Genomic DNA, 288358 nt, shown 5'->3' with positions numbered 1-288358 from the left:
CTAGGCTGGGTCTTTCATGGGCAAAGGTCCGTATCACAGAAGCACTATACATAATTCACCACAAGAGAGCCCCCGAACTAAGTAAGAAAGCTAAATTACCTGTCACTTCCAGAAAAAGTGTTCCCTTTGGGTCAAGGTTGAAATCATTGGTAAACTGATGTGAAGAAGATCACATTGGTCTCCATATGGATTGCTTCTCTGTGTCAGGACTGTAGAGAAATAAGGGAGGCAGAATGAATGCCTACTAAAATTTCCACGTTATTCGCAATTCTTATTCACAAACCAGCGAACCTCTCCCTGATCAAAGTTTGCAGGACACGTGCAGCCATGGTGGGGGGAGCCTCAGCATTTCTAAAGCTGCATTGATTCTTTTGCTAAAGCAAAACAACAGTTCTGGCAGAGCATGTATTCTGTTCACAGGGGTGTCCTGTCAGAGGTGTGAGGCATTATGGCTTCGTCTGAATACAAAAAACACCTCATTATTACCCTGGACAGGAAATGCTGCTAGTTATGGGGACCAAGTATGACTTCAGGAGTACAGTTCATGGAGAAGTAGATGCCATCTGTCTGTCATTAAGTGGCTGATTGTGGCTTTCTGTGATTGACTGGTGATTGATTGACAGGTGGTAGAGAGGAAAGGGATATAGCATGTGAGCCAGACACACCAGCTTTTTGTTTCAGTCCTGTAAATTTTGTGGTGTGAGTAGTTACCAGGGGGGCAACTTTTTTTTCAGTCCCACTCACACCACAGTCTCCATGCAAAGTAGACCTGGAGTCTGCAAAGAAGAGTAGGAGAGTGTGAAAAGTATTTGACCAAATAATTAGGCTCTTGCAAACCTTCACAGTTTAGTTCTATGACCAAAAAAATAAATTAAAAAAGAATAAATTGCAATTTGAAGAATATATTTTGTCCTGTCTTTCCTTTCTTACATGCTCACATTTCCAAAGGCTGTAAGGAATGAAATATCATTCTGCTGTATTCAGTTTATAACAAGCTTGAACATTACAAGTTTAATAACACCTTTTCTAAACGTTTTCAATTAAAAAAGCAGAAGCTCGACTGACACAACATATGAAAATAAAGTCAAATTCAGTTTGAAATGGTCTCAAATGTTTGTGACTGATGTGTTTGTTCCACCCTGAGATTCAGAGGTGATGTAGGCTGAAATCGTGCTGAGTAAGGCTTGCTTTTTTAAAATATGCATAGAATAAACTGATTTCTGGAAATGCAAGCACATGGCAAAGGCTTTATGCAGAGCTGAATTGTGAAGATTCCGTGGGTAGTCTCTACAAGGACTGTATACCATGAGGAGCCGTAGGAGCTGGTTTGCCCCCCTGCAGAACTTCCACGTATTCTAACACTTCAGGGTGCTTATATTTACATGATTTTTGTTAGGCATCAAACTTGCAGTTTAAGCCATGCCATCCTAAGGCTGGCAAGCAGCCAAAGGGAGGTGGTGGTTGCAGGTTCTGAGCTGAGAGGATGAAATTTCTGGTGAAGGCTCCAAGCTCAGCCAGTGTAGGGTAAGAAATCCTCTTGGCACAGCTCAAGATGGCCAGTAGCATCTAGTGACTGTGCCTCAAGGCACAGAAGTTAGAAATTGTCTTTCCACTGCAGGAGGCTGAATTTTGCCTCAATGAAGGTGTTGAGAATGGGGCAGTCCATGCCTGTGAAGTGACCTATGTTCAAGGTAGGCCCTGCCAGATCTGTTTCATTCTGGTTTAGCATGATAAAGTGATGTGTTTCTTTGGGCAAAATCTTCTGTAATTTCAGCACTAGAAATGCTGCTTCCAAGTAAAGAATTAAAGTAGCTTGTACAATCTCAGTGAAGATATCAGACCAGAAAACCTCATGAGTCACTATTGATACTATTGGGAATTTCTGCTTAACAATTTGGGTTGCATTTCCTCATATTTACATGACACAGATTTCTTACAAGGTTGAAAGTGCTTTCAGATTAGAGATCCTTTCTTTTCTATGCCTACTATGTTTAGTAATTCTGAGAGAAAATTAACAAAAAAGGAAATAACTTTGGTCTGACTATCAGTAGAAATATAATCAATGTAATAACACTTAGGTTGAAATATTCACATAAATCTCATTATTTGTACAAGTATGTGAAACTCAAAATAACAATTAAAATACAGTGGCTTTCAGATGTAAAACCATCTATAATAGGGGGCATGATATCTTTTTATATTTAATAAGCAGTTGACTACATACATAGAACACAACTAAATCCACACAAGCAAGTTTCAATAGTTCCCAAGGTAACTACATAATGCACAAGAATCAAAGTAGTTAAAAAAATTCATTCATATCTGGAAGGTTTGATTCTTAAATGCCTATTACTTTACTGTTACTACTAAATGGGATGAAATGTTTCACAGGAGAAAAAAAAAAAGGTAGCATGTTAGATTTGTTAAGACCAATAAATGCGTTACACTTTGGGGTTTTGTTGGGGTTTTGTTTGTTTGTTTATCTTTGTGCACTGGTACTCTAGCCCACAGTGTAAACCCTTCTGTCCAAACCAAGGCTTGCACTTCAGCACATTCCAACAAAGACTGTGTCCTTACAAGAAGAAAAAAAATGAACTAGTTGGCATTTTACAAGTTATCATGCGCAACACAATGTTTTACTCTGGGAGTCAACAAGACTACTGCTGCTTTAAGGAAAGATTGTCTCCAAATGGTTTATGAAGTGATAGATCATATATAAATAGGTTGTTTGCTCTCAGTACAGATGCCATCATTACTAACTACTTTCAGGCTCTTTGAGAGCTAAATAATTTCGTAATGCATCATTGAACATCTAGTTGCTTCGATAGCAGATGGTTTCAGGGGTCCATCTGCTCACAGCAATGTTTTCAACAAGCCCCCTTCACCTTCACCAAAAGGTTCAGAAACATTAGAATATTCATTCCTCACCACAGGTGCTTTTCCTGGAGCCTCCCCATACACAGGCAGAGTGGGTTGCACACTCGGAAAGACAGAGGTGGTTTCTGAAATATGTGACTTAATCCACTGTGTGTAGATGACTTCTGTCAGCCCGTGAAGACAACAGCAGTATCAGGATATGTGAAGCATCAGATTACCTGGAACACAGCTTTGGTTTGTCAGGAGGAGATTTTTAATAGGCTTGCATCTAAAGAGTTGAATGCATTTTAATAGTATTAATAATTTTAACTGTGCACACAGTTCAAAGTGTGTACACAAAAATTGTTAATACTCTTACAATTTATTAAATTATCTATATTTAGGTGCATGCACACTTAAAAGATCAGTTCACAGCATCGATACCCGGGTACCAGATGCTGAAGCGAGAAATCAGATGTAGTGGAATAGAAATATGTCAAATACATATTTCTTTGTAGTGCTAACAAGCATAACAGCAAGGGAATAAGTTATAGTAAATTTTTGTAACTTGTCTGTACTGCATGAACTCCTACATGAAAAATACAGTGAAGAAACTCACAAACAAGCTGTTAACTCTTTGTTGTGCATTTTTTCCCCCTTGAGGTGGGTTGATTGCAGACAACAAAATTATGGGGGTCACAAATATGGTTTGACAGAGAAAATAAACATATTTGATTGCTTGACTATCTCTTGACCAGCCACTTTTAGCACAATTTTCTCAACAAGAGGGTTTTCTGAAGAGGACAACACCTCTTGGCAGAGTCTGTGCCCCTGTACTCCACATTGGTTAGGCTGCATCTTGAGTACTGTGTCCAGTTCTGGGCCCCTCAGTTTAAGAAGGACATTGAGACACTTGAACGTGTCCAGAGAAGGGCAACAAGGCTGGGGAGAGGCCTTGAGCACAAGCCCTATGAGGAGCGGCTGAGGGAGCTGGGATTGTTTAGCCTGGAGAAGAGGAGGCTCAGGGGTGACCTCATTGCCCTCTACAACTGCCTGAAAGGTGGTTGTAGACAGGAAAGGATTGGTCTCTTCTCCCAGGCAACCAGCACCAGAACAAGGGGACACAGTCTCAAGCTGCTCCAGGGGAAGTTTAGACTCGAGGTGAGGAGAAAGTTCTTCACCAAGAGAGTCATTCGTCATTGGAATGTGCTGCCCAGGGGGGTGGTGGAGTCACAGTCCCTGGAGGTGTTCAAGAGGGGATTGGACGTGGCACTTGGTGCCATGGTCTAGTCATGAGGTCTGTGGTGACAGGTTGGACTCGATGATCCTCGAGGTCTCTTCCAACCTTTGTGATACTGTGATACTGTAACACCATTGAGACATACCAATTGAGTCTTTGTATCTGAGTTACTGCCTCTAATTCCCAAGAGAGCTGCCTAGAGCTGCTTGATTTTCTTCTCTCCAACTGCATATATTCCCATACAGATTTTCAATTTCATAAAGTATTTGGAAAATGAAATAGGGAATGCTTCAAATTCCACCTTTATATCAGGTAGCTAATTTTTCTTTATATAAATTGGGGTATAAATACACAGTATCTACTCAGATATTCCCTGCCTCAAAAGCATATAGTCCTTTATACATATGCAGGATCTAGCACAGTAGTACATTCCTTTGCATCAGGGAGGCTGAACCTGTTTTGATAGCTACTCAGGAGTTCCTTTACCTGTCTGAATCTAGAGAACTATCATCTTAATGCAATACAGTAAGTTTGACATAGCCTTCCAAAAAAAACCCCAGATAGTAAGGATTAAACCATTATTGCCGTTTGAGCACTCTAGCTCAAAAGCTTCTGGAAATGTACTTCTGTTTTGGCATGACATGGCCTTCTCATCCTGACTGTGTAGCTTGCTGGAAGTGGCTACAAGCAAAGAAAACTTCCATTTCTTGCCATTTAGCCTAACTTCATTTTGTGATGGAGAGTTGTACAGATAGTCCTATCAGTAGTTAAGCCGCCTGCTTCTATTGGCAAACCACTAGAAAGAGCCAAACAAAGGAAAATCAACCATCTCCCTTTAGTAGACAACAGCTCTGGAGTTCATTCTTGTAGAAGTTTAATCTTGAATTTTGCAAGTAGCAGAATAATCTTGCTCCCTATGTGCAGGGCAGGTTCTACTCAGGTCTTCCTCTTATTCGCTTCTAAGTCAGTGAAAATGGAGAATAGATCTTTTTAAAGTTTATAGTCATTGGGTCCTGGACAAATCTAGGATGAGTTCTTCTTTCACACCAAAACATGATTATTTAACACAATCTACTCGCGTCTTTAGCTGACAAGAAACAGAAAGGCTCAATCTGGATGTCAGGGAGTTCAGTGAAGGGGATGGGTTTCTAAAGCAGCCTTGGAAAGCAAATTGAATTGTGGTCTCCTTCCAATTATGTAAGTACTTTAATCAGCAGGTAAAGTGAAAGGCCATCACTACCTCTCCAGTTTTATCAGTGGCCTGTGAGGCTCCTTTATCTCAACTCCTTCAATCCCTGCAGCCACAACTCTGCCGAGTGAACTGTTCCCATATCAGACAACTCTATTTTTTCTATCCTGAATTAGGATGCAGAGAAAGGAATAATGACATTTGAGAGGGATTGCTCATTTTGCCTAGCTGGAAAATCAAGGCTTTTTTCTCCACATTACCAGCTTTCTGACAAAAGATCTCCTATTATATGCATGCAGATAAATCAATCACTGAAATGCCAGTTGAATCTCAACCTCAGTTTGGGATATAATTTTGTTTTTCTACATAAATATACAGTTGTACTTTTAAAATTATGGTACTGTGTACCACAAATCACAGCTGTAAACAGCCCTTTGAATAAAAACTTGACATGTAAAAATTTTATGAAAGGAGAGATTTTATATCCACTGCACTAGCAACTTAACATGTCAATAAAAATATGATTATTCCTTAAATATAGGAAATAGACTGCCCTGCCAGACTAGATAGAACAAACCACACTATGTACACATGATGGTTTATATGAGTACTCAATACTGAAAAGTCACTGAAATCTAAAAATTAATACTTGATAAATATAAAAGATCTTTCCATCATGCCTACCAGAAAAAATACTTTATATGTTACATGTGTATACATCCACAAAATACTAAAAGCAAGCATTTACATGTGTTCAAAACCAGAATCAATGAGAAAGCCAGTTTTACACTTGTGAGTAAGGGACTGGATTTATACTGGGACCGTCATTCCCATTTATACTGTCTACTTTGTTTTGTTATAGCATCACATTATTGCCTTAGATTGCTGTGGAAGGTTGTGATGCTGCAATCTTTCTCCAGTGAGTAGTGCCACTGACATTTTATGGGACTGCTCATTTCATGAGACTGCTCTTTTTTGCAGCTGCAGAACCTGAGGCTTGATAGCAGATGATTATTTTTTGTCAGTTATCACATGCTCATCACAACAGGATTTCATGCTACAGTGGACAAAAATCTGACAATTACCAAATAATTAGTTCTAACTACCTTATGCACATTGAAAGTAAAAGGGTCATAAGACCATGACCTGATCAAATATTTGCCCTTTACACACTAAAAACATCAGGTCAAAAATCTGTTACAAAAATGCTCATACTGCATTCTCTAAACAATGGCAAGTTGTCAACTCCCTCAGGTTTTCAGGTGTTTGGTTTGGTGTACTGTTCAAGTAAAGTCAAAGCTGCCTGTGAGAAGAGCAAAACTTCTTCTCTTACCTGTGATTGCATCTTACTTACCAACTACTCTAAATGCAAATTTCATTCTTTGTTCTGGGGTTCTCAGAGTGGCTTACATACATGCAGCCTATAATTTTTTATTATTTTTTTTTTTAAGACAGAAAAGTGCTTCCCCATACACACAACTTTTCTGAAGATTTTCAAGTAATTATACTTGTGAGTACAAGAATGGAAGCAGAAGAAAAAAAAAAAAGGCAATGCATATTTTGTCTTACAAAGAACTTCTGATAAAAAGCATACTGAATAATGAAAAGGGTCATATCTTATTCAGAAACCAATCCAGACTAGATTTTGAGAACAATCTGGTAGTCTTTCCTTTGTCCTGTCACTTGGTAAACCATAATTCTTTTGCGTTCAGATCATCCCATGACAAGTTCCTCTTTCTTACCTTTGCCAGTTCAAACTGTAATTGTCCACAGGAAGAAAAATGTATCACATCCAAGCTATATGACAGCTCAGAGTAATCTGAACTAAAACTGAGGTTGACTATGATGGGATGTTAACAAAAATGCAGTATTAACAGGGATTTCTAATATTGCAAGCCCAAAGTAACCCTTCTGCTGCCCTCCTGCAGTCTCTCCCAGGACTAATCCTCACTCAAACCTTAACCACTCGAAGTCAGACATCATAAGTCTCATCCTACTGATTCATTACAAACAGAAGGCATACACATCAACTAGAGTGGAAGAAAGCAAAGGGGATAAAAGAACAAGGGTGTGATAAAGATGGTGTAAATATTACAGGGGATAATTATGAGGGAGAAAGTTTAGCCTAAGTATGTGAAAGTGAAGTAGTGGAAATCATGTAATAGGTCTCTTAAAATAATCCTGGAGGAACCATTTTAAATTTGGCATTGTGATGGCAGGATGGATTAGTCAGTTTTTTTTGTAAGTCTTGATTATGTCCTCACTTCCATATATTCAGTGTACAGTTTTATAACTAGAATTGTGCTTGATTGATTCTCTGCTGAATAGTTCATCGGATGCAGCTTACTTTTGGAAGGAGCTTAGAAAGTTGTGGCATGAGTATGGAAGGACCCTAAAAGACAAAAAAGAATCAATATTCCAGTCTGGAGTTTCACTAAGAGTCATTTTATATGGAGGATAAGCCAGAACAAATTGGTTACTATTTGCTTTGTAAAACCTTCTGTGTCATACAAGATGAAATGCTACCAAATATACCCACACCCCTGTATTCTCTCAGATTTCTCTCAGATTTTATGCTAATGGTAACCACTAGAACTATCTGTCTGCTTCCAGATCAGAAAAGAATAAACTGCTTTTGTTTTTTCTCTCCAAAGAAGGAATGATGGCCAAAGCATTGATGTGATTCCAGGTCCTGTTCTCCAAGCTTTGCTGTAGTCGATACTCCTGAGTGTTTTTCTTGCTGTGCATAATACTGGAGTAAGAGGAACATGGAAGCCACAGAAACACAACATCAGTTAAGGTATTTGTCTTGACCCAGAACTGACATCATCAAAATGCATCAAAACTGACAGTTTTGAAACATTCATGTAATTCTGAGTCCTCCTCATGTTAATACAGTGTCATTTTTATATGGTTATGTGGCCATAGTTAGTGAACATTAATAGCCAATCAAAAAGTAGGTTTGCTGGTGGTATTTTTCTTATTTGCTTTTAATTACACTCCTCATTTCAGTGTTGGAACCAAACAATTTCAAATTAAAATACAATCATTAAAAAAATATATTTCTAGCATTCATGTAGACAGTGCAGCTACTGAATAGCTGACCCATGATATTAAAGTGCATAAATGATAGTGATTAAATCTAAGTCAATTTAAGCATTTCATTAAACATGAAGGGCCATACAGCTAGCTGAGCTTTATTGTTTTCCTACTACCAGCCACGGTGGTCATTATTCCCCTATTCTAGATGTTCATTAAAAAAAAAAAAAAAACCACATTTGTAGTGAACATTAAAATATCTCACATTCCTAAACTACATTAATTAGAGTATTTTCTTATAGGAGATCTTTTAAAGGAGATGAATTTAAAATAGAAGTATAATCGGACAACAGTATGATCTGAAAAATAGTATAAAATACCTTAAATCATCAAATCTGAGCACATAAAAAGTGTGCTAGAGAATGGGAAATGCAGTTAATTATATAAACAGTGATTTATATACACATGCACACACAGACCTCCATATATTCATACATACACACACTTTTTTGATTAGTTAGGCAGCAAATTCATACATTTTAATGACAGAGAACTTACCACAAGGCTCTCCTCTATGCTTCAAATACAGAGCAAGATCTAGCTAATGGGTTCTCAAACTTTACACCTGCTGTACTTCATTTACTTTTAGCAAATGTCCAATAAACCTTGACTGATAGCTTTTCCCTTCTGTTGCCTTCATAACATTTCCAATCTTCCAACATTATTTCAAAAGGAATTTAAGTCATTCTCTTTCCCAGCCGCTATTCTTCTCCTGCTAGCCCTGCTTACACATCTAACAGAGTGCAGGATTCTTCCTCTCTTTCTGGCCCCTGGGCTTTTCTTTAAAAGAAAAAGCTAACAAACATGCCAAGTTCTATAAAAAAGTGGAATGTCAGTGGTCTGGTGAAATACTGACATTCCATGTCTGCAACCCCAGTTTCTGAGGCAGTGTACAAGTTGGAAAACCACCAGTGGCAAGAGCAGTTGCCATTTTGAATTTCACTCTGACTCTCACTGCAACACTGTGGAAGAGACTATCAAGGTTTTAATTTCTGTTTAGAAATGCAGGTAGACAGTAGTCTATGTTGAAATGATGCAAAGTATGCCAAATCAATTACTGTGTTAAGACTGGGGATGCATGTTTTTTATCTATATAAAACAACCCCAGCTCCCTCAGCCTCTCCTCATAGGGATTGTGCTTGAGACCTCTCCCCAGCCTTGTTGCCCTTCTCTGGACACATTCAAGAGTCTCAATGCCCTTCTTAAAATGAGGGGCCCGGAACTGGACAATTGAGTGGCCCAGAACTGGACAGCTGAGTGAACCTACATCATCATTTTAATCTGAAGATTTTGCTGTGTTATAGGAAGTGTAGGTTTGGGATAAAAGAAATAACTAGGCACAAGAGTTTATGTTTTGTAGCAATACCAGAAGGCTCCTCTGAGTAATAAAATTCAGTTTCTAAAATGCAAGATTACAGTGCAGCATATGTGGATATTCACCCTTCCTGTTGTTATGAGAGTTGATATTCTGGGAATATTTTTTTTCTCATCTCTTTAATACTTCCATGCATGTACAATTGCTCTGAAGAGGAAAATCTCATGATGTGTAAAAAATATCTTACATAACAGTGTTACACTTATTTACCAGATTCATCTTTTTGAACCAACCAGTAATTTAGTCCATACTAAGTTAATTATTTATAATGAGTGTTATATATGAAATCTTGTTAAATGTCTTCCACAGCTGTACACAGTAATTCAGGGTATTTATTTAATGTAAAATTGCCTGGAGACTTTAAAAACTTTTCTTGCCCAGTGCAGAATATAAACTGTGAAGTTTATATTTTCTTCAAAAGAAGCTAGGAATTTTCTTTGTTTCTTCCTTACCTGGGAAAGTCATCTCATTTTTTAAATGCATCACAGTATGTTTGAAGTTTTATAGCAATACTGCGAGCTCCACCTTTAATTGATACACTTTTCTTTCCTTGTTTGTATGCCTGTCTATTTTCATCCTTTAGAGTTAAGAATCTCCAAACGCTGATCATATGAGAGGCAGCTTCATGCTGTATTTTGAGGAAGGGTATTCAATTCCAAAGTAAAAAATAACTAAATAGCTTGACGTTGTTCTACAGAGGGGGTGAATGAAAGAAGGTGGCTATTCAACCATTTAAACAAATGCCTGGTGCTCATTTTGGAAAAAGACAGGGGCTCCCTGCACCCATTTCTGCTCCAATTTAATGAAGTTGTTAAAGTAGCAAGACTGACAGGTTAATTATCCTTTATAAAAGGGGGACAAATTGAACTGTGTCTTTCCATCATTTTTTGATATATCAAGAAGCTCCTGAGGTGCTCAGATGCCACTCTGGTGAATAGAACAACTAATCCACTCTGCTATTCTTTGCTGACCCTGGTCCCCCCATCGGGGCCTTGCAGTATATTGCAGTTGGTTTTTGTTTCACATTCAACAGATTCCACTTTATTATAAATTCAGAAGGATTTTTTTTCCTCCATATGTTGGCTGACAGCTTCCCTGAAATAACTGATGGCTAAATTTAAACTCTGATGAAAATTAACCCGAGTGTTAAATGCAAACAGGAGCTGCTTGGAAAGAAAAGAGTTATCATGGTAAATGCCAAGCAGTGGAAAATGTGTGTAAATTAATGGAGTCTCACTGGTGACAAGCTGTCAGGCAGTTTGATGGCTCTCGCTAGTGCTTCAATCCCACTGAAGTTGGCCAGAGGGCAACATGGACAAGTCCTGCTTTTCAAAAAGACCGCGGGATACTTGACAGTAACGCTAACTAGATCATCGAAAGTTCATGGTCAAATAAGATTTTTTTTTTCCCCCCTCCTTCTTCTTTTTGCAAAGCTTTGCACTAACTGAGTTCATGCACAGCTGGGCTGTGAATGAGATATCAAAACACGGTTTCCATGCAGCAGTCAAAACAATGTAGATTTTAGAGACCAGAGAGTCATGGCAAGAGGAATTTAGAGAAACTTAATTTCAGGCAGATGTTAATATTCTTATGTTGCAGTATTTGTCGAGCACAGAGCAATGCTTGGAATGTTTTCTGGATTAAAGCCTCAATTATATTTTAAATGGGTTTAAAAACTGGTAGTCATTTTAGTCTTTTACTGAATACTTCAACTGAAGCTTATTTCAGCTGTAAAGAAAACTTTGATATACATGGTAAGATGTACTTTATTCCCTTTTTTGTTTTTTTCATTCTCTGCTGTTTTATTTTTCAGCATTCATGTGCTATTCAAGGAATTAATTAGTTCTCTGACAATTTCAGGAGCAGAGTGTTCTTCCTGTTTACTTCTCTGCAAATAGTGTTTAACCCTGGTTGTCTAAATACTCTCTTATAGTCTGCTCTGGCACAGTTTTAACATGAAATAAACTGATTTTCATGGAATTAAGTTGATGTCACTATAACAGATCTAGACGTAGACTAAGCTCTACAGACATGAGGAGTTTGTTTCTAGTTTCCATCAAAAATGGAAAAGCAAAATCTTGCTTAAAGTAGCAATTCTAATTCAGTATTTTTTAGTGCTGCACTTCTAGACAAATTAGAAAAGCTTTTACCTAAATCGTCTACAGATTTGGCATAGAGTGCAAGATAAAATAAAAATTCACTCCAGTGGATAATTTGCAGTTGCCAATATTTACTTAAGATTAAAGCAAAAATATGCCTTATGGAAATGACTGTCCATGTTGGTCAGGATCATTTCTCCTAGGCTAATGCTCAAAGGCATGGGTTTTGTAATGTCACACAATGTACCTTGAAGAGGACAAAGGATGAAATGCAGAACTACCCTTCATGACCCATCTAACTCATGTGACTCCACCACATCATATCATCTACAGTGAATGATGTCACCCATTCTGCTTCTCCATGGGCTCTCTTCATCATTTCATATGTCTATCTTTCCAAACAGCACTGGCCTCTTGATGTTCTCCTTTACCCTCTGCAGAACTTTGGCTTCTCTATGAAAATGATCTCAGCAGACAAAATCATGTCCAAAGTAAACAACCACTTTCCTCTGTCTGAAAATATATCAGTCTCAACTGGATATGTGTTAAACTGGAAAGCTGAAGGAAATCTGTGTCTTCATACACAAAATTTGCATCTTACACTGGAAATTATCAATTTAGATTAAAATGAACTTATGCACCTAGTAAATGAAAATGCTTGTCTTGCTTGAGTCCTGCATTTGAAGAAGAGTGTAAGTGATACCTTGTTACAGACAGCCATTAAAACATAGCTTAATGATAAGCACGCAAGCAGTTCCATCAAATTATGTGGGATTTCTCATATAGAGTTCACACATTGCTAAACTGTATCTGCATCATGAGCTATACAATTGGAGAGAAGATATAAACACTTCAAATAGTCTAAATGCTCCAATGTATTTACTGGCAGATGTGAAATACACAGAGGTGTTATGTAGGTAAGTCAAAACCACACTGAGAAAGCCATTGCTCTGTCTCCCACCCTTCTTGTAAAGTAGCTCAAAAGAAATAATTAAAATAGGAGCTAACATGCAATCTTTGCCTTAAATGAAATCAGAACCAACATAGCACTGCTTACTTTCCAAATTTCTCACATGTACCTGCAGTCTTTCTTAAATGAGAAAGATTTGCTTGTCTGTACAGTTAGGTTCTGAGATTGCTTCTATTCTTCTAACTCCCACTTCATAGCTAAGTGTTTAAACACTTTTTTCTTGCATTTTCATAAATATCCTATATAACAGCACTGTCTGGTGCTGCTTTACCCTTTTACCTTTGGATTTCAAAATTTAAATTATATAGACAGAAATCCAATGATTATAAGACTGTTTGTCAGGAGGGATCATTTCACACTGTATTTCCAAGAACACAACACTCAGGCCAGGTTCATAAATGTGAGCACTTTAACTAGGTCTTTTTTTTCCTTCTAACCTATGCAAGTTAAGATGTGATCTTCATCAATTTGAATACCTCTTGATTGCACATTGCTTTATCAGGGCCTGGAGTAATTCTGATTTCATTTAAGAGAATGTGATACCTTTTTCTTTTTTTCTTTTTTTTTTTTTCAGTTTTTGGTTTTTCTCCTCTCACTTCAATAAACTATGAGGTTTATGTGCAAAGGTCAAGGAATATTAGGTATGCTTGTGTATAAAGGACAGAACTTTGAACCAGAACTATCCCACTTGTAGCTATGATGACACACTATTCACCCTCCTGGTGAGCTTTGGTCACCTCTCATATACCACAGGGAAGGCTGAGAATGCCCTTACCCACCTCCAAGTGGCCAGCAACCTAACAAATAGGGGAGGTGCATGTAATGCATTAAATCCATATCTTCCAGTTTCTGCCCAAGGGATGTATTGTCTGTGTATGTCCTTCTTGCACATGCTGAAGTGCTGCTATGAATAAAGACTGTCATTTATGCATTTCTGCTGCACACAGGGTTAGAGGACTCTCCTCTGTAAGCAGAGCTTATTGACTAAAGAAATTATGTTTAGAAATTACATGTCTAAGTTTAGCCCATATCTGGGGCTAAACTCTGGCAGTTACTCTGTCACCCAATGACCCATCCCCAGCAGAAAAGGACAATCAGGAAAAGGAGAGAATGGATACAACCAGAAATGAAAACAGATTTAATGAAACAGACAAATTAAGACCAATGTCATAGAATCTTCAGGGTTGGAAGGGACCTCATTCTAAACGCCCTGCCACAGAGGTTTACCTCACATTACATCAGGTTGCTCAGAGCCAAATCCAGCTTGGCCTTAAAAAATTCCAGGAATGGGGCTTCCACCACCTCCCTCCACCACCCCCATTCTGAAGCTCTTCTTCCTGACATCCAGTCTGAATCCACCCATTTCTATTTTTGTTCCATTGTAAAAACTCCCTCCCCAGCTTTCCTGTAGGTCTAGAAACTAGACTCATAGCAGGAGTAAGTGCTGATACGTAACACTTGCACATATTTTATCAGCCTGTTTTTCTTGGGTTTATGACATGTGCTCCTGTTCAAAGACATCAAGGTTGCTGGACTTCTATCTTTGGGGTACTGGCTGTATATAGTGTTAAAAATACTGAAACTTAAACTCAGCTGAAGGAAGGGAGACTATCTTTCCAGAGGCTGTGGTTCCTATTGGAGCTCTACAGACAGAGAACAAGAGTTGTATTAGGAGTTGTATTGAGAACACTTGTCCTGTCTTCAAAACAGAAGTCTCTTTACAGGGTAAAACCAGCATGGTTAGCACTATCATATATTTTATGTTACACAGACCTCACATGGAGGGGAGGAGGTGCAAGAAACATGATTTTAAATCAAAGAACAACGGCTTTGTGATTCAAGAGAAGGTCTGTTATCCATTTCACAGCCAGCACTCTTTATTTCAGACACTGCAGGAGAGTTTGTTCCCTGACATAGACACAGGCAAGTGAAATCAGAAGGTAAAATGTTGTGCAGTACTGGAGAAACCTGAGGAGCCAGCTCATGCTTCAGTGAAAACTGCAGCTAGCCAAACAAGCCACCAGGGTAGTCAGTGTGGGTTTCAAGAAAGCTGGGGGATAGACAGAAAGAGGTCTACAGCAGAGATAACCTTAAAAGGTACTAAAACATGGAGTCCAGCAGCAGCAATGTGAAGCTGCTGCCACTGCAGGTGTGCCTCTTCAGGGTGTTAAATTGGCAGCAGGTGAATATAAATAAGGTGCACAGACGGTGTATTGAGGAGAAGGGGAAATTAATGAATGGTCTAACTGCTGAGCTCAGTAACACAGAATGAAAACATGTTGAACTTGACATGTCTGTGCTGCTGCTTTTGTAAATGCTGATGGCTAAACAGAGTGTCTCTTTGATGAAAAAAAAAATAAAAAGGAAAAAAACCTGCTATGTATCTTGGGGATCATAACAGATCATTCCTTTGCTTAAGCAACAAACCCCTGATCGATTATCAAGTGTGCCTTTGACTCTATTCCTGAACTAGGGCATTTAAAGAGGAAATGTTTTCTGACTCTGAAGTATTTTTTTAAATTAAAAAATAAAATAAAATAAAAAAAATCACAGCTCCTTAGGGAGCTGTAATCTTCAATGCCCAATATTATCCTGCATCTTACAACACAGGGTATACAGAGATACGACGAGTCTGTTAAGCTATCTTCAGAACAAGAAGCGGTGGAAATCTGTCAGCATGGCCCTATGTGAGTGTTATTTGCACAGCTGGAAGAGTAGAGCAGATCAGATTAAAAAACTTTCAGTCCTCAGCCAGTGTCTCTCACATAGGGCTTTGCTGAGCTATGCCTCAGCCTCACTGGGAGTTTACTGTATACATACATCCAAAATCTGTTCATTGTGTTTCTGTTGGTGCTGCAAATGAGAAATATAAAGACAGTGAAATATAAGTGCACAACAAAAGATAGCAGTCCAAACTGATCACCTGTGGGAATCAGCTTTCTACATCTTAGGAGATGATGAATAATTTACAGGGAGATTCTGGAAATGAGCATAAGCGATGAATTTGACATAACAAAAAAAAAAATTATGTTGCAATAATCAGGATGTGAAGTGAACAGACATCATCCAAAAGTTATCTTTACATGGAATGACATGAGAATCTATATCATGAAGATGTTACACAATAAATAATTCCAGGGTTTAGACACAGGCTTCTATCTAGGCTGCTTTCAAGATAATGACCAAGATATGCAGCAGAACAACTGATAATAGCAAACGGGAGAAAGCAAGGAAGTATGGGTAGGAAGTCATAAGAGATGACAAAGTTTGGGTTTTTCCTTCACAGTAAACTTAACCTATTGTTCCACACATGTGAAGCTAAATCAGAGCCTAAGACTTTATTTTGGACTATATGTTTCTAATGTTTCAGCATAGAGCCTGGCAGAGTATTTAGAGGAAAAGCAAAGAGAAAAATAATGTGGTGACCAAGAATCAAAGCTAAAGCTCTGCCAAATTTAGGTAATGATGAAGAGACATCCCAAGCAGTATGCTTAGGGAAGTGAGAGGAAAATACATCAAAGTCTTTTCTGTCATTGGAGAGAGAGTAGGAGGTTGCAGGACACATACAAATAGAAGATTTTAAGAGAAGGAAATACTGCTGATGTTCAGCTGACTCTTCATCATGGATACTGAAGTAAGAGAGAGGAAAGATGACAGTGAGAAAAGAAAAGAAGCTATCCGTCAAAATCAGAGAGGAACATTAAAGAGAAGAACCAAAGAGTAGGAAGGTACTGCATAACCTTGTGTGGAAAGACATAGAAGAAACTTGGAGGAGTAGAGGATGCACATGGCCCACAAGATTGACAATAGTCACAGGGAAGAGATGGACAAGTAATACAAATTAGGTGGATGGAAAGCTGGCTGTCTTCGTACGAATGTCAGTGAGGGGTGGGAAGAGGAAGGGAAGAAGCTGGAGAGCTCTCCAGCAACGGCCCTTAACATCCCTTCATGCCCTGTACCGAACAAAATTTAAATTTGTATTTGCCTGTATATTTCTGAACTGATGGCTACAAGATTTGTGGTAGTGGTTTAACTTCAGATCTGTATCTCAAAAGGCACTGCAAACCAAGTCTCTTGAATCCTGTGTTATTAGTTGTGTTGCCAGACACCACTTATTATGTCTGTTAGCAGAGCATCAGTCATCTCCTCTAAAGTCCATGAATCTGCTTTGGTGATAATACTGACATTCTACTACTTGCCTAATGAATCAGAGATGAGCTTTTATAATCAACTTCTATATTATTACAATTTCTAACCAGATCTGAATAATTATTAAACATAGGGATCTAAGAGAACTGTGCTGTAGATATAGAGGACTTTGTGCTTTTTTGTTTGCTTTGGTTTAGGATTTCTTTTAATGTGTGGTTTTTGTTTGATTGGTTTGGGGTTTTGTTTGTGGGTTTTTCTGGGTATTTCTACATTTCCAATTTGCCTGCAGGTATATTGAATGAAAAAAGATTTCATACTTCTCCAGAAACAACTTCACTAAAAATAGAACTAAAACCCCTACCAATGAACCTCTTCATGTAATGGATTCTTGCAGGCTGGTTTGAACCACTGAGAAATGCTGGGCAGTTTACACTGTGTGGCATTACTCTTGCAGTCCTCTTTGCAAAGGTGCTTTGTCAGACAATATTTTCAAAGATTTTTGCAGGCATGATTTTCTTTTCCTCACATAAAGAGTCAGAAAATGTTATCTAAAACCTCTCCCTCTCTTGTGTGTCAAGGGGAAAATACGTTTGGCTTTTTTAAAAGTTGCTACCTAATCTTGAAAAGGAATTTAAAAATCAGCCTCCAGATCTGCTGGAGTTAGAGTCACACTGGTTTTAGGAGGGTTAGCAGTTAGGAGGGCCAGCATTAATAACAAAACAAGGTCCTTGCTGGTTTAAAGCTGCATTAGCAGACTCTAAACCATCCTGACTTTAATGCCGCTGTGCAACACCTAGCAGGTGACTGTCTTTCACATCCCTGGTGAATTAAAAAAACAACTCTGCAAAGCAGGAGGGGCTGAGAGATGCAGAACTGTCCTGTAAGGCTGCATCAGCCCACAGGTAACTGACACTACCTCTTCCTCTGAACGACTCCAGCCCCTCCTGTTTCTCCATCTTCCTACCTTCCCCGCCATCTGTTCCCGCTGCTCCCGCAGCCTCCCCGCTCTCCTCCCGCCAGGGCCTGTCTGAGCAGACGGGTATGAGAGCCTCTGATGAGGTAGGCCTCGGGCCCCTCCATCACTCCTCGCCATGAGGAAAGCACCAGCTGTCTGGCTTCATTTGCATTTTCTCTCCAAAATAATGAAATTATCCATGAGTATCCTGAGGTGATGCGAGACACAAATTTAGGCTGGATGTGTCAGCATGCGCTGGGAAGGGAGAGGGAAGGTCACGGAGGATGCTCACAGCATTCAAATGGAGGGCAAGACATCTTCTGCCCGCTGAAAGGGCCCTGCAACCCAGGGAGAAACTCAATGTGTGGCACACCTCTTCGCCACCCTCAGCCCATGCGCTTGCCTCCAAAAGCGTGACAGATATGTCCACTCTGCATCCCTGAAAACACAAGGATAAAGTACAAGTGTGGTTTAGCTTCTTGCCAGACATATCCAGGCATCAGCAGCCAGCTCAATATGTGGTTAGGAAGGATTTTGATTTGTGGGTAGCTGTGTTATGGCGATTTCTGACAAGGCTGGTCTGGCCTCCCATTGCATGTTTTCCACAGCATTATCATTCTTAATTATTTCAGCATTTGCTCAGTCAGGACTCTCCACAGCCATCGTACAGCAATCCTCATCTCTCCTTCGTATTTCTGATCACCTAAAGTAGACAGGAAAGTGTCTGCTGAGGTCTTTGCAAAAGTGCTGCTATCACAGCAGAATGAGGAGTAGCAACTGAGATTCAATGCCTTGCAAGCCCTTGCTGCACTGGTGACAATAATTGGTTCTTCTGGTTTTATTGTTACTCTTTGCACAAACACAGTTTATATATTATGTATATATTTATATCATATGCAAGTATTCATAAAGGTGTACAAGCAAGTTGGCTTTTTGCACTTTCAAATTTCTGTTTTAATTGCTCTGCAGTGATAAAAAACAGAATCACAGAACCAACAAGGTTGGAAGAGACCTCAAAGATCATCAAGTCCAGCCTGTCACCCGAGACCTCATGACTACTAAACCATGGCACCAAGTACAAAAATGACAAGTCTTTGGGCAACTTCAAGACATATGTAGAAAAATTGCAGCAGGGGAATAACCCTGCACCTAGAGAAACACTTAAAGTACTTAGAAAAAAAGGAATTTGGGGAAAAGAAAACAAACCAACTTTTTTTTCTCAAATAACCACATGAATTAGCTTGTGTATGCAAGCAACTTATTTTGGGTAAATACCATGAAATATTCTCAGAAAGCAGATTTTTTTTTTCTCTAAAAATCAGGGTCTTCTTTCACAACAGGACTTTATAATAGACCAAAAACAATCAACATACTCTGATTTTACTAGCAATTGCTCACATTAAACTATTTATAAGAATGGAGGGTTAACTATGCATCACAAACTAATCTGAGAGGGACTAGTTTCAGCAGCTCTTAGATTAAAGTATGCAGCAGATTACAGACAATTCAAATTATCTGCTTTTTCAATGCAATTATTTGCTCTGCTACAGCAAGTGAGCGTTGTACATCTAAATATTTGTCTCTGTACATATATGTAAGAAAACAAATCTGCTGGAACAGATTTGGCCACTCATGACACCTCCAGAATGGATGTTTGTTGATGGATTCACCACTTCCTCTTGCCCATGTAGGAAGATCAAGTGTTTTTCCCCCGTTTTTGTCTTTTGTTTCATACACATTTCCACCCAAGAGGTTTGTTCACAGGTCGTAGTGTCTTGTGCTGAGTGTTAGAAAAGAGGGAATATTCTACACGTGCTCTAATGGGTGCTGAGAAGCACACATTAAGTAATACTTTCATGAGCAGCTGGGTATGTTCTGTTATCATACAGGTTGTAACCGATAAAGACCTTTGTTATTTGGACCACAGGTTTTGTCAGCAGCCACATGTTATGTACAGTCACGTTGGATACTTACATTGTCCAAAAGACAGTGGAAGACTCATCTGGTCATATACTGGACTATCTTGGAAAAGGGTATATTTCAGGAACTTGTGGGCTTGTGAGATTTCTCTAGATTCTTGAGGATGAAAGTGCATATTTTACTTTGTACATACTTAACACCTTAACTGTACCCTGTAGACCATGTGGATATGTGTGAGACCACAGATTACACAGATATGTGAGAGACCAGAGACAGAGATTATTAATCTCATCCACAATTAAGACTTTCCCTCATGTTCTTAAATATTTTTTAAAATATCATGTTATTTAAATATAATCTGTCTTGATTTGCACTAATTGCAAAGATTTGTTGATGTCTTCAGACCTAACCAAATCTTTCTTTTCATCTTCATGCATACTATACTTGTGATATATAAGATGTTCTGTCCTATCAATTTTCTCCACCTGTTCTTGAAGAGTAAATAAATGTAGAATAAGTCAATATGGTCTTGTGTAGTTTTTGAAGTGATGGCCTTGTTCTGAAATGAAAGCAGATGTCATAAGGCTGGGACAGGATATTTTGAAGTTCATGAGAGTTTCCAGTGACTAGAGCAAATCTGATTTTGCTATTTGAAGTACAGTACAACTCTTGCAAGTCCAGGATGTGAACAAAGACTGAAACTGGCTTCCATGATATTCCAAAATCTGCTTAAGGAATACATAGCTATGTTTTCTTACAGCCTTGAAGAGCAGATTCACATCAGTGCTGCCTGCCCACTTGTAGGATGCAACTCTTTCTTAGGAGTTTCAAAGTCTTGGGTTTATGATATTTCATTTCAGTGGCAGCTATGTGTGTGGATCTACCCATTTGTCTCAGCAGCTTAATCCATTGTATCTCCTAGGCATTTCTGTACTTGCTTACAGCTCCATATCCCATATAATTTCTTGTGGTGAAACACCTTTATTCTACATCCAGCCATGGGTATGATTGCTAAGTAAGAGTTGTAATACATGACGAAATACATGTAGACAAATAGTCCCAAAGACTCTAACTTACCTGTTTTGGGAGAAACTTAAAGCTTGCAGGTTTTCTGAGATGAAGCAAGATAAGAAGTACTTTGGCACTTGCAGTGGGTCTGAGATACACTCAAGATATCCTTTTCGATTTGTTCACCAGGCAGAATGGTTTAAGGGGGTGATGAGCAGGCAACTGGAATTCCTCATTACATCAATCTTTAATTGGCCAAATCCAAGTAAAATTAGATTCCTTGCATTCTTACATCCCTGTAATCTGGTTCTCATGTCTTCTTTCTGTAGCAAGTTATTCTACCAAACATAGCAATGACTCAGACCTCTTCAATGCTTACTCACCACGTATAATGATGCACCTTGCCTGACAGCTCTTCATGTCAGTCAAAAGTCTAGGTCAGGCACCTATCAATTGACCTTGTGTTAAAAGCAGACCCTCATTTCAGCACCTGTCAATAGCAGCTTTTGATGCCTTTAGAATGGAGGCTGTATCAGCAGAGTTATTTGTAAGTGAACATACATGGGCTTTAAAGAAATAGAAACTCATAAAACTCTGAAAGCAGTTTGGTGCCTGCTTTATTGGTATCTAATAAAACAATCTCTTTTTTCTTCCTTGTCTACAGGACAATTTTCCTTACACTAATATCACTGGGAGACATCCTGATAGTGAGAAATGCAGTAAGTCCTACCAATGTATGCAGCCAAAGCCCTTGCTAATCTCACATCCATTTTCTGATACAAATGAACACAAATAAAATGCTGGTCTCTTGTACTGTGCTAATGTGGAAGGAGAACCTTTTGATTATTAGCTGCAGTTACCATGAGCTCCCAACCTGGGATGATGTCTACACTTCTCCTTCTGAGGTGTTAATCACAAATCTGCCAATCCTGTCCCACTTACAAGACAAGGAAAGAAATGTGAACATGTAAAAATTCACAGAGGGGCCTAGGAAAATTTCCCTGACACACTCCTGCTGTGACACCACAGCAATTGAAGAAGGCCTGTCATTTGGTTGTCAACCTTTGACCTCAGCCAGACATATTTTGAAATGATGTGAAAAGAATTGCTGTGCTGTACGGCTGGCTCCTTACAGCTTTGCATGTCTGTCCTTGATGTCAGTCAAAAGTAGTTAACTGGCACCCATGGAGTCTGAAAAAAAAGCTCCTTTAAAATATCAGTAATGACTTCTGTTAGCAAGACTAGCTCTTGTCAAGTAATGACTTTATGACATAAGGTATTGTTTATCTAGGCATCGTTCTCTTACTTGCATTTTAATGAGCCTAATTAATAATAAGTTAGAAGTCCTCAGCTATTTCTTCACAGCTGGACCATATGCACTAATTACACTGAGTGTGCAAACTTAGACTAATCCCTTCGTCAAAAGAAATATTTTAATTTAAAAAACCTCAATGTACTTTTTCCCCCCCACCCCCCTTCTTCCACCTGATTACTTTAAAGATGTAATCTTTTCATTCTGGCAAATTTGCACAGAATCAAAGTAAACCTGGGAGTGGGAGAATTCTGTAATTTATAATTTTTCTAGTGGTAGACTTCATTCTTAAAATAATTGAGAAAGATCATTCCAGAGCAGAGTGGTGTCAGGTTCATTTCTGATGTGCGTTAGGTTCCATAAAGGTAAGGGATAATAATTTTTAAGTTGAAGGATAATCACCAGTCTCTATGAAAAGATCTCTCCTGAATAGAAATGAAAAGGATAACTACACTTACGTGGAAACAAGTTGGGGATGTTTCTGTTCTCCAAATACAACAGAATGCGTGACACCAGTCAGACAATTCCCTAAAAAAAGAATCATAGAATCAACAAGGTTGGAAAAGACCTCAAAGATCATCAAGTCCAACCTGTCACCCAAGTCCTCATGACTACTGAACCATGGCACCAAGTGCCACATACAATCCCCTCTTGAACACCTCCAGGGACGGTGAAACTGACAAGATAGTATTAGTTCAAATCTAATAATAACGTAGTCAATATTAGATCAAGTAATTACTATTTGAAAATAAGACAGGTGATTTTGCCACAAGTATTAATATTTGCAAGATATATAATTTGGGTTTTTTTATAACAAATGCTTGTTTTCTTCTTGTAAGATGAGTCACTTGACTCATATATTTGGGCTTGATTCCTTTTCAACAAGAAAAAGACCAGCAGGGCTGGAACACCTCTTCTATGAGGATAGGCTGAGGGAGCAGGGGTTGCTCAGCCTAGAGAAGAGGAGATTCTAGGAGCACCTTATAACTGCTTTCCAATCCCTGAACAGATCCTACAGGAAGGCTGGAGAGGGACGTCTCATAAGGGTGTCTAGTGACAGGATGAGAGGGAACGGTTTTAAACTGAGGTGAATAGGTTCGGACTGTATTTTAGGAAGAAGTTCTTCAGTATGAGGGTCATGAGACTCTAGAATGGGTTGCTCAGGGAGGCTGTGGATGCCTCCTCCCTGGGCATGTTCAAGGCCAGGTTGGATGAGGCCTTGAGCAGATGATTCTAGTTGAGAGGTGTCCCTGCCAATGGCAGGGAGGTTGGAGTAGGTGATCCCTAAGGTCCTCTTCAACCCAAGCCATTCTAGGAGTCTATAATAGAAATACTTTTCCAGTCCTTTTATGACAAACCAAACTATATAGCTCTACGTAGATTGCAACAGGGTACATGGGGAGTTAGAATCCGGACTTACAGTTAACTTCAGACTGATTCTATTGCTATGTCAGATGGTTAAGTACCCTAACATCAAAACAGTAGTGGCACTAGGGATTCAATAACTAAGAGGGGAATGTTCAAAGACAATTTAACTATAAAACCAGATGTGAAGATGGCAGATATGAAAATGGCCAGTCATCATATGACCATATGTTTTCAGTTCAAACTCACATCAGTCGAACTTCACAGTAGAAGCAGAAATCAAACCAGCCACATGAGACATGAACATCCCCAAGAAGGATTGCTGTTGTGCAGATGTGTTGTTTTCAAAGAATAAAATCTTGACAGAACTGGCTTTTCAGCTTAGCCAATAAGGCATGTTGGAATGATGATGGTAGTGGAACACCGCAACAGGTTGCCTGGGGGGAGGGCATCCCTGGAGATACTCAAGGTGAGAATAGAATAGAAGAGCAATAGACAAGAATAGAAGAGAATTGAAGAGAAGAGAATAGAATAAACGAGGTTTGAAGAGACCTTCAAGATCATCACATTCAACCCATCATCCAACACCACCTAATCAATGAAACCATGGCACCAAGCACCCCATCAAGTCTCCTCCTAAACACCTCCAATGATGGCGACTCCACCAGCTCCCTGAGCAGCCCATTCCAAGGGGCAATCACTCTCTCTATGAAGAATTTCTTCCTATCATCCAGTCTGAACCTCACCTGGTGCAAATTGAGACTGTGTCCTCTTGTTCTGGTGCTGGTTGCATGGGAGAAGAGGCCAGCCCCCGCCTGCCTACAACCTCCCTTCAGGTAGTTGTAGATAGCAATAAGGTCACCCCTGAGCCTCCTCTTCTCCAGGCTAAGCAACCCCAGCTCCCTGGCTCTGGGAAATTGTTGAGGATGAGAATAGTTGAGGATGTCCCTGCTTACCTTTGGAGGTCCCTTCTAACCCATGCCATTCTATGATTCTGTGAACCCCTGAAACTAGCTGGACTCTCAAGCCTGTGTGTGAAAGTAGATTTTGGGACAATACATACTGGCAAGCTGTCATACAATTCCCATTTCCTGTTTACTGATTTGAATAACTATTGAATTCTTTTTGCTTTGTTTTGTTATCAAATTACAAGCTGTTGCTTGAATTGGGTTAGTTTGCTGACCAAAAAAATGGCACTGGTGACTCTTCTGCCTGCTCTGTAATTTACACGTAGGATTCTTTCTTGAAATTAGCAAGGATAAGTTTTTCTCAGGAGTTTCCACAACTGTCTTTCAGATTTATGTGCGTGTGGCTTGGGAACATATCCTTCGTTTTAGCCTCTGCTGATAGAACCAACAACTCTTAAAGAAAACTTTCTCCCATTTGCTAAAGGAATTAATTACTCCTGCACATGATCACACATGAAGCCCCCAGAGAGCTAAAGAGTAACATATTACAGGTAATCCCTCCTTCCTCAGCTTTTCAGCTCTTACCAGTCTCAAAATAATTTCAGCTCTTCCAATCAGTTCCCCAATATCTGCAATCCCCATGTACAGCTGATACATTGTGTACCTGAGCCCAAGTCACCCATTCTTAGTAAGTTAGACTCTTACGTAGGCTTAGCAAGACTGTTAGCTGAAGGCTCTACGAGTAGCCCCATTCATTAGCAGTAACAGGACTGGGGTGAGTAAATCAGAATGGGGAAATGTTGCTATCAGAGGGAAAATTTTGCTTGTAAACGAATCCTGCTATAAGTAGGCATTGTAAAGATCTTTTTCAAAAGTTTGGTCACAAAATCATCTTTTAACATTGAAAAGATCTTTTCACATTGAAAAGATCTTTTCACCAATGACATATGGCATCAGGCCTCAGCCTGGTTGCACACAAAGAATGTGAGGTTTTTCAGCAAAGGAAAAATTAACTTGATGTCATGAAATTTGGTTTGCCAGACAGAGCCCCAGCTCCAACCTCAAAACTCATTGATGTGGGACTGAAAACAGTTAGTTGTGGAATTTCTACCCCAGCAGTCTGGTCAAGGGAGACATTTGTATTATTCACATATTATTCTGAAGACTATGAAGGCGTTCTCAGTTTAAAATTTTCTTACTTTTTTTATAGCTATATAGATGCAGATGTTTTGCTTTCTGTCACCAGCTACTTCTATTCTTCCCACTTATGTTATGGTACTTCCACTGAAGGCTTAGGATGGTGCAATGGAGGCATGAAAGCAAGTGACCGTAGGTTGAAATATTTAATTCCTCACCCATTCTGACATTGCTCTTACTACTATGATTTATTACACTGTATGTAAATTCATTTCAACTATTTCAGGGAATTTCAGCAATTCCATTTCATCTTTTGGGAGGCTGTAGCCATCTAATATTTTTTTTTTCCCAATATGAACTTTTTCCTGATATGCCCAGCCTAAATTTTCTATTTCTTATTTCATTCCATTAGCCTATGCTGCAATTTACTGTACTGTTCTATAATTCTCCATTCCTTCTGGCTCATCCACCCTACTGATCATGGCAAACCATTAGCTCATCCTCCTCTGTTGTTTAGCCAAGCTTTGACCATGTATCTTCAGACCTTTCAACCTTTTCTTCAATGAAGTGCTATTAACTTTTCAAGTATCGACTCATCCTTTCTTAACAAGTTACTCTATGCATAACAGTTTGCATGACAATTAAATAACAATGCTTTATCTTCTTTTCAGACCAACAGTAACAATCAAATAAAGAATATCTTTTACAAATCTATAACAGGCATTTTTGGAATTTGGGATAGAGGGGAAGTTTCCAGCAATACAATTAAATAAGTCTAAGGTCTCTATTCTCAGTTGTTCTCTTGGAAATCTGAGTGCTATTGATTACTTATCTAAGTTTTAGTATTTCTTTGGCTCTTGTCAGACAAACAGAGTTAGTATGCCAGACAGTCTCCCTTTGGTAAACATTTATGGTCTAAACCTTAGAGTCTCTGTCCATGCACAGAAACTATCTGGCTGCTTTATGCAGCAGCTTCCTCTATGGACAGAGCTCACTGCTATTACAGGTATATTTCAGAAGAGACAGTTCCCCCTACTATTAGGTATTGGTCTGCAATCACCTTTTTTCTTATGGAGGTGCACATACTTTGAGTAGCTACAGTACATCTAGAGATGTCCTTGGTATCAGGGTGATCTCTGGAGCCAGAGGCTGTCAACTCCACTGAACTTGCTGAAATCGAGTAGTGAGCAGAGAAAAGAAAGCAGGAAGGACCTTGACCTGAAGCTGAAGCTCAGGTGGAGTTCCTTCCTGAAGATCAGCCACAAGCTACATCTATACCACCTAAAGCTCCAAGAAATTAACCTGCTTTCATTTTTGTTGCTGTTATCAGCTGTGGCAGCACTATCACTGTATGTTCAGGAATTCCAGTTGTGAACCAAGGCACAGATGGAAAAAGACACTAACTGTACCTAAATTACCTTCTCTGTACTTAATTTATGCTGATGCTAAACTTTGTCCTCTCAGGGCCTTCCAAATATAGGCACAAAGTTCTGTTTCCTTTGGAAAGCTGGGAATCTCTCCCCTCCAGAAGGTTAATGCTCCAGTTTATAACCTTGATATATTGTCTGATCCTCACCTTGTTATTTAATTAAGTTTGGGCTCCAGCAGTACAATTCTGAGGTGCTAATACTATGTTCAGTGAAGGCAAGGACATTGCTTTGCTTTTTTTCAAGGGAAAACAGCAATGTAAAAATGAGGGTTTAAATGCAATACCAATTGTCAGCCACAGAAATTACTTTTAGTACTATAAAACCTTTTACTCTTCTTTGCCTCCCAAAAGAAAGACCCAGCTAATTTAGGTACACACAATTATTTTTAGCAATGATTAATGGATTAATCAAACTATGTAGAATTAGCATATTAGTCTCAATATTGCATCAGGTGTCAGAGTATTTTTCTGGTTTAGGAACTTGAGATGGATGGATTTAGGGAGTGGAGAGGTGCCAAATTTATTTTAATTATTTTTTTTTCTTTTTCCTTTTTTTTAGGTTTTCTTTTGTTGTAGTTTTTTGGTTGGTTGGTTATGTTATTGTTGGTTGGTTGGTTGGATGTTTTTTTGGTTAGTCAAGGTTTTTTGTGTTGGTTGGTTTGTTAGAGAGGCTTGCTTGGTTGTTTGTGGTTTTTTTCCTTTTTATAGTACAAAGTACTCTTCCTGGACCATCCTGGGAGCCTGACCTGACCTTGCAGTTCCATCATACAGATTTTTTCAGGGGCAGTAAGGTCTCTGTTAAGAGTTGTGGTAAGGTCTTTCCATATATTGTTTCCCCCCTCCCCCCTTTTTATTTTCTTCTTTTGTTTCCCCCCTCCATTTATGGCCCTTTAAAATGACATGAAATGTGTTAGCTGAAGGATGCTGACTTACCCAGCATTTACTATGGTTAGATAAACCTGCTTTGTGTGTAGCAGCAGGTTGCTTTGTGGTTTGTGGTTTTGGTTTTTTTAAAGGAGCTATTCGATGTTGATCAGATCTTTTAAATGATAGAAGTGGTCCCAGTGGAGATAGATTAGTAAGCAGAGAGTAGATGAGGCAGTCAAAAGCACAAACTGCAATTTACCACATGGTCTGTGTAATTTATCACACAAACGTCTCTGACACATACATGGTACGTGTGTATCCTACAAGTTTGATTGTGTTGTGTTTATCTACTCATTTAAGATGTTACCCAGTCTTCTACCAATATTGCAAAGAGGCTAAGTTGTGCTGAGAGTTTGCTATTATTTGGTCAACAAAACATAATGAATAATGATGATGAATATGAAAATTCCTTGTGCTCAGGATTGACACCAAAGTTTTATTAAGACAGACACTGAAAATAAGGCTTACCTTCAGGTTAGCCATGAATGCACAAGAAAGAAAAACGCAACCTTAAGAACCTGACACAGGTTGATTTAATAAGAAAACACTCTGTGTATGCCTATACAACCTACAACAGGCAGGAAATCGAGAAAGGGAGCCAGGAGAGCTGCATGGTTAAGTAGGGAACTGCTGGGCAAACTCAGGTGGAAGAAGAGAGCCCACAGATCATGGAAGTAGAGGCTGGCCACTTGGGAGGAGTATAAGACTGTCATTGAAGGATGTAGAGAGGCAACTAGGGCTGCTTTGAATTCAACCTGGCAAGGGAGGTCAAGGACAACAGAAAGAGCTTCTTCAAATACATTGCAGGAAAAACTAACACTAGAGGCAACACAGGCTCAGATCTCCTCCCCTCTACCCTGCCCTGGTAAGGCTGCATCTGGAATATTGTGTCCAGTTCCAGGACTCTCAGTTTAAGAAGGAAGGGAACTGCTTGAGAGAGTCCAGTGTAGAGCCACAAAAATGATTAAAGGTGTGGAACATCTTCCTTATGAGGAGAGACTGAGGGAGCTGGGGCTCTTTAGCTTGGAGAAGAGGAGACTGAGGGGTGACCTCATTAATATTTATAAATATGTAAAGGATGAGTGCCGAGAGGATGGAGTCAGGCTCTGCTCAGTGACACCCAATGACAGGACAAGGCGCAATGGGTGGAAGTTGAGGCATAGGAAGCTCGTGTAAGCATGACAAAAAATGTTTTCACTGTGATGGAACACTGGAACAGGCTGCCCAGAGGGGTTGTGGAGTCTCCTTCTCTGCAGCTATTCAAAACCTGCCTGGATGCATTCCAGTGTGATCTACCGTAGGTGATCCTGCTCTTGCAGGGGCATTGGACTAGATGATCTTCTGAGGTCACTTCCAATCCTTCCCTTCAGTGATTCTGTGTAAATGCAGTACTGCATAGCAGTATCTGTGCTGGCTAATACACAGAGATGTATTTTTTGTGGTCTGAAGATAACTGCATGGATACTAATGAGATTCAGTCATTTGAGCTACAGGCAAAATTTCTCCTAGATAGTTTTATTTGTTCCATATTTTTATCTAGTGCTGCATCAGAAGGGTTTAGTTTGCTGGAGTTTCTTTACAAATTGCCATGTGAAAACAGTGCAGGCATCATGCTGTGTGCACCTGATAATGTTCTGCATCATCAGTAATTCCTACAACATTTTGTGCTATTATGGAAACACTGAAGCAGAATCAATGTTTTTATAGGAAGAGCCTATTGATTAAAAATTAACACATATATGCTGTCTTTTTTCAGCTGGAACAATGCATTATCTACAGGTCCTTCAATAAATGACAATGTTGCCAGTGAAGACTGAATAGTCACCATTTCTTGATTACTTTAAATTCAAATTAACAAATTCTCTACATGTGAAACCATTAGTATTAACACATACACACACACAAAAAAACCAAACAAAAAAAACCAGAGAAGGTGAATAAGATATAAGTTTAAGGGCAATTCTTTAAAGATATTACAGCTTAGGAAAGGACTTATAATATCCTGCTGTTTGGTAATGCTGCCTAAACTATTGATTGTACATTACTTGTATGTTTGGCAAGGAGGAGATCCAAATTCTAGGATGAAGAATATATAACAGTTTTATTGTCTAAGGTTTGTCCAAAGCAATATCCAAGACAGATCAAAGTGAAAGCTTGAAAAATGCATAAGCTGCTACAATTCTTTAAATACTTAAGAAGCAGAGTAGTGAAACTGAGGATCATTCCCAATACTTCAATCAAGATAGATGAAAGGATTTGGCACTCCTAGCTGTGTGTACATGAACAATAAGTTATTCATCATCCCAGCTAAATTACTGTTGAAAAGTGAACTAAACATTCCACTTTGTTCTGGTTTAAGGTATGCACTTTTCATATGCTCCCCTCTTTCATGCTGAAGACATGATAGAGCTGGATTTTTAGACAAATTTCATAATTCAGATGAGTTTTCCTCATACCAGCCACCATAACACAGTTCCTTCATGATTCCTTCATGAAAGTGCATTCTATTAATAGCACTGCAGCTTGAGATGGGTGCCTCCAAACAGAGACCCTAAATGAAGAAATCCTAGGGCAATTATGCTTTACAGTTCAAGTTCCCAAACCCCCACACAGTGGTTCAAACAAATACTGGGTCTTCTTGCATGTATTGGTTTGACATGTTGTAATATGGTTGTTACAATTCATATACCATGATCTATAGGCTTTATCTACCCTAGCAATTAACATTTAAGATGCTAACTCCCAAATTTCAGCTTTTACCACAACAGAAGGCATAGTGTAGTTTAAGCAGCACTGATGGTTGCTGATGAACTGTTACTTAAGAAACCTACTAGAGTTGCCAGAGGAAGCTTGTGATGTGCTGTAAGTTTAATTATGTTCAATTCATTAACACAATTAGAGCTGTAAACAAATTTATTGACACAGCCAGAACCACTTATAGAAACAGCTATTAAGTCATAGATTACAGGGACTTGTTCTCAATCCCTACACTTCAAGCATGATTTTCTGGCAAAACACATCAGTTGGTCATCTGGGAACATGTATTTGATGCCAGGGGCTTGCTCTTTTTCCTGTATTAGAATAGCTGTATTTCAGCAGAAAGGCCAAATCATACCCTATAAAGAAAAACAGCCTGGAAGTAGAGGCTGTAATGTGCACTAACATCAAGTAGCTGTGAATGATTCCTTTGCTGGATTTACCTACTGATCTATTTGTTGATAAAGGAGAGAGATCTTTCAGGTCCAGAGCTTCATCAAAATCAGCATTCCCTCACAATTTGTGAGGAACCCCTCTGAGAGCTCTACTTTTGTTCTAAGGATGAGTTTGTAAGTTTAATAAGTCAAGTAAGTAATGGTTAGGGGGTTCAAGGAGGAATAGTCTAAGAAGTAAAACAACCCTTGCCAAATTTCTCTTCTACACTTTGTCCGTAGCCCTTTTTATCATCACCTTAAAGACCAGAGAACTAAATTATCTGCAATTATGTGCACATGTCACTGTGCAGCACCATAGAGGTCCCAAGCCAAGTCCAGCCTATCTCAATCCAGAACTTTTAGACATGTGTAGTCTTGTGTAGATTCCTGTGTCCATTCTGGGAAGTGAAGCTACAAATGTACTGTCCACACCATCTCTATTTGCCACTGCACCGTCCTGTGTTAGACAAACCTGCCTGATTAGCATCTCGTCAGGAATTTCCTCTGAAATGCACCAGTGTAAACCACTGGTGACTCCAGGAGCTAATCTAAATGATTGCATGGATTTTTTTAACAGAAATTATTTTTTTATTACATTTGTAAACAAACAGCTTTTAATTTGTACCTATGATTTTCACTGTCTTAACACTAACCTTTTTCTTCACATCAGCTCTTACCTCAATCTTTTGAAAGCAGTAAGTCATCGTGGATCTACCACTGTCATAGCTGTGGCATGAAACTTCCCTTTAATGATCAGGCATAAAGTTCTGGCCCTGGCTCCCCAAAGTCAAGCTAGCCATCCTCTTGCTTACAGCACAAGAACTGTATCTGCTTGAAGTTTCAATCATCAGAGTGGCTGAGCTCAACTCACATGCACAGAAGCTGATTGATGAAGCATGATGCATCCCTTAATTAAGCAGAAGCTACTAATAAAAATGAACTTACGGGATGATTTGTGTGGTTCTTGCAAGGCAGCCATATGTGCTGCACACTGGCAGTGGGAAAGGGTGGTATGCAGCTGATGCTGGGAAACTACAAAAGAGGAAACTTGTTGAGAGAGGCAGTTTGGGTGCTGTCACTATTCAGGGTAGTCCATAATTAATGCCCTCTCTGCTTATCCTTGCTTCTACGATAAGTTGTCCTCTCCTCCCTCCCTGCACCCTTTCAGCCTTAGTCCTTGCCATTGCTGCTGCTCCCACAACTGCACTTATTTTTACTTATTCTTTAGCTGTGACTGCAGCATTTGAGGGGATAAAAATCCTTGAATCTGCACATCTGTTCCTCTTTCTGTGAACTGTAAATATGTTTATCTCAGCAAACCTTCAGAACAGTTGGGGTCCAGATGCCTCTACCTGTGCTTGCCTACAGCACTTCACCACTTCACCACAACATTTCCTTAGGCAGCTGGAGCAGGAGCACACTTAATGGGTAGGAACAGGAGAAGGCTCCTGGAAGTCCTTCTCTGTGCCATTGGCCAGCTGCAGTTGGCCAGCTATTTATGCTGTTCATCTCTTGAAGTTCCAAACTGGTTTTAGTAAGGTGGTACCACCTAACAGTATTGTATTACCAGCTAATCAACCAGGTGACAGGCTAAAGGTACAGATGTTGTGAAAACATGGCCACATTTTCTTCATTGCTATCCGTGATCTGCAAGAATTCCTGCTGTGAGACAGAGATACCAGCACAGGATTTAAACAGAGAAGTAATGTGTGATGCTTGCATCCTCCAGCTACCCACTCTGTGTGTTTGCGAATTAAAACATTACATCCAAAGGTACATTCCTTTAACAAGCTGAAGAAAACTGAGTCTTGCCTCTTTTGCTTGGGGGACAGAATAAAGTCCTTATTAGGCAAATAAGTATTCTTTTTATACTGTTGTCTGCAGGTGAAAACCAGCAAAAAGCCTCCCTCCTTCAATATATTCACACAACTTTTATTAAAACTAAGCTGGAAATGAATGGCTAGGAAAGAGTTCTATAGGAAAAGAAGATGAATTTAGCACAAATCAACAAAGCCAAACCTTAGAAAACATGCAAGCCTCCTACCAGATTACAAAACAGGATGCAGCCCTGCTGAGTACAGCCAAGAGCTGGGTATCTGATGCCACTTTTAAGAGGGATGTGGTCCTGCTAGAGGGAAAGCAAGTGATCAGAAGTTTAAGCAGGAAGAAAATTAAATAACTGGGATTAATTTGTCTAAAAAAATAGCAGGAAAGCATAGGAATGATCTTCCTGTTTGTAAAAGGCACTTGGATCAACAGCAGAAAAAATAACAGGTTTGAATTGGAGCAATGGTGGTTCAGAGTTAAACACTAGGAAAAACTTTCAAACAACAAGGATAGTTAAACACTGGAATAGATTGCCTAGGGATGTTTTGGAATCTCTGTGATTGGAGCTTTGTAAGAACAGGTTAGACAAACATCTGTCAGGAATGATTTAGGTATAGCTGATCTTGCCTTGGGGTAGGAGGATGAACTAGACGACCTCTAAAGGTTCCTTTCAGCCCTTTTTTTCTATGATTCTATAAAAAATACACAAAATGATTGCATGTAGAATTGAGTTTGGCACCTTTTAGGAAATTTCATTGTTTCTGCTTTTTTTTTGTTTACTTTGCAGCCATACTGAAAACTCCAGTTTTCAACAAGAATCTTTTAAAAAGCTGTTTGACACCAAATATTGCTCTGGTTCTTTTACACTGTTACATTTAATTAGGGTTTCTAATTAAGCTTCTCTGTGTATTTTGCTATATCCAGCCATCAATGTTAATAAAATCTTTGCTTAGTTTAAAGACTCCCTGAAAGTTTTCATTTGGAAAGTGAGACCATCTGGCCTCTCTACCTCACAAGGATTAGATTCTGGGTAAAGTGTACTCCATCTGTTTCTGAGATTCATGTACATATAACACAGGAATGTATGTTGGGGCAAGACTAAGCTGAAATGCAGTCAGATTTTTCTAGAGATCTCTGATATTCTTGAGGCAAAACATAAGCAAATTTCCTTTTCAAAATGTTTTCAACATTTCTTTGGAGAAGAGTTGTTTATTTCTTCCCATTTTGTGAGATGAACTTTTCCACTGAGGATATACCTTAATCCTAAACATATTTGGTACAAAATTGTTAATCCCTGCTTAATACTGGAGCTCCCCAGAAAGATCTTTCAGCCTACCCAGGGTAGGTCTGAGGAGTCCCTGGTAAAGATGTAACACTGGGCACCATGGAACTGTGCTGCTGGCAGACAGTACAGCAGTGCAGAACAAGCCCATGTATTTAAACACAGTTTGTGAGCTAGGATGAGCTCAGTCCCACCTGCCTGTTCATTCATTCATGTCCCCTTAGCACCCTACATATGGTATCTGGCACCTCCTTGGCTTTGCTAAATGGGCAAATCAAATGCCTTGATTTACTAAACAAAGCACAGGATGTTTTACAAGTGGGAATTTTGGCAGTTGTAATACTTCCCCAGCTGTGGATATAAGGTGACTTTTTGAAATGCCCATACATCCAAAGGAATAGAGTTCCCAGTTTTCTTCCCTTTGTATTTGAAGCAACTTTATAGTTGAATCGCCTGTGATCTGGGTTCTGTTCCAGCCATAGCACATGCTTCCTCTTAGCCTCTGCCCTCATCAGATTACTTAAAGAAGACGTAAAGCTGCTAAAGGGCAGTCACACTCAATCTTCTAACTGGCAACAAATGTCTTTTGTACCATTTTAGGCTCATTCCCATCTTTCTGTTCTGCTTTGGGTTGTGTGACACCAAAAAGATCCTGTGAATTACTGCTCATATGAAATGTTTGGTCAAAGATTTCTGTCCATCACTGAGTGAAGATCAGGGTAAACAGGAGGTTTTCCATACCATTTTGATAAGAATGATTTGTAAGATTTCATTGCCATTGAATTTAAATCCTATTTCCAGTTTGACCTTGAACCACAAACTCTACACTGGCATTTAACAGAAATAATACTTTTCCAGGCCTTTTGTAATTCATATTGGTTTGACATGGTCAATAGACTGTATGCACAGAAAAATGGCACATCCTTTGGGTTCTCATCTTTCTTGATTGAAACCAACAGAGACAAAAAAATTACCATGGGTATGTGGAATTTCTTCCTCTTCCTGTCTGTAATGTTGCTTTATTTGTGTGTTGTTTAAGAAAAAAAGAGAGAGAGAGAAAGAAAGGCAGAAGGAGAGTTTTGAAAGAGATAAGTACAACAATTTAGCTCCTGGATGCAAGGAACCATTAGCTACAACTTAGCTTACTTAGTGTAGCCATTTGGAACCTCGAGTAGATAACAGTGACTTTCATTGATACTGGCAGATTTATGGGTCCATCATTAAAAAGGAGTGAAGTGGCCTTGATCAATGTTTGCAATGGATGAGGTACATACTTGCTTTCCATCAATATCAGACATGCATCACTACTTTTCCTGCCTGTTCTTTTTTCTTCTTCTTCTTCTTTTTCTCTTTTTAAAGAAAAGATATAAATTGTGACCAAGGGGAGACTAACTCTTCTTGAGGCTCCTTGCTACAGTTTCCGTTGGACAATTGCACAAAAATATGCTCTGTTCCACATTTATTTACTTATTTGTTTTTCCCTGATAGGTTCCACTTCAGGTATCTAAATAAAGATATGGATTGTTTGGGCACCAATAGTGTCATTTCTATCTTGGAAAAAAATCAACACAGTCATTTTCTTTGACACATGAAAATACAGATGGCATAAGCTTAGAATCCATCACTAAGTAACAAGTAGGAGCAGGCTTCATTATCAGAAGTGGCATCAGTAAAATCACAAGGATGAATAGATTATTTCCAGCTTTTAATTAATTGCAGTTGATGACATAAGATTCTAATGCATATTGAAATATGGAGCTATTCTGTCTACAGTGTTATATGACTTCCATTTGTATTTTAAAGTACAAAATCATCCATACAGAAGTATACATATGAAGCAACTAAGTAGTTAATGGTCCCCTAGCCCTATTTTGTCAGTGCATTGATGTTCTCTGAATTCATTTCAAAATATACTTCTTCAACCTTATTGTGGCCTTCCAGTATTTTAAGGGGGCCTACAAGAAAGCTGGGGAGGGACTTTTTAGGGTGTCAGGTAATGCTAGGACTAGGGGGAATGAGAAAAAAATAGAAATGGGTAGATTCAGATTGGATGTTAGGAAGAAGTTCTTCACCATGAGGGTGGTGAGAAACTGGAAGAGGTTGCCCAGGGAGGTGGTGGAAGCCTCATCCCTGGAGATTTTTAAAGCCAGGCTGAATGTGGCTGTGAGCAACCTGATGTAGTGTGAGGTGTCTCTGCCCATAGCAGGGGGGTTGGACCTAGCTGATCCTTGAGGTCCCTTCCAACCCTTACAATTCTATGATTCTATGATTCTGTTTTATAGTTTCTGGTAAGTGCTCTTACACCCCAGGCATGTTTGGATTCAGATTAAGACAAATACTCAAAAAATGCTGCTGTTGTCTCTTCAGGGACATATTGGACATGACTAGGAGAGAGTTCATATGAATTTTAAATCTCTCTTGCAAAGCTATTTCTTCCATTTTGCAAAATTTATAGTATTTTTAAAGTCCTTTTGTGCTCTTTAATTACTTTCTCTTGTCAAAGATGACTCAGTTGTTTCTAAGATTATTCACTTCAAAATTCTGCATAGAAAGTGCCAAGACCCATCCCCCTAGTCCTTAATTCTAACTTCTAGACAGCAATAAAATGCATAATATTTGAATTGATTTGCTAATTCTGTGTGACAATGCATCAGCTAAATGTGTTCTTGCTGTGAAGAGCCAGTTTATCAACATATTTTGAGAAAACAACATAGTCAGATTCCTTTTATCAGTCTAAAAACTAGGTTTTAAGCTAAGCAGAAAGTTAGCAGTGACTTGTTCAAGGTGAATCCTCTCAGTCTGTCTTTAGGTAGGCATAATGAACAAATCTGAGTCCTTCAAATCTCATATGTTTTATGAGCTTTTCACATTTATAACAGAATCTGAGATTCCTCAGAAAGAAGAATTTTCAAGAAACAATTGCACATGTATCGTTATTTTCTCTCCAAATGGGTATAAACCTGGGCTCTGAGAAAAAGATATGAATAAGAAAATTATTACATTTGGTAAAAATTCACAAGACTGAAACACAAGTTTCATTTTTTTCTAAGTTCTTATATTCTCAGGACATGCTTTTAACCAAGACAATCAGTTTTGTAATGAAAGCTCCCCTTACTTTTTTTTGCCAATTCTTTATCTCCTCTTAACAAAGCTATGATGAAAGAACATATTTTTTCCAGCCTGAGCATCTTGAGTAGCATTGAAAATCGTTTGCATCTGAACACCTTTGCAGGTTTGTCTGTTTCAATCAGATGCATGGAGAGTGGAAGAAACAGACAGTGAGAGATAAGCGTGTCTTATTGAAATCTGTTGATATGTGTAGCAATCATTATCCAGAAGAGCCAGACAAGTAAAATTATGGGAGATGGAAGCAGAGATACCTGAGAAATCCAGATTTTACACACTTCACTGCTGTGCATCCCAGAAGATAATGCTGTGGGACAGATGAGCAAAAATGGTAAAAGTCTGTGAACTCAAACAAAGTGTACGAACCCTCATACATGCACACCCTTACTCAGAGATACTAAAAACCTACCACAAAAATGCTTTCCAGCCAGGGAAGATCCTCTCTCAATCCAGATGTGATGATTCACCAGGCAGCTACTGAGCAGCAAATCACCTACCACATGCTACCTCTGACTAGGCTATGAATTTCTAGGTGCATACATATGGAACTACTGTGGCACTGTGAAGTTCCAAGTTGGTCACAGGCTTATATTTTCTTCTTCTTCTTTTTCTTTCTTCTTTTTCTTCTTCTTCTTCTTAATTGGGTTAAATATTGATGCAGTAAAAGCACCTTGTCCATTTATCTATATTATACTGGAGAAGGAAACATGAAGGCTTCACTGCAAAACTGTACTATTAAAAAAGGAGACCTGCCCTAGGAAATCTTTCAAGCATCTTATATATTGTTATTACACTTATAACATAGGTGATTTAATCTCAATCCTGTTAAGCATCACTTTGAATATCTCCAGAGATGGAGCCCCACCCACCTCCTCAGGCAACCTGTTCCATTGTTCCACTACCCTTATGGTAAAGAACTTGTTTCTAACATCCAATCTAAATCTACTCTTCTTTAGTTTGAAGCCATTGCCCCACATCCTATCACTACAGGCCTATGTAAACAGTCTCTCTCCACCTTTCTTGTAAGCCCCCTTCAGGTACTGGAAGGCCACTAATACTAGGTCTCCACAGATCCTCCTCTTTTCCAGGCTGAACACCCCCAGCTCCCCCAGCCTAACTGGCTGCTCCAACTCCCTGATCATTTTCTTGGCCCTCCTCTGGACTTACTCCATCAGGTCCATGTTCCTCCTGCATTGAGGGCTCCAGAACTGGACAGACTATTCCAGGTGAGGTCTCACCGGAGCATAGTAAAGTGGCAGAGTCACCTCACTCAATTTGCTGGCCAGGATGTGATTTGCCTTCCTGGCTGCAAGCACAAACTGTCTGCTCATGCTCAGCTTCTCGTGCATCAGCACCCTCAAGTTCTTTTCCACAGGGCTGCTTTCTACCACTTCATCTCCTAGTCTGTATTGATAGGGGGGATGAAATACACTATCACTGTTTTTACATTGCTAGAATGTGCTGGTGGTAAAAGTGAAACAAAAATGCCAGAGCAACAGGAGCAACTGTTTTTCTTCTGTAACAAGAAACTTATCTTGTTCTTGTGAATGGTCAGATCTCACCATTTGATTAAGCATTTATGAAGTATAAAGTCATCAAAACCCCTTCCTGATTCCTGGTGTTCAGCAACAGCTGTGAGATATATCGCCATGAATCGAAATGAATGAGAGGTAAATCATGTGTTAATCATTTCAGAACTAGGTCAAACATAAGCTCTCTCTTGATGCTTACAGACACAGCTGTCTGTCACGGTCATCCTCTTCAACGGTCATTAGACTACAAGTGAAGAACTAACAAGTTGCAGGAGTGGTAGTACCAAGCATCTCTGTGAAAGTGGTCTCAGCCAGAATTCCTGCCTTCTCAAGGGCAACAGATAGCCCACAAAAATGTGATGGGCAAGTTTTTAGATTGAATGTCTAGTGCTTGTCTGTACTCAGTTACAGGGTACAGTACTGGAATAACTGTACTTCAGTGGAGCTGTAGCTGATAGTATTGAATATAAATGACTATGGAAACAGAGCCTAGCAATCTGGGCATTTTAAGTAGTTATCTGGAATAAGCAGGGCTTAAGGATGGAATTTAAGTTTTACAGAATATAGCAATCATTAAATACAGTGTTACATTATGAATGAGATTAAAATACAAGCTGTTCAATCACACCAGTGGTTACAAAATGTTCATGTCTATGGCACCATCATATGTGTGTTCAGGGGGCTGTGAAGAAATCAGAAAGCCCTTTCTGTTCTGAAGAAATGTTTAGATGTTCTTCAAAAGCCATACTGACTGCTTCAGAATAATCTGTTTGCTTTGTTGTATAGAGAAATAGTTTGATGGCAAACCAATTCTCATCTCATCTGCACTTGGCAACACTTTGAGGTGGACCAGATACAGAAGATTAAGAGAGAAGAAATTCTTACAGACAAAAATTTCTTAAAGATTCGATTTTTTTTTTAACTCCCAGTTTATCTTTAACTAGATTCTTCAAGGTTTTTTAATGACATTATCAGCATAAACTAGCAATATCCTGCATTGCAGGGGAAACAAAGCAAGTGGGAGGAAAAAGGCAATGAAGGGAAATAGGGACAATGAAACCTGCAAATGTCTTCTGAAGTAACGGCAGACTCATGTCAGAGAGTTTTTGGTCAGTATCTGAAACACAGCGGACTACACATTCTTATGAAAAATGGCTAGGCATATGTGAGATTATTAATGCTGCAGGGGGAAAAGGGTGGGAGGGGCAGTCTACTTCATATTTTTTCACATACTGTGCATCTTTTCTCCTGTTAGTGACCAATTGGCCCAGGTTTTGGCCAAAATACCAGTAAGAAAATACAAAAATATTACAAGTGAGAGTCATTACATTATGGGCACATTAAAAGAAAGTCTAGCATCTGTTTTGCTTATGTATGAGCAATGACAAATTTATAATTCTACTCATTTCTTTCTGCACATTTCTTACCATGAATCTGAAGAAGGGACAATAAACTGGAAGAACAATTGTCAGTAGAAAATGATACGTCAGAATCAGATGAAGCATGTGGACAAGGAATCACCACAACACCATGCTACAAACTAGAAAGGGAAAAGTGAGAAGGTAACTAACCCTTTCTTCACCACCTTCTTGCAAGACTACAGAAGCAGCATGCTTTTTTATGAGTGCTGTCCCTTTTGGAAACTGAGTCATTGTGAGATGAGCATGTACCAACTGCACGTGCCCCTTTCTTGTACCATGAGCAGACAAACGGAATGTAGAAGGTTGACATTCCGATGCTGCTGCATCCTGGCGTGCATTGAGAATAGTGTGGCCAGCAGGAGCAGAGAAGTTATTGTACCCCTGTACTCAGTACTGGTTAGGCCACACCTTGAGTACCATGCCCAGTTCTGGGCCCCTCAGTTTAAGAAGGACACTGAGACACTTGAACATGTCCAGAGAAGGTCAATGAGGCGAGGGAGAGGCCTCGAGCACAAGCCCTATGAGGAGAGGCTGAGGGAGCTGGGATTGTTTAGCCTGGAGAAGAGGAGGATCAGGAAAGACCTTATTGCTGTCTACAACTACCTGAAGGGTGGTTGTAGCCAGGAGGAAGTTGGTCTCTTCTCCCAGGCAACCAGCACCAGAACAAGAGGACACAATCTCAAGCTGCACCAGGGGAGGTTTAGGCTCGAGGTGAGGAAAAAGTTCTTCACCAAGAGAGTCGTTGGCCATTGGTATGGGCTGCCCAGGGAGGTGGTGGAGTCACCATCCCTGGAGGTGATCAAGAGGGGATTGGATGTAGCACTTGGTGCCAGGATTTAGTCATGAGGTCTGTGGTGACAGGTTGGACTTGATGATCTTTGAGGTCTCTTCCAAACTCAGTGATTCTGTGATCTCAACCTAAACCAAATAAACCCCTCAACTTACATTGGACAGCATAAATTAATTAAGAATAAGAAAGAGGTTTCATTCTGGGATAATTGTAATCTAGTTTATAAATATTGTTAGCTGTTACAATAGTTTAAACTAAACATTTGAGGACATGATCATGTCACACACAAAATAGCACCACTGAATGGCTTTTTCTTTTTTAACTTAATGTTATATACATGGAGCCTAACTGTTTCTCTTGATGAGCCTGAGTGATTTATCTCAACAGATTTCTGCACTTAGGAATTCCTTAACCAAAGCATTCTCAAAGGAAGCAGTTTAATGCAAACTATCAATATGTCACATTTTGGCAGTGATTGCTTGATGCAGCAGTGCGCTAATGAATTGCTCCACAGCATCCTCTGATCATGAATATGAATCGGAGTACTATAAACTGAACTCAATGTACTGATAAGTGGCTGTATCTGATTGTGCCAGCAGCCAGGTGATTTTCTCATTAATGACATCAACCTTTAAAAGATGGAAGAACACAAAATCAAGCCAGCTTTGCATTGCCTCAGATTCTTCACTGACATGACCTGCCCGAGGTGATCCTGCTTTGGCAGTGGGGTTGGACTTCACGATCTCTAGAGGTTCCTTCCAACCCCTACCATTCTATGATTGTAGGATTCTATGAATTTTCCAGAAAGTTTCCAGAAAACTTTGTGACCTTGTGAAAGAAAATTAACTAAAGAAAAGGAAAAGATTCAGATAAGAAAAGTAAAAACTTCAAGGCTCAAATTATTATTCTGATTAAATAGATTTGATTCCATTGGCAGATTTTTAAATGGAGGAATTCTGCACATCCTCTGTTTTTGAATTTCTGCCATTTTCTGCCATTCTTAGTATAGGAAGGAGCCCATAGCTAAAAGAAAAAGACAGAGCTCCTCATCTTTCCAACAAACTCAGCTATGCAGTACTTCTGAAACCATTAAGTTGAGGACTATGGATTCAGGAATGTCACATGGCAAACACATCCTGTCAAAGAATAGTAAACTGTTTTAAATATTTTTTACTGTTGGTACTTTTAGAGTCTTATCCAATGTCAAGCATTGGCAAGTCAAACTCTGTTATAGTGTACAAGCGACACCATTTTGCTTTGCAGTTTAATTATGTCTATACATTAGATGGAGATAACTTCAGTACAAGGGCAGAATAAGGCATCTAGATCAATGACAGAACCCCTAACAGTTCTAGACCTCTGTTCCTATAGAAATATGAAATGTGGCTTGTTAAAAACAACTAACTAACTCGGTAGAGGAGGTGTGTGGGTGTGGCGAGGAGGAGGAGGGCAGTTTCTTAAAAGCTGCAGCATCGTAATTGGACCAGAAAAGCATGGCTAAGTCTGGGTCAACACTATTATAGCAATTCTGCCTCTAGAGGGCATTACAAGCTAAATGTTTTCTCTGCCAAGTGGTGAGAACATCTTGGATCAGCCCAGAAGACAGTTCTTAAATCACCTGAATTCCTAAATTAAGAGACTTTCTGTGTTCACAACATCAGATATGTAGGAGTCAATTGAGATTATTGGGCAGCAACACTGAAATATACTTAATCCACTGAGTAACAGCAGGTAAATTTGTTAGAAAAGGTGTTACCAGACATTTTCTGATGTCCCTGAAACTTCTCATGGTCTGAGATGTGAACAACTTCTAGCACATTGCTGTACCATTTCAATGACTTTGCCTGCATTGTTTTTATGAGCACTGGGATTCCCGGCGGTGGCTAAACCCAAAGTTCATTGGTCATTAGTACAGAGGCTTTGAATCTTTAGTACCTTGCATGCAGGCCAGTGTACTTAATCTAGAAACAAATGTAAAACTATTAGTTGACTCTTTCAAGATCTCCAGCCTATACAGATTTCTCAGATATCAGTGGACATCAAAGTATTTCATTTCAGGCTTTTTATACATTAGACAATGATACATAAGTGACATATCAGAGGTACTCTGTTAGTGAGGTGGTCTGCTAGTTTCTTCTCAGTGACTGCTAGTTCCTGAAGGTATCTAGTGAGCCTTTTCAGCCACACAGATTGAAAAACTCAAAAAGTAATTTTTTTTCTTCTGTACACATGGACTAAGTCAGTCCAAGTCACTAAAATTTGTGTTTCTGTGGCTGAAAAGCAAGGATCATGCATGTCTGACTGCCGGCCATATTTCATTATTGCAGAAAACTCCAGACAGGTGGCTTTGGCATAGTTTGGCAATGCATTTTACTATTCACATTGATTCAACCACAACTGACTGCAATATATTTAGTGGGGAAATTAAAATAATTACACTTCCTTTTCTGAAGAGTGGTAGACAGGTTCTTGTATTTATTTGTCTGTTTCTCAGTGCATCACAGCGATTCTTTCTGATTTTTAGATATGGCTCTGAGTAGTTTAAGTGTCTTTGCTACATTACTAAGAGGATGCCTATCTTGCAAGCTCACAAGATCCATGAGCCCATTTCAAATTGTCAGTGTTCCCTTCCCAATGCCTCTCTCTATGTGCATTCTGTGTCTTAAGACGTTGCACAGTGAGAATAGATTGTTACATCCCCTAATAAACCCGAAAAATCTTCTCTGAAGTACACGCTATTCAGTATTGTAATGTTATAGCCTGATCATTTTATTAATATGGAAACCCTAGAGCAAATAAAATATTACAAAATACATGATTGAAATGTATTACAAAAAGTAATCAGTTAATTAAAATTTACATGTAAACTGTACCAACAAGAAAGATAAATCAGAGTGAAGTGAAATCACACAATCACGTGTTTATATTGACGGACAGACTTGCTACATAGTGCCACCATCATAGTTTCTGCTGTCTTGTTCACTATGTTACTGCAGTGAGTAGAAGCATCAAATGTTTGCTGTAACTGGTGTTAGATAAAAGCTGTGTGTTTGCTACATGCAAACATTTTGATTAAAACAAGAGAGCAAAAGAAAACTTCCATTGCCAGATAGACATGTTTATTTACTCACCACTGAAGGCTACCAAATGGAAGTAGCGGTCTATCCCAGAGTCACAGACTCTAGGTCCACTCCAGGTCTAAAACTCACCTTTCATCCCCTTTCCTACATACTGCAGAGTTGCTAACATTCACCTGAAAAATTATTTTTTGAATCATTACTGATGTCCAATTCCTCTACATAACAAAAATCCACCAGAGTCCCCTGCACTGTATTATGTATTCTGAGCTTCTATTGTAATCAAGGAAGACCAGCACACTAAAGGTATCCCAAGATTGGCTTCTTAAATTATCACTAAATGTTCCTTTCTCTGTCAGCCTCATCCATATGTGGGAAAAAAATGCAGGGGCAGGTTCTCTAGTCCATGCTCACAGAGGTTCTTAGATTGTGCAATATCTGGATGGGAGTCAAAAATACCTAAAAAGTCAAGATCCTTCTACAGTTTCAGAGATCAATATACTTTAAGAATTAAAAATTATATTCAAGCTAATCCTCTCTTGACTCTCTGCAAGTGTTTATGTGCAGTTTAAGAGAGTAAGCACAGTTTAAAAAATAAAAAGACTGCATAATGGAAGAACTGGTTGTTGTGGGTTACAACACTGCTGAAAGTCCCAACAGAATAAACAGAGGATACAGAATTAACCAGGTTGGAAAAGACCTTCGAGATCATCAAATGGTTTGAATAAATGTATTGAATAAGTGCTGAATGTACTTAATGAGAAATGAAAGGATTCTGGGCCACACAAAATATTGTGGATCTTATATGCCCACCAATGACATAAATTCTGCATGAACTCCAGGGAAAGAATAGTACTGGATTTCATATGGAACATAACAGGCAAAAGAAGCCCTGGCAGGTGATATGGTTGCTACTTCATTAATTTTGCAGATGTCTATTCATCTAGTAAAATGAACAGACCCGATTTTGTCTAAGGAAGTTTCTGGCAAGTAGCTAGCTGCTTAGAAATGGAAAAGTTGAGGGTTTTTTCTTAAGAGGAGGAAAAGTGTGTATGTATTGAACACAAACTAAAAGTCTTGGGTTTAACCTCCATCTGTGCTCCACATCTTTAGTTAAGAGCACTACTGCCAGCGTAGTATTGCCAGCTCAGTAAGCTTTGTTTTGTCCTGGGGTCAGAGACACTGAAAGGAAGAAAGAGAAAGAAAGATTAATCTGATAAAGGCATTGCCATTTCTAATCGGACTGATGGGAAACTGTGGTACGAAGTTAAAGAGGCAACACAGGGTGAATTACTGTGATGAACTACCTTAAAGCTGAAGTAATCAAATAGATAGCTTTCACATATAAAAAATACTGTGGCATCTTTATTCATCAACAGTTTTGCACAAGTGTCTCATGTTCAATCCTTTCTGTGAACGACTAAAGCACTTCGATACATTTGATCAGATTAAATCTTATCAGGAGACTCAGCCACTGAGGTGGCCACTTAGAATCATAGAATCAGTAAGGTTGGAAAAGATCTCAAAGATCATCAAGTCCAACCTGTCATCCAACACCTCATGACTACTAAACCATGGCTTCAAGTGCCACATCCAATCCCCTCTTGAACACCTCCAGGGACGGTGACTCCACCACCTCCCTGGGCAGCACATTCTAATGCCCAACAACTCTCTCTGTGAAGAACTTTCTCCTCACCTCCAGCCTAAATTTCCCCTGGCACAGTTTGAGACTGTATTCTCTTGTTCTGGTGCTGGTTGCCTGGGAGAAGAGACCAACCCCCGCCTGTCTACAACCTCCTTTCAGGTAGCACAGATCCCTGGGGCACACCACTAGTGACTGGTTGTCAGCTGGATGTGACACCATTCACCACCACTCTCTGGGCTCGGCCCTCCAGCCAGTTCCTAACCCAGCACAGTGCTGCTGTCTAAGCCATGAACTGACAGCTTGGCCAGCAGTTTGCTGTGGGGAACGGTGTCAAAGGCCTTGCTGAAGTCCAGTAGACTACATCCACAGCCTGCCCCACATTCACCAGGCAGTCACCTGACCATAGAAGGAGATCAGGTTGGTGAGGCAGGATCTGCCCTTCCTAAATCCATGTTGGTTGGACCTGATCCCTTGGCCATCCTTCAGGTGCGCAGTGATTGCCCCAAGATGATCTGCTCCATAATTTTCCCTGGCACTGAGGTCAGGCTAACTGGCCCGGAGTTTGCAGGTTCATCCATCTGGCCCTTCTTGTGGATGGGCATCACATTGGCAGCTTCCAGTCATCTAGGACCTCTTGGTGAGCCAGGACTGGTGGTAAACAGAGAGAGGCTTGGCCAGCTCATCTGCCAGCTCTCTCAGCACCCTAGGATGGATTCCATCTGGTCCTATGGACTTGTGAGTATCCAACTGGCTAAGCAAGTCCTTACCTACTTCCTCCTGGATTTCAGGGGGGACTACACTGTCCCCTGACCCCATCTACCAGAGACCAGTTATCCTGAAGTCCTCCTGCCTTATTGTTGAAAATGGAGGCAAAGAAGGTATTTAGAACCTCAGCCTTTTCCTCGTCTTCAGTTACAATGTTCCCCTCCAAGTCCAATAAAGAGTAGAGGTTCTTCTTGCCCCTCTTTTTTAGCATTAATATATTTATAAAAATGCTTTTTATTGTCTTTCACAGAAGTGGCCAGCTTAAGTTCTAACTGGGCTTTTGCCTCTCTAATTTTCCTCCTACATGATCTAACAACTTCCTTAAGCATATCACTAGTTGCCTCCCCTCCACACCTTTCCAAAGGCAATACATCCTCATTTTTTCCCCTTAATTCTTTCAGGAGCTGCTTGCTCATCCAGGCTGGTCACCTTCCCTGCCGGCTCATCTTTTGGCACATGGGAACTGCCAGTTCCTGTGCCTTCAAGAGCTCTTGTTTGAAGTAGGTCCAACTGTCCCGGACCCTTTTATTCTTAAGGGCTGCTGCCCAGGGTACTTTCTAAATAAGCTGCTTAAACTGGAGTTTGCCCTCCGGAAGCCCAAAGTGAGGGTTCTGTTACTGCTTCTCTTACTTCCCAGAGATAGTTTCTCATTGTCATGGAGAAGAATAAACTTTTCAAAGCTTGAAAATTACCAGCTCCAAGAAGGAACAACAGTACAACCCAGTGCCTGCAGTCATAACCTACTATAATGGAATTGAAAGTGCTTTAGTCTCCTGTATGATGGCAGTAAAACTTTCTCACACAGGCTGACAGCTGAAAACCTGAGGAAGTGTAATTTGTGGCTTCGAGTTCAGAAAGTATTCATACACATAGGCTTCTCATGGAGGGTTTCTGCACATTTGTAGAGGACAAAAGAATTGTGTGTAACAAAATTCAGTAATAAAAAGTGTACCCCTGAGAAACATATAAATAAATTTGATTTAAATAGAGTCAAATGGTGTGAAGAGCAAATGGCATCCTACAGAATTCAGCACAAAACTCCTGTCAAAATTCACCCACATGATTTTAAGAATCATCTTATGATTTGCTCTTAAGAAATGTTGAAATCTTCCCATGATGCTGAATTCCTTGAGTTATTGAAGTTAATGTGCTCTGAAGACACTCAGTATTTTGCAGGACTGTATGCTAGCAAACAACTTCCCATTCTGTGTGATCAAAGGTGATGTTCTATGCCAAACATGATTATGTACCCATATATCACTCTGATTAACATAGGTCTAGGAGTAAATATATAGCTGTTGATGAATTAAATTAAGTGAATAAAGAAAAACTGGTGTACGTGTTGTTAGAACTTTAGTATTTCAACACCGATTGTTGTATCATCCCACAAAAGAGCTGAAAGGATTTAAAACAGTATCTTCCGTGCAAATAGCCTGTTTCTTCCCTCTGAAGTGATAGACCAGTATCCAAAAAGAACATATGCTAATACTGAGAATGATGGACAACAATGAAGAACAAAAACCAAGATATAACTTTGAAATGTTTTCATTTTTCAGTGTTAACCTCATTTACAAACCTGTAAGAAAAGTACAATCTGATTCCATGCCTTCCATTTGACTACTCTGGTTTTGTAGCCTGGAGGATTTACATTAAAGAAAATATCCCATTTTTAGAAAGAATTTTCCTAAGATAATACCTTTTTTTTTTTTTTTTCAAAACTGCAGAAACCAACATGTATTTTTTTTTAGTAATCTTAGAAGCTATACTGCTTTAAAGATCAAGCAAAATCAACTAACACTACTTCAGACATATCACAGTATCACAGTATCACAGTAACTAAGGTTGGAAGAGACCCCAAGGATCATCAAGTCCAACCTGTTCCAACAGACCTCACAACTAGATCATGGCACCAAGTGCCACGTCCAATCTCCCCTTGAACACCTCCAGGGACGGTGACTCCACCACCTCCCTGGGCAGCCCATTCCAATGACGAATGACTCGCTCGGTGAAGAACTTTTTCCTCACCTCGAGTCTAAACCTCCCCTGACACAACTTGAGACTGTGTCCCCTTGTTCTGGTGCTGGTTGCCTGGGAGAAGAGACCAACCCCCTCCTGTCTACAACCACCCTTCAGGTAGTTGTAGAGGGCAATGAGGTCGCCTCTGATCCTTCTCTTCTCCAGGCTAAACAATCCCAGCTCCCTCAGCCTCTCCTCATAGGGCTTGTGCTCAAGGCCTCTCACCAGCCTTGTTGCCCTTCTCTGGACACGTTCAAGTGTCTCGATGTCCTTCCTAAACTGAGGGGCCCAGAACTGGACACAGTACTCAAGGTGTGGCCTAACCAATGCAGAGTACAGGGGCACAATGACCTCCCTGCTCCTGCTGGCCACACTATTCCTAATATAGGCCAGGATGCCATTGGCCTTCTTGGCCACCTGGGCACACTGCTGGCTCATGTTTAGGCGGGTGTCAATCAGCACCCCCAGGTCCCTCTCCGTTTGGCAGCTCTCCAGCCACTCTGACCCCAGCCTGTAGCTCTGCATGGGGTTGCTGTGGCCAAAGTGCAGCACCCGGCACTTAGACTTATTAAATGCCATCCCATTGGACTCTGCCCATCTGTCCAGTCGGTCGAGGTCCCTCTGCAGAGCCTTTCTACCCTCTAACTGACTAACATCTGTTCCCAACTTGGTGTCATCTGCAAACTTGCTGATGACTGACTCAACCCCCTCATCCATATCATCAATGAAGATGTTAAAGAGGATGGGGCCCAGCACTGATCCCTGGGGGACGCCACTGGTGACTGGCCGCCAGCCGGATGTGGCACCATTCACCACCACTCTCTGGGCCCGGCCCTCCAGCCAGTTCCTAACCCAGCACAGAGTGTTGTGGTCCAAACCACGAGCTGACAGCTTAGCCAGCAGTTTACTGTGGGGGACGGTGTCAAAGGCCTTGCTGAAGTCCAGATAGACCACATCCACAGGCCTCCCCACGTCCACCAGACGGGTCACCTGATCATAGAAGGAGATCAGGTTGGAGAGGCAGGACCTGCCCTTCCTAAATCCATGTTGGCTGGACCTGAGCCCTTGGCCATCCTTCAGGTGCGCAGTTATTGCCGCCAGGATAATCTGCTCCATCACTTTCCCTGGCACTGAGGTCAGGCTGACTGGTCTGTAGTTTCCAGGTTCCTCCATCCGTCCCTTCTTGTGGATGGGGACCACAATGGCCAGTTTCCAGTCATCTGGGACCTCTCCAGTGAGCCAGGACTGGAGGAAAATGATGGAGAGCGGCTTGGCCAGCTCATCTGCCAGCTCTCTCAGCACCCTAGGATGGATCCCATCCGGTCCCATGGACTTATGTGTGTCCAAGTGGCTCAGCAGGTCCCGGACTAATTCCTCATGGATTTCTGGGGCATTACACTGCTCCCCGACCCTATTACCCAGCTCAGGAGGCCACTCATCCTGGACTCCCACCTTGCTGTTAAACATTGAGGCAAAGAAGGCGTTCATGACCTCAGCCTTTTCCTCATCTTTACAGAAAGAGTCCTTTATGAGGCTTCCAGTCAAAAGATTGCTGTGCATTTGCTGAAATACATTTATTGGATACTTATCAGGTGTCTTACATGGTGTAGTTTGCAGGACAGTTACACTATTTGCCCAGCTCTGGAATATGTTTTCCCAAACTTTTCAAAGAGAACAATCGACGGTGAAACAGTGTGGAAGTCCTAAAGAAAAAAGAGACAATAGGTGTTAAGTTTGGCTTTCATGATTTTACCTGGGGTTTTTGTTTGTTTTGTCTGTTTGTTTCCTAGGGTATGTTACAGTTCTAAATATTGTCATAGAATCATAGAATTGTTAGGATTGGAAGGGACCTCAAGGATCATCCAGTTCCAAACCCTCTGCCATGCACAGGCACACCTCACACATCAGGTTGCTCACAGCCATATCCACCCTGGCCTTAAAAACCTCCAGGGATGGGGTTTCCACCACCTCCCTGGGCAACCTCTTCCAGTGTCTCACCACCCTCATGGGGAAAAACTTACTAACATCCAATCTGAATCTACCCATTTCTAGTTTTGTCTCATTCCCCCTAGCGCTATCACTCCCTGACACCCTAAGAAGTCCCTCCCCAGCTTTCTTGTAGGCCCCCTTAAGATACTGGTAGGCCACAATTAGGTCTCCTCAGATTCTTCTCCAGACTGAACAGCCCCAACTCCCTCAGTCTGTCCTCATAGGAGAGGTGCTCCAGCCCTCTGATCATCCTCGTGGCCCTTCTCTGGACATGCTCCAGCATGTCCAGGTCCTTCTTGTAACAGAGGCTCGAGAACTGGACACAGTACTCCAGGTGGGGTCTCACTGCACTTCATTATATGACTTAGAATGTAAATTACACAAAATAATGTCTATGAAGCATACATTTTTACATTATACATACATTACTTCGAAGAGGAAGAAGAGGACCAGAGTCAGTTGATTCAATTACAAGTATGCATGCATTTCACACTCTCAGTAACTACAAGCACTGCAAAAATTCCCTGCTCAATAAACTAGATTTTATAGTCTTTCTGCAAATCACGGTATGCAAAATAATATCCACCTCCCTGGCACCTGGGTAGGCTAAAGAAATCAAGACATCCTTGCAATATTTTTAACTTTTCTACCTATACATTAAAATGTGGATATTCAACTATCTCAATGAAAAACAGAGAAAGAAGTATTGCTGTCAGCAAACAGATTAGGAGTTCTGGGAGAGAAGAATATAAGCAGGGTGATTGCTTTTTGTTGTTTTTTTTTTTCTCTCTCTAGAAAAAGGTATTGGCTGTCACATTCAATTTTTTAAAATGCAAATGTTTATAATTCTAAATTGAGTAAGAAATGCAGGTGAACCTGTGCCTTAAAAGTACAATGCAAATACATGCAACAAACAAGGCAGTAAAATAAGCTAAATATTAGAATTTTGATGTATACTAATGCTCATGGAAAATGTTTAGCAAGTCTATAGTATTGAAGATCAAAGTTCTAAATCATTCTTAATATCATTTTTTTCAGCAATACAAAATAGCTGGTTGGCATTCAAGTTGTTTCACCTTTCCAAAAGTAACATGACACAGATGAATCATCTGCTTTCCAACATCTAATAATTAATTCTTAGGAAAGAAGTTGGTCTGAATGCTTCCTACTCTCTTCTCTTGTCAACACAATGCTCTGTGAAACTACAGTCAGTGTCTTCATAATACGTGTGAGGCTATGTGTGAATGAAAGCTAAAATTTTTGCCCCTCCAATACATTTCACAAATTGAAAGGTTTGGTTTTCTCTTAAAAACAGAATGAAAACTTTTTTTTCTTCCCTCTGAAAAACTACATGAAGCAGATTATGTTACTTCACAGTTCAGCTGAATCTTCATAAACTGACATATCAACTACAATTTCTGGCAAGCTTGATGAAAACATTGGCATGGCCCACTGGAGTTTTATCTCCACTGTGTACTGCCAAACTACAATCACAGAATTTCATACATCTCATAGTTAAAAGTCATGTGGCATACACCTTATGTTCATACATCTTAAAACAGCAAGGTAGATAGATATATTCAAAATCAAATACTCCCTCTGTGGTGTCAAAGTCCCCATTCTTAACTGTTCACAGGATAACACCTCCAATGTTTCTCTGTGCCATGTACAACTCAATTTCTTACCCAACTGAAACAGCCTATTTGCATATTTTCCTATTATACTTGAAGAATGGCACAGTATTTTAATTTTCATTGTGTGTTTGGCATCACAAGCACCTTCCTACTGCAGGAAAAGTTGCCCATGTAACCATTATAATAAATATTATTATAACTCCAGCATAACTGCAAATAGTTTCCTTCTCAGTGAAGTTAGTTATATTTAATTTAGTAAATTCACCAGGCTAATGTTGGTTATAGGAATAGGAAAAAAAAAAAAGAGTTCTAGTTACCAAGAAAGCTTTAATTTATGATTAAACAGTAATTCAGAGCAGAATACAGAATCCTTTATTTTTAAAATATGAAGAATGGGTTTAATTTACATGCCAGGACATTTTGGTACAGATTAATAACAAAAAAAGCAGTGAGGCTGGGGTGAGAAAGGGAAAAAAAATAGAAGGTGTACACCTCCCACATCAGGATAAATTCAGGATGGGTAAATCTGAGCATTGAAGAAGCCTTCATTTGCTGGAGCAGACAGCTGTTGCTATTAGGATGCCTGGCCAAACAAAAACAATTGGCTGCCAAAATTAGCTCCTTGGGACGATTTAGGAGCCTTTGAAGTGAACAGTTTTTTGAGCTGGAACTAAGCCCAGTTCCAGCTTCAAACTCAAATCAAAATGACAAAGAGGAAATATTCTGTGCCACACGCCCCCTCAGTGTAAGATTACTTTGGGTTGGCAGCTGTACTGTTTATCTTGTTATTTAAAGGTATTTCATTAGATACTCACAACTGAGCATTTAAACAACTGGCTCTGATTATGATGACAGCAGTTATGTTTGACCACATTTAGTAAACATCATGCAGTCTGATGGATAAATACAAGTGCTGCTGGCTTTACAGTTAGACTAATTAAAGAAGTTTAGAATGTATATAATATAAATGTTGTACAATATGCATATAAAGGATAAATATTTTCAGGAACAGAACCTCAGTGATTTCTGTATTTGAAGATAAAGATTTTATCAGGTTTCAACAGTGTGAGAAAGTAAGATCTAAAACTCCCACTTGGCCTTGCAAAGTCTATCCCACTGCATCATTATAACAGCATAAGGGGAAAGGAATTGCAAGCCAGGCTCTCACAGCCTATCTAATTTGATGATAAAATGTAGGTTCAAGTTGTGCAGTGAAACATTGCAATGCACTGTTGGTAGATTCTGGTAGACTTCCAGCCCAGCCAGCACCCAGGGATGATATTGGAGGAGTCATCAATCCTATTCCTACCTAGCCGGGGGGCCACCAGGCCCCCCGGCCTTTGTTGTCACCACCACCATCACCCAGTGTGCACCATAGGTACTCACCAGTGATGGGAAGAGGATCCCTCAGCCCAGATGGGCTCGGCTTGGGGCTGCTGCCTTTCCTAGGGGGCTTAAAAAGGAGAGTGGGTGGGGAGGGCAAAGTGGCCACACATGGGGTGGGAGGAGACTTCAACAGAGCCCAGGTGCTCTGGGATTTGAGGGGGAAAAGAGTAAAAATGGGGCAGGTGAGGGACTTCTAGGGTGTCAGGTCTAGGACTGGGGGGAATGGGAAAAAAAATTAGAAACGAGTAGATTCAGATTGGATGTTAGGAAGAAATTCCTCCCAATGAGGGTGGTGAGACACTGGAAGAGGTTGTCCAGGGAGGTGGTGGAAGCCTCATCCCTGGAGGTTTTTCAGGCCAGGCTGGATGTGGCTCTGAGCAACCTGATGTGGTGTGAGGTGTCCCTGCTAATGGTAAGGGGTTTGGAACTGGATGATCCTTGAGGTCCCTTCCAACCCCAACAATTCTATGATTCTAAAACAATTTTGCAGTTGAGGCTGGATGATAGGAAGAAATTCTTCACAGTAAGAGTGATTTGCCATTGGAATGTGCTGCCCAGGGAGGTGGTGGAGTCACTGTCCCTGGAAGCGTTTAAAATAAGACTGCATGAGGCATGGTTTGCTTGATTAGAAGGTGCTGGGTGATAGGTTGGACTTGATGATCTTGAAGGTCTTTTTCAACCTGGTTAACTTTGTAATTCTGTAGATTCAAGTTGTGCAGTGAAACATTGCAATGTTAGTAGATTGTGGTAGACTTCCAGGATTATCTTGAGTGTAATGTGATTGCAACATAGCACAGAAGTTATGAAGTTATGTAGATAATCCTTTTCAAGCTGCAAGGACAAAAGTTGCGAGTGCAGCAAAAACAGTTTCTTCAAAACTCTTTTCACCATGAGTTCCTCATTGCTGGTGGCTGGAAACAGTGTACAAATTAATTCTCACATATTCATGAGATTGAATATCTAGTTATTCAGTCTAAGGATCATAGGAGCATGGAGCTGCACTTAGAGGAATTTTTCCACAATACAATCTTAGATCCACCCCCATAACTCTCAGCATCAGAGATGTGTAAGTCTCAGGACTGAGACCTGTTTTTAAATCCCCAAAGTTAATATAACAGCTCCTTTTTAAACTTGTCAAGCTTTGACTCCTCTCAATCTAGTAAACTGTGACTCAAGTTCAAATGACAGGGCTTAACAAGACCTATAGACCCTTTCAATATAGCTGACTACTTGACTGTCATGTGTGCTCATCAGTTCTAAATGATGGAGTCAAAAAAAGGTGATACAAAGCCACCAAAGACTGATCCCAGTCAGCATACTCTGATGTCATGGATTAGACTTGTTAAATGCTCACATTGTTTATCTTTGGAATGCTAAAGCAAATTCAATATAAATATATAAAAAAATAAATCTATAAACAGATTTTATATCTGAGTATGCAGACACACATAAATACAGACCATGCATAAATAACATTGGCAAATCAGTGAGCCCTGGTAGACCTATGAACCTGTGACCTAGCTTGAAGAACTTTGACAATGCATTCCCTCCTATTCTAGTGATAAATTTGCACCACTAGTGTTTCTTTCTGAACTGTTTTGAGAGAACAATTTCCTGTAATATAAAAATGGACTTTGAGATGAGATTGAAATTACAATTAAGTATCTTCTTGGAAATTTAGTGAACTAGAAAGTCAGCTGCTTCATACCAAGGCAAGAATAGGTAAATAGCAGTAGCCTATCTGCTCAGATTTTAAGGCCAGAAAGTGTATTATGACCATTTATTCTCAGCTCCTGCACACACTTTGCAGGTAATTTCCGGTATCAAGTCCACAACAATAATGAAGCCGCTAAGCGCATGATAAACTTGGAACAATAAGCTTACAATAAACTTATGATACCTGATTCACAGCCTTGCATAATCTTTCCCTGTAATGACAGAATTTCATTTTGTTGCATAAATAGACATTTGTTTGCATAAATGGAGATTAAAGTTGCATTAGGTTGCATGAATGTAGATTTCCTTCGTAAGTATGGAGAAGTAACGTGTGGAGATGTTTCAAAGATGAATTGTATAACCTTTCTAATGAATAGCATTCTACCAATAACAGTGATTCAGAGCACCAAGTCCTCTTTTGAGCTGATCTAACAGAATTGAAGACACTGTGTAATCGCATGATGTCATACATGACACCACATGATATGCAAAAGGTAAACCAATCCATTGAAAGTTTGGATCTCAGAAAAACTCTTTTTGTAATATTGGCATAATATCTGTTGCTCCTACAGAGACATACAACTGTAGGTAACTTCTGTTAAGAATCCATGGCAGAAGGAATAACTGAAACATGGGCACATCTGCTAGAATCCTGATTCTATCTTAATGCTACTGAACAGTGAAAATAAGGAACAAAACTGACTTTTCTCCAGTTTGAAATCAATACCCACAGCTACACATCACGACTTTAGAAGACACAATGGAAAATTATTCATAAATGTTCATACAACAGAAGGAAGACACTGAACTGCTGGAGCAGGTCTAGAGGAGAGCCACAAAGATGACCAGAGGGCTGGAGCACCTCTCCTGTGGGCACAGGATACAAGAGCTGGGGCTGTTCAGCCTGGAGAAAAGGAGGCTCTGGGGAGACCTTATAGTGGCCTTCCAGTATGTGAAGGGGGCCTACAAGAATGTCAGGAAGGGATTTTTTGCAAGGGCTTGTTGTGATAGAACAAGAGGGAGTGTACTGAAGCTTGAGGAAGGTAGATTTGGACTGGATGTTAGATAGAAATTCTTTACAGTAAAGACAGTGAGACACTGGAACAGGCTGCCCAAGGAGGTCCATTCCTGGAGATATTCAAGGCTAAATTGGATGGGGCCTTGAGCAACTTGGTCTAGTGGAAGGTGTCCCTGGCCATGGCAGGGAGGTTGTAATTACACGATATTCAAGGTTCTTTGCAACCCTGTGTCCTTCATTTAGGGTAAGCTCATTGAGCAATCTCACTTTCGCCACAAAACTGGGACACACCTTGTGCACATCTAATTTGAATACCCAGGCAGAACTGCTGAGCGCTCACTGTACAGCCATAGCACACAACTCTCTCTGTTTAATACTAAGGGATCACATTTAAGTATTCCTTATGATCCTAATGCTTGTAATAGTAAAATCAGAGTTTTAAATTGAGCTGTCATAGCCTTCTGACCTGTTAATAGCCATGGAGGTCTCTAACAAGGAAGCAAATCAGAAATGGCAAGCTATTATACAAGTAAAATGTTGATCCAGCTAACTCTTACTCTTTGCAAATTTATCAATACTGGTTAACAATACTTCCAACTAGTACAGGGTCCTCTGACATGACAAAATGAGTGTAACAACCCATTCTGTCAATACAACACAAATGTCATTTCAAGTGCTCAAAAGCCACTAAGCTACCCTAAAAAAGATTGATTTATCTGCTCCAGTGTTTCTTTGGGGCAAACTTTTCTCACAACTGAAACCAATTAGTGGGCCTGGCACTTGTAGTGCAGAATGTAGGTCAGCATCAAGTAATAAAAAAGTATTGACTTTTTTCTGTCTGTAAGCAGCATGAAAGGGGTGCCATGGCCTTGTCGTATATGAAAAGAGCTCCATTAATTTCACTTATTTCAACCGGGGCTGTCAAATACTAATGCTTCTATTGCACTTTTCACACAAAGTACATTGACACCAATCCTGGCCCCAGTGAAACAAGTTTACAATATTTCAGTCAGTGAAAGGGGTACTATAATTTTTAATTCCCTGTTGTACATTTAGTCTCTTTAAGCAGCACTGCTCATAAGATCTATTGAGAGATATGAGCTGGGGCATGAATAATGGCTACGCACTTCTTCCCATGGGCAACAGAACCTATTTCTTGGGCACAGCTTCAACAGCTAATTAGCCATAAAGTTCAGGACACAGTTGTTTGGCATAACTCTGTTTTTGTTGCTGGTGGGCACAGACTGCCAATTTTGCTTTCCACCGTGGAGAAATATCCAAAAACGAGGAATAGGTTTTCTGTGACTTAAGGCTATAAAATTGAAAAGCTAATGTGTTAACCAATTGGGTCAACTAGCCCCTTCAAATAAGAGATAATAACAAAAGCCTGGATCATGCCTTAGGGACGGGAGCTCATTGTGTCAGTGCAGAGGTATTGACTTCCAGGGAAAAGCGTGCCTAATCGGAGTTCCCTGCACTACAGTGGACAAGTGACCACTGCTGTGATGACAGCAGTAGAATTACACCTTTCCCTAATCAGCTTTCCAGCCCAATGCAGAGGAGAACAAGGAGCCATCATCATAACCCCTCCTTCAACTGACTATTACTGCTACTAATTCTAAACACTCTAAATTCTGTTCTTTTGGGTAAGCACAATGAAAAACCTTGTGTTACCATAAAGACTTTATGAGCTTCTCCATACTGTGGATTGACATAGCAGTGGTCAAACTGATCTAAAATGTTAGGGTTCTACTTCCCTGTATTGTCTGCAATTTCCCTCTTAACAAAAAAAAAGACAGACAGAGGGTTTTTGCTTGTTTTTTGGTAAGTGAAGTTTATGGTTCTTCTTTACAAGCTTCAGAGCTGAGTGTGATATCTAATTCATTCCCTAATTACCTCCTGCAAATGCAAACATCATCAACAACAATAAAACTCTTTGATTGAAAAAGACTGGGTTACTGTGGTAGAAGGCAATTTTCTACTTACTTTAATGACTTTGCAAGTGCAAGTCTCACCCTTTGAATCAACTTGTTATTAGATCTTAAAATAAAATTATATTGTATAACCAGCAAAAAAGGCAACTTTATAACCTTCTGTGTTACATTTACACAAGGCAAGGGTTTTTTTCTACTTGTTAGTTTTAGTCTTTTATTGACATTATTATAATGTGCTGTGAAAAAAAGAAAAAAAGGGGGAAAAAAGAGGGAAATTATGTTCACAGTAGGAAATCTAACAACACTGTTTTAATACCCTAACTCCCAAACAGAAAGAGAAAACAGTAATTGCTGTTTAATTTATGTAACAAACATTTCATTATTATTACACGTAAATTTCCATGGAGATTTATAATGATCACTTACATATTTCATCTTTTGGAATTATAAATGAGGAAACCAAACTCAAACAGTGCTTGCTAGAAATGATAACATATTTCTAATTATGGTCCAGAAATCTGAAAACCCCCCGAACTGATAATCACAGAATGTTAAGGGTTGGAAGGGACCTCAAAAGATCATTTAGTCCAATCCCCCTGCTTGAGCAGGACAACTTAAAGCAGGTCACAGGTTTAGATTGCTGCTGCCTGATGTATCCAGTACAAGCAGAGCAGCAGCATGTGCTCTTCTGTGACAGTCTAACATGAAAATCATAACTCTATTTCTCCCTTGCTCTAGTATTCTGGGAAGGAAGTGTTCTGCTACTAATCTGTGCTCACTGAAGCCTGCTCAGCAGTTAAGCTCTGCTAATTTGTGCTCCAGAGACAACTGGAGATAACTGGCTAACACAAGTCAAGCTCCCACCTATGCAGGGTAGGAGCCTTAGAAAGAGCCTGTTTCCACTCCAGCATGGTTAGAAGTTTGGACAAAGAAACAAAACGTAACACATTGTACCCTTCCATAGCTGCACAAATTAAGCTATAATGTCACAGACAATAACAATGTTTTTGAGAGGGCAATAGCTTGAAACACTGTACAAGGAAAGAATAAATATCTCTAAATAATATGGGTTTCTAATAATGAATCATTAAGGGTTAGAAATGTGTTAGCCCTTACATGCAAAGGCTTTGTTGGAAGTTTTGTGCAAGAAAGGACAAAGGGGAAAAGGGGAAGGATTTGGTTCAGTGAATTACTTTTTCTCCTAAGTATTTCCTTTAAAATTAACCACAGTATCGCAGTATCACTAAGGTTGGAAGACCTGGGATCTGAAACCAGCCTGTCATTTGTGTCAGGTATAATATAAGTAGCAATGAAGATTTGTGGTTCAAATTTGCATTTGTTACATTTACTTAGTATTTTGTAGTCATTGTGGCTGCCCAAGGGGAAGGCAGGTTGGAATTCCCAGCTGTAGCCTCTGAGTTAATTTATTCCATTTATTGATGATCTGCAAGCCAGACAACTGTCTGGCCCTTCCTCCCAAACATGTACTAGCTTTGCAATGCTTAAAAAGAAATATGTTGTCCTTTATAAATAACTGCTCAGATAATTAATTTATTTATGTGTTTAAAGCTAATCTGCTGAAGATGAATAAATCACCTTTATGTAGACACTTTTCAGGTCTTTTTAGACATACTCAGAGCCAGTGTCAAGATTAAAAGTATAGTTTGCAACACGAAAAGTTACAGTTCGTGCTGCACTATGTTATGAAACAACATCATCCAAATTCTGAATGTCTGTATTTGAACCAAAATTGCCAAAGATAATATTCTATTTTTTCAACTAATGTAGTCATTTTTTACAAGTAAATTAAATTAAGAAGCCAATAAGAATTTCTCTGCAAGTTATTTCATACTTGGATACCCTTGAACTTTACTGAATCTGGGCTAAAAAAATAAATGTGCACTTGAAATAGTTCAGTAGGTATTCAGAATCCCGAGAGGTGTTTATTTGCTATTGTCATGTAAATGTCTACTTCTTGCAGGGTATTTTAACAAAATATCTTTGAAAAGGGGAGTAGACGTTCATCTTTGTTTGTTTAGATGTATTAAGTAACTTTCTCAAGTATAAAAGCACACTGTTATGTAATACATGACCCTTTTATGAAGTTATTAAATCTGAGGTGGAGCTATGCCTAACATTGTATTTCTGTATACAGAAGAATACAGAGAGATTTAAAAGCATCTGATGAAAAAGCAAAGAACATATTTTTATCACAGTATTTGTAAACCAACTCTTGTCTTGCCCATCACACATATTCTGCTAGCAACAGGACTTGTATTAGAAAAGAATGCACTTAGGGATAAGTATCTTGACTTAGTCCATTTATAAGATGACCCTTTCATTGTCTAATCTGTTCAACCATAACATTCTCTTTCCAGCTGAAATTAAGCCAGTGCCCATTGCTGACTGCCAAGACAAACTCGACCACTTTTAACCTGCTGGAATAAAGCCAGAAAATGATTAACCTGCCAAGATCAGCTATTTCTAACTTGCCAAAATTATGCCACTAGGAGTTAAGGAGGAAAAATTTCTGAGTTGAAATCCTCAAGTGAAATTATTTTTTATCTTATCAGGTTAAGTTGTAGTGTGGGGTTTGTTTGTTTGTTTGTTTGTTAGGGTTTTTTTTAAGTTGTAATCATATACAATCAAATTTTTTTTTTAAATGCAGTTCCAGTGAGCAATGTTAGGGATTGGAAAAGAACTCAAAAGGTCATGCAGTCCAACACCCACCCACCCCAACTCCCCCTCCCGCCCTGTCCTGATCAAGATCACCTAAAGTGGTCATGCAGGAGTGCATCCAGGTGAGTTTTGAATGTCTCCAGAGAAGAAGACCCCACAACCTCTCTGGGCAGCCTCTTCCACTGTTCTGTCACCCTCACAGGGAAAATGTTTTTCCTTATGTTTACATGGAGCCTACTATGTTCCAGCTGGCACCCACCGCCCCTTGTCCTTTTGTTGGACAGAACTGACACTCACCCTTCACCTATTTATACTGGACTCTTTCAAGCAGTTCCCTGTCTTTCTTGAACTGAGGGGCCCAGAACTGGACAAAACATTCCACATGCAGACTCACCAAGGCAGAGGAGAAGAGAAGGAGAACCTCTCTCAACCTGCTGACCACACCTCTTCTAATACACTCCAGAGTGCCATTGGCTTTTGTGGCCACAAGGGTACATTGCTGGCTCACAGTCATTCTTATGTCTGCCAGGACCCCCAGGTCCCTTTCCCCTGCACTGCTCTCCAATAATATGAGTTAGCAATGTGCCCTATCAATGGTGCAAGCTAAAGAGGAAAACAGCTTTCCTGTCTTATAAACACAGGCTACCCTCAGAATAGGCTGAAATGATCAAGTAGGAAAAGGCCTTTCTCATTTTGCAGGCAGCTTAGTTTGGAGATCAGGAAACACTAGAAAAACTCCTATCCCCTGCTCAGAAATCTTCTCACTAATCAATAAAAGTGGAACAATAGGTTTTAAGTTAATACCTATTGCTATATTTTCCTGTCTGTGTTTACTCCTTTATGATAACATATCTTCCTTGTGTGACATGTTTTTCTTCATTTTTCAATAGCACTTTTTCTCCTGTGTAAATCTACCAGGTCTTTGATATAGTTCAGGAACAGGATCAGCAACATTGATTATTCACTGAGGTGCCACAGATTTGTTTTGTCATTGACCTGAGGCTAGTCATGTCAAACTGATGATGATTAAGAAACTTTAAGGAAAGGAACAGTTGATATTTATAGCCAGATTCAACAGTGCTCAGAAAACTTAGATCACATATATTAGCACAAATTTAAAAATTAGATTGTTAAACACTTCAAAAACTAAATTCATGCTGGCTTGATTCAGATACAAATATCTGCTATATATACTAAACATGACAACTTGTGCAAACATATTCTATGGAATTACATAAGCAAAAGCCTAATTTCATTTTTCAGCTGGATAACTTCCAAACTAAATTCTGCACTCCACTGTCCATGTTGATGAAAGAATTCAGCGTTAAACTTTCTTTAACATCTGTGTCTTTAATGTCCATGCACAACTTTGAATGTACAGCTGAGTACTTTTATACCTTACAAATGAATAGGAGCTAGGGGTTTTTTACAACATTTTATATGCTAATTTATTCATTGACAGTGTAGCAGCAGCATGAGTTATACTGTAAAGTTTCCTATACTTCTGTGAAGACTTTGGATTTGACCTGAAATGTGGAAATTCTTTAAATAGCAAAACATTTTGGTCTTCCTTCTGCCAAAGGCTTGGGTATCTGCAAAAACTACAAATCATGCCAAAGTGAGTGATATATGAAGGACCACGATCCACTAGGAAATAAGCGAAGACCAACTCATTCATTTAATTTAGGTTCTTCAGTGGGATTTGAACCATCCAGCCCACAAACCATGTCTCATGAGATTGCAGCATACATCCAGTCCACAGTAATAATGATTCATATACATATATGTGTATATGCTTTATTGCTACCTTTAGCTGGATTAAAAGCAATACATCAAATTTTATACTTCTGCTTCTTTTATTAGCTTTCTAGCACTTGATCAGCTGATAGAGGTGATAATGAAATGTTTTTTTATAAACTGTAGTTTGTATGTCCTGTCCTGAGAATGTAATATTTCAAAAAATAGCCTAAGCTTTGGGGAAAAAACCAATTACAGAAACAGCATTAAAAATGCCAAGCACTGGGCAGAAGCAATTCTGGATCAGTTTAAAAAAGTGATTGATGAAACTCTAATCTGAGCTGAAGGAACAGTTTCACGACAAGCTGTGACCATTCCACACACTTCATTAGCTGCCATAATTAGCCTGGTGTTTCAATTTGTTAGAACTGGTGGGGACAATTTTACTCAGAATGCAAACATCAAAAAACAGGGTGCCTCAGACTTCAGAAGAGGCTGATGAGAAGCTTTTCTAGTCTCTGTTAACTAAAAGATTAATTACAGCTGATGGGAGGCTGTACTCTGATTGTCACTCTGTCTATGTGCATTACTTTTAGCATTAGAAGAAAGACATGGTTGACACTACACTGCTCAATCAAGCAGCTTTGCATTAGTGTACAAAGTCTGTTAATAAGCAATGCTTTTATTGTTTCTCTTTTTCCATTCCCCACACTCTCTAAGTTTGACACTTTCATACCTAACAAGTTACACTTTAAAAGAACAGTCTCAGTTGCTGGTGACAAGCGCCTACCACTTACACTGCCACTCCTTCACACAATACAGGTGAGAGATCCTAGCATGTCTCATAGCTACTGGTTCACAATATAATTAGTACCTGCTCTCACAGTCAAAAGGTAAACTCTTACTCAAATAATCTCATGGAAAACAAAAACAATACAGTTGTGAGACAGATATTGTGTGCATCATGGCCTTTATACCTTATCCCCTTTGGGTGCTGCTACTTTTGTACATTAACACATCAAAGCTTGTGAGGTTATTTAAATGGAAGTGAAGTATGAATTCAAAGTGCAAAGGGATTAATTCCATAACTCTCATTCTAGAATATTAACACATGGCCATACACCTACTCATAAATAACTCCTTATGTGAATATGGCTTTCAGTTTCCCTACATATTTCATGCTGAGATCAAGAAAAACCTGTAAGAGAAAAAAGAATCTAGTTTCTCTATCACAGTGGAATATCCTTTTAACCTGAGTTTATAAAGGGCACATTGAAAACAGTTTTTCATTGCATTACATGAATAAACACTGAAGTGTATGCCAAAGTGAATATCTTATTAGTATTTAAAATGCAGCAAATAAATTCAGAGTTGATTCATGATAGAATTTTTAAAGAAAGAAGCAGAATCTACTTACGTCAAACCATTAAGACAACAAGCCCTGTATATTACTTACAGTCTTTAATTCACTGTAATGTAAGTGTACAGCGGTATCTGCATCTTTCCAGGGAATGTAGATTAATCTAAAATCCATTTTATGGCACTGAAGTTCTGCTGCTCTAAGAATAATCTACTCTTGCTTTCTGGACAGACCATCAAAACAACAAAAACTTGAAGTCTTTCTCCCAGCTTGGGCATATACCTGACATAAATTCTTAGAATCCATCCAGAACAGATACAGGTGTTAATAATACTACAAATTATACAACTATTCAATCATAATGGGTCATTGTGACAAAATATATCCTTCTGGCATAATTTCTGTAGTCCTAATTGTATTTGTTGCAAGCAGTGCTTCTGATCTTAGACGACAGTCTGCCAACTCACCAACATGCATTTAAAGATAAGAGTAAAAAATTAGTATCTATTTTTCTGTGAAAATGGGTGACACTCTCATTAGGACATTCTTTATATATAGTACTTACCTAAATACTAATTATATTAATTATGGGCCAGATCCTGATGCACATGAGCCCAGTTCAATGGATATATTTCAATTATGCTAGGCGCTGAGGATCACTTGTCATATCTACATTTTTCAACAGTTATATGGACCGTGTAATTCTTAGAGGACCATGAAAATCTTTCTGCTACTTTTAGTTCAACTCCGTTTAACCAGCACAAACAAAGGCTAGGTAATATCAAATACTAAGCAGCTTACTTTTGCAGCTCTGTTCCATAAAGAATCTTAAGTGGCTTCAAAATGTAGCCTTTTTAATTCAGTATCATGGCAAATTGAATTGAGATGAAATACATTATGTTTGGCAGACATATAAACAAATCTACTTAATTCCAAGAATGCTCAACAACCCATCACAAAACTGTCATCAAAAGGCAAGGCCAAGCACTTCCCAGTTTAGCATGAGGATTTTCAACTACAGAAAACAAAATAATATCCAAATAGTGAACGTTTTAAAATAATATAAACAAACCAAATCTGATGTACCTTCAAACTCTACTGTTTCCAGCTCAACTGATATTTTTTTCCATTAAAAGCTGTGCACAAGTTATTGTAAGGTACTGAAGAAATTGGTCAAGATACTCTGTTCCTAAAGTGTTTCTGATTAAACAAGAGACTTTAAAATACTTAAGCAATGTGTACAATGGGAATTATTTAGAAAGTTAAAACATACATATATCCCTCTCAAAGAAATAGTGGTTAAAGTTAGCTTTATTATTTTATTACTAAAAAGCCAGGGGTTTTTTTATGCCACTAACAAATTATTAAATGAGGAAGGTGGGAAAAGTAAGACATTTATCATCCAACAGACAAATGACACAGGATTGCTAGTTAGACAGTATAATAAGCACCATCTAATTTTCTCTTTCGAATCAATTTATTCTTCAAAGCCTCGGATCATCATCAAGGGACTGCATTTCCCATTCAGAAAGTACAGAAGTGAAAAACAGGTTTTAGAAAATACTCAACTAGTTGCTGACAAACCCTTACAAAAAGCCACTAGAAAGGATTTGTTTAGAAGACAGTAATTTGCTTTACTGTGTTAGCTTCCTTCTACACCTATGAAAATAATTTGGCAGATCTCTGGTAGTTAACAATCATTTCCATTGCATATCTCAAGAGTAGCTTTTTTTGAAGGCACCCCAGCTATGGTGACCTTAAACAATTTCTCAAAATAAACAATCTGTAGCTCAGCAACTTTTCTAATGGGAGATCTGAAAGTGATCTTCATGACAAAATGCATTTCTGCAAATATGACACAGTCACTGTGGTGAGTTGAGATTTCCTACCCCTCCCCAACATTAACTTTGCCCGACCATCTCAGTTGGAAGTAAATGGAAGCTTTATTTACAAGCAAAACTACAATCTATTATGGAATGCCACGATTATGTACAAAATCTGCATTATTTACAATATTTACAATTAACAAACAACATGAGAAACCCCCTGGTCAAGAAGACCAGGAAAGCTGTCCCTATGTCCCACCACCCCCTGTCCAAAAGGGAGAAAGGAGAAGAGAAAAAGTAAGTAGCTGTTAGACTTTACCAAAACAATGCAGCCAAGGTCAAGCAGAAGTAGATAAGTATCCCTTCAGAGCTCGAAGCAAGCAGAGAAGAGAAGCCCCCAGAATGTTTTTGGTACAAGCAGTCTTATGGCAGATACCTCTCCAATGAAATTGGTTAGAATTATCTCTGGTTTTCCTTTTTACACCCAACAGTGATTTATTTACATTCTGTTACTTTTCTGCTCAAAATCTATAACAAAATTTTAAAGGCACAGCCTAAAACTACCACAGTCACTGAGTGAACTGTCAAAAGCTGAAACTGTAATTTGCTCTCTTGGAAGACAGAATGGGTGTGTCTTATAATGAAGGAGCCAAATGCTTCAGCTCCAAGGAACACACAGCACTAAAGAGCAATACTGCTGTAGGGGAATTGTCCTATATGAAAGCAGGGAATTACTCAAGTTGATTTTCACATGAAGATACAGCAGTGTTCTGTCTCACAGTGGCTCTTCTAAAAGCAGAAAATATATGCCACAGGATAAAACCATAGACTTTCCACATAAGATGCAATGTTGTAGGACCAGATCCTTGGATTTAAATTATTTGGCTTGATGCAGGACTAGGGATAGGAAGAAAAGTGACAGTAAGCAGCCTTGTCTTGGAAACAGACAGTTGATAACTCAAACTAAGTGTCTATTTGAAGCATCTGAATATATAAGTCATGTCAGCGGCAATAATCATACAGAGACCATCTTGCTGGCCAAGAATTGCTGGAGTGCAACACACTTTGGGAACAACCTTTATTATCCCTGACATGGCTCATGAGGAAAAGGATAGTGTAATAAACAAACTCTTGCAGATCATCTGATCAATCCACTACAACAGAGGCAGTTTTGGCTGCCACATTATGTCACCTCTGCATTGCCTAGGAAAACACATTGCTGTTGGATTGGGGAACTAAGAATCTGATATTCAAAAGACATGCTAGCTCTTCTCATTGTACACTAGTAACTTCTGTCACAAAACACAGTGGTAAACCTGGCCTTAGAAGTTTTTAAAGATGTAAGAAGATTACATGATTAGTGCAGGTGAATATCACATGTTTTAGAAAATATTCTTTATTTTCTTAATTAAAATGAAAATTAGCATGGAGTCACAATCTCAGAAAGAAAACTTTTAAAACCTCACACATACTGTGTACCTATCTCACGTTCAATTGCTGCAAGGTTATAGGAAATCGAGTTAAGGAGATGTTTAAATATATTTCAGCCCAGGCATAGTTGGAAAGGCATGAATAGTGTATCAAACAGTTCTGCTGCATAACCACAACATCTACTGGAGTTTTGTGAGTATATTGTTGGGTCTACAATGGTTGCAACTAATTTTTAAACAGAATACACTGCTTCTTACCTCCTGCCCTACTTTTCTCAGTGATACTGTACAAAGATAAATTTGCTGTGGAACCACGGAACACAGTGGTCTCAGAAGAATACGGAGGAAAATGGGTTGGCCATGGCTATGTAGAATAGAGTCACATTCACTTTCTCAGCCATTGACATTTTCAAGCTATAGTAGGTTCTCCTTGTGGGTCCCTCCTCACCTATCTGGAATTTAGGGCCCTACCTGATAACACGATTCCACTTGGCCCATAATATGAGCAACAATGAAAATCACAGCAGCTATTAAACTTTCTGAGGCAGCAGACTATACAAAATAGGATGAAATCCTTGGACATGCAAGTCCAACATAGTGAAGTCATGAATTACACAGTTGAGACATCGAGAATTGATCTTTCTGATCTTCTTTGTAGTAGAAAGCAAGTTAAAGATCAAGAATTTATTCCATAGTCTGTTATCCCAAAGAGGAGATTTCTACCAGTTTCTTGGACAAAAAGCCAAACTTATGCCTAGTGTAAATAAATGAAAGTCATGCTTATATTGTGGTATTCTTTATAAAATCTCTAGCCTAAACTACAGGCACACACTGGTGTTTATCTGTTATACATGTCATAATTTAATTAAATACTTCTGCAACTTCACATAATCTAAGTAGAAGGGAATCTCTTCCCAACATAACTGACTGAAGCTGTTGATTGTGCCTTTTTCTACATTGGCTGAATTTGAGTTTGTAATTGTCTGCCTCTGGTAACAAAGATGAAAATGATACAATTTATATAAGGAACAAGTATTGCCTGCTCTAATGGCTACACAATACAGTACGAAAGTGCCAGTAGGGTTGACCAGAGCCAAATTTCTACTGCACATCAAAACCAGAATTGTATTGGTAGTGAATTACAAGGTCTGTTCTTCCTAGCCTAGGCAAAGCTGTGGCAATCAGAAATATCTTGATATTTGATTAATGCTGCCAGTACTCTATAAGTTATTTCCACTCGGCAACATCTAATAATTTAATTATTTCCTAGTATTAATGGAATGAAACAATTCAAAACAAACAGCTAGGATCACTGTTTTGCAGGAAGCCCATAATCATTAATTCACACATGTAGAAATCTTCCTAAAATTATATTAAGCTGGCCTGTTGAGCTTGAAAGGCATATTTTATCCCAATCAATGCATAAAAGTAAAATTATCCATAACTAAGGCATGTTTCTCTGCTGTACAGTTCAGCTGTAATGATCCCCACACAGTGCACTTGCACATCAATTATGATAATCATAATCACGGTCGTTAAGCTGAATGTTCATTATTATCAGGATGCTAGTGACAGCAGATTCAATCATCGGGTCACAGTCCCACCCAAGTTTCTGCAGACAGCGTTGTGCCACATTAAATCTATGATGTGTTCCACATCCCACTTCATTCCAAAAGCTGTAGACGGTAAAGGTCAACTTTATGTTCTGTGCAATATGCTTAGGTTCTCTAAATTAATTCTTTGCAGTACTGGGTATTTTTATGCATTGTAGATAATAAAATTCTGTTTAGGGCCAAAATATCTGTGCAAATAATGAAACAGTGATGCAGTCGTACTGTAATTCACCTATAATAAGGCATCAGAGGGAAGAATCTATCAGGAAGGAACATCTTAAAATGTCACTTCCTGAATTTTGCAAATAAGAAAACATTAAATGCTGCCATTAAAGTCAGGTTTCTAAAATGCATATGCAAACTATTCCAATGCTGATTAAAGGCTGTAAGCTATCATTTCTGCCTCAGTAAATATGAACATATGTGAGTGTTTTGACAAGTGAAAGATTATAGTTATTGTATTTGATCCCTTGGCTGTCCAGCTACATTGGAACCTATCATTGTAGATTAAATTCATAGTGACTGGTAATTTTTTTTTATATTGCTACTTCTCACATAAATTCTGTCAAAGTTATTTCAAGGTATTGAGATGTATGATATTAAAATATGCAAGTGTTTTTTATTTTTATAGTGGTTTATAACTGGGTAAACTATCTACATGCAGTGTCACAAGAGGTGTAGTATTTCCATTTCTTGTTTGTTTTAATGAAGAATTAGAATACAAATGTTTTTCTGTTATCTGAGAAACTTCTTTGAAATGTAAACAGAATGAGATGACAAATTTCAGATTATAACTATATGAAAAGAAGAACTATTAACTTTTCACCACATAGATATGGTAATTATTATGTTTAGAGAAAGACTATGCTAATGCCCTTTCATTTTCCAGAAGAAATATAACGAGGCAATATTTTTCATTGTTGTTCATTTTGCCTCTAAAGTAATTATGTAATTTACATACTAATCTTTTTGTGACTTGAATTAAATTGTACACTCGTAAACACATGAAAACCTCGGGAAAAAAACAACTAGGACATGCTCTTGAACATATAAAGGGAAAGCTATTTTGTATGCAGTTTGAAACAAACACCAGCAAATACCAGCTAAAATCAAGTAACACCTCAATAGCTCAAAGAGGTTACGGAGTCACTGACCTGACTACTTGGAAGAACTTATGCAATAGTTTGTCTTAGTAGCAACAGAAGAAATTTCTCTAGTATAGTACTGTCAGAACTTGAATCTACATCATGGCAGGGTTATCAGCTATTCAGATTCCCATGCAAGTTGCAGCAACAAAAATATCACCTCATGGGAAACTAAAAGGAGGGTTCTGTTCAGCAAAGAAGGTATTAAGTGAAGATCTAGGATAATATTTTGATTCATGCCCTTTAGCATGGTGATTCATTTAAACAGGATTATTTTGTTCATAGCACTGATATATACCAAATTGTAATACAGTTCAGAAATAAGAAAGGGAAGAGTTCTTTCAAATTTAACAGTCATGGAAGTATGACCTCACATCTGCCTGTAAGACCTTCTCCATTATAATATAGTGAGGAGGTAGATTTTTTTTCTGGTAATAATGACCCATTAAGGCACCAAGTAGGTCATAAACAGCTCTTTTCTCCTCTTATCTCTCTGTTTGGGTAAGCGGCTCCTAATTGAAGCTTCATATTGATTTAGCATTGGGGTTGGAAGGCTGTATGTCATGTTGGGTTAATGCGTACAGCTATTCACCTCCAGAGATTTAGGTTGAAATCTATCCAATATCACAAGTAAAGTGAGTTTAGTTATTTCAGCAACACCCATAATTTATATAATCAAATATATGTGTGATGTGATATACAATAGAAATAAATTTACATTGTTTGATATTGTCATCTGAGCCTGGCCAAAAAATGCTAAGTATTGGAAAAGGAAGAGTCTTTATAGCATGAGTACCACCAATAAGGCCTTATCTGTTATATATATCATACACTGTGGATCTTTGCCAGTCATATCCTCCACTCATTGCTTTTGAAAGACAAATTCAAATCTTTTTGGTTGAAAGTTGATATTTTTGCCTGTGTTTGCAATGAGAGTTAATTCATGTATGTTAGTACCAGTTTTTCCCCTTCAAGCTCATTTTTATCTAAGCTTAAAGTTTTGAGAAATAATTCTTTTAAGAGAATGTTACTTCTCAAACTAAGATTTCTTGGAAGTCACTATATATTTACAAAGGTTAGGTTACTTTCAAGGAAACACTTTACAAAATCCCAGAATTGTTTAGGTTGAAAAAGAGCTCTTGAGACCATCTAGTCCAACCATCATAATCAGCTAGAGCAGGTTGCCCAGTTTGGTTTTGAATACCACCAAGGACAGAGACTCCACAAACAACTTGAGCACCCCGTGCCAGCGCTCTGTCACCCTCATGGTAAAAAAACCCAACCAAAACCAAACCAAAAAGAACCCCCACAACCGAAAAAGACCCCAAACTCAACCCAACCAACCAAACAAAAAAACCCCAAACCAAAAGAAAGCAAACAAACAAACAACTGTAAAAAAAACAGTGGGTTTTGTATTCAGAAGGAATTTCTGAATGCATTTCAGCTTATGCCTGTTGCCTCTTGTCCTGTCCCTGGATGCTACTGAGTCTGAGCAGACTCTGGCTTTCTCTTCTTCATTCCCTCCTACACACTGATAAGATCTCCCTCAAATCTTCTCCGTTCCAGGCTGAAGAGTTCCAGGGCTCTCAGGCTCTCCTCATACAAAAGATGCTCCAGTCCCTTAACTACCTTTGTGCACACTCTACTAAGTCCATTATCCTTCTTGTACTGTGAAATTCTAATGTGATTATGATACCTAATACAAATAGAAGTAATGCTAACATCACACAGATTCATGTTCTGAAGAAAATTACCTCTTGTAGCGCTACAAAACCAGAAATATATGAGATGTTTCTGACAAAGTAGGCAGTTGAATGAGACTATCTTAAAATAAGTTTAATGAGGCTATCTTAAAATAAAAAAAGGCTTTTCACTAATTGCTAGAATTTTCCAAAGCCTGTAAGCATCAAAATATTTTGTTTGGTTTAGTCAGTTTTTACCATAATTTTATGAAGGTTTATCTTAATGTGCAAGAGGAAACATGCAATCTCTCTTCAATGAGAAAAGGCTATGCAGAAAGAACAAAACTTATGTATCTACAGCAGGACTCAAGCAGGATTTAAAAATCCTTATCTTATAGGTGGGAAAAGTGGTGAATTTCCTCAAAATGAACTAACCATGAAGAGCGTCAAGGAAATTTAATATCTCATCATATCAACTCTATGTGCATGATTTTATAACATGTTAGAAAGATTCCCCCTGGACTCCATGATCTCTGGATTGGGCCCAAACTCACCTGTACTACAAAAGCAATAAAAAAAAAAAATCAGAACACACAAACAAACAAAACAAACAATCTTGAATTTTGCAGTGACTTACCTTGTCTGCTACCCACTTCTTAGGCTGTACTTCTCGGAAGTGTTTAAATCCATAAGATTCTCGGCCGTATTTGCCTGCCCTAAGAATTGATGGCTCATACTTCTCATTTTTATGATGTGAAGAAAATGGCAGAAATCTGAAATTCAAGAATATTTAAAAATCAGTTATGCTTTACTCTAGATGCCACAGGACTTATATACATATATATAAACATATATATATATATATCTCAACGATGGCAGCGCTGTAGAAGGTGACATAATTACATATTCCTGCTATTTTCCACTATCTTCTTAGTGTTCCCCCTCAGTATTTTGAGAGGATTACAGCAATTTCTGCTATAGCTGCTTTTAAATTAAATTTGGAGCAAAGAGATATAGAGTTCCAACAGAATAAAATAAAGATTTTCTGTATGAAGATATAAGTTGGTTCACTTGCATTATTGGATTATTACTTTGGCTGTATCTGTACTACCAGCTGGTGTGATGTGAAGACAGAATGAGCAGGGTTCAATTTTGCTGGGATCTGCGTGTTGCCACCTCAAGTCTTAGCAGGCAGTGTGGTCTGTGCCAGCTGTCAGTGGCACGCATGCACCATGCACAAGTACAGAGTTCATTTCTGGAGGACTTGCAACTGCTTTACAAGTCATGTAGGCCCCCAAACATAACCTCAACCTGATAATTTCATCAGGATGAAAACGTTTCAAGCATGTCAGTAATACAAGCTTAAACCTAGGCAGATTTGCTCTGCCTTGCAAGAGATTTGATATCTCTTAACAAAAGCTAAATAAGCCACAATCTCATTTAGCAGAATAGAAATTTATACAAATACTACTGGTGACTTCCCTGTATTGGCAGACCACAAAGCAAATAAATGACTTCTTCTGAATTCACAAATTGTGTACTTTATAATTATGTCCTTAGCAAAATGTTGGAGCCTGATTCTTTCACCATTGACCATACTTATGGTAGATTCCCTGCTTGCATTGCACCACTGACCATTGACATTCCACCTACCCACTTTGGGCATGGAAGAGGTTTCCAGGTGGGTGTTGCTAACTCTCATAGAGATTCCACAGCAAACCATATGGAGAAAGGTGAAAGACTTATGAGAGACCTCACAAAGATGTCTTAGCTCCATCTATTTGAGTTTGCTAGACAGATATAAGGCTAAACAGGTACATTTTATTAGAAAGTAAAATCTTGGGAATTATTTTTATCATTTCTGGTACACTGAAAAAAGACAACATGTATTCTTTACTCTACACGTGAAGGAAAAATACCCAAGTATACAGTTATATTAGAAATAGATGCTTCATACAATTAAAGCATAACTTTAACAGGCACAAGAACAGGAATGGTTAATTAAAACCTTTTCCCAGTTGGAAGCTTTTCAGAACTGAGAGTCTCTGTAAGAGTTAGTCAAACATGTTTTTTGTAAAGATGGGGATTAAAATACTTTCTCAGCTGACCGAGACTCAGAAAATTGTTTATTTGTACTAACTGATCCATCAGTAACTGTTTGAGTGGTGTATTTTTAAATTACATGTCTTACTTTCCATTTCATAAAAAAGACACTATTTAAGAATTTTGCCATCTATACCAATTTATTTCATCAAGTACCACAAACAAACATCATGTAAAGTTGGTGAAAGAAAAACACTGAGTTAGCAGACTTTTAAATTATACAAAGCTATAGTAGCATGTGTATACTCATGGGAAAGGACACTCACATAAGACAGATTATGGTACTTGTAATGCTAATTTGCACATGGGATGGACATCACACACACACAAAAATTAATGTGGCCCCAGTGTCCCAGAGAATACATCGAAGGTGCTGTGAGCCGGCTGCTCCACTTGCAGTTTTTATCACTTCTGAATTGCATTTTAATAGTACATTTTTCTTTTGTTCAGACATGAAAGAAAATTGGCTTTCTCAAGGGACTGGAGAGCTGAGAAGACAAGGCTAGCAGATTAGGCATTTGCCCATGTATGCATAGAATTTAGTTGAGCCATAGCATTCATCATTCAATATGAATACTATAGCTGTAAAATTTATACACAAAATGGCCAAAAAAATCTTGATAAAAGTAGAGGATAAAGTAAATTATCATCATTTTCCCTATGAAATTTCCTATGTTGAGGTTTTGATTTTATTGTGAATCAGTTAATCATTGTCTTTTTGGCAAACCAACAGCCAGAGTAATCTGTTCTACCATACTTGCTTAGCACAAATGTGATCTTCTGAATTCTACTGCATATCTCCTTTAAGATCATTAACAGGAGTATGTGTCACACACAGGCTGAGATTAAAAAACCCTAAATCTACTGCACAATTTTGAGCAAGGACATTGAACAGCAAAAAACTATCAAAACTGAAGTGAAAGAACATTAAAAATACAGTAGGCTATAACAGTATAAAGTAGTCTAAAGTAGAAACTTTCTTCTTTTTAGCTCTATCTGTAGTTCTGCTGTCAGAGCCAGGTGGGCAGAACCTTATAGTGATAATGATCAAACTAGAAAGGATCATGTGCTTGCAAATTCAGTGCCTGTTTAAAGCAAGTAAGAATTTTCATTACTCTGTGTGAAAAAGTAATTAAAAAGAACATTAAAACATTTTTTGTGTTAAGCAGGGTAACCAAATTAATGGGAGTCATACAAAAGTCATTATACCCCCACAACCAATAATAATAGTAAAAAGCAATAGCATTGCAAAACGCTTCAGTAATGGTATTGTGTTCTGAAGCTCTATATAGACACCTGACACAGCTTTTCCCCAAATTAATGACAGCATGTCCTCTGAATGTGACAGAAAAGAGTGATGGAAGAAGAAAATTAAATCCAGATGATAGTGTGATGCCATTGTCAACTGCACAAGTTTAGACCTCAGTAGTCTTTTTCCACAAAAGGTTTGCTCTCGGGATTCTTGCATCAGTCTTTGAGCATTTCCTTTTGATTTAAGTGTAAATTCAGACATTTTAAAAGATTTTCAGTAAATATGACAGAGATAGAAGTAGCAGGATCAAAGAAGAATTAAATTCCATATTGATGTTATATTGTGCCGTAAAAGGTAGTCAGTATAAGCTGAGCCTTTCCAAAAGGTGATAATTTAATGTGAGGTGAACTTTCCCTAAGGAAATCCATTTAAAAATGAAAAATTATTTCATTTCACACACCACAAAAACTTGAATGAGAGATATGCCAAAGAATACGTTCAAGACAGAGAGAAAGAGTTGGAAACAAAAATTGGAAACTATCAGGTACTTCAAATAGCAGTATTATACACACACAACCTGAGAGAGGACCAGGACCAAAGCTGGCAGTGACACTGGGAATGAAAGCCAACTGCATGGCTGCCAGGACCACAATACAGTGAACCTAATTAGTATATAAAGACCTAGAAGGCTCAACTTGGTAGCCAGTCCTGGACATGACAGCTGCTAGTGATGTGTATGTAAATTTCAAAAGATGCTCTAGATATTTGTGGTTAACAAAAAATTATTGCTTCCAAGCCCTTCACTCATTCTGTCCTGCACCTTCCTGCTGTTACTAATTTAATCTTTCTAACCCTCCTTTCCCCTTGCATTCTTACCCCCTCTAAGTCTCCTTTATCCCCGCATTGCTGACCTTCCATTCATTCTCTCTATTCTGTCTCATTTATGGTAATATCTCTCCCCATTGCAACAGGAGATGGAAGAGTCCTTTTAGATGGTAAAGGCTTTACATTTGGATTGACTGAGACAATAGAAGCACTAGAAGGTACAAAGCTTGTGTCTATGACAGTGAGAGAGGAGTGAGCAGCAGCATAAAAGGGAATGAGGTTTTGTCCCAGTGCTGTATAGTACCTACCAGTATAATCAATTCAGAGGCATTCATTTTTTCTTGAATTTAAATGGGAGCAAAACACCAGAGTGGTCCATGGTTTGGTTGATTAGATGGTGTTGGGTGATAGGTTGGACTGGATGATCTCGGAGGTCTTTTCCAACCCGGTTAACTCCTATTCTATTCTATTCTATTCTATTCTATTCTATTCTATTCTATTCTATTCTATTCTACACTTTCTCTGGGCCAAGAGGCAAAATCCCAGCAGTCTACCTGTGCAAGCATGCAATCCTGATACCAGAAATGCTTTAAACTTTACTTAGGCAAAACAACAGTAGCAGTGTAGCCATTATTTAGGTTATAATGAATGCATATTAAAATCCAAGTGTTATTTCCAATAAAAGCAGAACATTTTACTTAACCTATCTAGTCACATTACCTTTAGTACAGCATTTTTATCATAAAAAAACCTTGTTTGAGTGCATTATTACAAGTACAGTCTACAGTAAGACACTAAATACATGCTTTTACAATGATCTATCAACCACTTTATCCTAACATCAGTAAATCTAAGAATCCTCTGGCTGTTTTTGTTTAACCCCTGTCTGCAATAATGTAAGATGGCAAAGAAAAGCATGGTCTAGTTCTTGTAGGAAGTAAAAGAGGTCTCTTCTGCAGCAAATTCCGGAACTTCTTAATTATACACAGACTTATTATCTGCATCCCCAGTGTTATAAAGTACCAGAACTTCATTAGAAAAATTAAGATGGAAAAATGAAGGCTCTACTTTGTAAATTTCCAGTGGAAATTAGCTGGAAGAAGCAGAGGAATACTGGATCAAAAGAGGGTAATCATGCTTAACTGTGCCCTAGAGCACCCGCATGTATAATACGATTTGCACAGTAACTACCTCTCCTATTACTGCTTGTTTGGAGTATTCTGTGTTAATGGGGTTAGCTAATTTAGTATTTTAACTTAAAAAGACTCTGCTGATTAATAAATGTTGCACACTGTGCTAGTAATTAAAATAAATGGAAGAGTTACAAATAGAAGTTGAATTGTTAAGAAAACATTATCTGAAAATATATGATAATCCCTGTTTATCATAATACAATAACAGCCTGGAAAATATGCAAATTGCTGAAGTTGCAAAGCATATGAAAAAAACTAAGTATAATTTGAAAAAAGTTTACAGATGTGATGCAACTGTACGAAATAAAATGTAGTAGAAGCTTTTTTGCTGTGACCAAGTCAGAAGTACAGGAAAAGATTTTACAAATGTTGAAAAGGAAAGATTTTTAATTTTAAATCTTACTCAAGTGACTCACTTCTTACATTTTGTTACCATTAATACCAGGCAGTTCATAACACTGATGCTTTCCAAGTGCTGAGATTACTTATGGTATCACTTTCTCTGCAAGTGTACCTTTCGTGAACAGCACTGTGCAGCACAGAAGAACCTGGGCTGGTTTGCTCTAAAGGAAAGTGATATCTTGCTGAGAATAAGCCCATGAGAAGCTTGGTGCTGCAATGAGCACTGAGCATGCTAGAAGCAGGATGTGCAAACATTTCAATCTGCTGCACACAAGTGAATTAGCATGTTCAGGACCAGCTTGGCTATCTCCAGCATGGTACTGAGCACAGACACAGCCAGAGGCTGAGATGACTTTGCCTGGTGTCACATTGGACTGCAATAAATCAGGAGACTTCAGCCTGCTGCTGGTTTATCACTATTCTATCACCATGCTGCATCAGATTCTGATGCATGTTGACTTTAAAGATGTTTAGTAGTGGTACTTTGAAGCATGAAGCACATTACACACGACAGATTTCTGTAAAGTTAATGAAAATATTTAACATTTTTGTTCTCTGGAAAATCAGGGCAGCATGCAGCTCCATGCAACTGAGTAAAGAACTTTTCATGCTTAGTGATCTAAATCTGCTGGATCCAGCAGTTGTTGTCTCAAACTAGACACTAGTTTTTTAAGTGGCCATCCCAAAGGAGTCCAATTCTCATTCCTATCCAAGTGGAGGGGGGAAAGCACTTCATTTGTATGAAAAATAGCACAATAAGGCAGTAGCAGCTTCAATTACATGAGAAAAAAGAATCATTCTTATTAGGCTAGATTACCCAGTTGCTTCTTCATTACAAAATGGGAAATTCCAGCAGTTGCTTTAAGCAAGCACAACATTCTCTCTTGCTTTAATTTGTACTGCTTTTGCCTGCCTCAAACTCTCCCACAGCTTATTCAGTTATTTCTGCATTTTCTCAGCAGCAAAAACTTTCCAGGAGCTTGAAACACTTAGAGCAAGCATATTGTCACTCTAAAGAACCCTGAAAATAAAAAGTAGACAGGAATTCTGTATTGTTGGAAATAGCAGGTATGCACCAACAATTTTTCTGTCTTAAGAGATACCACACAATACTCACTCTGGAAATGCACAGATCAAGAATTCAGTTTGTCATTTTATGCAAACACAAGCTATCTCAACAATTGCCACACACCTCTGCTGTTTATTCTCTCCTTATTTTCTAAAACAGAAGAATAATCAGCATAGGAAGCACTACAAGGAAGAAATACAGTCCCAAAGTACACAATTACGTAGAAAGAGACAGAAATTTGTCAATTCATAATAGACACTGCTGAGAAAAAAACTACTGCAAAATCTGAGTAACCCTTTGTTGACTCTTCCCAGGAGACCAGCATCCCATACAGCAGCTGCATCATTACAAGTGAGTGTTAGTCCTGATGATGACCTGCAACTCTGTCATCACCTTATCAAGGTTACAGATGTGACCCTTGCATGGCTGGTTGAATATGAAGCACAAACAGAATGATCACAGCCTGAAAATGTATAATGCACTATGCATTCAGAGTGCATGAAGCTGAGAATCATTGGTGTTAGGACATTGCTTCTGTGCATTAAGTACAGCACTAAACGCTTCCTTATCCATAAAGTAAATAAAGACCCCATATCAATTAATATCAATCAAAGCTGGAGACTCCAAATTTAAACTGTACAAGACCAAAGCTTCACAATTCACTCATGGAACAGATTCAGTGAAATATTTATTACAAGATCTGACCTTCTGAAATTGTTGATACAGTGATGCCTGGGGTAAACCCTATCAAACAGGGACCGGGCAATATCGTCATGCCTATAAATGAAGGACGTCATCCATCTTTGCTTGGAATGCCTCAGTCAGAACTCATTCAGTGAAAACTACACATTAAATGAATGGCAGAATACTGTTACCTAGTGGCTTTATTGATGTTTTTTGGTGTTTTGGCAGAATTTAAAAATAAGATTTAAGATGAGATGTGGAAGTTGATTTGCTTCTCCCTCAGCTCAATAAATGAAAAAATACAGACAGGAACAGAAAAATGGAGTAAAGTTTTGAATGCAACTTAACTCAGTTATGGTTTTGGCATGAAAGGAACAAAAAGTGCTATATCTCATTGCCCTCATTGCCCTCTACAACTACCTGAAAGGTGGTTGTAGCCAGGAAGGGGTTGGTCTCTTCTCCCAGGCAACCAGCACCAGAACAAGGGGACACAGTCTCAAGCTGTGCCAGGGGAGCTTTAGACTCGAGGTGAGGAAAAAGTTCTTCACTGAGCGAGTCATTCGTCATTGGAATGTGCTGCCCGGGGAGGTGGTGGAGTCGCCGTCCCTGGAGGTGTTCAAGGGGAGATTGGACATGGCACTTGATGCCATGGTCTAGTTGTGAGGTCTGTTGGGACAGGTTGGACTTGATGATCTTTGGGGTCTCTTCCAACCTTGGTTATACTGTGATACTGTGATCTCATTTTTGGCACCAAATATAAAAAATAACATTGCCTAAAAGTGGAAAAGTAGTCAAATTAAGAGATGATTTTCTTTCAAAATTGTTTTTTGAGTAGAATTCCCATTTAAAGTCACTGCTAATACTAAAACAGGAAAAATGCGAGGAAAACAATCCAACAATAAAAACACAAAAGCCAAGCCATGAAAATGCAATTGATTCTGGCATTCTTAAGTCCCAGTCCTAAAGTTGACACATGGCAACATGGTGCTGATAGAAAGGCTTGAAAGAGATCAAAGATAGCAAAGCATCATGTCCTAGAGAATAAGTGGATCACAGGCAGCTCATGAGGAAAAGGGATTCCTTTCTGCTCTGAATTCTGGTATGAAAGTGTCAAAGGATTGCCAAGAGCAGTGAATTCAAGGAAAAAGCTGACAAAACCCCTATGTTTTTCTAGTTACCTACAATATCTGAGTGAATGACTTAACAGGCTTTTATTATGACTGCAAAAAAGAGCTCCATCATGATAAGACAAGAATCAAAAATATTTTGGCAATAGCCTTAAATATTTTAGGACAGAAGCCTGAAATCTTTTGGGAGGGATTATGTCTGTATTTGGGATTGTATGGAAAACAACTGGCCTGTCTCACACTATTACAGATGCTATGGCTTAGGAAACCAAACTGCTTCAAAGATAATTACAGTTTTTGCATCGTGTTCTAACATGTGCAACATATGCTCCCTTCCCTTCCAAGTGAGCTTTGGTAGTCTTCTGGGAGAGAAAGCAAATCTCATTGGCATGCAACACCATTTTTTCCTTCCATAGTCTGTATGGGCCCTGAATACGAAGACTGAAACAGTAATTTTTACTTGGCAAGGTGCATGTGGAAAAAAATTTGCATTTGTTTTCAAAAACATATGGAAAAATGTCTTTATTTTAAGGGGCACAGGCTGCCCAGAGAGGTTGTGGAGTCTCCTTTTCTGGACACTTTCAAAACCTGCCTGTATAGGTTCCTGTGCAGCCAAATCTAGGCGAGTCTTCTTTAGCAGGGTGGTTGAACTAGATAATCTCTGGAGGTCTTTTCCAACCCCTACCATTCTGTGATTCTCTGATTTTTATTTCCTATGAAGCCCATCTGTTGCATCACATTATTATTACAAGTTCCTCTACAGATTCATAGATATGGATGGCACATGTCACACAATTACAAGATAGGGTCTCTGCCCTGAATAGTTTATAATCTAAGGACACAAAATCTGGAAGTATGTACATAGAATGGTTGCTAGTAAGCTGTCAGGTTTGACATTTCATTTTGTCAGGCATGAAAGCTTTCTGAAAGCAATGGAATAAAGAAAACATTCTCATAACAATATAACCCCTCCCAAAGAACTTACTCATTGTCATGTATACAGTTTCTCCATTTCTCTCTTTTCATGTCCTCCCTGGCCTTCTCTAGTGGTGAAGGGACTGATGCTGCCACTCGCAAGGTTGGCTCCAAAGGCTTGTAGCGCTGCTGTAACACTTCAGCAGTATTACGGAAAGGCCCCTGAAAGGTATATGTGTTTTATCAAGGGGTTACACTTCTTCTCTTTCCTTCTTTTATTCATGACACATCACTGATGAAAGAGGACACAGGGAAGTGTAGCAAGACTTTTCTTCCACAATAACTGAAGTAGTTCATTCTGATAGAGAGTTACGAATAACACAAAGGTTGATAACATGCTCTAAAGATCCAAGGAGAGAATGAGAAATGTGCACTCCAGATTTAACTGCTAATAAATATTTATTATTGTAAAACAATATATTGTTAGAATTGATTATGAAAACTTACGCTTTGCATATTAAAACAAAATGGTGACAAAAAATCTGGTACACCAGTATTACCTGCATCTAGATTCTGCTTAAGCAGAAAGCTCAAATCTTTTCCTCTTCAGAGGATAAATAATGTTTCACCTTAAAGAGCATGCTCTTTTCAATTTAATTATAAAGCTATCTGGAAGAGAACTTAATATATAATTTAAGATACAATTCTTATAATACAATTCAAACTAATGACTTCAATAATACACTTTATAGTCCATTTTTGAGAAGTCTAAATCCACATTAATTTCATTATTCTTAAACAAAAAATGAAAGCTCATAGTTCTTTCAGAAGCCCCTCTCTACACACACATATATCTTTTTTTTCCTCCAGATTATATTGTTTAATAACTGATCGTATCATCATCTACCATTTAACAACACAGATAAATAGCAGCAGGAAGCCCTTTCCTGCACTGTCAACATGATATATCCTGTGCCTTGCTTTTAATACTAACCAGTAAGAACTTACCTGGACTGTAATTAGTGCTGTAATACACTCAGGACAGTTTAGCAGCAACCAAAGTGGGGTTTAGAAGTGCTACTAATTATTTTTACTTTATTTTCATCATTGTTGATCCTGCAATGAACTAGTGAAAGGATGAAGAGACAAAGAATCCTAATCACAGCCTTTATTCTTAAAGATATCCTTCTTTAAATAGGTTATCACTAACAAGTCACAGCTGGAGTTACTGCAAGCACTGAGTGAAGACTGTGAGACTAATAAAAAGAAATGATTCACGCCTCATTTATGTTCACTTATGTTTTACATTAATAGAAACCAATAATAGGAACCAGTTACCATAAAAGTCATGGACCATAAATAACACAAATGGCAAATAAGTATCATCTAGTACTTTTCACAGCTGGACAGGAGGATTGCTATATTTGAAAGTAGTTAATGGATTTTTATTGGAACTTTACTTTTTAAAGGCACAGCATTAAGATTTGGTGGGTTTTTTAAAGGTCCTAGTAAGCAAGTGAGCATAATATTTACACTTCTTGCAGATATATTCTTGTTTCTGCTTTGAAAGTCTGCATAAAAAACATAATTTACTACGGACACAATAAGTCTTTAAAAGCAGAATGAAAAGTGTTATCAACTGTGAGAATATAACTAATATTAGAACAGTTCATTAAAACTAGTATGCAATATTCTAGTAATATATAAACTGATGATCAAGTTGTTAAAAATATTTAAAATGTATAACAAAACCTGAATACTCTGCACTGTAAGATGTTTGCATGAAGTGAATATATGGAACAAAGAAGAAAGAAGTGTACTATTAGCAGCCTCTTTTCAGTGGTGCCCTGTGATAGGATGAGGGGTAACAAGTACAAACTGGAGCAGTGGAAGTTCCACCTCAACATGAGGAAAACCTTCTTCACTGTGAGGGTGCCAGAGCACTGGAACAAGCTGCCCAGACAGGTTATGGAGTCTCCTTCTGTACAGACTTTCAAGACCTGTCTGGATGCCTTCCTGTGTGACCTGCCCTAAGTGATCCTGCTTTGTCACGGTGATTGGACTCAATGACCTCCAGAGGTCCTCACCAACTCCAACCTTTCTATGATTCTGTGATTCTATGTTTGCTTTTGCATTTTAATAGCAATAACTGCCTAAGAAATATATCTAAGATGACAAGGTCTCTATAAATTCCATTTATTTATTTCCATTTTACAAGATTCACCCTAAGATTTGTGGAGTCTGTGGTGGAAATGTTGGTTACAAATGTTTTCAAATGGGCAGCGCTTGGAAGCCTTTCAGGCATCCTGCTTCAAAATGGTAATCTCCCTGGGGAGGTCAGGCTATGAAAGGAAGGGAAGGAGTCAATCAACTGTTTTCACCCTGAAAGCAACTCACACAACTCTCTGTTCTGTTTGGAATCTGTACTGCATGGAATAAATCTTCTCACTACCAATTGGTCTGCCAAGTAAAGGTTAGCAGATCAGCCTTCTTACTACTTTACCATAAAATCAGAAACTCATGATAAAAATTATGACCTATATGAAAGCATATGTTCCTCACTGCCCCCATTCCAGGAGATCTAACAGCATGCAAGAAATAGTCTAAAAATGGCAACATGCTTTCTGTTATTAATGCCTTTTAATGATCTGATGACTAATTTTAGCATTATCTATGCTTCCATCAAACTGTAATTCTACTTAATTCAGTAATAAAAATGATAGATCCAACTGATGTATAAGCATCATTAAAACTTTTCTTTTAAATACACTACCTTAAACACACAGAGCACACCTATAAAATGCTCTTTTCTCTTAAATAAAGCTGATAGATAGATAGATAGATGGAAGGATAGATAGATAGATAGATAGATTTTGTTCTTTTAACCAAGTATAATTGAAATTCTCGTGCAAAATATCCAACTTTATGGGCAATAAAATTTTTAGGCACCTGAAAGAACAGCAAAATAACAAGTGACTCAGATAATAGGAAAAGAAGCTTGGTGCCAAACAAGTGTTGCCACAGAGAACTAGGACACAAGTGTATCTAGTAATTAAATGTCTTATTCTCACTCCAGACAACTTTCAGGATGATGCGTTCTGATGGGTTTTCATTTCCAGCTGTTTCATCAGCTCAAACCAGTGTCCTTTTCCTAGACATACAACCCTAAATTGTCAAAAGTGTTGTGCAGGGATTTAGCCGTGTGACTCCCATTAACATCAATAAGAGTCGCGCAGCTAAATCCACGCGCTGTGCTTTGAAAATTTACCCCACAGTGTATGTCCCAGGGTGCTGAAAGGATTAAAGTATTATATAGTAAATTCCCTCTTTGAGGTGCAGAAAATAAACAGAACTCTTCTGGTGTGTTCTAAAAGGCTATCTGTGCATGACTGCTGTGTGTGCCTCTGAACTCAGAAAGGTCTATAAAATATTCCAAATCCAAACAGAAGCTTGTAAGATACTTCATATAAAGTAAAGTGGCTTTGCAAGAGCAACTTATTGATTGAAAAACCTCTGAATTTCCTCTTTATTTAAAAGTATGATTCCTGCACCATATTCACTAGGCAAAATCTACCCCGCTCTCCTGAGAGACATTCCATTCAGTCACATCCAACTGAAGGACTTTTGCTCCCAGAAGGTAAAGCTATAATGTCATATTTATCTCGGCTCCAAAATCCCTGATCACCCTAACTGTTGGCTCACACTTTGTCTCAGTTCTAATGTAAGTCAATGAATTCATTACATGAGGAAGCTGAAGCGGTCAAGGCACGGAGAACATTAGGAGGGGCAGACAAAGGTGGAGAACAGCCTTGCAATTGATCTTTACTGTTATAAGCAGTGTGGATCTCTGTGTGGCTCACCTCTTCTCCAGAGGTCTGCATGTTCTTCTTGTTTTCTAACCCAATTGTCTTTGCCTTCATGTCCCACCAATGATACAGATTTGTCCTGCTATAAACAAGTCAGTCATGACATGAAGGTGAGAAAAGCCACGTCTCTGTTAGCCAGCATGCCCATGGCTGTCCCAGCTGAAGAGCAATGTGGATGCAATCAATAAACCACAGGCAAATTGTGGCAGATAGCATGTGTAAACACAGTTTGGATCTTGCAGTTGATCCAACTTAAGACTGTGTTCAGATCACCTCTACAAGGAGCTGTAATAATATGTTGAAAAGTGTTGTCTTTTGAAACAAAATATGGATGAGAACATTAAATATAGGGTGAAATACAAAGAAAATTAAAATGGTAAGAGGTTCTGACAATATTGTGTTCATTCAAAGTCACAGTAGTATTGCAAGTATATGCTTGAAGTGAGTAGAAGGTTCAGTAGATTGGACAAAATAAAATATTCTTCAGATAAGAGGGAAAGACAGAATACGTCCATCCCTAAAGTAACTGTATTAGGCAGTGAGCAGCATAAAAGCCTGTCTGCTCTGTATATTTGCCGCACTCCCAGCAGATTTTGATAATAAGGTGGCAAAAGCTGTTTTGCCATCTTGTGGGATGTTCATGGTGATGCATTATCTCAGAGATCTCCACTGCTTTATAGAAGAGACAAAAAAAAGCTATCTGCAACACATGTTGACATCAACTGAAATTGGAATTGAGACCATGGCAGTTAAGAATGGGAGCTGGGAAACTTGGTTGTGATGCTGAACAAAATGTAGAAATTTTTGTAATTACAGCTGACACACAACTAGTGGACACAAAAGAGTAGGAACTGTTCTCTACTCAGAGGATGTCTCATGGCCTTCATATGGAAAACACCTGCAAAATTAGGAAAAAGATATCATAATTGCTTAATTTTTCCGATTACCTTTAATTTTTCCTATTTTTAATTGATTTGAAATTGGAAGTTAAAACTTCTACCTCTGATAAATTGTAATATTGATACTCAATTATATCAGATCTTCACTTTGAAATACAGGAAATAATGGTGTGGAGGGTTTTTTCCCTAAAGGACATAAGTAAAGTCTAAAGAATCCTATTTTCCTGTTTTTAGATACCACCTAGGTTTCTTTTTCTTTAAGACAAATCAATTTCAAACCCTTAATATCCTGAATGCAAGCATTAGATCTATAGGTAAAATCCATACAATAAACCAAATAGAGATACTCAACGATAATCTATGCAAAAATACACAAACAAAAGCTCTTTGAAAATGTTACCTGAGGTTTCTGCCTGCCAGTAGGTGGCAAAGACTGTTCTGTGAAGAAAGACGGAGGCCTTCTGCAAGTTGGCCAGTCACAGACTTCATAAGAAGAGTGACTCTTCATTTGCTGCTGTCTGTGGCTCAAAGGCTTTGAGCTCCGTAAGAGCAGTTCCATGGGATCTGGGCATTTTCTGAATGGTGAGTTGTAGATGCCTGGAATCTGAGCAGAACTTGGGGTTATCTTTGACTTAACTGACTTAGAATTCATTCTTGCATTTATTCTATAAACCAAACCAATTAAAAAAAAAAACAATACTAGATAGTAAACAGCTCTACACAAAGTTTCTGACAACTACTGGCATGGGACAGATCAATAGTTTAATCTCTGCATTGCAATCCAGTTACAAAAAGGTGTAAATAGGATAATGTAGGATGCCATCTGTGTTTTGGTCTTTCAGATGGGAGTAACTTTCCTTTTCTGAGAGGAAGAACTTTCTGCATCTCAAACCCCTATTCTTCAGTCACATTCAATCTTTCATTTTTCATAACAGTAGTCAAAGAAACATGCCAGTTTCCCCCTAAAAGTAATTAAAAGCGTATAAATTTGCATCTGGTTTTAAAAACAAACTATTATAGTTGTTTTGAAATCTAAAGTTTAATTTAAATTCCAATTTAAATCCCTACATACAACAGGAACAAATATATAATACCTATTATTTCCAAACATATACTCAAAGATTAAAATAAATGCTTATGCAAGGGAATCGTGTATCTCTTGTCCCTGTAAAGTCTGTGCTAGCTGACTCACAATGTGGACTAAAGGCATTGGCAGCCACAGCATTTTTAGAAGTAAAACTGAGTGGTTAAGGAGAAACACCAGAAAATTTATGGAATATCAAACCTCAGTAAGTTCTTTTTTCCAACAAAATGTTCACATTAAATACCTACAACTATTCAAATGTATTTAGTTTTAACAGTATAAAGCTTGTGAAAAAAAGAAAAAAAATAGAATACAAATTCATGCATCATTAATTGCATCACTAGTGTGACCCAATATAACAATAACTAATACAAACATACATTAGAAATCCTGAAGTAGTACTTACATTGTTGGCAATCTGTTATTATCTAGGAAGTCAAAATTATGTGACAGCTTGTTCCTGAATCATTCCCATAAATGTATGGATTTTATTAAGTGTATATAAACAATACTCGAATAGAGATATGTGAGTTTCCTGAATGAATTACAAACTGTGAAACAATAGAGTCCCTACACCACATTGCACAAAGCCACTCAATTTCCCCTAAAACACAATATATATGCTTAAAACACAACGGACAAAAATTAAACACACTGAGTTTCTTTAAGGATAATTTTATTTTCTACAACTCAGAATATTCTTAAGACTTTTAAAGTAGGTTTTCTCAGTTAAAGAAGATTGTCCTTTGCTTTTCTCATAGTTTTAATTGTTCATAGGTATTGAATAAAAATGGTAGGATAAGAAATCATTTTCATGACATGGGGATAAGCAAAGAAAAATGTAAATGTTTAAAATGTATTTCTCCTTTGGAACACTACTGAAGACTCGTGAGAGTAGAGCATCAGCCTCCTCATAAAGTATTAATCTCCTGGGACTGAGAGGACTGAACACTCCCCAATTAGCTCTAATGGATTTTTCATTAATATATCCTACCAGGAAGGTCCATTTTCTTGTGTCAAAACAGTTAAATGAAGCCCATGCAAAATATTATTTAATAGGCAAAAAATAATCCAGAGATAGTAGCTTACTCAAAATATCATTAGGCTATTCAGGATGTTACGGGCTATATTCTTCAGTTCTGTAAATGATCTGGTTCTAACAAGAATTTACTTGGGCCCTCTGTTATATGTTCCCATCTTAGTTCAAACTCTGTAATCTATTCCACTACACTATTGGTCCAAAAGCGTAATAGGATAGAGGACATGAATAGATATAAGTGGTAGAAACATATGCATGCCCAACAAGCACTGGCTGTTTCTTCAGCTCTTTAGGATGCCAAACTAAAATGGCAGTGATCCATGCTTCAAATAGCAGGCAAGCAGAATCACTGGAGTGAATGAAAAATAGCGGGTCCATCTGTATGGTCTGTAAAATCCAGCTGCATCTTAAAAGTCTGGCTCTTACTCACACAAACATGTCATAAAGTTAGAGACTCTCCTAATGCACTTACTGTTTTTATAGTATAGATCTGATTGCATTTTTTTAATCAGTCCAGTACAGTTTTGCTTGTGAACATTCTGTAAATGTTACACTTGCTTGTGAACACCTGTAAATGTTACATAAACACAAGTTCCATATGTTGTCTTGGGCTGTTGTCTTATGTTCCATGTTGTCTTATGTTCCATATGTTGTCTTGTACTGTTCTACAACTATCAAATGCATTTATACTATATTCTTGTTACACAAATTCTCTCAAATCTAAAATGCCACAGTCAAGGTCTTCCTCACAAATTAGATCCCATGCTGGAGATATACCAACTGTCTCTATGCCACAGTCATTATGGTTTTGTGGTACGATGGCCATTGCATCTGGCTACATTCTGATCAACAAATTTTTGCTTTCACTCTGATGATGACAGTAAAATAGAAAAGTGATTGCCTGCTACTATTTTTTTTTCCACGTAACTGCTCATTGTATTGTTACTTCATTCTTCCACCTGTTATATCCTACATAGTGTGGAGACTGTGTTCTAGCTCTGCCATGAGTCTTCAGAGGTCCCCAGCTAGCAGGAGAGATATGGCTCTCTCAAAGCATGTATGAGACATATTTTACTATATTTTACTATATCTTGCTATATTTAAACTACACTGTCACAAAAAAAAGTAAATGCCTTCCAGAAGATAAACATCTCCATATCTATCACTGAGAATCAGGATGATCCACCATATATCACTGTGGCATAAGGATGACTCTATGAAGCTGACAGGTATGGATTTGCTGATCAGGAGTAAATCCTGATTACGGCTGTATTTGCCTAAAATTTACACTCTTTTTAAAGCCCAGCTTTAAAAAAAAAAAGGAAATAAAGAACACTGATGAGCAAATTGCACAGGAAATGTTAACCAAAAAGCCAATGTCAATCTACATAGCACAGGTTTGAGAGGTTTGGGGATTTGTTTCTCCAGAATGTAAAAATACATCATCATAAATAATTTAAATACTCTTTTTTCTTCTTCTTCCTCTTCTTCTTTTTTTTTTTTCATTTATAGAATTACAAGTATGTGCTTTCTGGTCTCCAAGAAATGTCACTGCTTCTCTTAATCATACTTGGAGCTGGTATAAAGGGCTCCATGAATATAATGGCTTTCTAAAACTCCCTTCTGCAGTCTATAGTGAGATACTATGTATATTTTATTTGACATTTCTCTGTTTAATTGTTTGGCAGTAGAAAAAAGTTCATGAAGGGTTCAAACACTGTGAAACATTGCTGAAAATCCCGAGATACACAAGAAGTATTGGCTTTTAGCACTTTTAATGACAGCAAAATTAGCCATAATAGGTGTGGGAATCCATTGACTCAGTGAGTTTTGAATTAGCATTGCTTAAAAACTCTTAACAAATAACCATCTTTTGTTCTATTTTTAGGTACTGTCAGGTTAAACACAGAGATGGAGCATAAACTATGAAAACAGATTCTGAGTTTTAGTAAGGCCAGCTGGACATTTTAAGAGTTGTTTCTTCTACAGTTAAAACTCTTTTTAAGATCTAGGTCAAAATTCATTACGAAGTGTATTTTTAAATAATTATTTTTCAAGCAATCTTTTTTAATTACATTTTAATTATATATGCTCAAGTATTCAAACAGACAGCAGAGCAATCAGCAGAGTTGCTATCTAGATAGATAAAATTAATACCAGTTTACTCTAAATTCCCCAAGGTTTGTGGCAAAGTTTTAGGCCTGGATTTAAAATTGGCAAGGTTTAGTGAGAGGCAAAAAGCATGAGTTCAATTCTATCTTCCAGTTCTGACCGATCTCTGGCAAATTTGCTTCCACTCAATTTTAAATATCTTTGCAAATCAGCCTTATTTTTGCAATTTCTTGCACACGTGCTGAGTGCTGATGGCTGCGTTATTCACACTGTACTCCACAGCGGGGCTACCAGTTCACAGAAATCTAAGAATCTGGAGGATCAAAGCCTTTGGTACATAGTAAATTTGCTTTAAAATAATAATTTTGAAACCAGTACAATGTGTTAAATCTGTTACTTCATCTTCTCTTTATTTTATACAATATTCTCTTAAACATAAAACCATTGTAGCTAATACTACTTTTTCAACATTCGGAGAGTTAACTGTTTTGTGATATTACCTACTTTGATTCCAATATTTTCCCCACCTATACTCCATGAAAAAAAATATGTTATCCTCCAAAACATTATGATAGGTTACAAAAACTACCTCTTGTCTGGAAGGAGAATGACACATTTTTCTGTACCCATGTTCCTCTCAACTAAGAAAGGCCCTTGTCAAAGCCAGGTTTTCTGGGACTTCATTTCCAGGAACAATTTTCTAAAGTGACAAACACTATGGGGAAATCTGTGCTAACTGTTAAAAAACCTACAACTGAGTTATTTGCAGTACTGTCATGCTAACTTCCACCTCAATAAGACCAAAGAAATCTCAGGAGGGGACTCTGTTAATAGCTTCTTACTGACCTCCTTGCATCAGGCCCTTCTGGTGAATGGTGGCCCAGTGGTGAATATGGCAAATGAGGTGTGAAAGCACTGAGATTTTTTTTAAGACTAAGGCTCTGACTCATCAGGGGAAGAAAAAAAAATACAAAAACAGAGAAATGAGTTATACAATAGATATATTTTTCCCCTAGAATTCTTTGCCTCGGACCCTCCATCATGGAAACCCAAGCATGACCTGGAATATTAATTGTGTCAGGTCAAGCATACTGGCAAATGTACCATTTGTTACCCAGTCATCCTTAGCATTACATTAATATTTTGAATCATTTTGCATTTCTAACACTCTATCATTTAGTTTCCTCCCAATCATTTTCTTATCTTTGTAATTAATGGTGGCACATAAGGAAAGAAAAAGAAATCATATGAAAACAAATATTAATTTAATGAACATCAGCAAAGAAAAGATTTGTTGGTGGGTTTTCTTATATGTTGTATTCCTTCCATCTCTAATCCTATATTTAGGCTATGCTGCAGAATATGCATTTTTGTGTTTTCTTGTTTATCATTTCTACAAAGAGATAAAGACTTAACTGTTTTCTCCTAGAATACAATAAAGAAATTATAAAGAGCTAAACTCTATTATCAAGAGCTAAACTGTGAAGGAAAAGACCAGCAAAAGAAATAGAAAGAAGGAAGGAAATAAGAAAAAGGTGCTGGTAGGAAGGGAAAGAAAGGCTGTGTTTACTAAGCCGGATAGTTACTCAGGAAAGATTGGTGATTCCAAGTAGTATAATAAATGTGAACAGTTTTAGATACTGTACATTTGATTTATAAAAGAGTTATTCTTTATTCTTCTTTCCTATTTATTTACTTTTTTAAACTACATATAAAATGTCAAACAATATATGCCTTAATAGATACAATGTAGCTGCTGCACTGCAAATAATTACACACATGCTAAATGAAAATAAAGCTGAACTGAGGATGAAATGTAAGCATGATGTCAGTATGAAGCCTATCCCCATATCTTTAAAATGTTTTTGCTGTAATTTAACTAAAAAAATAATAAAGCTATGCGCTATTTTAATTATTTTCCATATCAATTCTGAAAGTCCAAAATAATCAGCATGTATCAGGGATATAAATGTTCCATTAAACAGCCAAGTAATACTAAAAAAAATAATAAATATATAGCTTTGAGGGAGGAAGTCTTTGCAAGAGATTGCCACAGTAAGAACCTGAATTAATTCCTACTTTCTCATTCTGGTCTTTTAATGAGGAGTTAAACAAGAAGGAAAAAACATCAACAAAATAAAGTCTTAACTTGAAAATCCTTTTTTGCTCCATTGTAATTTGTGAAAAAACTAAGCAAGCTTTAAGGAGAGGTAAGATATCTTTAAAAGCCATAAAAGTAAAAGCATGAAGGAGAGCTGTGAATGAAATATTTGCTAGAGATGGGATTGCTGAATCAACACTGACCAGTGCACTTCATCATAATTATCAGGACATACTACTGCCAGGGGATTTATAAAAATCCCACTCAGCAAATAATTGCCCTGCTGTTAGGAGATAGTCGGAGTGTTAACACACTGTCACAGTCCAGCGTTTAGTAAGATATTCAACATTCAATTACTCTTGCTGAGAACTAAAAGGAAACATGATCATTTCTCAGCTACTGCAGCTATGCTTCCACATGAATTCCAGGGAACAATCTTGCTAATCCCCAGATATAGTTTCTCTAGGAGGCAAAAGAAGTACCTTAAAACATTAATGATTCACAAGGAAAAAAATGTGCTTATATGATGCTGAAACCATGTGTGTAAAAGAGAAGGAATTTAAAACTTCTAAATAACTGGTTAATTACAGGCTGTCAGAATACTCCCTATTCAGTGAAAAAAAAAAAAGGATAGTATCTTCAATGTGAAATTTACTGGAGAAAGAGCCATCTATGAAAATTCTGTAAATACTGTTCTAGCAACAAGTATAATATGTCCCTGAGCTCAGAAACATCAAAATATTTAAGCCACATTAGAATGTACTCTACAAAGTATAGTCTGTTCTTTTTTACCTATTCTGAACACATTTCTACATTAACAATTAAGAAATACAGGGCAAACTTTGTTCAGATATGAGAAAAGGACTATATTGTGATACAATGTTCCAATTATATATTATATGCTTTTATACAGAGAGTGAGGAATTCATAAATGAGTGATGAGTAGCTTATATTCATTCAAGTGGGATTAATTACCTGTCTTCTGCTTAATACATATTCTGCTTAAACAGAGCAATAGAAGCATTAATTATCGTTATTCTGCCTTCAGATTGTAAGGCTTGGTTCAGTCCTTTTCAGCTGTGAAATGTTTCCTTGATATCAAAACAATGGTGCAATCACATTTTAAATGTACTTTTATGTAGGTAAACCAGGCTGCAGTTTTATGGACTACAGCATGAGGTGTTAAGGACACATTCAAGTCTGGTATTCCGGACAGACTGTAAGATCAGCCTCTAAACCCGCACAGGCATGAAGTTCAATGGTAGGAGACAAAACTGTAATTGTGTCTCCAAACAAGTATCAACTGTTTGAGTATTTAGGCCATAAGACAAAAGATAAACAAACTCAGTTTAATGCATGGATCATTGGGGTATAATGTCCAAAACACAGAAGCCCAGCAAATGCAGATGTATCCCCAAAATGTATTTACTTTTCACTAATTCTCTCTCTGACCAAGGTTTACTCTGTCAGACTCTTGATGACTTGACTAGATCAGGGATAATAACTGGAATGAGCAAATGATGGTATGGGACACAACACTTATGATAAAGACACAAAATAGAGACAGAGAATTTAAAGTTCTCTTATGGAATTATCATTTGACTGCTAACTGATTTCAAAACAAATAGAAAAATAAAATTTAACTTGCTTGCAGATTCACAGATCTCATCAGGTTAGAAGGGACCCTCAAAATCCCCAGAATAATCTCTGAAGGTGATTTTATTCTTTCATGTCTCAGTAACTGCATGTGAAGACACAGCATTTCCTTACTTCACAGGGTTGTTTTGAAGCTAAAATTATTTATGCTTGTGAGAAGTTTTCAGTGCACTAAACCACTTTTTAAAATGTGTGATTCTATTTACATATTTCAAATGAAAATTCTATCTACTGTCATTGTCGTAATGGAAAAGATTAACTTTATAGAATCAACTTGAAATTAACTTATTTTTCTCTCCTTGTCATCCTTGTAATTGTAAAAATCCTTCTAATTTTACTTTTTACGGTCTTTGAATTTGTAACATCAGCTCCACTTAACAGAGATGGAAACCTTACAGAAATTTTGTTAACAGAACAATTGCTAAATAGATAATTCATTCACTTCTCCAATACCAACCTAAATGAAGAAACATTTCATTGCTTTTCATGGTTTCTTACATCTGTTGCACTGTGCTTACATGTGACTCTTCTCTCAGAGACATATATTCTGACAGATTTACCAAAGGACTTGGTGTGGTAAACCTATAAAATCAAACAATCACTGAAAACTCAGAAAGTGACAGTATGTTTAACAAAGCTGTTTTCAATGAGACCAATGAACAATGAGGTGAAGCTTTAATGAAGTCATAGTACTGTGTACAGGAAAGAGTAAAGAGAAATCAGAACCATGTTAGTCAGACTAGTAAAGGTAGGCGGAAATTATTAGAAAGGAGTGATGTAACAAGAAAAGTTGAAAATGTTATTAAAAGATTATTGAAATAGAAAAACTGGAAGCCAAGAAAACAATAGAAGGATGAAGCTAATAAAGCTTTTGCTATGTGGATTGCAGGACCAACAAAATTCCCAAATTAACTGTATATATTATTATATATACAGTATATATATATTATATATATATACTAGTAATATTTATATATTACTGAACAAAAGCATTAAATAAACTGTGCAAGTTAATGTAAGAAATTCGCTATTCTACTATTAGCTTGCCTAAGAGCCGAAAACCAAAAGAATTGGTGTGTACATCACTCATCTTGAAGTCTCATTAATGCAAGGATGCCATCAGTGCCACTTCTTAATCTACAGCAAGGTTTGCTGTTGAGAAATGCATGGTATTTTATCTTGGTGACTTCCCTTCTACCATTCCTAACCTAGCTTTTTTTATGCATTTATCTCTTATTTTAACATGTATTTCTGTTATCCTAGTTTCAAACACTTCTTGAGCAAGACCATATGTCACATCAAACTTGTATAAACACCAGATGGATTACTACACATCGACTAAATTTATCCCAGTAAGAAATAATCTGTGAATGTGTGAGTTATTTAATTGATATTTGCACTAAATTGTCATTTGCTTGCAATACAAATTCTTTCTAAAATGTGTGCACCACCGCATACACAAAGTCAACATTCAATATACAACTCACTCTTACCAGCTTTCCGACCCTGCAGCAACCCAATCCTTTTGTCACCCCAATTGACAGTAATACACAAAATGTGGTCATGTTTTCCTAAGATCTCAGCGTGTACACTTTTGATAGATCACACAGCTTGTCCTTTAAACTCTGCCATTAATCCTGCCCACAGGAATTGAGCAAGAAGTTTGTTGTCTAGAAAAAAATCCACACAAACAGAGATTATGCAATTCAGATGCTGAAAAAGACTGTTTAAGTGCAGGGAGCTTCTAGTTAGTGGATTTTCAAATGAATAATGCTAGATGCAGAGATGTTAAATGCTGTAATACATGGTCAACACAGAGATACAACTATGCTATAATAATATATACTTAGTATGAGTGACATGGCTAGTTACAAGCTATTTAGAAATATTGTCCTGTCTACGTGGATATGCCTTTACAACTGAGCTTGTGTAGAATAAGTCATAAAACAGCACTCAGACTTTACATTCTATTTTATGTTGAGCTCTTTCTGATGACAGATGATTTTTAGGTGCAAACTCTTTTGAATTTCTTTTCACAGTCATCCAGTTACCAAACAAGCTGAAAGGATTTTGTACTAAGCATATCTTAGGAAAAATGGAGTTTGTGATACTGTCACAAAATTTGCCTAGAATTATTATATTTTTTCTATGTTGAAGTTCATTTGTCATTTTCTCTATAAAATAGGATGTGGATATCTTGTTTTCTGAAGAGTGTGGCAAAGAGAGAAATTATTGATTTCTGTTGGCAACACTTTCACTCACCAGTTGTGCTGGAATCAGACTTATTAGAAGAAGGAATGGGAAGTACTGCTCACTGACATTGGGCAGAAAAATATCTGAAATGGTGCATAGTTGTATGTTTCTCGTACGAGGTAGGTCATGGTGTCAGCAAATAGCCTTTTGCCATCCTCTTCCCATTGCTCCCTAGCCTATGGAGCTAGCCTTTCCCATGAAGATCACCACACTCACTTGTCACAGGATCACAGAATCATAGAATGATGTAAGTCAGAAAGGACCCCTAAAGGTCATCTAGTTCAACCCCCCTGCAATAAGCAAGGACATTCTCTGCTAGATAGGTTACTCAAAGCCCTGTCAAGCCTGACCTTGAATATCTCCAGGAATGGAGCCTCAGCTACCTCCCTAGGCAATCTGTCCAGTGTTCCACTACCCTCATCCAATCTGAATCAGCTCTTCTCTAATCTAAAACCATTGCCCCTCATCCTACCACTACAAGCTTTTATAAACAGTTTGGCTTTGGTTGTATTTGCGCTCTCCAGAGAGATAAAAAACACTTCTTAGAGAGAAAGAAAGGCTGATTGAAAATGATATGAGCAAAACTGGGAAATCTATGGAAGTTGTAAACTTTCTCACCACATGGTTTTGGCAGAGCGTGCACCAGAGAGATTCTGGATGTATATGTTGGCTTCCAGCACTTGCCTCCTTCTTACGTCACCATGATACTGTGGTCAGTTGGAGAATTACAGTCCTGAGTGTTCCCAGGATGTGCAATCCCAAAGTGCAACAGCTGGACTCAAATTCTAAGAGAACTACAGATTTTTGATTGAGTTTGCAAAACACTTAAAGGTCACTTTTGGAATTCAGACCTAGTGGAACTAACCTTCTAGACATAAACATCAGGTACAATGTCTTCCAGAATCACAAACAGCTCAGTTACTGGCTGCTTTCAGTTTACCTCACTTTGTCCTTTCTGATAGAAACATTAAGCAACATTAATTCAGATCCATTCCAAGTGAACTGATGAACTGAGGTTGTGTGTTTAGTGCCTCACGAGACACAAGACTTGAATGATTTTCCTATAGTGAATACCTGTGAATAGGCTGATCCATCTGACTTCCAGTGTGGAAGTGAATGCATGAAGAAGGCTTGCTGATCAAACAGCCCTGTCACAAGTTCTGTAAGAAGGATTTAATGTAAATTGAGAATCCTCTGGAAATAATATTTTATAAAAACAGAACAGTGCAGCATGAAGTGCTTTATGTACTAATGGTATTTAAATGTATCTGTAAGCCTATGTGAGAGCTAGGAAAACTCACTCTCTCCACTTCAATTTAAATGGGATTTTTTATGGTACAAGCTTTGGAAAGTACTCAGAAATATCTGATTTCTTGGCATAGAAGTGATGAGTGGATAATAAACACCCATGGATAGGTGGGGATGTTCAGTGACTAGGGCACCTACATTAAAAAAAAAAATTAACTATTTTAGTTCATCTTCAGGAAGTATTAGTACTTATAATGAATGATAATTTCATCCCCTGAATGTTTTAGAGACAGGATAATAAAATTATTACAGTAAAGAGGGAGGAAATAAAATGTAAAAGGTAAGAGCTAATTCATTCTTCATGCTAGCTCAGTCCTTGGCCTTTCCTGAACAGACACTGCCAATAGCAACAAATTATGTATAATCATTTTGTGATGTGGACTGTTCACTCGGGACTAAGCTCAAATGACCAAACCTGCAGCCTTGTCTCTTAAACTGTAGATCTGAAGATCAAAGGCCAGAACTTTATCCACTGAGTCCTCACCTTTATAAGAATAAAACTGCCAGGTGTCCAGAGATAGAGTGGGTGTCAAACAGTGTCATTTTAGACCAATTGTTTTTCAAGTTCTTACAGGACAGCACATTAGGTTAGAAGCATATTAATCAGTTGTGTCTTCTGAATATTCATTAGCCTGCTCCAGGAAGGATTTTGTAGGGGTTTTTTTTTCTTCCTCACTTAGAACATTTACACCTGATTTTAGTGCAGCAGTAAGTTCAATAGAATTAACTCCTGACTTACAATAGTGTAAAAACAGGGCACACACAGTCAGTCTAATGTTTATGAATTGTCACCTTTGTTGACAGAAAAAAAAAGTGTAATTTCAAAGACCCATTAGCTCTGAAGTCTGTGTAGACATTATATCACAAAGGATGTCAGCTTTCTGAACTACTCGGACATTTATTTTCTCTAAGTAAAGGTAAATGTGGTTTATCTGCTTAGAAACAGAAGAAAGGCAAAGAAACAAGAATTTAAATTCTCTTTTACCTCACTCAGCACTGTTTACTGCATGGGGGGTAAAAAAACAACCTATAGTTGCTCTGGTGCTCTCCAATACTTTTCTTAGTGACAGGAGAAGCAATAATAGCAAAAGGCTATTTGAAGACATTGAAGACTGTTTGTATGGGAATCTTTTCCTGATCTCAGTTTCTTTACAAGATACACAGTCTGCTCATTTCACCACTTCTCCCACTTTCAGGTACCACTACCTTCTGATCCACACCACACTGTGGACTTAGAAGTCCAACACCTGGTAAGCAGCAGTATTGACAGCAGCACATGACAAACTTGCTGCCACTCACCTCAGTACTGCGGCTTGTTCTGTCAGCAGATACTTAAACAGTACTTGATACTGGATCTTTGGATTTATTTTCTTATATACCTAATTCTAATCATCATTGTAAGACAAAGACCAACTGCAGTATTTCTTGGAAGTTTAGAAATACCAATGTCAGGAAACATGCAACCACATGTTCAAACAAATACAAGCTATTCATTTCTACTTGTGCAAAATGACATCAATGCAGCCAGTGATTCTGTCTTTCAGTGACTATAAAGGCTGTTTGTCAGACATTTGCAAAGGATGGCCCTTTAATGCAAATGTCTACTTACAAAGACAAAGAGTAAGATTCTAATCAGTTATAGTGAATTTTGTTAATACAGAAAGGGGAACTACAGGATTATAGAAGGATAATCTACATAAGTAAACATGTTTATAATAGAAAATCATATTTAATAGGTAGCTCATTTATTAATGACAACTAAAAATAAGGATCATTTCCACTGTAGTGGAAATAGCATACTGTGATTTTGGACTAATAAGAAAGCATGAATTATTATAAGTTTTATGTCTCAATCAGAAATTATAATGCAGTTCATGATACAACAGGTAAAAACAATGAAAAATACACCTGCACTGTTATTTTTATTGTGTTATAAATCAGAAATTACAACAATTATTCTTAACAATGGCAAAGGATTGTTAAATATGTGTTACAATTTTTACCGTGTTCATCATGAAGTCAGAATTTATCAGATTAAGGTTAAAATTACACAAAGAAAACAATGATATATATATATATTTATACAATTTTATTTCAATCTGAAAGAAATATAATTGTTTTTAATGGAATTTAATGTGGAAGCCTCACAGTTGCCCCCTCACAGAATTATTTCTTTGTGTATTTCACAATGGAATTTCTTGCAACAGGCAACCAGTACCATGCCCTAAGTTACCACATGGTAAGAAGGGCATGGGCTTGACTCTTTTTTTTCTGTTTCTAATAATTATGAGAATTACAAAATTGTCTTTCAGAGAAGTAATTTCCTTCAAACAAAAGAAGCTCATGCATGTGAGATGTTACTCGACTACTCATTGATACTACCGGTATATACAGCAAGTTGATTACAGCTCAGTGATTCATAATCATGACGTTTTAGAGCTTGTGCTTTATTTCTCCAGATATGATTTGGTTTAATAATAATTTAAATACAATTAAAATTTACTTTCTTTTATCAAGCCTACCCTTCTGGCTACAAATAGGGTTATATTTGTGTGGCATGGATATTACAAGTACTACAGAAAAAATATTTATCTAGTTTTTAGTAAAAAACTATGTTTTGGAGTTGGCAGGATTCATGTGGTGGGTTGAAGTTTCCCCCCAACATTAACTGGCTCTTAATGACATAGCCTAAAACCACCACAATGCATAATATTATAATTCCACAGAAATATGCCAAATAATTTATATTATTAATAAAAATTATTATTACACATTATTACTAAGAGCAAATTAACATTACTGATTAGTAATTATTGATCATGCAAATATCCTATTTTAACTTTCTTTTCCTTAAACTACTTTGCTAAAGTACTAAGTCTTTTATTCAAATGAACTATTTATTTCTTCTGCAGATTAAAATGTTTGTATAAATGCAATGTATTTTTTTAAAATACCAGTGGGAAATAATTGTAAGTTTCCATGGCAAAAAACCCCTCAACCAACTGCATGCAAATAATGTAGGAAAACGATATGGTGTAATAGCATACTTTTTTTATCTTCCAATGATTTTCCTGAATGTCAGTTTCATAGCAATGGTACTAAACACACACCTCCCCTTGTAGAAAATTAGTAGCTGAAGACAAAGAATCTTAAATGTATGTATGCCTATATAATATTTTGTAGGCAGATCAAATTTCTTGTTCCTGAGTTGAAAGCATGCACACTTATTCTGCCCGTGTTTTGAGCTGACCAGGAGCTGTGTAACTGCATTAATTCTTGAGCTAATATACCGTGGCTCTCAACAGGGCTAATTAGTTTGGGTTGAGCCCCATGTTATAGCTCCAGATTGGCTTGGAAAGTAATCAAAGCAAGCTCACATCTGTCTGTATAAGACTATGTGTATATACCTGGCATCAGTAACCACAAATAATGCATACTAATTCTGAATCTGATATCTGTTTCTTTCTCTCTTCCCCCCCCCCCCCCCAATTTTTTCCTTTATAAAGGTAACAGTTTACAGAAGAAATAGAAGCTGGAAGAGTAAGTTAATTTATGACAAAGGCAAAACATGTTGGCTTCATCATAGGCCATGCTATTACATACATACTAGACCCCTGGTACATTCATCGCACTAGCATCCTTAAGCTTTACTGTTTGAAATGTAAAACAATGCTAGCAATTAGAAATGTGCATGACCTTACACATATATATGTAATCTGTGGAGTAAGAAGAGCAAATTCTGCAATCCCTAAAGGATTTATAGACTTTAAAGCCCTAGAAGGATCACTGTATCATCTGTGCAATGCTACAATGTTCGATCATCTCCCTGTTTAACCTATTACATACTTCTGAGCTGGGTTTCTGGGCTTCAGCTCGTAAGGAGTGAGGAATGGAATTTGACATGCCTTTCTTTACTAAACCCAAGGAGCAACAGCTCCTTAAATCCCTTCTGACAATAAGTAAACATCCTTTCTCCTCTTTTTGCCTGTAGTAAAACAAAAAGATTCAAAATCATTGGATATATTTGAAACAACTACTGTAAATGCAGATTTTGCAATGTTGCCCATATAATTGGCCTGAGCATTTGCAACCCTTAATGCATGAGGTGGCTCAGCTCCACCATTGCACCAAGTTATGCATGGCAGGAAGGGGAGGAGATTGTAGCAAACTTTAGCATCTTATCTCTAAATCTTATTGGGATTTAGTTAATAATGACTACAGAATAAGTCCAGCTCATCAACCATTTCATCTGCTATGCCCTCTGCTTATAATTACTATTTTTCTTCCTTAACTCACTCAAAAGTGTTGACTTCTGTGGCCTGTTTCTACTGAGACATGTCTGGACCTTGCTTAGTAATCCGATTAATTATCCTTTGAAGACAGTAAGATGCAACTGAAGACAGATCAGACCATCAGGCGTATGAGACAGTGCATCAAAACAGTAAATTCTGCACTAAAGTGATTTGCCTGTATCTTAGCAAGAGATCAAATTCTGTAACTATGTGCAGTTGAGCAATACAATACTTTGATTGCAGAAGTGGTTGACTTCATATACCTCTATTCTGGTTTTCAGGTTGTCTGTAGGTGTTGCACTAATTTACACTCATTTATGTTTCAGGAAATTGCCCTCTACCAGCAGTCCTCCAGGTATATGGCTGAATTAAGACACTACTTGCCATTCCTCCAAAATATGTTACAACTCGCTAAACCAGTATCATCAGAAGTAAAATAAGTTTACTGAAACCTTTTTGGATCACAGGTCACCCAATATCTCTAACCAGACCATTTTTGTACTCCAGGTAAACACATTAATGCATATGCATTGGTTTGCATAAAGCATCCTGTTTTAAACATGAATTCCCAATTTTCTACAACCTAATGCAATATTAAAACACTGTGCAGATTAGTCTTAATATTCTAGATGTCTATCTGAACAAAGCAAGTATTGTCAGCTAATTTCAGTTATTAACTAGCTCCCCTGCTTAAAAGCCACTCAGAAAACTTTTGGTGCTATTTTATTCCTATATTTTCTGACATTATATTATTTGCAAATATAATTACTTACATCTGATTTACAAGCTGAGGTTTCATAACTGTTATGCAGTTTATTAAAATATACTCCTATTTACTGGATGGATCACAAATAATTGCCAAAGAGAGGGAAATATTAAAAATTCTGTCACTAAGTGACATGATATTTTTCCTGTGTTGTTTAGGATTAACGGATCTTACACAGAGATTATAAGTAACAACCTATGAAAAGCAAGCACTGAGTTCATTTTAGCTTACCTTGATTGAATGGTAATTCTTTACCCATAAGAAGAACATCCAGTAACCAAAAACTGATGGGCACAATACACTTTTTTTGTTACAAATGTTCACAAAAGGGGGATAAACAAAGAACATACAAGATTTACTAATCATATCAAATTTGTGTAAGTTATACCTACTCCCATACTCACCTGTCTGTAAAGTAGCTTACACCAAAAAGCTTGAAAAAATATACACCTTTTGTCAATACAAAACAAATTAATCAGTAAATATTTAAAATTTATGAGGCATTTCTAACTGAAAACAATCATGCTAAATAAGCTGATTCAGGCAGTTCTAGGAAAAGCTTTAGCTGAAAACCTGCATTTACAATCTATCCTAAAAACAAGCAGAACACAGCATCAATTCAAGCTCAATTAAAAAAAGGGAAAAAAATGAAATCCCTTCTCAGTTTAATAACTTGTTAGTTCTTGACAAGTGCAACAACACAACAATAAGCCAGTCAAAATGAGTTTTTAAAGCGAGGTTATGCCCTTCGTGTTGTGTTATCACAGTGGCAGATCAAACTGCTGACTTGGACTCTTTCTGCCAGCAGTGCTGATGCTGCCTCTATGAAGCTGCTGTCACAGAATAGTCATGGTACCTGCTCTTGCCTATAGAAAAGCACTAAATTGAACTCGAAGTAGTGTCTTTGTGATATCTTTTCAACAAGTCATGTCCCATTCAGCCTGCTAGTTTATCTCTGTCAGGCTGTGGCCCAAGTGGTTTGCATGAGCTGTCAGGGACAGGTATACCAACCTGCTCAGTGCTAAGGAGGTAATGCATCTTTCGGGCTTGGTATTTCTTTTCCTTTTCTTTCTTTTCTAGGTCTTTCCTTTTCTCTTCATTTTCTTTCATTTTTGTATATTCATGGAGTTCACTCCTGTAATAAAATGTCTGCCAGTTAGAAGAATAATAGATGTGCTAATGTTTTATTTTGCTTTAACCCTTCACAGTGTTCTGCTATTATACATTGGCAGTATACTGTCACCACTGCAATGCAAAATGACAGTTCATTCAGTTCTATAGCAGCAGGATTCTACATAGATATAACTGTGACGAAATAGGATTAAAATTACAAAACCTATACAGTATATTAGCCCTTATCATTTACTATTTTGAAGAATGTATCAACCTTGGTGTTTTTACAGCTTGATTACACAGCATTCATAGCATGTCAGTTAATGTTCACTTAATGTTTCAGCTAGTGCCTTGCAACACCACCTTTTGATCTGCAAACAGAGGAAACCTTATGGCATGAGAGAAGATAGGAAACAGAGGATAAGAGTTGGCATTCATTCCTAGATCTTTGAGCTTTTTGTGAGGTTGAGAATGTAAGGCATAGAGAAGAATTGGATGCACACCTTTAAAGTGTGCAACAACCTTAAACAGCATTTCCATAGCATTAGGCTTCTTGCATAGGTCAATTTCTACTCTGGTCTGATAGCAGTGGTACAGGAAAAATAAGAACAGAACTGCCTTATGAGCCACTGCATGACAGAGATTTGCCATCACAAACTCATGTAACTGTGTGTCTGTGTACTCAATAATCCATAGAATACCCCTTCTTTGAAAAAGAAATAAGGAACTGTACCTAACATGAGCTCTCAAAGAAGGGAGAAAACTCATAATTTTAACTGGAGGTTTAGAAGAAAACTTTCACAGAAAATGGGTGTACAGTTCCTCATCAATGGCTTTTTTTTTCTTTTCATAGAGCCAGGCTTGCTGCAAATTATGCAAACAGTGGAGTGAATTAATGTTCTCTAAGAAACTAAATTCCATGCTATTGTGCACAGTGCACGTGTATGGAATATTTTTGAACCAGTTGAAAAAGGTTAGTTTGATTAACACTTGTTATTTTTGTTATTAAGAAATGGCTAGTTCAAATTAACCTGTGTGCCAAAGACACCAAGTGTATTCAGTCAAGCATTTAGATTGTTTAAAAGTTAATTAAATACCCAAATTCTATTCTTTTTCTTTTTTTAAAGCATGTGTGTATATGATAAAATGAAAAGCAAAAATGTACTATTCACATATCTGGATAATTCAAACATTCCCCAAAACCAGATTATTTAGAGAGGTCTACATTAACAGTCTCAGATATTTCAATGAATACCAAATAACACACTCTAGGACAAGGATCAAATCCTGTCAGAATATGCACATGAATAAGTTTGCTGATATGAATAACCCTGTGGGAAAGTCATATCACTCCTGAAAGTGTTTGTAAGATTGTGACTCAGAATTATTCTTAATATTTTAATTACCATAATGTGAAATTAGTTCATCAAAATACGGGAAAGAACAGTAATTGCTTCATAAATACGAACACTAGAAAACCACATTCTTAAATTCAAGTTGCCATGTTGAATTTTTATTTGTTTCAGGCTATCTTTCAAGTTTTTTAATAACTGAAATAAGTAAGATGTTAAGTAATTAAACAGGTGTTATTTCAAATGTAAAAGAACAAAACCAGAATGAGACAGAAATAAAGACTGGAAAAGATGTATAGGCCTGTTTCAATCCACAGAAATATTTTTTGTTGCAGTTTACTGTTAAAGCTGCTAATACAATATTTCATACAAGGTTACTTATGAAGCACACTGACGTTTAAAAATCACCATGCTATGCTTTTGCAGCAGTGTAATTTTTTTTCCAACATAAGATTAAATTGCAAAATAAATGAATTACTTAGAGTGGCATGGCCCCCATTTTGCCACCCTTCTCTTGAAAATTGCTTATTAATATGAAAAAAGAAGTTGGAAAATAGCCTGTTTTACTTTATGCATAGCGTTTTGGGGCCTCAAAGCCTGCAGAGCCGGACTAGCTGCACATTTTAGATTGTGTTGGCAAGCAGGGACGATGACCTTCCTGACCTGCATCTCAAGGCTATTATTAATCGCTAAGTAACCTGGTAAAGCCAAACAAATTTGTTTCCATTGAAAGGATCTCTATCTGTGTCTGAGAATTTGTGCTGTACCAAACAAACCTCATTAACTGTGTCCATTTTTGACAAAGAACTAGGAGTTGGAGAGATTGGCGACCTTTCTTTGTCCTTAAGGTACAGACTTCAGAGTCACTGCATGTATGTGCATAAGCATTTTTACTTGGAAACTCTTTGTTCTGTATCAATCAATCAGAAACAAATGAATAAATAGACAATGCATATAGTATCAACTTTGTTCTTATATTTTATGCCAATTTGCCTTCAATATCAGAGTGTATGATCCATGTTTTACATATTTAATATTAGTGTTTGTTCCTTTTTGATTACAGAGTCCTCTATTCATCTTTAGTATCACTGTCTATAATTGATGAAATATCTGTCAACATATTACTGCAGTTTGTTCATGTTCTTATATACTCAAGCAGTTGTTCTCAACCGTTGCTATGGAAGCTTTGATATTTAGAACACAACTGGTGATGAAAACCCCCAAATAATGATAAAAACATAAATTTGTATTACAGCTGTAATGATAATGGGATGCAAAATGCTTCCCATTGTCATTAATCTGAATTTGCCAGATTACTTTGAATGAATGATTAATAATTGTTATTTGTTGAAAATAAATGAAGTCTCAAACACTTTTTGAAGTTCACTGTAATTCATGATCTTTTCAGACTACTATAACCCAAGTCATCATGATCATTTCTGATTATCACACATCCTCATTAATGCTGCACCATAATCCATTTAAAATTCTGTGGTTTTTTAAACAGTTACAAACAATTTTCAACATAATTTTGCTGCCTACATATGTTGTGCTAAAATATAAAGCTTTGCTAAATTATTTCTATCATGCATTATACTGCTCTGTACAGTTGTACAGGATGAGCAGACAATTCTGTCTCAGGGGTAATAACTCCCAAGGTGCTTCTCTCCATAAAGGCAGTACAAAGTAAGAGATATGTAGTAGTCCAAACACTGCATGACTGGAAAGCACAGATGTTTTAACATAATAGTGCACTTATTCTAAAGCTATTTGAACCTGAAACTTTCACCTCTTCAACCCTACTCTCAAGAATTTGGATAGGAGCAATATGAGCAGAGAATCTAAAAGTAGTTGGGTATGGATATAGTTATTTAATACACTAGTATTACTTAGTAAATACTAACATGCTATGCTCCATGCAGAAAAATATGTACAAGCATAAGCGGCACTAAAGGCATAAATTTAGACCTCCAACTAGAGTTAGACTCCCAGATACTTTACATACAAATGTGTTTATTGAAGAGTTTCATGCTCGTGTCATGTATGCCTTCTGAGAGAAAATAAATCCAAATTCTATTAAAGTCAGTTAAAATGTCCTTGAAATTAAAACAATCTCTGGATGAAACCCTTACACTTGCTGCCAGCCCGCTCTTTGTTCATATAGATCTTAGGTTCATTGAGCAATAGGAAGTGATCTTTTCTTGGGATTATACGATATTATGAATACTAGCTACAATGCATCATACTCTGGGGACTCTGGACCAAATTTGCTTCAGGCTGAAATTTTCAAGGTTTGGTATGAAGTGGGAGAATTGAATACAGTAAAATATTTGCCCAGATTATTTGTGGAGAGAGAGTTCTCATGCAAAACATGTTTTAAGTTAACTAATGGTCTGTTTTTATAAATGATCTGTCTGTTACATGGCTCATAGTTGGAACAGTTCAGTTCCTTTCCATTCTTAAAACTGAAAGTGAGCAATTTTTTTATCATATAATCTGTTCATTAGCATAAATCTTATCTCTTGTATTAACAGCATCTGCTGCATCTTTCTACAAACCTGGCTTCTTATATAAACTTAGTCCAATCAGAGTGTCTCCTGCATAGATTTTTATGGCATATCTTTGTCGAGGAAATATGTGTAAGTTCTGACAAATGTAGTGTCTTATCATAATCTGAAAATTGGTCAATAAATCAGAAGACCATCAATGTTTAGTAGTGTAAACTTAGGGATCTTTTGTTAAATAAGTGAACATTCTGGGTTTGCCTTGTCATAGAGAATGTTTTGTGTAACTGAAAAACAGCGTATCATTATCAAAGGATGTGCTTAAAAGCTCACCAGTAAAAATAATCTTGTGTTAACAAATATGTGAAGTAGCTGTTGATTCGTTAATGATGAAATTCTTTGCTTTATAGAGTTTGAAAAGAAAACATATTCATATGACAAGATAACTTATTGTTATTCTGATACTTCATTATGCAGTAAGCAGTGGTGCTGGTTCCAGCTATGAGATGCAAATTCAGTTGACAGTGCTCCTGCTGTCTGTATAAAGGTTAAAAATACACATATAATATTGTTCCTGGCACTTTTGGAAAGGTCTTCAAGTGATGATTTCAGCAATATACAGATTTTAATAATTCCACATAAAATTGCATTTTACAAATTCACACTGACCTACATTTATTGAACTTTATCAAACTATTGCACTTTTTTGGCATTTTCATTGGCATTCTTTGGACCTTTCACCAGACAACTATAAAATTATAATAGTAACTACAGTAAAGGGCATCTGAGGAAATCAATAATGAATATAGTTGCTTAGAGTACCCAGAAAGAGTACCAAGTTATTGTGGTTTTTAACAGTTCAGACCCCAAATCATAAAATTCCTGCAACATAGGCAGTAGGCAACCTTACCATAAAAGGAGATAACCTACATTGATTTTACTTTCCTGGCTATATATCATCCTCCCTGCTCAAATACAGAATATGGAAGGGAAAATGAAATTAGCTGGACAGTGGTTTTGGTACACCACTGCATGCCACTTGATTTCTCATTACATTGGAGCAGGTGAGAATGGAGTATGACTTGCCATGATAATATCATTTGACTTAATCTATTCTATTTGGGAAAAAAATGAAATATACATAATGGAGTAGCTTAGGATGTAAAAAATAGTTTAGAGAGCTCTGTACTTTAAAGGCAAAGCTTTAACACAACACACATACTTACATTAGCTATGTACCAATAGACATCTTGATCACCCTGAATTTTTGAGTGAACCTGTTCAGATTTACTGATCAGAACAGAGCAGGTCTGCAACCTTCTTACTCCTCTCATGATGTATACTCCTGGCAGAATCCCATAACCAAAACGTTTGATCTCTAGTTGCAGTGAAACAGATGCTTAAAGAGACAGTCAGTTATTAGTGGTACAAGGTTTGTCACTGCCTCGAAGAGTCCCCACAAGCAGGTGCCCAAAATTCTTCCTAATTTTAAGTGTCAAGGTTTACATCAATTCATTTGACAACTTAATCATGACATTGTCTTCAGAATCTGGAGGACTAGTACTGTTCTGTCATTGCAGTGCAGTGACCAGGAAACTAATATGACTCCTTAGGATGAAACATAAAATAAAATAATTAAAGCTCATGTGTAGGCATGCAAAGAACACCCTAGAGTTTCTACAATTAATGATTTTAGAGATAGAAATTTGTAACACTTTAAAGTCCCATTATAATTTGAGCATAGGAGAACAAACTCTACTCATCTTTCCTCAATCACATAGTGTACCCTGCCAATAGAATTAAGTGACATACTAGTTCAACTGTCAAGGTCCACAATGTGATCAATACACTGTGTAGGAAATGCGATGAACATAGCAGTGAAGGGCATACAGTGAATGAATACCTTGTGCAGATCAGGAGATCAGGACACAGCATGTACTAGACGATAGGAAAGAACAGACTGATGTATCCTTCTTATCCTTCCAATTTCCACTGCTGCACAGTTACTCAAGAGAATGCAACAGCTTTTCAAAATACTGATTGCAGAGCCAGTTCATAAATAAAATGGAGCATGTTCCCTAATCCACTCTACAGAACCCTCTAATTAAGGTTTCAATAACAACTAAGACAGAAATTTTCCTTTTCTGGTAAAACAAACTCTTTCAAATTACTCCAGTTTCTGGAAACATGCAAATTAATGGTACAAAGAGGTTTCTTCCTTGTCTGTATTAAGCTGAATTTACTTCAGAATACCATGAAGTTTACTTCTTTTTTTTTTTTAAGGTCCAATTTAAATAAAGATGTTTTGTTAGCTTCACTATTTTGATTTAATTAAATTGTAAAGCCCACCCATGATGGGTGTGCTATTAGAGTAATATACAACAACAAAGATTCTGTTGGCTGAAGAACTAGACTGAACCAGTGTACCGGATTTATACTCAGGTTTATACCACTAAAGCTAAACACAACAGGAAAAATGTTTTCATTCCATGGCTGCTCCTATTGATACCTTAATGGGATCAGGCTGATTGATTTGCTTAATCAGCAAACAATATTTGGGGGCAACAAAGAGGATATGACTCAGAACAGATAAGAGAACCTTAAGTCAAATTATTCTGATAGCTGTTATGCGTCAGTGGTCATTTCTAGAACAGTGTAGAGTGTCTCTGCTAAACTGCTAAGAAAGCTGTCATGTTCTTAACTTTTTTCCAGCAATATCTATGTATATAAAAAAAGAGATGTCTAACCACAGACAAATGCCATTGAAAGTTTTCAAGTGAATGTCATGTAAAAGTATCTGTTATCTTTTGGCACTCTGATTCCCAGAAGACTACATATGCTACCATCTGCCCAGTAATAACCAGAGAAAAGCACACTGCTCTATTTTCCTACAGTTAAGCTGTTCCCAGTACTAGGATGAATTCATTTAAGGTAACTGTTATCTCCCTGCTGCAGTACAGGACAATGTAGACATATCTGTATTCCTTTTACTTTAATATATGGTACTTGGCAACATTTACAATATTCAACATTATGTGATTTAGAAAGCAAACATGACATTTTAACTTCTAAAGGTCATCAGTTAAGTTGGTTTTCCTTCTCAGGGTATCATGAAACAATTTGAGGTCTACTTAAGTCACATCTTTCACTTTCATACAAAATTCTGCATATGATTGCAAGTAAAATGGTACACTTTGTTCATATTAAGCAGGTTTTACAATGGCAAGGCAGGGTGAGCTTTCACATATTGACCCATTTCATATAGCAGAGCAGTAATGCCAAATCCCATAATTTCATCCCAATTTTTTGGTATGTGATAGTTTTCTCACACTCCATACTCGTGGAATGATGTTACCAGTTGGGCATCTAAGATGCCATTTCTAATTAAGCATAAAATATTATGAAAGACACAGAAAATTAGTATATTTTTAATAATAGCAAATGCAATTATTTTGGGGGAGATATGCGACACATTTTTAAATACTGCATTGCGACTTGCAAGTATGTGATTTCACAGCAGTGGCTAATTGCCAAACTGAAATTATCAGCTCCATCACAATTCTCAGAAGTGTTAGGAACTCTTATCTCTTACTGTCTTGAAATCTTTGAAGTAATCAGCACCCCAAAAAATTAGGCGTTCTTTAGTACGGCATGCAAGAAATTACGCTCAGAATTAAAGTGTGCTTTCTGACATTTGGGTGCTACCATATAAAGCAGACTACACTTAATTATAGATTTAGGCATCCAGTTATTCATGCCTGAAGAGTACATCCAACATTTCCATTTTATTGTCTATACAGGAACACATAGTTTTCTGATCTGAGTACTAGATTCCTTCTTGAGTAGCCAAGCACAATGCTAGATGGTGGTGAGGCCTCCCACCACCAACTACAAATTGGCTAATGAGTGCTGCCTCATTTTGGGTGTCATGCAAGCTGAAAAAAAAAAAATAGTTTTATCAGATCAGTCTAAAAATATTTCATAATTAGCTAGTTAATTGGACAAGAAAAGAGTAGCCTGTTTGGAGAAAAGAGGTGGAAAATGTCACTTTCTTGTAAGGCTTTGTTGTGCTGATTTGGTTTGAAGGCAGTAGGAACTGTGAAGTTCAAGGTAAAACATTGGGATTTAGCTACTCTGTCAAGGATGAACAACTTAATGCATTTATGTAATTATCCCTACAAGGTGAAGAGTCTGAAGACTCTGAAAGGGGGATAATAACAAGTAAAAGTTTCACACACCTTAGAAAAAACAAATCATGCTCACAGTATGAGGAACTATGACTTTTAAAGGGAGTAGTCTGAGTAGGATTCATAAAGATGAAGAAGCTCTTTAATGATGCTGTGATGAAAAGATATTGAAATCAATGCATTATATGACAATACATTAGGAAAAAAAAATATTAATTTCTTATGCACTATGACTGTGCTGAGTTCTGAATTTTAAAGGATGTTTGAAAGGCTGTCCAAAGTGTTTTTTTGGGGGTTTTGGGTTCGTGTTTTTTGAGAGAGGTCAAAAATAAGCTACTCTGTAGCATATTCTGAAAATGCTGTGTGTGTAAAGGAATTACTCACTGATGTAGCTGTAGACACACTCATGTATGAGCTGGAATATTTGGATATCACAAAACAAGCTCAGTTACATAATCATTTGTATACAAATTGCTTCTACAAAAGAAAGGAAACATCTAATTTTATAACAGAACTCATAAATTCATGCATTTAAATTTTATGCTTCTTTATTAAGTTGACAGTTGCACACCAAGGAAAGAAAAAAAGCAACCAAAAAACCTCATCACCTTGTTTTAAAGACAAAAGAACTGCTTTAAGTGAGTTAATGGCATATAACACTTGTCATCCTTCTAATGACCTAAACAGCTGAAATTACTAGTTCTCCAAAGGGTACATGAAAAATGTTTATATTCTCTTTTCATGTCTTTAGTCTTGAACCGGTAGAGCTCTTCCCTGATAACCTAGTATAGCCTGTATATAGATGGCCTGTCATGTCTCTACAATTAGATAAAACCAGAACTGCTATAATTTAATCAGTTACAACCTGAAAATTATATTTTGAAAATCAAGTTTATTAATATGTAATCTTTGGGTAATCATATTTATTCTCCTAATTTACACAATATTTATGATACTCTACATGTCCTTGAAATAGGGAACAGGGACACTGCACTATGAAAAAGTGGCCTAGCTGCTGGAGTTCATAAATTTTGTTCAGCTTTGGATGAGTTCAAAGAATTGCCATGTAAGAAAAGCCTTACAGAGGGAATTTATCTGATTATGGCAGTAATAATTACCCAGCTGTTTATTGCAGATAGAGAAATAATTCATGTAGGCAATAGGCCGTGGTGGCAATGACACTCTGCATTTAGTAAATATGCAAACTGTTCACTTCTAATTAACCAAGCTAGAGGATGCCCTTATTAAATGTATAAACTAAAAGTGCCTTCCTGACAAGTGATGAATTGTTACATTGCACAAACTCTTGCCACAGAATTACTGGAGTGAACTTGGGGCTTAACTTCATTAAGAGATCTTGTGGGATAGTTAAATGAGGATGGACAGCATAACAAGACCTACCTGACAGTCAATGATATGTTAGAGCTTAATGAAACTGCACCTCTTCCCCTCTTCTACTTATTTTACAGTGAATATCCTACTTCAGATGAAATAGAAGACTGTCACGTCTGTCTATATAAGACAATATCAAATTCTAAGATTAGTCAGTTTTTGTTCACAGAAAATGTTTTGTGAGCTGTCAGCAATTCTAACAGTCCTTTTTCAAATTAAAAAAAAAAAAAATCTATCCAGACACTACCGTGCCTTCAAAGCACACAATTATAAAACTATAGTTATTTTGCAATACTACGTTGTCACACCTGGTTTATTTGACCTTCTCCAAAAATAATCAGCTACACCACAGACTCTTTGGTCCAAAGAATGAATGCAAGGATCTCAAATTTCTTTCAACATGTGAGATTTAAAAATTTCCTTTGGATTCAAGCGAAATAAAGCCTTCTGCTTAACCTGTTACAAGCTCCTAAGTGTTTAGTGCTATGCAAAAATACACAAGGAAATATAATCTTCCTATTCCTAAAGACTATAACCTAACCAGATACTTATGTTACTTATGATACCCATATTTATCCACAAAGTTTGCTCTTTATTACTTAGAAGTAACCAAAAACATGGTAAGACTGCTTTCACCACTTGCTCTGGAGAGACATGAATAGAATAAGGCATGTGATGTATGTCTAGCTGAATCTGTAGTGGAAATTCAGTTTACTTAGTAATCACAATGGTTCCTACCTAAACTTCACTGTATGCAGGAAGCACTTTCCCAATGAGTTAAAGCAGGATATAGCCTGCTCTATAGCTTTAGTCACTTCATTTCAATTTCATGATTAAACTCAAAACAAAAAAAGTCCACCTAAAATTTCTTGTTTGACACAGCACATTATTAAAAGTCAATGTTTATAGATTCATATGTGCTGTATAACAGCATATCTGTAAATGACACTGAGTTAATTTGTATAAAAGTAGGCAAAAACCTCAAAATGGTTTGATTTGTCAAAGAGATTTTATGCTCAGACTCTGTAAAAAAAGTTGGATTTATGGACAACATGTTTAAGAAGGAGCGACCATCACAAAATGCATGACCGTAGAGAATATTTCAACCAAGTGATTCTCTAAAATGTATAATTTTAAAGCTCTCCTGTGGTCTAATGCCCACTTCAGAGAATATGAACATCTGGATATTGTTTGATGGAAACTAGGTCAAATCACAGAGAAGAATCAAATTACTTTTTTTATATTGTACTTATCCTAACAACATCAGCTTTGTAGCTATGGAAGTATTCCAGGATCCTCAGTGGATTACACTTCTGAGTTTCCTACAAGATCTAGAAGTTATACCTAAAATACTCTGGAAAAGGCACAGATGTCTCAAATCACGTGCCCTACTACTCAAAATGAATATTTAAATAAAAGAAAGCATATTTGTCACCTGTCTCTATTTCTATGTCTCCCAAGGAAAGCTGGCAGGGTAAGTTTACCTTTGGAAAATTCAAACTACAGGTTAATAATTTAAAAAGCATAATTTATTTCCTCTAGATATCTTTGAAGACAAGGAAAAGAAGATGGGTTGAAGATAAATTAGTTAATTAAACATCAAGTGAAAGATAACATTACAAAAATGAGTTTTTTATTGTGGCAAGAATTCCAAGAAGCTGCCTGAAAGGCTTTGGCACTAATTGAAAATAGACTACAAAATCAATTGCTTCTGCAGTCAATGAGGAGGAACATTTTAATTGAATTATAAGACAATATATACATTCTTCAAAACATTGTGACACTTGAGAAAATGGCCAGCAGCTAGACTTATCTTTATCATAAATGAACAGATAGAGGCTGGGCAAGTTCTTCTCATACTACTATGATGACAGCTGATTTATTTCAAACCCATGTCATGCAAAACAGCAACACCTCAGAAGTTTTAAGAACCAAAGTACTTGCCATGTTAAAAGTAAGCAGACCTTACTAATGGTCTAGTAATCAAGGATAAGACAGATATTGTTACTTTTTTCAGTACTACATGCTCAGGCATATTTGCAGAAAAGCTAAACACTTCATTAGATCACCAGCAACATGCAAGAGTTCACTGTTCATTAAGCTTATAAAAACGAATCAGACTGCACAAAGGATTTGTGAATATACATATTGCAAGGGGAGTGAGTTTTATCACTTTGCATTATCTGTTTCCCTGACATTTTTTGAAGAAAGCTTTAATCACGACTGTGATACAAAATCTGCTGATAGAGTAGCTAGTCAAATTGGGATGAAAGTCCCTCTCTTCATGGCCACTCCTGTGGCATTTTCACTACTAAAGTCAACAACAACAGAAAGAAGTTGTTGTCCATTCTCTATAGGGGTGAAATTCATCATCTGCAATTGTAAGCGTTCATGTAAAGTGTGATGCTTGCTAAAGCTAGGATCAGGTCTTAGTTTGCTACCTTTAAGTCAGTATTTATTAAACAACCAAGAAAGCTAAACTACCTGTCTTGATTACACAAGAATCCCAATGCCAGTACTTTGCCACTGCTTTGTTAGTTCTCTGATACTGCTATCTTAGTGAGTTCTGTGCCTAAGGGAAAATTTAAACAGTGCCATTCATCAGTAAATGGAGCACGACATCCCAAAATCTTATCTCTAGTTGCACACCTGACATACAGCAAAGTTGCTTTACTGTAGTTTAAAGGCCAGTGTGTAGATAACCTTAGTCAAAGAACTGCAAGTTAATCACACAGTTGGGCAACTGACATCATCCATAAATTCTGATATAATGGCACAAGTACACTAATTTATATGATGTCAATTTGCTTATCATGGATTGGAAACTGTAACACCACATAAAACAAAATTCTAAAGCATCACATGGAGTTACAGCCTATGCTAATTGCTTTTGGCATATTTCACCTTGTAACCATTTTGCCCACACTTAGAGACGTTAGATATAGCTTTAAGAATGGTTCAAAACTAGGTGTTTTCCCTTGAAATGAAATACACTAACTCCACTGAGAAATAATGGAATTCATGTCAATTAATGTATTTATACATGCAACCACCCAAGTAATCCATATTTAGACAGAACACAGTACTCAATGGTATTTGTTTAAGTGCAAATGAATGTTACTGATAAAAATGTATTACTAAAATATAAATAACGAACATTTTGTAAAATAAATATTTAAGAACAGGTTTTTCCTGGCTTGTTTAGAGCTTCCTAAATCTTGTAGGCAAAACAGAATTCAGGACTGATGAACCATTACACTGAAGCTAAAATGTACAAATGTCAAGGAAAATCTGAGTATGTACTTAATGCAGACAGAGTTCAGGGTTCAAATTCATTCTTTTGCCATCTGTCATGTTACTCTTCGAGTCACTTCTCAGCTTAGCTACTGGGGACATAGTGGGGACACTAGCGGTCATTACAACTATTGGTTCTGTAGCAGTGGGAAGTAATGGGAATGCTGGAAGAAAATCCACACACTCTTCAGTCAGTCTGGAAGCGAAAGCTGACAGTTATCTTTGGTTCATACAAAAACATGGACGTAAGTTAGGATAAGCAGACTGTTAGGCAAGTGGAAACCCACACATAATATGACTATTATTATTTAATTATATTTTAGGTCAATTTCTGTTAAGTCAATTTCTGTTAAACTTAATTACATGCCTCTATGGCTTTAAACTGGGGCAGCTTCTATTAAGTTTACTTTCTCATGGGGTTTTCACAGTAAAGACAAACGTTAAAGGTCTGGCTACTAAATGAGGGCAACTATTAAATAAGGACGGTTTGTATTAAAGCTGAATGGTAAAGATGCAGCTACTGGCTAAGAAAACCTCTTAATAAGGGAAGTGTCCAGTATTTAGGGGGGAAAAAATAGGACAAAGGAGAAGAGAGAAGGAGACAAATTTTGTTCAATAACTCTTATAGGATACTCTTTTAAGGAACTAAGACAATGTCCAAAGTTTCATGGCAACTTCCTCTGATGTTTCTTTTAGAAACAAGTGAGTGCTAATTTGATACAGGCATCTCCGTAATGGAAGAGGAGAAAATTAAGCACAACCCCTGGTTCTGGAGACCAATAGGTAAAAATGTATTTCAGACTGACTTGCAATATGATTTCAGGTAGCTGCTGAAAAATAAAAATTTTGTCACCATTATTCTAGAGGATGAGCCTGAGAACCATACATTGTAGTTTGGAATGGAATTGTATCAGAATTCCTGGAAGAATAGAATTTAAACAAAGTTTTGAAATTATAAACTAAGTGTGTATTTTGTTGGAGTATTGTGGGTTGATTTTTTGAGAGGTGGAAGGCAGAGGATTATATCCACTCTGAAATTTTTGAAATCAGTCTCCATTTTACTGTGTTTTTAGAATAGAATAGAATAGAATAGAATAGAATAGAATAGAATGAATAAACCAGGTTGGAAAAGACCTTCGAGATCATCGCATTCAACCCATCATCCAACACCATCTAATAAACTAAATCACGGCACCAAGCACCCCATCAACTCTCCTCCTAAACACCTCCAGTGATGGTGACTCCACCACCTCCCCGGGCAGCCCATTCCAATGGGCAGTCACTCTAAGAAGAATTTCTTCCCAACATCCAGTCTAAACCTCCCCTGGTTTGCAGAGAAACTTGTTTGTTTATTAGCATTGACACTACACTACTGCATATATTCCAATGAATACAGATGTAAAACAAGAAAAAATGCATTCATTCATGTATCATGTTGTTTTATTTTGTGGTGTTGTAGAGATCTGAAATACTCAAAGCCAGCCTAATCCGAGTGCAATAGTACAGCAGTAGCTCTGTCAATCACCACACAAATTTCCATAAGATAATTCTGGAATAAAACATGGCCATTTCATAAATGTAGTCTTTCAGTTTCAGATAATTCCTGGGTTTGGGGGTTTTGGTTGGTTGTATTTTTCACAATGCACAATTTAAATTATTTTATATAAGCAAAAAATGTTTATGAACAATGAGATTATACTCTTACACATTTGAAGTCATGACTGATGAAAATATTCAGAGTCCCTCCTCTTCCTTGATCAGCATTCCTCATAGGAAAGTGGGACAATATGGGGCTAAATGAGCTGGCAGCTGTTTAGCCCAATGAGAGGAAAAATCTCCTTGGCTGAGGGCTTAAACCTGATCTTCACTAAACATCTACTAGATCTCATAAGAAGAATGTTGAAGATAACACACATATTAGTTTTCAAATGTACCCCAGTAAAAAGATTACTGCAGTGATTCTTAATTGCACTTGAGAACTGATGCATTTTAAAAACTGAAACAATAGGATCAGTTTGACCAAATTCTCTCACAAATACTTTTTTTTTTTCCTTTAATGTGAAATGTGGGTTTTTTTAACCTACAGGACATATATTTCTGTGGAAGACAGAAGACAGAACATAAAATTAGCAGAATATCAATATATCATTTGCCAGTTAAGAGCTCGCACAGATCAACTTTGACATATTTTGATGTACCTTACCTGTTAATGAAGAACAGTACTAAAGTATTTCTTTACTAAAATACTGACTCAATGCATGGGCTTTATGGGTTTTAATGATCTGGAACAAATACTGGAACATTTGATGAACATGCCAAAATACTGAAAGACAAAGATTTTTGTAGTTTTCCTGTTGTGGTCTAAATGCTTTATTCCAGCTGAAACCAGGACACCTTCAAAGTTAGATGTACCCAGTAGAGACATATTGTGGGTATGGGAAATAAAATATAAAGCTCTAATTAATCTGTGTTCAGTACAGCAAGAATACCACTTGCTTTCTTGTTTTGTCCACACACATCAAAGGCAAGTCTAACTGACAGATTATGAGCCTTGTTCCAAGTTTAGGCACAGAATGGGGAAGAGTGATAGAACTACGATAAATAGAGAGGCAGGCTGTGTCTTTGTAGTACATTCATTCAGCTACATGCATTTTAAACCAAAAAGTTATGGCTCAATTTTCCAAGAATTAATCCAGTCTTCCTAGGATTCTGCCTTTTCAAGAAGAGAATATATTTCAAGAATTTCAGAACAAGAAGGTACAGCAGAAGTGATGACAAATATTTCAAGTCTGATTTTGCTGTGTCATGATCTAGCTTTCTGCATAGAATAAATTTAAATTAATAGTAGTAAGAAATTAGAGGTTGTTTCATTGTATGTAACAATGCAATTCATGAGTTACAATGCTGGGCCAAAGAGGATGTAATATCAGCTACAATTGTGGAAAATACTATAAATTAATAGGCAACATCCAAAGGAGTTGGATTTTTTTTTTTTATATATAATTTGCATATACTGTTTTCTGTAAGTCTTCTGGCTGAATTTCCTTTGCCATGTGATCAAGGCAAGACTTCCAGATACATTTTCACTAGATTCCTTTATATTTATACATGTCAGAAAGCAAAGATGTGTCTCAGGCACTCCGAACAGCAAAAACTGAGCGAATTTTGTCCAAAACCTTTCACTTAACAATGAGAAAGCGGCGATCACGGTCACTTAGTATTTTATCTGTTTCCACTGACATCTGAAGAAATAGTCGTGGATCACAATATCAAATGTGCCAGAGGGAAATAATTGCCTCCATTTGAGAGAGCTTTCAGCTTAAGTACTGTGAAAGACCAGAGATGAATAGGAGAAATAGTGCGGCAACATGTAGTAACAACAGTTTGCTAGAAATCTAAGGAGTATGAACGAATCCCTTCTGTAACTATGAAAAGAATCCACTTCAGTATGGCTCATGTATGCAGCTTAGATCCAAATCTGCACTTCCATTCATTCTCAATAATCAATTTTGAAAACAGAGTATGCAAATAATTTTTTAGGTGTATTTAAGGCATAATAATCCATGAGTGCTAAGCACAGGTGAAGAGCCACATTTTATTTTATTAAACTGCTATAAACCCAGAATAGGTCTAATTAATGCAAAGAAATTAGTCTTAATTGATAATGGTGTAAATGAGAACAGAATTGTAGCATAATATGCATAGGTTTAGGATAATGAGAATGATGACTGAGATATATAAATATCTACATATAAATGTAGATATAGATGATATAGATGGACAGGAACCTACACTCAAGAGAAATAGTATAATTAGTGTCATAAACTTTTTGTAAATTAAAAATAGGAAAAGAATGCTTTACCACACAGAGTTTTATCTTTACCTGACAACTTCATTATTTAAAGAAATGGCTTCCAGGTATTTCTTCAGTGCGTAGTAATTATGGATATATTTCCGAACGTAATAGCCTCGCCATCTTTTCTGAATCTAGAGGGGGGAAAAAATTTACTTAGGGTATCTCAAATCAACATTTTTTATGCATAGTAAATATCAGTTGTATTTCCCAAATATTATGATTTCCTTTAAAGCGATATAAAGTAGAAACACCAAGATGTTTCAACGAGCCAGACGAGGGAAGAACATAACATACTGTAGTTAAATGGTGATAAGAATTTACTATTAAATGCTCAATCTAAAAAAAAAATGTCAAGTTTTAAACCACTGTTAATATTGGGGTGTGGCAATGAAGAGAAGTGTCTGCTGCTGCCAGTGGTATTGCTCTGTGTAAGGACAGTAAAAAAGCAGACAGTGTTAGTGCCTTTTCTCAGGTACAGCATGCACTCCCTACTGAGTCACCAACTCATCAATATCTTCTTCTACACTCTCACTATTGTGCTCAGGATATAATCTAAACTAAATAGAAGAATAGAAGGCTTCCCTCAAACTCAGTTCTTTCATCTCCAGTGTAAGAGATGCAACGTATCTATCTATTTCATGTACATTAATTATAATCTCACAATGTAGTAATGCTCCTGCATAACAGATTGTCCTGGTTTTGCTGGGAGAGAATCAGAGGTCAGCCATAGCCTGCAGGCCATTAACAGTTCTGAGTCCAGCAGTACAGCTGACCTGAGTAGGCTCACAGATGTATCCCAGATCATGAGCATCACACTCAATATAAAGGAGGTAGTTTAGAGCTTGGCTTTTTCTTCATCTTCCTCCTTCTTCTGCTCCTGAGCATTGTTTCCCTAATATTTGGGACTGCCACATGTTATGAATCTGGTATTGAGATAGGTATTAACTTGGCTACTTCATTACATTCCTTTTCACTTTCATGTGTGGGTTTTCTCTCCTTTTCCTGATTCTCTTTCTGTTCTGAGGAGGGGTCATCAAGTGACAGTGTAACTCTTGGAGTTTAGCCCCAGATACAGGCTAAACTTTGCCACAGATAAAGCTTAAAATAGAAAAGAAAAATCTCTAGATCTGTAGTTAGTCCTAGAGTTCTATTAATAGAAATGTGATAACATCCTCTGTGAGAAAGGATCCACATTTTGGGGCATTTTAAAAAGCATCAGTTGAAAAACATGGGGGGCAAAAAGACTTTCTCTACCCCAGCTTTCCTGAATAATTTCCTCCTTTCTAAAGCAAGTCTCAAAACTAAATTTAGAAGTTAGTATTTTCCTTTACCAATACAGTGTTGTTTATTTGAGTTTTTTTTAATAAAAAGATTTTGGACCTCTAGAAATGGTTGTAGTATGACTAAATAATGTGGGCAGCTGAAATGCGAAAAAGAAATTAAGTACCAAACATGCTTTGCAATAGGTGATAGTAAATTTCATACTCTGCATCTTCGCTTCCTCATACACAAGCTTACTAGGTTATAAAGGGATAGAGAAAGCGAAGAATGAGTATACCCTCAGAGATCTGGGATTAAGCAAAATCTTTTGCATGTGAATAAGGATCTTAGCCTTGTTTTTCTGTTTGGCTTCAAAATTTCTCAACAAGAGTAACTTGGCTCTCATATAGCTGTGTGCTCATTAATGGAGGATTATGGTCCCTTTGAAATTCCTTCTGATGGTGTTCACCTCACAGTTATATATGCAGAACTGGATACTTCTGGGTTAAACAATCAAAACTCAAACTGAAAGACAAAAGACTCAAATTGTATAAAGCTGTAATTATGTCCAATGGGCTCTGTGCACCAATTACATGTTGCATTCTACCTTTATTTACACCATTTTCTGTGTAAAATGACCTCACCAATTTCAACTGAATGAGACACAAGTAAGAAAAACTGCAATGTCTCCAATTATTTTATGCTGGAATTCTGTTTCCCTAATATTGTGTGTCAGATCACAAAACCGAAGACTATAATCATTTTGGGAAAGAACACTTTACACAAGCTTCTGATGATGTTCATATTTCCAATGTGAAAGTTCCAACTATCTGTTATATAGGGAAGTGTGTTATGACTACTTCTTTTTAACTCCAAGGTGAATGCTCGAAAAATTCTTGGAAAAAAGAGACAAGTGTATATGCCCTTCAAAGTAATTAGCAAGTTTCAAAAGTGATTGGTACAAAACAATTATTGTCATTGATCAGCACTGAACAGATAATTTTAAACAAAGTCATTGTGTGCTCAGCAGATTACAGCTTGTTAACGGGCAAGTTCTAAATGACCTCTTAAGCTAGTCAAATCAATGATGCATATTCCTCATTAAGTAACATCAAAATGTAAGTGATCTTATAAATAATGTTTATTTTAAGCACTAAAACAAATGGCAAAACCTTGATATATCAAAAGCCATCTGCTCATGGAAATACTTTTTTTTTTTTTTTTTTTTTTTTTTGCATAGGATTACTTTTGCTGATGAGCTTTTATAGCAAACTTAGATTATTTTTTTTAAGGGAGAATCATATTCTGACCTAGTAGTCAAAACTGAAATCAATTAAAACAAGTTTTCTGATTTAATTTAAAATATGAAACTGATGTTCTTGTTACAACTAAATGCAAACCAGTAAGACAGATGTAGACTGCCTTCAAAACTATGGGTGTATATACACCCTCGATGATATTTAATTGCCAAAGGCCAAAATACCTTTCTAATCAATAGCTATGAAGTGAAATAAGTATTTTACCACAGCAAAACCAAGAGGTTAAATTGGAAACTATAAATAGTTATTATTTTTAGAACACTGAAGTATATTAATCACGAATCAAGCTCCCAGTGTGTGAGTATGAGGCACTATTGACTTAGGAAACCTAAATTTTGGCTACATCATCTATGCAGAAACTTCACAGGCCTTATTCTTTATTGCCCTGGACCTTGGTTACTTCTTAAAAAAGCAGATGACAGTAAAAAATACAAAACATGCAGTGTTTCAGAATAGTAGCATCTTTAGATCTGCAGATATGGCTCTACAGGATGTAGACTGAGAACCAGATTCTGACATTTGCAACTAAATAAAGATCTGTTCTATTGTTTTTCTACTGATTTAAATTTCCATTAAAGAAAAGGACATGACTGAAAAAATGATACTTTGAAGATTTATATCACCTAATGATTCAACATTATATTTCCATTACAAATGAATGGGAACATATTCAATTTCTTTTTAAAATGAAAGACTAAATGCAAAGCTTCATTTGACTAGAATACATAATTACCTCTGAAATGTGTTCTTCAAATGTGTTCTAAAAGTACACAGACAACTTTTAAGAGCTGCCTTGCATCTTGTGTTTTCTTAATGATTTGAGTACCTTCCCTATGGGGACAGGATGAGAGAGTTGGGGATGTTCAGCCTGGGGAAAAGAATGCTCCAGGGAGACAATAGAGCAGGCTTCCAGTGCCTGAAGAGGGCCTACAAAAAAGCCAGGAAGGGACTTTTTACAAGGGCTTGCGGTGATAGGATGAAAGGCAATGGCTTTGAGTTTGAGAAGGGTAGGTTTAGACTAGGTATTAGGAAGAAATCTGTTACAGTGAGGCTGGTGAGACACTGGAACAGGTTGCCCAGGGAGGTCATGAATGCCCCCTCCCTGGAGATGTTTAAGACCAGGTTGGATAAGGCCTTGAGCAGCCTGGTCTACCAGAAAGTGCTGTTGCCCATGGCAAGGGAGCTGAAACTAAATAATCTTGAAGGTCCCTTCCAACCTAAACCATTCAATGGATCTATGAACCCATGATTTCAGCCGCATGAGTATAAAGCATTGATCCACTACAGCATCTGTTAAACCAGCTAAGGAATACACTAAAACAACAGCAACAAAAAAAGTGCATTTCTGCAGAATTTGTTTGCTTTCAGCTCTTTAAAATGCACCAAAGGCATATGTTGTGCCTTTGAGAGAACTGGCACTATGTCAAAAACCTGAGTTTTTCTGGAATCAGAAAGTTCACATAATTAAAATCCATTCTAAGAATCTTCCTACTTTGCAGGAGTTCCCTTCAAATAGAAAGATTTCACAGAATCACAGAATGTTTTGGATTGGAAGGGACCTTAAAGATCATCTAGTTTCCACTTCCCTGCCACAAGCAGGGACGCTTTCTACTAGACCAGGTTTCTCAAAACCCCCATCCAACCTGGCCTTGAACATTTCCAGGAACACTTCCAGGAACAAGACATCCACAACTTCTCTGTGCAACCTGTTCCAATGTCTCATGACTGACTATGAAAGTGAAGAATTTCTTTCTTACATCTAATTTAAATCTACCTTCTTTCTGTTTACTGCCATTATCCCTTGTCCTATCACTACATGCCCTTGTAAAAGACTTATTTGCCCAAGTCCCTCATCCCAAGAATTATCTCATGTCCTTCCCATGTTTGTTTTACATATTTAAGTGCAGTTCCAAAGTACAGGGGGGAAAGTGCTGATGTCTAGTTAAATACATGTTGCATTTTTCCCCATAGCAAACCTCATTTGTTGTATGTTAATTAATGTTCAAGGACTGTTTATACACTTCTTCATTTAGTAAAATCTGCTCATAATATCATCAATGAGACCAGCGCACTTCCACTTCTAGATTTAGACAATGAAATTGTACTGTGCACTGCGAGTAACTCTTTTGAGATTTGATACATCAAGTATCATGTACTAACAAAAGAAAAACCACAGCCACAAGTCACATCAGCAAAGATAAAAAGCCCTGTAGTTTGTCAGCATTGTAAATACACGTCTGCGTTTGTAAGAATACTGGCAGATAAAATGTTTAGGGTTTTGATCAGGATTGTATATGCTGAGGTACAATGAACATTCAAATGGGGCAAGACACACGCAGATGCCTTAAATTCAGCTGCAGTTTTCAAATACAATCCAGACCAGTGAGTGTAACTTTAATTTTTAACTATGTACTATTTCCCACTGTTGCCATCAGCATATCAATCAAGTGTATATTATTCTGGTTTGCTCATTTTATTAAAAGCAAATGCGGAGCACAATTGACTTTTCATTTGTTTAACAAGTGAAGAAATATTTACCCTGACAGCCATTTCATTGTAGAAATTCATCTTCATAATAAAATATGCTGTCTGTGAATCAAGGGAAAAAAAAAAAAAAGAGATGGCATATATTTCAGTTACACAAAGGCAGTGCCTCTATTTTTACATATAAAAGATAAGAATCTTTATACATAATACATAATAAGAGTTCTAGGCTTAGAGAGAATAAAATCAAACTTTGTATTGAAGAGATAGGCTTCCTAATACATAATGCAGGCTTAACCAGAAAAATCTATGGTAGTCAAACTAGGAGCTAATGGAGATATATGATCATAAAATGCTCTCCGCTGAGTTTGATAATCAATGGTGCTCTACTGAGAGTAGAATAACAAAGCAGAAATATTCACAAGTGCTGGTGACACGTAGTATTGTATGATTTATTCACTGGGGTTCTTTTAGCCAAAACTCACAGAAACATAAAAGGAATTCATATTTCAAGACGTCTGGTTTAATGAAAAATTCAAAGAAATGCTGTCTTCAGTCGAAATCGTTCAAGGATACGGATGCAGTGATGGAGCAAAATTGTGCCTTCCAACCATCTGTACTAAATGTTATGTACTTAGCTGCCTCTCGAGTAATCCTTGGGAATTTTGTTTCATTTAATATTCATTTTAACATCATAAAATCATAAATACAATGATACTATGTTACAGTGAATCCCCTGATATAGAAAACATTTCCTGAAGTCCTGGTTTTCTTCCAATAAAGTAGAATTCCTCTCATAGTGAACGAATCCCCTATTATACTAAGCAATCACTTGGCAGCATAGGTTATTTTAATGGATACATCACTTTAAACTAAGCTTTCACATCTGTTCCGCCCTCTAATTACAAATGCAAAATGAACATAATTCACAATTGTATCATAAAAAGTAAAATATAAGTACTTTGAATGCAAGAGTATGTCCTTTATTTAGCACAACGTGCAGCTTTTATGTGTTTCTCATGTTTTAGACACAAATCAAAAGCAAAAGTGCTTTCCCCTGATATAGTGATTTTCTCCCCCATGGCAAACAGGAATTCACTATAAAAGGGTTTCACTGTAATTAGTGTTATTTGAATTGCCTAGTCTGATCCAAAGCAAATTGTCTGTGGAGAGCAGCAGGACTGGATTATTTATCAACAGTCTGGGCAATTAAGAAACAGTTGGCTGCAATATGTTATTTACAAATGAACACAATGATGCTACTTCATTTTAAATTCTCTTTCTTCATTACATTAAGCAAGGCATAATTCCTGCAGTTTAATTAAGGTGCATTTTAAATGCTCACTTTAATATCATACCAATCTACTAATAATGGAAACAGTAGAAAAGATATTTCTTACATGAAAGAAAAATGCAGAACTGCTACATTTCCAAAAAGTTTCACATATATATGTAGATGTATACACACGTATGCTTATATATACTTGATGAAATCTTCACCCCAAAGGTATGAAGTAGAATAAATAATGGACTCCATCTCTCCTTTTGTCTCCATAAATGTTTTCTGAGTGATATTAACTGTAGGTAGCTAATACTGGAATGAAATAATGGTTGCCAGGTCTAAGTATATTCCTGAACTGTTTGATTAAATTGATACAATTTTACTCTGCAGCTCATTTTTAATTTCTTTGGAAGGGAATGCAAGAACTGTCACACTACTATATAGATAAAACACATTTTAAATGAAAATTCCTAAGTTTTCTCATCAGATTTCTGTCCCTCAGTGATTAAACTGAAGAATCTCACACATCTTTGTTTCTTCTTCTCACAGTTAAAGGCTGTAAGCACTTAGGTCTGAATCCATCCCATTTCACTGAAGAACCTAAATTGGAGACCTAACACCATTATGCTATTTGTATCATCAATACTGAAAGACAGTGAGACCATTTTCACCCTGGGCTTGGCAAAGTGTTGAGGTGGTTTGCAATTGCATCTCTGCTTGCTATTTACAAAGATAGTCAATAGCAAATAGCATCCTAATTTTCATACCTCAATTATGTGGGAGAAATCCAAGGAAATTACACATTCCTGCTTTGACTCACTATTGTTCTAAATCACAAGTCAGGCAAATATGTAAGTGCTTGTACAACTGTCTTATACCAAAAGCCAAAGCCTGTGTCACCATCTAGGTTCTTTTGCAAACTAATTTGCCATCTCTTTTCTAATCCTATTCCTCTATTGCAAGTGATGGAGAATGTGTTCATCCCTATCCACAAACGCACAGCCACAACTTAATGTTTCAACTCCAGTCTATTTTATGTGCTCTCCTAGTAAACAAAAGACTCTTTCCTGAACTGTGGCCTTCTTGTTCAGAAATCTGCTTTCTTATGCCTAAGTAGAATTGCCTGCATTTCATCTTGTGCCCATTGTGTTGTGTTTCATTCTTTCGCTGTCTGCCAAGGTCCCACTGCAAGGCTGACTCTCTGGGAAGAATTACCTTGCCACCTCATCCACACCCACCATCTCCACTTCCAAACCATGAAGTCTTCGTATCTGTCGCTGATGTTAATATACAGATGTCCCTTCTAGTCTGCTTTAAGTCTATGATTCCAAAACATACCTGACACCTTTTGTGTATAAACTACTGTACTTCTTTCTCCTATTCAGTTTAAAAACATGCTTAAGGATCACCTATAAATGTGATCTGATCCTGATTACTGGTTTTTTCCTTTAGGCAGTTAATACAATGTGTCAAATTCAAAGGAGAAAGAAACTTGATTGTGAGTAGATTGAGAGAAGGAATCAACACATGGTCCAAGATGGGAATGGGCAATTATTCTTATATTTTAAAATAGACCAGATATGCATTTGCCTAATTCATGGTGGTCTGGGATTACTTAAAACTGGTTACTGAGGTGAATCTGAGCTATTTAGAGTGGTCACAAAATACATCACTTAAAATACTAACTTTTTTCAACTTCATCTCCATCCAGAGTAATCTGAAAATAAGGCTATCATGCATGCCAACTTCATGCAACAATGAAATGTTACAATTCCTTTGCTTTAACAAGTGATTTTTTGACTCTGAGAGATATTGTAAAAAGAAACAGTACTGTATAGTTTGATTCATGTTCTGGTGTTTACCTGGTTTTAAAATTCATACTTTCCTGTAGATCATGCAAGACTTTCAGAATCCAACACAACCTATATAACTAAGTTATTAAGAAAACTGTAAGAATGACGTTCTTAATTTTAGCTTGAGATTAATACTAGGAAACAAAGCTTTACACCAAAGTAGCTATATTCAGAATATAGCAAGTCACATAATTGTAGTCATATAAACACCACCAAAAGTTGCTTTGTTTTTTTTTAACTTAATGTATGTTAGCAATCAAAGGAAGAGGCACTAGGAGTAACAAATTAAATACTAGTAGTGATGCACATATGGACAACCAATCTGATGAGCCTCAGCCTTTGTTATTTTCCGCATCAGTACCACTCACATTCCACAATTTTGAATATAACCATTAAAATGATTTATTATCAAGTAATCATGGGTATTTTGTGCATATGCTTTGCCTTGTTTGCTGGCAGCAGATACCAATCTGATCATTATCAGTGGACAAATTTTAAAGTGACTAATTTTTTTGTATTTAAAGAACTATCATGTTTAATGTATCATTGTGTTTCATAATCAGGAGTCATTAAAACAGTTGTTAGGAAGAGTTTGTAACAAACATTAACTGATCCTGTAACTTAAAAGTTGCATTAAGCTGCTGAGGAGATTTTTGTTTCTCTTTAAAATATTCCAAATTCAGTCATTAACGGAATAAAGATAATGAACATAGGGAATTCACTTGACCTTTATATTTAAGTCCACCCCAAAATATACAATACTGAACATAGTGGTCTAAAGAGAGAAAAAGATGCCTTTTTATCTGGTGCTTGTACAGTTTTCAGGTTAGCTTTCAACCAAGCTGTCCCATTCAGTCTTTTCTAACCAAAGAGACAGCAAGCACAAAATTTGAGGGAAGAAGTTGGATTGCTACATTGATTGCTGCACAGTTCATAAGCTTGTTGATATGATTCAGTTTTACTACAGGCATGGCTAATACTGGATAAATACTGAAATCCAGAAACTGGATGAGCTTGTGGGCTGATTTAGAATATGTGTATTAAATGTGGGTTTGCACAATTTTTTTGCCCTACATTATTTCATTGACTTCAGATTTGGCAAGGGCTTATCGTTTAAGTCTATTTGAAGAATTATGTGTGAACCTATCTCAGCATGGTTATTACAGGAAATCTGTGCTAATTTGAAACTGTCTTCAAATGTAGCTGTGAAGTGTGGTTTTTAAGACGATAGGGCAAAAGAAGAAAGAAGTAATAAAGTAATGAGGTAAAATACCTCAAATTTCACGAATACATGGAACAGTTAAGGTTGGCAGGGACCTCTGGAGTTCCAAACCATTGCTCAAAGCAGGGGCAATTAGAAGTAATTGTGCAGGGCCTCATTCAGTTGGAGTTTGAGTATCTGCAAGGACGGAGACTCCACAAGCACAACTTGAAATCTGTGGGCAACCCCATTCCCATATCTGACCGCCTCGCAGTAAAATCTCCTACTGCAGTTTGTGCCCACTGCCTCTCATCCTGTCACTGGGCATCAATTTCAAATGCTATTGTAGGCTGGTTATCTGGGAAGAATTTTCTTGCTATCTCACCTATAAGGCACCACTCAGAATGGTGCAATGGACAGTAGGCACAGTGGTAATGTGTTCATTTTGTATCTTAAGTAAGCACCACTGTTTTTACAACTTTTACACATAAAAATGATTCTCCGTAGTGGCATAATTCTTTTAAAATAGGAAACTGATTACTACCAACAGCAACAAAAAAGAAATCACATTTGAACATAGGCTGGGCAAAAAAAAGATGGCTCTTTACAATTTGAGAGAATCAAAAAATATGTAAAATGGCCACTATCAGGTCTTTGTCCTGCTTCAGGCCTTTCAAAGACCTAACAGATGCCAAAAGCTGACATGGTACTTATTCTCATAGAATACATAGAATACATAGAATAAACCAGGTTGGAAGACCCCTTCAAGATCATTGCATCCAACCCATCAACCAATCCAACACCACCCAAACAACTAACCCACGGCACCAAGCACCCCATCAAGTCTTCTCCTGAACACCTCCAGTGATGGCGATTCCACCACCTCCCCAGGCAGCCCATTCCAATGGGCAATCACTCTTTCTGTATAGAACTTTTTCCTAACATCTAGTCTGAACCACCCCTGGTGCAGCCTGAGACTGTGTCCTCATCTTGAAAAACACAGAAATGCATAAATCACCCAAAAGTGAAATTCACTTTATAATGATTTAACTGTGGGGGAAAAAAATTAGAACTGAAGAGGATGTAATGAGATGCCTTTACCTAAAACACTCTCTGAAGCATATCTAAGCCATGATAACCATTTGTCTGACTTACTCTTAAAAATATGCAGTCAAGGGAGTTCCACAGTATCTTTTGGCAGTACAAGTCAATGTTTCATATGAAGTTGTCCTTCCCTTTTCCCAGTGGCAGCATGGATCCCTTCTTTTCATTAACTTTTTAACATACGTTATCACATCTTCCTTCTTCTGCAGAAACTTTTCCAGTTTAAACAAACCTTCCTTAAACTCAGGGACAATATTCAACTGAAGTCACCCTATTTTGAAGTGGAACCTAATCGAACCATGAAGATATGTGCCCTGTGTTCAAAAGTTAGAAGTTTAGAAGATGGACTGAAAAAACATAGCCTGAAAGGATGACTCCTAATTTATTAGTTAAGCCGGGTAACTTTGAAGAGAGAAAAATCTTTAATTAGATTACTGATAGGATTGGGGGGGAAAATTGACAAGCCTTTAGACATACAAATCCTACTACTGGAAAACACACTTCAGTAGGTCTGGACTTTAGATTGTAATGTACAAGCTGTTATGGCTCATTTCTTTTGCTTTTTCTTGAATTGTCTCTTTTAACTGAAACAAAGCAATTTAACAAAATTAATCAAGAATAAATGACTAACAAGTTTAAACCTATTGCAAAATATTGACATAAATTAACAAATTTGTGAAGTAAACTACAGATTAAAAATGTAATTGTTTTATGTTAAAGGCAAATTAGTTTCTTCTTAATCTCCTAAACCTGCTAACAGTGTGCTGTGATACACTTTTGCTATCTTCAAGTCTATCAAGGGAATTAGATTGACTGTGATCTGCGGTGTGCCTTAAGGCAAACCCTCAAATACTTCAAGGTTCATTAAGCAAGAAATTTAAACCACTAAAACATAGAAGAGCAACATGTAGACACAGTGGCTTAATATATTTTCAGAATTAAAAGTTCTACCAGCAAAAAAAAGAAGCATCTTGTAAAGCTCCAGTTCTGTCATTAGCATCATGCAGGCAGGCTTCTGCATGAACAGATCTCATTGCTGGTTTGGAAACTAATACTCCAGAGCTGAAAACACTTAAAACAATGACTTGACTGCTATGAGTGGGCTTACTGAAATTAATGGTGCTTTTCATCACAGTAAAGTTAAGTATTTGTCTGTGTATGTAAAGAATCAAGTTCCAGCTTTTTAATTCCAACACAAGCTAATCTACTGTAATACATAGAATGTATTCTACAAATAACCAAGCACATTTTTCAAAACTAGTTTTTTACCTCCACCATTTTTCTGAAGTGTCTTCTGCTTTGATAACCTCTCCACCACCTCTGTATAGAGATCACCATTCTGGTCAGATACCTAAAATGAAATACATCATTAATTATTAGTTTTAGATTTTACATGACAACTTTATTTCTTCCTGAGATTAAAAATAACACAGTGTACTATATCCATACTTGTTCTAAACACAGACACTGCAACCATACTTCATACATGTATAAACACATATATACACATAAAACCTTATAAACCAATATTTATACACACACATACATTTTCATTTTAGAAAAAAACAGAAGCTTCTGCAAACTAATATGCTATTCAGTTGTCATCAAAAAAGTTTGCTGAAATAACCTTACATATGCAATTTGCAAGATACCTGATTGCATTTCCATGAATGATTTTAACCATCACATGGGACAAGTTCAGTGCAAAACATTCCACACCTTTACCATTTTTAACTGTTTGACAAAACTCACAGATACCTGGAATTTTTAGATTACTTTTCCCCTTTTATTAGTTTATATCTAGCATAACTGAAGCAAATTTCTACTATGTCTTTATTGTACATATTTTATTATGGTACTAAAAGTTCTGTAATTGATGTCTCATGTCAATTGTGAAGAAAATAATGCAATCATTACTTTGGGGCTGCCTAGAAGAAGTTCTTTATGGGAGCATTTTTATCACATAACTATGCACATGAAATTTAGAATCCTTGCAGTACAGCCAGAGTCACTCACTGGAGGCAGTATTTTCCAGCAGGTAGCTCAGAGGGCCCAAATGAGAGGGTAATTCAGAGCACTGACAAGTGGCTATACTGAGCTTGTACTCATAAATCAGACACCATATCCACCTTTGGAAAGAGGACACTGAGCAGGATCACTGTACACAGTTGCAGATAAATCCTCCTCTTTACTTAGCTGATTTAGCCTTTCTTACAAGCTCATTAAAATTACATTGTGCTTCATACATCAGTTACTGCAAATACAAATGTGCATGTGGAAGAATAATTTCCTACAGAACAGACTGGCAAAGACTTGGATTTTCAACTATCTTTTGCAGTGTGAGATGTTACTCATGTGAAGGAAACAGACAGGCTTAACCTACTACCTCAGATAGGCTCGAACTCTGCATCCTCGAAACCAGCTCTGAATTTTGACAGCTGCTTTGTACTCTCTTCTTCTGCCTTCATCTTCAGCTCTAAAAATATAAAAAGCAGTAACACTTGTCATCATCATAATTTAGTACCAAATCAGAAAAATTCTTCTTAATATGTCTTATGGTTGCAGTTTGTGATGTTTTTCATCAGGTTTTTCACATCTTGATAGTTAAATGATTGTGCACAACAATGTCATCTACATTAGTTCCATATTATGAAGGTAACAAAGATAAAGAGTATTGCAACCATAATTAATATTACCATGATAAATATCAGTTGAATTAATAAGAAGCATATATTAAACATGAGATCTAGCCCAAATACATTGTTTTATGACCAATACAAGATATTTTATTTATTACCTGAAAAATTATATCATCAATAACCATGACAGATGTACTCCTTATCTATAGACCTTTTCAAATGAGTATAAACTGGTTGTACAAAGTGAAAGTGGAGAATTTAGTCATTTTTAGCTAGTTTCTTAAAAAGCAATTTAAAGAAGAAAAATATTAAAACAAAGAAGAGGTGATTGAAGGAAAGTAAGATACAAATGAAAGTTAGAACTTTTTAAATGAATTGCAACAATGAAAGCATAGGACAACAGTAGATGTGGAAAATTCCGAACTTTAGAAGGCTGGGACTGTCAGGATAGAAAATTAATATTTTGCATCATTGTGGCTTAAAAGGAAGTCAGGAATTGGAAACCAGTAGTGTTAGTAATTTGGGTAGATTCCAAAAGGATAACCATGGGGATTTTTTACATGGAAATATAACAATCCATGCTAAAGCTTCTTGAATCTTGACAGGACTTTTCACAATGGGGAATTCAAAGACATGGATTTTGGAGATAATGCAGAAATGAAGCTGGCAGCCTACTGGCAAGTGCTTCAGACAGGCAAGGAGGGAACAAGAGGAAACAAAAGAATTAGAAAATATACCAGGGTTGCAGCACTGATTAATATAGATGTTAGAGGAACTAATGAAAAGGGTGGATTCAGAAAAAGTTATGTGAGAAAAAAGGCCATCTAGACAGAGATACTGGTGAGGCAGCTGAAGATGCAAGATAGACGTAGGTGGACAATCAATGACTTTAAGGAGATTTCCAAGAACTATTAGCTGTCAAAGCTTTGTGTCAAATGACACAGTACAAGGAAAAGGCATGAGCACAAGTGGGAAAGAAGGGCAAGCAGAAGTAGTTCATGAGAAAGTCAGAAAATAATTTCATAAGTAGTTGTTCCTTGCCTTCTTTCTGTGACTGTCTGTTAGGAGAATAGTGTTTGTGACAAAGCTAAAAGTCAGGTAAGGAAAACCAGGAATCAAAAAGAGATTAAAGAAATAGATTTTCAATGACTTCAGGAAGAAATCATTACTACAATGAGTTCCAATGCTGAGGGGTAGAATCTGGCTAGCTTTATTTTTTGTTTGTTTGCTTCAAAATGTCAGTGACTAAGGTATTAAACTTAAAAAACCATTTTTTATTTTCATGGATTTTTTTCTTTTTATATCCCATTTTTATTAGGAAAATATTTACCAAATAGTTCAATTTTCTACCACTGGCACAAGAACAACTAGGTTACTATTGGGTAGTTTTCTTAACTAGTTCATATTAGTTAGCTCTCCTAATAATGAGTTGTGCCAAAATTCATTTCCACAGTAAATGGACTCCCCCTCTTACTCCCCCTTAGATTTTTTAGTTAGCATTCTGTCTTGCCTGGTCAAATCAGCTTAGAAGTCCTTGTAAAGTTTACTGAAGCAGACCAGAAACAGACTTGTTTTTCTTACAGTATAATTCCATAACCACTTTCAAAGTGGCCTTGCCATCAGAAGTTGTTGAGGTGTAAGCTGCTCGAGCTGCTATCTGTCCTTCTGATCAGATCACATAGTTGCCATACTATTTGAATAAAGCTTTTAGAGTCACATACTTCTCAAAGACTTTATTGAATGTTAGATAGGCATGCTCAAGGTCAGCATCTGACATACAGATGTTACAGTAAATAAAAGTTGAATAAATAATAAAATGGTTTAGGAAACCTCATACCTCTGACATGAACAGAGTCCTGCATAAAGCATGACAGAAGGGCTATTAAGATCAGAAGAACAGGTAAACCTGTCTAACCATAACCAACAGGAATGATATTACAGTCATCAGTGTGCCATAAGTTTTAAAGGAACAAGTGTAGAGTCCTAAAATAGCAAACAAATTTTGAAAGACAAAGTTTTCTAACTTTTGGTTTTACTTCAAGGCACTTCAATTACTATGTTCCTCCTGCAATAGTAATAGCTAGCAAGAACACTTAGACTTCACCAGGGATACTTCAAGTCAAGCTGCTCTGGAGGGTGTATGTATTCTAGGTGTTCTACAGAATTCTGGGTTTAGGTCTTGATACATAGGTAAAGAAAGAAATCTCTTTCTTCTGTCTTAAAATGTGTTTGACACATGTGGACCTAAGTGCTTCATGTCTTACCCTTGGAGGTATTTGCAAACAGGGCAACTTATTAAAAACAACAACAACAACAAAGGTAAATACTTTGTAATCTATTAAATCTATTATACTTCTAAGCTTTTTTTTCTTACAGCATTAAGTGTTGTTTGCTGAATGCTTTCAAGCTGTGTGTGAATGATGAGTGACTGCATAGATTACACCAATTCACATGCTTGCAACATCCCAGATTTGTCAATTTTAACAAATCTAGTACATTACGTAGATAAAACAGGCTTCTGAAAGGGAAATGAAAGCTGCTGTCTGACTTCAAAACATAAATGCTCCAAAAATAATTCAAAGATCACTGCAAATTTGACACACATTAATATCACAGCCTCGCTTATTAACATTAAAAGTTAAAAAGGAATCTACCAAAATCTCTAAACAAGATACTCTGAGTTGTTTCAGGATTTTGCTGACAGCTGTGTTGAAGTAGTCCAAGTTTTTCACTTTAAAGAACAAAGATCATACTACTGATCAGCCCCATTCAGTTGCTGACCTGGACTGTTTGAAGCTTCTCATTTAAATTCTCAGCTGAAAATCTGAATTTCAAGAAGCTGATGGATTATAGCATATTCTTAAAAGGGAAACAATTTAATTTTGGAAAGCTCTGCCAAAAAACAAATCCCCAAACATCAAGCATGCTGCCCTCCAATGGATTTCCATGTCTGGCTCAGCCTGCTCTTTCTAACCTGAAGTATGTGAAATACAAGCATCGTCTTCTGTATCTGATGCTCATTTAGTGAACTGCTGCATGTACTGCCACAGGAGTACGAGCTAAAGTTCAGGGAAAGAACAGGAAAACACAGCACTTTGTATGCAGGCAGGACACGAGCTCACTGTACTTTTAGCTACGCTCAGAAGCTTTCCTATTCATGCTAATGATGTAATTGGATTCTAAAACAAATTATTGATTAATCAGTGAAAAAAGAAAAACACTACTACTGTGCTAAATATACTTTTTCCCCCCTCTTTTTTTTTTTCCCAGCAGCAACAATACAGTTGAATAAAAGCATTTACAGCACAACTCTATGCGTTATTAAAATAGGTCTTAAAAGGGCCATTTTTGATCTTTAGTATAATAAACATCTCCGTAACAGTAGAAAGCGGCAGAACACCCCAGAAACTCAGACGGAATAATCTAATTTAGTAGCAATGCCCAGTTTTAAACAACGTTGGTAATAAACATCAACTCGCTCAGCAGCTGGGGGCTTCTCTGCTAATTAAGTAAAAAAACACCACCACCACAAAACCCCAAACAAGCCAACCCCCGCCCCAACCACTGATGCTTGTCAACGGGACAAACTAATCGTCCAGTAAAGTTACAGATTTGAACGGGGAGAGCAGGGCCCATGGCTTGTGTGCCACTGACGGAGGGAGGCCCAAGAGGAGTAACTCTCCAGGAAGGTCTGCGTCGGAGAAGCGGGGAAGGAGGGAGGGAGCCGGCCGGATCCCGGGTCGGGACAGGGATGAACTTGCAGCGTCTCGGGAGTTTCCAGAGGGTCCTTTCCCCTCAAAATTAGCAGGGGTCGGAGGGAGGGGGAACAGGAGGACGCTATTTTCAGTGCATAAACGGACCCTTTAAAGAAACGGTGTCAACTGTCATCGTGTCTTCTCGGATCACTCTGGAAATATTTGATGGGGCAAGGAGGGTAGATGCCCGCAGGGAGGGAAGGGGTTGCGGTTTCAAAGCTAAACCGTTTTCAGCGGGAGTGCCGCCATCTCGTTGCCGAGGGAGACCAGAAGCTGCCCGCCCGGCCAGCCTCAGCCCAGCATCGGAACATACACCCCACTACTAGCACGATCCGGTTACCTGTGCCTACGGAAATACTCCTCCCGCAGCACCGATAGCCTGTCCTGAAGTTGGGCTAAAGCAGCCATGCTCTTTCCCTCCTTCCCTCCCTACCGACGCCGCCACCATGGCAACGGGACCGAACCACCCGGTGTGGGCGCGGGGGTGGCGCTCTTCACGGCAGCCCCGAGGCAGGGCACCAGCGGTAGCAGAAGCCCCGCGGAACTGAACCGGGATGCAAGAAGAGAAAAGGTGGGGAGTGTCGGAGGGGATGTGGCGTTCCTGGGTAACTGTCCGGAGAGAGAGGCGAAGAGGCGAGATGGTCGCTTCCAGCTTCCTCCCGATACAGCAGCTGCTTCCGGGCTCTCATCATGGGGGACTGAGGGAGAGCGCTTATTGCCCGAGTCCTCTCTTCCCAGCCCTCGCCTGCTAGTCCCCGGTGGTGCAGAGGGCCGCCTCTCCGTCTCTTCTCGGCTCAGTCTCTGCGAAGTGGCGCCAGCCTCCCCGGGGAGCGGCCGGGGGAGGCGCCGGGTTCATGTTCCGGGTCGCTGAACCTACCCCGACCCGAGCTCAGGCGGCGAGAAAGAGCTGGTAAGCCCAGGCCCGGGGGGCGCCGGGCCGCTCGGACGGGCCGTCTACAGGTCGGGGTGGGGGACGTCTCCACCGCTCCCTGCCCTTTCGTAGGGCCACGGGCGCGGTGCCGGTATTTGGGGGAAAGGAACGGAAGCACCATCTCCTCGCCGTGTGTGCGGCTTGGGAAGTAGGGGGCAAGTGGTGCCCCTGCTGCGGCCAGCCTTCCATGCGGTCCCGCGGGCGGCCAGGACTGTCCCGGCATGCACCCCCGCCGCTGCTGGTTTCGTTGGGGGAGAGACGTTGGTGCTTTCCGCTAAAGGCCTTCCGAGGAAGTGGGGTTGGAGGCTTGGCAGGTGCCACTAGCACGTTTCAACGGCTTGCCATGTTTATGAGTGAGCAATAGGCTGGCGGAAGAAACTTTCCTTTCGTTGCTAAGAAAAGATAGCAGGCAAATGGTAAATAAAAACTTTTTGTCACAAGTTTGTTTTGGGGTTGTGGTTTGGGTATTTTTTGGTACGTGTTTGGGTTTTTCTGATTATGGTGGACTCTCCAAGACTCTTACCCTGTGAGGTGTATACTTCAGAAATATCCCTTTAGGTATCTTGCTTCTCTGAGGCTATTTTATTGCAAACCAAGAATCAACAAGTGCTGCTGTAGCCAATTAACAAGGAAAATACGAGTAGTTTACTGCAGCAGAATTCACAGATTTGCCATTTCATGTAGTTCTGTATACAAGCATAGTGACCCTAAAGGCCATGTTGTTTTTATTGTAGAACTATGAAGAGGGGAAACAGAACAGAAAAGTGACTTTTAATAGGCAGTGGAAGTATATAAAGACTGGTATTGGAGGGACTTGATGGAAGTGACACAACACAACCAACCATCTGGAAAGCCTTTCATTTCCTTCACCAAATGTTAGATATTTTATGTTTTATTAGGCAGCAGCTGATGTATATAACTTCTATTTCAGTTCACTTTTAATAATAGGAGCATGCTGTGTTTGTGTTTGTAGTGGGCTTTGTTTGTTTGTTTTTTCGTTTGTTTCTTGTCTGTTGGTAATTTGAGGCCTTGAGGCTTTTTTGTAGAGGCTATGTTATGTCTACAGATACCTGCTGGTAGAGTTCCTAGACGTGAAATAGATTTTTATTTACATTCTTCTTTGTTTGTTTTCTGAGAACAGGGAAGAAGGGGAAGAGAAAGGATCAACATTTAGTTTTCTTACACAGGAAACTTGGTTCCTCCTCCAGTTCTGCTGATACCACCCCTTTTTTTCCCTGTGCATCTTTTCATGGCTGCTTTAATTTTTTCTAAATGAGAAAGCTTTTCAGAGAAGGATTTTATTTGCCCAGGTGATACATATTTGCTAGAAGTAATTTGCTAGAAGTAATTTGCTAATTTTGTTAGGGATGCAGCTTTGCCTAGTGTAAATGTAACTTTACTTCTGGCCCAATACAGAACACGTCAGAGAAGGAGATCGACTCTAGTGGCAGAAGTATTTTTATTTCACTACTAATGCTCCATAAAGTAGAAACATTGCCTGAGACGTTCCAAACTTGCCCCTGTGCTCTGAGAAAGTTTCCAGTGTATAATTAACCTGTAATCTATCTTAAATTTTACTGTTTTGTACCTCCTTAAAGTATCTTAGTTCCAGAGACTTTAACAGTAGAGTTCAGTAACGTAAGATGTGGTAATGTGGCATATTCTTCTGTAACTGTCATCAGACACTAGTGGTTTTGTTTGCGCAAATCTACCGCCCAGGCGAATTTGGTACAGAGAGAATTATTGAAATCCTATATATAGGCCTTCTAGTTTAGCAGTTCTGAAGAACAACCTGTTACAAATCTGGCTACTCCTCAGCGTCACAGAGTTAGTACAAAAAGTTATTTCAGAAGCTGTCCATTAAAAGAAACCCATTTGAGTGATGTGCAGGAATTTGGAGGGTTTGTAATTAAATTTTTTTTTCATGTCTGATACTTGATGCAGAGAATCAAGAACTTGTGCTTTGTGAAAGCATCAAGATGCTAAACAAGAGTAGATTCCGAACAGCCAGAGAGTAAGTGTGTACATTTCAGGTGTTAAAGCTCCTGTGAAGCTGAATGTTTTTCATTTATATTGTGAACATGTGACACGTTACGAATAGTTTGCTTTTTGTATGTTTACTGAGCACTCCAAGTGTCTTGATAGTGACTTCAGTGCTGTAGCATATTACCATTTGACAGTTCCTGTAATTCTCCACCTTGGCAATTAATTAATGAAGTCATACTTCTGAAAGGGGCAAGCATATCAGTAAATGGCAGCAATGGGATTGCAGGAATTGCTCTAAATCTCATTTCTGGCTAACCAATTCATTTGTTAGAGCCTTATTAAATATAGTTCATGTCAGCATCTTTCAGACTGTGTACCATTGCTCTCTACTGAACACTTTCACTTTTGAGTATGAGTCGATTAGTGTTTGAGCTGCCTTAGATAAGCAGCAGTTGTGGAGAAGTCAGGTGTACTTATTGCAAGTTTGGACCTAATTTTTAGGAGGATTAGGAGCATAATTAATAGAATTCTATTACTCCTCAAATACTAATAATTTGTCCAAGTGTAAAGAAAACCTGAAACTTGTCTAAAGAAGTTTCTCTACAAAACTGGTACCAAGAGTTGATGTGTAGTGTGTGATTGGAGGAGTAAAATACTGCTAGTAGTTCTATACAACTAAATGTATGGAAGCTGTATATTTGATAGAAAAAAGAATTTATGGACATTTCCAGCAAGTCTATTAATGGCCTTTCATTGTAGAACAGTGATTTTGATAAATTTTCAGATTTTTTTTTTTTAAACTCCTCCTGTCCTTTTATCATTTTGTGAAACTAATTTGTTTACAGACCTGAGTTCAAAAAGGAGAGTTGGCATACCTTGAATCATAGAATCAATAAGGTTGGAAGAGACCTCAAAGATCAAGTTCAACCTGTCACCCAAGACCTCATGATTACTAAACCATGGCACCAAGTGCCATGTCCAGTCCCCTCTTGAACACCTCCAGGGATGGTGACTCCACCTCCCTGGGCAGCCCATTCCATTGGCTAACAATTCTCTCTGTGAAGAACTTTCTCCTCACCTCGAGCCTAAAACTCCCCTGGCACAGCTTGAGACTCTGTCCTTTTCAGGTAGAGGTATGCTCTAACATAGTGTCCTGGGCTGGGGCTGTTCAGCCTGGGGAAGAGAAAGCTCCAGGGAGACTTTATTGCGGTCTTCCAATACCACCAGGGAGCTTCATAATCAGCTGTTATATCCCCCAGCAGTGGTTAGTACTGGGTAGAATGCATTTTGATAGTGATGAAGCTTTGTATACCTGATTGTCCAGCAGGGTGAATATGAAACTGGATGCTTTGTGTTGTCCTCTTGGTGATGTTCATTTGATGACAGGCAAGCTAATGTAGGCACAAATTCTGTTTCTAATGTATACCATAACCTTCTACATAATGTGGATTTATCAGTTCTTTCCTTATCTGCCATAGTCTTTTGCTAGCTGTTTAAAACTTTCAGCTAACTTGTATTGTTCTGTTTTTCCTTTCCACTTTGTGTATCCCAAGATCTGCAATAGTCAGGTTTTTATTGCTGGTTTGGTTTTTTAAGATTTATCATCTGAACTTCCTCCCAAATACTTGCACCTGTTCAATCCAAATTTCAGTCACATTTGTCAATAAAGTAGAAATCTCCAAACTGGTGTTTCTGAGGTTTGGAGAAAATAACTTCTGAGGGAGAGAAATGTGATTCAAATTAGTGCCCTTCTGAAGATAAAGCTACATTGTGAGTACAGCTGTGTTACAAGACATTCCATATGGGAAAAGTTTCTAGAAAGTCAGGTTTTAGAGTTCTGGTGTTCATGGAACTACTTGATTTTTCTTGTGCTCTTGGCTTGTGATCACGGTAGGTTGTGAAGGCAGCAAAAATCATGGTTCTTTTCAGAGTTGATGAGACACAGATGCAGCATAACTTTAGCTGCAAGAGCCCTTGTCTTTATTTAACAGGAAAAGATACAGAACCAGAAAGTAAATGCAAATGCAGCTGTCAGTTTAGTGAAAGATGCTGCCTTTCCTTATGAGTTGTGCAAGTGAATTAGCCTTCCTGTCAGTGTCTGTTGGTTAAATATTTTGTGTGCAGTCAGAGCTTCACATTTTATTATATGCTTTCGGTAGAAAGTGAACAAAAATGATACTTAATTTTCAGTGAAAAGGCAAGTGCACATTAGTTCAATTATGAGTTTCAGGGCACATATTAAAGCTGAACACAAGTTGTGTGAACTGTTTTGGAGTAGGTGAAAGCAGTGTTTCCTCCACCACTGTTTTTATGGTCTCTTTTGGTAAGGGTTAGAGAGGAAATGGGTCAGCCTTTGATGGATAAATTAGGATTGCTTCAAATAAATGTAAAGGTCAGTGTAGGCAAACTATATTTTCTTTATGGTAAAGCGGAATCTTCTGCTGAAGACATTACAGTTTATTGCTAGCTGTGGGCTGTTGCTGTAACAGCATTTTTATAGCCTTACGTGAGTCACGCTAAACTATGGCTCAGCTTAATATTTTATGTACCTCAATATGTTGTTGTACATTCCTTATTACAACCTTTGAAATTTCTTGTCTTACTGAATGCAAGTTGTGTTTTAATACTTCTTGTACTTGTTTTTCAACCTATTTCAAATGCAAATATTTTTGTTACAGTAACATCTGCCGTGGTTATTAAAATTACTTCATAGGTTTGGAAAAGAAGCTTGACAGCTGGTTGTGAAAAGTGGAGAAAGTTGGAAAATTGAATTTGTCTGAAGAGTAATACTGTAATAGAAATGTATTCCTGAATTTTGAGAACAGGTTTCAGATTAACTGTTTTATGTGGTTTCTGCTGCCATATATAAAATTGTAGTAGCATATGTATTTTATACTCAGCCCGTTACAAAGGAAGCTTCCGCTGTCTCAAATGGATCAGGTAGTTCTCATAATCATTCTGAGGAAACATATCAGAGTAACTACAATGTTGATTCATCTGATAGGTCTAAGAGGTAGTGCACTTTGGATACAGTTATATTACAGCATGAGACCATGGTTGTAATTTTTACAGTAAACAAGGTCACTGCCCTGTACAGATCTTAATTTGGGATTTGCAATGAAGAGACTTAATATTCTATAGAAAAGATTAATTGCAGAAATACATAAGATTCAAAGTTGTAATCTGATGGAAATTGAATGTCTACTGCTTGGGGTCTTTTAAGAGTTGTATTACACTTTCCTTCAAAAACACTTAAGGATGTTGTTTGTTCTTGAGTTTCATCTATTGATCTGGCACCACAAGTACTTGACAATGTTTTGAGGAGAATTGAGGGCAGATTGAAGTCAGGTAATGCTTCCAGCTGGGATTTATGTGTTTGTTCTTGAAGTATTTCACAGAACTAAGGCAACTTTACCACCATGCTTACACCATTATCTGGAGTAAATTGGTATGTCCACTCTAGGTGCTACATTCCTTTTACTGATATACTTATCCCTGTGGATTAGGAATACCAAATTGAGATAATTAATCATAAACTATGGTGTAAGACATTAGTGTCCCTGTGTTTCTATTCCCTTTTACTTAGTGCTGCACAGACAGTAGCAGAATAGGCTGCAGGAGATTATGTATGCTAGTTCATATTCTGGCAAGTTAGCAGAAACCTGTTCATGTTGAGAGCTAAATGTAGGTTAAATGTACTAGACTAGTCATTTCTTGATGCATGTTCACTTCCATCAGTTTGCTATAAATGCAAAAGCCTGTGCAAAAGGGCTTGGCAGGCAGCTTGCAGAATTGCTCTCTCAACCCAAATAAATGTACTGGAGTTTGTCTGTTTGATTCTTATGGCTCATGTCACAGTAGTGCAAAAGTATTAGAAAGCCCCTTAAATCTAAGGGCATCTCACTTCTGATGTGCACACCTGCAGGGATAGCCATCTTTATGGATGTTTAAAAGGCTAAAGGGGCTAGCACCCTCCCCATTGTGCAGTTACATCTACTGAGAAACAGGGGTTAATACATTTAATATGTGTTGAGAACTTGTACAGATATACCTGAATTTGCCTCTATTGGTGGTAAAAAATCCTACCACACAAGTAGGAGGGAAAAAAAAGAGGCAAGAACTAAACAACCAGCCCTTCACACCTCCTAAGATCCTCCCCAGTGACTGAAACTTTGAAAATCTGAGGAGACGCTTGGTTTGAAATCATGTCCATGACACACGTCTCAAAAGTAATTTCTAGGTTAATTGACTTCCACTTTTCTTTCTCTCTGAATTTTCTGAGAATCACTGCTTCATTTGGAATGATTTTTCTACTGTGTAGCTTCTCTTGCTTCTGAGAAATATTTTTGTGTGATTATGGAGTTTTTTGAGTCTTGTGAACCAAATGAATTAAGGAAAAAGTGTAGCATTGTTTCAGAGCTGTCTTGCTTCTTACAAGGTAATATCTACTGTACAAAGAGCCAAAGAAAATGTTAGGTTAAGGGGAAGTAACAGGACTAGAGATTACAGTAGGTCAAAAAAAAAAGAGGTATGAGAAATAAAGTGACAGTAGTCTTAGGAATTCAAAATAAGGTTGTCTTTCTACCACTCTGCTTCTGGTAATCTTACAATTGAAATTCCCAAAGCTATTTGATTTGAAATAAGTATGTCTGAAAATGGTTTAAAATGAGAATATATAATTTCTGTATGTAAGCTATTTCATGATCAGCTTGAAATTCTTCTTCAGCATGCTCTTCAGTTGCTCCATTGTTACTTTAAAATGTATGTGTGGTCATGACTGTCTATTCAGCCACCGTCATCAAGTATCTTAACACTTGAGTTTGCAGTAATTGAGAGAGGGAGCTTATGTGCTTTGTGTCCAGATCTACAGCTCTGCTGGTATGGGTAGAAAAGTATTCATTCTTCTGTCATTGCAAAACAAAGTGAAGGGTCTTACTTTTAAATGTCCTCTACATAATTTACTGAGTGTCTTTCGTATTTATTAGTTGGTGTAATGTAGTAAAGAGCATGAACTGTATTCATTGCTTTACCTCAACAAAAGGATTCTTTTGATGCTTTGATGTGAGAATCCGATTGCTGTACAGAGAGGTTCAGAGCCTTCAGAGGATTAGATTTTGGCAGTGATCACTTACTGTTTTGTCTTCTTTCCATAATTATGTTCATGTTATGCATGGATGAACTTACTGAAGCATACTGAGTTAAAGACATGCTAAATGCTAGTGAAATTTTGAGAGGAAAGAGCAAAACATTTAAAAGGATAAGGCTTTAAGCAGACATTCTGAGTATTTAGGGGTATTATTCCTTACAGCTGTGTGATTCAGGGATTGCAAGTGCCGATGTGTGGTAGGGAACTTAGCACTTAATGCTCTAGGATACTGTGGGGAGTATGTTATCTCACTATCACACCACCAAATCAATATTTTTTAAGAAATCATACAGATATTAGCTATTTGGGAAAATAGAATTAGTCACTATTCAAAGCACAAAAGTTGTATATTATCAAGGAATTGATGTTCAAACTTTTGGCATTTGGGCAGTGTCAAGAGATAATTATCCTTAAAAATATTTTATCATAATGACAAGTCTTAAACACAACACCCTAACATACTATCAAGGAGTAATATTATATAACACACACCCATACCCCTTCTTTTCAAGAGAGAAATATGGGAAGATAAAAGCAATGTACGCTGATGCGTTGCAAATTATGTAGGACCGATTGGCTGTGTTGTGTCTCAGCAGAAATACAATAATCTCTATAGGGTGGACATCAAAACTGCCTTAAGTGACTAAAATGATTTTGGCTGGAAAAATTGTTACAGAGTTTATACTTAACACTTCAGATTCATTTGTTGTTTTCTTGTGTGTTTTGTTTTTCTCATGAAATACACAGGCATTTCAGTAGGACTATGGAGGAGCTGGTTCACGATCTGGTCTCAGCACTGGAAGAAAGTTCAGAGCAAGCCAGAGGAGGTTTTGCTGATACTGGAGATCATTCTCGAAGCGTATCTTGTCTTTTGAAACGACAGGCAAGAAAAAGGAGGGGACGGAAAAGACGTTCATTTACCACTCACCATCCCTGGGAGACTGGTCACTGCTTAAGTGAAGGTTCTGATTCCAGTTTAGAAGAGTCAAACAAAGACTACAGAGAGAATCATGCTAATAAGAAAGACCACAGTGACTCAGATGACCAGTTGTTGGTTGCTAAACGTAGGCCTTCCTCAAACTTAAATAACATTAGAGGCAAAAGACCTCTGTGGCATGACCCAGATTTGGCTGTTGACAGTTTGGGAAACAGAACTTTGCGCAGGAGAAGAAAGGTAAAACGGATGGCAATAGATCTGCCATCAGAAGTCTCTAATGCACTGACAATAACTCAACAGCAGGATAACAGCAGAGATCAAGAAATGGACAATAACAATAAATCATACCAACACCAAGAGTTTTCCAAGAGCAAAGTGAAAAAAAGAAAAGTAGCTGCAGCTCGACAAGGACCAGACATCTTGGATGAAGGAGTGGTTATAGAAAATGAAGATGTGAACCAAGCAAATAAGGACAAAATGGAGTATGAGGAGCAAAAGGGCTCAGATGAGAACATGAGTGACAGGTTATTCTTTCTCTTCCTTTTTACAAAAACCTTGGATAATATTTCTTTGCTTTTATTACTGTTGCTTGTACTTGGAATCTTTGGATGCTTCTTTAAAGAAAAGAATTTCAGAGTTAAAATTTTAGCATCAATAATATCTGTTTTAACAAGTAACTCCTTAAATTTTTATTGTTTTTCAAAATCATCTACATGAATTGCTCAAGTTAAGGAATTCAGCATAAAATGGAGTCATGTAGCAGAGAAGTAACCATGAAAACAGTTTCTTGAATTAATACATTCTAGTTGTTTCAAGATTAAAAAAGATAGCATATACAAATGGTTAACATATTTGGTTTTTCAAGTACTGACAGTTCACAGACAAAAATGAAATGGTTTTCCAGTTTCTACATATTGGTGCTTTGATTGCTATTTCTATTCTTCAGAAATGTTGTCAGTGGTTAGAGTCACCATGTAGATAGTATGTTCTTGTGTGTCATGGGCATAAAAAGTCTGCAGGTTGCCAAGGATATACATCATTTACGAAATGCAAAAACCAATTTACAGTTCAGAAACACCTGAGCTTACCATTAGAAAAATGAGAGAATGATGGCCCTTTGGCAGTACACCTCATCTATCCGTTCCAGACAGCAGTCATACTACAGTGGTAATTGTTTCCAAAGTAGTATTATGACAACAGAGTAAGGTGCAGGTAATTTTTCCACCATACACAAGGGATATTACTTGAAGGGCCCGGTAAGCTTGATTGTTTATTCCATGTACCTGGTTCTGAATGCAGAAGTGTCAGCAAGGAAGATTCATAGTGAAACATAATTTTGGTCAGTTGTTTGACTGCAGTAGTGTCCCTGGGTTTTTTGTAGACATTTTACCTATAAACTGTTAGGCCTGTTCTGTAGTGGAGAGGTAGAACTGAGAATTGGAGTACCCAGGGATTGAGGAGAGCAGACATTGGTTACTGTAATGACAGTGTTACTGACCACTAACTCCAGTCGTTGTCAGAAAAGTTCTTCTAAGTCATTTGATTACATGCCAGCCATGTCCCTCACCTGTTAACAATAAGCAGCTGAAAGGGCTGAATGAATCCTGATTCTTAAAGATTGTTCTTAAGGTCTTTATGACTGAAGCAGTGCCTCAAGGCAGCCAGTGTGTAAGGTCAGACACCTGCTTTGACGTGCAAGACAGGGGAGTGTGTTGTCAGGAAACCTATAGAAAACTACTGTTTTCTTTGATACTGCAAATGTGTTCCCACAAATTTGGTACCGAAAGACAGATTGTTAAAAATTTCTTTGGCGCTAGGAACCATTGCATAGTTTATTACATGTCCATAGTCTTGTTAATTTCTTATTTACAAAAGATTTTCTGTTATGCTACAGGGGTAACAGTTCTCCAACTCAAAAATTCTGTAGCTAATTTTTGGATAAAGAGAAGAATAATCAATATGCCAGTCCTCTTGTAAACTCCCAAAGCTGTGCTACATACATATATTTTTTTCACCCCACAAAACAAACATTACTGATTTTAAAATTCATGTTCCTTTTAAAAATATCTAATGCTTTTGATACACCAAATACTGTCACTTTTTTCCAAATCGTAGTTCAAATGTTTGTCTCTGGCCCCAGTAAATGGCCTTTGAAATTATTCTCATCTTCTTCATAGTGTTTTCTGCTTATGCACATGGTTGAGTGATGGTCTGTCATTCGACTGAATTTCTTGCAGTGATTACCTGTACCAAAAGATTTGGAAACCACTGAATTAAAAAAAAATAATCCCTAATGTGATTTAAATCCACCATATCTAACCCTCTTGGGTGCATGTTGTATCTAAATATTTTGTGTGTGAATAATTTTGACTAATGTTAAATTAACTTCACTTAAATGCAGCAGTGTCTCTGTCTGAGACCATTTAGCTAGGAGAATCAGAAGCAGTTGGCAAACTCTGTTCCTAAGAATATGTTCAAAAAGTCAAAGCTGAGGTTTTAAAAGGCAGCATGAGTTTTCTAAGATTGTGCAAGACATGAACTAACAAAGCATCTTGGGTAAGACTCATGCTTCAGCAGTGCTTACTGAAGAGGAAGAACAAAATGTACACAAAACTGGTCTAATTTTGTACATTTGTATGTCTGCAGTTCAGTAATCATCCCCAAAAAGGTTAATTCTTTTGAAGTTCAGCTTTTAAAAAGAAAACAAAGCCAGTAGCTTTTTAAATGGGAGTTGTTAATCATATCTAAAATTGATTAGTTGTTTTCGGTGTATACATGGAATTACTTCAAAATAACATATTTGAAGTGTACATTAAAAATGGTAAATGACCCTTCTTTTGCAGGTTTTGTGTTCAAACACCAAAGAACACTAACAAGATTTTAAGGGTTGAGGAATAGTGTGAGGAGTCTTCAAGCTTGTAAAATGCCAGCATGTAAAGGATCCCAGAGATGAAGATTGTGTGAGATTGGTTTTGAGCACTGGAAATGAGCTTTTCATCATCAGAACCTGACCTTTGTTTGTTGTGTCCCTTATCCTCAGTGCTTAAACTCCTTGGCCAATTTAAGACAAATTTGGCAATGCATGGAGTTCTGGGTGGTGTTTAATTGCTGCAAGCTTTGGCAATTGTTGAAGTGACTAAATTAAGAGAAATCTCAATTGCCTCTTTTGAAAGAGAGCAGCAGTGAAACTCAGATATGCCCACTTACTGGCCTACCAGTCAGTGCCAGTGCAGTGGCTGATCAGTTCTGGGTGACTGGCATTGTTAGTAAATAAAGGTCACAAGTCTCCTATGAAGCCAAGGTATGGGATGGTTTGCTAGTAATAATGACAAATAATAATAATTTCTTTGTTTCCACAAATGTATAAATAAAACTGTGAAAGCTTTTTGGATAGAAGAGTGGTTTCATATAAATTTTGGCTTGAATACACTATTTTATAGGACTAAAAGGGATCTGTGGCTTTTTCCTTTTCACTGGAAACGTTGCCGAGAGTGGAATTCTCGATTCAAAAGCAAAGGGATTAGCAATATACAGTGCAAAATTATATTAAAACTGGAAATAAATTCCATTGTAACAGCTTTCATGTACTTGGATATTAAGGTATTGATTTCAGGGGGGTTGAATTTATTCAGTGAAATGATTGCCATGTAGCAATTATCTTGGCTGTGATCCCTGCCCTATTTGACTGCGTCATGAGACGAATGAACACTGTGGCTGTGCCAATGTTACAGTTTCATCATTTTAAAATTATTTTTTTTTTCTATTCAAGTATAGAATTTCTTCTGTGTTTTACTGGGAATAAGCCTAGAAAGGTATACAGACCTGAAGTTCTTGCAAGTATCTTGTTTGTAACATTATGTGAGTAGCCATGGTGTTTATAACTTATCCTTGAATTCATGTGGTGAACTAATATTTTTTGCTGCGGTTTTTAGCAGTGTTCTGCATTTCAGTGTAAGTAAAATGTGTTTAAACTTTGCTAAGAATATTACTTCCTTAGCAGAGATACTCTGTTGACAATAAATGAAATAAATAATTTACAAAAAATCCTTTTGAGTTTTGTGGGGTGAAACTCACCAAGTCATCATCTGTGTTATTAAAAGGCAAGTCTACTACTTGGGAGACACATGAAATATTGTTTGTAACAATGTTTGTACAGCAGAGAACAAAACGCTTTACCTATTGATGTCTTTGAATTTAGACAATGTTTGATATTGCAATGTTTTGTATTTGTATTCTAATTTTAAGGCCACGATGGAAGTCACAGAAAAGTGCCTCATACTCATGTTATGATCATTGATCATATTTATTCTTTTTTAGGGTGACCCTTCTTTTTATTTAATTTGTTACCTTTGTTATAAACTTGTTCCTTTCTCCCCAAGTAGTAAGTTGTGAAATCTTAAGCAGTGTCTTTTCCCAGAATATTTGCAAACGATGTTCAGAAAGGTAATTTGATTTTCAGACTCCTATTTCATGTGCTGAAGGGAGGCTTAGGCTGCTTTTGATTGAGACTTTTCCTATTTTATTGAGCAGTGGTGTTCCAGGATCAAGCTGAATTGCACAGCATAAGAAGGGGAACAGTGAGAATTTGATGAAAACAGATAATAAAATGCATCAATTGTGTCAGCACCTCGTTGCAGTCACATCTGGCTTACTGTCAGGGTACCATTAGATGCCTGTGGTTTTATGTGCCAAAAATAATATGCTTTGTAGTTAATGGAACTAGGATATTTGCAGTTTGATTAAAAAAAAAATCATTCTGTTTTCTTTCTGATCTCTGTTGGGCTTAAGTTCAATCTGAGCACAGCCTTGTCTCCTTAAAATTTTACAACTGAAAGATCAATTGTTCTTTTGATCTGTTTCTTTCTTTCTCTTATTACAGTGAATCCAGCAGTCTGAGCAGCAGTGATGCTGGTTTGTTTACCAATGATGAGGGAAGACAAGGTATTGAAACAATCTTTCCCTTCTCCACCCTTCAATCCACATCAGTTGCAATTCTGTAAGCGTTACAAGTTATTTCATAGGTTAATTGCTGTATTCCAGTCGCTATTACTGTTTTACTGAGCTGAAGAATAGCTTCCTTTCTGGGCTTTTTGAAATGTTAGCAGAGGCTGTCCTGAATCCATGACTTAGTCAAAACCTGTTTTGAGAAGCAGTCTCTGTAATATAATAAACTTAATTAAAACTTGAGCATCTCCAAAGGATTCTCTCTTAAATCTTAATTCTTCAGTTGCTTCCATTTTCAGACAGGACTCTGATCGTAGTTCTGCTTCACAAACTATTTTTGAGATGCCTTTTTTCTTTCTTTTCTTTCAGATTGATATTGGCAGGATTTTGTAGTACTTTTTCATTCAGTAGTTCGAAAAATAGTTTCAAACAAACTACTGCTTCAGCAGTCGTAAGATTGAGATTAGAAGGCACATGTTGTTTAAAGTCTCTCCTGGAAAAAATTCTCTTTAATCTAAAACACAGTGAAGATTCACAATTTTCCTGTAGTATACATATTGTTCTCACATGATTTTGGGTGGTAAAACTATTGAAAATGTAAGTATAAGACTTTTTAAAAATTATTTTTATCTTCAGTATTTATGGCCATCTTTCAGTGCAACACATTTACCTGTATTATGCTAGTATTTTAGTGCCCAGCTCGTGGACTAGGAACTTGCTGCTTTAGTCAGTATACAAAAATGAGGCAAAAGAGTAGTCTGCTAGGTGATTTAAGACTGACTTTTTTTCTGTTGGCAGTTCTAATATAATGATAATGGAGATTTTTCTGAAGCATTTTGCCACAGTCTGCTTCATTGTGTACAAGAAAACAAATCCTGGCCCACTCCATAGATGTAGGTTAAAGGAAGGTTCAGGGTCTTTTTGTTTATTTTTTTCCTTTTCTCCCTAATATGTAATTCATTCTCTTCTGGTTTTTGTGTCCTAATTTGTTACATTAGGGAGATGATTTTTTTTTAGGCTTAGAACGGATGTTACCTTCCTTGCTCAGCAGTAACTTGTGCTGCATAACTTGTGCTACCTGGTTTTAGTTGGGTAACGCATCTTTTTTTGAAGAACTTAGGTTCTCTATGAAAGTTTAGAGTGATCTTTTAATTCAAAATTTCAGTTAAGTGTTTCATTATGAGACAAATGAAAAATATTTGGTTTTACTTCCCTATATGAATTTCCCTTTTGACTTGTACTTTTTAAAACATTTGCCCTCTGTATGTGTATGTAGCATCACCTATCACATTTTTGGAATTACCTAGATATATGATGTATTTGTATCAAAATTTTTGTCCTGAAGTCCTGAACTAAATTATTTAAATCTTTGAATAATATGGTTGAAAACATAAGTTACTTTCTGGTTTTCTTACATATTTTGGGGAAGGAGGAAAAAGGAGGGATAGAAGAACAATAGTGTACTTTCACTGGTGGGGTGTTGCCATTTTTAGTGTTGGCTCTTTACTGCAAAGCTGTAATTGTTGGTTTTGAATGCTTGATTATTTTTTTTTTGAACCTTTATTTGGTTTGATTGTAACTTTCAAGCAGAAAGTATTAGACCTGAAATAGTATTCTGAAATATAAGTTAAAAAAACAACAATAAATAAACTTGAAGGATATTGTCAGGACAAACCAGTGTTTTTTTAAGTGTTTGTTTATTTTTTTAATCTCAAGTTACAACTAATTATTTTGTGGGTGTGATCAGAGGATCATTAACTTCAGCAATGATCTCAGACATGGAAGCTTTGGTTTTGTGAAGATCCTACTACAAAACCAGAATTGTTTTTCTAAAAATACTTACTCCCTGTCCCAAGGAAATGCCAGTAATTTTTAACTTTGTGCTCCCTGTCTGAAGCAAGATGAGGTTATTTTATCTCTGTAAATTAATTTATAGCTGAACTGAGACATAGAAAATTGAAATGAATGAAGGAAAGAGAATAAATCTGATAAAAGCAAAGGAAAAGCCTAGATTAGGGAAGAGAACAGGATGAGAATGTATTAAGGGAAGAACTGGCTGATTTTTTTGATTTCTATATTTTTTTTTAATTGGTCCATTTCTAAAGGTAGATTCTGATTCCTGTGTCCCTTCTACAGGATATCAGAACATCAGCATCTTGACCTCATTTGTACTTCAAATTTTCTGCACTTCTGACTTCAGGTTTCTGCTAAGTCAAGTGGAGAACCAGAGACTGATTAATGCTGCCTGGTGAAGTACTTGGTTTAAATGATATCCCTGCCATCGTTTAGAAATTTGGGTAGCAGGGGAGAAGGGGATCTTGCTCTTCAGGGCAACACTTTTCCATTCCTTATCTCTGAGATTAAGAACCATATCTCATTTATTCCACACAAATACTCTTTAAAACCCCCTAATTAATTCCCAAAGACTATTCATCCGAAGGGACAGATATTGTAGAAAAGTGATCTAAGGCAGCAATCTCTCTGAGCAGTTGGCTACTCAGTTACACAGTTGAGTATTTAATTCTGAATTTTACGTTGTCCAAATTTGCACCTTCTAGTATTTTCCAAAAATTATTTCAGAAAGCAAATGGATGAAAATTCCACCACAGTAATTACACTTCTGTGCACAGGCTCTAGGAAAGTTTTGAGTATTATAATTTGATTCATGTATTCCAGGTGTAGCTGTAATTGGGGCTAGTAATGGACCAACTGCTAAATACATTTTAATTGCTATCAATAGCTAAGATAAAATTGCTGAGACTTGAAAAATCTGTGTCATGTTGTATGTGGTGTACTATCTAACAGGTTAAAAACAAACAAATTAAAATCATCCCCTCTTCCCTTCCAGCCTGCCTCTGTTCTAGTCTCATAGCTTTTTTGTATATTTGATTTATTTATTTGGTACCTATGAAGTCCACACCTGAGCTTAGCCATGCATGTCCTCCTTTTCCAAGTTATCTGGGTGCTTACATTTGGTTGTGTGAGAGGGCAAAAGGAGCTTTCTTGCTGTGCTCCTTTCTACTATCAAATTACCTTCTGGCAGAAGTAATTGGTACTCCATGTTTTGCTGTCCCAGTGTAGCTAATGGTTTTCTTCTGTGAAACATTGCATACTATGTAGGGCTAGCCAGCAAAAGGATAAAGATGAAGGAAAATGCTCAATGCAGGTATGGTCAGTGAAGAAGATGGATGCTGAACTACTAACAAACCACAAGTTAATTCTTACCTCTTTTCAGAATGTAATGGCTTAGTGCAAGGGCTAAACTTCCTGATCCCCAGCACGAAAGTGAGGGGGAAAATTATCACACAAAACTGAGGATTGAGATAAGAGATATCGTAATGCATAATTATTTTAGCTAAGAATCTAACAACGATAATATAACAACAATATAATGCATGATTACCTTAGCTTAGCCTATTTGCAAAAGAAGCACAGTGAAATACAGGGGGGAAAACAGCATAAAACCAAAACCAGCAGCTACGTGACTCCCACCTGTTCTGCTGCTATGCCTGTGGAAAAGAGCCAACACCCAAGATCCCGGAACCCAGAAGCAGCAACTGGAATAGGAAGCCTCCCATGTTGCAATCTGAACTTCAAGCCCCATAATACTTTGCTCCAGTTAGCACTTTCATTTTTTGAAGCTGGCATGACTGCAGCATGGTATGAATTACAGCAGCAAGTTCAACTCAATCCATGTAAATTGGTCAGCTTTGGGGAATGATTTGCTATAGCTATCAAAAAACCAAAATCCTATGCAAACATCAAGCCCTTGAGCCTTTGCATATGGAGGTAAGAGAGCCTGCCAACAAAGTAATTGAAAGAACTGAACAGTGGCTAAAGCTTATGTGTCAGAAATCCATATGAAGTTCCTTTTTCTTCCTTCTCCTTCCTTATTCATAAAACACACATGAAAATTGTTAAAAACTTTAATGATAAGCAGTGTTATGGATGGTGTAGAAAACTTTTACAAGAGGACTTCTGAAATGGAGTGTCTGACCTTATGTTGCAACATATAATAAATACACCTCTTTTACAGTCCTAACTAGTAGGGTCATCTGCAGTTTGTGTGTCCTTTATAGGTCTGCTTTACAAAGGAACTTTAAAAGGCACTTTTAAAGTTAAGCTTCCAAGACAATGTTAACAAAACTGTGATATTAGTAAAACACTCTTCGATATTTACTGCTGTTTTGGAAAGCCAAAATTTTTTAAAAGTCAAATTGGAAGTATATTAGTGTCTTTCATCACAAATAAAATGTATTCTACGACCCTAGTCCATCTACACCTACTGGTACATTTGGGAAGATCCAAAGTTGACTTTAGTCCCTCTTAAATCATGACATGCAGCACTTGTGAAATGTCCTTTAAGATCTAAGCAAGTAGGAAAGAAAATTATACTAATAAAGTGTTAAACACTTAATATTGGAGAAGGTCAGGGAATGTCAGAGTTCCACTGTGGAGTTGGCTAAGCTTTTAAAGATAGCTGTTCCCTATTTTATGATTAAATATATATTCATTACTGTGTCCTTTATGAAGATGAACCACTAATGATTCAGTATATGAGAATTCCATCCTTTTCTCTTCTCTATCAAGAAACTAATTTGGACCTTGTATAACATCTCAGTAGCTGCAGATGTCAGGGTGTCATTCTCAATATAAGAAAGAAATGGAATTTTCAGTGTCAGGTATAACCCTTAACTTTGAACCATTTTGACTTATTAGTTTATGGTCTTTGCAAGTGAAAAAGTAGTAACATGAAGCTGTCTATGACCTGAATAATCAAAATCCTAAATATTGTATGTGGATTACAGTGGTGGAGATGAGCATAAAAATGAGGTCATGGGGTGGTCTTTGTGCAATTTACTAACAAACGTGTACCGTTGTACTCCAGAGTACTTTATGATACTACATTGGATGGGAGGCTTAGGAGGCCTCCATGTGAAGTTTTCAAGCTTCATTCAGAAGAACTAGCTGTGTAAATGGAATGGTGTTTGAATGGCATCCTTCTGTCCCTTTTGCCAAGGTAGTTCTGTAGAGCACAAAGAGCAAGATATGATTTGCCTCTGTGAATGGCTAACTTAAGGTTCTGCTTTCCTGAAGCTCCTTGTACATGTTACACTGAGTCTTCTGATGTCTCCAAATGAGTATTACAGCTGTTAGCCGTGAGGGGTTTTGTAGCTAGAAAGAGGCATGCTGCACATGGAAATGAAACAGGCCTCCTATGGTATTTCTAGTCCATGTGCTGTTGCTGTCTGTGTGCGAGTTGGTGAATAATGGAGCAGCACAGTATTAAGTGGTGCTTGTAGGACACTGACGCTGATCTCTTTTCACAGTAGCTTCTTGGAGTAGGCTGTACTTCCAGGTGAACACGTTCCGCATGTGTGGTTGCTGTGGAGGGTAGTCTGGGTGTTTTGAAATGAAAGAAGACTATGAAGAGGAGAATAACTCCACTGTGTGAATGGGGTGTCTTTTTGTTAATAATCCTGTACTGCTTTTGGTAAATAAATAAGATTCAGGTGAAACAGTTGCGCTATTCTGAACATGAAACTGATGTGGAGTCTGTCCACAGAGAAACCATAAGCCCACATAAATCATTTTCTAAACTTCTTAAAGAGAAAGACAAATAATTTGATGTGAAGGGATAGTAATTAGATGAATGTGTAGACTCAGCAATATAGAGTGAAAATTAGGGAAACAGTAACAGGGGGAAGGGAAAGCATAGATATAATTAAATTAAGCCAGGGACTGAAGTACCTTAAAATTTTAGAATTGAGGTTGACATTTCTGAGGCTTAAATTTATTTTGTGGGTTTTGTTTGTACTGATGAGTACAGCTATAATTGAATGCAAATTGCTCTGAAATAATTCCTTGAAGCATTAGCCTTAGTCACAAGTTTGTATTTTAAATATCTGGCTAGGAGAATGCATGAGCTCAGAGATCAGTTTCTGAACATACAGAGGTCATTTTGCCTTTCCTGTAGCTTGGAGGAATGCAATAATTTTCTGTAGTCTTGTACTGAATCAGCATCCCGAAGAGGAATGAACAGTATACTGCATCTTTTGAAGTCACAAATATTGCTTTAAATTTTTATTCTCTTAAGTTTGTGCTTGCTGTGGATACCATGTTGTCTTTTGAGAGCCACAAATTAAGTAAGATGAAATGTAAGTATTTGGTTACCAAGTTCTTGAGTGTGGAGGTCTCTTGTGATGTTACCTATATAGATAAGGTTGGGAATTGATCAAATTCAGTGCTGTTTCCTGACTCCTTTTGAAAATGGGATCCTTTCAGGGTGGAGCAATTTGTAATCAAGATGCTGGTGGGTGCTCTCACCTGGGTAAGAATAGTAGTAATAGGTTTACACTCACCTCAAGGTGATAATATGATTGAAAATAATCAAAGGATTCAGAGTTGTTTAAAGTGTACAGACAAGGAAGCTAAAATCCAGATAAACCTGATGTCACTGCTGTCATGCATGAAAAACCTATGAGGTTCAGATCTTAGGTCTACCTTTGGCAGTAAGCAGCATAAGTGCTAAGGAAAGTGTATCTATTAGCATTAGAGGTAAGATGTTTTAATGGGTGGTTGCTGAACATGCTAATTTTCCGGTTGCACAGAAAGGAAAAGTCAGTTTATATTTTGTCCCAAAGAACTGTTGTTTGGTATATAGCAAAGATGCTAGTTTCTTTCCATAGGTGCTGTTTGGCTTAACCTGCAGCCCACCAGCCCAGTCTTAAATTCTCTTTCTTCCAAGACTTCCTTGCATTCCTCTTACAGGCTTCTGTCTTCCAAGTTTATTTTGAAACCCAGTTTTGGAATTCTGTATTTATTTTCATATCTGATTTATGTTTAGCAAGACTTCTTTGCAGTTCCTGATAGTATTCCTTGTTAGTCAAGGTGTTTAGAGCTCTCATCTTATGACAAAATATTCAGAAAAATATTTTTCTCCATTTTTCCATCCAATTTCTTCTCTAGCCTCTGCTCATTTTGCTTTTAGTTATCATTAAAGATCACATGTCAGCTGAACACTGAGAGCCTTTAATTATTCTATATTTTCTTGAAGTACCTGTCCTGGTAAATGTTTAGAGCTATTAGTCTTGAAGTATTCTTTACATTGCAACAATTAATTTGGATAAAGTGTGGTGAAGTTTATTTTTCCTCAAGTTTTGTCTTGAGTCTTCGTTATCTTTGTTTTCCCTTTGTGGGGTTGAGTGGCAATGAAATTTCATACAAATGCTTTTTGTTCTTGAAAACATCATCTAATAAATCTTTCATTTATGTTTTGCTTGGTTCTGTCAAAAATTGAAATGCCAAACAAATAATTTATATGCCCAAATAGTGTAGCATGGTTTGGATACTTTGAAGTTGAATTAAAATATACAGCACATACTCTGAAATCTAATTTTGGGTCTAAGAAAGGAAATTTGCCATGTCTTATATGAAGATATCTTTTGATCTTTTGTAAAATCTCTGGTTTGTATAAAAGAGTCTTTTAAAATAACCATCACAATTTTATTTTTAGTTGCCTGTGTGTTTGAGCTAAGTTTTTAAGATCATATTTTCAGTCTGGTTTTACTCTGGGCTTCAAATCCAGGTATTTTAATACTACATCTAGAAGTATTGTCAGTAAAAATGACCAGCTTTGTGGTATAATGCAGTATAATTCTCAATCATATGATACTGTCAGTTTTCATTTAAAATCAACTTTTTCAAAACTTATTTCTAAATGAACTTAATCAGATTAACTTCATTTAGTCACATCTGCTCATGATTGTTTTCCCCTTTTACTAGCCATACAAATCATGAAATTAAGCTAATTATATACCATTATCAGCTGCAAAGAACTAGTTTCACAGTTTTATACCTTTTAATTCCCTGCAGGAGATTAAGACTTGTTTTTTGTTAATATGTAAAGTGCAGTAATTTAAATGGATTTCCCTGCAGTTATTGCCAAAGGATTAACTAGTTTATTATTGTTTTTCACTGTTGTAAATTGGTTTTAAAACATTAGGTTTTATGTGGTTTCATTGATGGCAGTGCCTCTCATGCTATTGAGAAACATTTTCCAAACAGAACTGCTGTATACAAGTAATTGTTATACAGCTATAAAGCAAAAGAAATAATTGCCCTGTCAGAGTGTTTGTTGATGGTAACATCTGATTTTTATCTTCTCTGCTCCTCCCTCTGTTTTGGGGTCTTGGGGGGAATACTGCCCTTACACAGGTGATGATGAGCAGAGTGATTGGTTTCATGAAAATGAATCTGGTGGAGCATGTGGAATTACAGGGGTCATTCCATGGTGGGAACAAGAAGACTCTGCAGAACTGGAGAAAGAATTGCCTGATCCAGTTTTTGAAAGTATCTTAACTGGTACTTTCCCTCTTATGTCCCACTCGGGGAGGAGAGGTAAGTAGCAATCAAGCAAATGCAAGCTGTTGAATCAGTTGTGTAAGATAGAAAGATACCTGTGCATTATACAAAAGATGTAAAATGCTGACCGGGTTTTGGAATTACCAGTTTGTGTCCTTGAACTATTTTATTTTTAAGACATAATTAGAAATACTTTTTTAAAAGTCAATGACTGGAAAAGTTGGAAAGAGTAAAACTTAGCTCATTTTGATAGCCTGCTCCTATTTGTTGTCTCGGTGTTTGCACTGAGAATTATTAAGCGTTATGTGAAGTGAATCTTACGTTCCATTTGGTTCCTGCCTTCTGTGATAATATTTGTAATTTTATGGAAGTTGATTAATTCAAAGGCTGGAAAGACTAGTCTGGCCATCTGCTTTGCTTTGTTTTATGGTCAGGCCACATTGTTTGTAGAGAAGAGAGAACGATTCCTTTAAAGCAGGGATTGTGATGGTAACTTTAAAAATATCAAATACTTTTTTCTTTAAAAGAGACAATTGTGGGTCCACTGCAACCAGTGGTAGGTTGTACCAATGTTAGATTGCATTTATACTTAGGAACCTGCTCTTGTCTAAAGACTGAAGTTGTCAGACCTCAGCTTAGTGCTAAATAATTTTGTTGAATCTTCCCTCTCTGACAAGGATCTCATTCATGCTCAGATACAGATCTTTGTATGAGACGTGGTCAAATCACTTTTAGACACCTCTGAACTCTGAGTATATTGAATACTATTATGAGGCTTATTTTCCTGATGCTTGGAATTATTTGCTGACTGCATATACACCAGGTTTAACAGTTTCTAGTACTAATGAAATAGTGACAGAAGAATCACTTTCCTGCGGTAGTTCAGTATGCTCTGCTTATGTACCCAGCTGTGCATGGACCCAGGATGGCAGTATGAATAGCTATAGAAATGTTTGTTTTCATGACAACATAGCCTTTCTTTCACTTTTCCCATTCTGTGTTCTTTCTTTCCACCAGTACAATGTATGAAAATGTTAAGGTGTTTTTGTGTAACTGACGTCAGATTCATAGATTGGCATGTAATGGTGAATCTTACTGCTTATATGGTGTAAGAAAATATTCTTACATCAACTTGTACTTTTTTATAGGTTTCCAGAACAGATTTAGTCATCTTCATGGAATGCCAGCAAGAAGCATAAAAAAGGTTTCAGGAAACCAGAATGCCTTGGTAGGTGCTTTTATTATTGTAAGCTAATGTGTACTGCTCTTAGAGGCTTTTCTTAGAGCATATTCCTCTTCCACTTGTTTCCTTGTGTTGTAGACAGGTAATAAAATGGTAAGATTACAGTGCCACTGATGCTGTTTGCTTTTTTTTAGTAGCTAGACTCTTCCAACTGCAATTCTGTTGTAAGGGAATGTTTGTGTGTACTTGAATGTCAGAAACAGTCCGATACTGTTTTTCAATACTTGAAACAAGTGAAAGAAAAGGGTTGGAGAGGGGTTTATGTGACATTTTCAGTGTGTATCTTACTTCTTTATGAAAACATGTTTCCCTCCTTTTGCAATGAAAGTCAAAGTAAGATTTATTTTCTTCCTGATAATTAAAAGCAGTCTAGGATGGGCTCTGGTACAATTCCGGTTTATTTATTTCGTTATTTTCTTTTTCTCCCAGAAGTGTGTTTTATTAAATGTGTCCATATTCTCCTTTGTTTAATTGACTCCTGCATGGTCAGAGAAAGGATATATACAAAAAACTTACAGCAAATTAGTCTTGCACCTGTAACAAACATGAATTTTTTTTTTGAACTTTGTTCTAAGGCTGCGACTACAAATGAGAGATGTTGGTTTGTAGTGCTTTCAGCTCTAGGAGCAATGCTTATAAATAAAGAAAAAAAAATCCAACTGTCCTTGCACTTTTGTACAATCTACTTGTTGGATGTTCCCATATCTCTTTTTTTTTTCCCCTCTAATATTAGATTCTAATGAATTTTTAAGCATTTGTTCTTTGTAGGAGGGCATGAGGAGAAGAGGGACTTGACTTTTTAAACAAAAATGTTAAAATGTATTTTTCTGTAGTACAGTCACCTTTCTTACCAGGATGGTGTTTGGAAGAGGGGGGGAGAATGTGGAAGATTTTTATCAGTGTGTAATAAACATATCCCAGCACAATAAATACTGCAACATTGACGTTCTTTATTATTTGAGAACACTAAACGTTTTCAAATATTAATTTGCCTAAACAATATAAGATGCTTGTGAGAAATGCAAGAGCTATTGTATGTAGAGAGAATAGAAAGAAACTGTTAGAAATTTAACTTGTTCTGAAGAGGAAAGGTTTTTGTAATTGAAGTCCTTGTCCAATAACTGCCATTTGGAGCTGAATATGATGCTTTAAAACCTTGGCCCGTGCTCTCTGCTGTTAGTGGTCATGAATTAGATGAATGCTATCTAGTTCTTAGTTTCCTATCTACCTATTTTTATTTTTGGTTCAGTGCTTGCTTGAGCATATCTGGGATTTGTAGCCCATTTTCTAGGCTTATTGCAATTTCACTCTGGTATTTTATAGGAGCTATTATAACTGATAGGTTAGCTTCATGGTACTGATGATACATGGCTTAACTACCCTAAACCTGCATTTTCCTCTAAATTGTAAAAAGGTGATTAAATTTCAGTTGATGAAGATATACTGTCAATGTGTATATATAATAAAAAAAAATCCTATATGTTTATTTTCTGCTATACTTTTTGGATCGTCCTCAGGAACACATTTTCTTTCAGTCATGATACATTATATATGAAGATGGTATCCTAGTTCTCTTTATAACAAAAAACAAGCTGATCTACTAAAGATTGATAATTCAGTTGCTTCCAGTTATTAACCATATCATTTACATAGTGTTCTGAAACAAGGTTGATGTGTGAATGTATTTTCTAAGCCATTGTTTAGGCAGGAGTGGGTATATAGAATGGATATGGAGCTGGCTCTTCAGATGCAGTTTTCTGACGATCTTAATGACTATTTATGTTTGTGGCCACATCTGCTGTATCTGTCTTTGCAAACATAGCTATATAAGCCAGAGCTCATGTGCTTCTTTTGTCCATGATTGCTTCTAAAAGAGAATCTTTTTAGATACTTCAATCCAATGACCAAAAAGCCATTTAATACCTGTGACATCTGATAACACAGAACAAGAAGTAATTACTGCTATTAGATAGTAACAGTGAAGAAGAGCAAGAATGCTTTTAGAAAGATTAATATCCTGAGGAAAGAACACTGCAGACTCAACTCATTGAACAGGGTTGTGGTGTGACTTAATTCTTTTTTAACAGCAAGGAGTCTGATGTCTGTATCACTGCTTTGACACAGACTTTGTATCCCTTTAAAGTGAAAAATGGAGTTTCCTACTGAGGTGCACTACCTGAGAGAGACACATTACATTCATTCTAAGGATGTATAGTTTGTATCTAAGGAATGTAAGTTGATAGTTTGCATTAAGAGTCAAATCTCTATTTTTTTGAAAGTTTAGTTGAATATTCACAGTTAAAACAGCTCGCAAAGCCTTGGAGAGATCACTGGTTTAGGCAGAATGAATAGCTATGATAATAATACCTTGATATAACCTCATCCTCTGTCAGAAAGTGTTTGATGCCCGATTGTTTGGGTGTTTTCTTGTAAGAGAATCACCAGGCTAAGTGTGTAGTTTTTATTTGCTAAGTGGGGAGGAAACTGCCAGCTTATGTCACTTTCACACCACAGTTTTTAGAAGCCGTGGGAGCTGAGAATGAGAGGAAGAATGCTGCTCTTTGTGGACCGGTTGGTGAACTTCAAAATAAGGGGGCTTTAAAGACTCAGATTCTGTCCAAATGCTCTTCCTGCATTTCACTGAGTTTCTAATTTGAACAAACTCCTGGGTTTTCCTGTCATCACTGCCTTTGAGTAAATGTACTTTTTTAATGATCGTATTGTACTGGGCAAGCAAGAGACAAATGAAAACTTACCATGCAAATACTATGAAAATCCCCTAATCCATGAATTGCTTGTCAGACAGAAGATGACAACTTAAGAACATGACTTTTTCTTTTTTTTTTCCTAAATGTTGTAACCAACTTAGTACTCAAATAACTGGGAAGATCTCAGTTTTGTCCATGACTCTTTCATACAAATAAGTGGAGGTTTTAAAAGTGACTCTGGCGGCTTTTTCCAAGTATCACATTTACATCATGGGTTTTGATTTCATGATGTTAAAGACTGCTTTTTTTTTTTTTTTTTTTTTTTTTTTCTGTGTTAACTCTATACTTCAGTTTTACATCATAGAGGAGAAAACTTTGTCAAGGAGTGGGTAGTTCTCTACACTGGAGCTTCCTGCAGATACAGTTTCTTCAGGTTGTTAGCAGAGAAGGTGCTTCTGTGATGTCAGTTTAGGCCACACCTTTGATTCTTCCAGTGTTTAGTCATCACTGGCCACAGTACTACAGTTCACCCAAGAAAGAAGTCAGCTTCAGTCATTCTGGACTTCAGAACTTAGTCATATTGAAATAACTTTATTTTGTGAGAGGGGAAAAAAAAGTGGGGGGGAAACCCACTTCTGTCACATTTCAAAACCCCATTATAGACAATAGAAGTTCCAAAAATGGGATGTAAATATTTAGGGTGATGTTGAATGTGTCTAATATTTTGTCTAATGATTGTACTTTATCAACAAATTTGAGGTATCCACTAGATGTAACTGTGGCAATGCACTCTGTATCACATAGCTTTCAGTGGTTTTCCTTGGTACAGTTTACCTGCCATGATGATCAAAGCATGCCTTTAAAATATCAAAGATTAATGTCTGTCTAGCTAAAGTGAATGTGGTGACTTAGTTTCTTTTCTTGGACTCTCGCTTCAAGTATAGTGTCAAAACCAGCATCCCACTTCAGCAAAATGGTTGCCCTCCAGCGTTAGTCTTAGAAATGCCAAATATGCTGCTTATTATTTAAATGCATTTTGTGGTTTATTCATGGTGACAACTGCTATGAACTGTTAGTCTGAGCAGTGTTCCTTGTAATTCACCTTACCTCAGCTGTTCAGTGATAGTCACCTACAATTTCACTTAAGATTACTTTTAAATTGGGGCAAATACCATAATAATATCACTTTTATTCTTCAGCTAGCATCTGTCTTGGAAGCACTTTTAATATATTTTTGCAGCACTCTTTACAGCTAATGATTTTTTTAAAACCTCTTGACTTCAAAATCTAAGGCAGCATAATTATTCCTCTTGTTTTCTGCAGCTTATGATAAAGAAAAACACTTTTCTGATGCCTGACTGCATTAAATGTTTTTTCTGCAGATATTTGGAATTTACTTGTTTTGACTCCCTGTGATCATATTGGTTCTTTGATATTTTATATTTTAGTGCAGTTCTAGTGGAAAGAAGAAATTTGGTTTCATGTCTTTCCATCAGGAATTTCACTTGGTTTTGTTTTACTCTAGTCTAGAGACTTCTAAAAATGTCTCAATAGCAACATTTCCAACCTGGTTAATTCTAGTCTATTCTGTTCTATTTTGAAGAATTAATGGGGAAAATAACAGGAGCTTGTATCCAGAGTCAAGTTAGGAGTCATGTTTCATTGTATTGAGCTTGATGGGAGTTGATCAATCATTTAAAGCTGAGAATAAGCAGAAAATCTTGTGTGATAGGCAAGGAACACATGCACAAATACTATGCCATAGTTGATGAGCAACATCTCATTTATGCTTTAGCAACATCATAAATGTCAAGTAAATCATGACAGTGATTTCATGCAGCACATTGTTTAGCACTGTTTAACTGCAAGCAAGTGCAATATTAGGTAATATTCTGAAAGTGCTTTTAATCTCTTGCTAATTCAAACCATAACAACTCATTCACATGAGGAGATTCTTTACTCCATAGGAAACATTATCTTTTTGCCTAGAATAAGGGGTGTGGGAGAGCGAGGGCTACCAACAGGTGGAGCTACTTGAAAATAATCCTTCTGTTTTTCAGTATTTCATATGGTGGCCATCTATGAGGAAAACAATGACATTTGAGTTATCTAATAGAGTTGTAAAATTGCTTCAGTTGGAAAAAACCTTTAAGATCAAGTCTTGCCATTATCTACCTCTACAGGTTAAGTGCTCTGCCTATCTCTAAACATCTAGATTAAGCCTCATTATAGTGATATCTAGATTTGTTCCACAATTTTTACTCAGATGCACTTGTTTGCTAGCTCTATTCTAGTTTTACTTTATGGACTACATATTAAAAAATCTTCTTTGAGAAGTGATCAATATAATTTAGCAGCTTATCTTTAAAATTGTTACTATGAGGCAAAGACAAGGTGTTAAAAGGTTTTAATCTGGTTTGATTTATAGCAAAATTGTGAAATGCAACTGATAACGTTGGCATTTTCTTTTCTATATACAGTGCAAGTTTTTATGGCTTGTACCCAGACTGAGGCAGCTGTGAATCAAACTGGATCTGTAGTGTCCTGTCCAGCAATTTGTCATGGAGATGCATAAACCAAAGAACTTTGAAATACAGCACAAAAAATAAAATATTAAATGTATATGATGAGTTGTGTTGCAACTGAATCATCCAGGAAAATTATTCTGCTACTTTTGTAATGTGAAATACAGCATGAGAATAAAGAGTCTTTGATTATCGTGACTTTAGTTAGTCAGATATAAAGAGAGTGTTCAATAACCTGTTGAGAATAACTCTAAGGTGGAGTAAACCACAGTGGTTGTAGCCTAATTTACCTGTAACTCAGCTGGAAAGTGACATGTTTGCTACCATTTTGTTTCTTGAAACAGGAAAATCAAATGTGCATATTGAGAGTGTAGTTCTGAGGACAGGCTGAGCCACTGTGCATCATATTTGAGAAGTGGCAGTCTCGTGAAGTTGACACTAACGGGAAAAGGGGGGAAATAGCATCCATTTTTAAAATGGGGGAAAAAGGAAGACTTGGGGAGCTACAGGCCAATCAGTCTCATGTCTGTGCCTGGCAAGATCATGGAGCAGGTCTTCCTGGAAACTATATTAAGGTACATGAATAATGAGGGGATAGCTGATGACAGTCAAAATGGCTTCACTGAGGGCAAATAGGGCTTGACAAATTTGGTGACCAACCGATGGGGTTGCAGCATTGGTAGATAAAGGAAGAGTAACTAATGTCACCTACCTGTACTTGTGCGAAGCACTTGACACTGTTCCACATGACATCCTCATCTCTAAATTGGAGAGACGTGGATTTGATGGATGGACCACTCAGTAGATAAGGAATTGGCTGATTGGTTACACTGAGAGTTATGGTCCATAGATTAATGTCCAAGTGGAGACCAGTGATGAGTGATGTTCATCAGGGATCAGTATTGAGACTAGCATTTTTTAACAGCTGTTTAATTCATTTACTCCTGTCTACCTCAGCAGCCTAGAGGAGGAGGGCTTAGGTGTAAGAATTGATGAGAAGCTCAACAGGACCCCGTTATGTGAGCTTGCAGCCCAGAAAGCCACCCATATCCTGGACTACATCAAAAGAAGTAACCAGCAGGTTGAGCAGAGCGCTACTCTGAGAGACCTTACCTGGAGTACTGTGCTCAGCTCTGGGACCTCAATATAAGAAGAAAATGGACCTGTGGAAGCGAGCCCAGAGGAGGCCCACAAAGATGATCAGAGGACTGGAAAACCTCTTATGAAGATAGGCTGAGAGAATTTTGGTTGTTTGGCCTGGAGAAGCAAAGGCTCCAGGGAGACCTTTATAGCAGCCTTCCAGTACCCAAAGGAGGCCTACAGGACAGCTGAAGAGAGACTTTTTACATGGGCATGTAGTAATAGAACAGGAGCAAGAAGGAAGAAGGTCTTTACTGTGAGAATGGTGAGGCACTGAACAGGCTGCTTAGAGAGGTCTTGAGCACAAGCCCTATGAGGAAAGGCTGAGGGAGCTGGAGTTGTTTAGCCTGGAGAAGAGGAGGCTCAGGTGAGACCTTGTTGCTCTCTGCAACTACCTGAAAGGAGGTTGTAGCTAGGAGGGGATTGGTCTCTTCTCCCAGGCAACCAGCATCAGAACAAGAGGACACAGTCTCAAGCTGCCCCAGGGGAAGTTTAGGCTTGAGGTGAGGAGAAAGTTCTTCACTGAGAGTCATTAGCCATTGGAATGGTCTGCCCAGGGAGGTGGTGGAGTCACCATCCCTGGAGGTGTTCAAAAAAAGATTGGATGTGGCATTTGGAGCCATGGTTTAGTTGTCAGGTGGTGTTAGGTAATAGGTTGGACTTGATGATCTCTGAGGTCTTTTCTAGCCTGGTTGATTCTGTGAGAGGCTGTGTATATCTCATCCCTTCAAGTGTTTAAAGCCAGCCTGGATGGGTCTTTAAGCAGCCTTGTCCTGGAAGGTGGCCCTGCCCATGGTAGAAGAGTTGGAACTGGACAATTTTTAAGTTGTCTTCTAGCTCAAACCAATCTGCAGTTTGTCCAGTATCCAACCTATGTATTGTATGTGTAGAATCCCAGTCTGGAGGTATAGGAGAAAGTCTGGAGAAAGGAAGACTCTTCCTTGGTCAGGGAGAATCAGGTTAGAGATCATTTAGGTAAGCCGGCATGGCTGGTATGCTGTAAGGCTGTGTACTAACTGTAAGAACATTTTCTTTTAGCATTTACCCCAAAGGAAGCTTCCCCATGGAGTAAAATACAGCACTTAAGTGAAAGACAGGAAATCAGTACATAAAAACAAAGTAGGGTTTTTTGCATAAATCAAAGCTAGCATTTCAGTTTGAAGCTGGGCATAAATATTTTTAAGTGTATTGTTGTCCCTTGTTCAAGAGAACAGAATAAGTTTGTCAGCTTATTGAGAGTAAATTGTGGCAAAAATCAGATACAGTATTTAAAGACTCTGAAGGATTTATTGAAGTTTTCTTTCTACATGAACTGATGTATTTATAAAATTAATTCCCCTGTATCAGTGATGTGTATGCTTTTATTTTTTCAAGGGTTTAATGTGGGGGTTTTGTTCTGTTTCTGGAAAACAATTTAATGAATCTTACATTGAATATTACTAGAATGTGGAAAATGTTTTTAAAATATTTGGAGGTTGATGGATTAGTACTCTTGAAAGGGAAACAAAACACTAAATATTTCTAATCCTGCATTATTTACCGCATGGGTGGTTAAATGCTACTTTAAGCCCCATAAAATTAAAAGGGAGAAATCTGCCAACTGTAGCAGGAATTGGATTTAGGAAGAGTGGTACAGAGCCAAAATATTGCTACAGAATTAAATGTCAAAAATCTTCTTTAATAGTAGATATATAGTTCACAGTGCCTGGTTATGATTAATACATTTAATCTAAATCACTGAAAGTTGCTCTCTCCTTTTCCATAAAATACAATAGGACACAAATCAGTTTTACTGTAGGTGGATAACAATTGGAAAATAATGCATCTTCCCGCCCAATAAATTGTCAGTTATACCTTTTAACTAAAATCGATTCATCTTTCCAAAATTTATTACAATTTCTAATAATAAATCTTTTCAAATGTTTATTCATTTGCTTTTTGATACATTTGTGCCACTTTTGCTATGGTCTAATGTTTTTCCTTTTGATTCATTGTAAATTAGAAAATCTATTTTGAGTCAATTTTCTAGTTAAGGAGTTAAAATCTATAACCTAGCTGTTTTTTTCATAGTCTCCTTTGCACATTTTAATACCCTTGAACTTAGATGCAATCCAGTAAATTCTGATCAGAAGGTGATTAAAAGACTTTTCACTGCAACTTCTTGACTGAGGGCCAGATTCATAAAACAATACTTGGAAGATTGTTGACTGGTTTTCTCCTGCGCATTTCCCTGATTCAAAGGGGAAGATTCAAGCAGTTAGAGCAAATGAACAGATACGTAGGTTTTGGCCAAAGAGTTTTTGTAGGAACAATCAGAATTGCCCTTTTGAATTAGAATCCAGCTGTGACCATACAGGGACTGATTAAGTCTGCTCCTGTTGTCCATTTATAGCAGCAAGACAATGATAGTACTGAGACCACTAAAGCATACAGTGTGTTTGTCATTATTTGTTGTGTCTGTAATTATCCAGTGTTAACCTCTTCAAGTGTGATCATCTGCCACATCACAGTCTGAGAAATACCACTTTTAAAAAGAAGAAAGTCTTTTAGAAGACATTTTTCATGACTTTTTCTAATGATTGATCTTCTAATCTGTGTTATGAAATTGTATTCACTGTTCAGCAGTTTCCTTCTCTGTATATAATAAAAAGTGTCAGAGAGGGATTGTCTTAATTTTTTTTTTTAATCCCCCAATAAGCATCTTTCCTCTTCTGATCCAGTTAAGCAATGTCATGTTTTAGTGAGTTTTCTGACAGGAATTATGCACGAGAAGTTCAATCCAGTATGTAGCCAAATTTCTTAATGCACAAATCTGGGGTTTTTATGACATAAACATCATCGTTGTCTGAATAGAGGGACAGGGCTGGGAGATGTTTCAAACATAACTACAGTATCACTTAATGGCAAATTTGTGTAGCTGAAAGCATCTTGGATTTTCAAGTGATTGATTTCAGAGTTAAAAAAAATCATTTGTGTGGATGGATTGGAATTCATTAATTTTACTAATTACACTGAAGAAAACATCTGTTTTCTTAGGCGAAGAGCAGGCTTTAATTACAGGTCTTACCACCTTGTCTAAAAATAGCGTCAATATGTTCATGACTCTCAAAGTTAATTTCTTATATTTATATGGAAGTATGATTCTGTTACACGTTTGTTAAGCCTTCCTCTAATGCTCAGAGTACTTAAGGGATACCCATCTCCTAATGCACTTACTAAGAAAATGAAGTCTTCAAGAGTAAGTTGGGTAAAGATAGTCTCTTTATAATGTTAAAATCAGTACAACAGACCTCAGAGCAGGCTTCCAGTATCTGAAGGGGGCCCTGCAGAAAAGCTGGGAAGGGATTTTTCACAAGGGCTTGTAGTGGGAGGAGAGAAAATAGATTGAAGCTTGAGGGGGGTAAATTTACAGTGAGGTAAATATTTTTATTTCTAAGAGGGCTTTCACTAAAATGCTAACAAAGTTATCCAAGATTATTGCAGACTATAGGTGTACTGTTAGTTACAGGTTCTTTCAGACAAAACTGTGACCTTTCAGTTAATGTTGTTGTGGTTGTTTATCCTCAAAAATTCTGGATGGATTTGGAGTATTTCTTCTAGAGTTCTTCCACTAGTAGAGCAAAGAAATTTAGTCTCAGAACAATTGAAAAGGGAACATTGCACTGTGAAGAATGTGCTTGAATAAGCTCTCAGTACCTCTTGTTGCCAACTAGTTTGACAGGACGCTAAATGTTATGATACTGTTCCATTTTCAATTATGCCTTTGTTGCCATGAAGATCAACTGTAAAAGTATTATGCCTGAGATTAATTCTTGCCACCTGTGTATAGATAGAAATGTTTGGGGAACAGGTGGATGTTTAGACACTTTGCTTTGGAAGGTAAATAGTATCCTTGGGGTATTGTCCGCTGTACTGTCTGTGGCTTTCAAAGTGTGTTACCAAGCCCAGCTATTTCTTATGCCTTCAGAAGAAAATAGCCTGGCTCATCTACCTTAACCTAAAGGGAGGCAAAACTGCCTGGAGATTCAGGTACATCTGGTGTTCTCTATTTCACTGTCTTGCTGGAGGAGCTGAAAGTGGCCAGCCGTGCTGTCAGCATACACATAGGCCAGAGAACTCAAATGGCCTTGACTTACGCAAAACAGATTATTCCAGTAGGGTGGCAGAGATGATCGGCTGCAGAGAGAGCTAATCAAAGCAGACACAAACCCAAGTCTAATACTGGTTATTAGAAACTCCACTGGCATCAGACTAATTAAATGTAAACACCTAAAGCATTTATTTATTTCTTTTGTCAAAATTATCAAACTGGTGAAGTGCCCACAGCTGTGGAGAGGTGGGACTTTTTGACCTCACTTAACCTTTCTAGTATAACTAAGAGGATTTGCCTTGGCAGCCCCCTCTCCAAGGGGAGCTCATTGAAACGGTTAATGATCTATCCTTTGGCAAAGTGCCTGGCACAAATTCTCCGAGCAGACTTTTTGAAGCTCCGTGTGCTTCCTTTAATGCACATCTTCTGACTCTGAACATTCTGAAGAAGCTGGTGGTTCTTGTCTAAGTTTGTTCAACATTTTCCTTAAGGTTTACATGGCAGCATGCTTGTTATAGATTAGTCCTTTTGATCAGCCTGACCTGCATTGTTTAGTATCATCTAGATGTTATGTGGCCTGACAGGAAAATACTGTTTAATGTTGTTTGAGCAGCAGCACCTATACACTTAAGAACTTGTCACCGAAGGCTGGCAAATCCCAGGCACTTTTAGCCTTCTCTGACAAATGTGGTAATCCAAACTGAAATCCTCATTGATTCTCTCAGTAGCAATTGCACCTGGTCAAGGATCTCCTGAGAGTTTGGTGGAGTCTCACCTACTGTGCAACAATGGCTGATTTGAAAGCTGTTGAACAAGTGATGTTTGGTTAGCATTTTTTGGTTTGTTGTGGTGGTGTTTGTTTTTTTTCAGGCATTACCATGAGTTTTTATCACATGCAGCGGGATGGTGGGTTGTGGAATGTCGAGACAGGGGAGAACGTCTTTGAGATTGTCCAAGTGTTTTGCCATGTGCTTTCTTTTACTATGTTTAGCCTCTTCCAAGTGAAGCGAATTGAGCCAAGATGTGTGAATTATCCCTGTACCTTGCTTGTGATCTTTGTGTGCTTTTCTCTTGCCGAGTGATATATGGCCAGGTATTAAACAACTGGTGTGCTTTCCTGGCTGTGGATGTCTTTGAATTCCATGGTTTTTTAATTTACATTTGGAAGCACTGACTTGATTTTGTGGGCTAGAAAAATGGGTGCTGCTTCTATGACTTCCGGAAACTGAAATGCCTATGCTTACTGTGCTGGATTTCACGTGGCAGACTGAACATCCATTTTCAACAGGCTAAAGTTTTAACAAAGTGCCTGTTACCATGTGAATGATATGTAAAATGCAGCTCTAGTTTATTAAGGTTCTTTTGTGCTGCCACTTCACAGAATCCACAGGAATCTTAGCTCCCCTTACCGTTTTTGTTCTCACTTCATTTTTTCCCTGTTCCAAATGATACCCAGAGTTCCCTTTTCATCTCTCTCTAAACCAGCATATGTGCATACACTCCTCCTAACTCCTGTCAGTTTGAAAAGGGGCAGCATAAAATGTAGCTGCAGATGTAAACTAATCTGTGACACCTAATGGGCAGAAACATCCAAATCAGTGCTCTCACTCTGTGGAGACTCTGTGGAGGGGAGGGGGGGGGAAGAGGAGAGAGACATGAACTGTTAAGCCAAAGATGCAATGAATTAATTACTCACAGCTGATTCCACCCAAGTGGGGAGTGCTGCTGCAGTGTGTTAGCTGTTGAGGCTTTGGGGCACTCAGGTGCACCAGGCAGGGCAGGTTGCTGGCAGGAATGCCACATGGTCTCAGGGCTGGTCAGGCTCCAGCAGGACGGAGGGCTGTTTGTGACGCTATTACTGTAATGGGCTCTTGGCCTTCCTGGGTAAACTGAGGCACGGCAAAATTCTAGCTGCAAGGGGAAGCAAGGCTTAGCTCCAGCTCCAAGGTTTGTGGCTTCTCTAGCTTGCAGTGTGTAGGCTTGTGGGTTTTACCCCAGGCTCTAGACTGGGCACTCGAGGAGAGACAACTTGAGGCAACTTCAAGCAAGGTAGGTCCAAGCAGGCTCTAGCAAGGCAAGGCAAAGGCAACTAGAAATCAGCCTGTATATATATCTTGTCTGAGATTCAGTTGGGCCAAAAGGGCAACTGAAGCCAGCACATAGTTACCCAATGAGAGAGGGTTCTGCCAGGCTGTGGCTGTAAAAGGCAGAACCATAGGCCTGGTCAGGCGAGAGCCATGGCCAGTACATGTGCCCTTACCCCAGAAGTGGGCTTGTTTACCAGACACACATGGTCCTGTCCCCTTTGTTCCTTTTCCCACGTTACCCTGACTTTCTGCAGGAAGGAGGGGGGAGAGGGGGACCATGTCTAGACACATGAGGGTCTGTCTGAGTTTGTGCTGGGGCCGTTTGGCGCTCCGCGACAACTTCACTTGTACCATTTTACTTCCTAACAAGAAGGTGGTAAATAACTTTTAAACAACAGTGATTAGCTTTTTAAAAAATCTATGATTTCTCTTAAGTGTAGAGAAGTCCATAGTTACAGCAAATATGCTCACTATACCTTATGTGATTTGTACATTTAAAAATTTTCCAGCAGTGATTATATTGGCACAATCTCATGCTTTATAAGGGAAAGAGACTAATCTAGGTGCATAGAGGCTAAATTTCTTCCATTACTTCCACTAGGATCCTAGTATTGTTTATTATTAGGTATCTCTGAGCAATTAAAGCTAATAAAATCTAAGGAACGGAGATGAGTGGAGTTTACACTCTATAAATATGAGTTTACATATCTCTGGGTTTTCATGTTTTTCTGTCTAATAGCTAATAATAGAATAGACCAGGTTGGAAGAGACCTTAAAGATCATCGTTGGACGCCATCCCATTTGGTAGCAATGCAAAAAGAAAATACATAGCAAAATCTAAAGAATATTGTTGAGTATGGATTATGGAATCATGTAACTTCTAAAATTAATTTCAACTACTTCAGTTAATTTCCATTATTATACTATAGGATCAGCTTCTTAGTACTGTTTGAATGAATAGCAGTAAGCCCTAATGAAGTTCTTGATGAAATATATTTGCTTTTATACTATTGATTTGTAGTAGTTTTATGAATTTCCTGAAAGGGATTCAAGTTGCATCTTGGAGGAAAAAAAAAGAGTGATACTGGAATGCTGTCACAAGAACCTTGAAATTGAATTACAGCTTTAATATTTAAAGTAGGGAATGTATTGTTATTTGTACTATATGTAAAATGACTTTTATAGATGAAATTTAAAGTCGGTGACGCAGAATAGGGTTTATAGTGCATGGGCTTTAAGAAGAGCAAAGGAAGACCTTTGATGTGGAGCATGTAGCAGAAAGATGCATATTTATTAAATAAAGGAATTTTAAAAAGGGGGTCTGGTAAAAGAAAAGACTGTTATAGTTGACATGTTATTCAGATGATAGTCTGTATTGCCATAACTACATGCAAAGCATTTATGTTTCAGTTATTTTATTAAATAAGTATTATTTAGATTTCCAAATTAAAATATCAATATCTTGTAAAACAGTGAACAGCATTATTGAGTCTTAGTGTTCAAGGCTTTAATTTCTCAGTCTGATGCTTTGTGCTGTGGTGTCAATATCACCCATGTTTTTAGCGAGATGCTAAGCTTTTTTCCCATCCCTGGTATCCTGTCTGAATTGTCAGATGTGGCCAGTTAGACACCTCTCTACCTGGTTTAGGTGCACGAATTCCAGAAACCACAAACTAACTGTGCAGCATTCCTTAGGGCTTAGTGGATGTACACATTGGCCATGGCAAGTATTTGGAATCATAGAATCAACCAGGTTCGAAGAGACCTCAGAGATTATCAAGACCAACCTATTACCTAATACCTCATGACTAACTAAACCCCGGATTCAAGTGCTGCAGCCAATCCATGTTTTAACACCTCCAGGAACAGTGACTCCACCACCATCTCCCTGGGCAGCACATTCCAGTGGCCAATTACTCTTTCTGTGAAGAACTTTCTCCACTGACTATTTGAGACTAATAAGTTAATTACTGAAATAACCTCTACAGATATTTTTTTCTTTTGTAAGAATGATTTATCTCCCATTATCAGAACTACCCCTCAGTGAGAAAGAACACAAAATGAGAATTGTATGTGGAATATATTATTTAACACTCCTTTAACTTAAGATCCTTTTAAGACTGTCCCATCTTGCCTGCTCCTTCTCCTCCAATAATTACTTTTTCAGTAAGTAGTTTAGATTTCTCCCACATCTGTTTACATTATTTGCTACCAAGCTTTCATTTTTAAATTTGCTTTTTTTAATGACCTTAGAAAGAGACTGATTTCTACCGTAATATATTTTTAATATAAAAAAAAAATCCAGTAACTTGTTGTTTATGACATATTGTAGTCCATGTTAAAGAGACTGATTTTTACCATAATATATTAATATAAAAAAAAGTAACTTGTTGTTTATGACATATTGTAGTCCATGTTAAAATGTGAAATAAAGATAATTGATTTTAGATTTGTTTCTTTTTATTGAAAGCTTATTAAATATAATGCATGTAAGAGACAAAGTTAGGAAAGGCAGCAAGAAGGTAGTTTTGAAGTAGCACGGGAAGAATGTGTGGGGGCAGTATTATACCAAAAGAAAGAAATGAGGAGTCCTTACTTACACTTGAGGTTTTTAGAGCTGCTTTTTCCTATTTCTCTTTTCCATTTTGGACATATATTTTGCTGCAAACTGCCTGGGTCTCAATTTTATGACAGTAGCAAGTAGGTGGAGCAGATTCCACAACAAACTTAAGAGTTTTATTAGTTTTCCCATACTGTCCTTTACTTGACTTCATTAGGTAAATTCAAGCCAGTTGTAATGCAGTTCATTTCAACATGTTCCTGTTTTTAACTAGTTTCTTTTTCAACAAATTTAATATTTTTATGTGTAACATGCATCTGAGCTTTGCATCTTGTCTTACCGTGTCATAGCTACCCAAGCAAAGCTCTCTGATGATTTCTGTGTGCTAAGTGCATAGATTTACTGCTGCAGTTTGAAGATTTTTCAAATTAAAATATATCGCTTGTTCCAAATGTATTGATTTACACATCTCTTTGTCAATATTAAATAGAGCAACTTTTCCAATAAGTTGAAAAAGATCTGGCATGGCAGGTTACACTTAGTGGATTGGTTTAAGTTTACATTTCTGCATGTTACTTGCTTGTATGTTCTTGCTCTTTTGCCCTTTGTTCTCACTGATACAGGTATTTCTAATGCCTCCTAACTGACAAAAGATGCACTCAGTGGCACTGAATTCGGACAAAGTTGCAGTCATGCAAATGTGACACCTCCCAAGTTTTATTTCTGAGTTTTCACCTCCTAGCAAGTGCTTAAATATTCTACCTAAGGTTAGGAGGGGTTTTAACAGCTAAAAAATCTTGAAATATTCTTAGGCTTTAATGGTAGTAGACTAAGAGCAAAGTATTCTCAAAATGACTGCTTTTCTATGAATGCTCTTGAATAGAATGTTACAGTTCTATCCCCTCTCCTTTTTATTTGAGATGGAGATAAAATTACCTCTTTTGTCTACATCTTGTCACTAACCACCTGCTTGTGCATTAGAAGTTTGCTTTTAGAATATGTATACAAGAGTTACCAATGCATATAATCTTACTGCTTCTCACACTTTTTTCTGTTCTCTTGCACTTGAATGTTAAACTAGTTCATTTGTCCTAAGTAAGCAAAGGAGCAAGCATGCAGTGGTTGATGCCAATTGCTGCACTGTCATAAGTTAAAATAGCTATTTCTAGTAAAGGAATCGCTCCCAGTCTTCAGACTGTGTCTGAAGAGCTGTTCCATAAGCCCATAAACTGTACAAGGAGAAAATGGTTGGGAACATGGCTCTGCATCTTCTCTGTCTTGGAAAGCTGAAATAATGAATCTGCATTCACCCAGAAACAAGTTGGGAGTCCCAGCAGTGCTAGGTCTGAGCAGGTGCATCTCAGGATTCTACTGTCTAAAGGGGAGCTGGCTGTGAGGCTGTTAAGGAGTCCTAGTGCAAGGCATTCTGTGAATGCAAGGCCATCCTCTGACTTACTGTGTTAAACTTTTGTCCATACCTCTGTTTTTGCTCAGCCTGTTCTGCTGGTTGCCATTCTGAAGAGCAGCTGAGATGTAAAGATGGACATAAGTATTCACTAGTGGAACATAAGTCTGGTACAAATCAACAAAATATTGTGGAATTTAGCCTCTCTTTGGTCTGTAAATGTAGACCTAGTAAGTTCATATAAATCTTATCAAATCATGTAGCTCTGGGGAATGGCGCGTTCCCTAAAACCCATGGTGGTGTCTCTTGTTTTTTAATACTGTAGTTCTAGTTGCTTAAACTCTACAAAGTGACTAAGAGATTCTCTTTGGTAGTGATGGGTGTAGGTTGGGAACTTTTTCGTGCTGAAAAATAAACTGAGGATCATGTTCTTTCCACTTTTAAAAGGTTACAGTTCTCTCTTAATGTGGTCCAGCTAGTGTGTATTGATATTAATCATGCATGCTAATTAAGTTTTAAAAACAAATATCTACTTTAATACTGTACTCATTTTTACTCTGAACACTTGCAGCAAGTTGAACAGATAATGATAGTAGCTACTTACTTTTAATGGTAATATATATTAAAGAAGGAAGAAAAGGAAAACTGTGAAAACATTCTTATGGGCAGTTGAAAGTCTTCATAGGGCATTTGTTAGTAAAGTTGTAGAGGAACTTCTGGAAACTGGGTATGTAGTTTCTGTCTTTAGGGATAAATTGATAGTGCTTTCCAGAACCTCATAGCAGTGGAACATCTAAGCATGCTGTGAGTTCTGTGATATTTGTTCTTCACACGGGCAAGAAAAACTACTTATTCAAGAGCTGCTTCATATGTCTAAAAACTATACAACTTGGGGGGGTGGGGGGGAACCAAAGCCAAAACATCTTTCTTTGTCTCTCCAAATCAAATTAATTTGAACTTGCAGGTATCTTAGGCTTTTTTGTGATAATGAATTGAACTGCATAACCAAGATTGTATAACTTCTTTCATGAGCTGTTTGTGTTGGTACTTCTGTGTTTTCCAGTATAATAAATCTGTTTTGTTGTGGAGGGGGAGAGAGGCATGTTATCCATTGTCATTCTCTTGTGGAAAGCCAATTCTTTTTCTTGCATTTTTTTAACTGAATTTTCTGTGGAAATGTGGTAAGCTGTTATCAGTTCTTTCTTTCTTCCTTCCTATCTCATTCTAATATATTCAGAAATTCCTAGTTCATTTGACAATCCACTTGAATTTGACAGTCATTCAGATGTAAATTGTTATTAAATAACTTAAGTTTCTTGAAAAGAAGTAGCCAGGCTGAGGTGACAAACCTAAATTTATTAACTCCCTTGACGAAAGGTTTGTGACATAAACTCAGTTATTAGCATGAGAGAAGCCCAGGTGGGAGTCACCTTATAAATGCTTCAGCATTTGATCGGTGTTTGTGCCTTCGTTAGACATCAAAAGTCAGGTAAATGTCAGGTGTAAAGCTGTAAGAAGCCAAGTGGTGTTGCTTGCTTTGTTTTCACCTTCCTTTATCCAGGATGCATAGTGAACAATAGAAGCACTGGTTTTATTGATTTGCTGGCTGTTTTAGTTATGGTTAGTAATTAGTATCCTCTGTTATCCTTAATTATTTTAGAAAATGTTATTTATATTTCAATTCATTAGACTTGAAGCTTTTTTGCCAATAGAATCCATACTGATTTATTTCTTTTGATGTGGTTAGATCTATGGCTGTAGTGACCTCTATGTCTTACTTCTACTTTTGGCTGAATATTCTAAAAATGTTGTGTTTTCCTGTTTTAATAGTGTCTAAGGTTAAGTTTCCCTGAGGTACTGGTAAAAGATAATGCCAAGAAAATTCCTGGCAAATTTTCAAGAAGGGCAGGTCCCTTGAGTTCCAAGAATGATGGGTCAAGGAGGAAGCAGACGTGTTTTCTGGTAGCCCAGAATAAGAATTGGGTCTGTGCTAGATTTAGTCAAGTAAAGCACGTAACAGGAAAGGTAGCCTACAAATTCTTTGAATTTGGGCTGTATGTGAAGCACATTTGCAGCTACCAGAATCAATAAGTTTACAATGAAATGAAATACTATAGCGCATTCATCTTTATGCTAGCTTTTTTTATCCTTTACTTGGAATGTTAATTTCTAGAGATGCAATGATTTCATTCCTTCTGACTTTCTCTTATTTACATCGATGTTTATTCCTATCAGTAAACTGTGTACTACTGTGCTACAAGGTGGCTTGAGTATGAGAAGTTTCTACCTTTCATTTGCATTGAGACAAAGTTGATGGTTCAGAAGAAAAAAATAAATATTATAGCTGCCTAATTCTGCAGGAATGTGATATTATTTTTTTCTTGAAAGAAATGTTTTCCATTATTTAAAAAATAATTATTTTAACATAGTTTTTAAGTATTAGATGCTTGATTTGAAAGAGAACTTGACACAATCTATCCAGGCAATTTGCCGTGGTTCTCAGTAGTATTGCCATCCTCAGTAAGAAATACAAACAATTAAAGTTTCTATTAATTCATCACAACTTCATTATTAGCTTCATTTACACCATTTGACCTATGTCTTTTTTACTAAGGAAGTTTTATGCCTACAAATCCAGACCATAGGAGGAAGTTGTTTGCCACGGCTTTGTCTGTTGTTTCTTGTGGAAATACACTCTTAGCATTTGAGTTGGTGCTTTAAAATAAATTATGATTGTACTTACTGCTGTATCAGTCAAAACAAATAATCACTACAAATTCTACGTTTACCCTTTTTAACTTTACCCTTTTAACTTTATTTTAACTTTAACTTTACTTTAACTTTACCTGCAGTATATAAGAAGCTATACAAATAGGCTATAAAGTTAATTTCTTGAATGCCAAAAGTCTACGGACTTGATGAGGACTGCTGCATTTAACTGAGAAACGTTTATGACTGTTTATTACATAATTCCATACATGACATAATTTAATTGCATTTTTTCATGGCATTCAGATAATTGAGGTTGAAGTGAATTGTCAAGTTAAAGTCAAGTTGTACTCATGCCTTAGCAGAATTCACTTCAATACTCTGTTAAGCTTTTGGCCTGGTTTTGCGATTGGCTGGAAAGCTACTGATTATACCTGCTACATCAGGACACTATCAGAGTTATAATGCCGTTTTCTGTATGGTATATTCCTTCCCCATCTGTGTTTTTTTTTCAGGCTTTCTACAGGGTAAAAAAAAGAACAGCAATGCTAGCTGTATACTCTGTCATCTGCTTAATCCTTATCCCCTTTGCATTGTCAATACTCATCTAATTCCACTTTAACAACAGTAATTGGCTGATGGAGTAGCAGATATAGATTTGTTTTCCTGATGACTCCTTGACTTTTTTCCTCTGGTAATACTAATAGAATTCCAAATCCTTACTGGTGTGATCATGTCATGAGTAGGTCAACAGTCATGTCAAGGTCCTATTGGAAACTTCATAGCCAACATCTTAATTTAGACTTAGCTATCTTTTTCTCTTGTATGTGCAATTGTAAGCAATTCTTTCAAGTATCATACTTATTCCATTATAACGCAATCCGTTTGATGCAAAGGGAGGCAGTTCTGCATGTGAATTGTTTACTGAATGGTAGTTGGTCACACACAAATTCAATAAGCCTCTTTCCAGGTGTGATGCATTCTCTGAATTATGTTGGTAGCTTGAGAGAAACAAATTAAGGCTTGTTTGCTGAGATTTTCAAAGTTATTTCAGCCTTTCAGTCAATGAGAATTGAAATGGATATTTTGTGTTTCTAATATTTAAGGAAAACACATCTGAGAAATTGAAATGTGAGGTCTCTGGGGTGGCTGAATTGATCCAGTTGTTTCTTGTCACAAGAAGGAAAAGGCTCAGCTTCTTGTTTCTTGCTTTCTAATGTAGCTCTTCAGCCCATCTCTCACTTGCTCTAGGGTGTGCATTTCCTTCCCTACATCTTGCCATAGCCCTGAATTGTAAGATGCATTTCTGAGCTGCCACAATTCACCAAAACAGGAAAAAAGGGCAGATGGTCTTGTGAGATTAGCTTTCTGATCTTTAGTGAACTGGAAGGGATCTAAAGAAGGTCAGAAACATCAACTCCTAGAGAATGTGAAGCAAGATGTAAGGGGGATGTGAGACAGACTGTTTTAGCAGTTGTGGGTCACTTACTGCAGACTATTTCCTGGTGGGATTTTACCATTAGTTTTTGATTATGTAAGATTAAAATTTATACATAAGGCTCTATAAAGTTGTTTGGAAACCTCTCTAGGATCGATGGACTTATAATAGTCTTTCTCATTCCCATACAACTTACTTTGTCTCCTCTTTGCCTGAAGCATCTTCTTTATTTTTGGCACTGATATGTATACTATCTGGGAAATGGGAAGTGCACCTTGCTGCCTTCCGTGGACCTGAAGCAACACTGCAGAAGTTTTTGGTATTGACTTGAGTAAGAACAGAGTAGACTGCATATGCTCAAGCTGTCAGAAAAAGCTGTAACAACTGATTAAATACCTTTTGTCTCTTAAAGCATGTCAGATTTAATTGAGTGGTTAAGAACCAGTTTTGGCAGAGACTTAATCTCACTTAGTCTTTTGGCTAACTGAATTGTACTCAATATTGAAAGGGTGCATGCAGTTTCTTGATGGAGATTTATGCACTTGACCAAGTGCTTAAATTTTACAGGGAACCATTTAAATTCAAGTGCTTTGGTAGTCCTACATCAGAAGCAATGCCTATCTTGGGAATTACACTGTTAAATCAGCAAGGAATGTTAACTAGCCATAGTCTACAATCTGGCTGACTGCCTTATCAAAGCTCCCACTTTCCATCCTCTGTCCAAACATTCACTTCACGAAATTGTTGACCCATTATAGTGAAGTCAGGCATTAGCACTTCTCTGTCTAATATATTAGTGTGCTCTCTTAATGTTTCTGCATGAGCAAAAGATAGAAAGCAGAAAGGGGTAGGAATGAGAAGAAACCCCCCAAAACAAACATTTGCTGTTTAGCAGAGATGTTATCTTTAATATTAGGTTTCTTGATGCCAAGCTGTGCAGGTCTTTGACTTCTGCTTTGGAGTATGAGTAGATCCCCAAATTGCTATGCTTTCCAAGAATCTGGCCCAGTATCTGAAACATTCTTACAGAAACAATCCCTTGGTCTAAAAATGAACAGAAATTGTTTTACTGCAAGTGAAAATGCAATTGAAATCTTTATTGTATTCATTTCCTGCTTGCAGAACAAAAGAAGAAGAAAAAAAGACCAGAAAGCATAAAAGTAGTAATCTGCAGTTATGTAGCTGTTTAAGTTTTCCCCTGTTCTGTAACTGAAGAAACAGTACTTTAGGATGTTAATCTGTAGCTTAAGAAAAATAAGCTGCTTAAATATTTAAACTCAGAAGAACAGTCATTTCATGCTATGCCAAATTCTTCTGTTGACATCTTTTCATTTGATACTGTCGTATGTGGAATAACAATTAATACTTATTGGACAAACAAGTTTTTTGTCTACACAATAAAAGATGTAATCAGATTCTTTGGCCCAGCAAGGTAATTCTTGTAAGCAATGTAAGTTTAGCTTTAATAGACCATTGTTGCATCAAGGAACTGTGCTGCTTTTTTGTGTATTTTGCATTATTAAATGCATCATTTTATGTGTACAGTGAGTGTATTATCTACGGGTTTGGAGGGAGTAGCTGAACTCAGTTTATATGTTTAAGGAAGAATTTGACATAGCTGAAATATTTAATTCTTCTGAAACTTGCATGTGTTTTTCAATGTTACTATTTACTGCATTAATATATTAAAATCTAGCTATTAATCAGACTGGGATTTGAAGGTGGCAACAAATTATAAGCAAAAGTACCCTGCAATTACTTTTATGAACCCAAAACTCAGAACAGTCTTTCCAAAGAACAAAAATCTGGATGTAACTGTGGTACAGTTTTAATTAAAATATGTTTTACTAGGTTCTTTCACCATCAGCATACCACTCTGTCTCATATGGTTATCTTAACTACCTGAGAATTCAGATTTGAGGTTATGTCTTATTTCACTTCATCATGAGGACAGCTTAGCAATAGAAGACGTTGCTCAGAAGGGTGTGTAGTCTCCATCTCAGACAGGTTTCAAGATCCAACCAAATAAAGCCTTGAGTAACCTGTAGGAGCAGGGCATTGGATTAGAGACCTCATGATGTCTCTTTGCACCTGAATTACTAATTGATTCCAGCTCATGATACCATTCTATGATCCTGTTATATTGGGAAGTACCGTGTCATAGCTCTGTAATTGTTTTCTTTTTAAGGGGATATAAACATAAAGGCAGAAGAGACAGAGGGAAATACAGCAGGGTATTTGACTATTGGCTGGCAAATAAGAATAGACTGATTTTTTTTAATTTTTTATTTTTTTAATTAACTTGTCATTATAAATCAGCTGGATTTCTTATGGGCAGTGTGGCATGTGGGCGTCTTCTAAATGAATTAACTGGAGGAACGGTAAAAGCTTTACAGATGAGTTCATGAAAAATGTTCTGTGTGCAAGAGACAGGAAGAAACTAAAGAACTGCTAATGCTTGGAGCGTTAAAAAAAGATAATGCAGAATCTGGTCTCCATGACAAAGGAGAAGGAGATGGCATAAAAGAAAATAGAGGAAAATGTGCATGGGGCATGAAAAGTGATTTAGGTTTTGTGATACAGGTGATAGAATTCAGGTAATCCTGTAACCTTTGAATCTGACACCCAAACTTTTGTCTAAAGAGAGAATAGCAGGCAAGGGAGAAGACTGCTTTTTGCAGTTCTTTAAGGTTCTTAAAAGTTTTTGGAAAATAGGAACAAGCAGTTTGGGCTTTGTTTTGTTCTTTTACAGTTATATTGCACTGACCCTGAGATGTCTGCGTGAGGTTTCAGGAAAGGAGTTGGGATCTAGGTTGCATGAAGACTAAAAAATGGAAGATGGGTGCATTTGAGAACCATCACAAACATAGTCTGGGCTGCAGAACCTTGGCTTCAGTTTTTCAGGCTGCAGAGCTAGATATCCTCTAGGGTGCAGACCAAGCTTGGTGTAAATCCAGCAGATGCTGAGGCAAGGACCTCCTCCATCTGCTTTTGCTGCAACAAAAATTAGCTGAAACAGTGTTCAGAGATAATTCAAGCAGAGTCCAAGACTAATCTGCTGAACACAGGAAGAATTGTTTCTCAAAGGAGAATGGACATTTAGAGCTCTCTGTCACAGAACCATTTTGGTTCCTTTTAGAATCAGAGTTCAATCATTACCTATCTCACAGTATCGCCAAGGTTGGAAAAGACCTTGAGGATCATAGAGTCCAAGCTGACACCACAAACCCCGTGACTAGACCATGGCACCAAGTGCCACATCCAATCTCCTCTTGAAGACCTCGAGGGATGGTGACTCCACCACCATCAAGTCTGGTGCTAGACCCTTAGCAGCATCACATCTCTGTGTCTCCAAGGTTGTTGATTCAGCCACCTCCCAGGGGAGCCTGTGCCAGTGTTTGAAAACCCTTTCAGTGAAGAAGTTTCTTGTAATACCCAATCTAACCATTCTCTGGTGGGACTTGAGGCCATTTCCTCTGGTCCTATCCCTGGTTACTGGGAAGAAGACACAAATATCCACCTTGCTACAACCTGTAGCTGAGCTGTAGAGTGCAATAAGGTCTCCCCTCAGCCTCCTTTTCTCCAGGCTAGACAGCTGCTCCTTAGAAGACTAGTTCTCCAGACCTTTCGCCAGCTATATTGTCCTTCTCTGCTGCAGCCCCTCAATGTCTGTCTTGTAGTGAGGGCCCCAAAACTGGACACAGTACTTAATGTGTGGCCGCACTAGTGCTGAATACAGGGGCACAATCACTTCCTTGGTCCTGCTGGACACGCTAGTGCAGATAGAGGCTAGGATGCCATTGACCTTGGCCACCTGAGCACACACTGGCTCATGTTCAGCCAGCTGGCAATCAATACCCCCAGGTCTTTCTCTGCTGGGCAGCTTTCCAGCCACTCTGTTCCAAGCCTGTAGCATTGCATGGGATTGTTGTGAACCAAGTGCAGGACCCAACACTTGACCTAGCTGAATCTCATACAATTGGCCTCAGTCTGTTCAGGTCCCTCTGTAGAGCCTTCCTGCCCTTAGGCAGATAACTCTTCCTCCCAGCTTACTGTCATCTCCAAATTTGGTGAGGGTGTACTTGATTCCAAAGTCTTAGTTAAGTCTAGGTTCTTGGATGGTGTGCTTTATTAATTGCATGGGAGGTGGTGACTGGCAACAGTGAAGGAGCTGGTTCTGAGGAAGTTTTTACATTTTGCCTAACTCTTAAGAATTTGATTTTGGAATTTCAACCCTTAACCTAAGCACTTGTGTAGATAGTGGGACTTCTAAACTTTGATCAGAGCACTAATGTTAGCTGTATGTTTCAGCACATTCCTTTCCCTTCACCTGTCACTATTCCACCCCTAACAGTTTTTTCTGTGTTGGTAGAGGTTCCACCTTCCAGACACAAATGTTCTGAATAATGATATAAAATACTACCCTTGCATATGTAATACAATACCATTTGCTCTCCATACTAAGATACCAGCTAAATGAGTTTGATTTTGAATGCCTTCTTTTCAGTTATTGTACTAAAAGAAACCTTCTGTGAAGTTGCATCTTCTGTCAAGTGAGCTTAGGAGCTCACTGCTTGCCTGAGCCTGAATTCCATATTTCTCTCAGAAATTCTTTTGTGTGCTTTCAGACTGTCACAACATTATTCTCTTTTCAAGCCTGATTTTTATGGTGGTATAATTAACAGACAGAGTATGTTGGTACAAAGAAAGACATCTACTGGTTTTGACACTGAGAATTAATTATGAAATAAAAGACAGATTTGTGCTCAGGCTAGAATTAGCCTAGCAGTTCAAAATACAAGCAGTCACCTTGGAATCATGTAACAAAAAGTGACACCCTTTCTTTTACTATAGGCTAAATATATCTTGTGAACTTCAGTTAGATAAATCATCAGTGTGTCAGTTCTATCTGTTATTCTATTTAATTAATTTGGAAAGTAGTTGTTGCTTTCCTTTGACAAGCACAGAGTTCATGTTTGTTAAATACTTAAAAAAACCCCAACCAACTGGTTATGCTTTTTGAAGTGGTTTAGATTATTATCAGAGAGGTTGTTCATTCTTGCTAGAAAAAGGTGACATTCAGCATATCATTGGTAGCCAATTTTAAATGAAGTAAAGTTTTGAAAGAGTGTCTATAATACAGTTTTTCAAACCCTGTAATTAGTTTTTGCATAGAATACCTTGCACAAACTGCTGGCATCGTATTTTGCTCTTGGTTCCTAGCAGGTAAATGCAATTTGAATGCCTTTAAAGCAACTTTCTTTATTTTATGTCAACAAAGACTCCTCCAAATATATTGCACTGGTTAATACAGCAAAACATTGTGTTAGTGTGTTAATCTTGAGTGCACAAAGAACCACTGGAGGGTAAGAGGAGGGCATCTGCTGGATAAGCTTTTAATATGATGGGAACGATAACAGACCTATGACTGGTGCAAAAGCCAGCTAATCTTTTACAGTATATGATTAAAACCAGTGCATATCCTCTTTTCAAAATTTGTTTATTGATGCAGGGAGGAATAGCCCTGAATTTCCTAGTCAGACAAAGAGGAAACTTACTTAAGAGAAATATAGCTGTTCCATGCTGCTACAATTTGTACTGGCTGCAGTGACCATTTTAAGTTTTTAGGCCTACATGTTCTGGGTGGGTTATTTTTGTGATCGATTGTCACTGTGATGGACGATCCCCTGCTGCCTCCTCTATGTATTTGTCAGTACAATAGTAGTTGTAGTAGTCTTTAGGCTTTTGTATTAAGAATTCTTGGAAACGTTAAGAAGTTATAAATCTCCTTGGAGTTATGCATAACGAATGAAAAAACCTTCTGAGAAAATAGCTTTAGAAATCAGTAATTATTTTCTTCATTTCCTGCTGAATAACATAGGACAGAGAGTCCTTGTGCAATTTCTAGTTCTGGTGTAATTGACATTCTGATGCAGATTGGACCTTCCTTTAGAAGACAGGGATTTTGAAAGATGTAGAAAAGACTTTAAACTATTGATGTTGCTTTCAGAAAAGGGTTTGGTGATTGTGTACATTATAAAGAAGACTAGCAATTAAAATATTTACAAAACTGTGTAATATTATGTAAACACTTTCCTAGGCCAGAACGTATGGTAATTTTCAGACATTTATGCTACCTTCTGCTTAGTTGGCAGTGAAGGCAGGAGCCAGTTGACTGTTGATTATTCTTCAAACATACAAAAACTAGATGTAGAGATAGCTAATTACTGCCAGGAAGGGCATTCTTAGGTTTTGTACATGAATGCTTAATGCATGCACTGGGTGGGGGTCTTCAGAGCTCTATTCAAACATGAACTATTCCTAGGAGCTGGTAAGACCAGAAGTTAGCATACACCCACTTTTTTGAGAGGTTGCTTCTGGCCTGTAGTCCCTTGTTTAGTGCCATTTAAGAAGCTACATGCTTAAAAAATTGTGTGCACATTTTCTGAACATGAGGAAAAGGCAGATGTCACAATCTAAATTTAAGTCTTTGAGTCTCAGTTTTATGCACAAATTTGTTACAGTCAATAATGCTCCTGTTAAACCATGTGTATTAGTTTACTTGCCAACGCTGGTGAAGTTTTGTTTGCACTTACATCAGTACACTGGGATCTGGTATATTTTTCATTGAATGAAGGAATTGGGGCTTTTGGTGTCAACTACAGGAATGAAATGAATATGGAATAGAATCAGTTCCTTGCTCATTAAACCCAAAAGCACCTGCTGTATTATTATTTGGCTGTAAACCAAAAAAGAATGGTTTAGTTAAAACTGGAGGGAGGGAGGGTGTCACTTAATCAAATTTATACAGCTTTCTGAAAGTTACTGGAACTAAAGTAGTTGGTGATGTAATGTGTGAAGTCAAAGAGTATTTTGCTATGCTGGAGAAAACTAATGGAAACATTCACTTGGGGTAAGACAAATGGTATTAAATGAGAAAACACACCATGAATTGCAAATGGAGCTGAGTTAATTTGTTGCTACAGTAGTGTTGCCCTACTGTTAAATGAAGGCTGTGTAATTATCTTGCTGGCAGAGATAATGTCAAAACCTCATTTCTCCTTACATGCCTCATTTTTACATGAGGGCTAATTGAGCTGCAAGGTGACAACTGATTATATATGGCTATCATCAGGTCCTCTTGCTCAATTTGCAAATAATGTTATCTTTTTTAAGTGATTATTTTTATCACATGTCAAATTAAGGCATTAAAAAAACACCCACTTTTTAAAGCTGTTTTAGTAATTTGTAGCATTGCATTTGTACCATTTTATTTATATTTTTCAGCATTAATTAATTCTTTAACATCTTGACATCCACTTGCTTGCCTTCCTTGTGCTTAAAGCACAGAGGCATGTGTAGTAGTCAGTCTTTTATGCCTTTTGACCATCATGAGTGAAAGGGCATTTTATAATCCCAAATACATTCTTTTCTTTACCTTTTCTGTTGAGTTTCTTGTTTGTTGGAAATGCCACTGGATAATTTCTGTTAATAAATATCTGATTTAAGATACCTTGAGTTAAAGCTTTTCCTTATGCTCAAAGAAGGCCTAGGATGGCTCTGTCAAATGGAAGTACTGTTACCTCTCTTTACCTGTCAGCTTCATGAATATCAAGTGGCCACTTCACTTTATCAGTGCAGAATTAAAGACCATCTATCCTGATGCTTTTTCTTGGTTTGCTTGGTCTCTGCTGTACCCATAGATGCAGTGCAGTCTGTTTTTAAGGCTTCTTTAGGTGTTTGACTCTAGTTACTTGCCACAAACACTAAAATTTAAGCAGCTCATTTTGCATTCCACTAACGCAAGATCTAGGATCAATCTAGATTTCCATGTTCTGGCCCAAAAGTACTGGGATTCAGAGGCAATGTGTGAGATGAGCCTTAAGAATATGCTTGGCGATAGAGAACTTTCAAAATCTAGCACTAATCCCCTTATTCACAACCATGGCTAAACTTCTTATTTGGGAATAATGTTTGTAAAGTATATGATAAAGAATGTAGTCTGAAATCATCTTAGTGTATTGACTACATTTCTCCCCTTGCGGAAACAAGTGGAAAACATTGTAAATGGAAAAATGGACTCAGACAATCTGTGTTGCAGTAAATACATTTAAAAATAAAATGTCATAATCTGTAACTGATGGGAGTTTGATAACATGAGACCCTCTTGTTTACTAAATCCCTATACTTAGGATTCAAAGCAAATAGACACTTTCATTCTCACATCTTTTATTAAACTTAAACACTTGTTTTTTGTGCTAAATAGATTTAGGTCTTCATTTGGAACATGATCAAATTTATCCTTGACTTGTCTTTTAAACAAATTAAATAATGATTTTAAGACTGTCTAAACAAACAGTCTCCTACTTTACTTTATACTTGGCAATAACAGAACAAAGCTTTGCTTTGAGATGAAAAACCTGAAAGGTGCTTCAGTGTTTTCTTATATTCGTGCACTTTTGCAGACTACTTGTATCTTGTAGTAGAGGAAAGGTATTCTTTACTGGAAAATTCATGACTGAGACCTTAAATCATTTTACTTTATTAGATGGTTCTGCATTTGGAAATTAAATGATGCTGCTTAAAAAAGAGAAATTACCCAAGACAATTCTGTATGTCTTTTGCTTGTCTGACATCAGGGAAGGGCGGGGGGAAATCAGAGAGCTTCTCCTGGATGAAAGGAGTTACTTGAAAGTGAAATGTGCAAATCCATCCGTGATATTTTAATAATGCTGGGTCATGTTGAGTCCTGAATAATTTAATCATTTGGTGTGTGTTTGCACTTCTGTATGAGACTTTGTTGGAAAATACCTTTTTAATGACTGACTTGAATCCTGAACTATTTTTTTAATAACCTGTAGTTCTACGAATCTGACTGTACAGTAAGTTGATACTTCTTATATTCTTCATAAATACAACACTGTTCTGTCTCATGCAATATAGCTAAGGTAGGAATGGAAATGATACTGCTAATCTAACAATACCAAAAAAATTTAACTTTTTTTTTTCTTTAGGTTTAAGCAGTATATGTAACCATTAACCAGGTCTGACTTATATTTTCATTCTTTGAAAGCTGCATCTTTCTAGCAACTTCTGGGTAGAAGTCTTATTGCTGTGTTTACTTACTACATACTGTGAGGTCCTCTTTGCCTTCAGCCCAGCTTAAGCCTGAACACAATTTTAATTCTTTTCCTTCATCAAGCCACTTGACTAAAACCTTGGCTTGTTCCCTCCTGCCTTAAATGAGTCCCTGTAATGAGCAGCAGAAGCATTACTCTTGGTTTCCATATATTGAGTTCTAAGGGTGTTAGAATGTTGAAGACATATATCCTTGATTGCTAATAGAAGGTAAATCCATGATTTTCACTTTAGATAAAGGTAATTGTTCTAATAATGGAGGGGGAGGGAAAGTGAGTGTTGAGAATATTATAATAAAAGCAGAAAATACTTCAGTAAGCAGTGGGAATGGAGGTGCTGATGAGGAACCAGTTGTGTCCTCTCAACAACAGCACTTAACTACTTGAATATTTACTAATACTGAGGAAAACTTCAGCAGCAAGTAACCAATTACCACTTCTAAAATATTTATGCAATAAGAAACCCATGGTAAAAGTACATGATTCTTTGCATGGAATTATTTTCCTAAGCTACTTATTTTTCATTTGTTTAACACAAGTGCATTGTGCTTTGTGGTGTTTTTTACTCTCAAGAAAGCCTGACTGAAAAGTACACTCCCACTGTACTTAAGATAACATTAATTCTTTATAGATACATAAAATAAATATTAGTTTACAAATACAAAAGACTCACAACACCAACTCATTGGATTCTAAAGCAGATAGAAGGTTTTATTATGCTGCTACAGAATTGGAACTTCAGGAACGTTCTGAAACGTGTATGCTGGAACTACAGACAAAATCTGGCTTTCCAAAATGTCCAGAGTAATGGTTCCAAATGCACCAGGAGTAGCATCCCTGTGGGTGCTTGTGGGGACTTATGAAGCTCTGTGAATGTTGGGCTGCCCTAGATGGTGACCTCATAATTTCCAGAAGCAGGTGGATGTGGCAATTATAGCTATGGCCACTATCTTGAACCTTCTGTAGTAGGTGATGAATTGTAAATGGCTACACCCAGTGCACAACAATAAACTCAAATAAATCTTCAATGTGTAATAATGACAAGACTGAAAGACTGGCAGTTATAACAAGGCTGCTGTTGTCACCCACTTTACTGTAGCCTTGATATCCATCATTATCAGCTGGAGCTAGCTCAAGAGTCGGACAAGAAGGTCTGAAGAAGGATGAGTTGTTTGCGCTGAAGCGTCCAGTAGGTCCCATCTGGCAGAGAGTAAATGGGATTTTTTGCCTGTTCACTGGGCCAGAGCTGTCCATCATTTTGGGCAGATATCTGATCACTTCATGCTGTGGGACAATATGGCTTTGTGCTGTTTGGTACAGCAGTGGCAATTAAAATAACTAAATTTTTCATTTATTTCAAGCTTCTGTTTTACCTCACCCAAAGGTAATCCAAAGAAGTGATCTTTACATTAAAAGAGCTTTTTATTCCTTTGAGTTAGGAAGTCAAGTTAGACCAGTCAGTGCCAAGTTACTGAAAACTTTAAGGTGGTGATGCAGTAACAGATTTAGAAGTAGAAGCACAATGAAGGGTTTTTTTGTCTGTTTTCCCATTCGCATGCTTTAGACTACCTGAAGATATCAAAATAGAACACAAATTGGTGGAAATGCTAAAACTTCATAAATGCTTTACAGAAATAGCAGGGCTGCTTAGCCCCTGGCAAGTTTTGTGTAATTACTATAAATCCTAAATGTCTTAATGTATCTTAATGTGATGCTTTTCTCTGCTAAGTGCAGTTCTGCTGGGCTTACATCACATGTGTAACTCTCAAATGTATTTATCAAACAAGCATGAAGGATTATTCAAAAAAATGTTGTACACCAGATATAAAATGTGAAAACTGAATACTACTTAGTTTAACATGGCAGCTTATCTAATATTTGTTTGATCTTTAGACTATTCAATGAGATCATAGGATTAATCAACATAACATGTTAATCAGCGAATCCCAGATTGATTCTTCCTCCCCTTAGAGGTGTAGCACTTCTTCCACAGAAGACAATTGAATTTATTGAATATTAATTTATGAAGTCAATATAATTGCACTTTGTAAATTTGTTTTGTGCTTGTACTTTAAAACACTTAGTTGCAAGGAAAAAAAAAATCCTATCAGATGTCATCAGTTTAAAATGAAGGTGATTTTATTAGAGGTTAGAATTTTATAGCGTCTGGATTGCAAGCTGCTTAACAGCAGTTTCTTCTGTAAAGCTGTCTTATTTTGCATTCAGAGTAGGTTCTTACAAAGCTTAATCCTGGCTTTAAAAGATTTCAAAGTTGTGATGTGATGCATTATAGATAGAGTCAGGTGTTCTTTTAATTTTAAAGAGTATTAAGTGCAATGGGAGAATATTATTCCAGCTTGTATGTTCTTTTGCTTATTGTAAGAGTGTTAAATTTTATACGTGCATCAGCTGTGTGATAATAGTTGTTTTATAAACATTTTAATGTCTGTGATCATTAGAAGTATTTCAAGATTCCCTTGCTTCCATAATGCAAGTTCAATAGCTGATGTCCAGGCTAACTGACACACAATCATTCATTGTTTCTTTATTTCATAACAAACCTTGAAGCCTGGAGGCATCAGACCCATGCAGATTTCTCTGCATTTTAGTGTGTTGGTGGAATAAGAACTTCCAAATTTAAAGTAGCAGCATATTGTATTCCATCTCTATAGACCTAGCTCAAAACAGCAGTAGCCACATGAAAATATGTCAAGAACACTGTTTTCTCATATTGGAATTTAGGCAATTTGTTTTCAGTCAGAGCGCTGTTTCTAACCTATTTTTGGAGCCCCTCTGTGGCCTGACCATACGTTCTAACATAATTTATGGTGGCACTGTAACATATGGACTTTTCATCATTGTCCAGCTGAAATCCTCTGTTGGACATGGATGCTACCCCCATGCACAAGCTCCCAAAGCAGATATTTTAGAGTACTGTTTAGTTTGGTGTACACTGAATTCATCACTGTGTCTAGCATGGTGTCAGAGTTGTTCTATGCTTTTTCTTTGTAACAGTTATAGGATATTTCTTGTAAGCATTCTATCTGCAAATTGTCAATTCATTTTATGGTGAATAAACTGATTACTGATGAGTGTGAGCATCCTGAGACCCCCAAAGCTTCAGATTGTTACTGGGCTGAGCAATACAGAAATAGAACATAAAGGCAGTCCTAGACTTGGGGAGCTTTGCAATTTCAAGTACCCAGAACAGTAAAGGCAGGAATTAAAATTACTGTCTCACAGGCAGTATTTTTTTTGTAACAGGTATGTTTTATTTCTGTTGCTTTTTGAGGTGATTAAGCTGTTTTTTGAATGTGAGGGCATAGATTGAAGGAGGGGTAAAGACAGCAAGTAACTAGTATGGTAAGAACAAAGAAAGTATAGTAAAGTGGAACAGAAGAATTTGCAGAAAAGCATTGAATGTAACTAAATAAGATAATTTATTTGATTTTAAATGCTCTTGGTTTTCTTCCTTGTGAGATCTGATGTAGCAAATGGTGTGCAAGTGGTATTAAGAATTTTGTGACAGTTACTGGGAACTATGAAGTGATAAAAATACTAATAGCTAAGTAATGTTTATGTTATCTAATATTAATTTTAAAAAATCTTATAAAAGATTTCTCTATATACCCATCCTTCTTAAAATCTGTGTCCATCTCAAAATCTGTAATTCTGTGCAGCTGCAAAAGACCTGGCTTAGGGTCGTGGAAATGTGACATTTTGTGACAGGAAGTAACTGCTGAGTTCTCTTCCAACTAAATTTTGAGCATACTTTATATCTGCTTTGAAAAAGAAAAGTAGTCTGGATTAGTAACTTTAGCTAGTGCTCTGATACTTTTGCAACTTTTTCAATTTGATTATTAGGGCCCTGAGGATGATCAGAGGGCTGGAGCACCTCTCCTATGAAGACAGAGTGAGAGAGTTGGGGTTGTTCAGTCTGGAGAAGAGAAGGCTCCGAGGAGACCTTATTGTGGCCTTCCCGTATCTGAAGGGGGCTACTAGAAAGATGGGGAAGGACTTTTTAGGGTGTTAGGGAGTGATAAGACTAGGGGAAATGGAACAAAAATAGAAATGGGTAGATTCAGGTTGGATATTAGGATGAAGTTCTTCCCCATGAGGGTGGTGAGACACAGGTTGCCCAGGGAGGTGGTAGAAGCTTCATCCCCGGAGGTTGTTAAGGCCAGGCTGGATGTGGCTGTGAGCAGCCTGATGTTGTGTGAGGTGTCTCTGTCCACAGCAGGGGGGTTGGAACTGGATGAGCTTTGAGGTCCCTTCCAACCCTGACAGTTCTATGATTATGTGGCTAGGTTTGCTCTTTTAAAAAACTAAATTTCAAAAGTCCCCACAAGCAGAAAAAGCTCTTCCAATACATTGCAGTTAATTTGGCATCAGAAATATAAACTATAGTACTGTTTAATAATAGAGTCAGTGAATTCACTTGGTTTGTGATGAGGTGTTGCAGAGATGGATTCTGAAAACCTGTGTGTAAAGTGTCAACCCAATACTGGTTTTTAGGCTAATGTGTTTATCACCTGTTATACTGTAACGATGTTTCTTTCTCTTCTATAGCTAGAATTCCCTGGGGTTATTTTACATAGCAGATCTTCTAGTGTGTAAAGAATTGGTACAAGAAAACCATGTGAAGTTGTAATTTTGTTCCTAGAAACCTATTATGTAACAAATTACAATGGAAGCAGTTTCTCACAGGAGTCTTTTTAGTCTGCTATCAACACTACAAGATGCATTTTAATTCAGTACCTTAAGCACCCTCAAACTTTTACTCGTAGCAATTAGTTCAATTTTTCCAACTGTTCCTTGTTCAAAACCCTTCTTTATTGTTTTGAAACATGATAACCATCATGCCAATCCAAGAACCTTCAGATCTACTCCTGCTTTGTCTGTTTGGTTTTGTTCCAGTAGTGCTTACACTTAAAAAGCAAATAATTCTAACCAAAGAATAGGTGGAAACAGTTATGGAAGTGCTGCATTTTGCCCATTCTATACAGATATATGGCAGCTCAACTTAATATTTTTTCTTTAATACAGTAGAGCTAAAAGTACCTTTTGTTCTATGAGCATCTGTACAGCAGGAACTATCTTGAAAATCTAAACTAGTTTCATTATCAAGCTCAGACTCTTAACTCAGGTATCATTACTGATATTTTTAATTACATGACAAAGTTTTTAGAAAGCCTGTGTAATTACACATAATAATTCTATAATTGCACATCTTAATTATTATATTTCTTACTTGGCAAGTTATATGTATTTGCACTAATTATACTACTGAAGTATTTAATTACCAAATTATAGTTGCATATTGGGCAAGGGGGTTCTAATCTGCCAGCTGAAAGAAAGTTTGTAGCTAGCATTCTACATAGGTTTGTTTAAAATAAATATATTTAACATAAAAGTGATTGGTGTACTATTGTGGTGGTCTCAGTTTGAAGAGAAATAACATAATGGTTGTCTGAAAGATATTTGTGATGATGCAGCTGAAGACAGAACAGGAATATACCACCAGATGGAATTGTAGGAGTCTTTTCATACAGTATTGGGATTTAATTGTTATATCAAAGCACAGATAAAACCAATTTTCCTAGCATGACGTTATCCAGTCTCACATCTAACATTCCAGTATCCTATCTGGGCTGTCACTTGTTTGTTTGTTTGTTTTAATATATATGGCTTTCCCTTGTTTAATCACTGTGGAGAATGCTCCCAGCCTTTATCATATCAGTCAATGGTATGTGTCAGCTTTGACTTAGCTTTCTTTCTAAATCATGTTATTTGGCTGTCTTGCTAAGAAACAGCCTTTCTTTTTCTGTCTTTCTACACAGTTTTAATCTTTTGCTCAGGCTCTCATCTTTCTCTCTTTGCAGTTGCAGTTTCTTGTCTAGCCTTGACAAAATCATTCTGGACTGTTCATATCCATTTAGAATGTGGTTACAAAGATTGCTTGAATGTCTTTGCAACTGCCTTCTCCTTCCCCATTTTTTCAAACTTCAGATGTTTTCCTTTCTCTCATGATCATTCTGGATTTGTGTTTATAGCCAGCAATCCAGTACTGCAAGATATCAGAGTAAAAAATCTTGGTTTAAGTTTCACACCTTTCTTTTTGGGAATTTGGCCATGGAGCATCACCTTAACACCAAAGGAAGTTCTTCCAATATGATGATTGGTCTTCAGTCATACTTGCTTGTATTGTCATCTCTCTTCTTACACTTCTCTTTCAAAACCACGAAGTCAGTTCTTGAGTAATTTTATATAACAGTGAAGATCTCCGTTCTTGGGGCCTACACATTTTTCTCCAGTGGTTTATGACCTTAGCCTAGGAAAGTTAGTTTTCTTTTCTTTAAACTAAATTTACCTTCTACAGTTTTGAAGTTATTACTCTAATAATTTTTCATTATGGCAATGCTTTCCCTCTTTCTTCTTCACACTACGTCAGCAGTATGGTACCCAAGTTAAATTATGAGGGACCAAAGTCCTTTTCAGTCAATGTATTCCCGGAAGTCATCCTGTTCATGAGGTTATCAGCTGTGTCGTAGCATGCAGCTTCCTCTGCATTTTATAAGAAACAGCAGTGAAAGACTGGAGAAAGCCCTCACTGTGACAGTTTTACAAATGTCACTCCATCCTGTTGAACAGAGTTTTAATAAGGTGCTGGTTTTCTGAGAGGGGGAGGTGGGAGTTCAGCAAAATTCAGACTCACTGAGAAACCAGCAGCCTCTTTTAAATGGACAGCTTCAGAGCTGTGAAAACTGTTTTGTCTATATAGACAAAAAGACTCCTGCCAGAAATCTCATCCGTTGTAATTTTTGTTACAGGATACCAACTTTTGCACTTGCATACATGCTAGCTTAAGTTGACTGTTGTGGGTTGTTTCCCAGTTTTGCATTCTTAGCTTTTCGCTGGTTAGTATCTTTCTCAGACTTCAGTAGAGTGCTGCTGCTAGGCATATGGCTACAGAAAAAAATTGCCCATGTGTAATTATTTCTGAAGATAATCAGCTGTGATTTTAATCCATTCTATATATACTAGGTGGTGTATTGATTTCTGACTAATGATAACTTTTAATAGACCTGCCATGCAGTATCAAGTCAGATTCTTTAGAGAATGCCTTAGGCTTAGATGTACTTCATAACCCATATATGATGCAGCAAGTGTATTCACCTTAAAACAGTTGTGTTATCTCAGTTGATGAGACTTAAGATGTTCTTCCAAGCATGCTGAGAGGATCACTGTCATATACTCTGTTCATTACAGAAGATATGTGCTCTTGCACCAAAACAAAGCAATAAGCATTACTTATTTTCCATGAACAGCATTCAATATCAGTAATACTTCTGTGTGATGATGTGTTTATTTAGTTTGTATAGTTAACACCTGAGTGAATGTGGTATGAGATAAAGCAGAGTTTTATTTTTGCTGAAGAGAGTGTATGTGTTCTGTGAGAATAGGAGGCTTTTGAGCAGGGAAAGTAAACAAATGATCAATTTTATTTATCTCGCCTTCACTGAATAGATGCAGGCAACTGATATGTCCTGATAGTGGGATACTCAATTGCTTCTTTCCAGGGATGAACTCTGGGTCCTCATTGTGCAGTCATCCCTGCCAGTTGCTTGGTGGTAGTTCCCCTGAAAATGTATTCTTTCTTCAATACCTACACTATACCCTGTGTTGGCTTTGCTACATAATTGTGTGTTTATGAAGGGTGCTCTCTGGCACCTGTTCCTAAAGGTCTCATTTATTTTGTGAATACTGGAAAGGAGGATGTTTTTACAGCTTTTAATGTATGGGTAACTACTGATTATTGTAATTAATAAAACAAACTACCTGATTATTGTAGTTAAAACTTTAAGGGATTACTTAAAAAATCAGCTTTTATGCTTTTGATCTTAAGAACTTCCTCATATGGTTGCTGACATTTTAGTCTACTTCTAGGGTTGCATGTACCAGTTTTCAACCGAAATACCTTTAGTCTAGTAATTTCTTTCTGTTGATTAGAGATGTGACATTTAGAACTTCCAAATACATACTTTATTCAGAAAAATGGATCTTTATTCTTTAGAAGGACACCGAGACACGTGTACATACTTTGTGCACAAACATTTTAATTTCTTCCTATTTTTCACAGTTAGCTGAAGTAACATAGTATAGAATGTGAAACAATAACATTCTCAATATACGAGATTTTAGTTATAGTCACAAGTTTTTTTTTTTATCCAGGCCTTATTTTGTGGATGATAGAAATTGAAAGGAGAATATTAGAAAAACATTGGGAGACTTTTCAGATACATTGTGCTTTAATTTATAATGTATACATACTGTATAAACTATATAAAGAATCAAGCAATCATGTCTTTCAGTGTTATCTATTGCCATCATTCCCCATGCATTGAGGCTCTCACTATAGCTATTACTATAAAACGTTCCCTAAGTACATAAAGGCTCTAATCGTTAAGATTTTTATTACCAGCCACACATACAGAGCTGCAAATTGCCTTGTTTCAGATTTATTATGTATTACTCTAGAAATTCTATAAAGATCAAAAGAACTGATTACAATGTTGACCTTTGCATTAACTCATCTGAATTTAAATTCAAGTGTTTGATTTGGGAAAATAAGTCCATTTATCATAGGTCTGCTACTGAGGGGATTGTGCAGCCCTGATTGGGAGTGCTGAGACCAAATTTATTTATTGAGCATGGGCTTGAAAATTGTTTGTAGGACAAGAGGAACAAAACTTTGACCTGCAATTGTGTTGCACCCAGGGAACAATGTGGCAGCTGCCCTTTTCAAATATCTAGCAGTCTGTTCTTGCTGTAGAGCCAAAAGATATTTATAGTTTACATATATAGAGAGAGAGCTATTTGAAAATGGAAGCCAGTGAGCCTTTTCTCACCATGAAATAATTAACTGATAAATACAAATGTTACAGTATAGCAGTAAGGTAGAAGACATGCACTATTCTGCATCTTAACATTTTCCTTTTCAAGTCTATTTGATGTTTACTGTCCTGGAAACATAAATATTTATGAGTGTACATTTTAGAACTGGCGTCTCAGCTAGTAGAAGAGTGGTGACTTTATCAATTCATTAATTGTAGCTTATTTAATGTGCATATTTAAACCAGCTGAAAGGTTAGTCCCTTCAGAAAAGTAAATAAAAGAAATTGAATCTAATAAAGCTGAAAGTAATGTATCCATACAGAGTCTTTACAGCAGCATTCACTTTCTTTTGAAATGCCAAAAGTGAAGGTTTTGTCAAATAAGTGGAGATTACACTTTAGAATGTGGGACACACCAGTTTAGTGGGCTCAGTCTGAGGTGTCAACCTGGGGGATATAATTTACCACTTAGAGACATTTACACTCAGGTTTGGAATAAACATGTTATATTTAGTGTAAACTTAAGGTAATTCAATTCAGAGAATGCACATATTTATCAGTTCATCAAGTAGTGATAGCAGGTCTACCAATAGTGTGCCAAGATGCACGCTAGTCACGTGTGTGCGAAACAAGACATTTGTCATTTACTTTTATGCATTCTTACTTGTAAGTTGGTAAGCACAGTGGTGATGCATTAATGTGTGTGTCAATGCTGTATTTTATTTTTAGTTTCCTGTAAAGAAAAATATGTATTATACTGAATTATTTCATCAGAAAGTGCTTTAGTTGAGCCTTTGGTATATTGGGAATGGCACTGATGTCCCTGCTACAGCCCCAAAATTATTCTATTAGAAAGGAAAAAAAGAGATAAAATACCACTTCTGGTATGAAAAAGGCTTGTGCTTGACACATTGGTTGAAACACTTTGGACTGAAGTCAAAGAGAGAGTTGTTAGCCATTGGAATGGGCTGCCCAGGGAGGTGGTGGAGTCGCTGTCCCTGGAGGTATTCAAGAGGGGATTGGATGTGGCACTTGGTGCCATGGTCTAGTAGGCATGAGGTCTGTGGTGACAGGTTGGACTTGATGATCTTTGAGGTCTTTTCCAACATTGTTGATTCTATGATTCTATTCACTACCGACAGCCATCAGGAAGGGCATGTTTGAGAAAGTATTTGCTCCATTGCCAAAGAAGTACATGCAATTGTCTCAAGACACCTTACAAAGTTTGATTTGGGAGCTTACTGTTCAATGGAAACATTTTCATTCATGTTTTTAAGTCATATGGCTGGGTAATTAAATACTCTTAGTGGGCATCCCGGTTTTTCAGATGCGTATATCATATGTTAACTATGACATTGGGATTTAGGCTTCCTAGGATTTTCCATTTTCAAACATCTTGAATGTCACCCATCCTATTGCACTGTTGCTGTGTGACCTGTTCAAAGCTTCATGTTTTCATCCCTAATTCTTCCTTTCCATGTGATGATTCAAGAATAGATAAGGGCTGGTTTAATGTGTGCAAAGGTTGGTAAATACATCCTGTCCTAATCAGCCTAATGTTTTATGGGTTCTGTTTATTCCCTTTTTTAGACAACCCAAGTGCTCCATTAAAATTAATGGCTGCAGCTTTGCGGGGAATTAGTGGGGTTTCTGTCTGGTTTCACTATGTCTTTTTAGCCTACCATGTTTTGTTACCTGCACCATTGTCTGCAGGTTTATGTTTTTGGTTTGTGAAGAAATTTATTCCAAAGTTGGAAGGAAAGACCTGCATTCTATTAGGGGTAAGATTTTTCAGTTCAAAAGCTGTTGGTCATTTATTTAATGCAGATTCCTGAGGAACTCGAAAGCCTAAACCTTTGGGAATTGCATTTCCAGGATTGTACGAAACCTAGGGGTGATGGAGGAGTAACACCAACTCTAAGCCTCCCCTTTCTTTACTGAGGTTGCATACTTGTGATGTTTCACTTAGTTTCATCAGCAGTAATTGTGTAAACCAGCCCTAGTTCTCTCACTGTATTGTACATAGTTCGAAAAATATTTGTCTTTTAATAGAAGCCACGACCACAAATAGCCTTTTGTGAGGATGAACAAAAGGGTGACTCCTTCTGTGTAGATCACAATCCTAAAGCACATTGAGAAGAGGTTGTTATTCATAAAGAGAAGACTAGTGTCTATTCTTTTTCCATGAAGATATTCATCTGTTGACTCTGACATCAAGTGGAAGGCAAACAGACACTGAAATATTTGGATACAAAAAGTAGCTCCTTTTTTTAAACTGCAGTATTTTCCAAGCATAATACATTTTGAAAAGTTGTATTGCTGCAGATGTGCCTACAGAGTCAAAACAGAATCCCTTGTTCCTCCCACCCTTTTCTCCCTTACCTTGATCTTGTAAATTTTAAACTGTTAAGGTTGATAGGGTGGTGAATAAAATGTGCTCCAATTGCCTAAGGATCGTCTTTTTTTCAGCTATCAAGGATTTTTTCCCTGCTATTCTCTGTTCTTATGTTTGCCATTTGTCTTCTAAAACTTAACTTGGGAGATAGTATAATCCTTAAATATTTTTAAGCTGCAGAAATTGCCCTAATATTTAGGTTTAACAAAATGCACACATTCCTTAATTCTTGAATCAATCCAGAGCACTGTATTGTGTTGATTGCTTGTGTTACCTATCACTAGAAATGTTCAATAATCTCTGAAAACTACTGGATATATAGACATTTTTTAGCAACAAGATTCTTACTCAATTAGTTGGATGCAATGTATTCCATGTCAGTACTCTCCTCCTTCCATCTTGTCTTGGACATTGTCTTGCTGAGTCTTGCTGTGCTCTTACACAATTTGTAAGTTTTTAAGGCAGTTTTTCTTCATATTAGAGAGATATATATAGATATATATATGCAAACTTTCAATAATTGATTCAAGATCTTCTTTGTAACAAAGACTTTGCCTTCTCCTGGATGTTTTTCCTCCCTTAAGAACAGGGAAAATAACTTTATTATTCCTCAAAGTAACTTAGAACTCCCTTGTCATTTTGCAGGGAGTTGCTTGTAATTCTCTGATGTATGGTCTCTACCCTAAGGTGGGTGGAAAGTCAGTTTTATCCAGGACCCTGCAAAATGTACTTTACAGCTTCATATCTGAAACATAATGCTGCTCTCTCTGCCCTGCAACAAATTAAACACTTGAAACTGAGAGAAGAATGTTCTTTACTTGATCCCCTGTGTACTCAGGACCCAACAAAACAGTTACTCTTCTCGTTCTTATTTCTACAGTGATGCTTCATAAGTGGAGGAAATGCTTTTGGTAGCCAGAAGTTGCCTGTACATAGTTTCATCAGGAATTTTGGAAGCTTGAGGCAGTTGATGTGTTGTGTAGGAAATTCAAACAAACAAATTAAAAAAGAAATGATGTCACCATTAGGGGAAATGGAATTGTCTTTCCCCCATGTTAATTGCAGGAATAGAAGATCCTGTAAATGAGAGTGGTGCGCTGACTTCTGGCTTGCAGCAGAGGCAGTCAGAAAGTCACACACATTTCCCTACCCTCAGTCACATACACACTTGTCTAGCCAGTTGTTAAACTGTTTCCTGTACATAGTTGTAAATTTTAAAAGAGTAGAAGTTTTCTGCACAGAAAACACAACTTTTTGACAGCAATACTGTAAAAGTTTCATTTGACGGCACAATTCCAGAAACATCCACTGCTTTCACAAAATAGCATGAAATTACCAAGGAGATACATGTTGTGGGCCATGAAAAACACAGGACAAAACATAGAAATGATACTTCATCTTGCTGGAGGAGTGAACAGCAGATAGAGGCAGCATTCTGCTCCTAGAACACAGTCTTCACCTTCCTTTATGAATTAGCATTTTGGGATAGCTATCATTTTAATGCATGGCAAGCTCAAATTACTGTAAGGAACTGTAGACTCTCCCTTAAGAGCATACTGTGATGTTTTCCATTATGTAGAGCTTGATATCATTTAAAGAGAACCTCAGAGGACTCTTACTGATAAGGAGGGATTTGAGAGTTAAATAATACAGTTTAGTTTTCAAATCAAAGTTAATGGTGACTTAGCACAATCCAGTCAGAGCTTTTGGTAGGATACATCTTTGGTAGCTGCATTGTGTTAGAAATTTTGAAATGCACCAGTACCATATCCAAGTGTTGGTATCTCACCATGAGACTGCTGTTAAGGCTAACAAGCTTGACAGTTTCTTTTAAAAATGTGTGAGTGGAATTCCCACTTTAGGGTTATTTTTATTATTATTATTTTTCCTGTTAAAACCTGCTTGTTTCCATTTCTTCTGTAATAGAAGTCATGAATTTTTTACATTTGATACTTGAAGACAAGATGATGGAAAAGTTTGAGAATATCTTGCTAAGAAAAATAATACTTATTGTAATGTATTTGAATATTTATTTTATTTCTACACCATTTTGCTTAGCAAGAAAAATAAAAAGCCTGAATGTAGCTCGACATGAAAAGTGCCCAGTGAAAAGCTGATTTCTGAGCTTGCTTCTTGTGCTCATCTCTGCTGGTATTTACAATTTGAAACAATTGTTATAGTTAGAAGTGCAGGTAGCAGAGAAAGTGGCAGATACAGAAAAATGTATTGAATCTACCAATCATGTAAGCTTGCAGAGTCAAATAATGAAAAAATTGTCATCCAGTTACTACACTGTCAACAGTGAAACTGACCAAGTTTGTACCTGAAACTCCAAACTCATGCTCTTTCACCACTGGAGTGAGGCTTTCTGGTGGGCATTTTACTTAAAATGAAGAAAAATTATCTTGTGGGCACCTTTACATGTTATCTTGCCTAAAGGGCAAAAGGTTGTGTTTTTGTTTTAGCAGTTAAAATGTGTAAATTTCATAAGATCTATTATTGATCAAACTCTTTTCAAAGGTATTTAATTCCAGGTCTTACCAATGTGTAACCCTTTAAAAAACCTTTTCCTTAAGAATTTTCCACATGAAGAAATGAATTGAGGTGTTCTATCGGCGTTTTCTTGTGCCCAGTCTTTCTACTGTCTCAGTAGCCTGGGAATAGTTCAGGTACTGTTTGGGGTTTTTGTCCAGGTTGTGGCATAACTTACTGGGTACCCTTTATAAAAAGGAAAGGTAACAAGATTTTTGTGCAAATGGCACTCGACTGGCTCAGAACACTAAGATGGTGCAGAACTTGGGGGCTATGATAGGGAACCATTCAGCAGCTAGGAGGACAACGAGGGTTGTCCTAGCAGATCGCTTATGTCCTCCTCTGGGGTTGCTAATCCCAACTGCATTCCCAGTCACTGCAATTGTAGTAGTATGGAAAAGATGGGATAGAAAGAACAGGACCTTACTGTGCTTCTGTCTACTGAAAGCCTTTTAGCAGTGCAATAAGACTGTGGGGCTTCAGTGTAATGCAGGCAATGGGACATTCTGTTAATAACAGTGGCTGGCCATTTGCTTTTCATTGGGTTATAATTTATTAAACTATAATCCCTTTCTCTTTTGAAAATAAGAAAGACTTACTTTCAGTCTGCATTCCAGTCGTAGTATTTTTTTGATCTGTTTTCTGATAATAGTAAAAATCTAAGATTAAAATGTCTAAATATGTTCATAGCTATATAGGTTACTGAAACTAATGTCAGCACATTTAAAAAGAGGTTTAACATACAAGTAAAATGAAAAGACTTTAAAACAAATTATTTGGCTCCAAGCTCCATTTATATGGTGTGTGTTTCAAGCTAATAATAAGGGTTTACTGTGGGTCAGCGTGTCATATCCCAGTGGTGTCTAGTGAGATGGAGGGGTTATCTTATATGTCAGCTAGATAACCCTGTGAACAATTTTGAGCAGTGGAGATAATGGGACTGAATTCTGAAATGGGGCAGAATTCAGAATGGGAACTGGAAATACCACAGAGCCGTGTCACGTGAGCACGGCACGGCTGCTTATGAAGGCATCACCTTTTGGCATTGGTGCTCACTTATGTTTGACAATAATCCTTCTTGATAGGGTGCAATTAAAATGTGGGAGAATGGCAAATCAGGTACATATTCCTGTAGAAAAGAAAGGTGGAGTGAAAAAAAACAAACCTATTCCCTTGCTACTGCTGCTATCTTTTTTTTTTTCACCTCTCATCTTTAAATATTTTTTTAAATTTGAATACTTATTTTTCATTATAATCTAGTAATTCGTGTCTGTCATATTTTGGACAGCTTTTACTCTCCTCTCTTCAAGCTGTGTCCGCAATTATTGTGTTGGGTTTTTTTAATAATCACTGTTCATTATTTTTTTTCCCATAATAAAAATACAATTTTTATGTACTTTGAAGAAGTCGTAGATAATTTTTGTGACAATAGATGTGCTTTCATATGGGGGTTTTGGAAGGTGCTGGTGTTGGTTTGGTGGGGGTTTTTTTGGGGGGGGAGGTGTTCTTTATTTGTTACTCTGTGTTTAGCTGGTTTTAATTTCATAAATAAGGAAGAGGCCACACCTTCACATTTATGAAAAGATGCCCATTTATGCAAAAAATAGCTGTGTAGTCTCTGGTTTCTGTCTTACCTTCTCACAACAGGCTTTCTAATTGTGCATCTAAATCAAACCGTTAATACCATAACTGTAGTTCAACCCTCAAACAAAATACATAATGTATATAAAGAAATTATAGACTTACCTGAGATTCAGGTTTCTTTCCAACTTCAGAGTTAGCACAGTATATCCTGCTGAATTCCATTATCAGCTTTTGAAAAATGGACTTGTGTGTGTATATATTTACAGCACGTATTCTGACAAATCTTAGGAGCCACCAGTATTGAAGGTATTTTTGTTTCCTCACTGTCTATTCTATCACTCATCTTGTGTTAGATTTTTATTTTTAGCCATAGCCTAAGTGAATTATTTAGCACAGACAAGCATATTCTTTCTGTTAACATTTCTTCACACACTTGATAACCGCAGCTGTAACTCACAGCAACAGCTTAGTGACTTCTGTAGCCTTTGGTCAGCCAGTAGAGGCCACTCATAGCTTGCTGCTGAAGCTGGGCAGTGATTTGAAAATAGGGGGTTTATGTTTTTTAATCTACCCTGAGCAAGCTTATGCTGCCATGAGCTATCATGGTATGACTCGTACCTGCAAAGAGTTCTGTGTAATTCTGCTGATAAATGTAAATGCATTTAATATTGATATTTTTCTGTTTCCTATAATAAGTGTTGTGGTAGGAATATAAATCACCTTCATTAGTATAGTTCAAGCAGTATTAAAGCAAATTCTTTGATGACATTTTTATTGTCATTATAAGAACAACACACAAGTTAAAACTATTACAGATTCCTTTGATTTTTTTTTTTTTATGTGGGTTTGTTTTTTCTTATCCACCTAAAAAGGCCAAAACAGCAAGCCTTCAGTGGAGCAAGGAACTGAACCTGCGTCTCCTAAGTCAAGGCTAGTACCCTGATCACTGCTTCTTCCCTCCTACTGCCTATGTTCCTGTGTGACATACACTTATAGGTGGTAATCTTACAAGTGAAAATGCTATTTCACCATTTTAGATCATCCTTAACTAGTAAGGATACAGTCTGGGCACTACAGAAAGCAAAATATTGTTGACTTATTGAGGCTAAGATTTCACCCTAGAATAAGTTTTGTATCTAAACAAAGTATTAAGATATTTTTCATTATGCATAGCATATTACTGCAACATTGAATTAGTAGCTCTTTGTATTAAGGGAAATTTGGTTTCATTTAAATGAAATTTGTTAAATATTAGGTACTTACAGGGCAATGAAGTAGCAAAATTGGGATCATTGGTTTGTTGCTATATGTAATACGATTCAGACAGACGCCCTGAAGGTTCTCCCTTTCCTAATACAAAAAAGTAAAATAGTGGTGCTGTGTGGTGTGTTTATGCATTCCAGAGGATCTTATATTTGCCTTCTAACAAGGAATTCATTTCATATAAAAACAATTTCTCATTTATATTTTCTTCTTGAGTCATTTAAGTGATCAGCCTGGTTTAGAGATCAGTCCTGTAAGTTGCTGTTGGAGCAGTGGTGTTATACAGTACTATTTCACATTAAATTTTAGGAATCTCAAAAGAAACTCTCTACTGAATTCCTTGCAGATAGGACACTCATAATTTTCGTTTTCCCCTGATTCTTTCTCTGTAGACCAAATAATTACTATTTTTTTCCACAAAGATATAGGACAAAACATGTTCTCTGATACTTTGAGTATTCTCATTTAAAATAAACAAAAAAACTGTACAGCCAGGCCAGTCTTTTGTCAAAAGTATTTTTTTTTGTTTTAAATTTGCACTTATTTCATCTCAAAAGCAGCAGAGAAAAAATGTGATAGCAAAAATTTACAAAGAAATTCCCTGTTTTGCTTTTGTAGCTGAGATTTAAATTTTCCATCTTTCTCACATGCTGCATGACTTTTCTTCTTTTGGTCCCTCATACCGTAGTTTTTTCCCCCATCTTTTAATCATTCAGTTGTGTGTGAAGAGAGAGGTATTTTGATCAGTTGTGTGAAAAGAAACTAAGAAGAGTCTTACCAGTGTGTGAAATAACTAGAGAGATCGAGGAGCTGGGACATCATCTTTAACTCCAAGAAATGTAATGATTCTCTTTTTATCTAGCATGTGTAGCTCATTCAGGTTCATTATTGCTGTTTTCATTTATATTTATTAAGAAAATACAATAAAACATATAAAGGGAGATGTATGTTTGCTTCAGGATTAAAGTCCACATCTTTCAACCTAATTTTCTTGATGCTTTTCTCTTTCCTTATTCCCTGCATATATTTTGCAAGCAGAATGGCAATAATCCATTGATTTTTTTGCAACACTATGCTAGGAAGAGGTCAATTTTAAAGAATTGTAACTGGAGTAGCAAGAAACCAACACAGAATGATTCTGGCAGTGATCCATGTTTTCATGAAGGTTTTGTAGGAGTTTGAGCATCACTTCAAAGTAATCTGTACATTAAAGCTTCTCTAGAATGGTCAGTTTAGGCCCTTCAGCAAGATTGTGTTTGTAGAGGGTGAATAAAAATGTAATGGTGATGTCAAGATGAGGTTATGGCAGTGAATCAGTAATGTATACTCTGAAAGCTTTTTTGTTTTCTTAGTTTTCTCTGTTGCTCCAAGTCAAAGAATTTTTAATGTGTATTTTTTAAGACAGATTTTAAATCTAAAGCTTTGTGTAGTATAGGTGATTTTCTGTGCTTCTAGGGAAGAAGGGGTATAAAATCAGTGATAATATATTGATGCTGAAAATAGAAAGAAATTGCTCTTAATCAGCAAAATAAAATATACCAAATAGATTTTTTCTGTATTTCTTCCCTTAATATAGTTTGATTTAATTTCCTATAAATTGGCAATTACAGATCTGTGAATTAGGGAAGTGCTATCATGATATAATGTCCACTGCAAAATCCTGTTGTCAAGGATTTGATTTTAGTTGCATTGTCATTTAGACAACGATTTGCTTTGCAGAAACTCCTGCCTGAGAAAATTGGATGTGCTACTGAAATTTTCAGATTGTATTCATCAACATAGGAGTTCTTAGGGAAAGATACTATGAGTATGTGAACGCAGGAAAATATCTTTTCTTCTGGAATTTAAAGTATTTGGTGAATATAATTAATGTTTACATGTGTTATCCCTGTAGTTTGTCATAACAGTTAGGGAGTGGAAAAGGGGGCATATTCCTTCATTTAGAAAACTGGTTAGCTAATTTGTGTAACTAGTGTGCAGCATAATTTTGATGAAATGTTACTGATTTTGCATACTATGAGTGTGACACACTGATGACCAAGTTAAGCATTCAAATAAAATCCTTCTATGATTATTTATGGGTGTTCTTTAATATACTGGAAAAGAGCTGTAAGATCATTAGGTCCAACCATAAAGCTAACACTAAGTATTAAGGAATGATTGTGTATAGAACAAATCCATACTTGAGATGTCTGTATTATAGATGCCTTTTAAAATTATTAATGATTTCCCATGGGCTATTCACTAACCAAAAATCTGAATATACTTCAAATGAGAATTAAACATAATCCTTAATGATGTAACAGATTTTTGGTTTGTGTTAACTTACTGTCTTGTTGGCACATGGTAGTATCTTTCCTTTAAACTGCAGCACATGTAAATTAAAATAGCACAAATTGAGCCACTAAGTTGATTCTTTTTCTTTAAAGAATGTTCTATATAGACTCAGGTCTTGGACACCTTATTTTATTCAAGCAGCATGTGACTATAGACAGTTTGATCCCTCATACTCGGTACAACCAGCCAGTCAAAAGCGGTCATTGTCGCACTCTATTCAGCAGAGGTGCTGCCTTACCTTGATAACTGTGTGCAGTTCTGGGCCCCATGATTTACAAAGGACTTGAGGGTCTCTAGAGGAGGGCAACAAAGCTGATGACAGGACTGGAGGGAATGTAGCTGAGAAGCTGAGAACTTTGGGCTTGGCTAGTTTGGAGAAAAGTAATCTGAGGGGCAAAATCATTGCTCTCTACAACTTCCTGAAGAGAGGAGATAAGAGAGGGAGATGCTGATCCCCCTGGGATGCAGTGATAGGATGTGTGGGAATGGTTCAAAGCTGATCTGGGGATGGCTGAGATTGGACATTAGGAAACACTTCTTTCCCAAGAGGGTGATCAAACACTGTAACAGGCTTCGTAAAGAGGGGATCAATACCTAAACCTGTCAGTGTTTAAGAGACATTTGGACAATGCCCTTAAATAACATGCTGTAAATTTTGATCAGCGCTGAAAGTGGTTGGGAGGTTGGATTGTCCCATCCTCCTGAAATAGTCTGGTTTATTAGCATTTTAAAATAACAGTTACTGTGCTCAACATTGTTTCTGCATAGTGAAATCCTGTCTTGCTTTTCTATTTAATCCCACCATGTTTTCCTATATCACTTCTGAAGTTTGTCATGTGAAGTATCTCAGGAAGCAGTATACGATGTGGAGAATTTTGAAGCAAAATCACTTGTCTTCAATATTTTGTTGTTTTACTCCGTACAGGTCATAATTGCTCAGGCAACACAGTCTTTGTAAAACAGAAGTAGAGCTTTATCTCTGAGTTGGAGTACAGGTGTTTCAGGGAGTCTATATAAACATTATGCAGCCAGCACCTTGTCATCTCATTCAAGTAGTGGTAAAAGGACTTGTAGCCAGAGGAAACTGAGTTCAAAGATTATTCTAAACTTCACTCATATTTAAAACAGTTATCTCAACTGAGGATTACAGTGTCTCTTGTATAATGTGCTGCTATGGAGATTTTGCATGGGGGGGAAGATGACAAGCAAGAAGGCTCAAAGGTTCCCCTAGTTTCCCTTTACACTCTTACCTATTTTACTTTTTTATGCAGTTAACCCGCAGTACAAATTGTAGCACAACTGGACTGTGTGAAGACTCATACATCTTTTGTACTTTTTGAAGCTTGCAATTTAACCTCTGAGATATCATTCGTAGTCTTTTGCTATATCTAGTAATTTTTTCTAAAGCTACTATTCTTACCTAGAAAAAAATAGTTAGAAATGCTTCTACTTTTTGTATTAGTTATAATTACCTAAATTACAGTATGAGTGTGATTGTATTTGCTTATGGGGTAGTGTGACTTCTGAAAACATAGACTAATAAATATATTGCTCAAAAGATTGAAAAGTTATTGGGCATTTCCTAGGCATTATAATATCTCATAGGAAGGAATTTTTGAAAACCAAATTCTGTTCATCTTGTGTATGGATTTAAAGTGTGCCGTGGCATTTTATTCCCATAGTTTATTCCTCAAAAGGTTTGAAAAAAATATTACTATGTTTATATTATTTTTTTAAAATCTGCTATGTTTTTTCCTGTAAAGCATGTGCCAAAAGTAGTGTACAGCACTGGTTGGACACCATCAAAATACACTTTTTTTTTTCCCAGACTGCACATAACTTGTGCGTGGTGTTTGTTGCAAAAAAGGAGAAGGCACCCTCTCCCTCACTTTTTGTGAGAGAACAGTGACATAAAGACATCAGATGCAGGCAAGGAGAATTTGACAAGTTAAAAAAGCTCACTTCAGTTCCAGTGCCTTCTCAGATGGCTCAGTCCTCATCACCTTAATCCCTATAGCTAAGAGCCATCAAGGTCAGTAGCCATCAAAGCTAACTATGCAGTATCAGCTCTGTGATATTTTGTACTCACAGCTAATTGAGCATACAAGTGTTAAAAAGTGGCATCAAAGTTTGTGAGGGGTTTGGAGCACAAGCCCTGTGAGGAGAGGCTGAGGGAGCTGGGGTTGCTTAGCCTGGAGAAGAGGAGGCTCAGGGCAGACCTTCTTGCTGTCTACAACTACCTGAAGGGAGGTTGTAGCCAGGTGGGGATTGGCCTCTTTTCCTGGGTGGCCAGCACCAGAACAAGAGGACACAGTCTCAAGCTGTGCCAGGGGCAGTTTAGGCTGGATGTTAGGAAGAAGTTCTTCATAGAAAGAGTGATTTGCCATTGGAATGGGCTGCCCAGAGAAGTGGTGGAGTCACCGTCACGGGAGGTGTTTAGGAGGAGGCTGGATGGGGTGCTTGGTGCCATGGTTTAGTTGATTAGATAGTGTTGGATGATAGGTTGGACTCGATGATCTCAAAAATCTTTCCCAACCTGGTCTGGTCTATTCTATTCTATTCCATTCTCTTCTATTCTATTCTAAAAACTAACACCCTTGTGTCTAGAAGGAGAGTGTTTAATAGTAAGAAGTGACTGTTACCAAGAACAATATTGTTAGTGAATGAACTTAGTCTAAAGTTTAAAACAGGCTTGATCTTTCAGTCTTCTAAATATTCCCATCACAGCAGTTCTAATTCCCTGGTACAGGTGTGCACTCAGTTGCACACATTCAATAGAGAAGGAAAAACTTCTAAAAAATAAATTAAAAATTTAGTTGTGAAAATGTTCTCTGCAGTTTATTTTTAGTTACCCAATGGAAACCTAGTACTTTACCTTCTGATTTCTTCTTGTGCACTGGGATTTCATCACCGTAAACAGCTCTAGGTTACTGCGGCTTTTTTTGGTTTGGTTTTGTTTTGCATTAATAAAGAATCTGAACAGTTGAGAGACTATTTGTTTTGATTTTAGTGTCCTGCATTGTGCTGCCACTTTCAAGAGCAATGGGCTCTCTCTTCTGTGGACATTCAGTACATCTCTGGAGTAGATTTTTGTAATGAGTTAGCACGTGAGGATAGGCAATGTGTTTTGTTTAGCCTTTCGTCCCCCAAAACAGGTTTTGCAAGTAGGAATTCATTTGGATCAACATATTGTGAATCTTGCAGTAGTCAGCATTCAGTTTTGTGCAAGGATCTGTATGTATGCATTAAGAGTTTAGTTTTGTAAATATTCTGTGGGTGCTTGGTAACTGAAGTTACTTGGGGTGTGCAAGAGAAACCTGAGCGGTGTCAATGTTCTCATATAAATTAGTGGGAAAATATTTTTCTGTGGCTTATATATTATTTTTCTTAAAATGGCTATGCTTATTAAATTTTAGATTATGTATTTTGAGTAAGCTGGAAACTTAAACTTGTTTCTATAAGTATGGCTGCAGGTAAACAACCAATTTTAGTCCAGAAAATAGCTTTTGCTTCTGTCAACATGTTGTTTATTTTCTCCCTGAGATAAAAAGTTCAGTTTTCTGATATTTGTACCAAGATAAAGTCTGTAAACAAGATTAATATAGTGTGGAAAAGGTTGTCAGCAGCCCTGGCAAAGGAAATAAGTTGCCTGTACACAGAACATACTGTAAACTGAATAAAAGTGTCAGGTCCACCATGAGATAATGTGATCATGAACCTCTAACAAAGCATGACATAGGCACAGTCGGCTTTTCTTATAGCCACAGTGTAGAAAATGGATTACTATATTCCAGGGATACCCACTGGAATAGCATGAAAACCTCATTTTGAGATTAATGCAGGATGTAACTCTCAAGAGCCGAGCTACATCTCTACCATGTTTACCTACAGTGTTAAAGTAACAGTCTAGTTATTAATCTTAACATTTGGAAATTACATATTAAAATACTTGTTCATATTTCTAGGTCTGCCTTTGTGAACTGATGCTTCTCACTCATTATTAGGTGAACTACAATATTGCAGAAATAATATTTGGTCACTGTTTTATCTTCAAGTAGTAAAACAGTAAATTCCAAATGCAAGTAAAAGAGTAGGTGCTGCTCTTCCATGTAGCTGCCATGATTTCCTCTACGAGGGGTTTGCATGTGTGCATAGATGTTTCTGTGGTAAGGTATTACCAATTCTTTGCAGTCACCATCAGCTGGAAAAGTGACAGTGCTTTACCTTGTTTGTTTGGCCCTGGGTGATGATATTCTTCAGATCAAAGGAACAGATTTTGGAGGAGACTCAGTGGGGGACCTTAGTCTCTACAATTACCTAAAGGGAAGTTGTAGTAAGGTGGGGGTGAGGCTCTTCTTCCAGGGTGAGTAGACACTGGAATGGACTGCCCATGCATGGCACCTGGAGGTGTTTAAGGGAAGATTGGATGTGGCACTTAATGACCTGGTCTAGTTGATGTGGTGGTGTTAGGTCATAGGCTGGACGTGATGGTCTCAGAGGTCTGTTCCAGCCTCAATAATTCTGTGAATTTCAAAAGCTATGTGTTGGGATGCAATGGTGGGGAGCACTTTTATAATAAATGTATTGCTGTGTTATGTATAAGTAAGGATACTATGTTGAATATGATTTCCAAAACATCTTTCATTTTTTGAGATAAAGTGCTTCATGGACTTTTCAAAAGTAACTTAGGCCCCTGACATCTGTAAATGTCATGACATCTGACATTCAATTAGAAGTAGATGTTAAGTATTGATAGATTTTACATAGCACATTCTGCACTTACTTTACTGCATTTACTTTACTGTAAAATTGCAGACATTGCTAACCACATTTATTGAATCTAGCGTGTTCTGGTTTCTGCTGTTATCTGTATCTCTATTTTGTATTTAATATTTTTGATAGGTTTTCTTAATAAACAATTAAACACTGTGATTTTTTTTGTTCATGCTGACCCATTATTCAAAGACTCTTTTTTCCCCCCATTAGATAACTCCTGGAGCAGGCAGTAGCAGGAAAACGGTTCACTTGTCCCAGGATTCTCTTCACCATGAGTAAGTATCAGTGATGGGAGTTATAACTTTTTATTATCATTTGCTTTACAGTAGTGCTCTGGCCCAAAGCCACATTTTACAACTGTAAAAACATGTGATCAGAGAGCCTCAGCTCAGTTACATAATGATCTATCTGTAATAATAATATTTATAATCCTTTGGAATTCATTTTATGTTTCATAAGGAAACACGCAGTTCAGTGCTTTGTAAATGTGCTTTTATTAACTTGGTGAGTATATGCTTTCCTAAAACACAACACTGTTTATGGTTACATACCAAATATGGGTCTTTTTAAAAGACCTGCTTCATTGTTTTTCCAAAGGGAAATTCAGAAATGCCAAGTCTGAATAGTTGAGAATTAACAGGCATCACATCTTTGACTCTTAAACAAGATGTGTCGTATGAGGAAAGTGGCTTTCATGAATTCCTCAAAAGGCATTGAATTAATTGTTTAGATACATGTAAATAGGGAATGTCATTCAGTTCATTTTGTTGTTCCAGAGTGCCATTACTGTAAACACTTACCTTGTTCAGCTGGCAGCATTTAGCAGCGTTATTTCTTGGTTGTCACTTTTTAGTAGTTGCAATAATTTTTTATTTTCCTGTATTTTCCAAATCAGAAATCTAAAATACAGACAGACACAAGGAAATAGCATATTTGGGAATATTTTTATGTGTTCTAGCTGCTATTAGATTATAGCAACCACAGCTTAAAACAAAACTTGCCAAAGCACGTATACTACAAACATCAGGTCATCAGTGCCAACTCTTTTGTGCTACTAATCCACTTCTCCTGCACCCTGTGACTTGCTAATAAGTGTTAACTAAAGATCTTGTGATTTCATAAGTCATTTCTACCCTGAAATACTTGAACTGGTATTTTATGGTTGGGTTTTTTTTTATTAAAATAAACAAGCACAGCAAACAGTGTCCACAGTGCGTGGACAAAACAGTGCCAGTGTCATTCTCTTACTCATTTACAACTTCTTTTCCTTAATCACCTTAAACACAGGAAAATAAGTTAGCAGTGAGCAGGTTTGGTGACAGCAGGTCTTGTATACAAAAATGTGAGAGTTGACTGTTCATCAACAAATTCACAAAAAGTGATTAAAAAGCCACAAGACTTACTGATTTGTGACTTAAAAGGCTAATTTAGACCAGACAATTCCATGGAATCATCTTCTTTCAGTATCTGAAGAATTTTAGTGTTGTCATGTGACTTCTGTGGGGTTAACAAAAAAAAAAAAGGTGAGTAAACTGCATTGAATCATAGAATCATTCAGGTTGGAAAAGACCCTTGAGATCATCAGGTCCAACTATTAACCCTGCTCTACCAAATTCACAACTAAACCACATTGCCTCATCTAGACAACTTTTAAATGCATCCAGGGATGGTGACTCAGACACCTCCCTGGGCAGCCTGTTCCAATGCCTAACTACTCTTTCAATGGCATTTTTTTTTCCCCTAATGTATACCCTAAACCTACCCTGGTGCAACTTGAGGCCATTCCCTCTTGTTCCTATTCTATCACCTGTGAGAACAGACCAGCACTTAGCTCACTCTATTGTCCTTTCAGGTACTTGTAAAGGGAATTCAACTACTTAAGAAAAAGCATGACTAGGCTAAGCTTAAGTCTTTGGTTACACTCCTAGGAGAACTTGTAAGCATAGTAGCATATAATGTGATGGTCTTTTTGTGCACTGCTATAATGAACGGCATTATTTTATCCTTTGCTTACATGAGTAAGAGGTAGGAAGTATATGTAATTGCAGATTCCCTTGGGTTTTATTTTTAACTCTCCTTTTCATTTTGCAAGTGTCAAGATTTGTCCCAGGTTTGTATAGTGCTTACTAGAGCTCGTTTCAGCTGTTAATTCAGTTCTATGTGATGGTAGTGTGTGCGTGTGTGTGTGTGTGTGAACCTGTATTAGTATACTTTAACTGCAATTGAGGGAAAAGTTCCATGGCAAGTTCTCGTTGTTGCACATCATAGAAACATAGAATGGCTCAGGTTGGAAGGCACCTTAGAAATCATCTACTCCAACCTCTTTGTCATGGACAGGGATGCCCTTCAACTAGACTCAGCTGCTTAAAGCCTCGTCCAACCTGGCCTTGAACACCCTAATGGAGGGGACATCCATGACCTTCCCAGAAAACCTATCCCAGAGTCATACCATCCTCATACTGAAGAACTTTTTCCTAAAATGTAGTCTAAACCTACTCTCCCTCAGTTTAAAACCATTCCACCTTGCCCTGTTCTAGACATCCTTGTGAAAAGTCCCTCTCCAGCCTTCCTGTAGGATCTCTTCAGGTATTAGAAGACAGCTATAAGGCTCCCCCAGCATCCTCTCTAGGCTAAACAGCCTCAGCTCCTTCAGCCTATCCTCATAGCAGAATTATTCCAACTCATCTTTGTGGCCTTCCTCTAGACTTGCTCCAACAAGTCTGTGTCCTTCTTGTGATGGGGACATCAGAACTGGACACAGTATTCAGTGTCTTAGTCCATATTTTCCTCTGTCAAATAAGGCTGCCGGTAGTCAAAATTGTACACTTGCATGGAAGCAGAAGCCACTGAGTTAACGGAGTTTGAATTTCACTTTAGAGTCAAACTCAGACCTCAGTTTGTGAAATAATGCATCAATAATTACTAGGTAGTCAACATTATCTGAAAATTTTTTTGTCTATAATCATTGATAACACTTCACTACTAAATATGGGATTATTTTTATTTATAGTACATGCATTACAGTATATTAAAATGCAATCACTTATTGTTTTATGTAATAACATATAAAACCTAAACATAATTACCTATAAAGGCAGTAGCTAAACAGAAGTTAAATTTGTGGTGCATTCTTTCAAAACTATTACAGACAAAGAGAGTTCAATAAAAGTACCCCATTCAAATAAAGCATAGCCAAAGGCTGTCTTTTCCTGGCAGACAATAAAATATCCAAGAGCACGTACAGACTGGTCATATGACAGCATGTGCTTTGTTAGTTATATTGTTAAACATGTCTTTTCTTTTTCTCCCACAGCCACTGGTTTAGCCCTGGGGCTAGGAAGGAGCACAGCCAGGTAAGAACTGCTTTGATCAAGAACAGTTTACTTGAAATATATAAAAGAATTTAACTACCTCTGCTCCAGAAATAGTGGATGTTTTAAGACGTTATAAACAAAGCAGGTATGATTTCATATTTTTTTGTAAGGAAACATTAACAGCCATGCCTTTTAAAAAGCCCCTTAATTAAAAATCTTTAATTAGTCACTTAATTTCAGTTCAGTGTCTTTGAATTTTAACAGGCTCAATGAAATGTCTGATCATTTTTGTAATGGTTTTGTTAATCATAGTTTCTCCAAATGTTGTATTTCTCAAAATGCTGGCAGGCAAAACATTTGACTCAAAAAATCAAGAGATTCAGAACAGTGACAAGAGCAGAGGCTTCTACAGGAAGATCTTCAGTGCCATTTTTCTGCATTTCAATGGTTAAAATGACCAAAGCAGTAAAAAGTGAACTGTTAACTGTCAGGGTGCATATATTGGTGAAAATATCTCGCTAATTTGTCTGCTGAGCCCCTACCATGTAGTCCTGTGAATTTTGAAGAGATTGGTTGAGGCAATGTGAAGGCATGTTCAATACTTGATTAGCAGCATGATACTGTATTTCTTCTGCTTGTCTTCAGAAATGGAGAAACACCTTTCTTTATGAGTAGTAGTAAGATCTAAACAGAACATCTTATCCAAGAACTATAAAATGTGAAACTTAGTCTGGTTTTATGTCATAAATGCATGCTTAACTTCAGCTATTCCATAAAAGTAGCTGAGTATGTCATCAATATTTTGAAATTTAAAAGTTCCATAGTATTTTTTTTTCCAGTTGGTAAAAAGTAATATAACACAGTTAGTTTCATTAGATTTGTACCAGTTGACTAGTACACTTTTAAACTGAAATAGATTTAAAACTGTAAAAGGAAGAAAGATGTGAAAGGCTCATCTTAGGATGATCCATCACGAATACTTGTAGCTCCAATAAGTCACAGTTCAGTCTATACCCTTTCCTGTCCTCTTCCCTCTTCTGTTCAACTCCAGAGCAAGCTGAATCTCTCAAAGTTATATTACTTACTGTGGCTGCCAGAGTGAATGAAATATAGCACAGTTTTATTTGTAAATTGTGAAGTTTTAATCTGTTATGCAGTAAGATGACTCTTAGTATCTAAGTGATTTGCATTTAATTCTTATAATTTTAAAACACATTTCCTAGAAGGAACACATTAAAAAAAAAATAAAAGAAAATAAGAGAATGCTACATCTCACTTAATCATGAATAAAACAATATTTTTAATTGCATTTTTTAGTATCATGATTGTCTCACATAGCAGAGTACTTAGTGAAGATTTACTGTTTACTTCCTTAAAAGATTCTAAGCTTAAAACAGTGTGGAAATTTCCATGCTGAGAAATACATTAAATTCTGTCACACACTTGGCATAGAGTGTACAAAATGTCTGCTTAGTTAGTGTGTATAATGACAAATTGATTCATTTTTCTCAGATAATAGTAGACTTGAATTAATTTTAAATCTTATGTATTTCCTAAGAGTTGAATTTTCAGAGTTTACCTGAAGTTCACTGTATTTGTAATTTACAGATTATTAATCACAGAATGGTAGGGATTGGGAGTGACCTCTAGAGATCATCAAGTCCAACCCCAGTTTGGTATCATCAGCAAACTTGCTGAGGCTGTACCCTGCCCCTTTGTTCAGATCACTGATGAATATATTGACCAAGTACCAGCCCCTGGGGAACATCACTAGCCACAATTCTCCAGCTAGACTCTGCCCCACAGACCACAACTCTCTAAGCCCTGACCTTCGACCAGTTCCCAATCCATCTCACCACTCAATCATTCAGTTGGCACTTCTTAATCTTGGCTGTGAGGACACCATGGGAGACAGCATCAAAAGCCCTGCTGAAGTCAAGGTAGACTAATGAATTGTGAAGTGACATTAATGTCATCAAATAGTGTAGGTACTGCTGGTGATAATGGGTTATTCTTTTCGACAAGTAAAAGAAATTAGAATGGTGGTGCAGTGTAATTGTGGTAATTTTGACAGCCTGTAAAGTTCTCACTAAATTTGTAAAGATCCATAGAGTATAACTATTTGTTGCATACTTTCAGATAATTTCTGGAGTTGAAATTATTGCATTAGAACACAGAGAATTAGCTAGCCAGGTTTAGTGTCTGGCAGCTGATCTGTATTTGTACATGCTGTAACTAAAACTTACTTACTAGCCAGGGAACGATTGCAGTGCACCCTCAGCAACTATATCCTGGGCTGCATCAAAAGAATGTGACAGACAGGACCAAGGAGGTCCTGTCCTCTCCTCTACTCTCTTGAGACCCCACTCAGAGTACTGCATCTAGAACTGGTGCCACATAAGAACATCATCAAACTGCTGGAGCAGGTCCAGAGGAGGGCTATGAAGATGACTAGAGGGCTGGAGCACCTCTCCTATGGGGACAGGCTGTGAGAGTTGGGGCTGTCCAGCCTGGAGAAGAGAAGCGTCCAGGCAGACCTTATAGCAGCCTTCCAGTACCTGAAAGAGACCTACAAGAAAGACAGGGAGACACTTTCTACAAGGGCTTGTAGTGACAGGATGTGAGGGGGAATGGATTGAAGCTTGAGGCAGGTAGATTTAGACTGCATATTAAAAACAAATTCTTCACAGTGAGGGTGGTGAAATGCTGGAACAGATTGCTTAGGGAGGTTGTGAATGCCCCTCCTTGGAAGTGTTCAAGGTCGGATTGGATAAGGTCTTCAGCAACCTGGTCTAGTGGAAGATGTCCATGTCCATGACAGGTCCCTTCCAACCACCATTCTATGAATCTGGATATTGATAACTGTAAGACTGTTCTTAGCTTACTCATGAAGTAGATACTCTTTGTACAGATGTCATGCTCATAAAAATTGTGGCTACATTTAAACATGAGCTGTAAGTGCTCTTGGTTTGTTGATGTTAAGAGAATGAAACAGTCATTTTGCAAAGATGTATCAGAATCAATTGTCTTATGTTTACACATCCTTCAGATTTCCTTTTAAAATAATACTGCAGCATTTTACTGCATTTGAGGACTTGATAGTTGAATGACAAGAAACATTTCTTCTATAAGTAGCAAGTTATAGAGAGTTGGGGAAAAATCAGTCAAGTGCAATTCTATAAATAGGAGCCATGTTTTGGAGTCCATACTCATATGCAGTATTAAGATGTAGTTGGCCAAGTCATAAAGTTCAGCATTCCCTAATTTCTAGTGGGCATTCCGATGTGTTCGCTGTGACTATTAGATCCACTTGTAGTATTCTTCTCAACAGTCTTTCATTTCATACCTTCTTTGGTATATGATTAGATTCAAGAAACAGTTGTTTGGGGTTGTTTTTTTTCAGTCTAGTTTTAATTTATTTCATTTAACCTTTTGACAGTTTTTTTTTAATGTTATTGCCACTTTACTCATCATGACAAATATAACACTAGGAATAGACTTTTGAGTATTGGAAATAGTTTGGAAAAGAGTCTTCCTTTATTTGTCTAAAAATAAATAGAGTAAATCAGAGCTTGTTCCAAAAGCTGAGTCACTGTTTTAGTTAAATGAATCCTTCATTACTTCTACTTCGCCACTATTATGGGAAGCTTTAATACTGTGTTTTTGTTGCTTCTGCAATTTTGATATTACAAAAGCTCCTGGGGCTTAGAACAGTTTGTAACTGTTTCATAACTGCTTGGATTCAAGTGCCAGCCTGAATGCTTTTGCACAGCGTTAAGTGTTCTCCAACATTTTTCGTTACACAATTTTGAACACTTTATTTGCAATTTTGAATATTGTAGAAACTTACAACTCGAGTAACAATGAAATGGTGAATTCCATGGCTTTCTAATCTGCTGGAAGAATACTTGCATTTTCACATTTTCAGTGATTAAGAATATGAAATTGGGGGGGATATATCTTGAAATGTTAGCTAATACTGGAAAATCCTGTGGGATATCTGTCACTGAGCCTTGAGTGAAAACCATTGAAAGATTACTCAAGACAGGAAAGAATGACATTGTCAGGATAACATTTCTAAAAAGCAAATTAAGGCATTGTTAGATAATTTTGAACTCTTTTTTTCCTTCTAATAGCTTCAACTCTTGCGTGACAACCGATCAGAGAGAGGACACAAGAAGAACAGCTCTGTAAAAACAGCTAGCAGGTAAGCTGATGCTTCAGCTCTTACTGATACTGTTTGTGGATTTATCGCTTTCTTAAGTCTCTCAAATTTTTATGTAAGAGGTGACACCATCATTTGGGGATATTTTCAGATCTCTTCTGGGTTCTTTCATGATGTTCTTTAAAGAATTTATTTTATATGCCATAATCTAGAGTAGGAGTATTAAATTTTATTGGTGGCTGCATCCAGCAACATTTATTAAAGTTAATCTCTTTAGTAAACATTAGAATTAAATGGATGCCAAAGTAAGATTTGTGCTTCTGGCATTTAAGTTAAGTGCTGAAAAAATGTATGGAATTACCATTATGTATACATGCTTTTGAAATCAAGAGCATAACTCAAATGGTATAGCACTTAAATTGTTCTTATATCATATTTTGACAATAAAAATTTCATTGTGAAGACTTATTAAAAAGAAATCTAGTTCTACCCTCCAGCTTTTTTCCTTCCCCTCAAAAGGCAAAAGATTCAACACTGAACTGATGGGCACTGGTCTAAGTGTCTGTTGCTAGAGGGTTTTTTATGCAGGTGTTACCTGCTGAATCTCTTCTGCCAAATAATTATTTTAACTCTAGTATGTTTCACGTGCTGTGCACAACATCTTAACACAGTTTTTATGTTGTTCTGTCAAGATGTCAATGTGCTTTCCAATTACTTCTTCTTTTTAAATGGCAATGCTGAACTGTGGTTTTGTGTGGCAGTTGTCTTTCAGGCAGTTGTCTTTTTGTGTATATGGGTTATCCTGAAGTAAGTTTTGAACAGTGTCAAATACTTGCTTTAATGAATACCTGGAAAGGGAGACAAATACTTTTTACACAATCATGCATATTGAATATGAAGCTATTATTTGTATACAAGTTCTGGTTACACATTCTAAAGTATTATTTATGCAGGTCTTGATCATTTATCTTCAGAAATTGTAATTACCTTTGTCTCTTACACAGTGTTTATTAAGACAAATTTAAAAGCTTGTGTATACTTCTTCTAGCATAAGATTGTTAAATCATGGTTTTTTTCTCCAAAATTCAGAATCATATCACTTTAGATTCAACTTTTCACTATAAATGCACTCTTATTATCAGGCTGCTTACATGAAACTAAGAGTATAAAGCATGCAGTGGAAAACTTATTTGAAGTCATTCTAGAATCTTTTTATTATGCTGTTGCAATGTAAAAAAGGTGTCTGAGGAATCCAGAATCATGAGTTGCATGTTTGTTGTTCTGACCAGTGAAGCTCTTGTGAAAGGTTTCTTACCTACACAAGGAGTTAAGAAAAGAGATTTTTTTTTTTTTTTTTCTAAATTACATTAAATACTTGAAGTGATCCTCAACATCTCTTCACATCAAATCAGCAGTACATTAATAGACTGTTATCCCAATAAACATCTAATTGGGTTGTGTAGAAACACTGGATGGCAAATCCAAGATTGAAGACTGACATTTTACATCAAATATCTGTAGTATTCAAGCAAGACTTAAACCATTATGGTATGCGTAAAGCCTCAGTATGATGTTATCCTTAAAAAACAGCAAGATCCTGGTACCATCATTGTTGCTTTCAAAGACTTTTTCCTCCAGCTGGGGTCAGGTTATTTAAAAATAACTGTGCTTTTTCAGAAAACCAACTTTTTATCTGCCTACCACAGAAACTTTACTGTTCATTCTTCTAAGTGTCTTGAACATAAATTATCAAACATCTAGGAGAACTATATTTTATCAGGCCATTTGCTGTCTTTGAATATCAAATCATACACGTCTTGTTTTCAAGACATATATTGAACAAATTTTAACATTCTTGTTACAGTTTAGATGCTGAATATAAGAATTTAATTTGCACAATGTGCAAACATTTTTTTGGTCTCTGGCCAGAAGCATGTCTACAAGGGTTTTTTTTCTATAGGTTAAGTGTTCTGTAACCTAATATTTTGCTTTTTCTCAAATACTGTTGCAGACAGAATAGAGATTGAATTTCCAATACACGTAAGAACAACACATGACAAATACACAGTCCACTCCCTCATAGGTTCATAGTATCTGTTCTCATTCAATTCAAGATAATTTCTCTGGTATTCTGTTCCTTACAAATGAAATTCATTGTGCGTTGTGAAATACATCAGATTTATCTGTGGATAATATTGAAGGCTGATTTTGTTATGACTTAATTTTAAATTATCACTTATACCAGAAGGGCCAATTTTAGTTGCACCAGACAATACAGAGAAAGAACATGCTTGTGCATAACAAAATACCTATAGAAATTGTTGTTTTGGTAGCAACTATTGTTCATAGTTAGTAAAATGTGAACATTACCTGAGGTGCAAATGTGCATCTTCATTATTGTGTCAAAAAAAATCTTAAGATGGGAATCGGTCATTTAGATTTTTACATAAGCCCAAATACTTTCAAAAAGCATTCAACTGCAGTGATGCTAATCAAATGTCACAAGGTTAAGTTATGGAATTAAGAAACACTGTAGTAAATCTTTCACTATTTCAGTGTACTAGGTGCTTATGCAGTTAAATCTTCTGTTGAATGCATGTCTTTACTCACATCTGAAAGTCTGAAGGTTTCTGAAATTGACTCTAACACATTCAAAAACTAATTTACACCATTATAGTTGACACATCAAGGTAATTCAGATGAGTAACCCCCTTAAAAAGAGGCATACAAAAAATAATGGCTGTGACCATGGTTGTACAGTTCTTACTGTTTGTGGCTAAATGCGGTGATAGGACAGTAGCAGTGGGTAAGTATTGGGTATTCTATACAATTATTGTACTTAGAGTGCAGTTTAATCTGCTTTTATTGCAAGACTGGATTTCTCTGTGTCTTTCTTAGTATAGTTTTCTGATGACTGTATTAATTTTTGTGGGCCTATCTTTTTTTTGTTTGCTATTCTGTAAAACCCTTTTTCTGGTTTTCATATATGTATTAGGTGTACATATGCACACGCTTCTCTGTGCTTGCCTTTTGAGTGACTGGACACCACTCTTGTCTCAGCATGTAGACAATATCTAAATAATCACATTAGATCAGTAACTTGTGGAATAGTTTGCTCTAAATACATCAGAAAGGTGTGGAGCTGAAAGTGCAGCAGTGGTCTGCAGTTGTCTCTGTATGTGTTAGAATCATATTGATACTTTCTTGGCGAGCTTTACTGTGTACTGGGTTGCTTGTGTTAGGTGTCTTCTGTTCAAATTAACAATAATAAGCCAATCTTACACAAAGGAACAGGAAATTTTACTACTGGCAAGATAATTAGATTGTTGAGAACTGTTTATATGGTTACTGATGAACCACATGTTAAGGAGAGGAGCAGTCCTGCACAGGAAAACTTATGAACCTGGATAAATTATATTACACTGATACAGTTTGATACATATGGTCTTCTGTATTCAAGACATTTATATATATATATATATATATTATTTTTTATGCTACCTTTACAGATAAACTTTAATCTATAAGGATGTCATTTTCCCATTACATACTTAAATTATGTAAACAGTACCAAATAATACTGGTTTAGAAGCTGCATTTATTTGACCTGTGTAGCCTTTTAAAAGTTACCTGTTTTCATTATCTCCCTGCATTAGGAAAGGAACAGTCCCGTCCCCAATTCAGTCACCCTGCTTAGAGGTGTTCATTCATCCAGCTCCCATGCTCTTTTGCCAGTGAAGGAGGGTTTTTTGTTTGTGTTTTTTAATATTCTTTGGGTAAAACCAGCCTGGTTAGCTCAACTCACCTATTTAAATTAAATTGCCTGGGTTTGTACAAACTGTATTAGATATTGCTCACATGATTTCTTCCTCAGCAGTGCTGTGGAGATGATAATCTCCAGCAGATGTGTGATAACAAATAGCTTGGGATAGCAATGTCTTCATCTGGTGCATTTGTTAGCAGACCAAATGTCTGTCTGTAGCCTCAGGCTGTGGGCAAACACTTGAACATGATTGAGTTACGGCGAGTTAACAAGTTGCTGCTAGGCAGCTGAACTGCCATAGCTGACCGTGGGCTCATTGTTTGCCTGTTCCCATCACGAGGTAAAACACAGTTTCTTAAGTCACTTTTGCAAGATTTTATTAAAATGAATTCTACCTAAAGAAGATTCCCCAGACCTAAGAGATTCATTTGGTCTTCAGTGGAGACAGCATTGAACAGTATTTTTCTGAGCTGCTACAGCATGGTTTTGAATTTGTAATTTTATTGCCATATATATGGGGGACCTCCATCACACAACCATCTGCCCATCTCTAGATATTTAATACATTTTTCCTCACAATAACTTTATGAAGTTAGGAGTTAATTTTATCCTTATTTGACAGAATAACCAGAATGTTCTGTTTAAGCAACTTTAATATTTTGCCTCTAGTCATACAGATGATGCCATAACTAGTTAAATTATGCTGTAATCTAGAAACAACATAATTGTAGATCAGGAAAACAGCAGATTATTGAATAAGTTAAACTTGGGTAATTATTTTCTTTACTGCACGTAATGGTCTCATGTCATATTTCTTTTATGGTGTGTTTCTGTTAAGAATCATTAATGGCCTTATCCACATTGTTGGGTTTTTTTTCTTACTGTACTGTAAGAATTTGACACATGCTGGAATTGAGAATCTGTAAAGAAAGTAGTGCCCAAAGTTTCACTGCCTATTGGGTTTTTTTATCTTGATAATTCTGTGTGGGCTTTCCACACTCAAATGCCTCTTTAAAGATCATTAAAAGGGGGTGAACAAAGAGTTCTTTAAAAGGAGGGGGGAAAAAGGATATCTTTAAAAGGAGGGAATGGGGGGAAAGCCATTGGTAATTCTTACACAGTTCAGTTGTGGCTTGGAAGAAGGCTAACTCGTAAAAGTGACTGTAAGGTGAAGCAGAATTACACAGGTTAGGTTTCATCTAGCTAACTAATGCTGTCGTAACAATCTGGTCAGTGTAGCAGCAGCTTCATATGAACCAGTTAGCCATTTCTTGTACACCATAGTTTGAGGTAGAGGTAGTAGCTAAATCTTTCTTTAAAAATCGTCAGGAACCACCTACTCAAACATTACTACACTGTGACAGGAGGCCTGTGTACCAGTAGTCAAATGATCACCTCTTGCTGCTCTATTTTAAGCTGACAAAAATATTCAAAGTCTTCATCTGCCATGGTGAGCAACACAGTCTGAAACAGGGGTATTTGCACATCTGGAGGACACATTCAGGAAAGCAGACTCTAGAAGTAGTACAAGAAGGGTTATGTAAAGGAAATAACGTCAGATGTTACTAAATGGCATCAAATGTAAATAAAGCGTCAATAAAACCCAGAGTGTAAGTCATAACTACACCAAGTTCTCTGCAACTGTCTCTTTCTGGCCTTCCCATAGTTTTTCTCAATCTAGTTTGAAAATGTGCCTTGTGATGATGCAAGAGGATGACTTTCAATTATATTCACTTTTTGTAACCAGCAATATTCACTATGAATTAGTATTTAAAGGAAGTTTCTCAGAGAAAATGATGCCAAACCTGATGACAGTGTTTTAAAAGTGTATTATTTCTTTGGTTAGAAGTACAGCTTTCTGTTTTTCTCAGTTTGAAAGGGAAACTCCCACTTGTACATCTCTACAGCACTTGTTCATTTTCATCTGATGATAAGAATCATGGTACTTTTTTACACAGATGTGACAAATAGCATTGCAGCTGCTCTTTATTTGATCTTCTAAAGTGACAAAGATGTGCAAGGATTCTGCCTGCTCCATCTTTCCCACCGTGTCATCTGTTGTTTGGGAAAGAGTCCTAATTTGCAGCAGATACAAAACTATTTGTCGAGTTACAGGTTTGCCAAAAATAAATGAAACCATTAATTACTACATTTTTTGAGCAGCTGTTAATGGATTGGGATAAGAAAACTGTACATTAGACTACTGGTTAATTACACGAACTGTAATTGTTTAATGTGGTTTATGTGGAATGAAATTACAATACCAGAGAAGGTAAATTCAGCCAATTTTTGAAAACGATACACGAAAATGTGCACATACTTTAGACTGCAGTAAAGCTAAGGAATGCATAGGTGTTTTACTAGGTGATTCACTTCTGCCATCCCATGAACACATATTCTCACCAAAGATACTTCAAAAGAAGCGGTATTTAAACACACCATTTAATTCAAGTGTAAAATTATTAAAGGTAGGGCACGAATATCTTGTAAACCCAGAGCTAATAATGCAGGAGATATAGACATAACATCAAAAATCCAAATGTGTTTACATCATTAGAAATTAACAACTAAGCAGTTTTATCTCCTCTTTGGAGTGCTGTGAAGCAGTAACTGTACTGTTATGATTGGTGCTTAATAATATTTGCAGTTCCAGATTAAATTATGTGAATGTTTGAGGACACATTGCTTTCCTCCCATGCTGTCACCCTTGGGGACAACATTATTCCATCAGTTTGGTATTTTCTTCTCTGGGAAGAGCAGAAGATTGTACCATTTTGGAAGAGGGCAATTCCTGATTGAGTTTTCTACACCATAACCTTATTTTAAGGTCCAGAAAAGATATTCATCTGGGAGAAGTGGATGAGGACAACAGTTAAATCAAAATGCAGCCAATATGTGATGCTTTAATTTTATGGAAATCTTCAAGCCTTAGTCTTGCTTCATGGAGAGATGTAAAGTATCCATTTATTAAATGAACGTTAGTAGCTGTCTTTAAAGTATCATATTTTAATGCCACTACAATGAGAACACTTGCAAAAGTAGCAGAAATTTTGAAGAAACTTCGTTTTTCCACATTATCTGAGCAGTTTCCTTGCATCTTTAATGCAAAACCAATTAAGTACAAAACCACAAGCCAAATGTTGTTGTTACTGCTCTAAAATCTAATATACTTTATAATATTGTACACAAATAAGCTGATAAATGACACTGAAAATTTTGTCACTTAGAATTGGTTTCCAGATACACTTGAGCCTGTTAACTAACAAAGTCAGTTAGTCCTGATTTTAATATATATGTGTGTATGTGTATCTAAAATTAAAAAAATCAGATAATCTCTAGTAATTGTGTACTTCTGGATCTTACTGGTGTACCATCTAAATTGATAGCACCTTTCTCTCACTCAACTGCATTAGTGTTTCTGTCTTTTTTTTTGCACATGTTTGCACTCCACAGCTCAAGCTTGTCTCAGCTTTCCTGTTAGAATGCTAATGGCATAAGTATAGAGTTAATTTGGGCTTGAAAGGTGTGATGACCCTTCCTGCTGTTAAAGTTCCGAGCAGGAACTATGTGCAGTTACCTGCATTGTAGTTCTGCTGAGTGTGTAACCTCTTGTTAAGCAGTCTGGTTTTTTTCAGTCTGCTTTTCCACTACTCATTTGTCCCACCATCTCCTCTGTCGCAAGAAATCAGTGACTCTTCTGTCTGGTTCACCACACAAGCACATGGAAGCTGCATACCACAAACATAAGGATAAATAGACATGCTTAAAGGAAGGGTGGTTTGTGTAGTTTCTACACTGAGTTCCTGCTAGCCTCAAAGGGATCTCTGAATTTCAAACATGTAATGCAGCATCTAGTGGTGCACGTTCACTAAAATTCCAAGACAGAGGCACACTGACTTCTATTCAGACTATGATTCTGTGTAAGGAGAGAGCTTAGAAGAGCATTTAAGTTGTTTGTTTCAAAACACACACAATTTTCATGTTTATTTCCTTTGTTGATACTTTGAAATTGTTACTACTTGTTTTAGAAATACATTTCAGCCTATTTAGAAACCAATGCTCAGCACCTGTCCAAGCCAAAAGGAAGCAAATCACACTGTTCACGCTGCTGATTTGGGGATTTTGGATTTAGTTTTGCTGTTGGTTACTTTTTATACATATTCTTTAAATTGCTTATGTTGCCAATTAACAATATAGAAGACAAGGACATAAGTGAAGATTTTGCTGTCAAAGAATTATGGAACTAAAAAGACATAAAAACAATCAGTGTTTCTTCAATGGTCCCTTACTACTTTGTTATTATAAAGTCAGATTTTGTATTCATTCCTACATACACACACACGCCTTGTGTTCAATGGAGTTGCATGACAGTTACTGAGGGAAATGGGTGCAGAGTATTAGAGAGCATAATTTGGTTAATATTCAGTCTCTGCTGTAGTGATTTCTCTTTTTTTCCCCCTCTCAGCCCAAGTTGCGTCAATTACATCTTTGTTAGATTATTGGCTCAAGTAGAACTGTGGCATCTTGGCCATATGATAAGATCGTGCAAAGAGTTGTTTGTTGAACACAGAGTGAAAGGGAGCCCAGCTCTGGGGCTATTACTTTCTTGGAACTGATTGGAAGGCAGTAGGTTAAGGGCTGACCACAATGGTAGTACAGAAAAAGTTTCTGGATCACTGGTCCAGATCTGGGTCTGAATGACTGATTAAAAATAAATACATTGTGCTGGCTGTTCACCTAGATTAATTGAATAATTAGTCTCTGTTATTGGACCAAAATCATTCCAGTTGGCCATGCTTGCTCACCTTCCTAGAGGTAAAGAAAAAAATGACATGCATTGACTGAGTGTTGAGTGCTTCCAACCTGACAAAGCATTTTCCTTCCCACATTTTTGAGCTACTACATTAGGTACTTCACTTTTCAGTTTTTCTTTTTGTTCCTTACCTGCTTTAAAAGTGAGAGATTTTGAATATGATGCTAATGATAATCCAGAACTTCAAGAGATGGTTTTTAGAGTCTTTTCAATAAAATATATTTGTCTTGCACTCAGTTATTTAATGATTATCATACTTAGTAAACAAATACATATCCAGAAATATCTGGAAGAAAGTACAGCTATATCTAGTCCTTCTGTTGAAGTATCTGTTCAACACCATGGTTACTACTAAAGTCAAAAAGATATTTTCAAAATCGGTTCAGAGCTGGATCGTGGCCCATATCTCCTGCTTGTCAACAATGTTGTTGCAAGATGAATTTAATAAATAAATAAAAGAATATTTGCATGCTTTAGAATTTGTGAAGCTACATTGCCTTGCAGCAGGATGGCATTCTGTTACTGCAACCTATCTTCTAACTGTGCTTCACCATTGCACAAATATGAGCATTATTTTTAGCAAGTGTTCCCTGACACAAAACGATGATGGAACTTGCTGTCAAAGATATCTACTACTATCTTGTATTAATATAAAATTTATATTCTGAATGAGTATAAAAATATTCATTTCCTGTCTTGAAAATGTGAAATTAAGTCATTTGTTGACGAAAACTCCGAAGTTCTAGCTATTTAATTTTTAACAAAAGTGGATTATTTTTTTTTGTTTCATGCCCTCACTGTTCCTTGGCGACTTGTTTGTACACCAAGATATTGGTTTGGATTTGCCTTTGTGTAATTCATATACTTTTGATCAATTCCAACTCATGCCCAATTATATTACACTAAATTAACATAATTCAACAGATGTTGATATTTAAATGTTTTCTGGCATTCACATCCTGGACAGCTGTCTTAGAGCTTGGGGAAAAGGCAAACATTTAGAGTTAAATGCTGAACATATGCTTAAATTACTAATTAGAAACAAGAAAAAACAATGCATTATCCTTTCTGAGGGCAGTAGGGCCTCTACTACAGAATTCTCTTCTTTTTTTTTTTTTTTTGAGAATCAATTCACAATAAAGTAAGTGACTTGAGATTGAGTGTCAGGACATATGTAATGATGTAAGTGTTTATATTGTATTTGTTGAAATTGTGCCAATGTGGAGCTGAACATGTAAACTTGTAGAGTTCATATAAGTTTTGGGTGACTACTGTGTCTGAATGACACAAAAAAGTGCTGAAAAAGATAACAGGAAGGCAATGTATTAGGATGTAGTATGTGATGAGGTAATTTGATGGGACCAGGGAAGTTTTTATTCATCTCATTACAGGATTGCACTAGGACTTTCAATAATACAGGCATGTCACCTTTATGTTTAGAGTTATATTGCATGCAGGTTGGCGTAGTATGAAAGGAGTATGATAGAGTTGCATGGATTTATCACATCTGTTTAAGATTTAGTAATAGGTAAATAAAGTGCATAGCTGTTTTGGTTATTGTAATGTTTTTCACACTTGTGGAGCAGATGAAGGAATCTGTGTATAGATGATGTCATTCTTTAGACAAGCCTGAAGAAAGGCTTTACTGTTTGTGTAGGAAGTGGAGCAATGAAGTATGGAACTGATCTCACCTGGATGGTCTTTGAGAATAGTGATACCAAAAAGAAATACATAGATATTAATTTTCATAAGAATAACAAAAAAATTATATATGTTGCTTATCCATTGTATTTCTTCATTATGTTGCTAGTTGTTTAGCACTAAGTGAAAGTTTCTGTACAAACAATGTATTTTGTAGGCAAAGCTAATTTACAGCAGTACTGGTCTACCTGTCCTAGCCAAGTGAGAAATCCTTTTAATGTTGCCAGCACTCTGGTGTTAGATGAAGTCAGGGTGGTAGTAGTCAACATGCAGAAAATTAGGATGAGGAGGCATCTATGAATTTCTGAATCATTTCACACATGAAAAGCAAACTCAAGCAAAACAGAAAAAACAAATAAATATTTAAGTCTCTGGCTTCCAGGATTTTGTTTCCTGATACTGCACATCACCAGCACTGAATTCATGGGTTCCATAAAAGCCATGAAACTTCTCAAATTCACTGAGAAGTTTTGATGGAAGTAGAGGTAGACCTTATGTAGAGCCTGAGCATTTGATCTCAGTTTCTCATTAGTAAAAGTCTATTTTTTGTGGAAAAAAGACTCGAGTGCAGAACTGTTCTCCAAGAATGCAGCTGTCATAGTAGCAGCAGTGTGGAGTGATGTGAGTGTTCTGGAATGCTAACACCCTGATTGCCACCAGGCACACATGCATGTGTTTCTGTAATAAATAACAGCATAGATTTCAAATACTGATTTGACCTAAGGATGGGTAAGTTTGTACTGAGTGAGGTTTAGCTGAAATGTTCTTATCAAAATACTGCTGGATTCTCTTTTGGGATTGCCCCATACTATAATACTAAGATGTAGAGTTCAGATCTTCATTGTTAAATCAACTATTTTGATCACTGTTCTTTGTAGTCATCTACTGCCCAGAAATGCTGACCTCAAAGTAGTGTCCTGTGCATCTACTGGGAGATAAGAGGCCGTTTGCATATTTTAGAAAGAGTGTGGGTGTCTTCATAATGGACAAGGTGCCATCCATCTCTAATTATCCACAAGGCACATGCATTGCTGTAAATGTCATTCTTCTCTGGATCTTGTAAGCCATTGTAAGAATCATAAATAGAATCAGAGAATCAATAAGGTTGGAAAAGACCCGAAAGATCATCAAGTCCAACCTGTCACCCAAGACCTCATGACTACTAAACCATGGCACCAAGTGCCACGTCCAGTGCCCTCTTGAACACCTTCAGGGATGGTGACTCCACCACCTCCCTGGGCAGCACATTCCAATGGCTAACAACTCTCTCTGTGAAGAAATTTCTCCTCACCTCGAGCCTGAACTTGCCCTGGTGCAGTTTGAGACCTTATTCTGGTGCTGCTTGCCTGGGAGAAGAGACCAACCCCCTTCTGGCTACAGCCTCCCTTCAGGTAGCTGTAGAGAGCAATAAGGTCTCCCCTGAGCCTCATCTTCTCCAGGCTAAACGATCCCAGCTCCCTCAACCTCTCCTCGTAGGGCTTGTGCTCGAGACCTCTCCCCAGCCTCGTTGCTCTTCTCTGGACATGTTCAAGTGTCTCTATGTCCTTCTTAAATTGAGGGGCCCAGAACTGAACACAGTACTCAAGGTGTGGCCCTAAGAAATTAAGTCATCAACATATCTATTCCATATAAGGATATGAGAATCATTAACTATGGTTATTTTTTTTAATGAAAAGTACTTAAATAATGTTTGCTTATAGTTTGATCTTTGTGAAGTTGAACTGATCCACACAATTATTTTTTTAGTGATTTTATTGACTTGCTTCCCTGCTATGCAGTTGTGAGTTCTGTTTTTTCATTTTTAACTGCTGCTGTGAACATTGCTTCACACACTCCCTACTCAGTTGCAGTTTATAACTGTCCAGTTGTCTCAAGCTTAGTGAGTGGTGGTCTTCACTGCATTCTGTCTTCAGTCATATCCATATTCATACCTATTTTGTAACTGTGTTTTAAGACTGAGAACTGACAGTTTCAGTTAGATTTCCCCTTCAAAATAATTCTCTCAAGTCCCTTTTATAATGCAAACCAGTCCACTCTTGCTTTATTATATTCTCTTATGAAAGAAGCTCACTTAAACTTTTATCAAGCCTCTCCATTAGCTAAAGCATTTAGTGATGATAAACTTGAGTTCTACAGCCATCTGCAGGAATGCAATTGATACTGTGGCAGAGCAGTGTATCACTATTTACTGTGGATTTTTTCATCAGGTGAGAGAGATATTAATTGGAATATAATGGGTAGGCAAGTATTGATCATTACCAATTCATCCAATTATGAAATAGATGTCAGTCTTTTTAAAAACATTTTATCATAGTAATATGCTGCATAGGATTCTATTAGCAGTATTACAGTCCACCAACAAGAGCAACTGCACTGATACTAAATAAAGCATTGCAGCTTGCATGGAAAGTCACAGCTGCCAACAGACAAAGTAAAGTGATCAAGGAAGATGCTGTTGCAGTGGGGCATATGGAATAAACATCCAAACATTTTGTATTTAATATACTGCTACTCTGTTTTTCCCAAGTGAGATGACAGTCTTGCTAGTTTGGGCCATTGTACTAGTGCATATGAAGCTACCTGCTATGTAACACTGTCTGCATTGCATCTCTCTGAAGAGGCTGTGGAACAATTACTGAATTCGAATACAGTTTTTTTAATTTGGGGGAGAGGGCTTCTCTTGCATTTATTTGGGGAGCTTGGTTTTGGTTTTGTGGTTTTTACACATGAGATGACAGCGCTTACAGAAGAACGTAATAAACCAGGTAGTTAGAACTAAAAGAGTTCAAGAGTATTGGCTATCCTACACCAAATTTACTGTATTATCTTCCTCAGTGACTAGACTGGTAAACTTAGAGCTCCAGTAGCAGCAAAGGTGGTAACTAGTAGTGGAACAGTTAAGAACCACTTCGTGTGCTCAGTTGTACAGGAGGCAGATTGCAGTTTAAGCAGTTCAGTTACAGGTTCCCCCACGGAACAAGATCCTGGAATTGTTTGGACTGGAAGGGACTTTAACAATCATCTAGTTGTTTATTTGGAGAATGTAACCAAATGCTCCATCGACTGTAGAGAAAAATTTGACGTATCCTATTGCAAATGTCTTGGAGAGGTGAATGTGTGTCACCGTAGAAAAGGGACTTAAAAAGATTTTCTTGCTGAACTATGAAAAATATAGAAGAGATTATGTGGATAGAAATGTTTGGGGAGTTCCAAGAGACAACTCCAGGCACATTACCATAGTAAGTGTAATTATCTTGAAGAAAGAAATAACAGATTGCAACTATTTAAGAAGAAAAAGTAATTTCTATTGATGTTTGTCACAAGAATGCATAGATGCTTACTAATCATTTTACATGTCATTGCTTTTATAAAATTATTTGTTATCAAAACTATTTATTATTTCTTTATTTCGATAGGGTTTCTTTTGCTGTTACTGCCTTCTCTGTCTGTATTTTCACCACATAGAAAGGAGACTCTGAACACTGTGTGCAAGATGAAAAATGAATAAAAATTGACAGAGGCTTTTCCAGTGTTTTTGTTTAATATGTTGAGGCATGACATGACAACAACAAAAAATTCTTGGCATGCTAGTGTAAGTTCACACCAGCCTGGCTTTTGCAGCCCTCATTTCCCTCTGCTACAACTTTGCCCGCTGCTCTGACACTTGCAGGCCTGCTCGGCCGTGGTGCAGCTGATGCCCTGTCCATGCTCATATTTTTCTTATTGACAGTGAGTGTTCTTGCCAAACGCCAGGGACCATAGTCACATCTGTTTGTCTCCCAAGCTTGTCTGAGGCTGCTTGGGAACACTTTTTATCCAGAGGGCAGCTTTAACTAGGCCTAATACTCTGAAAAGCCTCTATTTGTAAATGCATACAATAAGGCGACAAGTTCCTGTTGTCTTTCCTTAAAAATTATTCCATTTGACACTGCTTGCTCCAATCCCTGTCACCAGCACGTCAAAAGCCAAGTTTTCAGGCAAGGTGGTCTTAACAAGTTTCTTTTTTTTTTTTTTCCCCCCTAATAAAATGCCTAGCTTCCCTCCAGAGCACTATTTATAAATGATAGCTGGAAGCAAGCTAGGGGTAAATAGAGAGAAGTCAGGCCAATAGCTTTATTCCTTTCTGTAATCCACGCTCTTCTGATTTAATGCTAAGAAACATAATGCTGAACTTAGCCTGATTGAGGGTCAGAGTTCTCCCTACTTCATAATACCCCCATTACAAGCATTTCAAAATGCTTTGTTCAGCTTCCTAATACTACTTCATTTTGTCCAAACTGCCAGTTCTAGAGCAGTGATAGTTCTCATCCCTTCCTCTTAAAAAATAAATAAATAAACTTGAAAAACCAAACTGAACAAAGCATTTTGCTTTGACATTATGTACATTGACGCTGCACAGAACAAGTGAAGACTGGCGAAAGTAAATGCCACTTTAGAACCACGAGCTAGCTTAAGGTTTTATGTTGGTGGATGCAAAATGGGGTTTCACAAAGCTTATTGATGCTCTAGCATATTATTGTTTGTTTCTGGTGCACAGAATTTTCAACAACAACAAAGAAATACCCACTCTCACCTTGGCTGGTGATCGGGTTGTTGTGCTCGGCAAAGGCGAGTGATTCATTTATGCTGAAGGAACAAGGCTGCCTTTCAGACGTTCATTGATTTTAAATTAAAAAGTAACTGCTATGTTCTACATGAAGGGTGACAACAATAACAAAGTAGTCCTTACTTAGTGTTATTTGTTGCAACTCCATTCGGTGCGCCTGGAGGAAAAGTGGGGAGACCCCAGTACCATAATCATACAGATCAATAATCTAGATATCTCAATGTAATGTAACAGATAATCAATTCTGGGTAAAATAACTCAAATACTGCTAGCTGTTAGTGCTGTGGCTCAGGTCTTCAGGTTCAATTGCCTGACTTTATTAATTTTTATCTTTCATCCTACTTGTATTCCTGGAGCCTTTCTCCCTTTTTCATTTGGAAGAGAAAACAGCAAGTTGCACACTGTTTAGCAAATAATTTAAAACACAGCTTACTCTGCCTGCTTAATATAAGTGTTAGATATTGATCTCTTGATGGTTGAACATCTCTTAAATGTTTTTCCTCTAATAATTTCCCCCCATATTGTATTCCAATATTTCTCTTCTTTGTTATACAATCAGTTATGAAAGGGCTACACTGATTTCTTTCTAAATTTAGAATTGAAATTTATCATGAAGCTAATGTACTAGTTCAATTATATTCAGTTTATGGGTGTTAAAGTAGGATGCCACTTCAGCTTAGAAAAATGGCAAAGAAAGCATCTGTTTTAAAACTATGAATTACATAACTGTTGAAATAGGGGTTCACTAGGTGAAGCTAGGGTGGACTTCCATGTGGAGCAAATTTCTTGGATTATTTTACTATTTAAATAAAAGCACTGTAGTACTTGTTATTGTACATTGCTATCTTTTTCAACAAGCCATTGTTGTCACTCTTTACATTATTGAGCAGATCTGAGGTCTCTCAACATTATATGACCATTTGGTATTCATTTAGAAGCAGCACGGCTTTAAAAAGTTTATAAATGCAGTAAAGGACGAGTCATATATCCACACTGAAACCACATCCCATGAGTGACAGTGTTACTTTGCTACAGTGGACTGTCAGATGCAATTATCAGCTTGAAATTCTATCAAAATTCACTATATCTTTGTGGTAAGAATCAGAGTTCTCAGTAGCATTTATGGGACGTAGAAAAATTGTGGAGTTTAGAAATTACTGCATTTTCTTGCCTTCTGTTCTTTTTCTCTCCTAAAAAATGCCTGCCACGTACATTCCATTCTACAGGTTTATTATTAATAAAAAATAGTGACTGTAGTTGTCTTCTAAGATTATATTCTAAAACTCAGTATTTGGAAATTCAAAATTCACCCTTTTCTTTGGTACCTGACTTTGAGTAGCTGGTTTTAATGCGGTAAGATTTGCTTGTTTGTCACCCTCTGCAGTCTTCAAGTGTATAGCTCGTAATTGTTTAACTGCGCTAAACCCATGTCACCATTCTCTCAACTTGCCAGTGAATTAGAAAAGGAAAAATTGCTGTGCTACAAGTTTATTTCATGTACCTTTGAAGAGTTTACTGTTTCATGTTTTCTCATTCATTCTTCATCGTGCCTTAAAAAAAACCAACAACTTGGTAATCCTTTTTGTGTAATAAATATTGTTCTGACAGTCAGGCGTTACTAGCCAATTGATAACCTACCAACAGTATTGTGATCTCTTTAGATAATTAATCTTAGCTATTTTCCTGTCAGGAGCAACAGTGTTTTTGTTTTATGTTGAGCTAGAAAGATTGCCAGTTTTGAAAATTAAAAAGCATTCCCTTTATATTATTCATTCCTGTAACAATTTATGATGCTGCATTTAGATCCTGAGCGCTTGTCAACAAACATAATTATGCTTCGATATAAACAAGATTGGTGGCTTGACTGTGCAGATTCATCTTGGTTGAGAATGTTTTGATATAGATTCAGATTATACAAGCTGTGTATTTATGTGGCGGTTTTCTTCCTTTGTTAATAGTTCTCTCCTGTAATTACTTGCAGACAAACCAGCGTACATTTAGGATCGTTGTGCATGGGAGACATCAAACGGAGAAGGAAAGCTGCTCCCCTGCCAGGACCCACAGGTAACCAATTTCCCTGGGACAGAGCACAAAATACAAGATGTTAAATCTCTAAATACAAAGCAGTAGGTCAGTGACCTGGGGAAATGCTTGATAAAATCAGTAACTTCCCATATAACTTCAGAGATGTCCTATTCTTATTTATTAATAGAGATTAAGAAATATATAGATTTTCTTAATTCTCCCTTAAACATTTCCAGTTTCTCTTCTGTTGTCACACAGCACATCTTTGCAGAAAATACATCTTTCTTTTTTCATATACTGAGAATCAGGCAGTAAAGATTACAGCTTATTTCCGTTTATGCATTATGTGGCAGAAGAAACGAGGTGTTGTCTTCTGTGAGGAACACAAGTGGATAATATAAATGCCATCCACAACAAAGATAGGATGTGAATTCCTGGGCAAACAATTAAAAATGTGGAGATCAGGCTGTGAAACCTAGCTTTAAAATTGGTGCTGTTGATTAAATAGGAAGCACTCGCAAGCACATTTCTGAAAGATTTTTACGGATGCGAGGTCACAACCATTGGATGCATTTTGCTGATGTCACAGCTGTGAAATGACTTTTTCAATACATAGCAGTGATTTATAGGAGTCTCATCAGTTTGTTATATTAATTATATATGTGCATACTAGAAGGATTAAATTGTGTGTGTGCGTGCCTGTGTGAGGATTCTTATATACTGCTAATATGGAAATCTGCATTGCATACCCTAGACATTTATCAGTTAGTAGACCAATATATGCAATACATAGATTTCTTCAAATACATTCTAACTAGATGTCTTTAGAGGAGCCTAATATTTGTATTCTGACTGAATTCCCTCTCCTGAAACTGTTGTTTCAAACCTCAGTGGCAGAAACATATCAAGAATAATATTAAAAATGTTTAAAAGCACCTTAGTGGCAGCAGTATGGAAAAAGCCAATGTGTGGGTCAGCTTCTAAGACTCTGAACATATGTGAAGTAAGAAAGAAAGATACTTAATGGCTGAAGAGAGAATAATATAATTATTTCTACAAGGTGATTTTCACTTCACAATTTTCAAGTGCTAGAGGATGTCATTTTGTACCGAGGGTATGAGGCATCATGAATTTAATTTTATTATTCATTTTACCTTGAACTTCTGGCATTCAGTATTTTATTTTGCAAGCTGGCTCCTCTCTGTAACTTTGCAAAGCCAATATTTTGATACTAAAGCAAATACATTATGTGGTCATTCAATGTTCTGTATCTATATATTCACCATTTTAGTCATTGTTATGCCCCCAAAATTTGCCTGTATGTGGAGAGCGACAAAGAATAACGATGGATGAAGGTATCCTGTAAGGTGCCATTTAACTAGCATGGATTCAAGGTAATTTCCACTTTGGAGGCAGGGGGATTGAGTGTTTTTTCTGTGGTCTTTTCTACATTTTATCATTATAAATTTTTAGGGAGAGAGAGACTTTGGTAAGCTTAAAGTTATTTACTGAAGGTAGGTAGGTAGCATGTAACATTTTATAAATTATCGTGATTTTTTGAAAAGCTAACTTTCCTGCATTATTTTTATCCATCATAGACCTTGTTTATTAAAAAAACCCAGAGTTTCTTTTTTTTTTATAACTAAATTTTGCACTAATGTGAAAAAAAAAAAAATCACAATTTGTTTATTCTTTCAGTAGTTTTACTTAGCTAAGATACAGGAACAGAAGGACTAGATTTTATGTAGAAGAATTTGTAAACTTTTTTTTTTTTTCCTTCAAAGAAAGGACAAAAAAAAGTGTATTTGCATGAACAGAATTTGGAAATGAAAAGAAGCATTTTCTTAATCATTGTCCATATTTGACAGCATACTGGAACCTGAAAGGCTGCCTGCAAATGAGTCATTAACTGTCGATATTTTCTGGAGCTATATGAGCTACAAATTAACAAAGTTTCACCTTGTATGAGCCACTCTGTTGAAAAAAAGTATTTTCCAAATTGGTCTGCATGGTTTTTTTTAGTAAACCACATCATAAATTAATGCTTGTAGCACCATGCACAATGTTGAAAATATCATCTATATGTAGCAATACTGGAGAGAATGACTAGTGAGCCTAATATCAAAACGTGTTCTCTGGTTTTGAGTCTCACAAGGATAGCCCCTGCTACTTTCAGGCACCTTACAAAGCCATAGACTTCTGTAGCAAGCAGTGTTATTGGTTAAACATTTATTAATTGTGACAAGAACACACAATTTATTTCAGTACTCCAGCTTATTTACTGCTCTTTCACCTTTGTATTTTGTATTGAAAAAGTAAAATGAATATTGATAGAGTTAGATATTGATTTCTAAATTTATAGTCTGTTCTCAGTCTTGAGTCAAAGTCACATACCAGTAGGTTTGTGTATATTAGCAACAAAGGATGTAGACTTACTTGCAGAGCAGTGAGAAGCTATTGAAGCAAGGAACTTTGAGCACTATGGAGCATTTTAGAGTTTCAAAAATGTCATTTGCAAAGGTGAAGAAAAGCTGTGTTGAAAAGCAGTGAAGAAAATGGGACATAATATAGCTATGGCTTGTTAGGAGCTGACAGTTCTGAGACAGGAGTGTCCTGTTCTGACTTTTGTTACTGAGACATTTTCCGGTTTGTGGGTGCTTGATGTAGCTCCATCTGTGTGTTACTGAGCCTAGACAATTTATCTACTGAAAAAGATACTATTAAAACTTGTTTATTTCCTATGATTTCTTTAAGAATGAAGTGTTGTACATTAGAAATATTTACTTTTTTGCCCAGCTTCTTCCATGAAACCATTATTATTTCACTGATTTTAGTCAGATTTGGGACCAGGTCATTCTCAATGACGTTATGCCCTCTCTGAGTAGTAGAGCTATTTCATATGACACTCTGACATATTTCATTGCAGTGAAACAGTGCCCTCAAGTTTGTATAAAACCTCTGAGACAAACCAATACATCATCATGGAAATAGCCCTACAAAAACTGGGTCCACTATAAATGAAAACAGTAACAAAACAACCACACACACAATGCATGCAAGAAAGGACATTCTCTGCAAAGTATTGTTACTAATTGCAACACAGACATTGCAAATGTTTACAGTAATTTCGGTTTTAGATTACCTAATTTAAGTCTCATATCTAACCTCTACTAATGTGTCCAGTTCTGGTATCCCCATCATAAGGACACAGAGCTGTTGGAGCAAATCCAGAGGAGGGCTACAAAGATGATCCAAGGGCTGGAGCACCTCTGCTGTGACGATAGGCTGAGAAAGCTGGGGTTGTTCAGTCCAGAGAAGAGAATACTCTGGGAAGAACTTAGAACTGCTTTCCAATACCTGATTGTATCCTGCAGGAAGGCTGGAGAGGGCCTTTTCATAGGGGTGTCTAGTGATAGGACAAGGGGGAAGGTGAAGGAGAAGCTGAAGGAGAAGAGGTTTAGACTGAATCTTAGGAAGAAATTCTTCAGTACAAGGGTGGTGAGACTCTGAAATATGTTGCCCAGAGAGGTTATGGATATCTCCTCTCTAGGTAAGTTCAAGACCAGGTTGGATGAGACCTTGAGTAGCAGAGTCTGGTTGTGGGGTGTCCCTGCCCATGGTCGGGAGGTTGGAGTAGATGGTCCCTTCCAACCTAGGCCATTCTATGAATACCTATTTACCCCAGTTGTTTCCTACTGCTTCTTGTCATCTTCTTCTCAATCAGCTGCTGTTAAATCTCCAAGACCTTGTAGATTCTGTGGGTTTTTTTTGTTTTTTTGACTAAGAAACCTCTAAATCTGGAATGTTGGGGTGCTACTTTACAAATGTAGAAAGTTTGATTCAAAAGAAAAAATGTTTTGTTGTGTGCCTTGTAGACAGCCATTTAATTCTATTTGTAAATGGTCTTTTGCTCTGATGTTTACGTAGCAATGGTGCACAGTTTGAAGCAGCATTAAAAATCTGCAACAAATAAAAGAGAAATCTATTTTGTACTTAAAATACAGTGAGTGTGCATATAAAATATATAAATTATTCTGCATCCTTATGAGCACTTCAGCTAATAATTTGCAAAAGCAAATTTCAGATGTCATTTTCTTTATCTAGTTGCATGCTACACTTCAAGCTGGTACTGATTGAAATGACCAAGTTAAAAGTCTCATTTTAAAGAATGTGTTTTAATGAAAAATATGACAGATTCTTAATTAGAGCAGAAATACTGAGCACTGCTATAATGCCATCATGACTCACTTTAACAAGGTAATCAAAAGGGTACATGTTTTCATTCCTTTTTAAAAATTGCTAACGGAACAGCTAAGCAAACTATTTTGCTGATGCTTAATGTGTCAGTGATTAAAAATCAGACCTGAATATCTGCAGTACCAAAATGAGGATTTGAAAAAGATTGTGATTACACTGTGATAACAGAGGTGGCCAAGGCTGAGTTTGTGGTGAAGGTCAACTTAGTGAGGTAGTTGCAGAGAAAGAGTAGACTTTAGTGTGGATGAACTGTGGATGAACTGGCAATGTATTTCTAAAACTCTGGACACTGTATTATTATGCCTGTTTCCTTTTTAGCTTGATTCACTGCTTTTCTATATGCTAAAGGTACAGCTCCATAAACAGAAATCCACTGTCATAGGGTGATACAATGTCGGTGTGTGTCGGGAATGCTGCCCTGTAGTGCATGGCACCATTTCTTATGCTTAGTCTTCCGAAGTCCTTTCAGGTGCTTGATTATTGAGCCTGAGGATACTCTTTTTTGTTAGCTGGTTGGTTTCTTTAGGACATTAATGTTTAGAGACTCCTTTCTGTTTCTTTTTTTCTCCTACAATGTTGTCTCACTGAATCAGTTCAAAAATTAAAAGATCACAGAGTGCCATCCAGTGTTGGAAACTGCTGTCCTTTCAGAGTAAAAGATTTTTCATGTTGAGCTTGAGGTTATTGGTTCAGGCTGAGCTGCTTATATATAAACACTAGAGTAATAAGGAGAGTTCAGTAACAAACTTCAGAAGATGAGATCCATAGTGCAACAAGAACCAGGCTTATACTGAGGATCTCCTAAAGGATTTCTTGTGATCTAGAGAGAAGACAGTATTTTCAGGCTCTACACACAACCAATATAAAGTCAAGAAGAAACCTTCAGGTTGATATAATATGACTGTACCTGTCTTTTCTAAATGCTGTCATCTTCTGTTATGTGGAAGGTTCAAAAATACTTCCCCAAATTACTCTGGGAGTTATTCCAAAGGTCACAGTTTGTGGTTGTGAAAACCTTTAAGATTGCCTGCACTGAAAGTGGGACTCAATGATCCTCCTTATGGGTCCCTTCGAAAATGAGCTATTGTATGATTCTATGGATGGTTTTGGACTTCACTCTCAAGAAAACCAGCATAACAGAGAATATCACTAATGAGAGTGTCCTTAATATACAAGAAATTTCTGCTCAAAAAAGGCTAAACCAGGCATGTCAGGTAGCACTACAGTGATGTGCATAGTCCTAATATCAATTTGATCATTCTGCTGAAATTAGCAATAACCACAGTATCTGTTTTGAGAGTATTACTGTGATCTAAATTCTTTCCCTCTGGGTTTTTGAGTCTTAGGTTACAAATCTTTTTTGTAAAAGTCAGGGAATGCTTGTAAGAAGGGAGCAACTCTGCTGATGTTCAAGGGATTTGACCGGTACTTGGAAATAGTCTCCAGTGAGAATACTTCTTCCAAAATGCTGGTTTGTGACGGTCTTTCTGTCAGCTTAGACAGAATGTAAAACCAACTTCCTTTGGACCCAAGTGGACAGACAGTTGTGGGTATTCAAGGGATGCCCCTTGGAGTGGGGTAAATCTAATAATTCCTACTCCTCTCAACCAGTTTTAATAGTAGTAAAGACTGAATGAGTATGAAGTCACATTTTGCACACAGTGTAGTCCAATTAGGCCTGGAAGGAGAAGTGCACCTGCAAATCCATTTCCAAGTGATCTGTGATAGCAGGTGACCAATTGGACCTAAAGTTCATTGTCTCAGTTTTCATCAGTCTGTGGATGTATGTTTGTGTGTTCAGGAGAGTGGAAAATTTATTTAAATCTAGGGTCCGTGTTGCGAGAAAGAATGCATTTGCCCATGCCACAATTATGCAGTGATTCCTTTAATACCCCTTGCATTAGGACAGTAAGAATGGAACTGTGGCAGTGCAGGCACTAACAAAACTCTGCTATGAATGCTGGGTAAGTATGGAGGTTTCCAACACCTACTAAAGTTATAGCTCTGTCCTCTGTGCTGTTTTTATATCTCTGCTTGCTAGAATGAAATACAGTGCAAGCAGACTCAACTGAATTACAGTCATTCTAAGGTTATTCTGTAGACACAGTCTTAGATAGCTCAGTGTGAGGGATGTATGACAGTCTGGTATAAACATGCAGTCTCAAATACAGTGTTTTCATAACTGGTTTGTTGTTGGGGTTTTTTGGCTGTACAGCCATACTATGCTGTGTAGGCACAGCATGGCTGTCGGCTATGCTCATGATGCTGATTCTGTAATTATCCAAAACAGTTTAAAGAATATAAGCATCTAGGCAGTCTGATTTCCCATTTTGCTAGTTAAGAGAGAGCTGGCATAAAAAGGCTATACTACAGCAATGTGTTCTTCTGATAGCAATCCTTGTAAAATTGTCTTGTGCATCAGGATCAGTCCCTACTCCTCTGGCTATTGAGGAGTCAGAAAAAGAAGATGGAATATTAAATGCTTTCAGAAAATGAGGGGGAAAGTGCACTAGCTTTTAAAGTGAAGCAGCATGTATCGTTTCTCCTTCCATTGGCTGTTTATCCAACATCAATACAACACTTTAGGAGCCAAATTACTAAACAAGCTGCCAATTAGGCTTGCAGTCAGCTGGATAGATTAGTGGCTAAGAGAGGCAGATACAAGATTTTCATCTCTTGAGCCAATTACGCAAGTGAATTACCATCCACAATGCTCCTTGGAAGATTTGAGGTAGAAAGACTGACTCTGCTGTGATAGACATAAGTGAGATCCAGGGTAGGGGGTAAGGGTTAGCAGGCCACGTATTGCAAAAATTACCCAAGCAAAAAGAGATCCTTCTAGGAAAGGATTTAAAGGATTTAAGGCTGCTGGGAGCGATAGAAGAGGAAATAATAGTTGTGGTATGCACTGCAAAGGTATCACTGTTCTGCTCACAAGTCTTAATCATATAAAAGAAAGATGAAAGGCCAAAAACTGTATTTATATACAGTATCATTTTCTCAGAACTGTTTAAAACCCAGTTTTCTTAACATCAAAAATAGCTCAGTGGCCAGAGATTAAATTACTTCAATATGCCTTCATTTGTTTCTTACAGCTGAGGGGGGGTATTTTCTTTCGTTTTTTAACATTTTCTTAAATAAGGGTTGTTTAACACATTGAACCTCTCTGCACTGTGAATTACTCACCCCGATATAAACTAAACATCCCTGATGTTAGTTGATATTATCCAGCAGTTGGATCATCCACATAAGTGTTGTCACAGTAGTGGTATACAGAGTCACAGTTCTTTCATTATTCTATAATAAACTATAATGTAATTGGTGAGCTTTTCATTTTCTAGAAGCATTTTGCAAATAAAGTGGATCTGTCAGATCAAAACCATGCTTAGGCTCACTTTTTTTTCCTGCTGAAGACGTTGTACGCTGGTGTAATATTGTTTCTTAAATACGAAGCAAATTTAAAACCTGAACTTTCGCAAGCTGTTGTATCCAAAAATGATTAAACAGATGTGGAGCCTGCAGCAGCATTAGACCTCTGATCTGATTTTAGCTTACAGATGGAATTAAATTAATTCATGGCAATCACTGTAAAATCAAGGGTATGGCACTGAATGCTAGTGTACTGTTTAACCGGGACATACCTGTCTCAACAGCTGTTAAAAAATTACATACCCTTATTTTTCATTGAAATCTGCCTTTAGTGCTGTCATAAATATCATACCAAAATTAAATTAATGTGGTGATTTTTTTTTCCCTTTGTTTTTGGTTCCCTGTTTTGCTCCTTCCTACTCATAGGTTTCATATTCTTTGTATGTAAGGTCATATGCATAATACGTGTAGACCTTGAAGTGCCCGTTCATATACATAAATGTTTGAGGATTGGCCTGTTTGGGTTGGGTTTTTTATTTCAATTGGCAAGCACTGCAAAGAGAAGGAACATAAGTGAGGGTGTTTTGCCTTTTTCAGCACTTGCCATTACACAAGTGAGGAGTTACTGCTTCTCACTTGTGTAATGGCAACTGCTTCTACGTGCAGACCACTCATCTAATAGTTCAGGAAGCACCATGTTGCTATGGTTGCTAAAAACATTTTCATTCTGGAGACAGAAAAGTCTCTGCACAGGAGATTCCTACAAATTATTAATACAGGAACTTTCTTGTAACTCCTGGAAACCCATAAAGCCTCACAGAGCAATAATTTTTTCTAAAAAATGGGGTTTGTGGGACAGATCAGTGGGTTGATTTTGCTTTTGCTTCTGGGTGGGTCAAGACTGAACATGTCCCAGAGGAAGTATAGCCATTTTCAAGGCCATTGTGTTTGGACCATTCTATCTAACAGGCCCTACTGGCTAGTCCAAGAAGTGCCATAGGCATGAATTGAAAACTGAACTTGAAGATGAATGTTGCAAGGACAATTACTGCTTTTAATTAGAAAATAAAAGCCCAAAGCACAGGAATGGGGGTCAGGGGAATAGTACACAGTGTAGCAGGATTTTCAAGAGCTCTCTCCCATCCTACAGTCAATCAGCAATGCAATTTTTTGTAATTTTTTTTTTCCAATTGCTGATTCATTGTGGAATGGAGAAAAAGGGAATGGCCACTGTCGATATTCTTCTGATTTCAAAATATATTGCCTTACAGATACATTTTTCAAGTTATGGGTAGAATTTTTAGGAATATTGAAGGCAGATAGAGATAGTATTTATATAAAAAAGATCATGGGCTGCCCGGGGAGGTGGTGAAGTCACCATCACTGGACGTGTTTAGGAGGAGACTTGATGGGGTGCTTGGTGCCATGGTCTCTTCCAACCTGGTTAATTCTATTCTATTCTATTCTATTCTATTCTATTCTATTCTATTCTATAGATTACTGCCATATGTTAAGTATTTTTAACAATTAAAAGCTATCCATCTTCACCTCATTTGCAAGAAGGAATAATTAGCCAATCAGTAATATAGCCAAGTTGGTTGGGATTTTGGTTTTGCCTTATTCTTGCTGGAATACAGAGCCTCCAAACACATTATCCCTTGGACAGTATATACTATTTGATTGCTTTCCAAAAAGTGGGTTGTGAAGCCAAGTTTGTGGTGGCTTCTGCACAGTTTTTTATTTGGTTTGTTTCTTTAATCTGGGGATGCATGAGAATAAAACAGGACTCCTAGAAAGATGTTTCAGTCTTCTAACACAAGAAAGAAAAGTATCTGCAGTGGAGGGAAAAATAGCATACATTCTAGAAGCACTTATATGTATCTAAAGACAAAGATTATTTCAATTATCCTATCAGTTACAGTGGAAAAAAAACCAGAACAGTACAACTTCAAAGTATTAAAAATAGAAACATTGCTTTATTAAATTTCAGGGTATGGATTGTTCCTGCATGTATGAATTTTTGTGAGGTTGCTCTGGATGTCTTGAGAACTGAAATTTGTATAGAAAGATACATCTGTTACAGCAAAAGATCTGTGGTGGGTTTTTTTCCCCAAACAGGCTAAGAAAAAGCTGCTTGCATTGTCTCAGGCTGTGCCTTGCATACCATACCAGCAGCATTGCTGTCTTTGCCTAAGCAACATTATGTATGGTTTAATATTTTCAGTTTTAGATCTTTTGAAATAATCTCTTTTCTGCTCTTTCCTGCTTGTCAGATCCGTTGTATCTTTCTTCCCTTTTAAGTTTCCCCCTTAATTGTTCCACAGAAAATCATTGGAGCAATGCTTCATTTCTTACCATCACTTGTTATGAAAAATGGACCAGAACTCGCTTCCAGGATTTTACCTTCAAGGTGTACCAGAACTTTTGTTGGATGGTAGCCTTTCTTCTTTCCCTTTTTTTGAGCTGGAAAGTATAACTAAGAAGGTTGAAAAGCCCGTGTTGTGTATGCCAGGCAGTGTCAGGGACTTGTCTGTATGAAAATTGCCTCTGCCTGTGGGGGCCTGAAAAGAAAGAAAATCTTGGACATTGAATTTTGTGCTGGTCAGTTCAAGAGGAATTCTCTTGGGTACTGGAGGCTTCTGACTTAAAAGGCTTTATTTTAAGCCTAGCATTAAGCATAGCTTCAAACCAGTGTTAAAGGATGCCTTCTCTCAGTGCATTTCCCTTCTTCTTTGACTCAGGAACTGAGATACTAGGAAGCTGTCTGCCTTTTATGTAGCCAGCATTTTACTGAATATGAACCTGTCTGTAGTAGTAATGCTGGAGTGCTGTAAATTTATCATCAAAATCATACTTCTTTTTTTTCTTTATGTGCACCTCTCATTTTTAAGTTCTCTCCCTGTGTGTGCAAGTTTCTAGTGTGGAGCTTTGGAGTTTCGTGTGTGTGTGTGTGTGTGACAGATAAATGAGGCTTTTCAGAAGTGCATGTTTCACTTTTTCTGTGTTCTTGGTTACTAAGTTAATGTAATGATGAGCCAGCTGCTTCTGAATGGTAAATTCTTGTTTGATGACAATGTAGTCTCCAAAAAACACAAAAACACCATCTCCTTCTACAGAAAGAGGTGGGGGGGGAGGGGGAGGAAGGTAGCATGCCAGAATAAATAGGTGGAAAGTTAAACAGATTGTATTTTGAAGCTGGACACAAGGTGGGGGGCAGTCTGTTGTCAGTGGTGTGGAGATGTTCACCAAATCTGAACACAATCTAGCTGCCTACATGCATATATTAAGTCACAAACTTCAGTACTTTTAAAAATTGTTTGTATGGTGTAACTTCATAAGGGCTTTTGTGCAGACTCTTGAAGTGAATATCATTTGTATCCCTCATGCAAAACAGTTCTATATGGGAAGGCTCATCCACATCTCCTCTCCAAACTCTAGCTTGAGGAGTTTGGTTGATGAGCTGAAATAAACAACTTTGTTTTTATCTGTTATAGTAACATTTGAAATTCTGATGATCTTTTCTGAAGTAGGTGTGCAGCTTTTCTCAGACATATTGATGGTGTGGGGAGAAAAATGTAAACAACACTTACAATGGCTTTGAAAATACCAAAAGTAAACTTGAATGTATCAAATGTTTCTTACAGTGCTCTGTAAAACAGAAACTGAGTAAAGATATAGCTGAATTTCAGAATAGTAGACCACTTCCCTGGGCTGGTATTGTAACACCTGTAATTGTTTAATCAGAAATTATTTATTGTGCTTCATGGAAAGAGATCTTGAGCGTGGTCAATATTGCTAAGAATGGCAAGGCGGTTGTGTTACATTGATATGCCTCAACTTACTAAGTATAGGACAAAGAAATTCAGGTAATCTTGCTGTAGACTTGTGCAAAGTAGTGCCTGTTCTTTGAGAGTGAGGTAAAATCCACTGTACTGGAATATAAAAGATCTGTGACAATATTTGTCATACTTAAAAGCTGAGTCTTTGAAAACATTAAAAATAAAGCAAAGCATAAGACTGTATTATTTAGAATCATATGAAGTCAGGAGGTCAATATGTGCAAAGACAGGCTGTTCTAGCAACCTATTAGATGAATTAGGAGAATAAGAAGGTTTAAAGCTTTAAGGGAGATTATCCTGCTCTTCCCCACATGGCAGGCAGTGCTGATTAATGCTGTGTGTTTCTTTAATCTCAGGGTTTGTAGGTGAAAACACCCAACCAATCCCAGAAAACAACATTGGAAACAGAATGCTTCAGAGCATGGGCTGGACCCCTGGCACTGGCCTCGGACCAGACGGCAAAGGAATAGCAGAGCCAATACGAGCCATCCAGAGACCAAAAGGACTCGGACTTGGATTTAGCTGACAGAAATGCACTCTGGCTGCCCAACACAAATAAAGCTCAATGTTCATTTTAAAAAGACAAGGGGGAAAAAAGAAAAAAAAAAAAGAAAAAGAGGAAATTTTAAAAAAAAATCAAACATATTATTTGTTGTGGTCAGCAAATCCAGTTATTCTTCTCTCAAAGATCACTGAAGTCAATGTGCTTCACATTAGCTACAGCAGCTGCAAGGTACAGCCCCAACGACAGAACTGGCGTACAAGTCCAACTTTATGATGGTGCTAAAATATACAAAAACTTCTACTTGTTTGTTTGGATTTTTTTTTCCTGTGGTCTTACAGTTTGTATTAAGCATAAAATTCAGTACATTGACTTCGTTTTCATAGAAGCTTCTGACATAGCAAGTTTTAGTATATAAGCAAATTATTTTTGTTTAAGCATAATTTCATCTTGAGAGCCTTGGTTAAGATTTCTCAAGGAAAATAGTACTTTTTTGCAGCTATTGTGTTTTCCTTCTTTTCAGGCAGAGTTTCCAAACCTGGCATTTCTAGTGTTTAACAGTATTTGAGGATAAGATGTCATTTTGCCCATAAAAGATACAGTTTTGCCACTGGAAGATGATATGGTATGCAATTTTGTATAAGAGCATGACAAATGGTTTTGTTGTCATAGGAATGCTGTTCCAACACCATTATCTGGCAATGTATCACTGTCTCCCACATTCAGACTCAAAAGTTAAGCTTTTGTACTTGTTTTTACATTTACAGGATTATCTTTTTTCAGCAAGTATTTTAAAAGGTTAAAGTTTATTCTGACTTTGGATTTCTCTTTATATTCATAATCCTCAGTGTTTCCACATTTAAGAACAGTTTGAGCTTTGAACCAGGAAATTGTATTTTAAAGATGACTGTCTTTCAGTGTTTATATTCTGCGTTTGGACATATTTTAAACAATGCAGTGTTCAACATGGTGTTATCATTTGGTTTGTGATCGTGCCGGTGCCAATGAGCCACAACCTTTAAGGATCATGAACAGAAAAAGGGCAAGGAGAAGCAGGATTAGGGTGAAGGAAAGGAAGGGAAAAAAGATACTTTGATGGCATCTCGCAAATCTAAGCTAGCAATTTAAAATCAAGAGAGATCATTAAGTGTTTTAATCAGTATCCTAATGTATCTAATGTCAGCAGAAGCAATTTCATTAAGCACCAACCAATCAAGCTCCTAGGGTACTTATTGGTCTGCAATATAAAACAAATTCTACTTTAAAATTAAATGATAGGGATGAAGGAAACAGGCCAAGGCGGAAATCTTGTCCCTCTCCTCACACACTCCTGTAGCAGCTGGCAATATTTACCCTGACTGCAGAGGGAACAGGTTTTCATTCTTCAGTCTTGGGGTTTTTTTTCCCTTCAAGAGGAGGGTCATCTTCTTCTGTTCCCAAACTGTAGAGAAAAATGCTTGCTTCCAGACATTTGCAAATACATTTCCTTAGAATAAAAAGAGCCCAGCTTTCTTCAGGTTACTGAAACACAGGGATTAATTTTAAGAAGTGGTTTTATTTTACTTTCCCTCAACTTAACATATTTTTACAGAAAAGAATACTAGGGAAAGAAGAAGTAGCAGCATTATAGCACTGAATTTGCTTAAAAGAAATGCTTGTGCTTTCTGCTGAGAATACCGCTTGTTTGGGAGCAACGTTTCGCCATACACATAGTGTAGAGTAAAAGGTTGGTACCTGATACTGTTTTTAATGATAACTGAATGCACATATTCCCTGAGTTTCAGGAGAATTATTTATTGCTGTTTAAATACTTGATATGATTGTGTGGTTTTGCTTTTTGAAATTATAAGACATTTTAAAGAGACTTGGGATTTATAATCAACACACACACTTTTTATTGGAAGGGTTTTGGGGCACAGCATAATGTGAGCTGTCACTACAGATATCTCTTGCACAATTAAACTGAGTTGAATACATTCCATATTCAAAGAATTTCAGGGCCACGTAATTGCAAAGGGCTGAGATTCTGGAATTCTGCAGCTAACAAAGGTGCCCACTCATGTAAGTGTTACAATAGTGAATGTATGTGACACATTCCTGTTCTTTCAATCCAGTGTGCTACTGAGAGCAAGTGACTTTTAAGGACCCCTTTGTATTGTACACAACAATCAAAAGCTCCTGAAAATCATTTCCACAGTGTGAATGGTCAAAGGGAATCTTTAAGTTCTAGTTGTTCTAGCTGTGTTTGCAAAAAATGTAAAGGAGTATTTATTCTCTGTCACAATTCCCTTGTACTGCCTTGGTTGCAACACCTACATATCTCAGGCTGTAAATTCCAAGCATGGTACATATAACACCTGTATGAAATATTTCTGTACAATTTACTGCAGCAACTGGTCTGCAGCCCCAAAAGTACTTGAAAGTGTTTCCTGTTGGGGGGGAGGGGGGAAAAGGAGGGAAATAATGCATATGTGTTGAGAAAAACCTTCTATAGCCCTTTCAGTTCTGTATTCATCCATTCTGACAGAGTGAAGCAGCCAACCTAGTAAACAACCACAATGGAAGAACTATTTACTCTGTTTGGGAATCTTACAGCTTTTTGTTTTAAATCAATTTATTAGTGAGAAACTATTAGATTTATTTTCCTATAGAAATAGATAACACTTTGTCTGTTTTCCAGCAGGTATTCTCATAGGTGCCACAGCTGACAGTCAACTTTTATCTGTCAGGAGCTGTTTAAAAAACAAAACAAAACAAAATGATACATTAAAGTATTTTAACATAGTGTTTTGAGACATTTTATTTTACGTCAGTAAATTTCATTATCATTTAATTTGTTTTTCCAGATCTCATAGGAGTGTTTTTAAATATACTCCAGTAGTGTGATTTTGTACATTTATAACTAGAAAGAAAACAAAAATTCTTCATTTTTTTTTCTCTTCTAAGACATCTCTATTAGTTGGCTTTGAAACAGGTCAAAGTACTTGGATTTATTGGGGTTTTTTTCTTCAGGTTTTTCACATACCTGTCTTGCAGTCATACTATAATACTTGCTATAAAGCTGGCTCACATTATTTTAAAATACATATACAAGTGTTTTCAGATAATAATTCTTAGCAGCTGTGACACTGAAGGCATTTTGCCTACACTGAAAAATATGGGATAGTCTTGTATCTAAAAGTTACTATTCATCACTTGACAGATTCCTTCCATTTAGATGTTTGATTAATCAGTAGCTCAGCTGTTGCCATAATATTCTTCCTCTGCAGGATGTTTTGGGAAGAGACATTACATATGATCAGCCTTACATTCTGCTACATGCTCCATGGTGTCTCGAAGTTCTGTGAATTGAGCCATTAACTGTTGACAAAAGAAACTCACGAGCAGTTTCTTATTTTAAAATAAGTATTTGTCAAAGTTGGAGAAGCATTAGCAGTATGCTCATGTTAACAAGTTTGTCCCTGCATTTGTCTTTCTGCAATTAGGTCAATAATGGGTGTAGAATGGCAGTAAATAGCTAAATAATATGTATAGAGTGCTTTGCTTTAATACACAAATGCAAGATAAAATAAAACAGATTCTCTTCTTCATGGGTTTTGTGTGTTCTTTTCATTAAACTGCCCCTTTTAATAGCATCATTATGGCACAGGTGAGTACAAAAACATGCTGTTTCTTAGAATATAATTAAGGTTGCTAATATCTTGTACCAAGCAGATGCATATTAAGCTAAAGCTATTATACAGCCTTGTATGTGCCTTTTTACTAGTGCTTCTTTGCTAGGTTATTATTATCCAGCTGAAAAGGTTACACCACAACATCAGGAAATACCTTTTTTAGCATGTTTGCAGTGCTTTTGTTACCATATTCTTCTAGATGTTTAAATACAAGTTCTCTTCACTCTTATATGTATACATTGATGACTGTGACAGGACCTTGTGCTTTCTCTACAAACAGTTCTCCAAAACTCTTCTGCCAAGAACTCACCCAAACTTTGGTTTATTTTGCTTTTCGTCTCCCTGTGCTCTCAGGGCAGCTTCAGTAAAGGCATATCAGAAATGAGGATCTCTTCCCCCTTACTTTAAAGTCAAGAGACTTGTTAATTAGACTTTGGTTCCTAGCAGAGTTGTCAGTAGTTGTGTGTAGTTAACACACAGCAATTGCATAACTGAGTTACCCACAATAGAGCCCCAGACCTAAAGGCATTGTGTGTATGTGTGTGTTCAGTCTCCAAACACAGTCCAAATTGTTTGTTTATTGACCTGTAGTCCAGTTGTAAGCTAATATAAAATGTTGAAAGATAAAATAGCATTTTTAAAGCTTGCTACTTGGTTTTGCTTTGAGTTCTCTCTGGAAAAGGTTTTATTGTGGTCCAGTGTGGGTTTTTTTACAGGTACAGGATTTTAACTTTGCATTGGTTTTGTTTTGTAATGGTCCCTCTATAGCAGAAGATGTGGAGGGGGTTCAGTCATTTCAGCATGGATGTTCTGCTTATCTCAACTGACAATTTTTGCTAAAAATCTATGTAAAAATTGTACCAGCATATTAAGCTGTAGGAGAGTTTCTCCAGTAAGACTATTAAACTGTTGAAGGTAAATGTACTTTAAGCTGTACTTTAAGCTGTTGGGGAGAATTTTACAAAAACAATGAAAGCTTAGTGATTGAATGGTAGTAGGTAACCCTGGTGAAAACATTTGAACTGCAATTCTCTTACCTTGTCCTAAAACAAAACAGACATTGGAGATATTTTGACCATGCTGGTATATTACTTGTAGTTGAATATTCAATCTTTAAGTAAAAGGCTGCAAATTAGTCAGATTTTGTAAACTCAGTCTCCCACATAATGAGAAATGTGGTTATTCACAGCTATGAAAAAGGCTTTGAATTAATATGAGGTGTTCCATCTGTAGGAAGGTATGATTCTTGGCCTGACTGCTTACAGTATTTTTATGATGAATTTAAATGTCAGAGAGTCTTCTGAAACTGTGAATGTAAGCCATTAATCTCTGAGAAATGTATGATTTATTGTAATATATTTACACCTATTAACTATGTGAATAATTTATTAAAGTATTGTCTTTCAGAATATTTGGTCATAGATATTCTCAGTTTAATTGTGCCTTGTCCTTAGTGTTATTTTCCATCCTTAATATTTGTCCATTTTTGTGAAAAGTGTAACCCTACATTAGTTATAAGTCATGGTCTGCAGTGTTTTCTCTCTTAAAGTGTAATCTCATGCATGTGCTAAGTGATATCACTCAAAGTTTTCCATCATTTCTACGGGTGTAGTGAAGTTGCTTTTCAGTACCTCCCTACCTGCTGCTGCCTTTATCAGCCATAAGAGATTTTTACACTGAAATTTTGAAATTTCTTTAGCCTGGGCAAGCTCATTTGTTGGCCCTTTCCTGTAGCCCCAAGACAATAAAGACTGGAAGATATGTGATACTGATACTTTCTGCACATACATATCTCCATTGACTTCAAGATGTGAAGTACTACATAGGTCTAAAAATAAGTATGTGTGCAAGTGTTTGCAGACTGGGGCCTCAACTTCATTGCCTGTAAAAGATACAGGTCCTAAACTTTCCATGGCATCAGAGTTCCCACAGACCCCTGGAGTCAGCTGCCCCTTTGCTGGGTTGTGCTGGCCCACCTTCAGCAGTGACTTTCTTTAAAGCACCTCTTTGGCTGTTGTAACTTAACTTACTGGCTTGTGGTTAGTGTCAATCTGTCCATCCTTTCACTACCAAACACCATGCACCCCAGCAGTGTGAGGAGGCGGAGTGCCATTTCAACCTGGAATCTTCATTTTGCAGTGCTCAGAGTACTGCACCCTGAACCACTCACACTAGATTGGGCCACAGTCAACACCATCAGGGAGTCAGTCTAGTACTGGATAGTTGATTCTGTATGTGTTATGTAGCATTTCCTTCCACCAAAGTAATGAGTGAAAAGAGGAGAAAAAAACTAATGTTTTCAATTCAAAAAGGATATAGCAGAAAAGGAAGAATTATAGGTAAAGGAAGGAATCAAAAATTACTTCTAAGGCTATGATACAATGAGAAATTTAAAATCTGTGAAATCTGGGGGCAGATAGGGGGAAATGTGCATCAGAAATATGCAAAGGAAAATGTAAATGTCCCAAGTAATACTTCCTCTAATTAAAAAAAAATAAAAATCTAGAAGTGTTTGGCAGAACAGATTCAGCATTTTGACCCATCTTTGACACATATTAAGGGGTTTGGTACCTGAAGTAAGGTAAACTTCTCATGTATCTACCACTTAGAATCCTTCAAACTTGGTTAGTTTAGCTTATTCTGCACTTGTCCACTCTGAAACTTCTTTTCAAGTATCTCATACTGTTGGTGCTGGACCTCAGGTTTCTCCTTGCTCGTCCATTTCTACATGTTTGGTTTTCAGCTTTAATGAGTACATTTTAGTGTGTAGGTGACTAAATGAAGTCAGGTCTGAATGTGTCCACACAAACACATGTGCGTGTAGATACAGATCCCCACAGGGCACGGTGTCATACATAGTTATGAGCTTCAATGCTGGGCCATTTGTTAAAATGTTCACCCCACATCCCTCACAGAAGTGTGACAAAACCTCTGATTCTGATGAGCCTACATTACTTAAAAAGGGTGAGTTGCTTCTACAGAACTGAATAAATCTGCAATGTATTGTTTCATATTCTGTCTTTATGTAAACCTGCCCAGATTTTTTTCATTGTCTTCCTAATCAGTGGTAAATTGTATTTAATAGCTCACTTAAGGTGTCATCCATTACTATGAGTTACTGTTAGAACTAATTAATAGAGCTGAAATTATTTTGTAATGAGAAATTGAAGTATTGCAGTGTTAAGGGGAAAAAAAATTACCATTCATAGCTAATTAACGTTTAACAATGCAAATAACCTGATAATTATTTTTCAAACCATAGAAAAATTCTGTGACACTTTATATACTACCTTTGTGATCCTAATTGTTTCTGAAAAAATACCTTTAGAGAGAAATAATCTGAAGATATTTCCCCAGATAAAGGCAGTTTCTGAAATGCACAGTGAATGAGAGCTCTCCTTTTGTTCGTGTGGGGCCACGTTCAACAGCTATTTCTCATGGTAAATATTGAAGAGAAGGAAAAAGTAAGGGTCACGATGGTAGGTAGAAGGGGATATTAGCTTGGTCAAAATTTCCCAGCTACTCCAAGTCAGTTATTCTTCTCTTCAGATACTGTGGATTTTATAAGTGTAGTCCCATGGGCTGAGATTGTGTCCTTTGTGACAGAAGATGCTAACAGCAAGAGAACACAGGCTCCTGGGTCCTATGTGTGCTAGAGAAATGCAGTTAAACCACCCAGAAACAGAAAAGGAAAACTGAAAGTCTGACCACATGTGGCAATTTGAGGCATGGAAGGTCACAGTCCCCTGCAAATCAAAATGTTGTGGGTTTTTTCCCAGATTTCATCACTTTGGATATTACTTGAAGTTGGAATTTCCAGAGGAATTTCCAGTCTGATGGCGCATACATTGCTATCACTGCAGGTGCAGCTGGAGGTTTCCTTCTTGTCTGTGGCATTTTTTACCCATTTGTCACAACCAGTCCAAGTAAATATTAAAATCTTCTGCAGGGGCAGAATCCGTTCCTTTGTTGCCACAGTCAACTTTGAAATACACTCTTACTCTATTTTGATTTTTAACCCACCTTCATAAGCTTTATTGTATTTTAAGAGATGTCATTTTAATGTGACAAAAAAATATTTGTATCAGAAATTTTCCTGAAAGTGTTCAGATTTTGCTGGGTTTGGTTGGGAATTTTTTGAGTCAACTGGTTTACAATAAGTGGCAAGTGAATTGCAGAGGCTTCTGCTGATGGACTGCTAAGCTCAGACACATTATGTCCTGTGCCTGACATTTGAAGTAGATTCTGGTTTCTCTCCAATAAGGTAGTGTCACTAAATGCCATAGGTGTGATCTACTCTTGCAACTTTGTACTTTCGAGTTGTTTTCTACATTTGAGGAGCGTAAATCATCCTCCAGTTGGCAGACCTCATCTGCTGTGCTGCAAAAGAGTGTTCCTTGATGGGTTCCCTGCAGAACATTAGGATATCTTTTGTCACCCTGCCCTGTCTCCCCTAGTATGGACCTTTCCTCCAGGACTGTCCACTGCTGCTGTTCTGCTGTTGAACTGGTATCAACCCATCTTCCTTGCAGTTTGGATTTGCAGTTTTCTGTTGGTTTCAGCCTGAGATGAGGCCTTATGTTCATGTCCTATACAATCTTCTGAGAAACTCCCATAATACCATATTTTTTTTGCTGAAAGCCAACACTTCCACTTGTGCATTGTCTGGCCAAGTTTTACCTGGAAAATATCACCCATTTGTGTACAATGTTCCTGTGCCAGAGGAAGGGAGAAAGAAGCATGAAGGTAATCTTTTATTTTCTTAACTCATTTATGTATTTGGAATTATTAATTGGTGGAGGAGGAGGATTTCCAAGTCAAGACTTCAGAAAGGTGAGGGTTGGCAGAATTGGGCCTGGAACCAGGTGCCTCCTTCAGTCAGCACATGAGCCATGTAACCTCTTAAACCAGGAGGGGAAAGCTTGTAGACCAGCAGCAGGTTATTGTTCCAAGGTTTTCCTGTCATCAGGAAATTTGGAGTAGTGATTGTGGATTTTTTTAAACTATTGCTTGATGGCTGGACTTGGTCATCTTGGAGGTCTTTTCCAACATTAATGATTCTGCTTTCATCATTTTGTATGCCTATTTGATAATCAAGATATTCAACTCATTCCGTAGGTCAGCCTGCCTTTGGTCACTCTGTTGTACAAATTTACACTAAATATTTAATACCAGGTAGTGTGGCTATTGCAGTTTGAAAGTTGTGATTTTTATGGATTCCAGTGCCAGCTTGGATGACTATGAAATGAGGCCCTACCTGGTTAGTTTTCATATCCACTGAGTGGTCGATCCTGTGCTCAGCTCCTTCTGCTCTCCAGGTCCAATCACAGGTTGCCTGGCAGACCCCGCTTTGGACCCCTGGCAACCATTTTCTCTACTTGTCTCAGAACAATTATTAATGATACATTGAGAGCCCCTCAGGCTAAAATTCATGGATGTTTTACAAATTTCATGTTAATTTTAATAGATATTTAAGAAATGTAGCATGAAAAATACCACTTTCAGTAGGTTTATTCTAATCTCTCTTGCACGTTGTGTTTATCACCTTGCCATGACCATGTCTGAGAATCTTACCCATGTGTATTACAGAGCAACATAAGAATCTAGAGGGGCAGCTTTTCAGGGCCGTTAGTAGCTGGAGTACAAAAACATTTGCAACTTACACCTCAAATTTAGCTGTAGAGTACCAAGTGATTTAAGGTATAGGTTCAATTGTAGCAATTCAGACTGTGTGCCATGGAGCCTGGATGCTTTCAAATGTTTTAATTTCTAAATGCAACTTTACAAAGGGAGGGAGAAGGCTGAGGAGCCTTCCTGTCTCAGCTCTCATGCTCCTGTGTTTCTCCATTACGCCTGTTAACAACTGCACTAGCAACAAGCAGCAGATTTTTTTCCACTCTGTGAGTAATTGTCTGCACAGCAGTGACAGATGTGCAATATAGCAGCTTCTTCAGGAAAAAATTAACAGTTTGTCCAGCATGTCAGCTCGCTCTTTTTAGTGCTTTGGAGGTCTTGGCCCCATTATGGATGATTTAGAAATTGAGGCAAGCTAAGACCAGCTGCCTGGGTTGAAAGCTTTAGTTAGTAGCCCTCATCTGCATTCCAGTATTCACTTACATCTAGAAATTGGTAGGGCCCCTCTGGCCACAAGATGAGTATGGGCTGACAATGCCTTGATTTGTTGAGAGAGAGAATAAATGGGTTTTTCAGAAGATGAGGAAATATCACCATTACTGGCCAATTTACAGCATTTTATCTGTTCTTCAAACATGTCACTTTTGTTATTGTTGCATGGTAATTACATAGTGAAACGGAAAGAAAACAAATTCTGGTTACATATTCAGATGGATTGCAAAATCATATAATCCTGATAAATGCCCATTTATGATACACACGGATGAAAGGTTCATTTTAATTTTGAATAGCTAGCACAGCCATAAATAGGATATAGGATTAGATCCCACAGAATCTGATTACCTAAAAGCAAATAGTATTTTTTTTTCTTCACCTTTTTTTTTTCCCCTAACCAGAAAATTCAGTATGTGCAGGGTATTTAAATAAACAGGTTTTCCACAAAAAATACATGAAGTAAATAGTTCAATAACTTCTATATTGTAAATACAACCACAAGCAAAAAGATGGTCGGTGTTGCTCACATATTGTGAATTGCAACTCTTGCACCTTCTGAACAGTTTTAAAGAAAGTTTCAGGGCAAGTGGTGAATTTAAGAAGCACGTTCTAACAAAGCACCAGCTAGCTGCAATTTTGGCAATGGCTGTCACACGTGAATCATTGTCTAAAATATGGAAAGCTCCAGTTTTTCTCAATGGGGAGGCATGAGCAAAGGAGTGCTGTGGAAATACATGTCAGCAGAAAGCTGTGCAATTGATTCCTGATCATTGCCAAGGTGAAGAGAAAACTGTGTTGTAAAGCTGTCTGCTTCATAAACCCTTGCTGTCCAAATTCACAAGATGTTGTCTTCTCAGCTTTAGGGAGGGTTTGCCATTGCTTCAAGAGTGGGGATGGCAGAGAAGGGAGCACCTCAGAAATTTTCATTGAGTCCCCTCTTGCTCCCTTCCCCATGAGCAGACATCTCTGTCCCTGAAGGGAAGGCAAACTCGTGGAGTCCTGCCAGAGGTGGCACAGGCTGCCTGAACCATGTTAAATCAGCTTGGTTGCAGAAATGGCCACCTACAGACTGCACGTGTTTCTGAGAAAGATTTGAAAGCTTCATCTTTGGTCATGTCTAAGTATGGTGTCATCTGGTGCTAGGCCAGCCTTCATGTTAGACATTATGTTCTGGAGCAGAGAGTTAATGAAGATAGTTAATCAAAATTATCTCTCAAACGAATATAATTAGGCTCCTACAAAATGTTTACTTATGGCAAAGTCTAGCTTGATTTTCTTAAGCTATTTTTATTCACATACATCATAAACGTAGGTACCAGCAATCTGAGCAAACCAGACCTCAGATGGATCTGATCTCAACTAATTAAGTTGTATCTGCCTGTAGTTATCCACCATGTAATCATTTAAGGGTTTACAGTTTGGGATCAGATGTTACTGTTCACTTTCTGGCTACAATAAGTCTGGTGATATCACAGATAAATATTACTCAAATGACTAATGCCATTCTTTTCCTCAGCCTTACTCTGTATTTGTAATAATTTATCCTTCTTGTCAAGTTCAGAATCTATATGTAGCTATTAACAAGTCTGGTACCAATGAAAGATTTCAAAAGGCAACTTTATTGTGGGCCAAACTTCCTGGTAGTGGGATAGGGACTATATGAAAAGGCTGTTCTCTGGGAGGCAGTGATAGACACATTCTTACTTCGAATGTTTGAAGATGGGAACATGTATTAGGGATGAGTGAATGAATGTGGCCAGTAGGTTGTGTGGTGACTTCAGCTGAGGTGTTGAGTAGATGAGATGTTGCTCAGGATTTCAGAGGGAACTGGGTGGCTTGATGTGAATTACATCCCTCTGTGGTTTTATGGCACGTGTATTGAAAACGAGTCTCTGCCCCCAACTGAGTTTTGTTAGCACTTTAGCACTGACTAACTTTTCTCCTAGAAGCTTTTTTCATGTGTTTCTGGGTGAGGTAGTGGCTAATATGCAAAATTATGACAAGAAGCACATTCTGGGAGACATATCAGTAAGATAAATTGCTGTGGTTGGCTGAAGGCATTCAGGCAGAGCCTTTCCTACAGTTCAATCTCAGAGCATTAAGAATGCTCTCCTTTTTTTTCTCCTTTTTTTTTTTTTGTTGTTAATTTTCCTTCTTAATCCCTTCTGAACATTGTGAACAGCAAAGATTAGTAATACTTCTTCCTCTGCCACTGAAGGAACCACCCTGAGCCTGAACTCCATTCCCTGTCCCATTCAGAGTCTTCAACACAATGCCCTCATGGTATGTAGTAAGACTTGGAAATCCTAAGTTAAAAGCATGTCCACAGCCTTCATGATGACACATTCATCCACCACCACTCTCTCCTACACACAGTCACTCATGTCTGTGACTATGGCAATATCTGCCCTATGAAAATTACCTCTCTCACACTGTTAATTGAAGTAGGGCTGCTCTGTCCCTCCATTCCACTGTGACTCACCAACAAAATTGCTGTTGTCCCAGTTGTCTTGAAACAATGTGGGGAATTTTCCAACAATGGACTTGCTGTATTTTCATTCTGTGGTGCACATGCTGAAAAAGCAGCATTTTAACTTGAAGGCCATCTAGAAAAGTGTTCCATTTCAGCCTTCACAGTTACTCAGTATGATGGCATATGCACACACACACACATATATAATTTTATATATAACATTTTAGACATGTCCAATAATAGATGGAATTGTGTAGGCAATCCCCAAGAAGGCAAGGAGCAAGTTCCAATAAAGCTGAAAGCCTAGCAAGGATGTGAATGTACTTCTTACATAATTAAGATGAAGTGCAGTTATCTCAAGGGTCCTTAAAAATCACTTGTTGATTGGAAAAAAAAAATTCTTGTACTGAGAAGTGGCGTAAGGTCACTAAAGCAGAGCTCAACAACAGGAATTAAAACTGCACCATCTTCATGTTCATTCAGGGGAGACCTTATTGCTCTCTACAACTACCTGAAGGGAGGTTGTAGCCAGGTGGGGGTTGGTCTCTTCTCCCAGGCAACCAGCAATAGAACAAGAGGACACAGTCTCAAGCTACATCAGGGGAAGTTTAAGCTCAATGTTCTTCACAGAGAGAGTGATTGGCCATTGGAATGGTCTGTCCAGGGAGGTGGTGGAGTCTTTGTCCCTGGAGGTGTTCAAGAGGTGATTGGAGGTGGCAGTTGAAGCCATGTTTTAGTTGTCATGAGGTGTTAGGTATTAGGTAATAGGTTGGACTTGATGATCTCTGAGGTCTTTTCCAACCTGGTTGATTCTATGATTCTGTTCTGTGTTGGTAACAGAGTAAGTAGCAGTCAGCTTTCCTACCTGTGCCTGCTCCAGCTGAAAGAGGTCTGGGACAGTCAGAAAGAAATACAAGGCTGGCACAGTCCCCAAACCTGTGAAGCACTGATGCCACTGCAGCACGACAGGGCTGCCAGTGTGCCTTCCACCGCTTTCCCTGCAACAGCATGCTTGGAACAGATACATACAGAAAAATGGCACATCTACAGAATAGATTCTCACTTCTTAACATGCAAGAAGTAACTAAGTTCACAATTCCTATTCTCAAAGCCAACACATGAGTAGCATTGTTGTTCACGGACCCTTTTGGAGATTTAGTAAGAAGTGATGCTAGTCTTTCGCTGGGACCCCAGGTGAAGTCATTTAGTCTTCTATGACATGATTCTCCCAGAGACAACCCGAATTATTCTTACAAGTTAATTGACTGCACATTCCTTTGTGACAGCTTCAAAGTTCAACGTTAATCCAGCCCAAACATAAGAGCAGTCAATGCTTTTAGATCATTTGTGATTACAATTCTTCCATCAATATTTTTCTTTGTAATTATCAGCATCCAAATGTTTAGGAGAAGGTGTAATAATTACATTTGTGAAAGTACAAGGCAGTACAGGGGCATGGTGGTCTAAAATGACTGGCTACACTGCAGCAGATAGTTCAACCAGTTAAATTGTTGATGGCTGATCTAGAAGTTGCTGCTCATTTTGTTTGGAACTTGTGTCACCAACCTGTCAATTCGGCCATCATTTCCTGTGGTATGTTATTTATGCAGCTAGTTAATACAGCAGAGTTACTAAGGAAAAGCCATTTTCCTAAGTTCTGTGGTTAATCCAGAATGTGATGTATAAAATATAAATTTTAAATTCAAAACAGGCAAAAGAAATAACAGTTCTGTTAAAACAGACCTGGATCAAAATGATGCCAAGTTCCTGAGTTCTACATATGTTGTGCCAACGTGAAAACACCTGAGAAGTACCATCAGCAGCTTTGAATGGAGACAGACGGCTATGTTTTTCCCCTCAAGTACTGTCTTCACATCTGTGATAGAATCACAGAATCAGAGAATGTTAGGGGTTGGAAAGGACCTCTAGAGATCATCGAGTCCAACCCCTCTGCCAAAGCAGGATCACCTAGGGCAGGCCACACAGGAATGCATCCAGGAGGGTTTTGAAAGTCTCCAGAGAAGGTGACTAACTTGAATTAGTATGCTAAACCTGCATCCAAGTCTTGTTTCCTACATGGCATGTTTTGATTAATAGGGTATCCTACTGTTTAGTAGGTTCAGTGATAGAAGACAAAGATAAACCATCAGAGGTCCCAATATTTGCCAGGTGATCTCATCAGCATGTTAGTGACAAAATAGTCTATGACACTCCTAGGATCCATGGATCTATTGCAGGTTAACTTCACTGCTGTGAAGCCAGAGGGAAGCACCAGCAGAGTTCAGGGTGAGCCTCCTGTGGCAAAAGGCAAGAGGGTGCTTCTGCTGAGGAGTGTTCTTACGGACACAGGATGGGAAAAATAGCTCAGTTGGGTTTCTGTGTTGTCCGGCATCATCACTTGCTATTTAAAGAGTAAACACTGCAGGCTCAAATTTAAGTGGCACAGTACCTGGCAGCTTGAAGGACCTGGTTCTCTTTCCATAGAGCAGTCATCACTGCTGTGACAGATCGCAGCAAAACTATAAAGACAACAGCTATTTTTTACACTATCCTTTGCCATTACCTCCTGTAAATAGCAGAGGTTTATATGTTAATGTTCCTGTTGTTTTAATATTCTTGTTTTCCTCATTCATATTCGAAGGTATTATTGTTAGTGCCAACTCATTTGATTTATTATTTAAAGAAAGCACTTGTTCAAAAAGTCAGTGCTGGATATTAAATGATGATTGCTTGCAATGAATTTCTTCTTAATATCTGCAAAGACAATTTTGTCTTTTCTTCTTCCACTTAACTCTAAATGAGAGATCTTAAGCATAGTTAAATAGGATTCATAATATCATGCTGACTGAAAATCATCTTGAAATGGGGAATATGAAGGTAAAAATAGTTATCTGAATACAAAGCCCTCTTCACTCTGAATTTTTATAAAGAGGGAAGGGGAGAATGTTTGTTTTTTCTGGGTGTACACTGATACTTCTGGTTATGTGTGTAATATGTATGACTCTGGAGAGAGGAAACTTCAGGGTCGGAGCCACGGTTTTGCTGAAGATAGGGATCTGACCCACTGGCTTCCACTTCCTTTCCCCAGGTCTCAGGCTGTTGAAATTAATGCTTTAGTGTGTGATTGGCAACTGGGGGGGAAAGTGTATTATTTTATGTAAATAACTTTGATATTCTTAAATGTCAGGACCCATTAGATTTAACAGAAATTTTCCACTGATTTGTGTAAATATTGGATCAGATTCATATTCCCTCCATTTTTTCCCCATTATTATTTTTTTGGCTCAGCAAGTAACATCTCAGGAACTTTTTCATTAGCATCAGTGCCACGATAAAGGAGCAAAAGAATGCCTCCATATTAATGCCTCCATGGCTGCTTTTAAAATTCATGTGTAAGTGGAGCTGCTGAAGGCATTTCATTTCATTATCCTTGAGAAACAAACATGAAAGTAGCTGTAAATAAAAGTGCAATTTAGATGCTCACTGCCATTAGCCAAGTTACAAACATGGATAATATGAGGAGGAAAAAAAAATATATATAAAATTAAATTAGAGATTTAATTAAAGATAATCATCAAGAAGGCTGGTAAAACAAACAAGTATTTTATAAATGTCCTAACATGAAGTGTATGAAGAGGCTGACCTTTTGAGCACTGCTTTGGTGATTCCTTTTTTTGTGTAATACAACTCTTATTCCATAAATGGGAATATATTACTGGATAGCAAGTGAGTACATTTGTGTCCTGCTTTCCCATGAGGGAAGAAATAAAAGTAAAAATAAGGTAGCTTTGATTTTAAATAGCTGACTTTTTAAAAGTCAAATGTAGTAATACACTGAAGCAGAAAAGAGTTTCTGGCATAGGATACAGCATTGTATTTCTGAATATATTATTGTAAAGCTAATTGTCACACAATTATGTTTTTATTCAGTTGCATCCTAACAACAACAACACAAGATGCAGAGCAGGTATTTCTTATATAAAGGATTTGCCCCTTTCACCTTTAAATTTTTGCAAACAGTAGAAATTACTCCAGCTTCAGTACACTTAGAAACCACAACAGATTGCCTTCTCACTTTAAACCTTGTTGTTTGAGTAACTTCCCTTTCTGCTAAATCTTGCACATCTGCCATGGCGGTTTTAGGCTATGCCTTTAAAACTCAGTTACAGATTTTTGAGCAGAAAAGTAGAAAACTATAAATAAATCACCATTGGGTGTAAAAAGGATAGCAAAAGATTATTCTAAACAAATTCATTGGGTAAATATCTAGAGTAAGAGAAGCTGTACCATAACAGTTCTTCCCTTTTCTCTTCTGATCTTGTCTCTTTTTGCTTTGCTCAGGAGAGATCACAGAATCACCAAGGTTGGAAGAGACCTCAAAGATCATCAAGTCCAACCTGTTACCACAGACCTCATGACTAAACCATGGCACCAAGTGCCGCGTCCAATCCCCTCTTGAACACTTCCAGGGATGGTGACTCCACCACCTCCCTGGGCAGCCCATTCCAATGGCCAACGACTCTCTTAGTGAAGAACTTTCTCCTCACCTAGATAACATGCTTTTGGCTGGCCTTGGCTAAGTGTAACTTCTCTGCTCATTTATCTGGTCCCTTTTGTACAGGGAGGTAAAAGGGGTAAGGGAAGGAGAAGCTAGTAGCTTCCCCGGTCCTTGGCCGGAGAGGGGGGGAAAGGGGGGGGACAGGACGGGGACGGTTGTGCTGTTCATTGATTGTAAATATCTGTAAATATTGTAAAATCGTCTATATTTTGTACATATTCATTGCATTAGAATACATAGAATACATAGAATAAACCAGGTTGGAAGAGACCTCAAGATCATCGCGTCCAACCCATCAACCAATCCAACCATCATAGAGTGTAGATTTTGCTTGTAAATACAGCTTCATTTGCTTCTAACTGGTCTGGCAAAGTTAATGTTGGGAGGGAAACTTCAACCCACCACGTCTGCTAAAGAAAGGGGGAACGTCACAATATGAACTGATTTCATACTTAATAATTATATAGGAATTGGAGAAGGGCACGATAGGAGAATATTACCTGCTTCCCCCCCCCCCATTTTATTCATAAGATGTAGTTGTTTTACTAGTTACCACCATGCTTGATGGCGTGATGTGACCTAAAGTTTCTTTCAGCATTCATTATACATAGTTTTCTACTAAAAGGAGAATTCAGACTTAAACCTGCCAACTGTCTTTTATTCTGAACCATTATGTATTCCACGTAGGCCACACAGGTTGCAAAATATTATTCTGCAAGAAGCTTATTCTGTTGCAGTGGCTTGTCTTCTTTTCTTCCCCCCCCCCCCATGTCTATTCATCCTCCAGTTTGCTTTAGTCTCTACAAGCCATATTATGGGTTTTGAAGAAGGTAAATAGGTAAGTAAGATATTTGAGAAGTCTGTATGATTACTTTGGAATGGATAATTTTCAACAATATATATAAATGTGATAATTTTCTTGCTTTTGGAGACATTTTTAAACAGAGATAGGTTGTCATTGAGAAAGACAGTAACAAGAACATGTTTAAATCTCAATGACTTCAGATGAGATGTATGCTTTTTCTGAACAGGAATACTTACCTAACCTAGGACAGGGTGGAAAAGATGCTTAAGAAGATAGAGGTGCATAAAGAGCGTTATATTTTTATGCAACTTCAGCTTCAGCTGAAGCCTCAGCTTCAGACTCGAGTATGATTTATTGGCCCAATATAAACAGTGCCTAAATGGTGGGGGCAAGGTGCAGCTGGCTCCCTGTAGTGCAGGGAACAGCCAGTGAAATCTCTGCTTGAGGGAGGAGCAGTGGTTGGAAGGGCTGGGCAAGACTCCTAGCCAAGAACAGAAGCAAAATGTGATTCTTGATAAGGCCTCCTTGTCTACATGTTGGCATAGGACAAGAGTGCTCCATGTCACCAGTGGGGAGCCTAGTTCACAGGGGGTTTGAATCAGACTATGATGATTGTTGATCCAATAGACTATAATGGCCCTTTCTGAGCCTATAGATGTCTGCTGTATAGAACTGTATTTAAGAGACTCTTATATATATCTTGTGACTCAAGTGAGAGCCTGAAACTACTTCGAAAGAGACCCTGCAGTTGGCAGTGTAAATCCTCCTCTGTTCTTGGGTAACTAAGCATCTCCTCAGAGCTGCCTTGTCGCCACACTCAAAAGATGACAATGTTAGTATTAATATTTGGATTTCTGTTTATCTAATCATCATCCCAGTTTTCAAACTTCTCTTTTGTATAGTCAACCAACAGCAACCAAATTAAAAACTGAAACCAGGTGGAGGCTTTTTTCACAGGAAAAAAAAGAAAAGCTCCTGAAACCAGTAAGCTGTTTCTTTGTGTTCTGTAACTTAGTGTTGCTATATACATCAGTAAGGCTTTTTTCTTTCCTGGTTTTCCCCTTTTTTTTTTCCTCACAAACCACCATCCCTTCCCCCCACCCCCCAAGTCCTTATGGATTGCATCTTTGCATGTGAAATTTCAGCCTAGAGCTAATTGTTACTGTTGATGAATTCTAAACTGCTCAAAAATAGGGTTATGAAGGAAATTCTGGCACATTCTGGAGTACATTAGCTTGCTTCCCTGGTACCAAAATAAATGATATTTTCCTGCTTAAATAAGTTCTATTAAGTCATCCACAGCTTTCAAATCCTTGTGCATTTCTTTCATGATTTCCCTGTGGAGTTATCCTTGTTGTTTTGAAAAGGATAGTCTCAAGTCTGAGCCTGTACTTCCAAGTCCTGCTCTTTGTTGCCTAAGGAGTATACAAAGGTTTAGATTGCATCTTTTCAATGCATTATGGCAGTGCAGCCTAAAGCCAATACTTGTTTTTTAACTGGCAACCTGCCTGTACGAATGGAGGAAGCAGATTGCCTCTTTGCTGAACACTTAGACAAGGTACTGATTTAACAACAGTGGACAAGCAGCTGGGAGCTGGGCTGTCAGCCTGTCACACACTGACAAATCTGTTGTTCATATTCAGGCAGGATGTTCCAGTTAGATTGCCATCAGTATCATCCATCTACCACAGGCATGTGAGGCATACTGGCATCTCCTGCATACCCATAGACAAAATGCTGGTGATACAGCTTTCTGGGGGAATCTCAAGAAAACAGCTAATTTGCTTTTTTTATTTTTTTTTTCCCCAGTAGTCTCCTGCAATAAGATCAGGAAGGCAGCAGGTTCACTTTTTGCTTCTCTCTTTGCTCTCACGTTTGATACGCTGGAATTACATGTGCAAATTGTTGGTTGCTCCAATTTCATGTCTCAGGCATGAAAGGAAACCTCTGAATGGAGCCTTACCACTTTTGATAAAACCATGAAAGCTTTTTCAAAAGCCAGTTCAATAAAATGCCACCTAACTAAAGCAGAAATAATAACACAAAAAATGGTGATTAACAAAGCTATACTGAAAATACATTGCTCTGCTCCCAGAGTAATTTTGACACATTTTCATACAGCTGCTGGATTTGTAACACTAAAATAATACACTCCAGCATTATTTCATTCTCATAGTCAAGCTCAGTCCATGGGTGAACTCTTGGCTGAAACCTGTCTGTCTATATTCATGTTAATCAGTTGGAGTCCATCTATATTGGATTTGCATATGGGGGGGGGCGGGGATGGGAAGGGGGTGTTTATCACAACTGTAAAACATGTGCTGTAGTTATTTTATCACAGACATATACTTGCCTGGTTTGGGGGGTTTTGTTGGGTTTTTTTTAATGAATTTGGAAAAGCTGCTTTTAAATACTCTGATTATATATTCAACAGATTATAGTTTTATATTATCTGTCCTTATGTCAGAGTTATCCAATTTGTGGCCCCATGTGCCCTTTATCTTCTCCTGTTTCAGCTCCAGATCTCTAATCCCAAAGCCCGCAAAAAGAAATCCTGAATTTAGCTGGGAGGGGGCCGAAATAGTACATCTGTACAATTTCATCTGAATTTGTCATCTGGTTTTGCTGCTACATGTTCATCACCTCTGAGTGATAGAAATAACCTGCAGCTTTCATAAGGAGGTGACAGAGGAAGGAATCCAGTTAAATTACTGTATATTCTCACAGTGGTATATATAATTTTACATTTTTAGACCAACAACAGTGTAATTTGAAACAGTAATCACTCTTAAAAGTAGTAAGCTAGTCAAATTCTTAGTAATAATCTATATCTTTTTAAGTGTTACTTTAATACTGTAAAAATTGTACTGTGGCATACATTTACGTAGTGTGTAATTTAATCAGATGATATCTTTATGCCCTCTTCCCAACTTCTTCAGTGTAATACCTTTTCTGGTCAAGAAAGCCACTTACCTTCACTATATTTTTCACAGTAAGGTTCAAGATCTCCTGGAAAGCACCAAGTTCATGTAGATCAGTTAAATGACCAATCTGAAAAGAAAAAATAATCTTGCTGGTTTGTGCTTCTTTTTGCTTGGTTGTTTGGTTTTGGGTTGGTTTGGGTTTGGTTTGGGTTTTGTTTTGTTTGGAGATGTTATCGATTTGGGCTTGGGTTTCTTTGTTTGGTGGTTGGGTTTTTTTGGTCCATCAACAAGAAAGCTCATAAATAGAAAACAGTGCAGTACAGTTTGCAGTAAAACTGGATGGGGTGCTTGGTGCCAGGGTTTAGTTGATAAGGTAGTGTTGGATGATAGGTTGGACTTGATGATCTCAAAGGTCTTTTCCAACCTGGTTAATTCTGTTCTGTTCTGTTCTGTTCTATTCTATTCTATTCTAAATGTTCACACAATGCAGAGAACAATATAGAAGATGAGTAAAAACATGCATAAAGAAGGCAGGTGGGTGATAATCTGTCTATATTTCTTATGCATGATGCTGCTGATTCTTCCTTTTCAGAAACAGTTAATTTGATGTAATCATTCATCCTCCCCTAAAAGGAATCACAGTTATCATTCCACACACAAAACAAGAAATTTATATAATTGTTCTGGGTTTCAGTATGCACACTGTATTCCCAAATATGAACATTTCAATGAATCCCAGGTGCAAATGCTTTGAAGTTCATGAAATAGCATTATTTAGATTTGGGTCATGTTGAGATGAGTGAACTACATAGCAAATTACCCAGATGATGTGCTGCAGCGGTTTTTCCTTTGCTGAGATCTAGTGCTTGCAACTGGACTTGGTCTCATGCAGATTCATCAGACAGTAAACATAGGCTGTAGACTTAGAATGTAAAGGGATTTCTAGGTTCTTGTCAAAAATATAAATGAAACTTGAGGGAATCAGACTCTTTTGGTGGTTGAACATTAATAAGAAACATGTTTTAAAGTCTTGTACATGGCCTCGTGTCAAGGCTATCACCTACTTTTTGTACTCTAAGGTAAGAATATCAGTTCCTTATCTTTATAAAATCTCTGGGTGTTGTTTGCTCAGAAACCCCTATGATTTTTGATTGACAGAAAGATTACCTAATAAACCTTCACCACAAAGTAATTAATCACTGTGAATACAGCACTAAATTGGCAAGCATAAAAAAGCAAATGAGATGGGTGTCGAAGACCGTTTTCAGATGACCTTAGTTAAAAGCCAAGTACAGAGTGTTGAAAGCATCAATAATATTGGATGGCTAGTAAACTTCTGTACTGGAGCTGCCTGCTTACAGGAAGGATATGAGGGCAACCTATTGTGCATGACTGCACAAACTTTAGCATGGTTTGGCTGTTGGAACCACAGAAAGAGTGGGGCATCTCCTCTTTTGAAAGCACCTGGAACACATGCTGGACTGTGGGACTGTGCTCTAGTTTATAGTTACTCTGTGCTCCTTTTGCAATTATTAATTGCAAATATCTTTCTCAGAGGAAATATACCATTATAATTATTATCTTGATGTAGAAATTTCATTGCATCCATAAGCCAAGGTTTTATTTTGCTGCAAGAGGGTGGCATTGTTGCAATGTAGCAAGTGGATTTCCTCCGGTCACAGTGGCTGCGGCGAACTAGGAGAACACCTCCTCCTTACACACAAGTTTAACAAAGATAAAGTCATCACAAAGTGATATTCCTGACAAGTTTATCTAAGTCTGAGGCTTAGGTCAATATAAGGTCTTAGTTCCCCACTTCCGTTTTTCTTTTCTGACGATTGAATACCACTACAGTCTTATTTATGGCTCAGGTATAGGATATGCCAGCATCACCACAGGAAATACCCTTGTCAATTTTTTAAGCCTTAAAATTAAAGACGGGAGAAAGCTCTGATGGTTTTATCAGATTGTTTCCTCTGTGCATGGAGGCTAATACCAGAGATTTTATTTGGGCAGTCCCTGGCAAGCTTGAGATACATAGTCCCCCAAGCATACATCACCTTTGATAGAGCAACTACCTCTGCTGCTAATTCACTTGCCTGTGCAGAGCTGGGGAGGGGGTGGCATTGGGCCAGAGGGGATCACAATTCCATCAGTGGGTATGGGAAGAGAGACTATGGGACAGTATTGTGAAGCCCCTATGCCTTTAGAAGTGTAGAAAGGAAAAATAGAATAAATAAATTAATTAAAGAGTAAATTTAAAATACTGCAGCAGTGATCTAAAATAGTGGGACGAGTACTGTGGGGTTTTGGCAGATGAGGAAAGCAAGAATCATGTTTCCATCTATAATTACAGCCTGTTTCTGTACCCTTTGAGCTATGTTCTGCCATGTATCCCAGCTTAATATCAGTACTGTGTTTTCATCAACTTTCTGGTTTTCCCATTAATCCTAAGAGAGGATGAATAAGCTTTCCTGCAGTTTTTGAACTGGCATCCACATGTTATCTCAATGGCTAACTTTTTGTTTCTAATCTTTTGCTTCTTCAGCAATTCCTATTTAAATTGATGGAGATCATTTTAATATGCCATGTATTTGTGAGGAGGCAGATGTAATGACTAACTTAAATCCATCTGGTACCTCTGCATTTCCTATTCATTCACCTAACTGGAGTTCAACTTACAATAATTCCAGGTTTGTGGACTTCTGTTATTTTCTTTCCTTTCTACAGCTTTGGTTCATGCTTTGACTGACTTGTGAAACTTTTTTTCTGTAGTTTAAGCTAAAAGTCTCGGTTGTGGATGGGGGAATAGATAATCAGGGGCTCTTTCATCTCCTGGCACCTGAATGTACAAAGACCCCTCTCATCTCGTTCAGCAAGGTACAGTTTGTGTGGCTGGCCCTGTGTGATATTCCATGTCAGTAGCTAAAGAATGAAGCAAACCTCCAGTGGTGCAAATATCTTGTTCATCTTGGTATGACTACAAACATGCCCAAAAGGGATGCTGTCCAATGGGTAGTTGCAAGGTTGAAGTCTGAGCTGAGGTTCTCCTCACAGCATTTCCCTCTTTTGTCATCTCCCAGTTATCTGTGTTGCTTTTATTGGAGCAAAGGCATAATTTTGTGCCTCCTCAGGAGCACAGTGGTGTGCTGCTTCATCAGGGTGGGTGCAAGCTGCCTACTCAACTCCGAACCTGCTTGCTGAGCTCCAAACACAGACATCACCTTTCGCAATAAGCAGCAGCAGCTACCCCCACTGCTTCCAGGGATTTTAATCAATTGACCACTGCTCTCCAAACCACTTATTTGCCTCTTGCAGCCCCACTACTCCCTGCCAGTCTCTTCCCCTCCCTGCTCCCATCCTGGCTGTTCCCAGGCAGTAGGGAAAGGGAGAGAGGAATTATTTATTGTGTGCCTGTTGAAAATGAAAGGCTTTTACATTTTAATGAGCACTAAATAGGAGCGAGGAAATATTGTTCATTAGCTGTAATCTGTGGAATTGCTTGAGTGAACTTCCTTTGGAGGCTGCTTTAAACGGTTCACTCAAGTAAAGCAGTTTGTATGGTAATTAAGGGAGCATTTTTCTGTCAACATCTGTGCTGCTATTTATAACGCTGAAGGTATCTTATTACTCCACTGGAGAAACATTAAGGAGGGTGGGCAGAGGGAGGTTATATTTTATATATATATATTACTACTGTTTTGTCTCTTTAAAACCTTTCTCTTTTCCTCATTTTCTTTTTGCTTTCTTATTCTCTTTTCACTCTTCCCACCACCCTCCAATTTGCCAAGGGGAAAAAAAAATCCTGTCCACTTTTTCCTGATAGTAAGGATTATCATTCTGACATCTTTTCATTAATCATACCCTTTGCTCAGCAGCCAGGCAGGGAGATTCAAGCTGCTTGGCAAAAGTGAGAGGCCTGTGTCTTTGGAAACCATTCCTTATCCCACTTCTCTCTACAGTACAATAGATGCCTTTTGGCTGGGTTGGTGTAGTGTCTCCAAAGGAATTACACAGCATCACCTCTGTCCTCTGTGTATCCCTCTGGTAGCACAGCTGCACTAAACCAGCCTGGGCAATGAGGAGAATAAGGAGACAGGGTGTGATGGGGAGGAATAACCTTTAACATATTCAGTGTCATTATATTATTTACAGTTTGAAGTTGGTGTTTTGACTTTGCTGCTCAGAGGAAAAGAGTTTGGGTGTAATGAATGGGGCTGGTTTTTACACACCAAAAATAGAAAGATTTTTATTTGCTTGCTTTCATTTATGACACCCATCATTTTAAGCCTGACCAGCTACACTACACTAGGGTAGTACCAGCTATTTTTTTACCCTGACTTTTTCCTTCTTTGTTTTTTCCTGTTCTCATAACAATTATGTTCACATATCAAATGCAGCTCATCACTTAGAATTATGGCAAATTATGTTCCTTAAAAGTTGGAATTACTGAAGCAGAGATCCTCATTGCCTGATGCCACCCCACGATGCCACCCAGGCTGCTTGACTCTAGGAGGTTTAGGAAGCACTCAAGCTGTCTCCCATTGTGGATACGTGCAGTTCCCACTCTTCCAAATCTAAGTGTCTTTCTCCTTCCCTTCCTCATGTTATCACAGAATGGTAGGAGTTGGAAGAGACCTCTGAAGGTCATCTAGTCCAACTTCTCTGCTAGAGCAGGATAACCTAGAGTATGATCACCTGAAGTTATTGAATGTTTCATTTATGCTTCTTCTGGCTTACTTACCTTTTTAAACCTCTGACACGATTTACTCCCTAAACTATATGCAAACCTGGGATGTTTAGATGGGGTTTTCCTTGTTGTTTTGCACGCACACATGAATGCTTCAGAGAACAGGTGGAAATAATCATTTAGTGCCGTGAAGATTTTACCTTTTTTGCTAAAAAGAACTTCAAATGTATGTGGGACGAACACATGAGGAAAAGCCCAAAGTAGAGATAAAGCTTGCTAGAGTGCATCAAATACATTTCTCTATAGAAATTAAATATGCTGTGCCAAGGCAAATAACTTTTATAGATTTTTTTTCTCTACCTGTAATGAAGGAAAACCATAAATGACTATCATAAAAAGTAAACATTAGAGATAGAAAATCCCTTTTACAGCATTCAGTCCATCTTTCTGCCAATAACATGTTGTTCCCTCTAGTATATTTTTCTTGTGATTCTTCTAGCCTAGTGTTAAACATTTCAAGTGATGGGCCTTTCTGTTCCCCTGAGAGATGTGCTGAAAGCTCAGTGCGTTTCAATGTCAGGAAGTTTTTCTTGGCAACTTTCATTTTCCCTACCTGTATTTCTTCCTATTGGTCTTCAGATATGCCTCAAATTACTTATTTTCCTCTGAATTTTCTTACCCTTGCTGTTTTGGAGGCATTGGTGTCATGATTCTGTACAAATATTTCATAACTCTGAAGGAAAAATTCCAACTACACATTTCTTTCTCATTCTTGGCTCACACTTTATAGGTAAAGTTTCCTTAATGCTTGAATCCTATTTACAGCAAGAAAGCTGCATCACCAGACTCAATATCACTGTTCTTTTATTTTAATAGATAACCAAATCACAAGACACTGACATCTGCTATTTTTGGTAAGGGGCCAGCACTGGTTTCAGAAACAGGGAAGTGCTTCCAAAGAGAAAAATTACAAGTAGATAGAGGAAAAATAATGAAGAGCAAAACTGTCCAGCAAGTAAGAGAAGCCTAAAAACAAAGAGGAAAGTTTTTTTCAGAAGGAAACATTTGTGTGAAGACCTCTGATACAGAAATACGAGCAATTTACCCAAAGATCAAGAGTGCTTTTTAGTCAAGGAGAATCAGGAATTTCCCTGAATCAGCAGTACAAATACATGGACCTATTTTGAAAGCCTTGCCATACCTAGAGCGCATTCACCCACAGAGGAAATCAGAGAGGCTACTAGCACTCCTGTTCCTCTGCTAAGGGAGGTTCCAGGTGTACATCCACTTACAAATTGGGATCATAACAAAGAGCTGAGGGCCATTTCACGGAGCTGAGGAATTTGCCTGAGAGTTGGAGCCTTTCCATGAAACCAGTGGCAGGAAAGGTAGAGGCTTTCTGCCACAGTCCTTGTGAATATAGACCTGCACCTCCCAGGCATGATGAAAGGGGAAATGTAGTCCAGATTGTGCTATATCAGAATGCTTGGAAAATTAAAACTGTCTGGATTTCAGCATGTCTAATTAACTGCATGATAAATGCCAGAAAATGGATCCTGGAAATTTTTGTCTATCTAGTTTCCATTAACATTTGGAGTCCAGGTGAAACACACATTTTACAGGCTATTAATTACACTTGGAAAATCATCTCTCCCTCAGCATCTGAAACCCCAACACCCATAGTAATTTTCCACGTAGCACGTTTGCTGTGTAGGTCTGACACAAAATGTTTCAGGGCCTGGCCTGAGGAGTATCTGAAGACAAATCAGGCTCCTCCTCATCTGTTTGATGATTCCAACACTAGAAGAGGCAGCAGGACAGACATCCATCAAATAGTGTGATCATAGTAGCAAAGCACCACAGCTCATGCCTTTGCTGAACTGCCAGGGAACTGAATTAGATCTTCTGTATATCACTCAACATTACATTTCTCCCGCACCTCTTATAATGAGACGGGTTTGAGTAAAGCACAGCTTCCCAAAGTTACTCAGTCTTCATTTGACTCATTGTTTCTAATATTTAAACCCTGCAGATACTTTTCAGCCAAACACACTGAAATAGAGTAGGACAAGTCCAGAAAAAATGTCAAGACCTCCACTCAGTGACAATTCACTGGAATAATAAGCAATTAATTTAATCAAGTTCTTTAGTATGTCTTACTTAAAAGACCTCTCAGTAAAATAAAATATCATATTTACAAAAGGCAGGGGAGGAGGAACAAAAATCTGTACAGTAATTTTCTCTTCAATTTTATTTTTAGTTGTCAAAACAAGAGATTCCAAGCGAAGAAAACTCTAAAGCATATGAAATACTCTTATCTGTTGTTCCTATTAAGGTAAAAAAAAATACTATTTTCTAATAACCTCTTCCTTCCTTAGTTGTAACCAAATTGGTTTTCCCAGCACTTCAATGTGTAGTATTATGTGGCATCATATGAAAGGCAGCTCCCCAAACAGCTCTGGCTGAGCGTTGCCAGTGGATACCTTTCCAGCAAGAAGCTCACACATGTCCTTATCTTTAGGAATGTGTAAAGTCTGTGGGAGCTCAATGGAATTCAGGCTCATGGAGAAATATTAACGCTTAGCTGAGTGGGAACACATTTTAGTATATGCTCAAGTATTTTCCTCAAGAGGCTTATCCATGCTTAAGTCTTCCTGAAAGGCCCTTCCAAGATAAAAACATCTGAAGTTCTTTCTCGGGAGGATCTGTAGCATTCTGCTTAAGGTAATCAAGGTTCAATGTCTCATATTTTAAAATCCTTATTATGAAAGAATAAAATAGCATTACATTAAAAAAATAAGCATAGGTTAGAGTGAAAGATAAAAATGGAGAAGGAAAATAGTAGAGCAGAAATATGTTGGCATCTCTTATTAAGCTTCATTTATAACCCTTCTGAAGGTATACTGTATTTACCTATAAGCTCTTTAAGGCAAGGTATCATCATTCTGCATGTATATGAGAGGCCTAATGCAGTTCAGGGTGCATTATAATATATAAAACCAGATAATTTCTAATGAGTGTTAGAGTTTATTTGCTTTAATAACATTTTGGCATATATTGAATATCTGAAAAATATAATAGACACAGGCAAGCAATTAATCATAGTATTTTCCAAAGATCAAAAGCATTCTTCTGATAGTTTTGGAAGTTACTTCTGAGGCTTCCCAGGTAGTGTACCATTGTAATATAATACTAACACATGACAGGACATGTTTCAGAGGTCCATTAATACATGCTGTGGATGTGCAGCCTCATGCATTTAGCCACCGGAGGCGTGTATTAATGGACCATTAAAACATGCCCAGGAGTGTCTTAATGCTATTACAGTATGGCTCTGCAAATTTTAATTCAACTTTCATATAAAACAATTCCTTTGAAAAACACAATTTTTACTATACTGTGAAATCTCTCCTATTCAGAAAAGAAAGGCCTTTTTGTGATATAAGAATAAGAAGATAGTGGGACAGGGATATAAATACTTCTATGTTTTTATGATTGCAATACATTCTCTTTTGATTTTCTATTGTTTTATAAATAGCATAGTCCTAAGGCCTGATTCTCATTTTTGCTGACCTACCTTTCCAGTGCTCAGAAAGGTAAAGGAGCCTTAAAGTGCCATAAATGTAAATCTCCACCCCCCAGACTACTTAGCTTGGTTGCTAATTTCAGTAGACATTTCTAGGTTTCTAGGTGAGTAAGACTTTTAAGCATCTTTGGACTTTTGTTAGAGAAGCAAAACTAGAAATCCAAGCAGTTTGCCAAATAAGTTTTGCAGTAGAAAGCTAAGACTAATATGGGAAAAAACTGTCCATACACTCAGTAAAATGACGATACTGACCACATCATTTTCACAGCTAAATCTGCTTTCAATTAACTTATTATTATTTAGTACTGTTATTTTATTGCTGTTCTGTACCAATAATGCAGAAAATATTGGTTTTGTTATGCTGGTACAGGAAACAATCATATATGATTTCATACTAAACTCTGTGCGAGCACATACTGCAAGCTGTGGAGCAAACTTTATCCTCCCATGTCAGTCACTCTACTGTTTAAAAGTCCAGAGCAGCATAAAAAGCTTGGAAGTACTTAAGCCTAACAAAGGAGAAGATTTTTTTAATTAAAGGGCTTTGAAAGAAGAAAATTCACCCTCTGATACAAAATACTGCCTCAGGTCAATTTCAAATTTGCATTTGAGGTATTGCCTTTTATTTATTTATCTATCTATTTATTACTGCATGCCCCACATGTAGCTGAAGCCAGCAGTCATTTTGAAATGAAGCATTGCAGCACGTTGTCCAAAAATACTGCAATTTGGGATAAAAGCATTTTGTTCCCATATTTTTGTCTTGAAACTATTTAAGGGAATTCTTCACCCCTCTCTAAATTAGTTTTCTGACCCAAAAAAAAAAAAGTTGCAATGGAGCTCTACATTCCAACTAGCATTGCTTAGGGCTGTGTATTCATCATCATTATCATAATAATAGCATTACACTGTTATTACATATTACTCCTCCTCTGAAGTGTATAAGTACAGTGAGCTGTAATTTGTAAATACTAGCACTACTTCAGCTGCACTTTTCATTCACGGTGCTGCAGGAGGAACTCCAGAATAATGGCAGCTTTAGCTGCAGCATCACCACCTCAGAGAAGCAGCTCCTCAGCTGTAAATCCTCACTGTTGATCAGCACATGGCTAGAAGGTCTGGAAGGATACATGGATGAATCGCTGGTGGGACATGCTGTGGTTTTGGTACTCTTCCTGCTGTGTTCGTATGAGAGCTGTGGTGATTGTCAGCTTTGGATCTGGCTGATGGAAATAGTTTGATAGTCTAGAGAGTTACAACAACTGGTTGGATTTGAGAGCTTTTTCCTGTTCTTCCTTCCTCACACTGATTTGAGCCGTGGGTGGGGGGAGGTTAAAGAAGCTTTTGTGAAAGGGGGATGTACAGATGAGGGGGCACTTTGTAGTTTGGGAGGTGGTAGAGGGATTTGCTTGGATGCAGTGCTAAGTTCCTATGTCTGCAAACACAAAGGAAGGAAGCTATTACTAATATCCCTACTTGTGAACATAGCCTGCAAATTCAAAACCCACTGATGATGATTTAGGTCTTATCAAGGCTGGTAGTGTCTGTGCTGTCTTGTAGTGTTGGCCAGTAGATGTGGCAGTGTTGCTGACTTGCCTTCCAGGATAAGCTCATAGCCTTCCTTGTAATTAGATTTTCCAATTGTAAAGGAATACCTCAAAATTACACGTGTGCAGAAATGAACCATGGCATATATTTTCTCTGAGGTTGAAATTATGTATACATGTAATCTTCAAATGACTTAAAGTAATTTAATCCAATTAGAGACAAGTACATCGTTTAGACCAGGAACTAGAGACAGTGTTAGTTAGGCACTGTAGTGTTTAACTTTTAAGCCTATGGCTGCCAGAATTTAATCTAATTCATCATTAAACACCTCATCTTCCTCTATAGTTTAGGTAAAAGGTTATATGCTCCAAAACTGTCATCCAAAAAGTGAGAGCATGGAGTGAGAAATCCTGTGGATATAATCAGGAAGCAAAAAAGCTGTCTTTGAACTTATGATACATTTGCTTCAGGGTTTTCCAAGGGTGTGATGGAAGAAGGCCTAGGATGTAATGCTGGACCTGATTATGTGAGGAGACTGGGACTGAGAGAAAGAATCAAAAGCAAAGAGCAGGATAGAGGAAAGGACAGTCGGCCAGGGGAAAGCCTGGCCACTCAAGCTTGGGGCAAATATACAGATGTACAGTTCCACTAGTGCATGCTTTTCTCCTCTGCCTACAAGGCTCTGGATTTTTACATTTTGTTTTATATTTTCATATGTTTTATATATTATATACTTATTAGATTGTACATTTCTTGTGTAATTTTAGATGCTATTATTATTGTAGTATCATGCATTACTTAAAAGAGGGCAATTACTCTTTATAGTCAGGACTCCAAGATCCTAAGATTTATAGCTTATACAACCTTAATTTAGTTCTAACAGCCTGAAAAGCAGATACAGCATAGTTTTACTATAACTATCACTGTTATGCTGCTTTTGATATATAAGATAACTATAAGATTTAACTCAGGCACTATGCACTCTAGACAGTCATATTTATGAGCTGGGGAGCTGTCTTTCCCCCATCCAGGCCATGATGTGATGGAGCAATGTAACCAGAAAGATGGCACATCTGAAGCAATTTGTCTGATAGGGAATGTGGCCAAAGGTTGAGTGACTTTTAGGACCTAAGGAGACTACTGTTCCCTTTCTGAAGGGCAGCTCATGGGAGTGTTGTCTCTTAAGATAGTAGAATTTATACCTAAAATATAGAAGAATATTGTGCATGCATTGACCATCAAAGTCAGGCTGTAATTGTTGTGATCATTAAGTACAGCTAAGAACTAGTTTTAATATTATGATAAATGATGCAAGTATCCTACAGCAAAAGCAAATTATCTCTAGAGCTGCTTCAAAATTACTTTTGTAGGGCTTTTTACACACATCAGGAAGGAGATACCTATTATATAGTACAACACAGACCATATCAGCACCCTTGTTGCTACTTGCATGCTACCAGTTCAGGTGGTATTTGAACTACAAGCCATATGGCTTCCTTTAAAAAGGACTGCTGGAACCTCAGTTTTGAAAGCAAGGCAGGTTTCCCACTAATGTTTTTGGGTTTTTTTGCAAAAGTAGTAAGATTCAAAATCTGGTATTATTCAAAATCATGCTTTGTTATCTGAATGCAATTCAGAAATAGCAGAATTCAGAGCTGAGCCTTTACCAAACACAAATAATTGTCATCTGAATTTTAGTTTTCCAAGAGCAACTTTCCAGCCAAAATGGCTTGCTCTCAGGTTCTGTTTTAATTAAAGCAAGAATGTGTGAAGTTAATTAGCCAGTACCAGTCCTTCTCAAAAATTCTGTGGCTTTTATAGATTTCCAGAGGAGGGAGGTGGACATTTCCAAATGGTTGCACTTCAGAAACAGTTTGGTTTTTTTCTACCCAGCTTTGCAATCAGCTTCTGTAATGACAGGGGAAGACATTGGGGGAAATGCATTTAAATTCTGATTCCTGAAAGCCACATTAAAAAGTTGCTAAAACACTGCCACATTATGTGCTCCATGATTGGTGTGTAATGATAACGATGTATAGGAAAGCTCCTATTTTTTACTTTTTTGTTTTGTTTTGTTTTTTTTCCAAAGGCTCTGCAATCCTCTCTTACTGGGAAAGCAAATTGATGTAATCTCTCCTGGCAAGAAGTAGGAGCAGCTACTCCAGACATGGGCATGACAGATGGAAAGGAAGGGATCCTACACTTCAAACAAGTTTGCCTGGGTTATCACTTTGATGCAGAGTTTCAAAAGACATTATTTCACATTGCTTCAAATGGCATCATACTGTGATATCCTTTTCTTAATACTTATGAAGAAATCATGGGTTTACACATTTGCTGAAGAGACATACTACTACATTTTAAATAAAAATGGCAACAACACAAATGATCTCTCTTGAATAAGGGGTATCTGAAAGAGATGTGTGAGAGGAAGTACAAAACCAGATTGGAAAATATTTAATAAGCAGTTTGAACGTAACACTGTTTTTACTGGAATAACATTGAAAACCTGAATGTTGTTCCTGGGGAATTCCTTTAGTGGCATGGCTTTAACCTAGATTAAATGATCTCATGATGGACACTGTCACTTAAGCAGCAAATAGTAACAGAGACTAGATGGGATGTAAGAGAAAAATCAGAATATCAATGCACAAATGCTGACTACCATCTGGCACAGATGTCATTTACTGCTGTTCATGAATCAGGAACCAGTTAAATTTAACAGATTTAGCGGTCTATCTACCCTTGTGCAATGCTAGGTAATACAGTAACTATTCCTCAAAATTGCAAACTTTACAGTTCATCAGTTTGTGGACAGAAGTTCTTGATTAATTTTTTTTCCTTTTTTCTTACATTTTTAATTAGCACAGGGCTTAGGTTAAGGGTAGTATTCTAAATACAACTTACAGAATTTAATGGCAACATAAGCAATTATATTAAATCTTTCAGCTCTAGAATGTGCATGTTTGGAAGGTGCTTTTTGAAAGAGCTATCACAATTGCTAGCTGAAGGGGATAGCTACAGGATGTTGGTGGCTTTTTTCATTCACTAGAATAAAGGTGGGAATTTTCAGCTTACATTTTTAGGAAAACTCCTGTATATTCTTCTTTCCTAAGAAATGTGGTTATTTTGCCAAGTATCTGTGAATACACACAGTGTGAATTCATTCTGTGAATTCAGATCCATGTGTATTCAGATCTGCGAAGCTTTATATATGGCACCATGTAGCCATATATATATATATATAAATATACTATATTATATAGTATTTAAAAGTCCATAACAAAATTGAAGACATTTTGCTGTGGTTGCACTTTGATTTTTGGAGTAATATTTACAACACTCAGTGATTAAGTTGAATGACCTCTGTCCAACGTTTCCTTATAAAAGCAAAGCTATGAACTCGTGAACTGGTTACAAACTGCACATGAATATAGTGAGGTATCATCATTAATAATGGCAACCACTTTATTTTGCTTATATGTTAGGTCATGAAAAAAATCCTTTACTGGTGATAGATATAAGGTGTTAATTTTATTAAAGCTTTATCAATTTCCAACTTCAACCCCTTGGACTCTTAAAACTCAATGTTTTAACTAGAAGCAAAAGGTGTTCTCTGAAGTTTGTTTTGGCAGTCTAGGACAACAGATAAAATTGCAATGTTTTGTTCAAAACAGTAAGTAAAATGATGTTTAAGCATGAGCTCTGACCTGCTGGTGAGACAATGACAAAAAAGCAGAGAATTGGGCAGGGGCTGAAAGCAAAGGGAAGTGCAGCCACAGCGCCACTTATAAAGCCTTTTTAAAACATGGTTGCTTCTAGAATTATACTGTTAGCATTAACTACTCTGCTAAATGTAATTTCAGAGCAGCTTGGCTATGCTGGGACCAATAATGTTTCACCAGATGTTAACAGTGAGGGAATTTAAAGATTACAGAGTTTCATGGGTGTAGTAAAGCTGCAGTGGGAACAGAAATATTACCGTAGCTGTTATGTTCTGAGTGCACCACATTTACTGACAAGTAATACATGAGTGATAGTGAGGACCAGGGGAACAGAACTTTATACTTACTGGTCAGCAGCCTATAAATTCCATAAATTAAACAAAGTTTTATGTATTTTTCATTTCTTTTCAGAACGATCCTCTCTAAGGGGCCCTGTTTCACATTAATTTCATCAACAAAGAATAGCTCTGTCTCTCAGCATTTTGTCATAAGGGTATTTCCCCACATATATGTCACCTTTTCTTCCTCATGCTGCCCTCTGCTTGGCAGGTTTTCACAAGCAATGCTTTTTCCCCAGTGCTAATCCATGGGTAAAGCCTTGATGATGAAGCAGAGATGCTTCAGCATGAGGAAGACCCTTCAGAGAAAGACCTTTGTTCCAAACTGGGACCAGCCATTTTGTACATGCCTTCTGCTCACCATCTCCAGGCAAGGAAATAATCATCATGACTTACTGAGACCACTAGAGGTTTACAAATTCATGGAGAAGATAATATCTATTAATTTGCCTTCCTAAAATATTAAAGCTGCAAGCCCGAGATGAACAAGGTAAACTAGAAGGATATGGTATCACAAAGTCCAATTCACAACTGCAGTTTGAGCAGTAAATGAAATGTAAGAGTAAATAAATGGGCCAAATATAATATATAGATGTCAGACACAAGGTTTGTGTTTGGATCTAGCTACAGAGGCAGAAAATGAGCTAAGTGTGTATTGAAGAGAGCAAGGCTAAACTTGTGGAAAGCATAAACCGCCAGCATTGATCACTAAAGGTTGGATAAAGTGTTAAATTGAATTAACTTTAAATTTCATTAAAAGTTAAAAGTAATTTTTAAAGGTGCTATTTATTAATTTATATAAAACAGTAATTTATTGTATATCTTAATATCCCTATTAATTTAAAAGTTAGTATGTAGCCAGTATTCAGCTTTTCATTATCACCCTTCAGCATCACCATTACTTACCAGTCAAACAAAAAGAAATTATGGTTTACAGAGAAAATTTTTTAAAAAGAGAATATTAATGGGTTTTATCTGTCACAGAATGAAATGGATTATAGCTTAGAGTGGATGTATCCTGCACTGGTTACAGAAAGGAGACAGGAGAAGGTAATTAAAGCAGTCGCATTTTAAGGGCATGCAGGGCTTACTGATTTATTTTCTACTTTCAGACTGGGCATTAGGAGAGAAAGGGGTGACTTTTTGTCAACATTTTCTATCAGAATTCACTGCACAGTGCCACTGATAAGAAAGTTCCCTTCCCATGATGCAGACTGTGCAGAGCTCACTGCCAGTGTTGGTCTTGCCCCAGACCTTCCCTTAGTGTGTCAAGTGTGCTTATGGGAGAAAACAATACAGTACCAGTATGATACTTGTTAGGATAGAAGATCACAATACAACAGGCTACCTAGTGAAAACCTTTTTATTTTTGATGGCAGTCTTTCACTGTCTATCATAAACTTAGTCAAGCAGGCTTTCTCTATCCAGCTCTCATTTTATTGGTTACAAATCATTGCTGACAGGAAGTTTTATGCCTAAATCCGTTTACTGTCCTTGTTGGTAGTCTTTAAATTAATATTTATAAGCTGAGAGAGGCCTAAAAGAATGCAGCAATAAAATATCTAAATGCTTCAGTTTGGGTTGAGCTGAATTTTCTCCTTCTTGACCACTGACATTCTTTAATTACTAGTGACCCAGGCGTGTATTGTTTCTACTCCTCCAAGCCTACAAATCACTGCCTTCCACTGTATAGTGGCTGACAAAAGGGGAGATTCAAAGCAGACCAGTTTGTATGATATATTGGATTAATAGGTGTGGGTAGAGGCTGAAGAGAGAGAAAAAGAAATATTTTCAGAGAAATGAATTAAGTAACATAAAGCTGAAGCAAGTGAGGAAGAAATGAATAATGTTTGAATTGGCAAAAGTACCTCATATAGTTGCTATGATTTTAAAAACAGTGGGAAACGGACCAGAGGGCATACTGAGCTCCAAAAAACTCAGTTGGGCATGTTCAGATCTTGACTGGATGATACATACACACGCGCTCAGCAAAATGACCATTTTCATTAAATCAGTGTGAAGGACGCTTCTTTTGCATATCAGAAACTGCTGAGCTAACCAAAATTAGAACAAAGCTGATTAAAAGTATTGTTGTATTCAATCTCTTTCTCCTTTTGTTAGTGTTTTTGCTTGGTGGTTTTGTTTTAGGGTTTTGATGGTTGTTTTTTTCTTGATGTCTTACTTTGGCCAAAGTGGATGAAGTGTGTTCAAAAGAAGAAAAGCAAATGTAATAAAAAAACATATCAATTGTCCCCACCTTAACACATAAACACATAAAATAGTAAAGCTGGCTAGACTGGGGTAAAAAGTAGAGAAAGCAGATGGTGGAGTCAATGGTAGACTTTCTAGGAGAAAAAAATTATGTAAAAGAGAAGAGGGACAGAGAATTCTAACCAGCAAGATTTGCATCTACACCCTGCTTCTGCTGTAATTGAATCATTTTATGATAGCATTGGAGGATCTCTAAAAATGTAGCAGGCAGATGCCCATGTAAGGTGTAATAGACGCAAATCATCATTGTCTTTAAACTGCATGAAATCTTTTTCATAAGGACTGAAGGAGACTTCCGTGCTCTCCAGGTAACAAAGAAACAACAGAATGGTTTGTAACAGAGCCACTGAACGATGCAAATAAAGATCTTTCTAATCTACTCGTGCCTTTGTGCCCACTACATTTTTACCTGTATGGAATGTCTAAAAGGTGGGTTAATGTACATCCATTTGATTTGGGGAATGAAACTATTCATCACCCTATTTTATTTACTCTCCAAATATTAATCTGGGGACATAAATGATTTTTTTTATTATTTTTCTTAAAACCTCTTTTGTCTACTTCATATATTTGCTGATTTGATTTATTACACTTGACCAAACTTCTACATCCCTGGCTGCTGTACCTCTGAACCAATGTGCTGGTAAGTCTTCATTGCTTCCTTTCCCAGGAGAGCTATACTTTATACATGCTATATTCACACACTACAACAGGACACATTTGATACGTGGGAAGAAGACTGGGAAATAAACCATTAATTCTTTAGTACCACAGAATTGCTGTTCTTTTGTGTTCAAAAGCCTAAGCTGCCTCAGGTAGTCTTCAAACTTCTTTATAAACAGTGCTCCTGCC

The 288358-nt window shown here is 37.4% G+C and overlaps 2 protein-coding genes across 2 annotated transcripts; one reads left to right on the top strand and one right to left on the bottom strand.

Annotated features, from left to right (window-relative positions):
* Positions 1-50232: 50232 nt before the first annotated feature.
* SPATA17 (spermatogenesis associated 17) lies at positions 50233-137745 on the bottom strand. The gene is made up of 10 exons (XM_009900091.2): positions 137641-137745; positions 133293-133382; positions 132176-132257; positions 125521-125571; positions 120431-120534; positions 103717-103840; positions 86495-86698; positions 81400-81551; positions 72397-72532; positions 50233-50313 (listed from the first exon to the last, which is right to left on the bottom strand). Exons 1-10 carry the CDS (start codon positions 137706-137708, stop codon positions 50233-50235), a joined length of 1092 nt encoding a protein of 363 aa, XP_009898393.2. The 5' UTR covers positions 137709-137745.
* A 329-nt stretch (positions 137746-138074) lies between these two features.
* On the top strand, positions 138075-250868 carry GPATCH2 (G-patch domain containing 2). Its single transcript, XM_009900076.2, has 10 exons — positions 138075-138210; positions 146111-146824; positions 151180-151241; positions 159462-159644; positions 160757-160836; positions 214642-214706; positions 217745-217784; positions 221882-221952; positions 238775-238857; positions 250640-250868. The coding sequence occupies exons 1-10, from the start codon at positions 138155-138157 to the stop codon at positions 250807-250809; spliced, it is 1524 nt and encodes a 507-aa protein (XP_009898378.2). The 5' UTR covers positions 138075-138154; the 3' UTR covers positions 250810-250868.
* The last annotated feature ends 37490 nt before the right edge of the window (positions 250869-288358 follow it).

The sequence above is a fragment of the Dryobates pubescens genome, chromosome 2, assembly GCF_014839835.1.
Source record: "Dryobates pubescens isolate bDryPub1 chromosome 2, bDryPub1.pri, whole genome shotgun sequence".
Classification (NCBI taxonomy): Eukaryota; Metazoa; Chordata; class Aves; order Piciformes; family Picidae; genus Dryobates; species Dryobates pubescens.
The sequence above is the reverse complement of the archived record's forward strand: the minus strand, read 5'-3'. Positions and strand labels throughout refer to the sequence as shown.

What these genes read in the sequence shown, in the direction of transcription:
- SPATA17 (XM_009900091.2), bottom strand. Translation starts at nt 137,708, where the DNA reads ATGGCTGCTTTAGCCCAACTTCAGGACAGGCTATCGGTGCTGCGGGAG. An exon ending in CTGGCAGGCAGAAACCTCAG is followed by an intron (nt 81,552 to 86,494) that starts GTAACATTTTCA and finishes TATACCTTTCAG; the next exon opens with GGGCCTTTCCGTAATACTGC. An exon ending in AGAAGTGGGTAGCAGACAAG is followed by an intron (nt 50,314 to 72,396) that starts GTAAGTCACTGC and finishes TTTTTTCTTTAG; the next exon opens with GACTTCCACACTGTTTCACC.
- GPATCH2 (XM_009900076.2), top strand. Translation starts at nt 138,155, where the DNA reads ATGTTCCGGGTCGCTGAACCTACCCCGACCCGAGCTCAGGCGGCGAGA. An exon ending in CAGGCGGCGAGAAAGAGCTG is followed by an intron (nt 138,211 to 146,110) that starts GTAAGCCCAGGC and finishes TGAAATACACAG; the next exon opens with GCATTTCAGTAGGACTATGG. An exon ending in TCCCCTGCCAGGACCCACAG is followed by an intron (nt 238,858 to 250,639) that starts GTAACCAATTTC and finishes CTTTAATCTCAG; the next exon opens with GGTTTGTAGGTGAAAACACC.